Here is a 272279-nt window from a genome sequence, read left to right as displayed (position 1 = left end):
TTACTTTTCGATTTATTTTTAATTATTTATTTTTATTGTTATATATTACATATTCACATAGCAGTCATCCAAAGTGTATAATCAGTGGTTCATAATATCATCGTATAGCTGTGCATTTATCATCACAATTGACTGTTTTTTCTTTTTTGTGTAAAATAACATACAAAACAAATTTCAAAGCACATCGCAACAATTAGTTGTAGAGCTAGATTTCAGAATGAGGTGTGGGTTACAATTCCACAATTTTAGGTTTTTACTTCTAGCTGCTCTAAGATACTGGAGACTAAAAGAAATATCACTATAATGATTCAGCAATCATACTCATTTGTTAAACCCTACCTTCTGAGTATAACTACACCATTGCTTTGATCTTTCTTCCACTCTTTACGGATATTTGGACTGTGCCCATTCTAACTTCTTCATATTGGAAGGAGCTGCCGATAATATGGGATGGGGGATAGAACTAGCTGATGTTCTGGAGAAGCTGGTTCCTCTGCATTTCAGGACTTATCTGGTCCAGGGGCCCATCTAGAGGTTGTAGTTTCTGGAAAGTTACCCTAATGCATGGAACATTTATGGAATCTTATATAATGCCCTAGGTGTTTTTTAGGATTGGCAGGAATGGCTTTGGTTGGGGTTTGGCAAGCTATGATAGGTAGGAATGTCTTACTGAATCTTGTGAAAGAATGAACTCCAGAGTAGCCTCTTGACTCTATTTGAACTCTCTCAGCCACTAATACCTTATTTGTTACATTTCTTTTCCCCCTTTTGGTCAGGATGGCATTGTTGCTTCCACAGTGCCAGGGCCAGGCTCATCCCTGGGAGTCATGTCCCATGTAGGGGCAGGGCAATGAGTTTACCTGCAGACTTGGCTTAGAGAGGCCACATCTGATTAACAAAAGAGGTTCTCTGCATGTTTTGACGATATGTATGTGAAGATTTGCCAATAAAAATATATATTTTTAAAATCTAAAAGTAAAAATAAAATCTTACAGATGATGGGGGAAAAAAGAGGCTCTCTGGGGGTGACTCTTAGGCATAATTATAAGTAGACTTAGCTTCTTTATAGGAATAAGTTTCATAAAGGTAAGCCCCGAGGTCAAGGGCTTGGCCTATTAAATTGGTGGTCCCCAATGCTTATAAGACTATCTGGAATTCCCCAGGTGGGGAAGTTTAATATTTCCACTTTTTTTTCCCAGTCCCTCAAGGGGAGCCTGTAACTAACTACTTTTTAAATTTCTGCTCAGATTACTCTGGGATGTATCAAGGCATCACATTAACCTGTGCAAACCAACAAGATCTTATCCCTTTTCAAGTTTCCATGCAATTATGGTGTTCAAATAAACTGACCATATAAGTTAAATTAGTGTGCTACAAAAAATACAATTTTTGCACCAAATAAACATCTCTTCCTTTGGTCTCACACAGAAGTTGAAGTTTAATGAGTTTCAGATGTCACAGATACTTGAAATTCCAGGAGATAACCACGTTATACACCAAGAGCTCAGCATCTCAGCAACCTTACAATAAGCCTTCCACTGACAACCAGTGCTCTCAGGTTCAATTCTCAGAGTTTGCACATTATAGTTAGTCCATATTAGTAAGGCATTATAATATTTGTCTTTTCATTTCTGACTTATTTCACTCAACATTCATTCACCTAGTTGCATGTCTCACAACTTCATTTCTTCTTGCAGCCACTCAATATTCCATAGTATGTATACACAGTGGTTCAGCTTTTCATTTATCAGTCGATGTACCCTTAAGCCACCTCCATCCATTGCAAATTGTGAATACTGTCACCATAAACACCAGTGTGCAAATGTCCATTCATGTCCCTGCTTTCAGTTCTTCCAACTATATTCCTAATAACAGGGTTGCAGGGTCATATGGCAACCCTATCTATACTAGCCTCCTGTGGAACCACCACATTGCCCATTCTACTACCCTACTAACAGTGAATAGATAAATCTCTCTCTCTCCACATTTTCTCCAGTACTTATATTTTTCTGTTTAAATAGTTTTATTAAAACACCATATGATCCATCCTAAGTAAGCAATCAATGGTTCCTGGTATAATCACATAGTTAAACATTCATCACCACAATCTATATGAGGACATTTCCATTTCTACCACAAAAAAATGAAGAAAAAAATGAAGAATAAAAATTAAATTAAATTAAATTAAAAGAAGAAACAACGCCACCACCAAGAATCCCATACCCCTCCCTTATATCCCCCTCTTATTGACATTTAGCTTTGATATATTGCTTTTGTTACATTTAATGGAAGAATATTACAATGTTACTGTTAACTATAGACCATAGTTTGCACTTACTGTATTTTTTCCATGTACCATCCCATTTTCAACACCTTGCAATGTTCACATTGATTTGTTCTCCCTCATGTAAAACCTATTCTTATGTTTGTACATTTGATCACTATCATTGTCCACTCTGGGTTTCTCTAAGTTATACAGTCCTAGTCTTTATCTTCTGTCTTTCCTTCTGGTGTGATATAAGCCCTAGGCTTCCTCTTTCAACCACACTCAAACTCAGTTTTGTTCAATATACTTACAATATTGCGCTACCATCAGATAGTATTGTGCTATCTATTTTGGGATCTTTACAATTAATTCTGTTGAACATTCTGCACTTCAGCACCAAATGCCCATTCCCTATCCTCTTTCTATCTCCTGATAACCTCTTTTCTCAACTTTAACTCTCAAAGTTTGCTCATTAATGTTAGTTCATATTAGTGAGACCATTCAGTATCTGTCCTTTTGTTTCTGGCTAATTTCACTCTGCATAATGTCCTCAAGGTTCATCCACATTGTTGCATATGTCATGACCTTATTCTGTACCCTTACTGATATTCTTCATTTCTATGCTCTTATCCAAACCTCTCTCTCCTGTCTTTTCCTATGTGTCTATAGTATTCTCTTTAGTATTTCTTGTAGAGCAGATCTCTTGTTCACAAACTCTCTCAGTGTTTGTCTGAAAATATTTTAAACTCTCCATTGTTGAAGGATAGTTTTGCTGGATATAGAATCCTTCATTGGCAGTTTTTCTCTTTCAGTATCTTAAGTATACCATACCACTGTCTTCTTGCCTCCATGGTTTCCGCTGAGAAACCCACACATAGTCTTATTGGACTTCTCTTGAATGTGATGGATTGCTTTTCTCTTGCTGCTTTCAGAATTCTCTTTTTATCTTTGACTTATGACAATCTGATTAGTAGGTGTCTTGGTGTAGGTATATTTCGATCTGTTCTGTTTGGGATACGCTGCACTTCTTGGATCTGTAATTTTATGTCTTTCATAAGACATGGGAAATTTTCAGTGATTATTTTCTCCATTATTCTTTCCACCCCCTTTCCCTTCTGTTCTTCTGGGATACGCATAACACATATATTTGTGTGCCCCATGTTGTCATTTAATTCCCTGAGACCTGCTCATAGCTTTCCATTCTTTTCCTTATCTGTTCTTTTGTGTACAGAATTTCAGACATCCTGTAGTCTAGTTCACTAATTGTTTCTTTCATCTGCCCCTTCAAATCTGTTGTATTTCTCTATTTGTATTTTTCATCTCTTCTCTTGTGCCTTTGATTCCCATAAATTCTGCCATTTGTTTTTCAAGCTTTTAGGTTCTTCTTTATGGTTGCCCAATGTCTTCTTTATGTCCTTAATCTCTTTTGCCATATCTTCCCTCAGCTCAATGATTTTATTTTTTATTTGATTTAGCATGTTTGTTTGAACATCTTTAATTAGTTGTGTCAACTCCTGTATCTTGTTTGAAAATTTAGTTTGCTCCTTTGATGGGCCATATCTTTGTATTTCCTAGTATATGACTCATAATTTTTACTGGTGTCTTGGCATCTGATTTCCTTGATTAGTTTATTCTGGAGGTCGTTTACATTCTTTTACCTAGGGTTTTCTTGTTAGTTGGCTTTGTTCTCTATCTATTCTTTGGCTTCCAGTTCCACTTATCCTAGCCCTCTAGCATAGCTTCTGTTTAACTGATCAGAATTTTTCAGCTATTATTTTTGGTTCTTGCCCTCCCTATATAGAACCTTTTTTTTTTGAGGAGCATCTCCCCAGACCTGATTGACCCCAATCATATTTTCCCAGGCCAAATGGGTCCAAGTCTCAGGAGGAGGGTGTAATCAGTATCAAGGGGCTCTGAAGATAAGACCCAGCAAGTTGCCAGTCTTTCCTGTGAAGCCTCTTGACTCTGTGCTTTTCCTATGCTGCTCAGCAGGTGGCACTTGTCAGCCCACAGCTCCCCACTGGTGTAAAGTCATGCTGTGCCTTTAATTCCCAGCAGACTCTGTCCCTACTGGGGGCATAGTTGAGAAAGAGGCTGAGGTAGAAGACAAGCTTAAACTGTTTCTTTTTTCAGCCTCTGGAGTCTGAATTCTCTGACTGAGGGCCACCACTTGAGCAGGGCCCACCCCCACCCCCTTTTCTTAGGGAAGATATACCCTTTAGGGAATTTTCTCCTTTACTCCACTAGTTACTTTGTCTCTGAGACCTATCTCAGAGGTCAGTGCTGCCTGGGTCAGTGCTGACAATTGAAAATGCCTGAGGCTTTCTCTGAACTACTTGGAATAGTTTTAAAAAATAACAAGAAGAAATCCCTTTTCAGAGCCAGTCCCCAGCCCCCCAGGTTTTCCAGCCAAGAGCCAGAGTTGGTACCTGTCTCTGTGTGTCCCTTTTCTTGGAACAAACCCCTTTTCCAGTATTCTGAGCTCAGCTGACTCCAAAAGCCTGTTTTGGTTTTTGGTTTTTCCTTCCATCAACTCCGCCTCCTTTCTGCTGGGAGAGACTTCAGGGTTCCTTTCCTGCTTGCTGTGGATGTATCTGTGCTCAGAGCTTGTATTCAGCAGTCCAAATTTGTTCATTAAAACTACAGCTGGAGGGGGGTGGGACAGTATTCGGGTGGGGCTGGCCGCTTGCCCTGTAGTCGCATCTCGTTTTGTCTTTGTGTTACAAATGTGAAACATATAAAAGTCGTTGTTGACTTCCGGAGAAGATGGCGGCTTAGTAAGACGCGCGGGTCTTAGTTCCTCCTCCAGAACAGTAACTAAAGAAACAGAAACAATACGAAACAGCTCCCGGAGCCACGACAGAGACCAAAAAGACAGCGTCCCCCATTCTGGAACGGCTGAACGGGCAGGGAGAATCCGCTGCGGTGAGATACCCGAGGGGCGCGCGTTTTCCCAGCCAGGGCGGCTGGCGACTGGGGTCCCCTCCACGCACTTGGCTCCCCGGTCTGACTGGGAACGTTGGATAGCGGGGCCCTGCTGCCACGCTTGGCATCTCGGGCCAGCTGGGCAATTTGGACCGGCACTCCCCCAAGCCGCGGCGGCCGGCAACCCCCCCTCCACGCGCGGTTTCCCGGGCCGACTGCAAGATTCGGATTGGCAAGTTAAAGGAGACACAGCATCTTTTACTGGTGGGACCCGCAGACAGACGAGCGCCACGAGCGCCACCTACTGGGCAGGAAAAGAAAAACAGAGCCCAGAGATTTCACAGAAAAACCTTTCAACCAGCCGGGTCCCACACCCAGGGAAATCTGATCAAATGCCCAGACACCAGCAGAAAATAATGGATGATGCTCAGAAAATTGAAGATATGGCCCAATCAAAGGAACAAACCAATAGTTCAAATGAGATACAGGAGCTGAGACAACTAATGCTGAATATACTAACAGAAATGGAAAAACTCTTCAAAAACCAAATCGATAAATTGAGGGAGGACATGAAGAAGACATGGGCTGAACAAAAAGAAGAAATAGAAAATCTGAAAAAACAAATCACAGAACTTATGGGAGTGAAGGACAAAGTAGAAAAGATGGAAAAAACAATGGATACCTACAATGGTAGATTTAAAGAGACAGAAGCTACAATTAGTGAACTGGAGGATGGAACATCTGAATTCCAAAAAGAAACAGAAACTATAGGGAAAAGAATGGAAAAACTTGAGCAGGGGATCAGGGAACTGAATGACAATATGAAGCGCACAAATATACGTGTTGTGGGTGTCCCAGAAGGAGAAGAGAAGGGGAAAGGAGGAGAAAAACTAATGGAAGAAATTATCACCGAAAATTTCCCAACTCTTATGAAAGACCTAAATCTACAGATCCAAGAAGTGCAGCGCACCCCAAAGAGAATAGACCCAAATAGGCATTCTCCAAGACACTTACTACTTAGAATGTCAGAGGTCAAAGAGAAAGAGAGGATCTTGAAAGCAGCAAGAGAAAAACAATCTGTCACATACAAGGGAAACCCAATAAGACTATGTGTAGATTTCTCAGCAGAAACCATGGAAGCTAGAAGAGAGTGGGATGATATATTTAAATTACTAAAAGAGAAAAACTGCCAACCAAGACTCCTATATCCAGCAAAATTGTCCTTCAAAAATGAAGGAGAAATTAAAACATTTATAGACAAAAAGTCACTGAGAGAATTTGTGACCAAGAGACCAGCTCTGCAAGAAATACTAAAGGGAGCACTAGAGTCAGATACGAAAAGACAGAAGAGAGAGGTATGGAGTAAAGTGTAGAAAGAAGGAAAATCAGATATGATATATATAATACAAAAGCCAAAATGGTAGAGGAAAATATTATCCAAACAGTAATAACACTAAAAGTTAATGGACTGAATTCCCCAATCAAAAGACATAGAATGGCAGAATGGATTACGACCCAGCAATACCACTGCTAGGTATCTACTCAAAGGACTTAAGGGCAAAGACACAGACGGACATTTGCACACCAGTGTTTATAGCAGCATTATTTACAATTGCAAAAAGATGGAAACAGCCAAAATGTCCATCAACAGACGAGTGGCTAAACAAACTGTGGCGTATACCTGCGATGGAATATTATGCAGCTTTAAGACAGACCAAACTTATGAAGCATGTAATAACATGGATGGACCTAGAGAACATTATGCTGAGTGAGTCTAGCCAAAAACTAAAGGACAAATACCATATGGTCCCACTGATGTGAACCGACATTCGAGAATCAACTTGGAGTATATTATTGGTAACAGAGACCAGCAGGAGTTAGAAACAGGGTAAGATAATGGGTAATTGGAGCTGAAGGGATACAGACTGTGCAACAGGACTAGATACAAAAACTCAAAAATGGACAGCACAATAACACCTAATTGTAATGTAACTATGTTAAAAAACTGAATGAAGCTGCACCTGAACTATAGTTTTTTGTTTGTTTGTTTGTTTGTTTGTATCTTTTGTTTTTGTGTTTTTCTTTTTCCTTTATATATATATATATTTATTATTATTATTATTTTAATTCTCTTCTCTATATTAACATTCTATATCTTTTTCTGCTGTTTTGCTAGTTCTTTTCCTAAATCGATGCAAATGTACTAAGAAATGATGATCATACATCTATGTGATGATACTAAGAATTACTGAGTGCATATGTAGAATGGAATGATTTCTAAATGTTGTGTTAATTTCTTTTCTTTTTTTTTTTTGATTAATAAAAAAAAACAAAAAACAAACAACAAAAAAAAAACTATAGCTGGAGCTTGGTTGAGCTCTTCTTGCCTTGCTCTTAGTAGAGACTGCTTCTTTTTCCCCACAATGAAGTTTCTCCAACACAGCCTGCAATGCCAGTGAGGGAGGGGCTCCAGCCTCTGCAGTTTAGGGACTTTATTTACAGTTCTGCACTGTGACCTTGGCCCTTCCACCCATTCCAGTTGTTTCAGACAGCACCTGGCTACTCACTAGCTGCTCTAGAGGACTAACTAAATTCCACACCTCTCTATGCTGCCATCTTGCCCCACCTTCTTCTTCCTGTTTTTAAAAATTCATTTTCATAATAATTCATTTTTATTCATATTTTGCATTACAAATGCAACAGATTGGAAATTAAAAAATTTAAAAACTGGTCCTTTACCACAGAGAGTTTGAGAGGTACCATCCCAGGGGATGCCCTGCCCATCCCTCCACCCTACCCTCACCTTGCAAAGAACCAGCCCTGTTTCCTCTTTGAGAGAATCAGTCATTCCCTTCACACCATACAGCCCTCTTTTGCCTGTTTGTGAAGTACATAAGGAACCTGAAATAACTGGGTGAAATATATACCTTGCAACAGTATAGCTCTATTCTTTATCAGTTTTCATATATATTACATGTATATTCATTATAAAGCCAACAGTACAATGTTAAATTTTTCTTTTAAACAATCATGTGTTAAATGAGAAGAAATTAGAATGTATTTTTTTAGCTATGTGAATCTATCATTTCAATATCTTCTTGTTTTTATGAGAAGTCAGCCTTTAATCTTAGTGTTGTTCCCTTGTGTATAATATTTTTATCTTGTTGCTTCCAAGATTTTCTCTTTATCTTTGCCTTTCAGCAGTTTGGCTATTAAGTGTCTAGGTTTGACTTATCTTGTTATCCTACTTGGGTTCACTGAATTTCTTGGATCTGCAAATTAATGTTTTCACTGAATTTGAGTACTTTGGTCACTATTTCTTCAAATATTTTTTCTGCTGTGCCTCCCTCCTTCTGGGACTCCAATTACACATAATTACACAAATGAAAGGCCACTTGAAATTCTATAGGTCTCTGCTCTCTATTCTTTGGATTGGATAATTTCTATGGATATATCCTCAAGTTCACTTATTCTTTCTTCTGTCATCTCCAAACTGCTATTATGCTCATCTAGTGAAATTTTCAGTTCAGTTAATGTGTTTTTCAGCTTTAAAATTTTTTAAAGTCGTTTCCATTTCTTTGTTGAGATTTTCTATCTGTTCACTTACTGTGACTCTTGTTTTTTCCTTTAATTCTATGCACATATTTATAATAGCTGCTTAAAAGTCCTTGTACGCTAAAACCAACATCTGGACCCACTCCATTTCTCGTCATTACCTTTGTACCTTTGTATGCATTGCAGTTTCTGGTTTCTCTGCAGGTCTTTGTTTTTTGTTTGCTTTTTTAATTGAAAACTGAACATTGTAGCTAATACATTGTTGTGACCATGAGTTCTGTTATGTTCTTATGAGGACTGTTCTTTTTTCCTTCCCTAGCAGGCAGTAGATTTGCCTGGGCTCAAACTGCAAACTCTGTCTTCCCTGAAATGTGTAGCAGCTGATATCGCTGCTCAGTTCTTTCAGCTTCCAGCTGCTGCTTTTGAAAAAAGCCTGGCTCCTTAGGGTTTTCCCTTCCCTAGCATAGGATAGTGGCAGGTTAAGGATTAGGATTGAATTTATACTCAGATTTTGGGGCTCACCTTTGCTTCAGAAGTTCTCTCCATAAATTTCCAACTGCTTTGCTGGCTTTGAGCTCTGTTCCCTGATACCTCAAGCTAGTCAGTCTTTGCCAGAGCTGTGCATGGGCTGAGGAATTGTATGGGTTGCTGCAATCAAAATAACAGCTAAATTGCAAATTTCATTCACTGCATTTCTTCCTTTCAAGGGTAGATCCTTGGCTGGTTTCTGCACTTTTCACCAGGCCCCTTGTTTGTCCTCCAATTCCCCTCACAACACATATTCATAGTTCAGTATTCACCCAGGTATGTGGACAGAGTTTATTCTCAGATATTGTTCTCATTCATTCTGCAGCTCTCTTGCTTCCAGGATTTCCCCTCTAAATTTCCAGCAGCTCTGCCAGCCCTGAACTCTGTCCTCTACCACCATGAGGCAGTAAGACTGTGGTTTTCCAATGTTGAAGCTACACAGGTTTGGGGGCAAAAAAAAAAAAAGACAAAAAAAGAAAATAACACACAAAAGACGCAAACTCACAATTTTTATTCATTGCGTTGCAAAGACTCTTCTTTGTTCTTTCTAGCTTTTGGTTGCCTTCCAGTGCCTTCAATAGTTTTTCTTTTTTTTTTTTTTTTTTTAAATATTGTGTCTAGATTTTACAATTGTTTTCTGTGGGAGGGTTTACCTGAATTTTCTCCATTATTACCGGAAGCTGGAACCTGACTTTAGAATATTTTGACTTTATTTTCTCCAACTTACATGCCATTGTTAATTGTTTCTCAATATTTTAGTTCTGTCTTGCTAAATTATACAAATTAGATATCATTATTACTCTGTATAGATATTGTTAGCTTACATTTACTCATTTATTACTATTATCTTGTCTCAGTTCTTCCATCTGAGATAACTTTCCTTCTACCTAACAATATTATTTAGAATTTATCTTAATAAGGTTTTGTTTGGTGGTACACTCTCAGGTTTTGCTTGTCTGAAAATGACTTTTTTTGCCTTTGATTGCTAGTTATGCTGGAAAAGAATTCTAGTTTGACCATTGTCTTCTCCTAGCACCTTAATATTACTATTAACCTATTTTCAGCCTTCAGCTGTTGCTGTTAAACCATCTATCTTGGTCTAATTGTTCTTCCTCTGTAGGGGATCAGTCTTTTCTCTTTGGCTGCTTTTAAGATCTTTTATTTATTTATAATGTTCTGCAGTTTCACTATATGTCTAGATATGGATTTATTTGTATTTATCCTATTTGGGATTCATTGGACTTCTTGGATCTGAAGTTTGGTACCTTTCAACAATTCTGGAAAATTTTTCAGCCATCATCTCAGTACAGCTTCTTCTCATTCTTCCTATTATTTCTTCGTGGGACTCTAGTTAGACATGTTATACCTACTCATTCTATGCTCTATTCTCTTTACCCCTCTTTCACATTTTCTGTCTTATTTCTTTTGTTCATATTGTCAAGCTTTAAAAAGTCAATTTCAATATATGAAGTCTTTGGGGTTTAATTGTACTGTCTGTTGTTTCTGCTGGCTCTTATTTAAAATGCTTTGTTTCCTTGTGTGTTTCTGATTTTTATGATTTTATGATTTTTTAATGATTTTTTTATGAATTGTTTTTTTTTCTCCTTATAAATTTATTTATGGAAAGTCTTTGAGGTCTGTGAGGATTTGCATTTGCTTCTAATATTTGTGGAGGGCCTATGCCAGGATGTGAAACACTGTTTCCCAGGTGAGAGTGCCATAATGATCAACTCTTTCTTAATCTAGGTATATATTCTGGTCCCTTTGATTCAGCAACATCAAAGTTCACTCTCAGACATACATTATAAGTTCCTGCTGTACATATTAACCAAGTTCTGGAGCTCCTTTGGCATAACCCTTTTCTTGTCTTAGCAGGCCCAGTAGTTTTCCAGGTGGGTCATGCTGAGATTTTAACTTAGTTATTGGTCTGCTCATCAGGAGGTAAATAGTAGCAGATCCTATAGAGAGCCAGCATTGTCTTGTAAGGCACTTGCCTCATTTGAAGCTTCTGCACAATCCCTCAAGCAAAGGGAGAGGGAGCACTATCTTCCAATAAGGAAGAATGGGCCTAGAAGAATCTGGGGGTTCAAGAGGCTTAAGCCCCATCCTAAGTTTCAGGATCAAATTCTTTCCTTATCAGGACTTGCCTTGTGCACAGACTTATCTTGGCCAAGAATGTGGTCTTCTGTGAAGTTCTGCCACACATAATTTAGTCTTGTTCCAAGTCTTCAGCTCTGACAATCCTCTGAAGGTCTCTTTAAATGCCACCAAGGAGGCCCTCTGACTCTCACACGGCTTTATTCTTCACTATTTAAATTGGTGATTCATGACCCTGAACCTATTACTTTAATCTCAAAAGCATCAGTGGTGTTCAGCAACAGCCACCTGACTCCACAGTCTTAAAAATTACTATTTCTCAAATGCCAGAGATAATTCATGAGACAGTGCATCTTATTCCAGCTATAGCCAATCCCAGTATAACAGGTAAAAATCCTAGCAATAAACTAACTCTCACATGAGGTTCTCTTGGCAGCCAGCTGGTGAGTGATCCAATTCCAGGATCCCATCCTTAGTATTTTCTTTCTAGGACCATTCCTGACACCACTGCCTTAGGCCAGATTCCTAGAAGTAAAGCCTAAAGCAGAGATTGAGATGCATGTGATTTACTGAGGGAGTATCTCCGGGAAAAACCTATAAGGGAGGGAGTAAAGTCGAATAAGGAAGGGGGAAGAACCAAGCAAGGATGTGGTCTCAGGTAAAGTCTAGTCTTGGACTGATTCTTAGGAAGAAGCCTCTGAAGCTTAAACCACACCATAGAGTGGTTCTTTCCTTGATAACAGGAGGCTGGCCTTTTGTACCTTTCATCAATCAGTCAGTCATTGACTGTGGTCTGCCTGGGGTGGGGGTAGGAGAAGGATGACTGCACATCCTGAACAAGGAGCTCCCATAGCCAGGTATCTCTGTAGAATGGGTGTGAGCTGGGGAGTGGGCTCTGAGTGGGGTACCAAACACTGTTACCACAGTATGGAAGTTAGTTCCTGGTCTATGATTTTAGTTGCAAATATTCTTCCCCAGTTTATCATTCATCTTTTGACTTCATTCTTGGTATTTTCAGTCATGCATCAAGTTTTCTTTTTCTTTTATGGCTTTTGGATTTTGAGTTACATCTCTAAAATAATTAAATATTTTATACACTTGGAATTTATCCTGTTAGGTGTGTGTTTTGGTTTACTAAAACTGATGAGATGCAATATACCAAAAAAGAACTGGCTTTTAACAGTGGGGATTTATTAGGTTACAAGTTACAATTTTTCTTTTTTAAAAAATAAAATATTTTATTGAAGTATCTTCACACAATACAGTCCATCCAAAGTATGCAGTCAGTGGCTCACTCTAATACACCATAAACTAAAAAGGGATATCTATATAATACATAAGAATAACCTCCAGGATAAACTCTGGACTCTGAAATCTTTCAGCCACTGAGCCTTTATTTTGAACTCATTTCTCTTTTCCCATTTTTGGTCAAGAAGACTTTCTCATTCCCATGATGCTGGGTTCTGGCTCATCCCAAGGAGTCAGGTCCCACGTTTCCAGGGAGATTTATACCTGTCCCATGTAGTGGAGAGGGTAGTGAGTTCACTTGCCAAGTTGGCTTAGACAGAAAGGCCACATCAGAGCAACAAAAGAGATTCTCTGGGGGTGACTCTTAAGCATAATTATCAGTAGGCTTAGCTTTTCCTTTGCAAGTATAAGCTTCAAAACACCAATGAGATCCCTCATGCATATTTACTTTTAATCTCATTTCCCACCCCCACTCCTTGCCACAGGGAACCACTAATTTACTTTCACAGTCTCTACAGATTTGCCTTTTCTGGGCATTTTATATACCTTAAATCATACATATGGCCTCTTGTGTTTTGCTTCCTTCACTGAGCATAATGTTCTTGACGTTCATTTATGTCATAGTATGTGTTTTAGTTTGCTAAATGCTGCCAGAATGCAATATACCAGAAATGGAATGGATTTTTAAAAAGGGAGTTTATTAAGTTACAAGTTTACAGTTCTAAGGCCATAAAAATGTCTAAGGCGTCCAGAAAAACATACTTTAACTCCAGAAAGGCCGATCTGAGAAGGCACGTGGCTGGCATCTGCTGATCCTTGTTCCCAGTTCCACTGCTTGCACCTTCTCATGCCAGTGATTTCCTCTCCAAGCATCTGTGGGCCTTCACTTAGCTCCTCTAGGACACAACTCTGGGTTCTGGCTTGCTTAGCATTTCACAGGAAAGCACATGGTGACATCTGCTGGACTCTGCATCTCCAAATGTCCATCTCTAGGCATCTGCTCTCTCTGTTGGCACTCCAAGCATCTCCAAATGTCTGCATCTGTGTTGGTTCTGAGCTTTCTCCAAAACGTTTCCTCTTTTAAAGGACTCCAGTAAACTAATCAAACCCACTTTGAATGGATGGAGTTACATTTCCATCTAATCAGAAGGTCACACCCGCAAAAGGTTGTGTCACATCTCCATGGAAATAATCCTGTCAGTGGTTTCCACCCTATAATATTGAATCAGGATTAAAGGAAACATGGCTGCCCTACAAGATTGGATCAGGAAAAAGACATGGTTTTTCTGGGGCACATAACAGCTTCAAACTGGCACAGTGTAAGTTCGTAATTTGTTTCTTTTTATTATTGAATAGTATCCCATGGTATACTACGCTGTATACAAAATATACTTCATTTCGTCTACCATCTACAATTTTTGGCTATTTTGAATAATACTGCTAAAAACACAATAAACAAAATCAAAAGACAAATAACAAACTAGGATAAAATATTTGTAGTATATATCACAGATAAAGTACTAATATCCCTAATATGTAAAGAACATTCAGAATGTGAGGGGGAAAATTCCAAAATTCCTATTTAAAAAAATGAGCCAAAGACATAAGATATTCACACATACACAAAATTAAAATTACACTGAAACATATGAAAATATGTTCTATTTCACTCCTAATAAGAGTGTAAATTTAAATTATACTGAGAACACACACTAAGATGGCTATAATAAAAAAGAGTTACATATTGGTGAGCATGTGGAGCTTATGGAACACTTATACCCTACTGGTGGGAATGTAAAATGGTACAGCCACTTTGGACACAGCCTAGCAGCTCCTCAAAATGTTAAACAGGATCACCATATGACCCAACAACTCCAGACCTAGGCATAAACCCAAGAGAAATGAAAATACATGCCCCTACAAAAACTTGGTCACAAATGTTCATAGCAGCATCATTCATAACAGCAGGAAAGTGGAAACAACCCAAACATCCAACTGATGAATGGATAAACAAAATGTGGTATATTCACACAATGGAATATCATTTAACCTTTAAAAGGAATTAAGTACTGATACATTGTGCAAGATGGACCAACCTTGAAAACATTGTTAGGTGGAAGACACCAGATACAAAAGGCCACAGGTTGTATGATTCCTTTTATATGAAATATCCAGATTAGGCAAATCAATGGAGAGAAAAAATAATTTAGTGGTTGCCAGGGGCTGGGGAGAAAGGGGAAATGGGGAGTGACTGCTAATAGGTACGGGATTTCTTTCTGAGGCGATGAAATTTTCTAAAAATGACTGTGGTAATGGTTTACAACTCTGTGAATATACTAAAAATACATTGAATTTAAATGAGTAAAGTGCATGCTATGTGACTTACACCCCAATAAAGCTGTTATTTTAAAAACTGCACTGAGGTTCCGGGAAGATGGCAGAACAGGATAGGCTGAGTTCACTCCTGCTCCATGGAAGAACAAGAAAAGTGACAGAAAAATGACCAGGACAACAGTTCCCAGGTGCAAGTGACCCAAGAGGGGCTTCTACACTATATAGACAGGTCCCGGATGAAAAAGTTGAGGAATTGGGATGGAAAGAATCGGGTGAGTGTGCTCAGTCATGACACCACTAGGGACAAGCAGTGGATCTGAGAAAGTGCCTGCCAATAGAGTTAGTTTGGGAGATCAGCCCCCTCAGCTCTACAGCTGGGAGCTCCCTTGAGGACCCTGGTACCAGCAAACTTGCTTTCCCTGTGCAGACAGATGATTCAGCTAGTGCACAGAACCTACCTTTCCCCTCTCCATATGGATGCCTGGAGCCTACAGGAGTCCTACAGCCCAAGTGGGAGCCTGGGGGCCACCAGACCCATTCGGCCCATAAGCAGATCCTCCACTAAAGTGCACACTGCCCACCCTCCAGGCCCAAGGTTGGTGGCTTTCAGCATGTATGAGGACCAGCAGACCGGGTTGAAATTTCACTGGGTCGCCATCCAGCTTAGTCAGATGCTCAGTTAAGGAGAGGTGGGCCAGACGGGAATTCATCTGCTAGACAAAAACAAAAATGCAGTCTAGCAAACTGCCTGTATAGTTTTCAACAGATCCTCTAGTGGAGTTGCATCCTCTGCCTGAGGTCTGAGTCTTGGTGTCATGGTGAGGTTCATGTGCCAACTTGGCCAAGTGGTGGTACCTGTTTGTCTCGTTGGGCAAGTGCTGGCCTGTCTGTTGTGATGAGGACATTTCATAGAATTAAATCATGATCACGTCAGCTGCATCCAGAGCTGATTCTATTTGTAATCAGCCAAGGGAGTGTGCTGGTTTGGAATGATGTATGCACCCTAGAAAAGCCATGTTTTAATCCTAATCCCATTTTGTAAAGGCAGCCGTTTCTTCTAATCTCTATTAAGTACTGTATGTTTGAAACTGAAATTAGATCATCTTCCTGCAGATGTGACTCAATCAAGAGTGGTTGTTAAGCTGGATTTGGTGATGACATGTCTCCATCCATTCGGGTGGGTCTTGACTGGTTTACTTGGGTCCTATAAAAGAGGAAACATTTTGGAGAATGGAAGAGATTCAGAGAGAGCAGAGCAGAACAACAGGGCCACGAGAAGCAGTGTCCACCAGCTAGCGACCTTTGGAGATGAAGAAGGAAAATGCTTCCTGGGAAGCTTCATGAAACAGGACGCCAAGAGAGGAAGCTAGCAGATGATGCCATGTTTGCCATGTGCCCTTCCAGATGAGAGAGGAACCCTGACCGTGTTTACAATGTGCCTTTCCAGATGAGAGAGAAACTCTGAACTTCATCAGCCTTCTTGAACCAAGGTATCTTTCCCTGGATGCCTTAGATTGGACATTTCTATAGACTTGTTTTAACTGGGACATTTTCTTGGCCTTAGAACTTTAAACTTGCAGCTTATTAAGTTCCTCTTTTTAAAGGCCATTGCGTTTCTGGTATATTGCATTCCGGCAGCTAGCAAACTAGAACACTTGGTTTGACAGGGAATTTTGGAAAAACCAAGTGCAAAAAGAGACTATGACAGTTTGAAATTTTTGTGTACCCAGAAAAGTCATGTTCTTTAATTCTGCTTCAATAGTGTTAGATGGGATCTTTTTGATTAAGTTGTTTCCATGGAGCTATGACCCACTCAATTGTGGGTGGGAATTTTTTTATCCATATTTATTTTTTATCCATATTTTATGCAGATCAAGACTGCTGGAACACAGCTTAACAGTTTCAGGTACTTTCCTCCAACCACTCCAATAGAGAAAATGCAGAGAAAGAAATGTATCTATTCACTAAGAGGATAAAGTAAAATTTGAAAGAATAAATAGAAAAATAGCAGATCTCACAGAGATGAAATATACTGCAGACCAAATTAAAAATATATAGAGACACACAACAGCAGATTTGAAAGGGCAGAAAAAAGAGTAAGTAAACTAGAGGACGGGACAATTGAGTTAAAATGCACAAAAGAACAAATGGCAAAAAAAAAGATGGAAAAATAAGAATTGGATCTCGGGGAAATGATGGAACTGGGACAGAATAGTCTTTCCAATAAATGAGCATGAGAGAACTGGATATCGATAGCCAAAAGAATGAAACAGGGCCTTTAGATTACCTCTATACAAAAATTAACTCAAAGTGGATCAACGACTTACTATAAAACTGCTAGAAGAAAACATAGGGAAATATCTTCAAGACCTAGTAATAGGGGATAGCTTCCTAAATTTTACACCCAAAGCACAAGCAACAAAAGAAAACATAGATAAATGGGAACTCTTCAAAATCAAATGCTTTGTGCCTCGAAAGACATTGTCAAAAAAGTGAAGAGGCAGCCAAATCAATGGGAGAAAATATTTGGAAATCACATATCAGATAAAGGTTTGATATCCTGTATATATAAAGAAATCATACAACTCAACAAGGAAACAATAAACAACTCTATTATAAAATGGGCTAAAGATATGAATAGACATTTTTCTGAAGAGCAAATACAGATAGCTAAAACACACATGAAGAGATGCTAATTTTTATTAGCTATAAGGGAAATGCAAATCAAGACCACAATGAGATATCATGTCACACCTACAAAAACAGCTGCTATTAAACAAACAGGGAACTACAAATGTAGGAGAGGACAGGGAGAAATTGTAACACTTATTCAGTGCTGGTGGGAATGTACAATGCTACAGCCGCTAAACAGTTTGGAGGTTCCTTAGAAAACTAAATATTGACTTGCCCTATGACCCAACAATACCACTACTTAGTATATACCTAGAAGATCTGAAAGCAGTGACACAAACGGACATTTGCACACTGACGTTCATAGCACCTTATTCACAATTGCCAAAGGATGGAAACAATCCAAGTGCCCTTCAACAGATGAGTGGATAAAAAGCATGTGGTATATATATCTATGATGGAATACTATGCAGTAGTAACACGAAATGACATCCTGAAGTGTATGACAACATGAATGAACATTGAGGACATAATGCTAAATGAAATAAGCCAGGCACAAAAGGATAGACACTGTATGATTTCACTATTATGATCTTGGTTAAGGTAAATTTAGAGGCTTATAATATAGAACATAGGGGACCTAGAGATACACAGAAACTAGAGATGTGTGGGAAGTTAGCTAATAAGGTTGAACATAAATGAAAGGGAATGGATAGAAGTGAAGGCAGTTCGTTAGTGGGTCTATAAGTAATATCACCATATTCATGGTGAACATGATTGAAAGGGCTTGTATAGAGCCATGTATCCCACCGATTAACATACAAATATGAATAAGTTCTTACATGAATTACTTCAAAGGTATGAATCTTGTACAAAGAGTCAGTAATAGAGGAATATAGGGGGGAAATTAATATTGCATGCTATGATGCTCAGGTTCAACTTGGCTAGGTGGTGGTGCCTGGTTGTCTGGTTGGGCAAGCGCTGGCTTGTCTCTTGCTGTGAGGACATTTCATGGACTTAAATCATTACCATGTTGGCTGCATCCATAGCTGATTGCATTTTAATCAGGTAAGGAGAGTGTCTTCTGCAATGAGTGACACTTAATTTAATCACCAGAAGGCTTTTAAGGAGAATTCAGAAGAGACAATCACTCTTTCTGCTTCAGCCAGCCAGCCTCTCCTGAAAGTTTGCTGAGGACCTTCATTGGAGCTGCCAGCTTGAGGCCTGCCGTACAGATCTTGGACTCTTACATCACCATGGTTGCATGAGACACTTTTATAAATTTTATATTTATAGATATCTCCTGCTGATTCTGTTTCTCTAGAGAACCCTAGCTAATACACATGCTATGGCCTATATTTCGCAGGAAGTTGTCACCAGTACGATAGCAATACTAGAGGTAAATAATTCAAGGGGAGAGACAAGGGGAGTTTTGTGTTTACTATCTGGTGAGAGTGTGTTTATTTGTTATTTTCCTCTTTGCAGCAGTGAAAATTGTCTAAAATTGAGAGTGTTGATGAATGTAGAACTAAGTGAGGATAATGTGAGACATGGGATGTTTACTTTGTACATTATCCATGATGCCCAGTGATCAAGGTGGTTGAAGGATACATTGACTGAGAAGCAGAATGGCAAACTGTGGTGTATACATATGATGGAATATTGTGTGGCTACAGAAAGGAATGAAGTCATGAGGCATGCAATGAGGTGAATGAACTTTTGAGACATTATGTGGTGCAAAATAACAGAAACAAAAGGAAGAATACTGTATAGTCTCTTTTAGAAAATGTATAAGAAAAGTGGGCCTAGATTGTAAGGTCATATAGCAGTCACATTTAATCAGGAGCTGTAAATGTCATTTCTAGATTTTGAGATGCTGTGCTATATATGTATAACCTGGTATTTCCTTGGACGTTTAGGTACCTTTGTGACACCTAAGTCTCAGTGTTGGAGTTCTGCAGCTCGAAAGTTAGCATTGCTACATACAACCACTGTTTAAAAAAAAAGAGAGAGAGATCAGCCTTTAATTAGAGATAAGAATGAAGCTGATCTGCATGGGACTAAGATAAATTAGAATTCAGGCTACAGGATGACATTGTCTGTGTTTTAGAACTTCACCTACTCAGTAAGAACAAAGGAAGAGAGGCTTATTTTGTCCAAAACCTAAATTGTCTACAGTATACAATCTAACTCAACCTGTCTGGATAGCTCATTTAAACAACCCAAACACATGGAGCTCAAAATGGGAATGAGGGCTTCTAGTTCTGTGTAGCTTAATGTAATACCTGGACACATTCCAGAGTATGTTGGGCAGATAATTAAAAAGTATGGGCAAAATTCCTTGAAGGACTAAAGAAAAAATATGGAACTATTAAACTTCGCCACTGGGGAAACCTCTGATACTGTCTCAAACATTATGGACTCCCAAGTCAATAGGCCAAGCCTTTGATCTTGAGGCTTGCTCCTGTAAAATGTATTTATGTAGCAGAGAAGTAAGCCTACCTATAGTTATGCCTAAGAGTTACTTCCAGAAAACCTCTTTTATTTCTCAGATATGGCCTCTCTCTCTCTAAGCCCAAGTCTGCAAGGAAAATCATTACCCTCCCACCTTAAGTGGGACCTGACATCCAGAGGTGAAAGTCTCCCTGGTAATGTGGGAGATGACTACCAGGGTTGAGCCTGTCCCTGGCACCATGGGATCAACACATTCCTAACCCAAAGGGGGAAAATGTAACAAAATAAGGTATCAGTGGCTCAGAGGGTTCAAATGGAGTTGAGAGGCTCTTCTGGAGGCAACTCCTATGCAAGCTTCAGTAGATACTGTTAATTACCACAGTTTGCCAACCCCCTACCAAAATCATTACTGTTAATCTAAAGAACATCTAAGGTTCTATCTAAATTCCTGCAAAAGTTTCACACACTAAGATTACTTTCCAGAAACATACAACCTCCAAATGGTTCCTAGGCCAGGTAAGTCCTTGAACCCAGAGATGCCAGCATCTCCAAGAATATCAAGTAGTTCCATCCCCACATCCCATATCATCAACAGCTCTTTCCAATATGAAAAAGTTAGAATGGGTATAGCCCAAATACCCCTAAAGATTGGGAGAAGGATCAAAGGAGAAGATGGAGTTTTAACAGAGAAGATAGGATTTAACAAGTGAGTATGACTACTGAATCATTACACTGATATCTCTTTTAGTCCCCAGTGTATTGGAGCAGCTAGAAGGAAAAACCTGAAATCATGGCGCTCTAACCCATACTAAAATCTGAAATCTGTTCTTTAACTACTTGTTACAATGTACTTCAAAATATATTGCTTTCTGATATATGTTATATTTCACAGTAAAAAAATGTTTTAAAAATGTTAAACTACACTGAGATACCATTTTTCATCCATCAGATTAGCAAACCTTTTTTTGTTTTTTTGCATGGGCAGGCACTGAAAATCGAACCCGGGTCTTTGGCATGGCAGGCGAGAATTCTGCCTGCTGAGCTACCGTTGGCTGCCCCAGAGTAGCAAACATTTTAAAACTAGACAATCTACTCTGTTAATAAAGCAGTGGGGAAACAGACACTCTTGTACATTGCTTATAGGAATGCAAAATGGAGGAGGAATTTGGCCATATCTAAAAAACTAATTATAAATTTATCCTTTGACCCAGTAATATGGAGGACTTACCCTGTAAATACACCTGTATCAATGAGAAAATACATATGCATAAGAATATGCAGCATTATATATATGCATAAGATATTAAAAACTACCTAAGTGTCTAAACAAAGGATACTGGTTAAATAAACTACGATACATCCACACAATGGAGTATTATGTAGCTTTAAAAGAAAAAAAAAAGGAAAGAATGAGGAAGATCTTGATGAGGTGATATGGGGTAATTTCAGGCTATATTGTTAAGTGAAAAAAGTAAAATGGAAAGAGTAGAGTCTCTTACTATTTGTGTTAGAAAGGGAAAATCAGTTAGCATGCATACATTGCCTTATTTTGCAAAAAGAGATATAGGAAAGATTAATCAGAAAACAGTGAAATTAGTTACTTATAATGTGTGGAGATCAGAGGGGGACGGTGGACAGAATGGAAAAAATAGAGAAGGAAATGACTCTTTGCAGAGTATACCTTTTTGGACAGTTGGATGCTTAAAAGGTCACAGGAGACAGCTTGAAGGGGCTCCAACTGTCCAAATATGGGCCAATTAGAGCATTGAAATTCAGAGGACAAAGGGTTATAGCCCACTGAATAAAAGAGAAATCCATGTATCCCTATTGATGATAAATAGATAAGTAAATAAATGGGGGTTCTTTACAATAGAATGCTGATGGATACATATGGAAAGATTGGTGGAGTTGGAAAGTCATCATTTCGCATACATCATAGTAAATATTGATTTGGACAAGAATCATGGATGAATGCTAAATCCATGGAAAAGGAAGTCTGATAAGGAGCAGGATATTTACATGGTCTTGAACTATCTATCTACTGATTGTTAGCGGCAAAGGGTAAATTTTAAACTATACATTGGAGAAACGGGACAATGCCTTGACTGGATAATCAAAATTTACATCACCAATAAGGGGCAGATGGACGTATGCTTCTGGATGTGATACCCTGAGAAAGATACAGATCACTTTTGTAGTAAATAGCTGACAATACATAACCTGGATCTAATCGTGTGGAAACATCTGGCAAATACAAACTGAGGAACATACTATCAAGTAATCAGCCTGTTATGTTCCAAAATGTCAACATCAGAAAAAACAAAGATAGGTTGAGAAACTGTTCCAGATTACAGGGGACTCCTAAATACAATGCATGATCTTGGACCGGATCCTGTAGTGAAGGAAAATAAAAGTTATAAATGAAATTATTGGGAATATGAACTCTAGATTGAAGTATTGTATCAATGTTAAATTTTCTGTATTTGATAACTGTACTGTTACAGAAGAGCATGTCTTTATTTTTTAGGAAATACACACTGAATATTGATTAGGTCTACAACCTACTCTCAAGTAGTTCAGATAAAATAAGAAGTAATGAGTATGGGTATATATACACATGTATTTGTGTGCGTACACATATACACACATATCTAAAGACAGTGATAAAACAAACATGGCAAATATTTAAAAATTGGTTGTAGTGGTTTGTACTGTGTCAGTTTGGTTAAGCTGGAAGTGTTTCCCAGAATCTCCATCTCCGTATGATTCCAGGTAAGAGTTGGCTCTGAAATCAATGTAAGAGATTTGGAACAACAGGAGTGAAACAGCAGCCGCTGCTCTCTGAAGGTAGTCTGGTTAAATGCAGTTTAAAGACAGATGCAGAGAGCTTGCCACAATCCAGCTTGTTCTCATTCTCCTCCATTCCGGGTCCAGCTCTCCTCGCCAAATGCCGGTGTTACTGACCAACAGTGCCCCCGACCCCCAGGCCCATCACCAGATACTTGTCTGCAGCAGCTCAGAGGCAAGAGCCTCCCTTCACCACCCCACTTGGGTGCCTCAACGTGCTTGGCTTCTCTGTTTGGTCTAATTCCTATACTAAAGCCCTTATCACCCACAGCGGTTCTGCTTCCCTGATGAAACACTGACACTGGTGAATTTGAGTAAAGGGGATATGAGAGTTCTCTGAATTATTCTTGCAACTTCTGAGAGAGTGTGAAATACGGGTCTGTCCGAGATAAAAAGTTTTTAAAAGTCAAAATTCTATGCTTTTATGTTTTTTCCTACGATTTAAAATATTAGCTCATCTTCTCACTAAAAGAGTCAAACAGGTTTTCTTTTTGTTTCTTTTTTTTTTTCTGGTGCAAAAACCAAGTGCTAGAATAAAAAAAAACAAAAAACAAAAAACCCAAGCCTTAGGAGCAAGGCATAAGCTCTTGGCTATGATAGAACCTTCCAAATGAGACCCTGGCAGGACTGTGGGTGGAAGACAAGTTGGCAGCCTCCTGTTTCTTTCACCCCTGACCTCAGGGGTCAGTGTCTGAGTATACACAATAAAAGAGAGAGACAAACATGAGATTGGGAGGGAGCAGGGGTTCCCTGGGGGGTGAACACAGTGACTCCCTCTGCCACTGCACTGCACGCAGGGGCCTGGATCAGACTACAACACAGGGATGTACTTCATAGCTAGAAAAACTGAGGTACAACATACTTAACTGACATTTTCATAGCTATTGCAAGATGCTGGGTAAATGACCCAGCCTTCAGCCACTGTGTTCACGTTAGAAAAAGCAGCATAAGGCAAAAGATTAGAATCAGGGCCACAGTTCACAGCTGGCTCTAAAATTACTCTCAGCGGTAACTGAAAATAGCAGAGCCGATATATCAGCCTATTGTTTTATTCATCCAGCTTCTCTTGAGGCACAATGCTATTTATTCCCTTTGGTAGAATTTAAGTGCAAATATTTCCAAGGAAATCAGCACAGGATGTTGCAAAAAAAGTTTCCTAAAATATCCAAATCCTAAATATTCCATTTTCACAGCCATAATTCAGGAACAGTCATATGTTTTTGTAAATGTTGGCCAGTATTCCAGGGCAAATTTAGTGAAATCATTTTGACTTTTACTGTTTTAAGCCACAAGACAAGAAATCATTTGAAAAATAAAAATGCTGAAACTATTAGAGAAATACGTGATGCAGGCAAGAATCATCAATGGATGCTAAAACTAGTAGCTTAAATATTTGATGAGGAAATGGATATTTACATAGTCTCAAAGTATCTCCCTGCAATGTACTTATTAACTGCAAAGGGAAAAACACTGGCTTGACAGTGGAGAAACCTGGCTAACATTACCTTACCATCACTAGTAACAGACAGGCGTCATGTGCCTCCTAATGTGAGGCAGCCAGGGCCATCCCGCTGGATGTGGCCAGTAGGAAATACCAAACAAACCCGAATTGAGAGACAGGCTCCACAATAGCTGACCTGTACTCTTCTAAAATATCAAGGTCATGAATGACAAAGAAAGGCTGAGGGATGATTCTAGATCAAAGGAGACTAAAAGGGACATCAGAATTACATGCCATGTGTGTCCTGGACTGAATCCTGCACTAGAAAAACAAAATGGTTATACAGGAAATTATTGGAACCACGTTTGTACAAGGATAGTAGATGATAGTATTTTATCAATGTTAAATGTCTTGATTTGGAGAACTGTATTGTCAAAGAGAGTTCATGTGCTTAGGAAATACACACTGACAGTCTTAATATCTTCAGGGGTCAAGACAGAGAACAGTAAACCAAATGTGGCAAAATGTTCACAGTCAGTAAATCTGGGTGAAAGGCCTATTGGAGTTCTTTTGCCACTTCTTTGCTATTCTTGTTTTAAACGATTCCAATTTTGCCATGCGCTTGGAATTATTTCAAAATTAAAAGGTAAAAAGAATAATTAAAATAGATAGATGTGATCTCTCCAGCTGACTGCATTGGAATGTCAACTGAAGAGTCACATTGGTCCAGGGGTCATGAATTGCATTTCACAGGACCTATGACCTGGAATCTTGGGTAGAAGAAAGTGTGTGATGGTACGTTTTCAGTCGACTGGGAAAAGGTATGAATTGCTCTTTGCACTTACCTATTTTCTCCCATCGTTTTCCTTTGAAAGACGATATTGAACTTGCCAGCTGTGTACACTTTAGTGTCTCTAGGTGAAGTCACACAGTAGGTTGGCAGCTTGCTGTTTGAGAGACAGCACAGGTGTAGCAAAGCCACTTCTGATAAATCTTAACGGTAAAGAAATATTATTTAGAATAATGCCAAACCTTTAGCTGTTTACTGTCATCTATTAAAACACAGCAAAAATATATAGCAGAATTAATATACCTGTGGTGAGGGATCATCACAGGACAGCATGACTGGTTTTCTTTAATCCTGAACCTGTTTTGTGATTATCTTTGCTTCGGTCAGGTAAAATTCTCTACAGCCTTGCTCACGCCTAGCTTTGTGCCTTTCTTAACACTCCATATCCCACCTTGAAGGTTCTTTTACTTCTATGTCTCCCTTCAAGTGCTGCTAAAGTTCCACTATACTGTCTTAGCCTCCATTTCTAGTGCAGGTCTCGCCTGTTCACTTTGCCTGTAACAATCAACAGGTATCTAACACCAGGCATAAACCGTAGACAAAGGTTACATATATATATAGCCTGGCCTCTACCAGTAGTGCCAGGAGTCACTTGTACATTGTCTGTACCTTTATTTCTCTAGCTATCAAATGCCCCTTTTCTTGTTCCATTTGTGTCATATCCAGGCTTATGGGGAGAAGGAATATTTCATTTTGTGATACCTTCCCTGGTCTAAAGGAACTTAGAACATACTTGCAAAGACAAAAATACATCAGAAATTCAAGTGATTTGCTCAGAGGATCTATATGAGAAATAGGACAACTTAATCCTGGTCTACCATGACGGCAACGTGTCGACCATGGCAAAGGACATAACCACTTTAAGGCCTCATTCCACATTTTAAAAAAAACTTATTTATTAATTAAAAAATAAAGAAACAAAATAAAACAACATACATAATCAGTAATTCACAATATCATCACTTAGTTGCATATTCATCATTTCTTAGAACATTTGCATTAATTCAGAAAAGGAAATAAAAAGACAATAGAAAAAGAAATAAAACGAACCCAGGAAAGAAAAAAAAAAAGATTATTCCTACCATACCCCTTACCCCTCGCTTTCATTGATCACTAGCATTTCTCATTCCTCATTTGTAAAATGTGGGGTTTCGACTGGATGATGCTAATGATGATAGCTAAAATTCACCGAGCACTCATTATATACCAGGCCCGATGCTAAGCACTTACCATTGGTTAAGACATTGAAACCCCACAATTCTCCTGTGGGGGAGGTACACTATCATTTCTGTTTTTTACAGATAATCTGTGAGATCTTTTTCAACTATAGTGTTCTATAATTCTGTGATTACAAGTTATGTAATATGGCAGATTGTATTTCCCAAAAGTGGCCACAACAATATTTCCCATCTGTTCTAGTTTGCTAGCTGCCAGAATGCAATATACCAAAAATGAAATGGCTTTTAAAAAGGGGAATTTAATAAGTTGCTACTTTACAGTTCTAAGGTTGAAAAAATGTCCCAATTAAAGCAAGTCTATAAAAATGTCCAAATTAAGGCATCAACAAGAGGTTACCTTCACTCAAGAAAGGCTGATGAAGTTCAGGGTTTCTCTTGCAACTGGAAAGGCACATGATGAACATGGTGACATGTGATAGCTCTCTCTCCAGGCTTCTTGTTTCATGAAGCTCCCCTGGGGGCATTTTCCTTCTTCATCTCCAAAGGTCTCTGGCTGTGTGGGCTCTTGTGGTTCTCATGGCTCTCTCGAAAATATTTTCTCTTCTAAAGGATTCCCATAAACTAATCAAGACCTACCTATTCCAGGTGGAGTCACATCTCCATTTAATCAAAAATTAGTACCCACAATTGGGTGTGTCTCTGTGGAGATAACGTAATCAAGTACCCAACATATAGTACTGAATAGGGATTAAAGAAACTGTTGCTCCCTCAAGATTGGATCAGGATTTAAATATGGCTTTTCTTACATCATAATCTTTTCAAACCAGAACACCGTTCCATCTGCTCTTCTTAAAGTGTGATTTTGACACCCCTTCCACTGAGAGGTGGGTCTATATTTCCTCGCCCTGAATTTGGGGTGGACTTATGACTATGGTGAAAGTGACCTTATGTGACTTCTGAGGCTCGGTCATAAAAGGCAATATGGTTTATATTAGTTCTCTATTGTTGCATAACCACAGAGTTTGTGGCTTAACACAACACCCACAAATTAGCGCACGGTTCCAGTAGGCTGTAATTCTGGGCACAGCATGGCCGGATTTTCTGTTCAGGGTATCACAAGGCTGAAATCAAGATAGATGTTGGCTGGACAGACATCTCAGAGCCTCTGAGGAAAAATCCACTTCCAAGTTCGTTCACATTGTTGACAGAATTCAATTTCCTTGTGGCTGTAGGACTGGGGTCCCTACTTCCTTGCTGACTATCAGCGGGGGGCTGCTCTCAGCTCCTAGAGGCTGCCTGTGTTCCTTGCCATGTGGCCACCTTCACATCCAAAGCAAGCCATGGAGATTCTCCTTCACATTGAATCCCTCTCACACTTCGAATCTCTGAACCAATATTAAAGGGCTCATGCAATTAGGTCAGGCACACTTGGATAATCTCATCATCTTAAGGTCAGTCGATTTGGGACGTTAATTCTATCTGCCAAACTCCTTTTTTTAAAAGTATTTTTATTGAAAAATCTTCACACACATACAGTCCATACATGGTATACAATCAATGGCTCACAATATCATCATATGGTTGTGTATTCATCACCATGATCTTTTTTAGAACATTTACATCGCTCCAGAAAAAGAAATTAAAAAACTCATACACCTCCTACTCATTACCTCCCCTCTCATTGATGACTACTATTTAAATCTACCCAATTTTTTACCCTTTATCCTCCACCCCTATTATTTATTTACTTATTATCCTTATTTTTTTACTCATCTGTCCATACCCTGGATAAAAGGAGCATCAGACACAAGGTTTTCACAATCACATGGTCAATTGCCAAATCCCTTTTACCATATAATATGGGAGTGATCGCTTATCATATCTGCAGGATCTTCCACACTCAAGAGATTATACAAAGGAGAGGGTCACTAGAGGTCATCTTAGAATTCCACCCACCACATAGCTTCTGTTTGGTTCTCTTGGGACTCAGTCACCCTCCTGTGAGGAAGCCCAAGCAGCCACATGGAGAGGAACAGAGACCCTGGGCTGAGCTCCCAGTTGAGCTCCCAGCCCACCACCAGAATCAGTTTGCCATGGGCGGGAACCTGGGGTGATTTGTTATGCAGCAATAGGTAGTTGGAACCAAGTAACTATGTGAGACATCTACAAGTACTGAAAGTGTCTTGCAAACAAGGAGTACTAACATATTTCTTTTAGGGTATTGGAGCATCTGCAGTGCAGGCCTAAAATATCATTCATACTTTCTGATTTATTGAGTTCAAACTTAGACTCAATTTATCTACACCAGTATACCGTCATACACATTTGGAAGCCCAGCATTTTCAAAGGGCCACCTAGAAATAATGCTGCTATCCTTCTGAGCAATAGCCACTCTATACACTTTTGTCTCTTTTATTTATTTATTTATTTATTTATTTATTTATTTATTTATTTATTTGGCATGGGCAGGTCCTGGGAATTGAACCCGTGTCTCTGACATGGCAGGCAAGAATTCTGCCACTGAACCACCATTGCACCGCCCTCTATACACTTTTTTAAAGCTGTATTTGTAAAATATTTAGGATGCAAATGAATAAAGATTCATTTATTTTATTTTATTTTATTTTTAAAAATTTATTTATTAATTTAAAAAATTTAACAAACGAACTAAAACATTAACATATATAATCAGTAATTCACAATATCATCACTTAGTTGCATATTCATCATTTCTTAGGACATTTGCATGAATTCAGAAAAATAAATAAAAAGACAACAGAAAAAGAGATAAAACGAAAACAGAAAAAAAAAAGATTATACATACCATATTCCTTACCCGTTGCTTTCATTAATCACTAGCATTTCAAACTAAATTTATTTTAACATTTGTTCCCATTATTTATTTTTATTCCATATGTTCTACTTGTCTGTTGACAAGGTAGATAAAAGGAGCATCAGACACAAGGTTTTCACAATTACACAGTCACATTGTTAAAGCTATATCATTATTCAATCATCCTCAAGAAACATGGCTGTTGGAACACAGCTCTACACTTTCAGGCAGTTCCCTCCAGCCTCTCCATTACATCTTGAATAACAAGGTGATATCTACTTAATGTGTAAGAATAACCTCCAGGATAACCTCTCGACTGTGTTTGGAATCTCTCAGCCCTTGACACTTTGTCTCATTTCACTCTTCCCCCTTTTGGTCAAGAAGGTTTTCTCAATCCCTTGATGCTGAGTCTCAGCTCATTCTAGGGTTTTTCTCAATCCCTTGATGCTGAGTCTCAGCTCATTCTAGGATTTCTGCCCCATGTTGCCAGGAAGGTCCACACCCCTTGGAGTCATGTCCCATGTAGACAGGGGGAGGGTGGTGAGCTTGCTTGTTGTGTTGGCTGGAGAGAGAGGCCACATCTGAGCAACAAAAGAAGCTCTCTTGGGGGTGACTCTTAGGCCTAAATTTTAAGTAGACTTGACCTATCCTTTGTGGGGTTAAGTTTCATATGAACGAACCCCAAGACTGGGGGCTTAGCCTATAGCTTTGGTTGTCCACACTGCTTGTGAGAATATCAAGAACTCAACTTGGGGAAGTTGAATTTCTCCCCGTTCTCACCATTCCCCGAAGGGGGCTTGCAAATACTTTTCCAGTCTCTGATCAAATCACTCTGGGAGTCATAGGGGCATCACAGAGATTCATTTTTTAATGCAATTTTATTGAGATCTATTCACACACCATATAATCCATCCAACTGGCTCACAGTATCATCATATCAACATATTACTTTTTAAAGATACAACAGGCTGGTTTGTAAACCACTACTTAAAGTATTATTAATATTCCAATGGATATTCAATTACTTTTCAACAATTGCTATTTTTATTGGAAAAAGTAGGAAACGCTGAAGCATTTCCACCAGTGTTTACACTAAGAATTTTCATCAACAGGTATTAAAACTGTTAGATTAGGTGAAAGCTTGTTGGGGACTAGAATATTCAGATTCTCAAAGTGGCTCCCCTTCAATTATTCATTGATTACAGAGGGGAAAAGTTACCTTTACAAGGGAGAAACCTGGCAGACAACCCCTTAACCAAGTGATCAAACTTAATAGCACCAATGATTGACAGAGTGACATTATGGGCCTCCCCTTTTGCCAAAGTTGTTTAACCCAAATGTAATCATAAGAAAACAGATAAGTCCAAATTAAGGGCATTCTGCAAAATCACTGGCTTGGACTCTTCAAAAACATCAGTGTCACAAAAGACAAAATAAAAGCTGGCAAACTGCTCTAGATAGAAGGAGATTAATCTAAAGGAGATGATAATGAAATGTGAATCTTGATTTGCTCTTGGATCACTCCTTTCCAACAGAAAAGGGAGGAAAAAGCCAGCCATAAAGTTATAAAATGTAAATATACACTGCATATTAGATAACAGTATTGTACTAAATGTTAATTATTGAGTGGATTATTGTACTGTGTTTTAAGTAGGAGAATGTCCTTGCTCTTTTTTTTTTAACAGATGCATTTTATTCCACCTTTAAAGTATCACAAATAGGTTTGGCATCTTGTTGTTTCCATTGCTGGACAACTCTCAGATCTTATTCATCAACCTGCTGAACTGTTCCTGTTTTAGAGCCATGGATGTCATCCAAAATTTGTCTGAAATTCTTGTTTTGAACTCCACTGGGTTCTGAATCAAAGCAGCTGAATTTGATACAAATTCAATGTCATTTCCTTCAAGAATTAACTCATCTTTCTGGGCTTGAGGTACTGAACAAGCAACACCTGACCTTATTTGAACACTGCAGATGTATTTTTTACCCAAGAAATTTTGGAGTTCAACAAGAGAACCAACTGTCTTGAATAAAAACGTTGATGAGTAAGTGAGCATACACAGACCTCATCTTCTAACGCCAGCCCAGTGTTCTAACGCCAGTCCTTGATCATGTCCTGGACGTGACTATAGATAGTGTGAACTATGGCTAGTTCCTTTCTATTTCCCCACCATTTGTAAACCCCAAGCCATTTCTTGAAGTCCCTCCGCAGGGCTCCTCTGGGCCCTTCACAATAACTATGTGTCCCTTCAACGTGATGTCAAGAATTCATTTTGGCAGTGTATGTGGCAAAAGAATGTCTTTGTTCTTAAGGCAGAGACGCTGAAATATTGGGGGATGAAATGGCATTATGTCTGCAAGTTAACCCAAAGCAAATTTGGTAAGGAGTAAAATTCTGTATGCGATTGAAGAAATCTGTATCAACACCTAGTTAACAGTGTCCACACACTGGAGTAAGCCAAGTTTCTCTCTTTACAGTTAAGAGAAAGGGCGGGAAGCAGCACCACCGGGAGAGCGAAGGGCGGGGCTGTGGTTCCCTCTCTGCAGCATGGACGTGTCGCGCACGCAGGCTCGTGCTGCCCTACGAGTCTCCCCGGCTGAGGCCCCATAGGGGTCGGCTGAGGGTTCGGGTGCTGCGAGCGCCGTGCCACCAGGGACTGGTTGGCCTTTGGTTGGCCGGCGCCCCCGTGGCCTGGCGAGCATGGCAGTGGCGGTACGGGGTAGGGAGAGACACTGTGATGAAGGGCGAGGGACTTCTTGGCAGACCACTTCTGGGGACCTGTGACCTTCACAGACATGAAGTCGCTGTTGGACAGCAGCATCTGGCCTTCCTGCGCATCGTCTACCGTGTACAGCCGCAACACTGGCCTCTGAAGACGTGACCACTCCACCAATGTGCCCCTGCCAGCCCCCCGACTCTGCAGCCACCAGCTCCAACCAGGCGGCTGCTGGCCCGACTCCGCTGCCCCTCCCACCCACTTCCATAAAACTGGATCAGGCTGCCAGGGCGTGATCCAATCTTTGCAGCTTGCAAGCACTGAATTACTAATTCTCCTTAAGAAAAGACCAGCGGAAACTTTGATTTTGGTTTCAAAACAGTGCAAATGTGTTAAACTGCAGTTTGGTTAATACAAATAGAAAACAGCACTGGAGAACTCTTTTGAGAACATGTTTTTGTTTTGGTGTCCAGACCAAATAAGGAATCTTGACTTTTAAAACTTGGTACAGACACAAAATTCTTTACACACACACACACACACACACACACACACACACACACACACACAACACACACACAAGAAAGAAAAGAAGAGTCCAGGGGCTACTTCTCTAGAGGGAAAATCTTTGGAATGGGTTTAAATGAATTTAGTGAAATTCAGTTTTGACTTCCAAGGAGTCATATTGATTAAGGGAACTTAGAATTTCTTGGTGACTGAGAGCAACGACAGCACCATTCTTGGAAACAGGCTAACCAACTCTGAGAATGGTTGCTGTCAATCCTGGGTCCTAGGTACATAAAAAACAGAAATGACAACATCCTCTTTACTCAGCCTTAAAAATGGGGGAAATGGCAGTTTGTAAAGCTGGTTAGTCTGGCACCCTATGTTGAGAGCAAGCTACGGCTAGGGATTGGGGATGACGGTGGGTTGTGGAGAGTATTGGCATATCCCCCTAGGAATCCTGTAGGTGCTGACTTTTCTTAAATCAGGGAGCAGTAAGAAGAGGGAAAAGAGAAGGGTGGGATTTGTGGGGGTGAGGGCCTCACCTCTGCAGCAAACGCTGCCTTCTAGGATTTGATCCAAATTTTCCCTCCCACCCTTGCTCTTGCGGGATGCAGGAAGTTCCAGAGTGGTCTACTGGGGAACCCTGATGTACATGTTTAGGGGGGCTTTAATTCTCCTTTTAATAAAGATGTCAAATGCAAAGGAACTGAAAACTATCTGAAAGGTTCTGGCGAGCAGCTCTTGGGTAAAACAGGCACACTAACGTAACTATGGTAGAAACAACCACCCCCACACCTGTTATCTTCTGGGGGCAGGGGGTCTAGGCAGAATTCCTCTTTGCAGGCAGGGAGTCTTTTTGTTTCACATTCTGCGTACAAGGGGGAAAAAAACAAAACAATGGAAAAGTATGGCGTATCAATTATCCATTTCAAAAAACCTTATAGCTTAAAATATCACAATTTCCTAGGGTCAGGAATCTGCTAGTGGCTTAGCTGGGTGCTTCTGGCTCAGTCTCTTAGCTGTCAGCTGGAGCTGCAGGATCAGCTTCCAAGCTCGCTCACATAGTCATTGGCAGGAGGCTTCAGTTCCTTGCCACGTGGGCCTCTTCACAGGGCTGCTCACGACATGGCTTCGCCCAGAGCACACTGTGTGCTGCCCAGAGTGTGCATTTCCAAGAGAGCCAGAGATGGAAGCCACAGTCTTTCTTACGTGATCTAATCTCGGGAAAGGCACAATGTCACATTAGTTTGTGTTCTATTGGTCACACAGACCAACCCTGGTACATTGGTGAAGGACAATACAAGGATGGGAATTCCACGAGTCACGGATCATTGAGGGCCATCTTGGCACCTGCCTACCATACAAGGTTCTGAATTCTCATGCCTTTCTGAAACTCAGTAGAAAGTAATAAAGCATGTAAGGCCATTGTTTGCCTTTCCAAGGAGATGTCACAAAATGCTCAGTTTACAGTTTTGTGGTCATTATTAATGTGCATATATCATAGAGCATGGATTTGAGAAGCAAGAAAGAAGTCTCTGGAAGATAGTGGTAGCTCTTAATGTTTTAGATAATTCAGACTATAATGCAGTAATAAAAACCAGTTCTGAAATGAATCATAACCTTACATTAAGATTTTTTATTAAAACATTATAAAGACATTTTTCCACTTCACTATTACGTGAGTAGAAATTAATACATTTTTAGGTTTGTCTTACAAAATGTACTTTGTAATTTGAGTATTGTATTTCAGTAAAAGGCCACTGTCTATTGAAGACATTTTACAGTAGGTAGGATCTTAATTTACCTGGTAAGAGAAGAGGAGGACATCTATGCTGATAATTTCCTATCACTCTACATTTATAATTTAGAGGGCAAAAGAATTAGGGAAAATATCTAAGAGATTCCAACACCTGCACTCTAATGCAGTGCTCCACTTACCAGATCTAATTTGTAGTATGTCCACCCAGCTAACCCTTTGTTGTCTAAGCTATAAGTGGTTAAAGTCATGCATGTGATTAACAGTTTAATAAAAATGAACCTCTTAAATCATTAGGGTAACAATCATTTCACGATCCCCCCCACACTTTCAATTGTAATCCTTTCTGACCTTGGTAATTTAACTTAACTGTCTATCAAGCTTTACCACTACTTTATGAAGCCAACACTTTCTGTATTGGCAGAGCTATTTATCCAGAATATTTTGTCACTGGCACACACCAGTTCTTTCTCAGAATACAGTGTTTTATACTGAGTTTAATATGTGGTATTTTCCTTCTTAGGTCCTCTGGGCTCTCTGACACAGAACAGGCTAAACTCCAAGGAGCTGCCTCAGCTCTGCAACTACAATGCTAAACCCATTTTTCTCCTCTAATTCTTTGAAAACTATGAGCCACATATTGTGTCCCAGGGAGAAGCCGAGAGCAAACCATACTGCTGGACGAAGACAAGGCACTCTGAAATGAAATAAAGACAGCCTTATACAGAAGGGAATCCACCTATTGGGCTTCTTCGCATGACCCTGACAGTTCCTACGTGATCCAGGAGGTAGAACTGATCTCCACAAGAATGGAGGCTAGTACATATTCCAGAAGTCTTGCAGTTTCAATTTATATTGTCTGTCTCTCTGTTATTTTGAAATTTAAAATTTTAATTCAACAAGTTTAACATACATGAATTCATGTTTGCAGTAAAGATGTCATATGGGAGTGTACAAAACAGAAAAGCCAAATTCCTTCTTACCAACCATTCTCCCCTTTTACTTCCTTGCCCAGAAGTAACACAGCAAAAAGGCTTGGGAAAATCTTGTAACGTTCAAGACCTCTGTTATTTAAAAATACAAATGGTAACACAGCATGTTATGCATGGTTAAAGCATTTTGTTTTTCTACTTAGTATGCTTTAAAGCTCATTCCATGTTTATGGCACTGCAGCAGGACCTCATTCTTTCTGTTACTTTTTAATTTTAGGACCTCATTCTTTCTGTTACTTTTTAATTTTATTTTATCCTCATTCTTCTTAACAGTTGCATACTATTCCGAAGTAGGGAGGTGCTGTAATTTACTGAACCACCCTCTATCACTGGCTATCATGTATGCTTGTGTGTGTGTGCCTGTGCCCACAGGTTTACATGTCTGTACGTGCCCCAGTTGCTTTGAAAAACCTTCTCCAGCCCTCACTATCTGGGAACCAGCTGTAGCCGATGGGGGGAAGGGGGTCTCACTTAATGAATAGGAGTTATTCAAATCTACTCACACAAAGTGGAATAAATCCATAGTATTACATTTAAAGAAAGGAAATATACAAATTAAATTTTGCTGTTTTACAAAAAGATACATGAAATAACATTCCTAATGATGATAAAAAACAAAACAAAACAAACCTTCTCCAGGCATTTCCTCCTTTCTCTGTTTTTTGTCAATTTAATTAAATTCAGTGGTGCCAGTTTAAAGTTTTCTGAAAAATACTTTTATCAGAGCAGACACTAAATCTGTAAATTTAGTAAGAGGACAGCTCATATACCATCATCTACACCTTAAAAAGCCTCACATTTGCACCTACTTCCGTGTCTGGTACATGGTTGACACTTAATCAATGTTTACTGAATATACATTGCAACTAACTAGACACAAGAGGTGTACAATGAAAGTGTTCATAACCTAAAGTTCCTAAAGTCACAAATTAGGTTTTAAATTGGTTAGTGAATCGAGATGTACTTTGATCCCAAGTCTTGTATCTTATATCTAGAAACTAAGAAATATTTCATTAAATGTTTCTTAGTCTGGGAGAGTTGCAAGGTGAACGACAATTCTTACTTTACTACTAAAATCTTCTCAAGGAACTCTGAAATGAAGGGAGAAAGAAAATGTAATGAAGACCAAATAGTAACTGGAAAGATTAAAGGAAGAATTTACCGGCACATCTGCCTTCATCCAGGTTTAACAGAATTATGTTAAATGCATTTTAATTTAAAAATATACCAAATATACCTCACCTTTTGTCCATTCTCTACCACAGATTTCACCGTTGATGTGCAGTTGAATAAGCAAAGAAGCACATCTTTACTCTGTCTTGGAATGGAAACACTTCTCCCAGGCAGCAGGAACACAGCAGTTCTGGCCCTGAAAGTCAGGTGATGTACCACTGGCCTTGGAAATGAGCATATGCAGGGGAAGGTAAGGGTGTGGTGGATCCCCAGACCACTGTATGAAATGGAAGAGTGGTTGTGCAGTTCCAGAAACAAATGACAAAGTCAGGAGTAGATGACTTTTTGGGGAGAAGGACTAGAGTGCATATGAATGAATTTATGAGGGTCAGTTGAAAGCAATGATGTCTCTGAATTTCCACAAGAATGCTGACATTTCGATCTTACACTGCATTAGCAAAGAACCAGGCTTAATTAATAGTTATATGTAACTCAGTCTATGAATACTCCTAAGCTAACAGATGACCCTTCTTCGTTCAACAAATATTCACTGAGCACATAGGGCCAGGCCTTGTGCTTGGCACTGGGGGTATAACTGAATAAAAATAGCTATGATTGCCATGGAAATTTACTTCTCACAGAGAACCATAAACAAGCCATCGACTGAGGAGTTTCCCCCTGGGTTTCCTATTTCTGAGGCTGGATGGGGACCTCTCGGATTCTGGTCAACATCCCACTGACCTGCCTCCTGACCCTACTGCCTCAGGTTCCAGAAATTAGTAGTCACAGTGTTGTACCTATTGTAAATGGCTAGAAAATGGCCCTCTAGGCATTTTTTTCCTTGCCTACAGCCCATCCTTGGGCATCATTCGCGAATGAGACTTCCAGGAAGCCAGAAGGAAGGGCAGGACTTCTCTGTCCGTGGACAGAACACTCTGTGGGACCCCTCAGTACACGCCCCACTGTGCTGCCTCAGCACTATAGTCTTTACTAAGTCAAACAGCTAGTTCAGAACCAGAAAAGAATCTGACCTTTAAAATAGGAAATTAAAAAAAAAATCCCTGGATGGTAGCAAGTTTTACCAAATGAGTATCTAATATTTTTTTGATTGGTATAGATTATACAACTCCAAGCTTATGAATATATATATATATATTCACATATATTCCCAAAGAGCCAAAGTTCAGGGAAAGACAACAAAAATGCCTTTTTGTTTGTATACAGGACTCTTACAAGTCTTTCATGTAGAAGAGGATGTCTGAGATGGAAGCCGTGCTTCTTTCACAGAACATGCCTGGTTTTCGTCAAAAGGCGACCTAAAATCAAAGAATATGTTTTAATTTTCCTTATTTGAGGGGGAAAAAATGAAATAATAAAGACACATTTAAAAAAAAAGTTTTCCTTGTGGAAATTAACCAGTTGCTACTAACGCCACAGCTAAGAGAGGCAGTCTTGGTAAATTATACTTTAGAGCTGAAATACTTTCTAAGCTATAAAGTTGATTCACTTAAGACTAGACCAATGCCTTCAGGTATATTTGGCTAAGCGAAGTTGACAAGAAGTTGGTTATGCTGAATCAGTTCACAGATGTGAGAACCATTAATTAGAAACGGCACAAGGCTTAGTGTCTTTTCTTTCATACACAAGGGTATAGAGAAATAACAAGGGCATACGAAATCTCAGCTGAGAGTAAGTTGTGCGATCAGTATGGCCTTACATAACAGAACAGACATTAGACAGACGAGGCTCTTCTGTCCTTATTTAAAATCATATGCCTAAAAACTCACCTCAGGCCTTCTCTTCTGGTGTCTGTCCCCCAAATTCCTTTGAACCCTGTTTCTGATGCTGGAGACAGAGGCTGTCTAGCTTCTGCATATCTTCTCTGAGACCATTTCTAAGATCTTCATTGTCTCTCAGAAAGTCCCTCATCGTTTTCAGTCTATTTGAGATCTGCAAGAAGGAAACCACACAACGTATGGCTTCAAGAAATTTTTGGCAGATGTGTAATTTGAATGAAAAATTTACTAGCTTCAAGACCAGCTCCTGCTCACGTGTCCACCAAAAGACACAGAAACTCTGACTACAGGCATCTGCCCAGACAGGTGAAGGTTTGAGAAACAAAAACAAAACAAAACATTCTCCACTCAAGGATAGCTGGTTCTGGCACCATACAGGGGGGTAGTTGCTTGTCTCCTCAAATTCATAGAGTACATATGTTCTTGCTTTAAAACTTCCTGCATAAACATGAAAGGGCTTCATTTCATTAATTTTTGAATACATAAATTTATTAATTATATATAAATATATATACTAATAGGTAATAAATGCACATGATGCACAATTCAAAATGAACACAAGTGTACAAAGTAAAAAGTAAGCCTTCTTCTCAACCCTGTCTCCAGTAACCCAGCTCCCCTCCCCAGAGGTGACTACAAATGAATGATTTCTTGTTTTTTACAGAGATACTCTACACATTTATATATGAGCACATGTGTACATATTTTTAAAATATAAATGGTAGCATACTGGGCACTGTTCTTTACCTGATCTTTCCTGTACCAGGAGATAATTTTTTTAATGGCTGAACATTATTTCAGTGAAGAATGTTTCTTATTTTAATACATTATTTCTAACCTTCTGTGAAAACAAACAATGCTGCAATAACTAACCTGGCATGTGTGTCATTTTGCACAAGTGACAAGTCTACTTATAGGATCTGTTTTTAGAAGTGGACTGCAGTTTTAATTTTTTTTTAACATGGGCAGGCACCAAGAATCAAACCCGGGTCCTCTGGCATGGCAGGCAAGCATTCTTGCCTGCTGAGCCACCGTGGCCCACCCTGCAGTTTTAATTTTGATAGATTTTTCTGTTTTAATTTTATGAGATTTTGCCAAAACTGCCATCTGTACGAGCTGTGCCAATTTAAACTCCCAGCAGAAATGTAATTTCTGACATTTAAACTGATAAAAGTGTTCACAGGGGCAGGCCACAGTGGCTCAGCAGGTAAGAATGCTTGCCTGCCATGCCAGAGGACCCGGGTTCGATTTCCGGTGCCTGCCCATGTAAAAAAAAAAGTGCTCACAGGACAGTAGCATGGCAGTGCTGCCACCAGGATTCTTCCAGGAAACCACACTGGTCACTGTGCTCATTATAAAGAGGAGTGGTCATCAATCTTTGGGGTATGATGAATTTTTTAAAAATGGGGAACCCTAACTATGAGCTAAGTCTGGAAAATCCAAATCTAATGAAGAAGAGAGATTGTGTGCTCTACCCCTAGCAGAGTGGTGGCTCTCCCGCTTTTGAGAGCTTACATAATTGATTCTCATTCAGTAAGTTGAGGGTGGAATCTGAGTGATGTGACGTCAATGAATGAAAGGGCCAGATGTGCAATGATGCCTGTAGTGTATCCAAGAAAGGGGGAAAGACTGGGTAAGGCTCAGGGTCAGAATGAATAGGGAGCAGGGAGGCGCTGAAGATGACAGGAGGTTTTCAGACGGGTTACTAAGGAGACTAGGGATGTGTCTTTCTCATTGGAGCTCTTTCTTACATGGTTCAAAGTAAGGCTAGAGCTCCTGAAAGATGTCTGGGCTTCAAATAATCAATCTGGAAATCATAAAGATCTGCAAAGAAGATCACACCAGCGACAGTCATAGCTGCCCTTAGCAACTGCCGGTGCTGCCCTGTCAGCTTCTTTTACTATGTGTGCTGCCTTGTCAACTTCTTTACTATGCCTGGGGCTCCAGACACCCCGCAGGAGCCTCCCCATAGCCCCCCCTAAGCTGCTGCTGGGACTCTGCTAGTCGTCCTACATTCTATGCTCATATTCCAAGGCGGACTTATGGCTGTGAGTGGGGTCCCCCTTCCCTGGTTTGAAGCACATCTGATTTGATACTTAAGGGCTGTGACCCTTGTGCTGTCACCTCCAGGCCCTTTCCACAAGCCCTTAGAACCCGTACGTTTTATATCTCCCTCAGTTTCTTTGCCTTTGCTCAAGGTTTGATGCGGAAACCTCTGCTCCTCCTCTACCATCTGCTCTGCGTCTCTTTTCTATTCTAAATCTCCTTTTTTTCTAATTAGCTCAAGTAGGAGTGTTTCAGGTTGTATCTTCGGGTTGCCCTTTTGTGAAAAGCAGTACATGCATTTGCTCTTTAAATGTCCTTGAGAGGTGCTGGTGGCTAGGGAAATGATTTTAGCTGGGAGGAAAGGGGTGGGGAAGTAGTCAAAAGAAGACATTAAAATTATTAAGAATGGGTAAGGCTTATGCATATTTATATGTAAAGGAGAAGGAGGAAGTAGAGAGGGAAAAATGGAGAGTACTAGAAAAATTATGGAATGCAGTCAGACAGACTTGGGTATTGAAGCCCAGCTTCGTCACTAGCCAAACTGCTTCATTTCTCTGCAAGCCAGGGATGATACCAATACCACAAAGGATTTGGTGAGGGTCAGAATCACCTACCAAAGCATTTAGTGTTAGTCTGGTCTACTTCTTCCTTCATTTGTTTAACAAATTGTTCACTAAGAGTCTACTATGTTCCAGACTTGGTTCTAGGTAGAAGATGCTTAGCAACTCCATTCTTTCCAGTTACTTATGCCAAAACTCTCGGCTTTGATTCTTCTCTCACATGCCACATCTGCCCACCTTCTTACCACCTCTACCCTGGTCTGAACCATCACCCTCTCTTCCCTAGATTATTCGCAATAACCTCTTAACAGGTCTCCCAGGTTCTGTCTTTGTCCCTCCCCAACCTTTGCCTAAGCTCAACACAGCATCCTCCACTCAGCAGCCAGTGGGCTCCTTCTGACATTCCTCTGCTCAGAGCTCTGTGATGCCTCCCAGCTCAAAGGAAAAATCTGTGCCCTTCGAATGGCTCACTGGGCCCAGTATGGCCTGTCCCCTGCCCCTTTACTTCTCTGACATTGTAGCCCACTCTTCACTCACTCACTCTACTCCAGCCATATCAGTCAACTTGCTGTTTCTCAAACACTTGTAGCATGCTCCCACTGGGGTGAGGGCATGGTTGCAAATACTGTTCGTCCAGACAGATACACAGCTGAGTCTCACCTCTTTCAGGGGCTTGCCAAGCCTTGCAGCTTCTCAACAAGGCTACCCTGACCACCCTTTCTGATATTCGCCCCCACTCTGCCACTCCTGATCTCCCCTAGTCTGCTCTACATTGCATTTTTCCTTCTTCTAACATACCACCTGATTTTATTATGTTTCTGGTTTATTGTCTGTCTTCCCCTTTGGGGATCTTTGTCTGTTTTGTTTACTGATGCATACCAAGCTTCTAGAACTGTGCCTAGCACACAGTAAATGCTCAATAATGATTTCTGGACTACAAGAGATGAAGAGTCATTTTCTCTCCTGCCTTGAGTACACACAGTCACCACTTCTTCTCTCTGCGCTTCCCCAAGGATCTCTGTAAGGGTGGTTATCACACCAGGGTTTAAGAGATCAAGAACAATTTTAAAGAATATTCTAATTATTTACACGTTTTTTTAGCCATTTACTGCACTCAATGCTCTTAAGTTGAATTTTTAAACATCCAGATCTCAACAAAGCACTGAGGGCCAGATTCTGCTCCAGATGGGCCCACGGCAGAGACAAGCATGTCCGGGTGCCCCAGGGGCCTGAGCAGCTGCTGCTCTCATTTGGCTCCACAGTGGAAAGCATTTTACAATCACAGTTATACATGCATAGTGGATTTTAATGTGAGCCCCTTTTTATGATTTTATATACCATTGAAGACTCATCAAACTAACAGAAAAAATGGAAATGATGAGCTCTCTCGGCCGTGTTCTTCTTGGCGCTGCCAGGGGAACCGAGCAGTACAGCCTCCGCATGCTCCATGGTGCCTTTGCTGGAACTGTCACACTAAATTACCAGTATTAAACATTTTTTTTTGGTAACAACTTAGGCTTCCAACCCTGCCTGTACTGTTTTAACTAAAAACAGAAACAGGTCTTCTTAAACATTCACCCAAAGTCACATAGTCATAATACATGGGAAAACTAGTATTTCATGTTTTAACATCTCTGATAAGAATGCATCTTACAACTGAAAGTCTCTTACAATTAACTGGCAGCATTTTTTTTTTCTTTCCTAGAAGTAACTGAAATAATGGGGTGTCCTACAATTGATGGCATTTTATGAAAAAAAAAATCACTGAAATTTGGTATTAACAAATCCTCAGACTTTGGAGATGAACTCTAAAGAACACAGATAACCTACATATGGTACTGAATGTTCAAAACAAGTCAAAGTCCACACACCATGGAAAGTCAACCTCTAACTTCTCTCCTTAGAGACAACTTACCAATCAATCACATCTTACATTTTGACTCACAGATAGATAGATAGTCAGATAGATAGATAGAAAGAAAGATATGGTAAATGTGGCAGGATGCTAAAACTGGGGTGGGGATGGGGTTGGGTATTGAGGAGGAGGGGAACGGGCAGGGATATGTTTTTAGTTTTTGTATTATTTTTGCAACTGCCCTGTAAGTTTGAAATTATTTCAAAGTAAAAAGTTTAAAGGGGACAAAATGAGCTGCTTTTCCTCCCTGGACCTTTCTTTGCTTTGTTTACTTACATAGTTAATGTAATTTTTTTTTTTTACCTCTTCAGGCAACATCTCTTGTTCTTCTGCTTGAAGATACATCTCTTGAAGTTTTTCTTTCAGCAATTCCATTTCTATTTCATTCACTTGGCTCTCGCTCAGGTAAATGCCTGCTTCAACTTCACACCCGTCTCGCTGATCTTCCTCAGGGAGATGAACGGCCCAGTCAGATGTCAACAGCTGTGAGATTACCAAATATATAAACTAATTTAATGGAAATGGTATTCTGCCAGATTACACAAAGGATTTACAATTAAACATCATTAATTAGATACATTTTAATAGCATCTGTAACCACAAAAAAGCTTGTTGGCTCAGCAAAATTCTAGATTTCATATCAACGGGGGGGGGGGGGGCATGTTTTCCCTCTGCTTACATTATAAAATTTAGTTTAAATCTAATAAACTTTAAATTCTAAATTAATGACTTTCCCACTCCACCCCAGCCTCTTTGTTTAGTATGCCCAGAACTGTTAAATATGATTTTTACTTGTTCTATTCTGGAGTATACTGTCACGATCTCTGGGATATTCCTGAACTCATTCAGAAAATGTTGGATCTTCATCTGAAAATTTCGAAGCCACACAGAAGACACTTTCATCTCTGAAGAGTGCATGATTTCATTACGACATTTAATCACCTACAGAAGTTCAAAAAAGATAAAAGCCTTCAAACTCAAGCAATGCTGTACAGGGAGATTTTTTGGTTCTGAAGAAAAATTTCAGAAATTTTGTTAATCACAAAATTATAAGTGTGGTCCCTAGAGGAGAATGGCCAGAACTTTTACAGAGTCATGTTGATCTAGTGTGTACTTGTTTCAGGGTGGAGGATACTCCAAACCCAAAGTCAGATCCATATTTAGTCCAGAGGGCATATAACAAGAAGTGAAGTCCTCCTTGAGTCACATCCAAAATGTATGTAAAGGATAACCTGAGTGAAGCTAGCTATCTCTAACAGCAGAGAGACAATAAGGAGTGATACGATGATGACAGATTAGTAGATGGATGCCTTGTTGCCATGGGAGGTATACAAGCCCAGTGATGTCAGATCTGATAGTTGAAGAGCAGCTTGATTCAGATATTTATGACAACTAATACAAAAGCAAAAAAAAAAAAAAAAAAAATGGGCAAGACAAACAAAACATGTCTCTAAACCAGATTTTGGCCACAGGTCTCCAGGAGTAAAAAGATAAAATGGCAACTGGGGAAGAGAGGCATGACATTTTTCCCTTTCCTAAGCCTCTAGGGCAGATTTCTAAGCAATATAGAAATTCCTGGGATGAGTAATGCAAGAGTTGTTCTCCAGTGTGACAGTGAAAGTCTACATCTCCCAGAGAAACTGACAAACACAGTGATCTCTTCTGACATTGTTTGTTTCATTGGTGTTTATGTTTTCCTCAGTTCTATGTAACTTGGTCTTGAAACTGTTTAGCCAATGAGATTTCAAAGGGCAGGATTCAAATGTTGATGTACAAGGGACAGAATAATGTTTGGCTCCATACTTTTTTTTTTAATATGGAAAATCACTTTGCTTTTGGTTCTGGCAGGACAGAAAAGTGAAATGTCAGGTTCATATATTTTAGTGGTGAACAACACAATAACAAGTTGTTGGGGAACTGCATTTAGGGAGAACAAAAAGATTAGTCTTTTGACTGCATTCCTGTTGAGGTTCTTGGATATCACAGAAAGTGCATACGATAGGAGTCCCACTAGTCTGCTTGAACCACAGTTGCACCGTCTTTGCACACCACTGTTTGGGGGAGATACTGTGTGCTAATTCTGTATGGCTGGCTTTGTGCGCGGAGCATCTTTCCCTGCTGGTCTACCTGACTGACTCTCCTGATGTGGTGTTAAATCTGGCGGCTCTTACCTCTGTGACCTTCTTTCGATCAACCAGGAAGTGATCGCAGGAGTTAATGAGACTTAAAAGGGCAACAGCATCACATTCCTCGGGTCCTCTTTTGTCTGCCAGTCCTCGGGGCATGAAGGCCTGTAGTACAGGGAGGCAAAAGGGCAACGGAGGCTCCTCCAACTCTAGGAGCTGGCAGGGCAAGTATGATTTGCATATTTCCCAAATGATAACTAAGATTCTCCCATTCACTAAGACTTCCAGTAAGAGTCTTGTGAGCCCAAAACACAAGAGGAGAAACAGTGTCATAAGAAAGGCTCTGAAGGGTTGCTCTGTCTCTCTGCTATTAAACAAATCTGACTGGAGACCTCCCACATAACTGGTTTGCTAGTCTGTCTTAACAGCATATAAGCAGGAAGCACAGGTAGAAAGCACTTTTTCCCCCCTTTCTGAAGTTTCAGTGGCTGAGTGGTTAAAGATTTAAAAATAAGTTATTCCAAAGTAGACACTTTTTAAATGACTTGAGGAATTTCTGTCTTGTAGTATAAACTTAAAAATAAGGGTCTGCTGATGTAGATGACCTACTCTCAAATCTTCAGAAAACAGAAAGGCAGACAGGTAGATAGATAAACTGAGAGACTGATAGCAGATGGACAGCTAGAGAAAGATACAGCAAATGTGGCAAAATATTAACACTGGCAGATCTGGGTATCTGGAGGAGTGAGTGTTGGAGTTCTCTGTATGGGCTTTGTATTAGTCTTGCAATTGTTCTGAAAGTTTGAAATTAATTCAAAAAAAAAAGTAAGGGTTTGGACTCTGACAGAACCAGGCTCAAATCTCAGCTCAAATTTCAGTCAATCTGAGTGACCTTTGGCAAGATGCTTATCCTCAGATTTCTCGTCAGTAAACAGGGAATAACTGTTCCCATTAACCTTGAAGAATGTTGTGAGAATTAAATGAGCTATTGCAGGTAAAGCACTTGCATAGTGCTTGACGTGTGCTAATGAGCATGCCAAGAAATGCTGGCATCTGTCATGGAGATGGTGCAAGGAGAGTAGGAGCCCAGAGGAGTTTACAGATGGAACCCCCTTTAGTAGGATTTTATGGCATGAACCCCAGAAATGGTGCTATAGTCAGGTTGGACATATTTCCTTTTGAAAATATCTCCAAATTTATATCTAGATGCAACTACTCTACCGATCTAAGAATCTCAAGAGTCCATTCCTGCCAAGGGACTAGAAAATATGACGTGAAAAATTACTCATAGTGAGAACTCCAAATTAATAGAACTGTTCCCTTGAAAACAAACACAATTCAGTAGACAATGCCTCCTCTAGGGCTGTTTCTAACAGTGTTCAAAAAGGGGTTGTGCTAAGTGCAGACACAAACCAAGGAAAGTCAGGGCTCTGTTCCTGATGGGGTGGAACTGCACACTTGAGCCTCACATAATTAAAACTTTTGTGTACAATGACTGACCCCTCTCAAAAGATGCACAGTCAGTATCAGAAACATCTTTCTAGGTCTCAGTCACTGTAATGCCAGCGGACTGAAAGAAGTCTAAATTCTGGATGCTACACATGTTAACAAAGAAGTTAACTACACTTATCACAGGCAAAATAATACAATGAAACTGAAGAAAGGAAACCAATCAATTCAGCTGTCGCAAAGTTAGAGGGGCCTCAGCTACCTCAAGACCAGGCATATATATATTTTTTTCCATTATATGTCCTGTTTGACATTTCCTCACTGATAATAACCTCTGCCCCCATGTTAAAGTTTTATTCTAGTAACTATTCCTTTTCTTCCTAGAAATAGAAGCCAATATAAAACCTCTGTTGCTCCCTTCTCTGTGAAGGAATTTTCTTATAATTGTCTTTTTATCCCACTGTATTTCATATGTTAAATGCACACTGGCTAGAAACATAGGCTATTGCCTTCTATGCTCTACTGCCTCTTAATTGAGTAGTAGGTGAAGCTGGAGAAATAAACAGGGGCCAGACTGTGCTGGGCCTTACTGGCCTCTGGTAAAGGAGTTAAAGTATATTCTAAGGACACCAGGAGGTCACTATGATTTTAGGCAAGAGTATACAATAATCTAATCCCCATTTGAATACCACATATCCTGCTGTGTGGAGAACAGACCAGATGGGACCAGGGCAGCAGTGGAGGGCCAGCAGGGAGCCTACAGCCTTAGTCTGGGCTGGGCAGGAGAGGGTGAGTTTAAAGTGGAGATGGAGAAAAGTAGGAAGGATCCCCAAAATGTTTTGCAGGTACAAAAAAGGAGGTGGTAAGAGGGAAAGAAACGAAACAAGAATGATTCTGGTTAGCTTGGGGACTGGGGAGATGGGGGTAGAGATTACAATTCCTGCTTTGCAAATAAATCTGGAATGCCCAGGAGATAACAAAGTGGCAGTTTCAAGTCGGCCACTGGATATGTGCTATCTGGAGCTTAGAGCTAAATGTTACAAACATGGATGCCATCAGTATAAAGACAGTATTTAAGTCCATGGGTCTGGGCAATATGTCATCAGTGAAGACGGCAACAGAAGAGGCCTAGCCTGGAGTTCTGGGAGGCATTCAGAGGTCAGGCAGGGGGTGGGGGTGAGGGTGTCAGGAAGGAGGCTGAGGAGGGCTAGCTGGGGAGGTAGGAAGAAAACAAGGGGAGAATAATGTTACAGAGGGTTTCAAGAAGAAAAGAATGGCTGGTACTGCTGAATGTTTCTTCGAGTAAGAAAGAGGAGGCCAGAGAATGGCGGTCACGTGGGATTCTGACAAGAGCAGGTACCGTGGAAGGGCAGGGGCAGAAGCCAGGGCAGAAGAGTAAAGACAAGCTAAGGAAGAGGGAGTAGGCATAAAATCCTCTTTTTGAGAAGCTTTGCTGGGTATATGTATGGGAAGCCGACTGAGAAATCGGGAGATAACCAGAGGGATGGGTAGGGGAGAGGTTTTTCTGTCTTTTATTTTCTTCTTTTCATTTTCCAAGTATTTATTCAAGTGCTTTCTTTTATTTTCTCCCTTAAACAATTTTATTAGATATAATTCACATACTATACAATTCACCCATTTCAAATGTACAGTTCAATGGCTTTTAGGATATTCAGAGATGTGTGCAACCATAATCTCAATTAATTTTAGAACATTTTCATGTTCTAAAGGAAGCCCTGTACTGATTAAGCAGTTGTTCCCCACTCCTGCCACCCTCCAGCAACCATTAATCTAGTTTCTGTCTCTATGGATTTGCCTAACTTGGACATTTCATATAAATGGAGTTATGCAATATGTGGACTTTTTTAACTGGCTTTTCCTTAGCATACGTTTTCAAGGTTCATCCATGTTGTAGCATGCATCAGCACTTCATTCTTTTTTTATGACTAAATAATTTTCCATTGTGTGGATATACCAAACTTAGTTTATCCATTCACCAGATGATGAACATTTGGGTTGTTTCTTCTTTTTAGCTATTACAAATAATTCTGCTATGAACATTTGTGTACAAATTTTTACATGGACATGAGTTTTCATTTTTCTCAGGTATATATCTAGGATTGGAATTTCTAGGTCATATGGTAACTCTGCCTGATCCTTCCTTTTTTTTTTATTAAATAAACTCAGGTGATATTAAAGCTATTTGTATGGTGATGGGAATAAGGTGGGAGGGAAGAAGAATAGATAATTGAAGACTAAAAGTCCTTGAGCAGATGGGAGGGAATAGACTCCAACACACCAGTAGAAAGATGGGGTGATCAGAAGAGAAACATCCTTCCCTGTTTGTATCAGTAGGAGGAAGATGGTACAAATGGAAGTAGGTTGGGAGGGTCATGAAAAGATGAGGAAGCATATTTCTGGGGGATCCATCAACTTCACAAAGCATGAATTAGGGCACCAGCTGGTTGTGTGTGGGGGGGGGGAACGGGAATGAGAGGTTGGCAAGGATAAGGTATGGACAATGGGTCTCCAGGAGAGACATGGCTGGACTGCTGGGGTTCATGATTAAGAACTTAAAGTGAAACCAGTCAGCTCCCTTGTGAGAATCTTCCTCTGAGCAGAAGCAGATGATGGTGTCATGAGGGCTGGAGCTGGGCCAGGCAAATTCACAGAAATGAGCAAAGAGGCTGAGATACCTGTAAGAGGCTAATTATAACTGATGAACCACGGGATCTGGCCAGCTAACATACAACTGAAGCCTGGAGGGCAAAGGCTGCTAGTTTTTGAGAAAGCAGCGGATAATTCAAAGAGGTGGAAGTAGTACGGGGGTAAGGGCTGGGGGTGTTTTAATAAGCATACCAAAGGACAGCAGGATGTTAGGAAATAGAGACTTCCATCTGAGATGCTTTGCCAGGTAGCCATGCAGGTTGGCCAAGCTGGAGTGAACCGGAGGATGCTAGAGTAAGGGGCCTAGAAGTGAAATGATGGGGTTGGGATGGGAGTACATACAAAGGGGAGGATTAGCCAGTCTGCTGGTGATAGTAATGAGGAGGGGGAAAGGGTGGCATGAACAGGTGGCCAAGGCTTCAAGAAGATTCCCAGGGGGTGAAAGCAGCAATGGAGGCCAAACAGGTCAGAATAATGGAATAGTCATAGCAAAGGAGAGAGTTTGGTTTGAGTTTTTCCTCTTTGCTAGGCAAAAGTAGAAATTGGCAACTCTATGGTGACAATGGAAAGAAAATGGGTCTGGAGGTCTGAAGCTGTTACGTACCTCAGAAAAGGCCATGTGGGTGCAGACCTATTATGGGTGGGACCTTTTGGCTCGGTTACTTCAATTGAGACGTAACCCAGCCTATTTGAGGTGGGTCTTAATCCTTTTACTGGAGTCCTTTATGAGAGGATAAGAGCTCAGAGAAGCAGAGAGATGAATTTAAGAAAAGCTCATTGAGAAAAAGCCCCTGGAGAAGCTGAGAGAAGCCACTGACGCCAGAAGCTGAAAGCAATGAAACCTGGAGTGAAGGGCCAGTAGACATGCTTTCTATGTGTCAGAGGTGTTCTACATGCCAGTGACCTTTCTTCGGAGAAGGTATTGTCCTGTTGATGCCTTAATTTGGACATTTTCACAGACTTAGAACTGTAAATTTGTAAGCTAATAAATCTCCACTGTAAATGCCAACTCATTTCTGGTATAGTGCACTCTGGTAGTTTTAGGAAACCAAAACAGTATCCAAGTCTGGGACCACTGGTACTGTCCAGCTCCCTCAGTTTTGAGGCTAGAAAACAGAACCTGGACCAACGTCATACCACAGTAGCTGAGTCTGGACCCTGATTGCCTGCTTCGAAGGCGCTGTTCCTTCCCAGGCAGAGACCTTTATGTCTGCTGCTAACATGTAGACTAACTCCAAAAGTTAACTAGTCTTAGGCAGCCACTTCTGACTGTTCCTCTCCACTCTCTATTGGCTTCTACCAAGCATCACAAAGTCATACACGTTCCTAATAGGCCTAGCCAGTAAGTTACATTGCCAAGATTTAAATATAGGCCTAACGGTCTCTTTCTAGTTGGATGCCTACTCCTTCCCCACATCCCTGAAGTTTTATTCCTTAGCTGGGTACTTAAAGATCCCTTCTTTTAGCCCTAACTTTCCTTGTCTTACTCTGCCATCCTCATGGTACCCTATATGCCAGCAAAAATGAGCTACTCAGTGAGCCTCCCCTTCTTGCCTTGTGCTCATGATGCTGACTTTACATCTACCCCATCGTTTCTTGTTGAAATCGTTCCTTCACCTTTCCAAGCAGGAGTAGCAAACTCAAACCCTTTCAGGAAGCAAACAGGTAGAAAAAACAGTGAAGACGGGTTGAATCCAATATTACAACCCTGAACTGCCTAGACTCTTGAAACATTAAAAAAACCTTGAGGGTCATATAAAACCTTCAGTCAGCCTTGACTCTTGCTGTAAAACCAGCCAATTGCTCTTTCTCTCTCATCTCTCTTTTTATGCGGTCCCAGTTGCCACCCAGACCCAACAGATGTCCCCGGGCACCAGATTACTGCACAGCCTCCTCCTTCCTCTAGGCTGCAGGTGCTTACCTTGGCCACCTCCCAAGCGTCAACCGGCCAGAGGCCCGGGCGGCAGTTTCCCCAGTGGACGTCTCCGTTTCGGTGGGTGTGATGTTTCAATATCTCCCGTTTCCACTCTGCACACACCTGACACTGGGGCTGAAACTACGCGGGGGGGTGGGGGGGAGGGACGGGGCGGTGAGGAGGAGGGGCCCGAGGGAGAAGGGCGCCGCCCTGGGCCGCGAAGTCCCGGGCGTCGCAGCCGGCCCCGCCCCACGGAAAGAACCGGAAACTGCGCTCCGAGGCAGGAATGGGGGGAGCGAGGTGTGTCAAGGCCCCAGGCCAGATGCTCACCTGACGGGGACGCGGGCTGCACCGCGAGCCGCCGCTGCAGGCGGTACGAGGGCCCAAGCTGGGGGCGGAGGCGAGCAGGCCGCGGTGGAAGGCGAGCACCTCGCGGCTGATGAAGCCCTGCAGGCAGCCGCGCAGCAGCAGCAGACAGTGGCCTGCCTTCACCCAGTTCTTGTACTCGGCGCAGTTGAGGCGCGCGGCCAGCTCTGATAGCACCATGTCCCGCTCGGGCGCGGGAAGCGGCGGAATGGGGCGGGGCGAGCCAATAGCAATGCGCAGGCGCGGGGCCCCGGGAAGCGCCAATTAGCTGCGGCGGCGGCCGCAGTAGACGCCTCACGTGTAAGACGGGAGTGACAGAGGGCGGGGATTCTTGTGTTAAAGGTATCCTCTTCCTGAAATCTTTACGCCTTAGTCTCTGTCCCTCAAACTGAGAACTCATCAGACCCGGATTCCACTTCTGTCCAGGATGCTCTACTTAATTTTGTCCGAGAACGAAGAAAATACTCAAACCACATTTCTTGGATTATGAACATTCCTTGCAATTCTAGAATTCACAGTTGTAGAGTTTAATTGGTTCCTAATCCCATAGATTAGCTGTAGCAAATTGGAGTTACTGAAATGTAGTCCTGGATGCCTGTACCATCGTACACCTATTTATGCCCCTGCTTTGCGCCATGCTGACACAAAGCTCAAAAACCTCTGCCACTGGGCCATTTAGCAGGACAAAGGCCAACATATTGCCATGATTCTAGGGGGTTTCACAGCTTTGTACCTGAGAGGGCCTTCTTTCACTATGTCCCTGAAGCATGGAACAGAGGTCAGGTGATACTTTAAAATACTTAGAGGACAGTGCCTGGCACGAGTACTAAACTCTCGGTTATAATAGAAGATGGCATAAGGCAGTTTAAGTCCCAACTAAGTTTCACAGGGGGTTGCTAGCAGCTCACCCTAGGCAAGAGTCACTGAAAGGCAGTGGATTATTACTCCATCTGTCCGGAGACCATCTGAGTTTCAATTGCTTTGAGTAAGCTTCTTGAGCTTGGAAACCGTGTTAACATTGTGTGTAGATGCCTCAGGAGAGTCTGGAGGGCTTGACTATGCATTGAAGACTTTCCCTGACTCCGTGGTAGCAGCACAGTGGTTAAGAGTACAACCTCTGGACTCAAACTGCCCCTTCTTAGCTGTACTTGATCCTAAGCAAATTATTTCACTTCTTTGGGCCTTATCTATAAAAGGAAGATACCAATACCTACCTCATAGGGTTGTCATGAGGAATAAAGAAATACACTTTGAAATATTTAGAATAGTGCCTGGCACATAGTAAGCTCTCAGTAAATATTAGCTATTATTTTTATATTGACCTAAATATGTCCTTTAATCAATCAGTACTATTCCTGCGCAACGTATTTAACAAACCACTCGTCACTTGGAAGTGGAGGCAATTTATAGAAAATTGTGAGCAAGTACTCAGATCATGGTGCTCCTGGAGTTGTACAACAGTGCTAGTTGGCCTCTATTATTTTCTTAATCTGAGTATTAAATCTATCCTAAGTAAACGTTAAATCATTCCCTTACACACACTGTGTACTCCCTTCAAACCATGTGAAAAAGAAAATTCCATAATAGACAACAAAATAAGCCTTAAACTTTTTTCCTTTCTGTCCTCAAAGTTCTTTGAATGTAAGTTCTCTTAAAATTTTCTCTATACTGATTTATACTTGAATGATAAGTAAATAGCAAAGTAAAATGTAATGGATGGTTCTCTCTTTTTTTGGCGGGGGGGGGGGGTTGGGGGGGAGAGACAAGCTATGGACCTTGAAAGGAACAACTTTTTATGTTCAGTAGCAAAATTATACTTTTTGAAGTTATTAAATTAACCATAGTCCAAAGAATGACCAGCTAATTTTTAGTAGCTGAACTGGCCAAACAGCTTAACATGTTAAGTGCAACACAGTCAAGTTATCGGGGAACATTTAAATTCAAATTCATATATATTTCGGTTTTTGCTTGCCCTTAGCTCAGTCAGCATTAATTTTCAAACATAAGCTTCAGCCCTACTAATAACTTCCAATTGATGTGTTCTGTTGGAAGTTTTCACCTTCCTTTCTGCTAAGTCTGAAAAATTACTTCTATATATTCTGAAACAGAGTTCAGTAGATGGGGGGTGGAGAGGTGGCAAACCAGGACCGATTTCTGGTTTCAAGATTAAATTAATACTAAACCAGAATACTATCCAAAGCATACTCATCAAAGTTAACTAGAGAGAGGTGGTAGTTCTCTGAAACTTGTGGTATAAATTTTATTTGTTACTGAAAGTACTTATTTTCAATATTAGGAAAAATATCATATATTCCTATGATATTAGGAAAAATCATTATGGGCATACGGTCCTTTAGTTGAACCTTGATGACAAAAGAGGCAAAAGGCAGGATTTTGTGATGAAGCCTAAGATTTGAATGCTAAATGTTTTCAAGTTCTAATAAGGTTTATAGCAAAAATTTTCTTAAGGATTCTTTAAAAAAAAAAAAAAAGGTTTATACCAATTCCAAGTATGATACTGAAATTCAAATTCATGGGCTTACTCCTAAGATGCACAGAAAGCAAATTCTGTTCACTGAATCCTCTCTTACTTTTGATTTTCACAATGCATCAAAGATGAGTTATAATTGGGGGAAAAAAAGTGTCCACCGAGTGTATGTTTAAAAATGCAACGAACATTTCAAAACCACACTTAAAAGGGAAAATACTTGCTAAGTTAAAGTCTATTAAGAAAATTATTTGAAACAATATTATTCTGCAGATAAAAATACATTTCTTATATATACATGCAGATGCTTAAATGAAAGAAAAGATTCAGTATCAAACAGAAAAGGGCTGACCCTTGATAAAGACATCTTAGATATATATTATCACCATTGTAAGGAGAACTGAAAACAGAAGGATATAAGTTAAAGGAAAGATAAAGTTTAGTCACCTGCTCAATGGAATGACCGAGTTGGGTGAGAGGCAGGAGATGAAGGCAGAAATAAGACATAGAAGAAAGGCAAAGAAGGCCTCAACTCTGACCAGAATTGAATGGAGAATCAAGTAAAGTTCAGAAAAGATATAGCAGCAGTGAGACACTCAATACTACAATTTAGTAGTCAGTAGTTACCGAAGCTCAAGTAAATCATCTTCAAGTAGAATTAGAAAAAGCATCTACAATTTAACAGTGCTATTTTTAAAACTTTCCCAATAATGTCAAGTCACCAGAAGAACATGGCCTCGGACTGTGTTCTTTAAAGCTTAAAAAAGTCCTTGACTGACTGACTGACTGGGAGAGATATCACAGTGCTCCAAAAAGAAATCCTGCGGAGATGTACTGGTACCAGAAACTCTGACCCTGGACCTGCCACAGACAACGCCCTGGATTTTGGATTTTTCAAGGAGAGGGGACTGGACCAGGTCTCTTCCAAGGGAAACATTCTATCTTTTTCTTGACAATAAATTGAATTGGGATCATTTAGAACAACGGTGATAGTGATGTGGGGGATAGGGGTGGTGAACAGGAAAAATTGAGCAATAAAGAAATATTTCGGATATTTAATGCAAGGGTAGAGCATTAAAGTACTTTGTTTCCTAATTAACGCTGTAAGCAGAAGTATCCTGTAAATTAAATTTGCCTAGGAGAAAAGTGATACAACTTCAACAGATAAGAATGACTGTATAATGACTGTATTATTTGGAATCCTTGCTCAGTATAAAGTCCTCAATGTCTCTTCTTCAAGGCTAGGCGCTTTCCTTTTCACCCAAATCCTACACTAAAAGACCACTGAAATGCTAAACAACCACACCAATCAAGTTAGGAATGTTTGAAGAAAATAAATTCACCTTGAAATAAAGAAGCAGATGTTTTTGGTCAAGTTTCAGACATGTATTGTTAGAAATTACTGGCCCCACCAAGTCAAAGATGAAGGAGGGAGGCCCTGAGAAATTTATAGAGTTTATACACACACAAGTGAGTGTCACTGTTTTGTTTTGTTTTTTTTTAAACCTAGTTTTATTAAATATTGCTCCTTAGGGATCTGTTTATAACAACTCCCAGAACATTTTCATGTAAGGATTCAAAGCGGTCATATTAAAATACAGCTTCAATATAAAGTTTATCACAGTTTTACAGTATTCAAAAATGACAGACCTGCCTTAAAAAACAAAAACCAAAAAAGGACTGTTACACCCAAAACATAAGAAAACAATTAAATAAACAAGGTTTGGCATTTCCATAACTTTATAGTATAAAACAGAATATTAAATCTATTACTGGCAAGTGGACACTGATGTATTACCTACTTTGAAATGTGTCCCATTTAAACACACTATACAAGTTCACTATACAAAGGATTGATGGTCTTTTTGATGGAAGAAGTACACCCTGAAATTTTTTGCCAGTTTAAAATATTTAGCTCTTAAAGTCAAAAAGTCCTTTTTTTCTTTTTAAACTGAAGGCTGAGTTCAGATTTTTTTTTGTTGTTTTGTCTCATTTGTCAGCCTTCCTGGTTTAAAAACAATAGTGTCTATGGACGCCCACCAGGGGGCAGTGTAAGATTAGCCATTAAATCACGAACAGCTGCAAATATTGTGCATTCACCTGCAACAGAGAAAAATGGTCATTAGCTATTCGCAATACAGGAAAGATGATGTTAACACACCGGTGAGGGAAGGGGTAATTAAATTTAAAATCAGTAAGAACTTTAAAGATCAAAGTAAAAGATTAAGTTTTAACTGCTCATATTACAGGGGAGTAAGCTTTGGTGTTAAGTTTCAGATGTTTAGTCTGGGTTTTGTTTTTTCTCTCAGAAGGAAATTTTGGGCAACTCCCAGTTAGAATGAAATTTAAGAAGACATGCCTAGGGTTTCTCTACAGAAGCACTGCATGCGGCACTGGATAAACCTTTGAAATTGGGCTTTAAGGCTACTGACAACTTGCCTATATATTCTGAATCCAAAGGAAAAGATCTTGTTTATATTTATGCATTGGTTATAACCTCAGTGGTGTCTTTATAATGTTGCATAAAAGACTAGATGAAAATGTCTATCACAGGGATGTCCAACAGAACTTTCCATAATGATGGAAATGTTCTATATTTATCCTATGGCTACTTGTAATATAGCTAGCTGATGTGACTAAGGAACTGAATTTTAAATTGTAATTAATTTAAACTTAAATAGCCACATGTGGCTAGTGGTGACCATATTGAATAGTACAGGTCAGTGGCATGTATTAGGGTTTTCTCACCAAATTTCAAGGAAATTGTCAACTTCTGGAGTTCAACCTTTAAGTCAATTAAATTTAAAAAAAAGTGATTTTTCTTAAATGTACTTCAAAGGAATAGGGAGGTGATGGATTTAGGAACAGATTTGTATGGGAGCTGATGATTCATTCTCTTGATTTCCTCTTTGCTCAAAAGAAACCTCTCATTTCTTGCAAATATTACAAATGCTTAAATATTATTAACCCATACCAGCTGTAAACATTATACACCAAAAGCTGATTCCTTCAACGAGAGCATGACCTAACACTACGGTGGCTAAAAGTGAGAGAACTGAAGATCTCATGTGAATAATGGCCTTCTGGCAAAGGTCAGGATGTGCAGTGACACTGTGCAAGTTACTGCCAACCTTTTCTCCAATACTGGAAAATTAAGGTACAGAAAGAAAATAAAAATCCAAAGGTCTGTCATCCAGCCTAAGGAAAAGTAAAAGAAAAAGAGAAAAACACTTCTAAATATCCCAACAATTTGTTTTTTTTTAAAAAAAGGAGAACATATATCTTTCTCTTTTTTAAAAACACGTTTTCATTATTGTCAGGTAGAAAAACGTGCTTGATCCCAACAGGATCAAAATATTATTTCCTTTTAATTTTTAATTCCACAAGACTTAATAATGGTAGTTATCTGCTTGGGCAGGAATGGTATTTGTTATCAAAGTTTTATTGGACCGCTACTTTGACAATTCTGATAGCTTTAAACTTTGATTCTTGAGATCTGACTTTTAGCTGCAAGAAGAGACAAGTCAAAGGATGAAAGCAGAAAATTATAAGAAGTGGAAGAAATATTACAACAAAAGAAGCATAGCCTTCTCTACTGCCCAGTGTATTCCTTATGGACTATAATTAAGTGGAAACTCACCTATGCAAACAATACGGGGAAACAAATAGCTAAAAACGTCATTTCTTTCATAATTCCTGCTCTGAGTAGCTAAAAATGTTTCAGAGAACAACTTCCTCTCATTTTATAACATAATTCTTTTGTCAAACTATTCTAAACTTTAGAAAGAGGATTTTCCTTAATGTTAGAAATAAGCAAAATTTAAATTAAAATTTATTAATTTCCTTAATAATAGAAATAATCAAAACGGAAGAAAAGTTCTCTCTGCTGAGCTTTATGATTTGTAGCCCCAAATTTAGCACTGCCAAGAACTATATGTTAAGCGTATGCTGCTACAGTACTGAAGGGACCTTGCTTATTTTTCCAGAAACATTCTGGTTTCCTTGAAAATGTTCAGTTTGAGAGCTTCATTGTGCACTTGGTGAAAAGGTTCACTTGCACCCACCTGACACTTATATAAGAAGCCCAAAAAGCAGTGAAGCCATTTGTATCAGCTTTTATTCTTCACAAAACATTTAGAAGATACAGAACTTTTAATGATATTCTATTCATGACTGAACCATGAAATATGAGAATTCAACATGCATTTCAACTTTGTGATATACAGAGTGGCAGGTGTCAATGGTAGGGCAAGAATTCACAGCCATGGAAAATTTGTAACATCCTAACCTAGGGCTTTATGGCAATGTGTGCTATAAATACAAGCTTCTGGCATTAGCAATTGGGTCAGTCCCAATAGTAAATTACTAACAAAACTAAAGTCCAGGCAGCAGAGAAATGGACAAAAATGAAGAATCAGTGAGAAAGGAAGAAAGCAACAGGCAGACATTTAAGAGGGCCACAGCAACTAGAGTTCTATTACTGGGTTGGGGGCAGGGATAGGAAGGGAGAAGAGGGGAGTAGAAAGGGGTATCTCAAAAGAACTTTTATAACACATATGCAATAAAATACTGTCTACACATCATGTACCTTGTCGTGGTGGATTCATCTCTGCAAACCTCTTTAGAATGTTGCTGACCATCATGGGAGCAGCAACAGAAGAGTTCTGCTGTCTGGGAATGTCTGCCTGCTGAGTTGTACCTGACGCCATGTCATAAATAATTGGAACTATAATACTAACAGGCTCTTGGGGAGGGACTGATGTTTTCTGAGTTAGTTGAAGCTGCAGACACACAACACACACAAAGAGAATAAAAACATATTAAGAAAATAAAACATTTGTCTCAATTTATCAAAGGCACCATCATTTACTGTACTTTCAGATTAAGGTACATATCAAGGGGAAGAAAATCAAATATGACAAGAAAAGTGGTAAGCAACTCTATTAATATTGTGGTTAAGATGCAACTGTGGCACATAATTATCTACCTCAATAAATTCCTATATATCCAAAGGAACCAGGATTTTATAAAATCTAAACTGACAATTAAGGATTCTGGATCTATATTTGGCAGCAATAGATAATTTATGCAATTATCCAAAAGTTGCTCTATTATTCTCACATTGCCTTTAACCCAGAAGCTCTGCACACACACACACAGCTGCCACATGATACTTACAAAGAAAAGCATTTTGGATTTCAGCACCACAGCAGGCGTCCCAGGAGGTGCAATCGGTGGTGCACTGGGAGGGATTGTCAGGCAAAACTGAACGTTCCATTTCAGCTGTGTTGCCTGGTCAGGGAACTGATTTAGACCAAAATAAATAAATAAATAAATAAATAAATAAATAAAGCTAAAGTCATATGAACATTTAAAATTGTGTTCTAGTATAGAAATGTGAAAGGTTAGAATTTTACTTCATACCTAATTATTAACAGAACATAAAATTGATAACTTACATTTTTTCAAAAGAAACAAGAAGTTATTAACTGAAAAGTCAATTCTAAAGTTAATATGTCCCCCTTCCATCCCTCCCACTTAATAGGTTAACCCCAGCCTATGGATTCAGCTTTCCTAGTGTCTTTGACACCTATTCCTTCCTCTCTATTTCCACTGATGCCTCCTGAGCTCTGGGCTTCACTACTTTGCCTGGGCCCCTATAAGGGTCCCTTCCAGTGGCTGCCTCCTCCAGTTCGTCCTTACACCACTACCAGAAACATGTCCTAAAGTATGGTTCTGATCCAGCTCACAAATGTTCAGTGACATTCAGTGACACATGCTGCCTCTCCTCCACAAGAACCAACTTCTCTACCTGACATTCAAGGCCTTTCTTAACTTATGCCAATCTAGACTTCCAGACCCATTTTTAACTTCTTCCCTAAACAAATCAAACTGTGTTAATGATTTCAAATTATACCCACTGGTGCTTTTATAACCACATAAATATTTACTTCTTTAAAAACCCAAACAGATTTCTTTTGACATAAACAATGTTTCCTATACCCCATCAAACCAGAAGCCAAAGCAAAATTACTGCCCCAATATTAACAGTAAAAAACACCCAACTAAAAAAAGTGGTTAAGTATTTGGATTTAACCAAGTAACTACTAGAATATTAAAATGAAAGGACTACTCTATGATTGCAAAAATATAAACAGCTACCACCTGGATTCCATCTACACATTGTATACTTTCACAGGGAAAGAAGAACAATTGAAAATCTCCCCAAAGAAGATGGATTTTTCAATAAAAGGTAGGGCAATCAGTGGTATCTAAAGAAGTTGGATATATACGTCACGTTTGACACTAAAATTTTAAATGAGTCAAAAACCTAAATAAATATTTTTTAAATTAATTTTTAAATTAAAAAAAATATATAACACATTCTTAACCTATGATCATTCCGTTCTACATATATAATCAATAACTCAAACTATCATCACATAGTTGCATATTCATCATCACGATCATTTCTTGGAACATTTGCATTAATTCAGAAAAAGAAATAAAAAGACAACAGAAAAAAATTCATACATACCATACCCCTTACCCCTCCCTTTCATTGAGCACTAGCATTTCAATCTAAATTTATTTTAACACGTTCTCCCTATTTATTTTTATTCTATATGTTTTACTTATATGTTGATAAGGTAGATAAAAGGAGCATCAGACATGAGGTTTTCACAATCACACAGTCACGGTGTGAAAGCTTTATCATTTTACAATCATCTTCAAGAAACATGGCTACTGGAATACAGCTCTACTTTTTCAGGCAGTTCCCTCCAGCCTCTCTGTTACATCCTGACTAACAAGGTGATATCTATTAATGCGTAAGAATAACCTCCAGGATAATCTCTCGACTCCCTTTCTCACCATTCCTCCAAGACTTTGCAAATACTTTTTTACTCACTGTTCAAATCACTCTGGGATTTATTGGGGCATCACTCTGGACAAACCTACAAAATCTTATGCCCTACTCAAGGTTCCATGTACTTACGGTGTTCAATTAAGCTGTCCACATAAGTTATATTAGGAACTGTACTAGTCAAAATACAAATTTTGTACCAAGTAAACATTTTTTGCTTTAGTCTCACAAATAAGTTAAGAATTTAAAATATTAATTACCATCTATTTTAAACACCCTGCAGTAATAACATTCCTTTGTTCTTCCTCATGCAAAAACACTAAATAAATAATTTTAAAACTAAACTCATACAAGTATTAAAAGAAACCATGGAAGAATTATTTCTTAATCTGAGAGTGGGAAAGAAGAGTCTAACAATGATACAAAAGCAGGAATCCTTAAAAGCAAAGATGGATACTTTTGACTACATTTAAAATAATATTTTACATAACTAAGCCTACCAAAGTAAAGTCAAAACATAAATGACAAACCAGAAAAAAATATTTATACCTAATATCCCAAGGGGCTAATTTCCCTAATATACAAAAAGCCCCTAAAAATCAATGAAAGAAAGACCTCTAAATCTAAAGATCGATAAAATTGTTAACAAGGATATGGGAAAGCAGGTACTCTCAATAAATTGCTGGGAGTATAAACTGGCATAACCTGTATAGACGACAATCTGGCAATATCTATCAAAATTATAATTTCATGTATCCTTTGACCCAGAAATTCTTTCTAAGAATTTGTCCTACAGATACATTGGCATATCCGTAGAAAAACTCTTGCTTGTGGCTCTGTTTGTAATCACAAAATATCAGAAACAAACAAAATGATCATCTCTTTAACCATTTTGATAATGAAGAAGCCCTTTGTGTACTGATATGGAAAGATCTCCAAGACTTGTTAAGTGAATAAAGCAAGATGCCCTTCCATTTCAAGCAATATGTGAAGGTAGGTATGCTGGAAATCACTTCCACTAACACTAACAAATATTGGGAGCAGGCAGGCATTTTTTAAATGCAAACTAGGCTAGCCAGACAATAGGGGAAACCTCCAAAGGGTCAAAAATAAGGCAAGAGCAGAAACCCAGTGCTCTGAAGCCAGCAGCTACCTGTAGAGAGTATTTGCTGCCTGAGATCTATCACTCAAATTTTAACTATTCAAGGTGTCAGAGAAAAAGTCTAGGCTCCCAACAAAAGTGCAAAGTCATATCAACAAACACATAAAGCCAAGCTTCCAAGAGCCATATCCTCAAGGAAAGGGTAAATGTAAAAAAATTTAATTAGGAAAGGCAAATGGCAATGAAACCTGTCTGTCCTGAACTTAGTCTGGGTGGAGCCCCAGGCAGGCCCTCAAGCAGGTGTGCGAAACCTCCCCTCATACTATCCAGGTGGTAGAAAAACCCTTAGCCAAGAATTCAGTTTTCAATAGTTCCCCAAGGCACCTGACAAAAGCAAACACTTTGCCAGATGTGCAATATAAAATTAGGTGTGTTTAATATGTAAGAAATAAGAAGCAATTAAAAGTATTAGGAAGGCACAAAAGACTATAAAAAATGAACAGGAAAATACAAAAAAAAAAGAAACAAAAATGAAAAATGCAGAAATTTAATTTAAAAACTCAATAGAAATGTTAAATAGCACATTAGACATAATAGAAGATAAATATTAAGACACAGCCAAGGTAGATAAAGAGGTAAAACATATCAAAGATAGAATAGGAGACTTGAAGGATGGAATATCAAAGTCTAGTATTTGTATAAGAATTCTGGAATGGGATTGTGGCTAGCACTGTTAGTTGTTCCCAGTGTCCATCCTCCTCCTTTTCAATAATAAATAGAACCCCTGATTTCTTTTTTAATTTTAATGCAATTCTATTGATTTATATATTATATATTCATATACTATGTAATCAAAGTGTACAATCAATGGTTTACAATACCCTCATACAGCTGTGCATTTATCATCATATATACAAAAGAGCAAAAAATTTCAAAGCGTATCACAATAATTAGTTATAGAATAGATTTCAGAGTTTGCTATGGGTTAGTTCCACAATTTTAGGTTTTTACTTCTAGCTGCTCTAAAATACTGGAGACTGAAAGAAATATCAATATAATGATTCAGCAATCATACTCCTTTGTTAAACCCTTCCTTCTCTGTATAACTTCACCATCTCCTTTGATCTTTCTCCCAATTTTGAGAGATATTTGGGCTATGCCCATTCTAACTTTTTCATGTTGAAAGATGCAGTTGATAATATTGGATAGGGGGATGGAATTAGTTGACAGAACCCCTGATTTTTGTGGGGCATATAGGAGTGTTGAATAAAGAACTGCATTTCTAGACTCTCTTGCAGTTACATGTGGCCTTATCTTGGACAAGAATATAGGGCACACAAGGTTCCTTAAAGGAAAGGGAGTATGTCCTTTTCCCTCTTTTCTTTCCTATTATCAAGACTGCTGGTTGGAACCTGCCCAGCTACCATGAACCATTGGCTAAATTGAGAATAGAAGCCACACATGGCATGGTAATATGATAGAAGGATCTTGGGTCTTTGATATTATGATTCAACATACCAGCCCTGGACCTCCTACCTGGGGCTTTGACATAAGGGAAAAACTAACTTCTATTTTATTGAAGCCATTGGTATTATGGTATTGCTGTCCCTTACAGCCAAACTTAATGCTGCTAGAACAGAGAATATTATATATCTCTACAATTCACCATTTAATAGAAAAAAAGGAGCAGACCACAAGATTATTTCAACAGATACAGAAAAAGAACTGATAAAATTCAACACTCATGCTTGTCTTCATTGGCTATAAGAGAAATGCAAGTTAAGACGACAGTGAGACATCCCCTCACACTTGTAAGAATGGCTGCTATTAAACAAACAGGAAACTATAAATGTTGGAGAGGATGTGGAGAAATTGGAACACTTATTCACTGTTGGTGGGAATGTAAAATGGTTCGGCCACGGTGGAAATGAGTTTGGTGATTCCTCAGAAAACTAAATACTGAGTTGCCCTATGACCCGGCAATACCAATATTCGGTATATATCCAGAAGAGTTGAGGGCAGTGACATGAACAGACATTTGCACACCGATGTTCACAGCAGCACTATTCACAATTGCCAAGAGATGGAAACAATCCAGGTGCCCATCAACAGACGCGTGGATAAATAAAAGGTGGTATATATATACGATGGAATATTATGCAGCATTTAGACAAAATGATGTCCAGAAACATATGACAAAATGGATGAACCTTGAGGACATAATGCTGAGTGAAATAAGTCAGACACAAAGACAGATACTATATGATTCCATTATTGTAACTTTGATAAAGCCACCACTGTTTTGGAGCAGCTAGAAGGAAAAATCTGAGTTGAAGGCATGGTAGCCCATGACAAACTCTGGGAACTAGTCTGTGGCTGCTTGTTGAAGTGCGCTTTGAAAATTACTACTTTTTTTCCTTTCTTTTCGTTGTATATATATATATATATATATATGTTATATTTTATAACTAAAACATGGTTAAAAAAACTATAGTCAGTTATAGTAGTATTAGATAAAATAAATACCTGAAATAAAAAATTTGAAAATATTTAGTAACATAGCTCACTACTAAAGCAAAGTTGATATATGTAATAACTTTTTACTTGATATTTTGAGAATGCAGTTTTGATAGTCAATCAAATACTGTTTAATTTTAGAATTCAAGTAACTTTGATATCTGTATTTATAGATTTTTTTCCTTCCTTGCTTTAATTTTAAATTGGTTTATGAAACATATTGTACAAACTGGCTTTATGATGATTACTTAGACATTTTTTAAATATGCCTATGGATAAGCTAAGATATCCACTTTAGATGGTTAAGATTTCCATGTGAATTGTAAAAATATTTGAATCTTCATCTTTTCCTGAAATACAGAAAATATTTAGTAACATAGGTCATTATTAGAGCAATGCAGATATTTTTAAGAACTTTCTATTTGGTATTTTGAGAACATTCACAGTTTTGAGAGCTGATCAAATGGCATCTAAGCTTGTTTATTTATTTATTTATTTATTTATTTTTGGCATGGGCAGACACCGGGAATCGAACCTGGGTGTCTGGCATGGCAGGTGAGAACTCTGCCTGCTGAGCCACCGTGGCCCGCCCTACGTTAGTTTTTAATACACAGAATTTAAGAACTTTGCTATCCAAATACGTAGATTTTTTCCTTGTTGTATTAATTTTAAATTGGTTTATGAAACTTAACTGTGCAAACACAGGCCTTAAAATATTATATGGATACTTTATTTAAATATGCCTATAGGTGAGTTAACTAAGATATCCATTCTTGGTGGTTCTAAGTGTATCGTTTCTTTTTTTAAATAAAAAATATGTAAAAAATAAAAATAAAGAAAAAATTCAATGCTCATTTTTTTAATCAACATTTTAAACTAGAAAGAGGATACTTCCTTAATCTGATGGTATCTACCAAAAACCCACAGGAAACATCACACTAAATGGTGAAATGATTATGAAAATTTGATAAATGATGGAAGTGGAACTGCAGATCTGTGAGGAAAGGGTAGATTATTATGTAAATACTGTTAAGGCATGGAAGAAAGCAAAGGAGGAAGAAAAGGTAACAGAAATCAATTCCCTACCCCACATCATACACAAAAAGCAATTCCAGGTGGATTAAAGACTTAAATGTGAAAAGATTTATATTATTAGTTTTTATAATTTACATATACATTATAAATTTTTACAAATGACACTTTTCATAATAAAAATGGAAAAAGTACATATAGGTATGCCTATGAGTCATCTCCGGAGGACTTCTTTTGTTGCTCATATGTAGCCTCTTTCTCTCTAATCCCAACTGTGCAAGTGAAACCACTACCCTCCCCCCTACGTGGGACATGACATCCACGGGTGAGTCTTCTTGGTGGTGTGGGAGATGACCCCCAGGGATGAGTCTGACATGGGATCAACAATGCCATCCTGACCAAAATGGGGAAAAGAAGTATAACATATAAGGGCTTGGTGGCTGAGAAAGTTCAAATAGAGACGAGAGGCTACTCTGGAGGTCATTCTCACGCCGGCTTCAGTTAGACACTGCTACTATCATAACTTGCCAACCCCCCCCAAAAAAACCATTCCTGACAATTCTAAAGAACACCTAGAACATTATAAAAGATTATACAAAGGTTCCATGCCCTAGGGTAACTTTCCAGAAACCTACAACCTCCAGATGGTCCCTGGACCAGGTAAGTACTGAAATGCTGAGGGGCCAGCCTTTCCAGAACATCAACTAGTTCCATCTCCCTATCCCGTATTATCAACAGCCCCTTCCGATGTGAAAAAGTTAGAATGGGCATAATCCAAATACCCCTAAAGAGTGAGAGAAAGATCAAAGGTATGGTGGAGTTATACAGAGATCGGGTTTAACAAATGAGCATGATTGCTGAATCAGTATACTGATATTTCTTTCAGCCTCTACTACCTTAGATTAGCTAGAAATAAAAACCTAAAATTGTGGAATTGTGACCCATACCAAACTCTGAAATTTGCTCTACAACTAACTACTGCAATGTACTTTGAAATTTATTGCTTTTTTGTATATGTTCTTTTTCACAAAAAAAGAAAACAAAGAGAAGGAAGAGTATAATAGTGAAGATAGGATTTAACGAACAAATATGACTGCTGAATCAGTATACTCATATTCTTTTGGTCTCCAGTATCTTGGAGGAGTTAGAAGAAAAAGTGAAAAATCGTGGAACTGTAACCCATACCAAACTTTAAAATCTGTTGTATAACTACTTGTTTAAATGTACTTGGAAATTTATTGCTTTTTTGTATATATTTTTCACAATAAAACAAGCATTAAAAAACTGGAAAAAATACAAAACAGGATGTGTAAATGGTTCCATTTTGTTTTTAAAAAAGTATATGAGGGAGATATATGTATTTGCTTTTATGAATGGACCTTCTGGAAGGACAAGCAAGACACTGGTAACTCTGGTTCACTGTGAGGGGATGAGCTGGACGGCTGGGCAGGATGGATGGGAAATTTTTCACTGTATCATCTTGCTGTTCTAAATTCAAAAGCGACAACAGGATAGTGCACCTATTCAAAGTTAAATAAAATTTAAATTAAACTAAGCAGAATTTGAGAAAAATGAAAGAAAACATAAATGGGTGAAAGCCAATAAACATTGCTCCCACCTACTTCAACCTCCTCAAGTAGACCTTGCTATAAAAGTATATCTTTCTCTGTAACTTACCAGCTCTAGCTTCATAATATGCACACAGTCTCTGAGGATGTGTGGAGGAGCTCCTAATAGCTTGGTGAAGGCTATTAATGTATTGGCTTTAAATGGCGGTCCTGCAACCTATGGGAATAAATAAAGCAAATTACTCTTGATTCTAACTTGACTCTTCTATTTCATTAATTATATTAAAATTACACATTATTAAACACATACTCTCGTTTCGAAGAATTTCTCCAAAACTTGAAGTTCGTCAGGTTTCCACTGTCCTGCATTTTCAGGTGTCACTTTCAGCTGAAGTGTTTGGTTGGTTTTGGGACTAAGAGCTACTCTGCATTTCAGTGCATCAGTCTTAAACATGATCACTCCTGGTTCATTGGAATTTATGAGCTGTAGCTACAGAACAACAAGAATGCAGCAAATTTAACGTTTAAGGCATTACATAAGAGAAAGAAAATGAAAATGTTACTGAAAGAATTGCTACAAAAGGAAACCAACTAAGTTGACATCTGCTCCAAACAAATAAAGTTATCTAGGCATTGAGCATCAACAACTGCTAACAACATTAAAAAAGAGAGGCAATCAGACTTATATGTCTCTTGATGGAAAAACAAAACACTATCTATAAAGTATTCTTTCAAAACAAGAACCATCACCAAAAAGTTGAGTCTGAATTCAATAGCTAGATTAATCCAGTATCACAGGAAATACAAGGGTGAAAAGAACATGTTAAGTGATTTCAAAGGGATACAATCAGCAAAATCCAGACTGTTAGAAACTACAGAACAAATGATTTAGTTTCCTCAACAAATAAATTGTGTACAGAGAAATGGAGGAGGAGCCAGTTTTTAAAAGGGACTTAAAAAAACTAACTTCAATTCTGATTCAGACTGTAAAAAATGGGACAAATGAGGAAATCTGGGCACCAACTAGATAAGTGGTGATAAATTACTTTTTAGGTATAATTATGTTACAGTGATACATGATGCCCAATGGAAAGGTGGCTGAAGGATACATTGACAGAGAAGTAAAATGAACTGTGGTGTATACATATGATGGAATATTGTGGCTACACAAAGGAACGAAGTCGAAGTTGTAAGGCACACAACAAGGTGAATGAACCCTGGGGACATTATGTGGTGCAAAATAAGCTGGAAACAAAAGAACAAATATTGTATGGTCTCTTTTAGAAAATTGGGGCCTAGACTGTAAGTGCTTACAGCAGTCACATTTAGTCTGGAGCTGTCAATGTTATTTCTAGATTTTGAGATCTTGTGCTATATATGTATAACCTGGCATTTCCCTGGACAATTTGGGTACCTTTGTGACACCTAAGACCTAGAGCTGGAGTTCTGCAGCTCGAAAGCTAGCATTGCTACATACAACAACAACTGTTTAAGAAACCAAAAAAGAGATCAGCCTTCAATCAGTGAAAAGAGCAAAGTCGACTGGGTCGGAACGGAAGTAAACTAGAATACAGGGATAAGGAGGACATTGTATTTTAGAACTTCACCTACTCTATGAGAAGAAAGGAAGAGAAGTTTATTTTGTACAAAACCTAAATATCTGGTAGCACATAATCGAACTCAACCTGCCTGGATAGCTTGTTAAAATAACCCAAACACATGGAGCCCAGAATGGGAAGGACTTTTAATTCTGTATAGCTTAATGTAATAGCTAGATACATCCCAGAGGACTTCCAGGCAGGGGGCTGGGCTAACCATGGCTGAGGACAAGGAGGAGGCGGAGTTCTGCCTCGCTGCGCTCCTTATAAGCGGGCAGTGGACAGACAATTAAAAAGTATGGATATTATCAACAGACGAGTAAAACGTATGGAATAAAGATGAATAATAGGGGGAACAAATGTTAAAATAAATTTAGAGTGAAATGCTGGTAATAGGTGAGAGGGAAGGGTGGGGGGTATGGTATGTATGAATTTTTTTAAAAATTTATTTATTAATTAAAAAAACTAACAAACCAAATAAAACATCAACATATATAATCATTAATTCACAATATCACTTAGTTGCATATTCATCATTTCTTAGAACATTTGCATTAATTCAGAAAAAGAAATAAAAAGACAATAGAAAAAGAAATAAAACGAGCATAGAAAAGGAAAAAAAAAGATTATACCTACATACCCCTTACCCCTTGCTTTCATTGATCACTAGCATTTCAAACTAAATTTATTTTAGCATTTGTTCCTCTTATTATTTATTTTTATTCCGTATGTTCTACTCGTTTGTTGACAAGGTAGATAAAAGGAGCATCAGACACAAGGTTTTCACAATCACACAGTCACACTGTGAAAGCTGTATCATTATTCAATCATCCTCAAGAAACATGGCTACTAGAACACAGCTCTGCATTTTCAGGCAGTTCCCTCCAGCCTCTCCATTACATCTTGAATAACAAGGTGATATCTACTTAATGTGTAAGAATAACCTCCAGGATAACCTCTCAGCCATTGACCTTTGTCTCATTTCACTCTTCCCCCTTTTGGTCGAGAAGGTTTTCTCAATCCCTAGATGCTAAATCTCAGCTCATTCTAGGGTTTTTCCCAATCCCTTGATGCTGAGTCTCAGCTCACTCTAGGATCTCTGTCCCACATTGCTAGGAAGGTCCACACCCCTTGGAGTCATGTCCCATGTAGACAGGGGGAGGGTGGTGAGCTTGCTTGTTGTGTTGGCTGGAGAGGCCACATCTGAGCAACAAAAGAAGCTCTCTTGGGGGTGACTCTTAGGCCTAAATTTTAAGTAGACTTGACCTATCCTTTTTGGGGCTAAGTTTCATATGAACAAACCCCAAGACTGGGGGCTCAGCCTATAGCTTTGGTTGTCCACACTGCTTGTGAGAATATCAAGAATTCAACTTGGGGAAGTTGAATTTCTCCCCACTCTCACCATTCCCCAAAGGGGACTTTGCAAATACTTTTCCACTCACTGATCGAATCACTCTGGGATTCATCGGGGCATCACTCTGGACAAACCAACAAAATCTCATGTCCTAATTGAGATTCCAAGTACTTATGGCGTTCAATCAAACTATCTACATAAGTTATATTAGGAAATGCACTAGTCAAAACATAAATTTTGTAACAAACAAACATTTTTTGCTTTAGTCTCACACATGAGGTGACATTTTAAAATATTAATTATCATCTATTTTCAGCACCCTGCAATAATGACATTCCTTTGTTCTTCCTCATGCAAAAACATTTTTAAAATTTGTACATTTAGTCACTATTATTATACACTCTAAGCATTCCTAGATTATACCATCTCAATCTTTATTGTCTTTCTTTGTGATTTCATTTATGTACCCAGCCCTTTCCCTCTATTATTCTCACATGCAGCTTCATCCACTGTTTTAACATAATTGTATTACAGTTAGGTAGTATTGTGCTGTCCATTTCTGAGTTTTTGTATTCAGACCTGTTGCTCAGTCTGTATCCCTTTATGAATTTTTGTTTTCTCTTTATTTCTTTTTCTGAATAGATGCAAATGTTCCAAGAAATGATCATGATGATCAATATGCAACTATGTGATGTTATTGTGAACTGCTGATTATAATATGTAGAACGGAATGATCAAAAGTTACGAATGCTTGCGTTTGGCGTTTTTTTGGTATTTTTTAAAAAAAATTAAAAAATTAATAATAAAAAAAAGTATCGATAAAGTCCCTTGAAGGACTGGAGAAGAAATATGGAACTATTAAACTTTACCAGCAGGGAAACCCCTAAGACTGCCTTAAACATCAGGGACTCCCAAGTCAATAGGCCAAACCCTTGATCTTGAAGGTTGTTCTTATGAAGCCTATTTCTGGAGCGGAGAAGCTAAGCCTACCTATAGTTATGCCTAAGAGTTACTGCCCAAATACCTCTTTTGTTACTCAGATATGGCCTTACTCTAGGCCCAACCCTGCAAGGAAAATCATTCCTCTTCCCCTTATGTGGGACATGACATCCAGGGATGAAATTCTCCCTGGCAATATAGGATATGACTCCCACGGATGAGCCTGGCCCTGGCACCGTGGGATCGACAACATCTTCCTGACCAAAAGGAGGAAAAGAATTATAACAAAATAAGATGTCAGTGGCTCAGAGAGTTCAAATAGAGTAGTTAAAGGGCTATTCTGGAGGCTATCCTTACACAAGCTTCAGCTGGATATTGCTATTTATCAGTTTGCCAAACCCCAACCAACACCATTTCTGTTAACCCTAAGGAATATCTAGGGCTCTATCTGAGATTCTACAAAAACTTTCCCATACTATGATTACTTTCCAGAAACCTACAGCCTCCAGATGGGTTCCTAGGCCACATAAGTCCTGAAACCCAGAGCAGCCAGCCGCTCCAAGAACATCAACTAGTTTCATCTCCCTATCCCGTATTATCGGCAGCCCTTTCTCCAACATGAAAAAGTTAGATGGACATAGCCCAAACACCCCCTAGAGATTGAGAGAAGGATCAAAGGAGAAGGAGGAGTTAAAACAGAGAAAGATAGGATTTAACAAATGATATGACTATTGAACCTTTATATTGATATTTACATTAGTCTACAGTGTCTTGAAACAGAAGGAAAAACCTAAAATTGTGAAACTGTAACCCAACCAAAACCTGAAATCTTTTGTAGTTCTATAACTACTTGCTACAGTGTACTTTGAAATATGCTTTTTTGTATATTTGTTATATTTCACAATAAAAAAATGTTTAAAAAAGAAAATAATGGTATGGTGGTTATTTTTTTAAGCATCCATACATTTTAGAGACACTAAAATATTTATGGATGAAATATGATTCTGAGATTTGTATGAAACCATCTGGGGGGGAGAAGATAGAGATGAAATAATATTGGTATGTGCTAACTGTTGAAAGTGGGCAATGAGAACATAACAGTTCATTATGATTTTCTCTCTTTTTATCTATCCTTAAAATTTTCCACAATAAAATGTTTTAAAGAGTGGCACAATGGGAAAAAAAGAATAAAGAGTACAATAAGAAAATATTAGATCTGGATTAGCACTTTTTCTACCCCAGGGGTTACTAAACTTTTTCTGTACGGGGCCACAGAAGAAATATTTTAGGTTTTAGGGGCCATGTACTTTCCATTGCAACTGCTCGACAAGGCTGTTTTAGTATGATAGCAGCCACAGGCAATCTGGCATGGCTGTGTTCCAATAAAACTTCATGTACAAAAACAGATGGTGGGCAAGATTTGGCCCCTAAACTGTAGTTTACTGACCTGACCCATGTTCCAGCCTAATATATTGATTATACAAAGGAGTAAAATGATGCTCAAAGAGCTGAAAGCTAAGATGCTTGGTATAACCCTCTGGGTAGATGTTTTAGACAGGCACCATTTTGACTATCTCATTAAAATGTATATATAACAATAACTATAAATAACATTTAATAAGTATCCAATGCCAGATATCATGCTAAGGCCTTTACGTGAGATATCTCAAATTCCCACAGCATTTAGGGAGATACTATTATCTACTATTATCTGAAAGGTGGAGAGATATGCTGAAGATCATATGAGCAGGTGATGTGCCCGGCTACAAACCCAGGTGGTCTGACTCTAGAAATGGTGCTCTCAAATCAGACCTATGAGCCGTCTCCTAAGAACATTACCATGGGATAGTTTAGAAGTCATTTGCTATACGGGTTTTAAATGAATCCGATAACGCATTCAAAAAGCAGTCTCCATGCTTGTGATCATAAATAATTTTATTCCAATGAAGACTGAGATTCAAAGTCAGCCTGTCTACAAAGCATTCCAGAGGGCACGTAATTACTAGTATGCTATTCTTTGCCAGCCCAGATACTGGGTACACTTGTTCTATGGTATCTTGGTGACCTGTCTCCATGTCCACATTAGCCACATAATATGGAAGCCATAGCACAACCAACCAAAAAATGCAGAAATATGTTAATGGGAGAATGGAAAAGAAAATAGAGGAGTCCGTTTTTAACGCTAGGGCAGGGTGAAAAGCCTAATTCTAACAAGCTAGTCAAAGGAGGTGAGAGAATATCACTTTAGGTTCAGATCCTATTCTGTAGGACAATTTAGCACTCTGCTTTGGAAAAATCAACCACTTATAAGGTATCTAAGTACCCATACCGTTTCTTGCTGAATAATTCTTTGAAGATGTCGTCTCATGATGACTGATCCAAGGAACCTCTCAAGTGGAGAACAAAGGTAACTACCTGCCAGGCCAGGTACGAGACCTGGCGTTGGAGAGGGCAGCAATAAAATGTTCAAGGCACTGTGAGTGAGGATGGTGGGTATGGATGCTGCCCAAGAGCGCTGAGGTAGTTTACGAGGTGGAGGCATATTCGTTGGCATTGCTTGGGAACCTTTTGGGAAAGAAAACATGCCTGTTTCATTTACAAACACATACCATCTCATTGTTTCTCTTTCGTTTTTATTACAAATCTTGCGTATTCTAAATCAATCTATACTGTTTTAGTTCTCTTTGTGGTAAATTGTTAGCAAAAATGGTCACAATTATCCTCCTCCCTTGCCATGTGACTTTGTTCCTTTAGGAGCTCCACTGACTCCTTCAAGAGGTGGAAGCTATTTCTCCACACCTCAAATCTGAGCTGATCTTGAGACTTGCTTTGAGCAACAAAATGCAGTGAAAGTCACATTGTACCAATTGCAAGGCTAGGCTTCCACTCACTCTCTTGGACCCTGTCCTGTTTCCACGTGAAAAAGCACAGACCAACATGATCAGGTAGGAGAGATTACATGGAGCAGAGAGCAGCCATCCCAGCTAAGGCTGTCTTAGACCAGCCAGCCCCTAGCCAACCCAGAAGCTGACCCCAGACACATGAGTGAGCCCAAGAGAAGAGAAGGACCACTCGGCTGCACTCAGCCTAAATAAACTGCCAATATATGAGCTAATATATATATTACTATTGGCGGCTGTTTTAATATATATATATATACACACACACACACATACACACGGTGGCTGTTTTAAGCCATTAAAAGTTTTGTAGCAGAAGCTAACTAATGTACTTGTATGTTTTTTCTCTTCTGTGCTTATTTGCATAACCTTGTGACTTAAAGTAATTTAAAAAAATAATTTATTGTGATTATATATATATATAACATAAAATGTACCATTTTAACCCTTTTAAAGTATTCAATTTGGCAGTATTAATTACATTCACAATGCTGTGATACCATCACCATAAAGTATCGATTTTGGGAGGAGACATTCTCTTATATATGCCTGACTTTGCAAATTAGCTGTTGCTAACAGGTTTACAAAATGGAAGTTTAAATTATTAATACTGCCACTCAAAAAGTTGGTCGTGACTTTCAAATGTGAGGACTGAATAAAATAGGACATCTGCTGGTTAAACTAAAAATGAACACAGAAATGTTGATGATGTTACTTACTTGTTCCAGCCCGAGGGGAATGAGAAGCATCTGGAACTGGAGAATGTAGTGATGGGTTAGCTGGTGACATTCCAGGCATGCGTGTTGCTGGTGAGGGGCCAGATACTTGGGGAGACCCTGGCCAGTTCCCTGCTCGTCCACTTGGTGACACCATAGTGTACGGAGAACTAGGGTCAAGGGTTCCTGTAATAAAGTTAACTAATGGTTTTCAAAATCTGTATTTTAATAATCAAAAATAAATAAATAGAAATGACAACATTCAAATCCTTACATGGTGATGATTTTACTTTTTCTTTCAATAAGGTATTTCAATGGAGGATTATGTTTCTCAGCAGACCACCTCTGAATTTCTATTTTGTGCAGCTTATATACCTTTTTTTTTTCCCCGCATGGGCAGGCACCGGGAATCGAACCCGGGTCTCTGGCAAGAACTCTACCTGCTGAGCCACGGTGGCCTGACCTTTTTATTTTTCTTATGTAATTTTTAATGTGACAAAAAATTAGAAAAATAAAAACTAAGAAAGGATAAAGTTTATTTTCACACAAGCTTCAATATGTGTAATACATATAACAGTCTACGCTAAATACCAATTGACTATAAGTTTGGAAATATTCACCAAAAGATTTCAAAGCTCCTTTAAGGGCAGAGATCTTCTTATACTTTTAAACTAACCCTCACAAATTATGTTTTCATTCTGAATAGAGAAGACTGATGAGAGGGAAAACTTTTATTTTCTTTAATTTAGTAAAGGCTACATTGACTAAGAAATGACCCAAGAATCAAGTTTTGAAAGCAGAAACATCCTGAACAATTTGATATTTAAATTTCATCTGGAAGATGCCTTCAACATATTTACATTCCTTTACAACCAAATGACAAACTAAGAAAACATTTCTACTGTATAGCAGAGAGTAAATGGTCCTGACTTATAAAAAGAAGTCTTACAAATCAATAAAAAAAGGAAAACTACCACAATAAGAAACAGGCAAAGGATATAAACTAGCAGGCACAAAATAAGAAACACCAAAGACTAAGGAACATAAAAAAAATTCGACTTTGCTATTCATCAAAGAAACACACATTAAACAATAAGATACCACTTTTCACCTATTGAGATGGCCAAGATTTTTAAAAATCATAATAACCACATGTTGGCAACAATGCAGGAAAACAGATGCTCTCATAGGATGCTAGAGGAAACCGGTAGAGTCTTTCAGGTGAGCAATCTGTAATATTTTGAAAGCTTTAGAATTTCTCAAACCCTCAAGACTCAGCAATTCCACTTCTAGGAACTTACCTAAGGAAATACTCATGGATGTGAACAAGATGGCACCATTTTTAATTGTGGAAAATGAAACATTCCAAATGTTTAACAATAGGAGAACAGTTAAATTCTGGTATGCCCAAAGAAAGGTCTACTATGAAGCCATTTATTATGATGACATTGAGTTTTTACTGACAGAAATGTCCCACAAATATTAATAGTAAAAAGGAAAATTACAGATACTACACAGCTATAAAAAATGAGGAAGTTCTTTATGGTCTGATGTGGCATGATATTCATGATATAGCAACTAAAAAAAGGCACTGAATCCTATGTACAGTATACTACATGTGTAAAAGAGAAGAGAAAAGAACACATATGTATTTGCTTGTGTATGCATAAAACATTTCTGTAAGAATACATAAATTATTAATAACACTAAATGCATCCAGACAGAGGAATTAGGTGGTTGATTGAGTAGAAAGGAAACATTTCACTGTCTACCTCCTGAATTCCAATTTATTTGAATCAATTCAAAACATAATTTTTTTAGTTAAAGAATTCAAGTCTCAAAACAATACACATGATAGGGTCCCCATTGGGGGGGGGAGCAGGAACGTTTGAGGGAGAAGACAAGCTGATGGGCAGAGAGCAAGCAAGAGCAACAGATGTGAGCAGGCAAGCAGGTAGGGAGTGCATCACAGGGAGAGCAAGACAGAGCGAGCAAAACAGAGAGAGAAAGAGAGAGACAAATTTCAAAGTAGAGACAGACTAACTGGTGGTTATCTCTGCACAGTGGGATTAGGGAAGAGTTATCTTCTTTTTACTTGAGCAATATTTTTGCTACTTCCCCCAAAAACATTTGGTGATTTTGCAATAAGAAAATAACTTATTAACAGAAACTCTTTTAACATCAAGCTTTTATGCTGTAATGATTTCCATGTATGGACTCACCATGTGGACTAGCAAAACTGGCCCCTGGTCCTATTGAGATTCCATGCGAGGATGGGGGAGGAGTTGGAACAAATGACGCTGGTGATGGGGCTCTCAAAGCCCCACTGGGGGAGCTGGCAGCATGCAGATTTCCTAATAAAGGAAAATAATTATCGATGATCTTGCAGGACACATATTATGTCCTGCCCAAGGACCCCAAGTTAAGACTCTCTCTGCAGACTAAAGAAACAAGTAGTAAAGCTCACATTAATAGTGCAAAGAAAAACCAGAAAGACTTTATTATCAAAAAGGAAAGAGAGAGATATTAATTCCATGGGGCCCAAATTCCAGCTCTTATATTGACTGTTTTTATTTTAAATACCCAGTGCTCACTCATTCAACAAGTAGGCATGAATGCCAACTTCATGCCAGCATTGTTCTAAGCACTGGGGATGCAGCAGTTAACAAGAGACAAAAATTCCTGCCCTTATGGAGTATATATTCTAGTAGAATGAAAAAGACAAACAAATATATGTCAGTGCTAGACAGAAAAAGAGCAAGGTAAGGGGTGGACGGGAATATCATGTAGTGGAGGATGTGGGTGCTGCTCTTTTTATAAAGCAATTAAAGAAGACCTCTTTAAGAAGGGGACATTTGAACCAAGACATGAAGAAAAGTGAAAGACAGGGCTTGAAGATATCCTGGGGAATGAAATACTTCAGGAAAACAGAAGAGCCAGTGAAAAGGCCCCAAAGTAGAAGCTGGTATAAGTAACATTGGCGGGAACAGTGAGCAAGGGGGAGAGTGGTAGGAGATGAGGTCAGAGAGGCTGGAAAGGGGGGCTAGATCACATGGGGTCTTGGAGGCAATGCTAAGGACTTAGGGTTTACTATGAATGAAATGGGAAGCCTCTGATGAGTTTGGAGCAGAGAAACCATGAACTAACTTCTGTCTCAGAAAGGTCACTCTAGCTGCTATGTGAAATCAATATAGAACAGGGGACGGGAAATCCGTTGTAGGTAACTGCAATCATCCAGGTGAGATGATTAATGGGCTGGGCAAGGGTGTCAGAGGCTGAGGTGGTGAAAAGCGGTAGGATTCTGGAAGATAGAGTCAACAGTATTTGGTGACTGAGTGTGGGGTGAGAGAAAAAGGATGACTCTAACAGCACTGACCCAAGTAGTAGGAAGACAGGGGTTGCCATTTACTGTGTGAGTCATCTGTGAGAGAAGTAGCACTGGGGGCCAGGGTAGGGAATGAGGAGTTTGGTTCAGGCCTGCTGAATTTCAGACATTTCTGTGACATCTATGTGAAAAAGCTGAATGCATATTTGTAAATACAGAGGTCTACGATAGAAATGTTAAACTGGGAGTTATAAGCTTAAAGATGCTATTTAAAGTCATAGGACTAGTTTTCATTTAGGATTATGAAAGGGGAAACTGCGACTACAAAAATTATGAATAAGTGCAACACTAATATACCACAACCATCTTTAACATAGTTGCCTATTTTCATGTGTTTTTTTTTTTTTATGGTCTACAATAGCTAACACAGTGCCTTACATTCAATAAATATGTCGATCAAACCAATTAGCCCTTAAGTATTATATTTACTTATGAGCTGTGTGAACTGGGCCAAGTGACTTAACTTTTCCATGTTTCCATTTCACCTCTATAAAATAGGGACAATAATAGTACCTACTCCTCAATTTACTATGAGGATTAAATGGGTAAAGTGCTTAGAACAGAGCTTGGCATATAATAAGCACTATATATGTGTTTGCTACTACAATTATTTAAAAATAATTATTTACCTTTCTATGCAAAAGTCTCAACTCATATTCCAGAAGCGTACTACCTTTGGGTTCTAAGACCGTTTCTCCTGTTCTCCTCCTTGCCCCTGGCTGTTCCCAGGCTCAGCTGTGGGTAAGGCAGCTGAGCTTACCCACCTACTTCTAGGTCTTCAACAGATCTCGTTATGACAACTATTTCAAGTCTTCATCTATGGTCCACCCATCACTGATGAGCCACAGGTCTCAACATATCCAATCCTCTACTGGACACTTCATAGCTTAGAAGTCTCCCAGGGATTTCAAAAATCAACAGGTTCAATCGAACTTACCTCCTTCCCTGCAAAACCTGCTCCTCCACTACACTTGCCCTTCTCAATTATGCAAACTAAACCCTGACCAGCTCTTCCTAAAACTCAACAATGGTTTCCATTTACCCAGACAATAAAATCAGAAATTTCTAACAGAGCCCCATCTCTCTTCCCTAGCTCTTTATGTTCCAGTCATTTGGGAAAGTCTACAGTCCTCTGGGATCTCAGATTATCCTGCTTACTCTTGCCAGAATACCCTCTTCGTCCATGTCCTTGCACCAGGCTAACCCTGACCCATCCTTCAAGACTCAGCTCATCTAGCACTGGGGTGCAGGGAAGGCATCTCTAGGTAAGAAATGGTTTTTACTGAGTGATTTTTTTAACTCCTTTTGTAACACTCACCTCACTTAGCATTCCAGATAAAGACTAGGAATGCAACAGGGGAAGTAACCTCCACAAAAGAGAATTTCAAGATTTTTAAAATGAGGATAATTTAAAAATCCACACTACAGTAGTAATTTGAAGGGTAATCTAAGTAGCTTCCCTGTGAAAGTAGGGGTGGGATCTGCCAGGATTGAGTGCTTTGGCAGGGATGTATGCTGAATAGCCCAATCTGAGCAACAAAGCAGTTTATAATGGGCTGATCAAAAACACCCTTGTTAGAGGCATTTGTCATGTGCCAGGCCCCATACTAAACACTTCATGTGGATTTTTCATTGAATTCTCATTACAGCTCTAAACTGAAGGTATTTTATCATTCCCAATTTACAAAGGAATTAGCTGGTTAACAAGTGATACCCCTACAATTCTCATTTGCAATTTAACAAGGCTTTGCTAGTCAATACAAATTGTAATTTTCAATGTGAACACTTACATGCAAATATATTTGCTATGTTTATGTCACTTAATAGTCAGGGTTTTAAGAAACATATTTTTCCTGTTTTCTGATAAGTTCAAACGCCTTCAATTGGTGCAAAAATATATAATACATTCTTTACTTGATTGGTCTATTTAAATTTAAGGTGGTTTTTTTTTTTTTTTTTTTACTATTTGCATGCTTTTTAAAATTAATGTCACGTCATACTTTACATCCCACATTACATATCATACCTTTTATGCTAGAACTTAAAAAAAACACAAACATATCATTATGCTCTGGAAATATTAATATAGAACAGAGAAGGTATGGGACCTGGCAGGTAAGGGCTCATCTACCCCCAAAACCTGATAGGCATCTTCCTTACTAGATGATAAATTCAACAGCAGGGCTGGTATCTGGCTCACTGAGGAATCCCCGGCACCATGCAGCATTCGACAAAGAGCAAGTACTCAAGAGACACTGTTGAAATCTTCCATTAAAAGTAAAAATTTGGCATTCTCAAACAATTTTACAGTGTACTTTATAGGGTTGTCAAGGGTCATTTGGTACAGACAAGCAGGCTGTGCACTGCCCAACTCCGGAGGGCACCATTCACATATACAAAGGGTTGGCAAACTTTCTGTAAGGGGTTGCTGTAGCGGGAAAGAAGCCGAGCCAATACACAAATGGGTTTGGGCTGTGTTCCAATGAAACTCTATGTATAAAAATATAGGGGGTGGTGGAATTTGGCCCATAATGTAAGCCAGAGTTTATGAACCACTGACATAGATCATATTGTGACAAGCAGCCCCTGAAGTTGTGCCATGAGGCTGGCCATAGGTAACAACACACCCACTTAATTCATACTTTTTCAAGTGCTTCTGAAGCATCAACACAGATTTCATAGCCTTGCCATAATGAATGAATGGTAAACATCTAGCCACATATTAAAAAGCAGTTCTCTTTGAAGCCCAAGGTTACATGCATAGTGCTTCTCAATATACACACATACATATTTTTGGATTTGAAAGCTGAGTATGACAACAGAATAAGTAATATCTTACCAGGGGACTGTGTGTGCATCATAGAAGGAGACTGATTAACTGTGCTATGATAAGATGTAGGGGGCGAAGTAAGAGGATAAGCGCCTGATGATCCTGGCTGCTTTGGAAATGGCTGAAAATAAGAAAATTAAATGTTGGCAAAATATCAAACAGTATATAGTATGACACTATGGCTTTCCCCAATTACAGCTACTGTGCTAACATTACACACTTCACTGGTTACAGGAAACTGAGGTATGAAGACCTGCAAAATACACACATCTTTAAAAACTCCTTGACTTACAAAACGTTTTAAAGGTAGCAATATCCTCATTCGTTACCTTGTAATACCATTGTTTATATCCCTCAAGATGCTTTTCTCTCACTTATTTTATCTACTATACTTCAATGATTCTAAGATAATCCGCCCTCTCCACCAACACATATTTTAACATCTCTAAAATTAGAGTGTATCTTTCAACTGATGGCATGTCTTGGTTTAACTGGCAGTATTTTTTTCTTTCTTAGCAGTACATAGAAATGGTGCGTCTTACATTTGGTGGAGTCTTAGAGGCAATGAAATAGAGTAGTTCACCTTGCCCTCATCACTATCTTCTTCAAATATAGTGATGAAAAACCTAGAACAGTCTAATTACCTCTGTACTCTGTTTTTGAGCTATTACTCATTTAATAAAGTATACAAATTGGAATACTGCCAAATTACTGTTCCAAAGTGGTTGTACCATTTCACACACCCTCTGGTAGTAAGTGAGTGTTTCCATTACTCCTATAACCAAATGTTGACAAGGATTATCAGGTTGTTATTTTTAAAAACATCTTTGGAGGTATGGACTAGTATCTCACTGTGGTTTTAATTTGTATTTCTGTGATGCGAAATGACACCGAACACTTTTCTGTGTTTACTGGCCATTTGGACATCTTTTTTTTGCCAAATGCCTTGAGTCTTTAACCTATTTTTAAAAGTGGGTTGTCAAATCAATAGGCTGAGCCCTCAATCTTGGGGTCTGTTCATATGAAACTTATCCCCGCAAAGGACAGACTAAGCCTACTTAAAATTAGGCCTAAGAGTCATTCTCAGAGAACCTTTATTGTTGCACAGCTGTAGCCTATCTCTCTCTCTTGGCCAACATGGCAAGCAAACTCACAGCCCTTCGCCCTCTACGTTGAACATGACTTCCAGGGGTGTAAACCTCCCTGGCAACGTGGGACAGAAATCCTAGAATGAGCTGGGAATCAGCATCAAGGGATTGAGAAAACCTTCTCAACCAAAAGGGGGAAGACAGAAATGAGACAAAATAAAGTGTCAGTGGCTGAGAGATTTCAAACAGAGTCGAGAGGTTAACCTGGAGGTTGTCTTATGTGTTATATAGATATCCCCTGTTTAATTTAAGGTGTATTAGAGAGGCTAGAGGGAACTGCTTGAAACTGTAGAGATGTGTTCCAGTAGCCATGTTTCTTGAAATTGAATATATGATACAGCTTTTGCAATGTGACTATGTGAAAACCTTACATCTGATGCTCCTTTTATCTATGATATTGACAGATGAGTAAAAAAAAGATTAAAAATAAATAAATAATAGGGAGAACAAATGTTAAAATAAATTGAGTAGATTGAACTACTAGTGAACAGTGAATGGGAGTAGGGTAAGGGGTATAGAAAAAAAAGGGGGGGAGCAAAGGTAAAATATATTGAGTAGATGGAAATACTAGCTGTCAATGAGAAGGAGGGGTGAGGGGTACAGTATGAGTCTTTCTTTTTATCTCTTTTCTTGGAGTGATGCAAATGTTCTAAAAAATGATCATGGTGATGAATATATTACTATGTGATGATACTGTGAGCCATGTACTGATTATATACCATGCACGGAACATTTGTACGTTAAGAATGTTCATGTTTGTTATGTTATTTTGTTTGATAATAAAAAAAATAAATTAAAAAAGTGGATTGTCTATTTTTTTTAATCTATTTTTTTCTATTTCGTCTTAAAGAAATTATAGAATCCAGGCTCTCAACTCAGAAGCTACAAAATCATATATCTGGCTATATTGTTTCATACAATAATGTAAAAAGTACCTTTCTTTCTGGAAATTTAAATCATGCTACCTTAAAATTTATATTATGATATCCCTCAGCTTTTGTATTTTCTTCCTTTTATTTTTCATGGCCTAGCTTATGGACTAAAATCATCTATTATATATACAAAAAAGCTACTTCCTAACATTAAGTAAAATGTATATGAAACCCTTTATGAACATTGTTTCCTCACAATTCTTTTATTAAGTGGATTAGTTTAGAAATTACAGTATAGTATAGATATATGGTAAATAGAAAAGAACTGAAATCTTAAACTGAAGGTATTTAGCCACAGAGAAAATTATTTTAAAAGAATTCTAATTGGTATTAATGTTAAACTTAAAACAAATTCCTAAAGTGACAAATTATTGTAATTTTTCTAGGACATCCTTTTTTCCCATCTAGCTGTTTCTTTCCAAGTTAGTAAATCTAACGTTCAGTATGAAGTATAACGGATACTCAGAGCACTTAGTAAAATGAGAATATACAATAAACTAGTATTGTAGGCTCTCACTGTCAGATTATGATTTTTTTAAGTAACAAAAGTCATTGTAGTGGGGTCACTGCATGACATCTGGAGGAGGGGAGAACAATGAACCACATTCTTCTTTCGTTTCACCCAGAAGTATGACCCTGCTATGGCTACAGTCTTCAGCCAGCCCTGATCTCTGAGCTCTTCTCAGTTACTTGTTTTCCAAAAAAGATGTGGCTCATACCCTCTGCTCTATTATCAAGTACATGCAAGTAATATGCAAGAAAGCAATTTCCAAAGAAAAGAGCTGCTCTGAGGCACTTCTCCTCCATGGTGGCCCAGCTTCCTCAGAGGGCTAATAATTCATTTGAGACGACTGCTATCTCAAGACCTGATGAGGGAGGATAAGCCCCATACCTTGGCTACACAGAGGCATTAACATGAGGCTCTGCTGAGCTTACCAGTATCTTCATGAAGATAAGAAGGGATGCAAATAGTAAATAGGAAGAAACCATAAGTAGTTACCAGGACGATATACCTTCCACAAAACCATCTTTTGGTAAGAGTCTAGTACTTTGTCAAGGATGTAAGCATTATAACATCTTACTAAAAGTTTCAATTACTATGCAGTAGACCAAAAGCTAGGCAATACAAAATGCTGTGGCAAATGCCTAGCAAAGTGGATTTTCAGTACAATGCTGGTTCTAAGCAATGCTGTTTCATGAAAACTTTTGGGTGAGAAGCAGTGAGCTATTTTGTAAACCTGATCTCCAGACATGCCGAAGAGCCTTGCCTATGGGTTGTATGTTCACATACAATTAAAAAAAATGAAGCCACTGAAGACCATAGCCTGGAGGTAAGAAGTCTCTTCACAGCCACAATGAGTATTTTCCAGCTTAGGAATTTACACAGGACCGTTGAAGAGGTAAAGGATCACCGGTAGCCCTCTACATCAGGATGATTAGTGAGAGAACAAAGGCTGGCCTGGTAGCCTGCTCAACTTTTAGACATATGAAGGTAAGAGGGTAGAACTCAATGCTCTCAGGACTCTATAATATGACTTAATCTAAATGGTCAGAAGATAGATGCCTTGAGATGTGTACTCCTGTTCTCTGCAGCAGTCCCCATTGAACATTACTATACATTTACTTTGCTATGTCTACTTTAATAACATCTTTCAAGAAACAGTGGTGGCACTCTCCCAAAGAAGTCCTCTGATCCTGCAGATGGTGTTTCCACTCCTGGGATCACGTTATATCCTTTTAAGTGCATAGGTGAGCTGAGTGACATTAAGACTGCTTTCGACCAATACTATTTACTTTCTATCACTAGATACTTTCTTCTCTTCGCTCTCTGTCATATTTTTTTTTTCCATATGGATTTCCTGGGCATCTCAGGCTCAACAAGAATCTCCTTACCTTTCAACAAAGAAGCCCAGGCACCTGTAGGATCTGTTAAGTTACACATATGTGACACTGTTTGGAATTTCAGCAAGACAGTACCTGTTGTTGGGGTGGTGGCTGGGGCTGGAGTTGTGATATTAAAGAATCCATCATATCTCCTCCTATAGGAGAAGGGGGATTATCGTCTTCATTTATAGACCTCCTTCGAGCATCCTGATTGCTATCAACAAACATATTCAGGAATGTCTATGGATATAAATAAGCAAAATGAAGATTACTTTACCTGACTTTAATAAAAGATTTTTAAACATTTAAGACGATTTTAACAGAAACAAGCATATCATGCCCATCCCTAAAAGATAACTTTGACATTCTGTCACAATTATTAGGACAACTTAGGATAGACATTGATAATTTTGAAGGAAGGGGGAACTGAAGAAAACAGTTACAGCAACAAAAACAACATCTAGTGGATCAGGGTTTCCAGTGGACCAAGATGATGACCTAAGATAAACCAGGATGCTGATCCCCAACCAGAATCTGAACAAAAAGCAAAGACTCCCAGAGCCATCATCCTCAAAATTCTGGAAAATGGTTAAAAGGTTGTAGCAACTGGACAAGTGACAAATCAAGTAAGCACAACTTTAAAAGCAGTAGGATAAAGGCTTTAATTGAAGGGGAAAAAAAAAGCAGTAGGAGTTTGTGGAACCCTTGTTAGCCTCTCCCACAGCCTCTGTCCAGCGTGGTGTGGAGTCAGTCTGCACTCCCACTGAAGGTCCCTGGCTCTTTCCCAGAGGGAGCAGAATAACCCGTAAGTACATACTTATGGTGCCAATCAATCAGGTGGCAGCCTGAAAGACGGAACTAGGATACTCATCTCCACTCACAGGTTGAGAACTTGCCCTGCAGGTAGTAGCAGCCTGTAGACAGCTTAAGCAGTATAAGGAACAATTAAGTCAAAGAAGCCTGGGGCAAAGGATTACCTGCTTTAAGTCATATACTACAGCAACAGGGAGAGGAAGATAATTTTATAGGGAATACAGGGGACATTCCTAAAGTCATGAGCATTTGCAAACTCAGGGCAAGACACAGGCTCAGAAAAGACAGAGAACTCAGCACTTTGCTTATGCTCAGGATGTTCTTCATAGGAGGGCTAATTTTGAAAGACATACAGTGCAGAGAGTTTTCAAAAATGATCCTCAGTGTGATCAAGGAGATGAAGGAAAACTCAAACAAAGAAGTAAAGGTTATCAGGAAAACAACGAATGAACAATATGAGAATCTCAATAAAGAGACAGAAACTTTAAAATGGAACCAAACAGAACTACTGGAGTTGAAGACCACAATAACTGAAATGAAAATTTCCCTAAAGGGTTTCAACAGCAGATTGGAGCTGGCAGAAGAAAGAATCAGTTAACTTGAAGACTAGACAACTGAAATGATTCAGGCTGAGGAGGAGAAAGAAAATAGACTTTAAAAAAGGGATCAGAACCTAAGAAACCTGTGGGATACCATGAAGCATAGGAACATATGCATTATGGGAGTCTCAGGAGGAGAAGAAAGAAAAAGGGGCAGAAAGAATATTCAAAGAAATAATGGCAGAAAACTTCCCAAATTAAAAAAAAAGACATGAATATGCACATTCAAGAAGCCCAACGAATCCCAATCAAGATAAACTCAGAGAAACACACCAAGGAAACATGGAGAGAATCAAACTGATTCTAAGAAAAGATCAATAAAATAGACCTTTAGCACACTGACAAAGCAAAAAAGAGGATGCAAGTAACTAAAATCAGAAATGAAAGGGGCGACATTACTGCTGGCCCCTAAAAGTAGAAAGGATTGCAATATGATAATCAGAACAAATGCATGCCAATAAACTAAAATAACTTAGATGAAAGGAACAAATTCCTAGAAGCACACAAATGACCTATACTGACTCTAAAAAAAATAGGCTTCCACAGACCGATTAACAAGCGAAGAGACTGAATCAGTAATCAAATACCTCCTAACAAAGAAAAACCTAGGAACAGATGGCTTCACTAGTAAATTTTACCAAATATGCCAAGAATTAACACTAATTCTGTTCAAACTCTTCCAAAAAGTTGAAGAATAGGGAACTCTTCCTAACTCATTCTGTGAGGCCAACATTACCCTCATACCAAAGCCAGATAAAGATATCAAAAGGGAATAAAATTATATGCCAATATACTTCATAAATACAGAAGCAAAAACCCTTAACAGAGTACTAGCAAACTAAATCCAACTGCACATTAAAAGAATTATATACCATTATCAAGTGGGATTTATCCCTGGTATGCAAAGGTGGCTCAACATAAGAAAATCAATTAATGTAACACACCACATTAAGAGAATGAAGGAAAAAAAAAACCCCACATGATATCTCAATTGATACAGAAAAGTATATGACAAAATCCAGCACCTCTTCTTGATAAAAACACTTAGAAAACTAGGAAGAGGAAACTTCCTCAATAGGATAAAAAGCATCTATGAAAAACCCATAGTTAACATCATAACCACTGGTGAAATACTGAAAGCATTCCCTCTAAGATCAGGAATGAGACAAGATGCCCAATGTCACCACTGTTATTCAATACTATACTGAAATTTTAGCCAGAGCAATTAGGTAAGAAAAAGAAATAAAAGGTATACAAACTAGACAGGAAGAAGTAAAATTTTCCTATTTGTAGATGACATGACCCCATACATAGAAAATCTTGAAAAATCCACAAAAAAAATACTACAGCTAATAAAAGAATTCAGCAAAATGGCAAGATATAAGATCTACAAGCAAAAATCAATAGTGTTTCTATATACTACTAAGAACAATGTGAAGAGGAAATCACAAAAAATTTCCATTTACCATATTAACTTAAAAAAATCAGTGGGGATGATAGCTAAATAGCGTGATATAGAATACCAGGGACTCAAATGGTACAAAGTTTCTCTATGGGTTGATGGAAAAGTTTTGGTAATGGATAGCGGTGACGTTAACACAACACTGTGAACATAATTAACAGCACTGAATTACATATTTGAATGTAGTCAAAAGAAAAAAATTTAGGTTGTATATATGTTACTAGAATAAAAAGTTTTTTAAAATCAGGTTAAAAATTAAAAAACAAACCACAGGGCTGTACAATATAAACAGTGAACTCCAATGTAAACCATGGACTAAAGTTAATAGTACAATTATGAAAATGTCCTTTCATCAACTGTAGCAAATGTGCTACATAAATGCAAGGTGTTGATAATGGGAACTTTGTATTTTATGCAAGTGTAAACCTACAACTTCTGTAGTTATAAAAAAAAAAATGCAAGAAAATTTCTCAGAGCTAAAGGATCTGCTTTCAGATTAAACAGCCCACTTAGTCACTCAAATGCCCAACTGAAGCTTCATAATTAGGGGGACAAAAAGAAGACTCCATAAGCTTCCTCAGAGAAACAATAGGTTTTTTACAAAGCCTTAACAAATGGAATAACATGATACAGTATAAATGGAAACAGTCTAAATGGAACTAGAGGATAATGGAGCAATGCCTTAAAGATTCTGACAGAAAAAGATTGCCAACACAGAATTGTTTACCCAGTCACTCTCTGAGGTAGATGAGGGTAATCTAAAGACCTATTCAGGGCTTCCGGGTCAAGATGGCGGCTTAACAACGTGTGTGTTTTAGTTCGTCCTCCAGAACAACTACTAAATAACCAGAAACAGTACAGAACAGCTCCTGGGGCCATGTCAGTGACCAGACACACAGCATACCCCAGTCTGGACCAGCTGGACTGGCTGCTAGCACCCCCCAGAACAGTGAGTTCCCAAAGCTGTGGCGGCCAGCGCCCCTCCTCCACAGGTCGCTTCCCAGAGGGGAAAGGAAAGGACTTTACCAGCAGCAGGGACTGGGCAAAATCAAACGCCAATTGTGGAACTAATTAACAAATTCTGACTACTAAAAATAGGCCCCCAGTTTAGGTGAACCTGATCAAAGCGTAGGTGAACCTGATCAAAGCAGAGGTTGCTCATTTTTGCCCTGGCGCCAAGGGGGCAGGACTGACAAAAAAAAGGGGAAAAAAAAAGAAGGAACCAGAGGTTTTTGTGGCTGTGTATCTACAAAGGCCTGACTGCCTCTGGATACAGCGGCAGGACTTTTCAGGCTGCAACTGCTCCAGGCATAGGCAGAAGTGAGCTCTTTTGGGGGCTTGTCTGGAGCCTGTGCCTTCCCCAGGGGAGGGGTGAAGCCCAACTCAGGTGGAATCCCTCCATCAAGGAATTCAGACACACGGCTTGGTAATTTGAAGCCATTAAAACCAGCCTACAACCTCTCCTCTGTCTCCACCACGTCCCCAGCAGGGAGAGTCTGCCAAAGTTAAAGGTACCGCATCATCTTATGCTGGTGGGACCTGCAGTCAAACAAGTGCCACACACAGGGCAGGATAAGAAAAACAGAGTCCAGAGACTTTACAGGAAAGTCTTTCAACCTGCTGGGTCTCACCCTCAGGGAAAACCGACGCAGGTGACTCTTTCCTCCTGACAGGAGGCCAGTTTGGTCTGGGAAAATCTGGCTGGGGTCTATAACATCTAAGTAGACCCCCCTAAGTGCGTGTGAGGGAAAGGCACCACACAAGCAGGGCAAGAAACAAGAAAACAAGAACTGAAAAATTCTCCTCTGTTAAACAAAACTTAAGCTAAAGGGCCAGATAAAGCTGAACGGAATGTCAAAGAACAGATAGACAACAAATTCATCCAGCAAGAAAACCCTAGATAAAAGAAGTGAAAGCAATCTCCGGAATAAACTAATTAAGGTAATTAAATGCCTAGACGCCAGCATAAAATAACAAATCACACTAGGAAAATTGAAGATATGGCCCAGTCAAAGGAACAAACCAACAATTCAAATGACATACAGGAGCTGAAACAATTAATTCAGAATGTACGAACAGACATGGAAAATCTCATCAAAAACCAAATCAATGAACTGAGGGAGGATATAAAGAAGGCAAGGAAAGAACAAAAAGAAGAAACTGAAAGTCTGAAAAAACAAACCACAGAACTTATGGGAATGAAAGACACAGTAAAAGAGATGAAAAAAACAATGGAAACCTACAATGGTAGATTTCGAGAGACAGAACATAGGATTTCAAAACTGGAGGACGGAACATCTGAAATCCGACAAGAAACAGAAACTTTAGGAAAAAAAATGGAAAAATATGAACAGGGACTCAGGGAATTGAAAGACAATATGGAGTGCATGAATATACGTGTTGTGGGTGTCCCAGAAGGAGAAGAGAAGGGAAAAGGAGGAGAAAAAATAATGGAGGAAATTATCACTGAAAATTTCCCAACTCTTATGAAAGACTTAAAATTACAGATCCAAGAAGTGCAGCGTAGCCCAAAGAGAATAGATCCAAATAGACATACTACAAGACATTTAATAATCAGAATGTCAGAGATCAAAGAAAAAGAGAGGATCTTGAAAGCAGCAAGAGAAAAGCAATCCATCACATACAAGGGAAGCCCAATAAGACTACGCACAGATCTCTCAGCAGAAACCATGGAGGCGAGAAGACAGTGGAATAATATATTTAAATTATTAAAAGAGAAAAACTGCCAACCAAGAATTCTCTATCCAGCAAAATTCTCCTTCAAAAATGAGGGAGAAATTAAAACATTTTCAGACAAAAAATCACTGAGAGAATTTGTGACCAAGAGACCAGCTCTGCAAGAAATACTAAAGGGAACACTAGAGACAGATACGAAGACAGAAGAGAGAGGTGTGGAGAAGAGTATAGAAAGGAAGACTATGCGTAAAAGTAAAAAGAAGGAAAATTAGATATGACATATAAAATCCAGAAGGCAAAATAGTAGAAGAAAGTACTACCCATGCAGTAATAACACTGAATGTTAATGGATTAAACTCTCCAATCAAAAGACATAGTCTGGCAGAATGGATTAAAAAACAGGACCCATCTATATGCTGTCTCTACTCAAAGGACACGAGGCCAAGGACACAAATGGACATTTACACACCAATGTTTATAGCAGCATTATTAACAATTACCAAGAGATGGAAACAGCCAAAATATCCATCAACAGACAGTTGACTAAACAAACTGTGACATCTACATAAGATGGAATATTATGCAGCTGTAAGACAGAATAAAGTTATGAAGTATGTAACAACATGAATGGACCTTAAGGACATTATGCTGAGTGTGATAGCCAGAAACAAAAGGACAAATACTGTGTGGTCTCACTGATATGAACTGACATTAGTGAATAAACTTGGAATATTTCCTTGGTAACAGAGACCATCAGGAGATAGAAACAGGGTGAGATATTGGGTAATTGGAGCTGAAGGGATACAGATTGTGCAACAGGACTGAATATAAAAACTCAGAAATGGACAGCACAATACTACCTAACTGTAATGTAATTATGTTAAAACACTGAATGAAGCTGCATGTGAGAATGATAGAGGGAGGAGGGCTGGGGACATACATGAAATCAGAAAGAAAGATAGATGTTAAAGATCGAGATGGTATAATCTAGGAATGCCTAGAGTGTAAAATAATAGTGAAATGTACAATGTACAAATTTTAAAAATGTTTTTGCATGAGGAAGAACAAAGGAATGTCATTATTGCAGGGTGCTGAAAATAGATGATAATTAATATTTTAAAATGTCACCTCATGTGTGAGACTAAAGCAAAAAATGTTTATTTGGTACAAAATTTATATTTTGACTAGAGCATTTCCTAATATAACTTATGTAAATGGTTTGATTGAATGTCCTAAGTACTTGGAATCTCAGGTAGGACATGAGATTTCGTTGGTTTGTCCAGAGTGATGCCCCGATGAATCCCAGAGTGATCTGATCAGTGAGTGGAAAAGTATTTGCAAGTCCCCTTCGGGGAATGGTGAGAGTGGGGAGAAACTCAACTTCCCCAAGTTGAATTCTTGATATTCTCACAAGCAGTGTGGACAACCAAAGCTATAGGCTGAGCCCCCAGTCTTGGGGTTTGTTCATATGAAACTTAGCCCCACAAAGGATAGGTCAAGTCTACTTAAAATTTAGACCTAAGAGTCACCCCCAAGACAGCCTCTTTTGTTGCTCAGATGTGGCCTCTCTCTCCAGCCAACATGACGAGCAGTCTCACCACCCTCCCCCTCTCTGTGTGGGACATGACTCCCAGGGGTGTGGACCTTCCTGGCAATGTGAGACGGGGATCCTGGAATGAGCTGAGACTCAGCATCAAGGGACTGAGAAAAACCCTAGAATGAGCTGAGAATTAACATCAGGGGATTGAGAGAACCTTCTCGACCAAAGGGGGAAGAGTGAAATGAAACTAAGTGTCAATGGCTGAGAGATTCCAAACAGAGTTGAGAGGTGATCCTGGAGGTTATTCTTATGCATTAAGTAGATATCACCTTGTTGTTCAAGATGTAGTGGAGAGGCTGGAGGGAACTGCCTGAAAATGTAGAGCTGTGTTCCAGTAGCCATGTTTCTTGATGATGATTGAACAATGATATAGCTTTCACAACGAGACTCTGAATGTGAAAACCTTGTGTCTGATGCTCCTTTCAGCTACTATATCAACATAAGAGTAGAACATATGGAATAAAAATAAATAATAGGGGGAACAAATGTTAAAATAAATTTAGTTTGAAATGCTAGTGGTAAATGAAAGCGAGGGGTGAGGGGCATGGTATGTATAATCTTTTTTTTCTCTGTTATTGTTTTATTTCTTTTTCTGTTGTCTTTTTATTTCTTTTTCTAAATCGATGCAAATGTTCTAAGAAATGATGAATATGCAAATATGGGATAATATTAAGAGTTACTAATTATATATGTATAATGGAATGATATCTTAATGTTTTGTTTGTTAATTTTTTAATTAAAAAAAAATACATATTCAGATGTGCAAGATCACAAATTAACGTTCCATGTACCCTCTCTCAGGAAGCTGGTGCAGGAGGTACTCCACCAAAATAAGGGAGTCAATTAAGAAAAAGACATGAGGTCCAAGTCACAGGACATGTAGCACAAGAGAGAAGTGAAAGAATCTCCCACGTCATTATCCCTCTGCAGATTCCTAAGTCAAAACAGGTCTGGAATGCAGGAGACCAGGGTTTGATTCCTGGACCATGCACCCCAAGGAAAAAAAAAAAAGGCCTGGAGCACAACCAGTTCAGATTAGAGCAGGTCAGAGAACTTGGGATTTCTTCAAGATGAAACCAATGAAGTAACTGATATGTTTGAGTGTGCTGCAAAGTTACATAACCAGGAGAGCATTTAAGGTAGAATTAGTGATAAATACAGAAAAAGCTAAAAAATAATAATAATAATAATAATAAGAGACAAATATTAATTCCCAGGAAAACAAAATGTTTAGAAGATAGGAAGAGTTATAGTAAACTGGATAGCTCCGTGTTTACATATTCATAATAATGCAAACACTGGAAAATTATCTAACCTAAACTACTACTAGTCATTTTGCAAGAATAGGAGGGAAGGAAGAATATGCTTATGTACTAGCAGCAGCCTGGAAGGAGGGTGAAGTATGTAAAAAATAATGAAATCCTCATCTTCCATTGTGAGAATCAGACTGCGACTTCATCTAAAGAGTCAACAAATGGGTGGGCCACGGTGACTCAGCAGGCAGAGTTCTCACCTGCCATGCAGGAGACCTGGGTTTGATTTCCAGTGCCTGCCCATGCCAAAAAAAAAAAGTCAATAAATAGGAATATAAGCAAAGATAACTAGAGATATGGATATAAATACCAAGGGAATAAGCTAAAGGAGTTGAAAACAGGTACCTCGGGGAGCAAGAAAAAGCCAAGAGCGGGATGCAGGTGGCTATTTTTCAAAACCAGTCTTTTAGAACTCTTTGTTTTAAATTATAAGCACACAAAACTTAGCTATTATACCAGAATCTCCAGGGGCTCTGGCTCAGGAACCTACATTTGAAAAAAAGCATTGTAGTTGAACTGAAGATCAAACCTTTTCAATAATCAATGATAAAGACTACTTTTAAAGTTCCTTGAAGGGCGGCCACGGTGGCTCAGCAGGCAAGAATGCTTGCCTGCCATGCTAGAGGACCCAGGTTCGATTCCTGGTGCCTGCCCATGTAAAAAAATAAATAAAAAATAAAAATAAAAAAAAGATGGTATCAGTTACATATATATATATATAAAAAGTTCCTTGAAGTTCCCAACAGCAAATACAACTCTCTTTAGTCATCACAGGGTAAGGAAATAAAGGAAAGGACATCCTGATCATCTCACACACATAGGTACATGTCACTTCAATCAACTTCTAACTCCTTTAGAATGAAGGTGCAGGGATGATAAATTAACATTACTGCTTTAAAAATTTAAGCAGAAACTTGTTGCTCTTTTCCATTATTTCCCCCTCAAAGGAACTGTTTTAGAGATCATTTTTAGTTATTCATGCAATAATAAACCATAACACTAAACTGTTACCTTTAGTCCTGGTGCAGGATAAAAACCTTCAACTAATTTGCTATTATCAAAAAGACTATAGGCACCATCCCGTATTGCCACAACGCCTCGACTCCGGCAGTATATATCGATGCAATACATGTTCCGGAATGCCAGTCTGATGTGGGTTGAAGACTGTGGCAAAATGGAGAAACACTGGTAGGCAGTGTTGGTTCTCTGGGTCAAGCCCAACATCGGCACAGTGGGGAGCTTGTTGATGGCATTTAATGGAGCCTGAGTATCAAACAGTACCTATAAGGAACAAACAGTGAGAGCAGCCGATTTCCGGACAAATTCTAAAGCCTCAGAATTTTAAGGTATAATTGCTACAAACGAGACAATGTCTTCCTGCACATTCCCTAAAACTTCCCCTTGAAGAGAATGCAAACTAGATCACTGTTTGCTTTGAATAAAAGAAAATTCTCAGACTTCAAGATGTTAAAATCAAAGGTACCCACCCTGTATCATTAAAGACAGAAGTCCACATGATTTTCTGAGTTTTATATGAGCTACTGACACTGGCCAAGTCTTATTCTTAAAAAGGAAATAAACTTAATTACCTGTAATAATTGAACCACATTTGGTGTTTTGTTGAACATTTCTTGCAGTTGATGGAGGATAGTATTGTGACAGTTACTGCAACCTGAGTTTGGGCCAACAGTTCCCAAAGAAATGTGAAATTTTTGATGTATGGAATTCCATTGGATACTTATCTAAATCAGGGAGAACACATGTATCAGAAACTGAGGAAGTAAATGACTTAAGTATAAGAAAAAATGTTCAAACAGTAAGGCAAAATGCCCAAGATCTAAATGGGTCTTTTTTGAAAAGAAATAAAACAAGACTAGACTCTACTGTAAACTCCAGATGTCCTACTGATATGCACCAGTACATTCCCTGAGCATGTGTGCATTAAACAGCCTACTTCTAATGAATAAAACAGAAAGAGAAGGTGCTAAAGAAAAAATGTTAAACTGTGTTTGAAAATTATCATTGGTGTTCCTTATTTTTCATTTTTCTCTTGAAGAGAATTTAAGAAATCACCCTCTTAGTATAATCTACTAAGGAATACTTTTATAAGGGGAAAGGAAGCCAGTCTCAACACATAAACCTTCGACTGATAGATGTTAAAACACTCATGTAAATTTCTGATACTACTTGCTGTGGAAGATTCCAGAGAGAAGCCAGCTGGCTGCATTTGTATACTAAATTTCTAGGACTTAATACAGGGTGGGGTAAAGATGATAAGCTGTAGATTATGGGGAATGTCTCTATAGTTAAGATAGGATCAAAGAATGTTAACGATCATATAACCTAAAGCAAGACATACCATTATTTTCCAAAACCACACATACATAATCTTCTTACAATAATCATGCTGCCAAGTAAATGTGAAATCAGTGAAGAAAAAAAAATACAAATACCCAAGGTACATTACTTTGTCCAACATGCTGTTGGATCATACACCCCATCAACCAGGGTACTGTTTTTATTGTCAATCTTAAAGGGTTGTGGGAAAATGTTAAAGTATACTATGGTATATTTAGATAGCAAAATATTTAACATTTTCTATTTTATCCCTGATTTTTACTTGAGCCCTTAATCATTTTAAGGCAGTTTTCTTATTTTTTAAATTATTGATCTTTAAAAAATTTATGAGAAGAATTTCAGGGTTTTAATTTATAGCTTTCTTTTTTTTTTTTTGGTTTGTGCAGGCACCGGGAATCAAACCTGGGTCTCCAGCATGGCAGGCAAGAACTCTGCCTGCTGAGCCACTGTGGGCCCCCCCTAGATTTCATTTTAAGCTACACAAGATTAATTAATGACTCACTGAACTTCCCTTGGTGGTACCATAACACAAGATAAGTTTTCGGTAATTATAAATACGAACTTCTGAGAAAATATTTAGATGAGCAGGTATGTCTAAAAAGAAAAGAAAAAAAAGATTAAAATTATACATACAAAATTTATATATATATATATATATATCTGAAAATGAGGGCATTTTGGTAACATTAATAAAAACTTAATACATTTACTTTATCAACAAACTGATATTGGGTATTTATCCTAACAATGTGCTTACAGGGTTGTAAAGGTATGTGTATAATCACTACAGTACTGTTAGAATTTGCAAAAAACTAGAATGCCAATTATATAATTCATGGTATAGTCATAATAGCTATTATCAAGAATAAGGAAGATTTATAAATGCCTTGATAGAAAGGTCTCTAAATATATAATTGAGTAAGAAAATCAATAGCACATATGGATAGTATGATTCCATTTCTATAAAAGGGGGCCAGGGCATGGGGAAGATATACTGAAGCAGTATGACACAGTAGTTAAGAGATTCTAATTCTACCTCTGCCACTTACTAGTTTTGTGACTTTCAGCAAGTTAATTGCTGACTTTCTGTGACTTGTTTTCTTCATTTATAAAGTGAGGAATAATAAAATACCTACATATAGGGTGACTGTAAGGATTAAATAAGATAACACAAGCCAAGTGTTTATTATGTAGTGTGACACACAGTAACATTTTGGTACGTATTTTTATAACATGGTATACACCTATGTGTGAAAATTTCTGAATACGTGAGAAACTTTACAGTTTTCTCTGGGGAAGGAAACTGGAGTTTAAGGTGAAAATGGAGACGTATTTTTCATCAGATATACTTTTGATTTTTTTAAACAATGTATGTTTTACATCTTCAGTTAAAAAGGGGGGTTGCAGTCAACATGACAAGCAAACTCACTGCCCTTCCCCTCTCTACGTGGGACATGACTCCCAGGGGTGTAAACCTTCCTGGCAATGTGGGACAGAAATCCTAGAATGACCTGGGACTCAGCATCAAGGAAATGAGAAAACCTTCTAGACCAAAAAGGGGAAGAGAGAAATGAGACAAAATAAAGTGTCAGTGGCTGAAAGGTTTCAAACAGTCTAGAGGTTATCCAGGAGGTTATTCTTATGCATTATACAGATATCACCTTCTTAGTTAAGGTATATTGGAGAGGTTGGAGGGAAGTGCATGGAAATGTAGAGCTGTGTCCAGTAGCCATGTTTTTTGAAGATGACTGTATAATGATACAGCTTTTGTAATGTGACTATGTGATTGTGAAAACCTTGTGTCTGATGCTCTTTTTATCTATGGTATGGACAGATGTGTAAAACATATGGATTAAAAATAAATAAATAATGGGGGAACAAATGTTAAAATAAACTTAGTAGATTGAAATGCTAGTGATCAATGAAAGGGAGTGATAAGGGGTAAAAAAAAAAAATCTGGGAAACAAAGACCAAAATATAATGGGTAGATGGAAATACTAGCAATCAATGAGAGGGAAGGGTAAGGGGTATGGTATATATGAGTTTTTTCCTTTTTATTTCTTTTTCTGAATTGATGCAAATGTTCGAAGAAATGATCATGGTGATGAATACACAACTATGTGATGATATTGTGAGCTACTGACTATATACCAAGAATGAAATGATCATATGGTAAGAATGTTCGTGTTTGCATGTCACGTTTAAAAATTATTTTTTTAATTAAAAAACATAATAAAATAAAAAGGGGGGAGTTTTTTTTTTTTTTATTTAGAAGAAAGATTATCACATTTACCTGGTAGAGAACGTGCAAATTCCAACACACACTCATACAATCGTGCAATGCTGTTCCAGTCATTAAGGAACATTTCAACCACTTTTCGACCACCAACTGGTTCAGACAATAGATTTTCATATGTCAGGTAAACATGCCGGGATGGTCCTAGAGTATTGAATTAGAAGATTAATAATAAACAGTACTAAAAAATCCGGAAATATCCAAAACAAAGTGTGGAAAACATCTTACCTTGCTCCCTGGTAGAAGTGCCATTAAGTGGACAATTTGCAAACACTAACTCTGCCACCCACGTGCGGTTATTTCTACCTTGTAATCGGAAAGTGCAATCGAGAAGAGAGCGATCTAGAGCCTTTTGGGTTTCTTCACTTATGCCCTTACAGGGAGGAATTCTGGTGATTAAAAACAACATATGAAATGTATTTTACACTACAGAAAGACAAAAGCACAATGTACACAATGATAGGCAGGTTTAATTCAAGCTCCAATATTAGGTACCTTCTGTAAAGCAAGGAAGCAATTAATAGGAATCCATTGCAATTAATAGCATTTGACCCATTCATATCAACATGGATTAGGACTCTCATTTTAAGAAAATGACACTTGTCTTCATCCTTATTCTTATTAGAAAAGACAACAATTTTTCAAAGTGAACATCAAGGACATCGTTTACTAAAAAATGTATCTACAACAACCTCAAGAAAAACTAAGGGGAACAAAATACTGTAAAAGCACTCTTTGAAGGCCGGTCAATATAGCTGAAATAAGAAAGGCTTTGGAAACAGGGACCTAGGTTCCAATTCTGATTCTGCTAATTTTAACCTCCCTGAATTTGTTTACTAACTATAAAATGGAGATAATTACCTTATGGTAATTACCAATATGGTAATTATTGGTAATGACAAAACATATATAAAGTGCTTAGGCTGATGATAATAGCAGGAATTCAGCTATGTTAATTCACCTATTAATTCACCCCTGTAGCAAAAGCAAATCTTGATCACTGGCTGCCATGACAAATTGAAGGGTTCACTGGGCCCCCATCCCCCTTCTTCTTCTACATAGACAGCATTTACTGTGACAGACTCTTCTAAAAACTTTACAAGTATTAACTCACTTAACATACATATCACATATACAAGAGGTATGTATTAGCTTGGGTGTCCTAAAAAATACCTACCTATCCATTTTCCTTCTGTAGTTTTGTGGATTTGTCATAAAACATTATGAGGCAATATCTTTTAGCTATCAATGAGTTATTCCACTAATGGGTTAAATATAATAAATAAATATATTATTTAATGACATATTAACCCTTAACTCACAGAGAAGGTGGACTGTCAGATTTGGTATAATGATTATTTCTAAGACAGAAAACAACAAATACAATCAGAAATATGGAACACTGGTTCAGTTCTCTTCCGTAAACTATAACACTAAGAATAGTTTCTCTTTCTTGGCAATACTGACATTTTGGGCAAATAATATTTATTGTAGGGGGCCATCCTGTGCCTTACAGGATGCTGAACAGCATCCTTGGTCTCCACCCACTAGATGCCAGTAGTAGCACCCCCTCGCTACACCTCCCATTCCCCGCACCCCTGCCCCGGCCAACCCCTCCAGTTAATCACAACCAAAATATCTCCAGACATTGCTAATGTCCCCATGTCCTCTAGGCGGAAAAAAATCACCCCTAGAAGAGAACCACTGACTTAGAACAAACCATTTAACAGGGCAACAAAGAGGTAGAAATTACATATTGTAAAAAATAAAATCTGTAAAGAAGGAAGGAAGAAAGCTATATAAGTTGCATTAAAACAGAACTAACGGGCAGGCCACAGTGGCTCAGCAGGTAAGAATGCTTGCCTGCCAAGCCCGAGGACCCGGGATTGATTCCCGGTGCCTGCCCATGTAAACAAAAAAATAATAATAAAAATAAATAGATAAAAAAGGAAAGAGAGCCGCCGGCGCGGCGCCCACGCCCCGCAGCAGCCGACCCGCCCGCCCTCCTCTCCCCTCTTTGTCCGCCGGCCCGCCGCGTGGCGCCCACGCCCCAGAGTAGCCGCCCCGCCCGCCCTCCTCTCCCCTCCTCCCCCTCCTGCTCCGGTGGCTCTCCAACCACCACGGTGCCCTCTTCCGCCTTCACCGGCTCCTCCGCCACCAGCCTCGACAGCCTTGTCACCCTCACCTTTCCTCCTCCAGAACAGCTACTGGGGGAGTGGAGACAATACAGAGCAGCTCCCGGAGCCACGACGGAAATCAAAGGGACAGCGTACCCCATCCTGGAACGACTGACTGTCTGGGAGAACCAGCTCCGGTGAGATCACCGAGGGACGCGGGCTTTCCTGGGTGGGACGGCAAGCGGTCGGAGTCCCTCCCTTCCTCCTTCCCAGGCCAGTTGGCAGAATTGGGAAGGGGGTCCCCTTGGGCCGCGGCGGCTGGCGTCCCCACCACGTGAGGCCCCCTGGACCAACTGAGACAGTTGGGTCGGAAATCCCCAGACTGCGGAGAACGGTGACCAGGGGGTCCCTTCCAAACACGTGACTCCCCGGTCCGGCTGGGAACAGTGCACTCTCCCGGGCTGCGACAGCTGGCGCCCTTCCGCCATGCTTGGCGCCCCGGGCCGACTAGGAAAATCGGTCGGGCGCTCTCAAGTGCTGCGGCGGCCGGCGACCCTCCCCGCGTTCGGACCCCCGGGCCGGCTGGCACTCTTCCAAGACGCTTCGGCTGCCAAACCTCCCCTACGGCGAGAGTTTTCCAGAGTTAAAGGACCCACAGCAACTTTTACTGGTGGATCCCGTAGACAAACGTGTGACACGAGCGCCACCTACTGGGCAGGATAAGAAAAACAGAACCCAGAGACTTCACAGAAAAATCTTTCAACCTGTGGGGTCCAACACTCAGGGAAATCTGACTAAATGCCCAGACGCCAGCAGAAGATAACGGATCACGCTCAGAAAATTGAAAATATGGCCCACTCAAAGGAACAAACCAATAGTTCAAATGAGATACAGGAGCTGAAACAACTAATGCTGAATATACAAACAGAAATGGAAAACCTCTTCAAAAACGAAATCGATAAATTGAGGGAGGACATGAAGAAGACATGGGCTGATCAAAAAGAAGAAATAGAAGAACTGAAAAAAGAAATCACAGAGCTTATGGAAGTGAAGGATGGGGTAGAAAAGATGGAAAAAACAATGGATACCTACAATGATAGATTTAAAGAGACAGAAGATAGAATTAGTGATTTGGAGGATGGAACAACTGAATTCCAAAAAGAAACAGAAACTATCCGGAAAAGAATGGAAAAATTCGAACAGGGTATCAGGGAACTCAAGGACAATATGAACCACACAAATATACATGTTGTGGGTGTCCCAGAAGGAGAAGAGAAGGGAAAAGGAGGAGAAAAACTAATGGAAGAAATTATCACTGAAAATTTCCCAACTCTTATGAAAGACCTAAAATTACAGATCCAAGAAGTGCAGCGCACCCCAAAGAGATTAGACCCAAATAGGCGTTCCCCATTAGTTAGAATGTCAGAGGTCAAAGAGAAAGAGAGGACCTTGAAAGCAGCAAGAGAAAAACAATCTGTCACATACAAGGGAAACCCAATAAGACTATGTGTAGATTTCTCAGCAGAAACCATGGAAGCTAGAAGACAGTGGGATGATATATTTAAATTTCTAGAAGAGAAAAACTGCCAACCAAGACTCCTATATCCAGCAAAATTGTCCTTCAAAAATGAGGGAGAAATTAAAACATTCTCAGACAAAAAGTCACTGAGAGAATTTGTGACCAAGAGACCAGCTCTGCAAGAAATACTAAAGGGAGCACTAGAGTCAGATACAAAAAGACAGAAGAGAGAGACATGGAGAAGAGTATAGAAAGAAGGAAAGTCAGATATGATATATATAATACAAAAGGCAAAATGGTAAAGGAAAATATTATCCAAACAGTAATAACTCTAAATGTTAATGGACTGAATTCCCCAATCAAAAGACATAGACTGGCAGAATGGATTAAAAAACAGGATCCTTCTATATGCTGTCTACAGGAAACACATCTTAGACCCAAAGATAAACATAGGTTGAAAGTGAAAGGTTGGGAAAAGATATTTCATGCAAATAACAACCAGAAAAGAGCAGGAGTGGCTATACTAATATCCAACAAATTAGACTTCAAATGTAAAACAGTTAAAAGAGACAAAGAAGGACACTATATACTAATAAAAGGAACAATTAAACAAGAAGACATAACAATCATAAATATTTACGCACCGAACCAGAATGCCCCAAAATACGTGACGAATACACTGCAAACACTGAAAAGGGAAATAGACTCATATACCATAATAGTTGGAGACTTCAATTCACCACTCTCATCAATGGACAGAACATCTAGACAGAGGATCAATAAAGAAATAGAGAATCTGAATATTACTATAAATGAGCTAGACTTAACAGACATTTATAGGACATTACATCCCACAACAGCAGGATACACCTTTTTTTCAAGTGCTCATGGATCATTCTCAAAGACAGACCATATGCTGGGTCACAAAGCAAGTCTTAACAAATTTAAAAAGATTGAAATCATACACCACACTTTCTCGGATCATAAAGGAATGAAGTTGGAAATCAATAATAGGCGGAGTGCCAGAAAATTCACAAATACATGGAGGCTCAACAACACAGTCTTAAACAACAAGTGGGTTAAAGAAGAAATTGCAAGAGAAATTAGTAAATACCTCGAGGTGAATGAAAATGAAAACACAACATATCAAAACTTAAGGGACGCAGCAAAGGCAATGCTAAGAGGGAAATTTATTGCCCTAAATGCCTTTATCAGAAAAGAAGAAAAGGCAAAAATGCAGGAATTAATTGTCCACTTGGAAGAACTGGAGAAAGAACAGCAAACTAATCCCAAAGCAAGCAAAAGGAAAGAAATAACAAAGATTAGAGCAGAAATAAATGAAATTGAAAACATGAAAACAACAGAGAAAATCAATAAGACCAGAAGTTGGTTCTATGAGAAAATCTACAAGATTGATGGGCCCTTAGCAAGATTGACAAAAAGAAGAAGAGAGAGGATGCAAATAAATAAGATCAGAAATGGAAGAGGAGACATAACTACTGACCTCACAGAAATAAAGGAGGTAATAACAGGATACTATGAACAACTTTACGCTAATAAATACAACAATTTAGATGAAATGGACGGGTTCCTGGAAAGGCATGAACAACCAACTTTGACTCAAGAAGACATAGATGACCTCAACAAACCAATCACAAGTAAAGAGACTGAATTAGTCATTCAAAAGCTCCCTAAAAAGAAAAGTCCAGGACCAGACGGCTTCACATGTGAATTCTATCAAACATTCCAGAAAGAATTAGTACCAACTCTCCTCAAACTCTTCAAAATAATCGAAGCGGAGGGAAAACTACTTAATTCATTCTATGAAGCCAACATCACCTTCATACCAAAACCAGGCAAAGATATTACAAAAAAAGAAAACTACAGGCCAATCTCTCTAATGACTATAGATGCAAAAATCCTCAATAAAATTCTAGCAAATCGTATCCAACAACACATTAAAAGAATTATACATCATGACCAAGTAGGATTCATCCCAGGTATGCAAGGATGGTTCAACATAAGAAAATCAATTAATATAATACACCACATCAACAAAGCAAAGCAGAAAAATTACATGATCATCTCAATTGATGCAGAGAAGGCATCTGACAAGATTCAACATCCTTTCCTGTTGAAAACACTTCAAAAGATAGGAATACAAGGGAACTTCCTTAAAATGATACAGGGAATATAAGAAAAACCCACAGCTAATATCATCCTCAATGGGGAAAAATTGAAAACTTTCCCCCTAAGATCAGGAACAAGACAAGGATGTCCACTATCACCACTATTATTCAACATTGTGTTGGAAGTTCTAGCCAAAGCAATTAGACAAGAAAAAGAAATACAAGGCATCAAAATTGGAAAGGAAGAAGTAAAACTATCACTGTTTGCAGACGATATGATACTATACGTCGAAAACCCGGAAAAATCCACAACAAAACTACTAGAGCTAATAAATGAGTACAGCAAAGTAGCAGGCTACAAGATCAACATTCAAAAATCTGTAGCTTTTCTATACACTAGTAATGAACAAGCTGTGGGGGAAATCAAGAAACGAATTCCATTTACAATCACAACTAAAAGAATAAAATACCTAGGAATAAATTTAACCAAAGAGACAAAAAACCTATATAAAGAAAACTACAAAAAACTGCTAAAAGAAATCACAGAAGACCTAAATAGATGGAAGGGCATACCGTGTTCATGGATTGGAAGACTAAATATAATTAAGATGTCAATCCTACCTAAACTGATCTACAGATTCAATGCAATACCAATCAAAATCCCAACAACTTATTTTTCAGAATTAGAAAAACCAATAAGCAAATTTATCTGGAAGGGCAGGTTGCCCCGAATTGCTAAAAACATCTTGAGGAAAAAAAATGAAACTGGAGGTCTCGCGATGCCGGACTTTAAGGCATATTATGAAGCCACAGTGGTCAAAACAGCATGGTATTGGCATAAAGATAGATATATCGACCAATGGAATCGAATAGAGTGCTCAGATATAGACCCTCTCATCTATGGACATTTGATCTTTGATAAGGCAGTCAAGCCAACTCACCTGGGACAGAACAGTCTCTTCAATAAATGGTGCCTAGAGAACTGGATATCCATATGTAAAAGAATGAAAGAAGACCCGCATCTCACACCTTATACAAAAGTTAACTCAAAATGGATCAAAGATCTAAACATTAGGTCTAAGACCATGAAACAGAGGAAAATGTAGGGAGATATCTTATGAATCTTACAACTGGAGGTGGTTTTATGGACCTTAAACCTAAAGCAAGAGCACTGAAGAAAGAAAGAAAGAAATGGCAGCACCTCAAAATTAAAGACTTTTGTGCATCAAAGAACTTCATCAAGAAAGTAGAAAGACAGCCTACACAATGGGAGATAATATTTGGAAATGATATATTAGATAAAGGTCTAGTATCCAGAATATATAAAGAGATTGTTCAACTCAACAACAAAAAGACAGCCAACCCAATTACCAAATGGGAAAAAGACTTGAACAGACACCTACCAGAAGAGGAAATACGGATGGCCAAGAGGCACATGGAGAGATGCTCAATGTCCCTGGCCATTAGAGAAATGCAAATCAAAACCACAATGAGATACCATCTCACACCCACCAGAATGGCCATTATCAACAAAACAGAAAATGACAAGTGCTGGAGAGGATGCGGAGAAAGAGGCACACTTATCCACTGTTGGTGGGAATGTCAAATGGTGCAACCACTGTGGAAGGCAGTTTGGCGGTTCCTCAAAAAGCTGAATATAGAATTGCCATACGACCCAGCAATACCATTGCTAGGTATCTACTCAAAGGACTTAAGGGCAAAGGCACAAACGGACATTTGCACACCAATGTTTATAGCAGCGTTATTTACGATTGCAAAGAGATGGAAACAGCCAAAATGTCCATCAACAGAAGAATGGCTAAATAAACTGTGGTATATACATACGATGGAATATTATGCAGCTTTAAGACAGGATAAACTTATGAAGCATGTAATAACATGGATGGACCTAGAGAATATTATGCTGAGTGAGTCCAGCCAAAAACTAAAGGACAAATACTGTATGGTTCCACTGATGTGAACGGACATTTGAGAATAAACTTGAAATATGTCATTGGTAACAGAGTCCAGCAGGACTTAGAAATAGGGTAAGATAATGGGTAATTGGAGCGGAAGGGATACAGACTGCGCAACAGGACTAGATACAAAAACTCAAAAATGGACAGCACAATAATACCTAATTGTAAAGTAATCATGTTAAAACACTGAATGAAGCTGCATCTGAGCTATAGGGTTTTTTTGTGTTTTGTTTTGTTTTTTACTATTATTACTACTTTTATTTCTTTTCTCTATATTAACATTTTATATCTTTTTCTGTTGTGTTGCTAGTTCCTCTAAACCGATGCAAATGTACTAAGAAACGATGATCATGCATCTATGTGATGATGTTAAGAATTACTGAGTGCATATGTAGAACGGTATGAGTTCTAAATGTTGTGTTAATTTCTTTTTTTTTTCTTTCTTTCCGTTAATAAAAAAAAAATATATATATATATGCAGGAGCCAGCACACGCCAAAAATAAAAAAAAAAAAAAAAGGAAAGAGAGGGAAAAGAATATATAGATCTGACAAATAAAAACAAACAAACAACATACAAAAAACAGAACTCACATAGTGCTGAAATCTTCTCAACCAACCCCAAATAGGTAAAATTTTCACCACAGCTTCTCTTAAACATACAAGTTTTATTTTATATTCCATATTTTGTATCACTATCAGAAAGATTTTGTCCAATTTTATTTCATGCAGTTATTACAGAAATAATGTATATGGAATATGCTTTTAAATTTCATATGTATATTGAGGACTTGCAAGCCCTTACTCTGAAAACCTAATCATAACCTACAGGAGTTATAAAGCATACACTTCAGACAGATTCTTTTTTTTACACTCAATTTTGAAAAAGGAAAAATGTTCCCAAAACCAGCAATTGTAACCCATACCAATGTCTGAAATGTTCTTCAATTAATTGTTGTGATGTACTTTGAAATGTATTGCTTTTATGTATATATGTTATTTAAAGAGAAGGAGGAGGATACCAGAGAAAACAGGATTTAACAAATGAGAATGAGTGCTGAATCATTATATTGACGTCTTATACCAGCTAGAAGAAAAGAAATGAAAAATTACAGAACTGTAACCCATACCAAACAAGAATGGAATGATGATATGGTTAAAAAAAAAAAGATAGAGAGAGCTGTGTCTATGCAAAGAAGAATAAGCCACAGAGGCAAAGGATGAGGTGAAAAAACCTTGTGGGTGTTGCTAGAGGATCAGTACCACTCACTAGTTACTGTAAAGTTAATTCAGGAGAAGGTAGGGAATTTGCTCAAGAGCTCAAAACTAGGTAGTGGCATGCTGCTCTTGAAACTTGTGCCCCAAGCCTAATTTATGCCATAGGATCAAGGCTCTATTGAGACTGTATCCTCGAGGCCACAGGTGCATAAACCATAGCCATCTATGGAATTTACTATGATACTTTCAAAGATATGTCAAGGAGACCTGTTGAACAGCTTTTCAAAGAGATAAAGCTGAATGAGAACAGAATATATTTTCAGTGAAGAAATTATGCCCAATTTTAAAGCTCTGAAATACCAACTCACACTCCTGTTTAATGTTAATGCATCTAGCTTCTGTGTTTTCATTTTTAAAGCTTAACAGAAGAGTTTCTGAAGATTAAATGCATTAGAACAACTACATATTAATTAGATTTACATAGGAGTTTATTTGAATAAAGTCATGCCTAGATATTTATTTTTCCTTCCTAGCTTCTATATTCTACCCCAATATTGGACAGCATTTGCTGGGCAGATATAGTTATCCATTTCTACATGTTTTCATTTAAGTTTTAAATAAGGAAAACAAAAGATTTTCTTTAAAAATCATTATAAAATGTAGCAAAAAAATATGAAGTACTTCCTTCCTAGGTAGGTTAATCATGACTTGAATTCAAGAAGGGGACTCAAGGAAGTTTCTTATAAAGATGTTGAGAGCAAGATATTTTTTAAATCTTGTAAACCATTAAAAACATAACTAAAGAACAGCAGACAAATGTTAACATCATCTACTTTTCTGCAGTTGCCAAGAAGAGTTTTAAAAAGAAATGATTTCCATTATAAGACCAGCTCTTCCACTCTCGAAAAGTTTTCGTAAGAGATGGTGTTGAGATAGTCAGCCAGGAAGGAGAGCTATTTCAGTTCTTCAATTCTTTATCTAAAGCAGCACATAATAACACAAAGACACAATCTTGGGGGGTTGGGTGAAGTGTGTGGGGGGGGCAACACACACACACACTGCTACCCCTCAACTCCAGCAGCCAGAACTAAATATGCTTGCCCCTCCCATCTTCCACAGAAACAAACCGATTCCCAAACAATAGTTAAAGCCCTGTTGATCAAATTACAGAGCTGTCATGTCTTGGCAGACAAAGTAATTCAATAAATAAAAACTGCTTATGTAATTTATATTATTAAGCAACATTTAAGAAACAATTTTTTTCTGAACCTAGAAAGACTGATCTTGTAAACAGTACTCTTATCTTTGTAATAGTCCATACTGGATCACTCTATAAACTACATGTCCTGCATCAGCTTTACTATAAGTACCCTTTGCCTTCTTGTCCTCTATCCATTAAAATGAAGCCCTCTGCTGATCTCCCTCTGTAAACTGTCCTGGTGATCTACTCTACCAATCCAGCTCAATTACCATCACGATAAACATGACTTTATCTACTTCTGCTGCCCAAACCAGACACCTGAACTTGAGACACATCCCTGCCTGCCCAGAAGGATGTCTAAGGCACCTAAAACTTAGCAAAATCCCTTCAAAAGCATATCTTCACTGTACTTCTCTTAGAAAATATTTACTCAAGATAAAATTGAGTCATCTTTGTCACTTACCCTTTTCTTGCCACTGACATCAATCCAATCACCAACCCTTGAATATTTCATCCCTCAAGTCCCTAGGAACCTGACTACTTCTCTACACCATCCTAGTTCAAGAAACCAACTCTGGTGTGAAACATTTCAGCAAATGGTTTCGTTATTACAGTTCTGCTCCCCTCCAATTTATTCTTCATATTGCTATCAAGGTGAACTTTCAAAAACACCAATCTTTTAATGTTAACTTAAAATCATCTGATGGCTTCTTATTGCCCTAAGGATAAAGTCCTAAATTTCTTAAGGACTCTTACAAAGTCTTACAGGATTTGACCCCTTTCTGCTTATATCTATAAGACTCATTTTGCCCACCTCTGCCATGATAAACTTCTCTTTCAGTTCCAAGGTGCCAAATTCTCTCTTGCCTTCAAGCCTTCATATCAACAGCTTTGCCTACTGACTAGGACCTCCCATTCCCACCCTACCTTCCTTTCCTCTGGTTAATTCTGACCTTCCCCTCAGTCTGAATACAATTGGTATCGCCTCAGGGATAGCCTTCCTGACTTCTGAACTAGTCCACATTTCTCTGCCACAGGAACCCATAGCATCCAGAGAGACCCTCAAAGAACCCCAGTATGACATGCAGTCTAACTTAATAAGTCATCTCATGAATGAATGAAAGAAATGAAAAGAAGAGACATCCTAAAATACCAAGTGGTGCTCGATCTCCCCCTCATAGATTGGAGAGAATCCTCCCCCAAACCTTGATAATTCTATGCAGAAATCCTTAACATCCACAGATTCTGAACTCTTCTTTGTCGTCTCATGGAAGGAGAGGAGCGGCTCTCTGGCAGTGTGTCTGCAACATGCAGCACCAAATAAAACATATGACAGAGGCTTACTTTAATATGCGGATTGCGTGGCTGAAGCCATCACCTTCCATTTGTACCCCCTGATGTGGAATCTCCAGATTGGACAACTGTAAAGAGAAAAGCAGTTATAATAGATCACCAATTTTACAAAGGAAATTACCTTTCCTAAGTACTACTGTCTATTCTTCCGGCATCTTTTATAGGGCCATTCTTTCAAAAGTTACAACATAATAGCATAAGCACTGACCCCACCGGTTCATTTTCTAGGAAAGTATGTTAATTCCAATGAAGCTCAAAGCTGCCCCAGAGCCTCTCCTTATTTAAAAAAACACCTACACAGGCAACAAATCTTCAGAATTTGTGAGATTGATCTAATTTTTACCAGTAGCCAAAAGGAATCCAGAATCAATTCTGGTAGTTCAAAGGCAACTGTAAAATAAGATGGGTTTTCTTGTATAATTCTTAGATTATTACGTTTGTTCAAAACAAGGTTCATAGTCTAAGTCACAGTCTTATCTCATTTCTAAGTCATAAACAGTATCTAGTTTACAATGTTTCTGAAATCTATTTTTATTTTAAACAAACTATTTCTTGTGTGAAATCTAGGAAGAAAAGATTTCCAATTTATGAATTTACCCAATTAGGTATCTTTCCCAAATGGAGGATTTAGAAAGTAAGTTAAAAAAATTAAATGCAAGGATAGTGCCAGAAAGCCTGTTCATGGAAATATAGGTTATTTTTAAAATTTTTTCACATGGGCAGGCTCCAGAAATCGAACCCGGGTCTCTAGCTCAGCAGGCAAGAATTCTTACCACTGAGCCACCGTTGCACCACCTGGAACTATAGGTTATTAAGGTATGCCAGAAAGTTATCTGATCTATCAAAGAAATGTTTGTCTGTGGTAGACATGTCTAGGTTTTCTACGTTGGATTATTTACTTATACCAACCTTGTTCCAGAAAGGGTTTAAGACAGCTCTAAGTATTTTATTGAGTCCTGCTCTTGGGGCCTGGGAAGGGCAGAGGTTTAGAAAAATAACTGCTGAACAAATAAGCTTTAGGGGTTCAGATTCAAAAGGAAGGGAAATATGGGAGGACTCTAAAATGTTGCCACTCTTCTATCACAATTGGAGATATAAACATCTCTGGGAAGATTCAGTGCAGCTATTCACATTCCAGTAACTACTTTAAGCAGAAAATGTGCTTGCTTTTATCTTTAACACAGCTAGAATTTCCACTGAGAAAAGTAGGTAAGTTTTTAAGACCGAGTTCAATCGGTACAACAGAATGTTCTCGTCCTATGTATACACAACAGATACAAGAGTACACAGAAGGGGTACAGAAGGTACTAGTCTATGTAGCCTCTACAAAGACACAAGTCTTTGCAAATTTTAGTTTGTGGTTAGGGGGAACAGAGATAAAGCGCTGGATGAGAGGGCGTAAGTGCATTACATTGCTCCAGCGCACCTCGTATCCTCCCTTCCCACTGTCCATTTAGTAACTAAATGACATTCACATAATCCTTCCAAATGGCATAATGAAAAAGTTTAAGAATACATCAAGTAAACAGGAAACATGGATTTTTTCTGTATAATTTAGGAGCTATGGCGAGCACCCAGACAAGAGGACATTCATCAAGCTCACACTTAGAAGACCCAGGACATCAAGGACATGAGTACATTTTTTTAGGTGCCTGTTGGGCTTGGATCCCTCTGGGCTATTGATGTTCTTCACAATTTCACACCTAATCTGCCTTCAGATCCCAGAGCCCTCTAAAGCAGGGGCCAGCAAGCTACTTACTCAACAAGTCATATCCAGTCCACCATCTGTTTATATAAAAGAAAGTTTTACTGAAACAGAGCCATGCTCATTTGCTTACATATTGACTATGGCTGCTTTTGCACTACAACACTTTTGAGTAGATATAACAGAAACCATGATTCTCAAAGCCTAAAATATTTACTTTCTGATCCTTTACAGATTCCAATTCTTGCTCTGAAGCATAAAGGTGTTTCCAACAAATCTTCCTAAGGCACCATTATCAACCCAATGGAAATAGTCCATTTTTACATTTCCACATCTCTTCTTCACAATAATTTGAAGGGAGGGATATTCTTACAAAAAAGTAAAATTTTAAACTAGAGGGAAATAATTAAGATTTTAGAGTGTTGCTTTTGAAGAGTTGCTAATCCTTGGTCAAAACCCTCTGGGAATATAAAAAATACAGATTCTGTTCTCTCCCTTTACTTTAATGTTGGGGTTGTGCTGGCTATCAGAACTATGTATTCTTGAAAGACACTGATTCTCCCTAAGATCAGTGCTTCTTCCATGGAACAGAAGTAAAAATTTAGCTTAACATTCTAAGACCTGTTTCTCCGAAAAGAATTCAATTACTAGTGTTTAAGCAATATGTATGTATGGCTTCACTAAGTAAGAATAAGCCATCCCTTTGTCAACATCTCTAACTGGCTTAGGCAATGCTTTCACGAGGTGATATACACATATATATGTATAGTGTATATACTTGTGCATACACACACACACACACACACACACACACACACACACAACTGGTATATAAGAATTAATAGATTTTAATTCTTAAACTGTCCATTTTTTCAACTGGGAAGAATCAGTTTCCATTTCCATAAAGAACAGAAGGCCCAGAATCTTGAATCATACGTACAAAATAATTTACATCATGATGGTATTTTACATGCATACCACGAGATGCTATGATTTCAACCCTTCCTCCCCTGAAATGAACCAAATCATGACCATTCCAGTTCTAATAGAATTCATGTAGCTTTAGAAATGCTCTTTAAAAATGACTCTCCACTGCAGAGTGCCCGAAATTGCTAAAAAAAAAATTACCTCCAACCGAAGTCCTACAAATGGCATATTTGTATCACACATAGCGACAAAGTGAGCTAGAGCTTTATTAAAGGCACACATTTCTCCTGATCGTTTGGCTTTCTTGAGTTCCACTGGACATGGATCACCAGACAACTAGAATTTAAATAAAGAATGCAAGTGGGTAAAAAAGGAAGTGTGATGTAATTAAGGCAGTTAAATTACTATAGCTAACTTCAGGGTTAACCAACACAAATGTTTTTTTTTTTATGCTCTATGGCGGGGGTCACATTTCATTCTTTTTCCATGTGAGTGTTGCAGCACCATTTGTTGAATTTTTGTTGTTTTTTCCTTTGTTTCTGTTTGGGAAGCGCATGGGCCGGTAATTGAACCCAGGTTTCCAGCATGGCAGGCAATAATTCTGCCACTGACAAATGTTTTTATATTTATTCAACAAAGGCTTTTTGAGCAGCAAATACTGAGCTAAACACTGATAATTTAGTGGTAACTATTTTGTGCTTAAAACAAGTTCTCTTATGGAAAACGGTGCAAAATTAATTATTAACTGATTAAAAAGAAGCATGTTTAAGAAAATGTGACAATTGTTACTTAAAACTTATTGCCGCCTAATTTCTTTAAAAAAACCTAATTCATTCCCATATTAAAAATGGTTAAAAGCACACCAAAGTTAATATAGTATAACAGAAATTTTGTGCTCATTCCCCTATGTAAGCAGACCTTGCGCTTGGTACTGGTTCTGGGCTGTTTCCCTTGTTTTGTACGAAAAACCAAGTCCTCGATGTTGTCCTTGAACTGCTGCAGCAGAAGGGCTAAGACAGGGCTGTCCTCACGCTCCATACCGTTCACAGACATGAAGTAGTACTTGTATGCTAGCTGTGTGGGCTTATTGGGAACCTCCAACATCTCAACAACCTAAAGAAACCCAAATCAGAAATGAGATTCACAGAAACAACAAGTGTTGGATATTTTCTGTGTTATATAAAGTGGGGCTCAGAAATCTAACATAGATTTTTTTTGTTTAAACAAGGACAAATCAACCATAATGCCAAAAGAATCATTTGTCAAATCTGATACACTAAAAAGGATGTATTTTTACTGTATATAAATGAAATCTCATTAAAGCTGACCAAAAAAAGGGAAAATGGTTGAAAGATATTTAAAAGACGTTTAAATATCTGCAGCAAAATTTTCCATTATTCTTAATGTCCATGGTAAATAAAAACACAAATTAAAAAAAAAAAAAAGAAAGAAAGAAAAACAATCCCCACAGTAGTAGTTCTTTCCACTTTGATGGATGCATCAACCCTTAGTGATAAATCTGGAGAACACAGAGTAAAATACATTAAATTTTGATCTAAACTATGTGAAAACTAACTATTTCTTTATAGTAAATCACTAGCTTTCGAAACTAAAGTCTGGCTTTTTACTGATGCTAAATAAGGTCATAAAATGATAAATTACAACCATTTAATTTATGTGTGGTTAATATAAGAGATCTTTGTGTGTTTGCAGGCTTGGTTGTATACATGTCTTCTGCGTATCATTTCACATGTAGGCCAGACAGCTCACTGAGAAATGCAACAATAGCCCTTTGTTGTGTGCCAAATTTAGTTCCACAGCTGGTATTTCAGATTTCAGAAAAAAGTGAAATTCACATCAATGGCAGACATATTAGCTACATACATAGCCCTAGCTTAAGATGTGTCAGGCTACACAGGGTATCTTTTTAAGATAATGTCTTTTAGAAGTATAGGTTAAGCCCTTAAAAAAATTTACTCCCATGACCTTTGACCAATAATCCTGAATTAAGTTTTTCAAGCACTTTATATTCTTGGCCAAAGGTATCTACCTGGTATAGACAGAAATTTCTATAAGCAGTGAAATATATTTAAGATGAGTTCATATTTCAAATTCTTTCAAATTTTAACCCTTTCAAAGATCTCAAAGAAACTAAATGGATACCTACGAAAAGTTAAAAAGGAATAAGAAAAGATTTTACTGTGGTGCCTAAAAAGTACATGCAACTGATAAAATGGAATATGACTTTCATCAGGCAAGGTTGAAAAATTAAAGATAATTCAGTAAAGCTATATTTAAAAGGCTGCATTACACCAAGTCAATAATCAACTAAAACCAAACAAGCTCCAAAACATCTTGATTGCCAAAAACATCTCTAAACCTTCATGGTAGGAGCTCTCAAATTTTTAATTCTTACATAGAGGGAGGTGCCTCATTCCAATCAGAAACCAGGCCTCACTCACCATAGGAGAGATTCTAGGGTGAGTGATGGGGGCATAGCTTGTATTCCTCAAACATGCCTGATTATTATGCAATTTCTTAGAGACATGACTTTCCTCTCTCCCTCATCCCTAAGCCCTGGGTTAAGAATCACTATACCAGAGTCAAATATTCAATAAAACACATTTGCAAATTAAATTAAACAATAAAATATTCAAGATATTAACAGAATCACTGAACTCAACCATCCAAATCACCCTTTTGTGTACTTACAATGTAGTATTGGGGAAGACGGGTAAGTTTAATGAACAGCTTATTCTTAGAAAGGTTTCCAACAGGATGGGATGAGTAATTGGAAAGCTGCAATGTTTCACTGCTTATTGTAGGCAGATGTTTTATAGATTGTTTACAACGCTGCTGTCCAAGCCAAAACCTTAATTGAAAAGAGATAATCCACATCACAAAGCCACAGACTTTTCTGATTAACTGTGTGCTACTGATTTATAAATAGATTACTGAAGACCACTAAAACAACAATTGAAATTTAACCGAACTAGTAAAAGGATACATGATCACAATAATGAATCATTTCTCCAGTTTTGTATCGAATCATTTGCAATTATAGTCTAAGAAGTTTAAACTGCAGTGTGAATGATTTTGATTAGTTATAAGGGAAAATTAATTAGTATTAAGACTGAGACACGATATCATTTATTACAGGAAATGACAGATTTCATATGGTTTATAGAGAGCACAAAATAACCTCAAAATCCTTTATAGAAGTACTTAAAGTGTTTAAGAAGCAAAATAGAACAAACAATGCATAAGCATAAAAGTACCTTATTTTCCTAGTATAAATGGAAATATATATTTCACAAATATTATTTCTCTTGATAACTATACAATTTCTAATTTTTATGGAAATATATTACAACTTCCCTATCCTATTTATCAGAGGATATTGGACATCAAATGTTACTGTACTGCTAACCAAGAATTTTCTTTGAGGTAACAGAAGTTGTCTGCCTGTATGCTAAATAGCATTAGTACATTATAATTTCTGAGGTTTTTTGGGGGGGGAGGAGGTGCATGGTCTGGGAATCGAACCCGGGTCTCCAGCATGGAAGGCGAGCATTCTACCACTGAACCATCTGTGTACCCACTTTCTGAGTTTTTATACTGCGTATGTGTAAAGTGCCTAGGAGACCCACTTATTACCAGTAAGTATTAATTACCTTCTCTCTCCTTCTTCCTTTTCAGTTATGCCACCAAATTTCACATTGATGCTTTCACTATGGAACTCCTCTCATTCCCTTTATTTATCTATCCTGAGGCTAGGAAACCATATATAATTATGTGAAAAGGGATAAAGTGACTGGCTCACATACTCTTACTGATCCACAATGAGGTAACTACAGAAAATGAAAATACGAATTTAGAAACTTTTCAAAGCAAAGTAACAATGCCACAATGTCCAAGCTCATGAATAGTAGACTCACCTTGCTGAACAGGCTATAGGTGAGTTTAGATATTGCTGCACACACAGGGTAAGTCATATGTGATACAGGCTAGGTACTAGCCATGCACAGTAAAACCATGTTCTAATAGATGACATTTTAAGGGTAGTTTGTCAACTGTTACCCAAAAGTGTGTAAAATCTAGAAACCATGTTTTTCATTGAAAGACAACAAATTTAACTACAACTTTCAGGATAATCTGTTGGAACTAGCTACTGACGAAGGAATGAAGATGAATTTTTAAAACATATCGCTTGCTTCATTTTGGATGAAAGTTAAAAATGAACAACCTGGTCAAAAAGGTGAAGAGGCAGCTAACTCAAAGGGAGAAAATATTTGGAAAACATTTATGGGATAAAGGCTTGATATTCTGTATACACAAAGAAATCATAGAGCTCAACAACAAAAGAACAAACAACATGATTATAAAATGGGCTAAAGATATGAATAGACATTTTTCTGAAGAGCAAATACTGATGGCTCAAAAGCACATGAAGAGATGCTCATTTTCATTATCTATAAGGGAATTGCAGATCAAGACTCCAATGAGGTATTACCTCACACCTATTAGAATGGCAGCTTTTAAACAGGAAACTAGAAATGTTGGAGAAGATGTGGGGAAACTGGGCACTGCTGGTGGGAATGTATAATGGTACAGCCACTATGGAAGACAGTTTGGTGGTTCCTTAGAAAACTAAATATCAGGCTGCCCTATGACTTGGCGATAGCACTAATTGGTATATACCCAGAGGACTTGAAAGCAAAGATGTGAACAAACATTTGTTTCTGATGTTCAAAGTAGCATAACTCACAATTGCCAAAAGATGGAAACAATCCAACTGCCCATCAACAGATGAGTGGATAAACAAAACATGGTATATACAAACAATGGAATATCATGCAGCAGTAAGATGAAATGATGTCCTGAAGCAAATGACAACATGGATGAACCTTAAGGACTTAATGCTGAGTGAAATAAGCCAGACACAAAAGGACAGATACTATATGACTTCACTTTTATGACCCTGGTAAAGGTAAACTCAGAGGCTTATAATATAGAATATAGGGGACCTAGAGATACACGGTAGCTAATGATGGGTGAACGGTTAGCTAATGAGGTTGAACTTAAATAAAACGGACTGGATAGAAGTGAAGGCAGTTCATTAGTGGGTCTATAAGTAATACTGCCATATGAAAATTGAACACGACTGAAAGGGATTCTATAGAGCCATTATTTCATCGATTAACACTACAAATATAAGTTCTTGCATGAACTACTTCAAAGGTATGAATCTTGTTCAAAGAGTAAATAATATCAGGGTATGGGGGGAAATTGCATTGCATGCTATGGGCTATGTGTAACAGGAAGACAGCAACAGTAAAACAGTAATACCAGGGGTAAATAATGGGGTGGGGGGGACACAAGAGTTAAGGGGAGGTTTGGGTTTTCTACTTGGTGAGGGTGTGTATATTGTTTATTTTTCTCTTGGGAGCAATAAAAATTGTCTAAAATTGAGAGAGTACTGTTGACTCTGGAAATTAGACATGATGCCCAGTGGATGAAGGTGGCTGAAGGATACACTGACTAAGAAGTAGAATGGTGAACTGTGGTGTATACATATGATTGAAGATGGTGCTGCCACAGAAAGGAATGAATCATGAGGTATACAATGTTCTGAATGAACCTCTGGGACATTCAGGTGATGTAAAACAAGCCAGAAAAAAAAAAGAACAAATATTGAATGGTTACTTTTAGAAAAGATTTATAAAAAAACTGGGGCCTAGATTGTAAGCTCTTATAGCAGTTACATTTAGTCCGGAGTGGTAATTATTATTTCTAAATATTGAGAGGCTGTGCTACATATGTACAACCTGGTATTTCCCTGGAACTTTGGGTACCTATGTGACACCTAAGATTCAGAGCTGCAGTTCTGAAGATCAGCAATGCCACATGCAACAACTGTTAGAGAAACTGAAAAAGAGATCAGCCTTCAATTAGAGATAAGAACAAAGCTGATTGAGTCAAGACTAAGGTAAATCAGAATACAGGGGCAAGGAAGATATTGTCTGTATTTTAGAGCTTCACCTTCTCTATGAGACCAAAGGAAGAGAGGTTTATTTTGTCCAGAACCTAAATTTTCTGTAGCACATAATCTAACTCAACTTGTCTGGATAGCTCATTAAAACAACTCAGATACAGGGAGCCCAGAATGGGAATAAGAGCTTCTAATCCTGTCCAGTTTAATGTAATGCCCGGATATATTCCAGAATATGATGAGCAGATAATTAAAAGTATTGGCAAAGTCCCCTGAGGGACAGGAGAAAAATATGGAACTATTAAACTTTACCAGCGGGGAAACCCCAGATATTGTCTTAAACATTAGGGACTCCCACGTCAACAGGCCAAGCCCTTGATCTTCAGAGTTGTTCTTGTGAAGCTAATTTATGTAGCAGAGAAGCTCAGCCGACCTATAGTTATGCCTAAGACTTACTTTCAGAGGACCTCTTCTGTTGCTAAGATGTGGCTCTGTCTCTCTAAGCTCAACTCTGCAAGTGAAATCATTACTTTGCCCACTACGTGGGACATGACACCCAGGGGTGAAAATCTCCCTGGCAATGTGGGATATGACTTCCAGGGATCAGTCTGGCCCTGGCACTGAGGGATTGACAATGCCTTCTTGACCAAAAGGGGGAAAAGAATTGTAACTAACTAAGGTATTCGTGGCTGAGAAAATTCGAATAGAGTCAAGAGGCTACTCTAGAGGCTACTCTTTTTTTTATTTTTAGATAAGTTGTAAAATCATACAGAAAACATAGAATTCCAATATACCCTACACACACTCTTAATGCAAACTTCAGAGACATTGCTATTTATCATGGTTTACCAAAACCCAAACAAAACCATTCCTGCCTAAAGAACACCTAAGGCCTTATCTGAGATTCTACAAAGGTTCTATGTACTATGATTACTTTCCAGAAACCTACAACCTCCAGATAGGTTTCTAGGCCAGCTAAATCCTAAAAACCAGAGGGGCCAGCATCTCCAAGAACATCAAGTAGATCCATTCCCCTATCCCATATTATCAAGAGCCCTTTCCAACATGAAAAAGTTAGAATGAGCATAGCCCAAATACCTCTAAAGATTGGGAGAAAGATCAAAGGAGAAGGTAGAGTTATAATAGAGAAGTTAGGATTTATCAAATGAGCATGACTACTAAATCATTATATTGATGTTTCTTTTAGTCTCCAGTGTCTTGGAACAGCTAGAAGGAAAAACCTAAAATTGTGGAACTGTAACCCATACCAAACTCTGAACTCTGCTCTGCAACTAATTGTTGTGGTGTGCTTTGAAATGTTATGCTTTTTTGTATATATGTTATTTTTCACAATAAAAAATAATTAAGAAAAAAAAGAATAATCCAAACTTGCTAAAATTGCTTTAAAATCTCTACTTCCATTCCATCAACATATTTACTAAGACCGGTATGGCTACTATGTATGTTACTGAAAGAAAAACACAGGAATGGGTAAGATACTATCTTCAAAGCTTAACATTATCATCAAGCTAATCTAGATACATTACACAAGTAAGAAGCAAGCTCATGGGTCACATTAAAAACTTTAAACATTGATATGCAGGGTGTTCTTTTTAAAGTATATGCAGAATTATTATTTCACTTGACTTTCTGGTTTATGTTTTTATGGAACAAAACCTTTATAAGTGTAAGTGATTTTCTATATGTACACTTTCACTGAAAAACGTGTATAGTTTTTAGTAATTTCTTTTTTCCATGTTTCTTCTGATTACATTTATTGAAGTGTAATTTTGTTTGCTGACACTAAAAACTAAAAATAATTAGGGTTTATATTTTGTATGCTTTTCCATTTTTTCTAGATTGCATTCTTACATATTATAGAAGATTAATCACATGAAAGGATGTTCAATATCAGCAGTCATTAAAGAAATGTTAATTAAAACCATGAGATATCTCTTCACACCCATCCGGATGACTATAATCAAAAACAGTAGCAAGTACTAGCAAGGATGTAGAGAAATGGAAACCCTCACATGTTGCTGATGGGATAGTAAAATGGCACAGTCACTTTGGAAAACAGTTTGGCAGATTCTTATAAAGTTAAACATAAATTTACTCCATGACCCACCAATTCCACTCCTAGGTGGAGAGAAATGAAAACATAAACCCATTCATAGATTTATACATGAACGTTCATAGCAGCATTATTCATAGTCATCAAAAAGTGAAAACAAGAAAAAATAAAATAAAATAAAAAAATGAAAAATAAAAAGTGAAAACAACCCAAATGTTCATCAACTGGTCAATGAATAAACAAAATGTGGTGTGTATATATATATAACGGAATTCTAGTTGGGAATAAAAAGAAATGAAGCACCAATACATGTTACAACATGGATGTACCCTGAAAACATGATAAGTGAAAGAAGTCAGACACAAAAACATATATTTTATTATTTAATTTACATGAAATGTCCAGAAAAGGCAAATCTACAGAAAGTAGATTAGTAGTTGGCAGGGGCTAGGAATGAGACTATACTGTAAACAAGCATCTTATTGGGGTAATGGAAATGTTCTAAAAGTAGACTGTGGTAATGTTGAATTATATGCCTAAAAATGAATGAATTTTACAGTATATAAATTATACCTCAGTAAATTGTTTCAAAAACATTAATGTCCCATGATAGATAAGATCTGGTCCTACACCACAGATTATCTGAGATTTACAGTTATAAGTACTTATCAGGGGACTTTCTTACAAATAAATTACGTGGGTTTAACTACAGACATATATGTGATAGGGCTTTTGATCCTTTACTTTCTAGTTTAAGACTTTATTTTGCTAGCTAGAAGTGCCAGATGAACAATCTTAAGTTGAGCAAAATGCAAATTATTAAGCATGCACGTTATTAAGTAGTTAAGTATTTAAACCTTGCTTATTTAGCCAAAATGCATAAAAGTGCACAAAAATGCTGCTAAAACACTAAAAGTTTTAGAAATTGCTACCCAGAGTATTGGCTATACTTTTTCATACACAGATAAACTAACAGATGTTCAAAAATGCTTACATAATACTATCTATTGTCATGGCCTATTAATGAAAAAAAATCACTGGATTAAATTGAATTCTTCAAATATTTACAAAACCAAAACTGGGAGAACGGGGAAGCTAGAAGATCATACACAAAAAATAGATCCCATTGAACTATCTTGGTCCTCTAGCCTCCTTTCCTTCTCCATTTGCAAGTCTTGGTTTCTATCTCTGTAATTTATTTTTATTTCCTGGACTTATGTTTTACGAATTTTAAAAGAGTTTGTTATAGGTGCCATAATGGTACCTTTGCGTACCAGAGTGGTAATGAAACCTCATAGAATTATCTCTAGCTCCATTTTAAATTATACTTAGTTTAACAGTGTGAGGCATGCAAAGGATTTTGAGATAAATTGAACAACAGCATTAAGAGAAGCAGAAACCACCACTATGAAAGTATCAGCTGGTAGATGATACTTTCATGAAGATCATCCTGGATAACAAATAAGATACTATTAAAGAAATGTGACTATGTGATTGTTAAAACCTTATGTCTGATGCTCCTTTTATCTACCTTTCCGACAGACAAGTTAAACATATGGATTAAAAATAAATAATGGGGGAACAAATGTTAAAATATATTTAGTAGATTGAAATGTTAGTGATCAATGAAAGGGAGGGGTAAGGGGTATGGTATGTATAAATTTTTTTTTTGTTTTCTATTTCTTTTTCTGAATTGATGCAAATGTTCTAAGAAATGATTATGATGATGAATATACAACTATGTGATGATATTGTGACTTACTGATTATAAATGTAGAATGGAATGATCGTATGGAAAGAATGTTTGTTTGTTTGGTGTTATGTTAAAAAATTAAGTAAACCAAAAAAAACACAGATACTATTGCAGAAAATATTTGATACAAGAAAATTAACTATGCAAATGATTTGTAAAGAGCTTATACAAGAGAAAATATGGCAAGGGATGAAAATTAAGTGCCACGCCCTTAATACCTATATGTGCTCTAAAGGGTAATTTGATATGCGGCAACACCATCTTGGACCTGTTACAAGAGAATTTAGATTTTAAGGTACGAAACAGTACTTAAGTTTCTTGTCATAAACCTTAAGGATAGTGACTGATCAAAAGTAATGATGGAGAAGAAAACATATATCAAAATAAGTTTTCATTTTTAGTCTTGAGTTAAGTAAATATGCCTACTTAAGTTGCTGAATCCAAGGAATGATCCGTTTCATATCATCATTCAAGGACTTCTCCATGTCATCCAAAGTTGTCTGGTCTACAAAATAAAGTACTCCATGAGACACACAAATCTTTACCTAAGTTTTCTAAAACTTAAATAAAAATGATTTTTTAGGCAGAAAGTAGTGTTTTTTGAGTCAGAGAAAAGCTAAACTAAATATATTACTAGATATAAATCAATCTAATTTGTCTTCCCTCTTTAACATTTAGAGAGAGTTACAGTTAAGACAACCATTAGTAGTAAATGTACACTGGCAGGAAGAATAAGTAACAAACACATGAATTAATTCTTTGCCCATATTTTAATTTTCCAACCTCTTAGTCTAGTTAATATTTTTCAACAGACAGACATTTAATGATTCATAGCATTACTGGATTTAGAACCTTAAAAATTACAAAAACCATAAAAGGCCACAAAACCATTTATTTATATTTACTAAATATGAATGGCCACTGGGATAAGCAAGGGCTGTTGGTTGAAAATCAGCTTGCTAAGTATGTCACTTAGAGTTTTTAATGGCACCAGAAAATGCTAATAGAATGTCAGTAAAAAAGGCAAGATACAAAATGATTTTGATTAAAGAAAAACAGTGTAGAAAACTTAGAAGAGCATATATCCCCTAAATTAACACTTGATTGCCAAAAGGTGACAATTTTCTGTTTCTTCTCTCATTTTTATGTTTAAGTTTTTACTTATAAGTATGAACTATGTTGATAATCAGGAAAACAGTTAAATAGTTTCAAAGAACAAACAATTGTCTTGTTTAAGAAAGTTCATAAATTTCTCATTTAGTCACCATAATGTAATGCTATTCAAGTAAGTCCAGTTTTCCATGAGCAGCTCACAGAAAAATAAATTTTCATAGCCATACAATATAACCAGAAAACTGCTTATTTTAATCAATCCATCTAGCTTAATATTTCAAATGGCAAATGTGCTAATACATTCAAGAACACTGATCCATTAGAAATACAAAAACACTAAATTCCAAGTAAATATTTCATCATTTCAGAACACAGACTCAGGAAAAGAACAAGTTAGAAATCAAATTTCAATTTCTACTGTTTAAGCCAACAGATCTGTTAGATTTTCTGTTTCTACTATAGAAACATACACTCATTGTTAGCCAGAAAAAGGACCTCTCCTACAGGACTCTGAACCCCAAGTCAGCTTAGATATTTATATTGTCATAAGTATGTTCTTCAGCCGTGAATGACATTAGAACCCCTCGTAACCATTTCAATGTCACCTAAGTACTGGTGGTAAAAAAGAAACTGAGCTACTGGATACAAATCAGTTAATCTGAAAAAACACCAGCCCATCAATAATATAAAGGAAATAACATGAATACATTTCATATTGGGAAGTTTAACTTCTGGTACAGGAAAATCCAAACAGTACAATGAAGAGATGTCAGCCGGAGTTATCTTTTCACACCGGCTTTCTATACTACCTACTATTATTCTGTCCAATACATAATGACAATTTTTATTTTGCTTTGTTTAAAATATTTTTTTCTCATATTGAATGACTATATCATATAGTAACTTACCAAGTCCATAAAGCATCAATTGGAACATTCCAGAATGCAAATCTACAAAAATATGTAGACACTCCGAACTACCACAGGGCTCCAAGATGGGAACAACCAGAGCTGGAAGTGCTGTCTCTATGGAAGCTGAACAGTTAAGAATTAGAAATTGTATTTCTATCTGAATACTTCCCTTCCTATGAAAAAATTATTTATCAGTAAGTAGAAATAAAGGAACTATCAAACAATCCTGAACCTTAGAAGACAGGATTTTGCAAATCCTATCAATTAGAGCTCAAAAGGGAGAACGTAATTTTCAAATTGACCTGAAACAAATACTTGTCTCCAATACACTAACAAAAACATTCTAAGATTCCTTGAAAATAAAGAGTTAAAAAAGGTAGTAAAAACTTAACCTTATCAGGAAGACTAGTTCCAGTTTTACTTTCACTTGGTAGTTACTAGTGAGCTAATTTTTAAGAATTTAAGAATTAGTGGGAAGAAAATTAGTTGTTTGGTAAATGAAATACATTTCAACTATGGCCTGAAGATTTTCAAAATCATTCTTCACAAAAAGGGATTATCTAGTAGTTAGGGTCCATGTATTTTATAAAAAACACTTGAAAATTATAAACCATTATTGACTGCAGGAAAGAAACACATTTTTTTCAAATCATATATGAGATAAAAATACAAGCACCTGCTAAACACATCCTCAAAGCTGTCAATATACTTAATCTAGAGTTTCATAGTATTACACCAGGCCCAATTAACTTTTCCCTTAATCCCACAAATTAGCATAACAAAATCCAGTAAATAAATAAAGCACTGAAAGTACACCAAGTGTTAATTACATTGAGGAGGTGGAAAAGGACTATTCCTCTGGTTACATAGTTCCTCTACAGTTACAGTATAGAAGAAAGACGGGGGGGGGGATGAGTGGTAATGTAAGCAAGGTGGTAATGTGACTTCTCCTTGCTATTCTGTCAAACAAGGAAAAGAACATTCCTGGCCATGCCACCATGCCACTGTTTGCATTGTTAGGAGGAACAAACAAGTTTGGGAAGGTACTTTAAAAAGCTAAGTGCTCATCAAGGTGTACATTTCAAAAAACAAAGAAAAACTTATTCTGAATTTCTATTTATTAAAATAAGTGAAATTACTATTTATCTGCCCCACATAAAAGGAAGTAAAGGTGCCGGGGTAGGGTTGGGGAGAGGAGAATTAATGCTTTCTTGGTACAGAGTTTCAATTTGGGTGATGGAGAAATTCTGGTAATGGATGGTGACGATGTTGGCACAATATTTTGAATGTAATTAATACCACTGAATTGTATATTTGAAAGTGGTTAAAATGAGAAATTTTGGGTTGTATATATGTTACCTGGAGTAAAAAAAAAAAACTTAAAAAAACCCATAGCTGAAACCCAAAGGGGCCAGCCTCTCCAGAACATCAAGTAGTTCCATTACCCTAACTCATATTATCGACAGCCCCTTTCACCATGAAAAAGTTAGAATAGGCATAGCTCAAATACCCCTAAAGAGTGGGAGAAAGATCAAAGGTGATGGTGGAGTTATACAGAGAAGGTAGGGTTTAACAAATAAGTATGAGTGCTGAATCAGTATACTGATATTTCTTTCAGTCTTCAGTGTCTTAGAGCAGCTAGTAGTGAAAACCTAAAACTGTGGAACCATAACTCATACCACACTCGCTATTCTACAACTAATCGTTGTAGTGTGCTTTGAAATTTATGGCTTTTTTGCATATTTGTTATTTTTCACAAAAAAGGAAAAAAGGAAGGAGGGGCCAAGATGGCAGCTTAGCAATGTGTGCGTTTTAGTTCGTCCTCCAGAATAACTACTAAATAACCAGAAACAGTACAGAACAGCTCCCAGAGCCATGTCAGTGACTGGACACACAGCGTACCCCAGTCTGGACCAGCTGGACCGGCTGCAAGCCTCCCGAAAACTGTGAGTTCCCCAAGCTGCGGTGGCTGGTGACCCTCCCCCAAAGGCAGTTTCCCAGAGGGAAAGGAAAGAGACTCTAAACCTGGTCAAGCGGAGGTCAGTCATTGGGCTCACAGAAAAAGAGGAAAGGGGAGGAAACAGAGGTTTTACTGGCTGTGTTTCTACTGAGACTTGGCAGGCTCTGGATTCAGCTGCGGGACTCCTCGGGCTGCAACTGCCAGAGGCATAGGCAGAAACGGGCTGCTTTCAGGGCTGTCTCCGACCTGTGCTTTCCCCAGGGGAGGGGTGAAGCCCAATTCAGGTGGAATCCCTCACTCAAGGAATTCAAACCCCAGAGATTGGCAATTTGAAGCCACTAAAACCAGCCTACAACCTCTCCTCTGACTCCATCACGCCCCCCAGCAGGGAAAGTCAGCCAAAGTTAAAAGTGATGCAACATCTTTTGCTGGTGCGACCTGCAGGCAGACGCGCCACACACTGGGCAGGATAAGAAAAACAGAGCCCAGAGACTTCACAGGAAAAAGTCTTTTAACCTGTTGGGTCTCACCCTGAGGGACAACTGATGCAGGTGACTGCTACCCCGATAGGAGGCCAGTTCAGTCTGGGAAAAACCCGGATGGAGTCTATAATACCTACGCAGACCCTCCTAAGGGTGGGCAGGGAAAAGACACCATACAAGCAGGGCAAGAAACAAGAAAACAAGAACTGAAAAATTCTCCTCTGTTAAACAAAACCTAAGCTAGAGGTTCAGAAAAAGCTGAACTGAAGGTCAAAGAACAGACAGAAAACAAATTCATCTAGAAAGAAAACCCTAGGTAACAGAAGTGAAAGGAATCTCCAGAATAAACTAATTAAGGTACTTAAATGTCTAGACATCAGCAAAAAATAACAAATCACACCAGGAAAATTGAAGATATGGCCCAGTCAAAGGAACAAACAAATAGTTCAAATGAGATAGAAGGGCTGAAACAACTAATTCAGAATGTACAAACAGACATGGAAAACCTCATCAAAAACCAAATCAATGAATTGAGGGAGGATATGAAGAAGGAAAGGAACGAACAAAAAGAAGAAATGGAAAGTCTGAAAAAAATCACGGAACTTATGGAGATGAAAGGTACAGTAGAAGAGATGAAAAAAACAACAGAAACCTACAATGGTAGATTTCAAGAGACAGAGGTTAGGATAAGTGAACTGGAGGACGGAAAATCTGAAATCCAACAAGATACAGAAACTATAGGGAAAAAAATGGAAAAATATGAGCAGGGACTCAGGGAATTGAACGATAATATGAAGTGCACAAATATACGTGTTGCGGATGTCTGAGAAGAAGAGAAGGGAAAAGGAGGAGAAAAACTAATGGAAGAAATTATCACTGAAAATTTCCCAACTCTTATGAAAGATCTAAAATTACAGATCCAAGTACAGTGTACCCCACAGAGAATAGATCCAAATAGATGTTCTCCAAGACACTTACTAATCAGAATGTCAGAGGTCAAAGAGAAAGAGAGGATCTTGAAAGCAGCAAGAGAAAAGCAATCCATCACATACAAGGGAAACCCAATAAGACTATGTGTAGATTTCTCAGCAGAAACCATGGAGGCGAGAAGACAGTGGGATGATATATTTAAATTACTAAAAGAGAAAAACTGCCAACCAAGAAATCTATACCCAGAAAAATTGTCCTTCAAAAATGAGGGGGAAATTAAAACATTTTCAGGCAAAAAATCACTGAGAATTTGTGACGAAGAGACCAGCTCTGCAAGAAATACTAAACAGAGCACTAGAGACAGATAAGAAAAGATAGAAGAGAGAAGAGTGTAGAAAGAAGGAAAATTAGATATGACATACAAAATACAAAAGGTAAAATGGTAGAGGAAAGTACTAATAGTAATAACACTAAATATTAATGGATTGAACTCCCCAATCAAAAGACACAGACTGGCAGAATGGATTGAAAAACAGGACCCATCTATATGCTGTCTCTACTCAAAGGACATGAGGGCAAGGACACAAGCAGACATTTGCACACCAATATTTATAGCAGCATTATTTACAATCATAAATATTTATGCACCGAACCAGAATGCCCCAAAATACATGAGGCAAACACTGAAAACACTGAAAAGGGAAATAGACACATGTACCATAATAGTTGGAGACTTCAATTCCCCACTCTCATCAATGGACAGAACATCTAGACAGAGGATCAATAAAGAAACAGAGAATTTGAATATTACAATAAATGAGCTAGACATAACAGACATTTACAGGACATTACACGCCACAACATCAGGATACACCTTTTTCTCAAGTGCTCATGGATCATTCTCAAAGATAGATCATATGCTGGGTCACAAAGCAAGTCTCAACAAATTTAAAAAGATTGTAATCATACAAAACACTTCCTCAGATTATAAGGGAATGAAGTTGGAAATCAATAAAGGCAAATCGTCAGAAAATTCACAAATACGTGGAGACTCAACAACACACTCTTAAACAACCAGTGGGTCAAGGAAGAAATTACAAGACAAATCAGTAAATATCTCGAGGCAAATGAAAATGAAAACACAACATATCAAAACTTATGGGATGCAGCAAAGGCAGTGCTAAGAGGAAAGTTTATTGCCCTAAATGCCTATATCAAAAAAGAAGAAAGGGCAAAAACACAGGAATTAACTGTCCACTTGGAAGAACTGGAGAAAGAACAAAAAACTAACCCCAAAGCAAGCAAAAGGAATGAAATAACAAAGATTAGAGCAGAAATAAATGAAATTGAGAACAAGAAAACAATTGAGAAAATCAATAAAACCAGAAGTTGGTTCTATGAGAAAATCAATAAGATTGATGGGCCCTTAGCAAGATGACAAAAACAAGAAGAGAGAGGATGGAAATAAATAAGATCAGAAATGGAAGAGGAGACATAACCACTGACCCCACAGAAATAAAGGAGGTAATAACAGGATACTATGAACAACTTCATGCCAATAAATACAACAATGCAGATGAAATGGACAACTTCCTAGAAAGGCATGAACAACCAACTTTGATTCAAGATGAAATAGATGACCTCAACAAATCAATCACAAGTAAAGAAACTGAATCAGTCATTCAAAAGCTTCCCAAAAAGAAAAGTCCAGGACCAGATGGCTTCACATGTGAATTCAACGAAACATTTCAGAAATAATTAGTACCAACTTGGCTCAAACTCTTCAAAAAAAATGAAGTGGAGGGAAAGCTACCTAATTCATTCTATGAAGCCAACATCACCCTCATACTAAAACCAGGCAAAGATATTACAAAAAAAGAAAACTATGGACCAATCTCTCTAATGAATATACATGCAAAAATCCTCAACAAAATTCTAGCAAATCGAATCCAGCAACACATTAAAAGAATTATACATCATGACCAAGTAGGATTCATCCCAGGCATGCAAGGATGGTTCAACATAAGAAAATCAATTAATGTAATACACCATATCAACAAATCAAAGCAGAAAAATCACATAATCATCTCAATTGACGCAGAGAAGGCATTTGACAAGATTCAACATCCTTTCCTGTTGAAAACACTTCAAAGGATAGGAATACAAGGGAACTTCCTTAAAATAATAGAGGGAATATAAGAAAAACCCACAGCTAATATCATTCTTAATGGGGAAAAATTGAAAACTTTTCCCCCTAAGATCAGGAACAAGACAAGGATGTCCATTATCACCACTATTATTCAACATCATGTTGGAGGTTCTAGCCAGAGCAATTAGACAAGAAAAAGAAATACAAGGCATCAAAATTGGAAAGGAAGAAGTAAAACTATCACTGTTTGCAGACGATATGATACTATACGTTGAAAACCCGGAAAAATCCATAACAAAACTACTAGAGCTAATAAATGAGTACAGCAAAGTAGTAGGTTACAAGATCAACATTGAAAAATCTGTAGTGTTTCTATACACTAGCAATGAACAAGCTGAGGGGGAAATCAAGAAACGAATTCCATTTACAATTGCAACTAAAAGAATAAAATACTTAGGAATAAATTTAACTAAAGAGACAAAAGACCTATACAAAGAAAACTACAAAAAACTGTTAAAAGAAATCACAGAAGACCTAAATAGATGGAAGGGCATACCGTGTTCATGGATTGGAAGACTAAATATAGTTAAGGTGTCAATTCTACCTAAATTGATTTACAGAGTCAACGCAATACCAATCAAAATCCCAACAACTTATTTTTCTAAAATAGAAAAACCAATAAGCAAATTTATCTGGAAGGGCAGGGGGCCCCGAACTGCTTAAAGTATCTTGAGGAAAAAAACCGAAGCTGGAGGTCTCACGCTGTCTGACTTTAAGGCATATTATGAAGCCACAGTGGTCAAAACAGCATGGTACTGGCATAAAGATAGATAAATCGACGAATGGAATAGAATAGAGTGCTCAGATATAGACCCTCTCATCTATGGACATTTGATCTTTGATAAGGCAGTCAAGCCAACTCACCTGGGACAGAACAGTCTCTTCATTAAATGGTGCCTAGAGAACTGGATATCCATATGCAAAAGAATGAAAGAGGACCCATATCTCACACCCTATACAAAAGTTAACTCAAAATGGATCAAACATCTAAACATTAGGTCTAAGACCATAAAACAGTTAGAGGAAAATGTAGGGAGATATGTTATGAAACTTACAATTAGAGGCAGTTTTATGGACCTTAAACCTAAAGCAAGAGCACTGAAGAAAGAAATAAATAAATGGGAGCTCCTAAAAATTAAACACTTCTGTGCATCAAAGAACGTCATCAAGAAAGTAGAAAGACAGCCTACACAATGGGAGACAATATTTGGAAACGACATATCAGATAAAGGTCTAGTATCCAGAATTTATAAAGAGATTGCTCAACTCTACAACAAAAAGACAGCCAACCCAATCACAAAATGGGAAAAAGACTTGAACAGACGCCTCTCAGAAGAGGAAATACAAATGGCCAAAAGGCACATGAAGAGATGCTCAACTTCCCTGCCCATTAGGGAAATGCAAATCAAAACCACAATGAGATATCATCTCACACCCACCAGAATGGCCATTATCAACAAAGCAAAAAATGACAAGTGCTGGAGAGGATGTGGAGAAAGAGGCACACTTATCCACTGTTGGTGGGAATGTCAAAGGGTGCAACCACTGTGGAAGGCAGTTTGGCAGTTCCTCAAAAAGCTGAATATAGAATTGCCATACGACCCAGCAATACCATTGCAAGGTATCTACTCAGAGGACTGAAGGGCAAAGACACAAACGGACATTTGCACACCAATGTTTATAGCAGCATTATTTACAATTGCAAAGAGATGGAAACAGTCAAAATGTTCATCAACAGACGAGTGGCTAAACAAACTGTGGTATATACATACGGTGGAATATTATGCAGCTTTAAGGCAAGATAAACTTATGAAGCATGTAATAACATGGATGGACCTAGAGAACATTATGCTGAGTGAGACTAGCCAAAAACTAAAGGACAAATACTGTATGGTCCCACTGATGTGAACCGACATTAGAGAATAAACTTGGAATATGTCATTGGTAACAGAGACCATCAGGAGTTAGAAATAGGATAAGATAATGGGTAATTGGAGCTGAAGGGATACAGACTGTGCAACAGGACTGAATACAAAAACTCAAAAATGGACGCACAATACTACCTAATTGTAATGTAATTATGTTAAAACACTGAACGAAGCTGCATCTGAGCTATAGTGTTCTTTTTTGTATGTTTTTTTTATTTTTTGGATTTTTTATTTTTATTTTTTTCTCTATATTATCATTTTATTTTTTTCTGTTGTCTTGCTATTTCTTTTTCTAAATCAATGAAAATGTACTAAGAAATGATGATCATACATCTATGTGATGATATTAAGAATCACAGATTGCATATGTAGAATGGAATGATTTCTAAATGTTGTGTTAGTTAATTTATTTTAATAAAAAAAATCTGTAGTGTTTCTATACACTAGTAATGAACAATCTGAGGGGGAAATCAAGAAACGAATTTCGTTTACAATCGCAACTAAAAGAATAAAATACTTAGGAATAAATTTAACTAAAGAGACAAAAGACCTATACAAAGAAAACTACAAGAAACTGTTAAAAAAAATCACAGAAGACCTAAATAGATGGAAGGGCATACCGTGTTCATGGATTGGAAGACTAAACATAGTTAAGGTGTCTATTCTACCTAAATTGATTTACAGATTCACCGCAATACCAATCAAAATCCCAACAACTTCCTTTTCAAAAACAGAAAAACCAATAAGCAAATTTATCTGGAAGGGAAGGGTGCCCCAAATTGCTTAAAGTATCTTGAGGAAGAAAAACGAAGCTGGAGGTCTCACGCTGTCTGACTTACGGGATATTATGAAGCCACAGTGGTCAAAACAGCATGGTACTGGCATAAAGATAGATACATTGAACAATGGAATCGAATAGAGTGTTCAGATATAGACCCTCTCATCAATGGACAACTGATCTTTGATAAGGCAGTCAAGCCAACTCACCTGGGACAGAACAGTCTCTTTTCAATAAAGGGTGCCTAGAGAACTGGATATCCATATGCAAAAGAATGAAAGAGGACCCATATCTCACACCCTACACAAAAGTTAACTCAAAATGGATCAAAGATCTAAAATTAGGTCTAAGACCATAAAACAGTTAGAGGAAAATGTAGGGAAATATCTTATAAATCTTATCATTGGAGGCGGTTTTATAGACCTTACACCTAAAGCAAGAGCACTAAAGAAATAAATAAATAAATGGGAACTCCTCAAAAATAAACACTTTTGTGCATCAAAGAACTTCATCAAGAAAGTAAAAAGACAGCCTACACAATGCGAGACAATATTTGGAAACGACATATCAGATAAAGGTCTAGTATCCAGAATTCATAAAGAGATTGCTCAACTCAACAACAAAAAGACAGCCAACCCAATCACAAAATGGGAAAAAGACTTGAACAGACGCCTCTCAGAAGAGGAAATACAAATGGCCAAAAGGCACATGAAGAGATGCTCAACTTCCCTGCCCATTAGGGAAATGCAAATCAAAACCACAATGAGATATCATTTCACACCCACCAGAATGGCCATTATCAACAAAACAGAAAATGACAAGTGCTGGAGAGGATGTGGAGAAAGAGGCACACTTATTCACTGTTGGTGGGAATGTCAAATGGTGTAACCACTGTGGAAGGCAGTTTGGCGGTTCCTCAAAAAGCTGAATATAGAATTGCCATATGACCCGGCAATACCATTGCTAGGTAGCTACTCAGAGGACACAAGGGCAAAGACACAAACAGACATTTGCACACCATTGTTTATAGCAGCATTATTTACAATTGCAAGGAGATGGAAACAGCCAAAATGTCCATTAACAGACGAGTGGCTAAACAAACTGTGGTATATACATACGATGGAATATTATGCAGCTTTAAGACAGAATAAACTTATGAAGCATGTAACAACATGGATGGACCTTGAGAACATTATGCTGAGTGAGACTAGCCAAAAACTAAAGGACAAATACTGTATGGTCTCATTGTTATGAACTGACATTAGTGAATAAACTTGGAATATTTTGTTCGTAACAGAGACCATCAGGAGATAGAAATAGGGTAAGATATTGGGTAACTGGAGCTGAAGGGATACAGACTGTGCAACAGGACTGGATACAAAAACTCAGAAATGGACAGCACAATACTACCTAACTGTAATATAATTATATTAAAACACTGAATGAAGCTGCATGTGAGAATGATAGAGGAAGGAGGGCTGGGGACATAAATGAAATCAGAAAGAAAGATAGATGTTAAAGATTGAGATGGTATAATCTTGGAATGCCTAGAGTGTATAATAATAGTGAAATGTACAAGATACAATTTTAAAAATGTTTTCGCATGAGGCAGAACAAAGGAATGTCATTATTGCAGGGTGCTGAAAATAGATGGTAATTAATATTTTAAAATGTCATCTTTTGTGTGAGACTAAAGCAAAAAATGTTTTTTTGTTACAGAATTTATATTTTGACTAGTGCATTTCCTAATATAACTTATGTAGATAGTTTGAACGCCATAAGTACTTGGAATCTTGGGTAGGACATGAGATTTTGCTGGTTTGTCGAGAATGATGCCCCGATGAATCCCAGAGTGACTCGATCAGTGAGTGGAAAAGTATCTGCAAAGCCCCCTTCGGGGAATGGTGAGAACGGGGAGAAATTCAACTTCCCCAAGTTGAATTCTTGATATTCTCACAAGCAGTGTGGACAACCAAAGCTATAGGCAGAGCTTATACAAACCCCCAGTCTTGAGGTTTGGTCATATGAAACGTAACCCCGCAAAGGATAGGTCAAGTCTACTTAAAATTTGGGCCTAAGAGTCACCCCCCAGAGAGCCTCTTTTGTTGCTCAGATGTGGCCCCTCTCTCCAGCCAACACAACAAGCAAGCTCACCACCCTCCCCCACTATGTGGGACGTGACTCCCAGGGGTGTGGACCTTCCTGGCAATGTGGGACAGAGATCTTGAAATGAATGGAGACTCAGCATCAAGGGATTGAGAAAACCTTCTCGACCAAAAGGGGGAAGAGGGAAATGAGACAAAGTATCAATGGCTGAGAGATTCCAAACAGAGTCAAGAGGTTATTCTGGAGGTTATTCTTATGCATCAAGTAGATATCATCTTGCTATTCAAGATGTAATGGAGAGGCTGGAGGGAACTGCCTGAAAACGCAGAGCTGTGTTCTAGTAGCCATGTTTCTTGAGGATTATTGAATAATGATACAGTTGTCACAATGTGACTGTGTGATTGTGAAAACCTTGTGTCTGATGCTCCTTTATCTACCTTGTCAACAAAGGAGTAGAACCTATGGAATAAAAATAAATAATAGGGGCAACAAACGCTAAAATAAATTTAGTTTAAATGCTAGTGATCTATGAAAGCAAGGGGTAAGGGGTATGGTAGGCATAATCTTTTTGTTTTCTTTCCTGTGTTCATTTTATTTCTTTTTCTATTGTCTTTTTATTTCGTTTTCTGAATTAATGCAAATGTTCTAAGAAATGATGAATATGCAACTAAGTGATGATATTGTGAATTACTGATTATGTGTGTTGTTTTACTTTGTTTCTTTATATTTTTAATTAATAAATAAATTTTTAAAAAGGGGGAAAAGGTCAATTGTGATGATGAATGCACAGCTGTATGATGATATTGTGAACCACTGACTGTACACTTGAGATGATTACATGGTATGTGAATATATATCAATAAAACTGCATTAAAATAAAAAAATGTAAAAAAACCAAAAAACCATAGAACTATACAACACAAAATGTGAACCCTAATGTAAATTATGGACTATAGTTAATAGCATAACTGCAATATTGTTGTATCAATTTTAACAAATGCACAACACAGTAATACAAAATGTTAATAAGGAAAACTGGATAGGGGAGGGGTATATAGGAAAGCTGCAGTTTCTTGCATGATTTTTTTTTTATTAATTAAAAAAAGAATTAACAAAACAATTAGAAATCATTCCATTCTACATGTACAATCAGTAATTCTTAATAACATCACATAGTTGCATATTCTCTTGCATGATTTTTATATAAGTCACCAAGTGCTCTAATTTTTAAAAATGGGGGAAAAAAAGGAAATATTTATCAAACACCACAATTCAAAATATTGCAGGGGACATTATTTAACCAGATAAAATAAAATGCTTTCAGGTATAATGCTATTTGTATGCAAATGTTTAACATACAGGTCCAACAGAACTCTTCACTGAAAAAAAAAAAAAAAGCCAGAAGAGAAAGACACAAACAGGAATTTCTTTTACAATTGTTTATAATTCAGACCAGTGTGACAAGTTAATTGAGATCAGTGATGTTTTGTTGAACTTAAAACATTTCTATACTGTTATAATTCCTAATTGAGTAGAAATGTATTCTTTAAAGTAAAACCAATTTTGAAGTGTAGCAATGGAATAAAACTAGTTTTGGCAAAAATCATAACTGATACTGATTACATATGTAGAATGGAATGATCAAAAGTTAAGAACGTTTGTGTTTGGTGTTTTTTGGTATTTAAATAAAAGAATAAAAAAAATTTTTTTAAATCATAATTGAGTATTCTTGAAAAGATAGGACATCAGGGAAAAATACAGAGAACACAGTCCCAAAGATAGAAAATACTCTGATATATAACTATGAACATATTTTATGACTGCCAATGTCGTTGTTTTTCTTTACAGAAAACAAAATACAACCTTTTTGGCACAGGTAAGGCTCTGAGCATTTAAAGGCAACAGGTTTTGCCAAAAAATGAGGAAACCTATGAATAAAATATAGAAGAGGGAATTAAAGGCAGATAGAAACACCAATTTTTAAAAACCTACAGTTTTCATTGGCATTGAAGCCCCTAAGGATGGTCTTCAGTTCCTGCAGCTTCTGATGAGCTCTTGCATGGACACTGTCAATCAGGAGTTTTTCTATTGATAAGTGATCAATCTGCATAAGCAAGAACAACACAATCATATTTGTAATTTAAATATTTTTACTTAAAAAACTTGAGAGTAAATTAGTATGCCTTAAGGTATTTCCTTTGAGAATCACGCTGATTAATTTTTGACTAGTAAAAGAAAGCAACAAAGTTAAAAATTAACTTATATAGCACTGATCATTTAAAGACTACAGTTAACATTTTGACCATTTTGATCAGCTATCATAGCAATCAAATGTCAGACCTTAAAAAAGACAATGGTTATCTAAGTTAAAAATTTGAAAGAACATCTTAAAAATTACATATTACAGTATCAGATGTTAAAAAAACAAACTCACAAATGTAGAAGCATAACATTCACTTTAAAAAGTTTCATAAATGGTTTTAGGGATAATTAGTCAGATATTTGAAAGAATTTGTGCTAAAAGTTTAAATATAAATTGTAAGTTATATTAAAACAAAACAAATATTAAAATATATCCAGATTTTTTACCTTCATAGCTCTTTCTACTAATTTGGAATCAGAAATTGGCAATGGAGGATCATGAAAAATCTGTAAAGGCTTGGAGACATCATTTTCATCAATTTTAATTGTAACTTTATGAACAGATGCTGTCCCTGTTTTTCTCCCAAGAACCTGTTGACTAAAGAGAAAAAAAATACATTAAGAATTTTTTTCAACACAGCCTGTTAACTTCTGGAATAAAATACAGACAATGTATTATGCACCTTAGTCAGAGCCTGGTATGGGATACGCCCTCAATGTCTGTGGATGGGATAAATGAATACTGGGAAGAGAGCTATTCTGTAGTCCTACACAATACTTGATTTATTGCATTAAAAAAAAATAGATATAGAATTTTAAAATAGAAAACATGTACACACACAGAAAAACAACCTGTCTTCTATGTGGTGTCTGTTTACCTATGATTCTTTAACAGAAAATGGAAATCAAGTACAGTTCACACAGGGAATTGAGAATTATAAACAGCCTGATACAAAAGCCCTTATATTTATTAAATTAATAAAATAGAGAAGTAAAGGACTAGAACACAAACATAAAGACTGCTCCTCGGTGCAAGGAGTAGATACTATAGGTATAAGAAAAAGTTATTGTTACTGATTACACCTAGGTCTGCATAGAAAACATTACATTCTCAAGCATATTCACATCACTTAGAGTTGAAAAAAGTTTTTAAAAAGTACACTTCAAAATGTTAAGTGGGCGGTGCAACGGTGGCTCACTGGCAGAATTCTCACCTGCCATGCCAGTGACCCAGGTTCAATTCCCGGAGCCTGCCCATGTAAAAAAAAAAAAAAAGGAAGAAGTGAAATGGTGATAAACAAGCATCTTTTTAAAAAATTATACCCAACAATCTAATTTAATGGTCTTTTAGCAATCTGCTAAGAGCCCTGAGTAAAATAATCTCTCAAACTTTTTAAGAATAGTAAGTCTCAGTACAAATTGCTAACAAGGCATTTAGAACATGCCATTTTCTTTAAAAGTATGTCAATTATGGATGTCTTATGTGGTCTATGTAATACCCTAAGACCTTACTACACAAAACCATGTACACAGTTACTAGCAAATTAAATCAAATGTTAATGAAAGAAAAAGAGAAACAAAAATACAGAGCATTTACTGACATAGCATGAATCCACCAAAACCAATTTTACTTACTTCCAAACTGTGAGGGAGAGGCACTTTCCAGCATGATACCTTTCCACCTGCACAAGGTCTCCCCACCGCTCTCGGATTAACATTAGAGTTTGGGAATGTAACACTTCTAATTGAAGTGATAAGCAGAAAGAATCTGATGGATTTCGTTAAGCAAATTTAATATAATGGATTACTCCAACAGCTAATCAAGTACAGGCAAACTTCATTTAATAGAAGCTCTATTTCCAAAAAAAGCTGGCTATGAAGGAAATTTCTGGAATCATATTTCTCTACTGATTTATCCTAAAAAATGTTATAATTTTTTACATAATTTTAGAAAAAGGTTTTATAGTTAATTCTGAACCAATATAAGCAAGCCATAAGGTCCAGGTTGCCCCTTAATCCAAAATTCAGAGAACCAAATAGTACTATTTTAAACCAATCAGTTCCTGTTTCTACTTGCAAAGTCAACAGTAAAACTTTAAAACTTCATTTATTACAGACATATCACTATTCCTCACATTGGCAAATTCTCTAGCCTCACATATACCCCCAAAAAGGGGTGGGAGAGGCCTAAGTAAGTAGCTACAGTTCAGGAATAAGGGCAAATGGAAAAGGTGGGGGAGAGAGGGAAACACAAAATCCTTATCAATGCGTTTCAAATTTCAGAAGGATACGTAGGCAATTGTACATGTCCTGAAGAGGTTTCTCATCAGCAAAGAGTCTAGACTGCACCAGCTGATGGATGAAGTTGATTTGCATACTATGAACCAAAGCTCGCCCATCTTCCATTGGCAGGAGAAAAGAAGGTGGTTAATCAGAAAGGTATACAAATCATGTCACAGTACCAGTTAAGGAAGCATACCCTAACAAACAATGAATTATAACATACAAACAAAATAACTGAAATTATCTATGGAAACTAGAGAAAATTATACTTGAGAAACACTGAAATTTTCATGGTCTGTCGGTAGTTATGATAATTATAAAATTTGTTTCAAATTATGTGATAAAAAATTGCTAAATATATTTATTATTCTGTAGGAATGTTACAGTAGTATAAAAATAATAAAATATTTAATTCAATACAGTATTTATAAATTACCTCCTGTTTCCTTATCTTCAACCAGAATTTCTAGCTTGAGAAGACGCCATGGAACATCAGGATCATCTCCCATCACCGTTAAGGTGGCTTCAAATTCTCCTTCAACTCGAAACTTCACTCGGCCATTTGCTTTTAGAAGTAATAGTAGTAATAGCAGAACTTTACTTTAAAAACAAACAGCTTGCTACTAATCTAGGAACTTTGTTTTACTTTATAAGAAATGTTAAATAGATTGAAGGTTCTTTTATAAGGTGTCCAAACAATTCAATGATTCCTGCATAAATGGTAGCCAGCTTCCAGGTCATCAAGAAACCAAAGGCAACTTGAATCTGGGACTTCTTTTCTTTCAGCCCTAGGTGATTTCACTCATCCCCAGCTTCCAATACCAGCACTATATTTCTAGACACTAAAGAGATATTATATGACTGACAATTCAAGATCTGAACCACCAAACTGTAAGTAACAATTTCAGAATATTTCTTTGAATAAAACCTCCAAAAAACTGTTTGTAAAAAATAAATTTAAAAATAAATAAATAAAATAAATTACATACCAACTGTAAGATTTGCTAATTGAGGAGGGAGATCTGTTGTTACAAGCCGATGTCGTAGAATCTGGTTAAGCTGATGAAGTGTAGCTTGTTTCTCAATTTTGGTAATTGGGTCAGGAGGAATAATTTTATCCTACAGAAAGATTTAAGTGATTTTTTAATTATGTACAAAGAATTATTTCTTACCTGTGCCTGTCTTTACAAAAATGTTTTCTTACTTTATCCAAGAGAATCTCTACACTCATTTCTGCAGTCTATATGAAATAATAGTGACCATTACTATACTGCATTACAAAATGCCAATGAATCCATCAGTCACCTAGATAATATGGTATCTTCTTTATGCTCCATTTAGGAAATCAATTGGATGCCTTCCATACTTCTTGAAAGTATAAAATACATTACAATAGCACCAAGTGAATAGACAACTAACCCAACAATAAATTCAGGAACATTGCTAAAAAAGAAACTAATATGCACTATTTTCATAACAGAGACAAACCTAAGTGATATGTTTGTACATCTGCCCCCACCCCAGCCCACAAAAGACTTATCCATTTTGGTAGCTACTCATATTCTGGCCCCAATTTATTTTATAAAACAATTTTAGTTTTAGAGAAAAAGATGAAACAATATGAATTATTTGTTCTAAAAACCCAGAACAGTCTTTTTACTGGGCTACTTAATAATACAGTAGAATCTAATGTCAAAGCCTTCAACTTTTAAGAATGTGAAGCAAAGCACTTACTCTAATGCAGGTTGGCAGCCGCGGGTAAGACCCAGTAGTCAGTACATCGATGGCATATGGGATGGCAAAACTGGGCAGGCGTGCATGGACCAGAGCATCTCTAGCTAATGAGGCCAGGCGATCAGCAGTGTCCACAAACAGGATGGCTTGCTGATCTAAAAAGCTTGAGATCATCTTAAAAACAAAAGGTAAATGCATTAAGCTCCCCTGAAAACTATCAGCTTTTTTCTTTAAATACCATTTATTCATTCCAAAGCAAACCTAAAGAGTAATTCATATGGTTTTTCTTTATTTCAAAATATTTCTTTAAAAATTTTTTTCTAAAATAGGGTGAACAAAGGTTAAAATATAGGGGGAAGAGCAAAATGAGACAAAATAAAGTGTCAATGGCTGAGAGATTCCAAACAGAGTCAAGAGGTTATCCTGGAGGTTATTCTCATGCATTAAATAGATATCACTTTGTTAGTCAAGATGTAATAGAGAGGCTGGAGGGAACTGCCTGAAAATGTAGAGCTGTGTTCCAGTAGCCATGTTTCTTGAAGATGATTGTAAAATGATATAACTTTCACAATGTGACTGTGTCATTGTGAAAATCTTGTGTCTGATGCTCCTTTTATCTACCTTATCAACAGACGAGTAAAACATACGGAATAAAAATAAATAATAGGGGGAACCAATGTTAAAATAAATTTAGATTAAAATGCTAGTGATCAACGAAAGGGAGGGGTAAGGGGTATAGTATGTATGAATTTTTTTCTGTTGTCTTTTTATTTCTTTTTCTGAATTGATGCAAATGTTCTAAGAAATGATCATGACGACGTATGTGCAACTATGGGATAACATTGTGAATTACTGATTACATATGTAGAACGGAATGATCATATGTTAACGTTTGCAGTTGTTCATTGTTATATATTTTTTTAATTAAAAAATTAATAAAAAATTTTTTAAATGAATTAAAAAAAAAGTTAATTCATATAAAACCTTTAGAACAGGGTGGGCCATGGTGGCTCAGCAAGCAGAGTTCTTGCCTACCATGCCAGAGACCTGGGTTGGCTTCCCGGTGCCTGCCCATGCAAAAAAACCAAAACAAAAAAACAAAAAACCTTTAGAACAGTGCCTAGAATCTAGGAAACACTCAACAAATGCTTCCCACTGTGAGATCTAGTCTAATTTCTAGTCCAGTACAAAACTCCTTTCCATAACTTCCCTACTCAATGTATTTCACAGGAAGCCTGAACTAGTAGAGCTTATCACAGAGCTGAAACCTACCCCCTTGAATCTTTTATCTTCTGATTCTATTCTGGAATAGCAATTAAAGACTTCCCGCTCAAGTTCTTCCGAGACACAAAGCCTAGCCACCCTACCATCAAACTAGACATTCTAAGTCACTTAATTTAGTCTTCATAGCTCCAAAATCCTGATTTACCATCCTTATACCATTGCCTGGAAATGTTCCCATCTGTTAGAAGCCAACTTTAAAACATGGTACCAAGAATTAATATCATGCACGCACCAAATGCTTTGCATTTTCTCAGTATTTCCACACCATTTTATGATTTTTCACAACTCTGGGAAATAGACAGAACCAGATTACTACCATCACCTTGGAGAAGAGAAAATTGAGTTTGAGATTGAGACAGTTGTCTAAAGAATGACAGTTAATAATCAGAGAAGCTGGAACCAAAAATTATTTCTGCTAACTCTTAATTAGACCAGCATAGCCCAATGGAAGTGATACTGTCTAACTAGTATAAGGGCTTTCCATCAATGGAAGCAACACTATTAGCAGCCATAATATTGCTAATACACAGCAAGCTGGGATCAACTAAAAGGCCCTGATCTTTTGCACATGAATCTCTTTCAAGTAAGATAGCCTACACTCATCCTGAATCTAAAGCACAACTGTAATCTGCCTATTTCAACATATTAAAACCATTTTGAACCCTGCTGTTTTCAACTACTGAACTGGATTTTACTCAAATTTAGGTCAACCCAAGTCTCCCTTCACTCAGGACACTGTAAAAACTCCTACCAGATCAAAGCCAAGGCCAAAGAACACCAAAGACCTCCCTCCAGGAAGACATTTATCAACCCTGGGGTGCCACTTATATCTAGCCCATATCACTCCACCTTAAACATGAGTAATTAATGAAACACTCTCTAAACTACCTGGCTGAAGTCAAAATACATTCATTTCAACTATAGTCCTTTGAATTAAAAATTCAGTTTATAAAGATAAAAGTTTAGTTTCAAGTAACTGATCAGTGAATCCAGTAAAGTACTCACATACGAGCTGTGAACATGATTAGCAATAATCTCCTTTAGAAACTGAGCACTGAATAGACATTTCTTCAAGAAAGATGTACAAATGGCCAAAAAGTACATGACAAGACATCACTACTTATCAGGGAAATGCAAATCAAAACCACAGTGAGATATCACTTCACACCTACTAGGAAAGCTACAATAAAAAAATCAAATAACTTAAACAAACAGTGGGTCAAGGAAGAAATTACAAGAGAAATCAGTAAATATCTCGTGGCAAATGAAAATAAAAACACAACATACCAAAACTTATGGGACGCAGCAAAGGCAATGCTAAGAGGGAAATTGATTGCCCTAAAGGCTCTAAATTTATTGCCCTAAATATACCAAAAAAGGAGAAAGGGCAAAAATCGAGGAATTAACTGTCCACTTGGAAGAACTGGAGAAAGAATAGAAAACTAACCCCAAAGCAAGCAAAAGGAAAGAAATAACAAAGATTAGAGCAGAAATAAATGAAATTGAGAAAATGAATGCAACCAGAAGCTGGTTCTATGAGAAAATCAATAAGATTGATGGACCCTTACCAAGATTGACAAAAAGAAGAAGAGTGAGAATGCAAACAAATAAGATCAGAAATGGAAGAGGAGACATAACCACTGACCCCACAGAAATAAAGGAGGTAATAACAGGATACTATGAACAACTTTATGCCAATAAATACAACAACGTAGATGAAATGGACAACTTCCTAGAAAGGCATGAACAACCAATTTTGACTTGAGAAGAAACAGACGACCTCAACAAACCAATCACAAGTAAAGAAATTGAATCAGTCATTAAGAAGCTCCCCAAAAGGAAAAGTTCAGGACCAGATGGCTTCACATGTGAATTCTACCAAACGTTCCTGAAAGAATTAGTACCAATCCTGCTCAAACTCTTCCAAAAAATTGAAGAGGAGGGAAAGCTACCTAATTCATTCTACGAAGCCAACATCACCCTCATACCAAAGCCAGACAAAGATATTACAAAAAAAGAAAACTACAGACCAATTTCTCTAATGAATATAGATGCAAAAATCCAACAAAATTCTAGCAAATCGAATCCAGCAACACATTAAAAGAGTTATACATCATGACCAAGTAGGATTCATCCCAGGTATGCAAAGATGGTTCAACATAAGAAAATCAATTAATGTAATACACCATAGCAACAGATCAAAGCAGAAAAACCACATGATCATATCGATTGATGCAGAAAAGGCATTTGACAAAATTCAACATCCTTTCCTGCTGAAAACACTTCAAAGGATAGGAATAGAAGGGAACTTCCTTAAAATGATAAAGGGAATATATGAAAAACCCAGAGCTAATATCATCCTCCATGGGGAAAAACTGAAAACTTCCCCCTAAGATCAGGAACAAGACAAGGATGTCCACTATCACCACTATTCAACTCTGTGATGGAAGTTCTAGCCAGAGCAATTAGACAAGAAAAAAGAAATACCAGGCATCAAAATTGGAAAGAAAGAAGTAAAACTCTCACTGTTGGCAGATGATATGATACTGTATGTTGAAAACCCTGAAAATCCAAAGCAAAACTTCTAGAGCTAATAAACAAGTATAGCAAAGTGGCAGGTTACAAGATTAACACTCAAAAATTTGTAGTGTTTCTATACACTAGTAATGAACAATCTGAGGGGGAAATCAAGAAATGAATTCCGTTTACATTTGCAACCAAAAGAATAAAATACTTAGGAATAAATTTACCTAAAGAGACAAAAGACCTATACAGAGAAAACTACAAGAAATTGTTAAAAGAAATCACAGAAGACCTAAATAGATGGAAGGGCATACCGTGTTCATGGATTGGAAGACTAAATATAGTTAAGGTGTCAATTCTACCTAAATTGATTTACAGAGTCAACGCAATACCAATCAAAATCCCAACAACTTACTTTTCAGAAATAGAAAAACCAATAAGCAAATTTATCTGGAAGGGCAGGGTGCCCCGAATAGCTAAAAGTATCGTGAGAAAAAAAATGACGTCGGAGGTCTCACGCTGCCAGACTTTTAAGACATATTATGAAGCTACAGTGGTCAAAACAGCATGGTACCGGCATAAAGATAGATATATTGACCAATGGAATCGAATAGAGTGTTCAGATATAGACCCTCTCATCAATGGACAACTGATCTTTGATAAGGCAGTCAAGCCAACTCACCTGGGAGAGAACAGTCTCTTCAATAAAGGGTGCCTAGAGAACCGGATATCCATATGCAAAAGAATGAAAGAGGACCCATATCTCACACTCTATACAAAAGTTAACTCAAAATGGATCAAAGACCTAAACATTAGGTCTAAGACCATAAAACAGTTAGAAGAAAATATAGGGAAATATCTTATTAATCTTATACTTGGAGGCAGTTTTATAGACCTTACACCCAAAGCAAGAGCACTGAAGAAAGAAATAAACAAATGGGAACTCCTCAAAATTAAACACTTTTGCGCATCAAAGAACTTCATCAAGAAAGTAAAAAGACAGTCTACACAATGGGAGACCATATTTGGAAATGACATATCAGATAAAGGTCTAGTATCCAGAATTTAAAAAGAGATTGTTCAACTCAACAACAACAAGACAGCCAATCCAATTATAAAATGGGAAAAAGACTTGAACAGACACTTCTCAAAAGAGGAAATACAAATGGCCAAAAGGCACATGAAGAGATGCTCAACTTCCCTGGCCATTAGAGAAATGCAAATCAAAACCACAATGAGAGGGCGGGCCATGGTGGCTCAGCAGGCAAGAATGCTTGCCTGCTATGCCAGAGGACCCGGGTTCGATTCCCAGTGCCTGCCCATGTTAAAAAAAAAAACAAAAAACCACAATGAGATATCATCTCACACCCACCAGAATGGCCATTATCAACAAAACAGAAAATGACAAGTGCTGGAGAGGATGTGGAGAAAGAGGCACACTTATTCACTGTTGGTGGGAATGTCAAATGGTGCAACCGCTGTGGAAGGCAGTTCGGCAGTTCCTCAAAAGGCTGAATAAAGAAGTGCCATATGACCCGGCAATACCATTGCTAGGTATCTACTCAAAGAACATAAGGGCAAGGACACAAACGGACATTTACACACCAATGTTTATAGCAGCATTATTTGCAATTGCAAAGAGATGGAAACAGCCAAAATGTTCATGAACAGACAAGTGGCTAAAGCAAACTGTGGTATATACATACAATGAAATGTTATGCAGCTTTAAGACAGAATGTCCATCAACAGACGAGTGGCTAAACAAACTGTAGCATTTACAAATGATGGAATATTATGCAGCTGTAAGACAAAATAAAGTTATGAAGTATGCAACAACAAGGATGGACCTTGAGGACATTATGCTGAGTGAGATTAGCCAAAAACAAAAGGACAAATACTGTATGGTCTCACTGATATGAACTGACATTAGTGAATAAACTTGGAGAATTTCATTGGTAACAGAGACCATCAGGAAATAGAAATAGGGTAAGATATTGGGTAACTGAAACTGAAGGGATACAGACTGTGCAACAGGACTGAATATAAAAACTCAGAAATGCACAGCACAATACTACCTAACTGTAATACAATTATGTTAAAACAATGAAGCTGTATGTGAGAATGACAGAGGGAGGAGGGCTGGGGGCACAAATGAAATCAGAAAGACAGATGATAAAGATTGAGATGGTATAATCTAGGAATGCCTAGAGTATATAACGATAGTGACTAAATGTACAAATTTAAAAAATGTTTTTGTAAGAGGAAGAACAAAGGAATGTCATTACTGCAGGGTGCTGAAAATAGATGGTAATTAATATTTTAAAATTTCACCTTATGTGTGGGACTAAAGCAAAAAATGCTTATTTGGTACAAGGTTTATATTTTGGCCAGTGCATTTCCTAATATAACTTATGTAGATAGCTTGACTGAACGCTGTGGGTACTTCGAATCTTGGGTAGGACATGAGATTTTGCTGGTTTGTCGAGAGTGATGCCCTGATGAATCCCAGAGTGATTCGATCAGTGATTGGAAAAGTATTTACAAAGTCCCCTTTGGGGAATGCTGAGAACGGGGAGAAATTCCACTTACCCAAGTTGAATTCCTGATATTCTCACAAGAGCCCCCAGTCTTGGTGTTTGTTCATATGAAACTTAACCTCACAAAAAGGATAGGTCAAGCCTACTTAAAATTTAGGCCTAAGAGTGACCCCGAAGAGAGCCTCTTTTGTTGCTCAGATGTAGCCTCTCCAGCCAACACAACAAGCAAGCTCACCAACCACCCTCCCCCTGTCTACATGGGACATGACTCCCAGGGGTGTGGACCTTCCTGGCAACGTGGGACAGAAATCCTAGAATGAGCTGAGACCCAGCATCAAGGGGTTGAGAAAAACCCTAGAATGAGCTGAGGCTCAGCATCAAGGGATTGTTAAGACCTCAATCAAAAGGGGGAAGAGTGAAATGAGACAAAGTGTCAATGGCTGAGAGATTTCAAACAGAGTCGAGAGGTTATCCTGGAGGTTATTCTTACGCATTAAGTAGATATCACCTTGTAATTCAAGATGTAATGGAGAGGCTGGAGGGAACTGCCTGAAAATGTAGAGCTGTGTTCCAGTAGCCATGTTTCTTGGTGATGATTGAATAATGATACAGCTTTCACAATGTGACTGTGTGACTGTGAAAACCTTGTGTATGATGCTCCTTTTATCTACCTTGTAACAGACGAGTAGAACATATGGAATAAAAATAAATAATAGGGGGAACAAATGTTAAAATAAATTTAGTTTGAAATGCTAGTGATCAATAAAAGCGAAGGGTAAGGGGTATGGTGTGTATAATCTTTTTTTTTCTGTTTTCGTTTCATTTATTTTGTTGTCTTTTTATTTCTTTTTCTGAATTGATACAAATATTCTAAGAAATGATGAATATGCAACTATGTGATGATTTTGTGAATTACTGATTATATATGTAGAATGGAATGATCATATGTTAATGTTTGTTTGCTGTTAAATTTTTTTTAATTAATAAATAAATTTTTTTTTTAAAAAAATCAGACTGTTGGGGAAGATGTAGAGAAATTGGAATCCTCATACACTGCTAGGAATGTGAAATTGTGTAGCCATTTTGGAAAATAGTCTGGCAGTTCCTCAAATGATTTAATAGAAGTTACCATATGCCCCAACAATTCCACTTCTTAGTATCTACCAAAGAGAAATGAAAACATGTCCACACAAAAAAAAACTTGTACATGAATGTTTTTAGCAGCATTGTTCATAACAGCCAAAATAGTGGAAACCCAAATGTCTACCAATGGATGAATGGATAAACGAAATGTGGTATAATCTATACCATGAATTATTACTCAGTCATAAAAAGGAATGAAGTACTGATATGTGCTACAACATGGATGACCCTTGAAAACAAAACATGGATAAACCTTTTGTATCAGACATAAAATGGCACTTACTGTATGATTGCACTTATATGAACTATTCAGAAGAGCCAAATGCATAGAGACAAAAAGCAGATAAATGGTTGCCAGGAATGAGGGGAGGGGAAATGGGGAGTGACTACTTACTTAATAGGTATAGGGTTTCCTTTCGAGTGATAAAAATGTTCAGGAATGGTAGGCCACGGTGGCTCAGCAGGCAGAGTTCTCACCTGCCATGCCAGAGACCCAGGTTTGATTCCCAGTGCCTGCCCATACCAAAAAAAAAGTTCTGGAAGAGGACAGTAGTGATGGTTGTCCTCTGTGAATATACCAAAATCCACTGAATTGTACACATTAAATGGATGATTTGTATGGTATGTGATATTAAGAATCTCTAATGATACTAGTTAAAAAATCATACATTGAGAACCAAAGTGTGAAACCATGCAAAATCCCCTATTTATCCACTTGATGGACTTCATCCTGGACGTAAAGACATCTGTATCTACATTCTCAAAAACAAAAATACTGTAACTATATAAGTTAATTATGGAACTTTATTTAGAGTATGATTTATCTGAATAGTCAATTCAAAAAACGAATACAAGTATGCTATACTACAAATTAAAGAAAGATTAATTCAATATGGGTCAATATTCAAATAAAAAATTTTGGATTTTACTTGGTATTATTGAAGCATAACTCAGCGGTATCAAACAGGTAATTTAAATATCCATGGTATAATTAGGGATTTAATACCATATTTGAAGACTTGAACTCTTGTCTTTAATCTACATCATAAAACTTAACTTCTACTAAAAGTCTGAACATCTTTAATAAAAGATTACCCTAAATTCACTAATTACTGAAAAGAAACCTTAGGTTTTTCAGAAATAATATAGCATGCTGCTTAATTTCAGCCAAAATAGATTCATTTGACTTGGTGCCTGCTGGGAATTAAATCATGCTTTCCCCGCCCCACCCTCCACCCCCACCAAAAGGATTCTCAGGTCCCAACCCCTGGTCCTATGGGTGGGAACCTTTTGTAAATAAGATCTCTGAACATGTTAAAGTGTGCCCAAACTGAATGAGGGTGGCTCTTAATCCAATTTGGCTGAACACCCTATAAATAAGCAAAGGAAATTGGACACAGAGAAGGAAGTGGTAGACAGGGAGCGGCCAGAAGCTTGAAGCCAGAGAAAGGAGATGTCGTCATGTGCATCGTGATGTGACAGAAAAGTCAAGGAAGTCCAAAGACTGCCAACCAACCAAAAGACACCAATCCCAGAAGGAAGCAAGTCTTTGGAAACTCTGAAACTGTGAGCCAATAAATTCTAGTTGTTAAACTAACCCATTCTGTGGTATTTGCTTTAGCAAGTGGGAAACTAACACAGTGCCCAAATTTCTAAAACATAAAGTAAATAGTAAATTTTCTAATAAGCTTGGAATTAACCTGTTTAATAATATTTATAATACTAAATATTCTTTGAACCATGCTTTAAAGTGTACAAAAGACTTTTTGTTTACAAACTTTAATTTTTCAACCACTTCAATAGATGACAACTGATGAAAGGAATCTTTCTTTTTTTTAACCAAAAGGAAAACTTAATATATAGTAAACATGTTCTACCCTTAAATAAACCTCGGTCAATGCCATACAGAAAATATCAATTTACTCCTAGAGACAGAAGGTATATGCCTGGAAGTATCTTACGGAATTCTTCCAGCCTTGCTATTAAGTAGCTACCAAGACTGGAACTGAGTATTAACTTTTGGTGAAAATCAAGTTTTGTTTTTAACTTAAAAAATATATAGATAGGGCGGGCCACAGTGGCTGAGCAGGTAGAGTTCTCACCTGCCATGCCGGAGACCTGGGTTCGATTCCCAGTGCCTGCCCATGCAAAAAAAAAAAAAAAAAAAAATTATATATATTTTTTCTAGAATTTAAAATCATCAATTTCTTCAAAACCCCTTTCATACTGGCAACTTTTGCATATGCTCTGTATCTAAAGATGAAGAAATCTAATGGAACTAAGGATAATCAAACACAGCAAGCTAAAATTGTGGTAAGATGTTGGAAAAATGATGAGGACATGCGGAAACACCAACTGTATTGTAGACTTCTTTCTGAAGTAGAATTTTATGGAGTAGGCAAATCTCCTATATATGTGCAAATGTAAAAATTATAATAACATTTATAACTTGTCTAATCAGAGTGCTAAATATAAATTTATCATGGTATGTCTGTACTGGGATCTACTAATTTTAATTTATCCAGGAAGCCTGGTAAACACAAGAAAATTTAAGAATGATTTGACTATAGTTTTATTAACCAACTAAAGTTGTTTTTCTGCTTTAAGCTATGAAAACTGGTGAAAATTTTTACACAATTACATAATAGAATAAAAAAGAAAAATTTAACTGAGCATCAATGTCAAGGTTACCTGGAGAATCTATTCACATTCCCCCACTTCCTGAATATGACTGACAGTGGCTAGAAGTTTTCTTGGTCTTGTAGAGTTGGGTCTGAAGGGCTGACTTCAATTAAAGTGGATACATTCAGGACTTTATTCATGCTACGATAAATACTCTACCCTTTCCAGCATGAACTCCATCCTGATTAGAAGTTACCAAAGTAAAATAGAAGTACGTAATCCTGGGTCATCTGTTAACACCACACCGTCTCCCCCTAAGTCATTAGTTCAACAAGCTAACACAAGATACTCTACTGATTTCTCCCCCTCCTTAAAGCTTCTTGAATACAACTTAAAACCTTTATGTGTGTGTGTAGACTTTAGCATATCTGGTACACTTCACTTCATATATCACTCCTCTAAATTCAAGTGATTCAACAGTCTATAAAAGACATGAGCTCCTTAAGGACAGGGACTCTGCCTTATTCAAGTCTCCATCATCATACCCTATACCCTATGCTCATTAATGGCTTGGATTCTGAGTAGATGAATAAAGAAACCCAACAGATAAAGGCTGTTATCAGCTGTGTGACCTTGGGGAAGATGGTAGGAACCTTATTATCTGTAAAATAAGAAGAAAAGACCGACTCTGACTCTCACAGTGTTGTCAATAATCAATAGGTACCATGATTACATGGAATCTTCAACAGAGTGTGAGATTCTACTGGTTTGTACAGGTTAGAGTGACGCCCTGATATTTCCCAGAGTAATTTGGGCAGAAAATAAAGTATTTGCAAAGTCCCCTTGGGGGGCTGGGGAAAAAGGAAGAAATATTAAATTCCCCCATCTGGGGAATTCCTGATATTCTTGCAAGCAGGGCAGATAACCAATTCAATAGGCTGAGCCCTCAATCTTGGGGTTTGCCCCTATGAAACTTATTCCTCCAAAGGAGAAATTAAGCCTACTTATAATTATGCCTAGGAGTCACCCCCAGAGAACCTCTTTTGTTGTTCAAATGTGGCCTTTCTCTCTAAGCCAACTCAGCAGGTGAACTCACTGCCCTTCCCCCTAGGTGGGACATGACTCCCAGGACAAGCCAGGAACTGGCAACGAGGGAATGAGAAAGCCTTCTTGACCAAAAGGGGAAGAGAGAAATGAGACAAAATAAAGTTTCAGTGGATGAAAGATTTCAGAGTTGAAAGGTTATTCTGGAGGCTATTCTTATGCATTATATAGACATCCCCTTCAGTTTATGGCGTACTGTAGTGACTAGAGGGAAGTACCTGAAACTGTTGAACTGTGTTCCAATAGCCTTGATTCTTGAAGACGACTGTATAATTAATAGCTTTTACAATGTAACCGTGTGATTATGAAAACTTTGTGTCTGAGACTCCTTTTATCCAGGGTATGGACAGAAAATAAGGATAATAAATACATAGTGGGGTGGGGGGAAAAAAGGGTAAAAAATTGGGTAGATTGAAATACTAGCGGTCAATGAGAGGGAGGGGTAATGGGTATGGGATGTATGAGTTTTTTTTTATTTCTTTTTCTGGAGTGATCCAAATGTTCTAAAAATGATGGTGATGGATATACAACTATGTAATGATATTGTGAGCCACCATACACTATGGATGGATTGTGTGTGATGATTTCTCAATAAAAATATTTTTTAAAAAAGAATCAATAGGCAAAATATATGGGGGCACTTTTCAAACTCTAAGGAACCATACAAATGTATGGTATTATTCCTCCTTTAGTTCAAGTTCCATATTTAAATCTCCTAGCATAATGATTTCTCCAGATATCTCCCACTCTTCTTTCTGATCAGCTATCCACAAACACTAAGTTTCCATGGATACATATTACACATTATCATGCGGAAATATGATTACACACATAAACTGTTTCTGAAAAAAAATCAACAGATGTACTTTAAAGCTAAAATTAGAAATTTTGGCTATTATAAGTTACCATTCCAAAAATTATTTTATACAAAATAAAAGCAAAAAATTAACTTACCGCACATTTTTCCACTTTGCCAGCATTATTAGCCCATTTTACTAAAGCTAATAATCGAACAAAGAGTTGACGTGTTCGGCTAGCAAATTGCACTATTTCTATTTTCCTATAAAATAGAACAATTTTTAATTAACCAGGATATTAGAAAGAGTATTTTACAATTTAGCTCATCTAAGCTCAAAAATAAATCTTTATTCCCAATGACTATGACAAAATGAATCAAATATAGTTATCCAAATATGATTTATTATTTTCACATTTTGTATAGCATCTGGCAATGCTTTATTTCCCACCTTGGAGTAACAAATCCAATACAATGTTTTTAGAAAATTTTTATTAGCCTTATGTTATAGTAAACATTGTGAAAACGCTTCAAATTTATGGATATATGGCAACAGAATTTAACTGGGTAACAGAGGGGACCAAACTTAGGGGTTATCAATTAGACATATGCAATCTTTTTCACAACCTTTTTAGATAAAGGAATCCACACTGTTCTTTACCAAAGCCTGAAAGTACATTCTTTCTACAAAAGCAAAGGCCCATTTTCATTTTACAAGACCATGATTTAAAAAGTTGAATAATCAGAGAACTTAACCAAGCAACTATTTACCATACTAATTCCAAATTATCTAAATTATCCACGCAAAGGTAAAGAAACTAAGTTCAGTACGAAAAGTAAAAGTCAGAGGGTCCATAATCTCTTTTTACGCTATAGCACTGTAGTAGGTATAGCATCAGTATTTTTATCATCTTCTCAAAGCCTTAAAAGTTTTATTCGTTCAATCAGTGTCTTAGTTAGACCTCTCAATTTCATGTCAGCTACAAAACTGATAATCATACCTCTCATGTTTTATCTTAAGACACTAAAAAAAAAAAAAAAAAATTCATCAGGCCTGATGACAAGACCCAGCAGAACACCAACCTCCCTCCAAATCTTAGGTACAGCTCTCAATAACCAACAGCTCCATTCTATATCTCTGCATCTCCCCATTAGCAACACTGAAATAAAACTTTTCTTCTGTAGTATTATCCTGACTGAAGACTCCTGAAGTGCCTATTAAGAGCACATGTAGTGGGCAGGCCATGGTGGCTCAGCAGGCAGAGTTCTCGCTTGCCATGCCAGAGATCCGGGTTTGGTTCCTAGTGCCTGCCCATGCAAACAAACAAACAAACATATGTAGCCCACGACTTTTGGAGATGAAGAAGGAAAAACGCCTCCCGGGAGCTCCATAAAATAAGACACCAGGACAGAAAGCTGAGAGACTTCACCATGTGCCCTTCCACTTGAGAGAGAGAGAAACCCTGAACTTCACTGGCCTTTCTTGAGTGATGGTAACCTCTTGTTGGTGCCTTAATTTGAACATTTTTACAGACTTGCTTTAATTGGGATATTTCCTCAGCCTTAGAACTATAAACTAGCAACTTAACGAAATTCCCCTTTTCAAAAGTCAAAAAAATAAAGAACCCCCAGGTGTGTGGACCTTCCTGGCAATGTGGGACAGAAATCTTAGAATGAGCTGTGGCTCAGCATCAAGGGATTGAGAAGACCTTTTCGACCAAAAGGGGGAAAAGCGAAATGAGACAAAATAAAGTGTCAATGGCTGAGAAATTCCAAACACAGTGGAGAGGTTATCCTGGAGGTTATTCTTATGCATAATATAGTTATCACCTTTTTAGTTAAGGTGTAATGGAGAGGCTGGAGGGAATTGCCTGAAAATGTAGAGCTGTGTTCCAATAGCCATGTTTCTTGAAGATGATTGTATAATGATAGAGCTTTCGCAATGTGACTGTGTGACTGAAAACCTTGTGTCTGATGCTCCTTTTATCTATCTTATTGACAGATGAGTAAAACACAAAACATATGGATTAAAAATAAATAAATAATAGGGGAAACAAATGTTAAAATAAATTTAGGAGATTGAAATGTTAGTGATCAATGAAAGGGAGGGGTAAGGGGTATGGTATGCATGAATTTTTTTTCTGTTTTCTTTTTCTGAATTGATGCAAATCTTCTAAGAAATTATCATGATGATGTATATACAACTATGTGATGATATTGTGAATTACTGATTATATATGTAGAATGGAATGATCATATGGTAAGAATGTTTGTGTTTGTATGTTGGTATGTTTAATAAAAAAAATTAAAAAAATAAAAAATAAACATATGTAGCCCACGAACAACCTGAAAGCCTTCCTTAAAAACCAGCCAGCAACATGATTACTGGTACTACAAAGAGAAAAACCATGAACACAGATAAAACTGTGACTTTTTATCAGTATCTCTGAAGGATCGTAAGTGATAACCAAGCAGAGCTAATGGGAGAGACTGAGACATAGCAGAAATGTTAAATGTACATTATGATCTGGTAGCCAGCTCATTGCCATGAGCCTAAGCACTATCACTCTAACTCAGAAACAGCTTACAGAAGACAAGAGGTAGCTGCTCCTCACCTAGTGCAAACATACTTGTGACATTAATTTGGTTTTCCAAATGAGCTTCTCTACCAGAAAGCAGACATCTTCCTTTGTAACCTATTATAACATGGTTTTCTAACACGAAGCTGTTTCAAGTGATAGGCAGTATGAGTCCGTTTTCCAAAGGTCCTGTTACTAAAAAAATAAAAATCAACCAAGGAACATAAGTAGGGCAAAAATACAATCAAGAAGCCGATATCATAGTCAAAATTTAAATCTCCATCACATGATTTCTTTGATACTTTAATTTATCTTGTTCCTTTGGCCTATGAAAACATACTAATGTTTAGTTATGTCCTAAGCCCCAAACTCCAACTGAAACAAAATTCTCTCAACTAAAAACAGCAGTAGCAGCAGCCAAATGTCAATTCTCCCAAGATATCTATTGGCATCAATGGAACAAATGGTAAATTAGCAGCCAACTTTCTAAAGCCAGCCTGCTCTTCAGTTTATTCCATTCGGAACTTTATCTTCTATATCTTCCTATCCCCCCTCAGGGACTTGACTCACTCAGTCACTCAAAAGTTTGTTAAAATAGAAGATCGAGTTGGTCTCACACCAAATAGTAACAAAAAATGAGGAAATTACATTTCCCAGGGCTTCCTAAACACATAATATAAGAAAGTATCCTAGGCCTCTTGGGCCTAGGTTTCCAATCCACAGTTCTACAAAACATACACACACACTCACAGACAAAAACAGGAAAAGGTAAGGTTTTTTTTCATACTCACCTTTCCACGTCAGATTTCCTTGGCAGTCTAAACAAAAAAGGAAATTGATTAAATATATGCACTACCTTCATCAAAATATGCTAATAGTCTTTACTTTGGCTCTATTAAATATTTTAGCATGTTACAAAAACTGGGAAAACAGTTATTACAGGTTTGGGTGGCTACCTACTTTTTTTATATATATATTTATGAGTTTCCAACAATACAGCTGTAAGGGAAAAACCAACAAAACAAACCAACAAAAGAACATTTCTCTTCATTCAGAATGCTTCAAAAGGAATCACGTGATGCTCAAAAAAAGCCCAAATCTTATATATTAGCACACTGTATCACGAAGAATCAAAGAAAATATTCTTATAAGACCGAAATGACCTCAGATGCTGGAGTACTACTTAGTTGCCAGTCTTCCTATATCCAGTGGTACTTTGATTCCAAGCAAAAATCCTCCCATGCTTTGTTATAGTGGGCAACACTGGACGCTATGCACACAAAAGGGCCTGTGTCAATCAAGGGTTTTATAGTAATTACAATGGTATATGGTGATTAGATGTAAATTACTTGTATTACTTTTAAGCAGCTCCACTCAGGTTCTGATTTCTCCACTTGGGGGGCAGTTCCCAAGTCTCTTCATTAGATGTGGCTCTTCCACATCTAATTAGTTCTTGAAAATACCCACCTATACCTTTAGATTCCCTCATCCCACCTACATGCCATAGGAACAGAAAAAGTAAAACCACTTCCAGAGGTGGTACAAGGAGTGAAAACTATTAAAATGGGTTATGGATTGTAACTATATGCAAGTCTTAGAGTAGAGAGAGGGATGGGAGAAAAAGCTGACGCTATGATTAGAACTAGGTAAGGACTGAAAGGTCCAGCAGATAAGAGAAATAAAGCAAAATTCAAGGCATATTGTAAGACAGCAAATAAAAGTAGCCACTGGTAAGCTCCTCAATATGCAAAAGCTTCCGAGAATATTTCTCCAGAAGCCACAGCCCTTGAAGCCAAGGCAGGCAGAGAATGAAAACGATGGATGTGTATGTGTGTGAGTGAAACATAAGGGGAGTTAAACCTTCCCAGGGACCTAAAAGGATCACCTCATGTCAGAGATGGTACCATTTCAGGGACAAAGGCTAGGCTTTGCTGCCTGCCTCCTCTTTCTCTCAATCCCTCCTAATCTATTTCAAATTCCTTTATGGGTAACGAATCTTATATTCCACCATTTGGGGTAAAAGTCCTAAAACGCAAATGCTTGGAAGAAGCAAGGCACTACAACTTACATCAAAGTATGAGTTTATGTGCCTTGAGATCCTGACATTCTCTGGTTTTAGTTAAAAGAGGTTAAAAAAAAAGAAAGGATACAATCTCAGTCCTTTAGAAACTCAAGGCATTATTTAAACTAAGATGATTGTGTGTTGGAAGAAAGGGAGGGAGTAAATAAGCAAAATAAAGAAAAACAGAAATCTAGGGCCAAAAACAACTAAATTTCCAAAGCTGTCCTTTTTACCTTCAATAGTTCATAGACAAGCATAAAATGTGGCAGAAATAAATAATCTTGCTCCTTAAGACTCTTATAGAACATTGGTTCTACATTAATACATTTATCCTGACAGTTTCTACCTAGAACAAGGAAAAACACGATGTAGGAACTTTTGAGGTAAATTCCTAAATTAATTTTGATTACCACAAATCAGAAGAGAAAAAAAGTTATTTTCTATACCTAAGCATCAGGCGTAACAGGGAATTTCCACATTAAATCCTCCGTGGTCTACAAGGACAATTCTAAAAATTCATTCATTCATGTATTAAATCAGTCAGTATTTACTTAAGTTTTAACTCCGTGCCAGGCATTGTTCTAGGCCCTGGAGAAAGTAGTAAATCAATCAAAATCTCTGTCCTCATGGAGCTCAGATTCCAGGGATGGGAGACAGACAATAAACTAATAATGTCAGGTTGTGTTAAGTGCTACAGAGAAAAATAAAACTGCTTAGTGGGATGGCTAGAGTGCAGGAACAGAGTACTATTTTATATAGGGGGGGTCAGACAAAGTTTTTCTGATAAGTGCTATCTGAATAAAGACCTAAGGAAATGAGAACGCAAACCACAAAGATTTCTGGAGTAAGGGCAAAGCCCCTAAGATAGGAGAGTACCTGGTACGATGAAGAAATATCAAGAAGGGTAGTGTGGCTGGAAAGGAATAAGCAAGGAGGAGTGTTAGAAAATGATGTGAAAGAGATAAGGGAGAGAAAAGAGAAGGCACAGCTCATGTAGGGCCTTAAAGGTAAGGTGACATGTCCTGGTTTGCCCAAGATAGTCCCAATTTATGCCTGTTGTTTCAGCATTAGTAACAACACTGCCTTTCATGCTCAGCAGTGTCCTGACTTGTATGATAAAATTTATGGTCTCTTCCTATATATAGGTGATTTTAAACTTTTAAGTCTATGTGACCTGGGAACCAACAGAGAAGTTTTAGGGTTTAGATCACACTGACTATTTTAAAGAGGAGGAACTGTAGAGGGGCAGTAGAGATACCAGTTAGGAGACCACTGCAGTAACACTGCCAAAGGATTAGGTGGTTTGGACCAGATTGGTAATAGTGAAAGTGGTGAGAAGTAGTCAGATTCTGAATATATTCTAAAGTCAGAGATCTAACGAGACTTGTTGATGGACTAGATGTGAAAAGGAGCCATGAATTGCTCCAAAGTTTTGGTCTGAGCAATAACAGGAAGAATGAAGATACTAGTAAGGTAGAAAGACAGGAAAGAAGGTTTGGGAGGTTGAGGGGAATCACGAGTTCCATTCCGGACTTGGTACATTGAAATGCTCATTAGATACTGAAATGTAGGTATCTGGATACAGAGTCTGGAGTTCAGTGGAGAGGTTTTTGATGGGAATATAAACACGGGAATTTCATCATATAATGAGAGTGGGACTATTGTTATTCTAAGGCAATAAAACTCACTTCTAGCTTCATAAACCAAACCTGGAAACAGTAAAAAGGCCATGCTTACGCACTGATAAACTTCATGGAATTTCTACAAATCCCCTATGGAAAAACAAATTATAGAACTAATGATAGAAGAAGTTCTCAATATTTATTCCACAGCTACATGACAGGTGGCTTTCAATACATGACACTTTGTATAAGTACTCTTGGATTTTCATGAAATCCAACAATAAATGGTGCAGAGAAGTACATTACCACAATAATCCCTAAACATGACAGGAATTTATGTTTCTCAATAGACAAGGGAAGGCTACTTTAACTTTTTCTGTGCCATCAAGAAAGTAAGGTACATCAAAATTGAGTGATTGTGATACTTTACAGGAATAGGTGGAACATATTCTTGTTGTTTTAGTCACCAGCAAACAAACATTTTAACATCTCTAGCAAAAAATTACTTTTGACACTTTACAGCCTAGTATCTACATGCTAACATGTTTCAATGGAAAACGTTGATCTGAAGATTAGTAAAAAAAAAGCAAAAACTTATCTAGATGATTCTGGCTTATTTTTTCTGAATATGGGTTATAAAAGGTAAAACAGAAATTAAAGTATAGGCCCCAAATTTTATAATTCTTTTTCTTCACATACTTAAAAGAAGAAAATTCATTACACTGTATTCTAGCCCTATTCTGAAGGGATTAACACCCTAATCATGTCCCATGGCATTTCATGGGTAACAAGGTGATTTATACACTTCCTTCATACTCCAAGAGATACTAACAGCAGGCCGGTTACAAAAAAAATAATTTTTCATTTACACTAATTCGTGAAGACTCCAAACACCCTCAAACATTCCAGAAAAAAAAAATTGGAATAAAAAATTTTGGATCATTTTATACACAATATACCTCCTGCGTTCCAACTTAGTCACAAACAATTACAACCTACATTTAAAATGTTACTGTCAAGAGGTTGTAAGACAGATTTCCCATCTGTGGGATTTTTCTTAGAGCTGGAGTATTATATATTCCTAAACCCTGAACTACAACCTTGGGCTTTGGGCTAAAAAGCTCCCAGCAAAGAAACGAATAGGGTTCTGTTGGAAACTCGAGCAAAAATTCCAAAGACAATTTTCAGGAAAAGTCTAACACACAAGTAATTAACAGGTCTAGGTTGTTTCATCGCCCAAAAGACCCCGAATGCAAAGCTTTGCCTCCACCTCCGCCAAACCCTATGAGTTCAGAAATTGTAGACTAAGCCCAGCGGAGAAACCAGCAACCTCCAATGGAGAGGGAGGCGCAAACCTCTCTGGGCCGGTTGGGCGGGAAGGGGGGGGCTTCGCGGCACTTACAGGTCCGTCAGCACTATTAGCTCCGAGTAGGCCCGGTGCAGGAGAAATTCGATGAGGGTGCTGAGCCGGTAGCCAGGGTTGGCTGCGGCCGCCGCCGCCGCCGCCATAGCGGCTCCCGGGGGAGGAGGCGCCGGGGCTGACGCGGGGCCGCCACTGCCCCCGCCGCCGCCTCCGGGCGGGACCAGCTGATGGTTCTCCAACTGCACAGGGGCCATGGCGGCGCAGGGCTGGGCCTGGCGCAGAGGCACAAGATGCAGCCCTCGAGCCTCTCGGGCGTTCGGTCACCGCGCCGAAACGGGCACGGGCAGAATCGCCGCCACCTAGCGCCGAGCCGCCTCTGAACAGGAAGCCAGGCGTGGGCCGCGGAAGCCCGCCCCCATCTAGCAATGAGCCCGAGGGCCCCAGGGACCCGAGCGGAGGGCGGGGAAGGGGGCGGGGAAGGAGGCGGAGAAGCGGCCTCTGAGAAGCTGCGTCTCAGCAACCGATCAGAGGCCGCTGGGCCTAGAAGCCGCAACGTCCATGTTGACGGCCCAAAGCGGAAGTCGGTAGGCAAAGCGGAAGGGGAGCCTGCGGGTGGGTGGGCCGGCCAACAACAACCTACGCCGGTTCCCGCTAGCCCGCGCGGGGGTATTTGGGGGCGCGTGAGAGTGGGGCGGAGCCCGACGCGCAAGCGGGAAGGACGCAAGCAGGGAACGTGCGTCGCCGGAAGCCAGTGTGGGGGCGGAGCCGGTCTGGTCAGCGCAAACGTCAGCTGTGATCCCGCCCTTACTCTTACCGAATCGCGGGGTTTTAAAGGGCCGGCTCTGGGCTGACTAATCAGTTATTGCTACCTTGTAGGGGCATCAAACTCAGAACATCCCTAGTCCCTCAGGATGTGCAGGTTCGTGACTTGTGGTTCAGTAATCGCGGAGAAAAATTGTATTTGCACCGCGCTTGGAACTTCTCAGACCTTTACATCTCCCTCAGGCGGCGAGGGCTTCTTTCATGGGTTAGAGAACATTTCTGTCCTTGTTTAACCTGGGAAAACATGCGAAAAAATATGATCGAGGGTAGGGATAGAACCACCGGCAGAATAACTTTAATAGAGTTGGATATATGCTGAACTGGTTACTGTCCCTCAAATCCTGCCGGTTTCACCACAAAAATAGCCCTTAACTCCTTCTATGCCTTTCACTCAGCTCTTGTACCTGGCTCTTGCAGTGCCTCCCTGTTCTCCCAAGGCTTTCAATTAACCTACTATGCCTACCGCCACTTCCCTATACTTACCCACCAAACTTTCAGCCTTGGCTGCTTGTTTCACCTACAGGTGGATGGGGACCTTAAAAATTGTGTTTACTTCTGGGTTTCACTCCCAATTCTGATTTAATTGGCCTGGCATAAGACCTGAGCTTCGGGAGTTTTAAAAGCTTTCCAGGTGTTTCTAAGGTAGAGAAAAGCAGCCATTGCTGCGACCCTTTTCAAACATCTTTTTTTCTTTTTTTTAACTTATTAGAGAAATTGTGGGTTTACGGAACAATCATGCATAAAATAAAAGGATACCCATATACCACCTTATTATTAACACCTTTTATTAGTGTGGTACATTTGTTACAATTGATGAAAGCACTTTTTTATAACTGTGTTATTACCTGTAGTCAGTCCATGGTTTAATTTAAGGTGCACTGTGTAGTGCAGTTTCATGGATTTAAAAAATTTTTATCCTGTTACCATATGCATGTACAACCTAACATTTCCCTTTTTAACCACATTCAAATATTTATTTCAATGCTGTTCAAACATCTTTTTGCAGCTTCATGTCTATAATCCTTAGGGTGTAGGAGATGCCTGGGCTTTCCCTAAATTTAGAATGCTCTCACACTCTTCTACTTATGGAATTCCCGATCATTCTTGAAAGTCACTCACTTGTCTTCTGAAAGTGTAACCTCCAGGGTGTAATCTCTTGTTTCCGCCTTTGTGGCCCTAAAGCACATTTAAACAGAATATCATCATGACGCACCAAAATGCATTAAGATCCTCTATACCCTCTACAAATACAGTTGCTGGAGAGACACTGTCATTCACTCCTATGCAAGCTACTTCAGGAAGTAAATACATTTTTTCTAAATTAGCTGGAATGGTACTATTTCTTTTGCTATTGTTTTTGTTAAAAAAAATTAGTTTTATTCATACAGCATACAATCCATCCTAAGTGTATGATCAGTGGGTCCTTGTATAATCACATAGTTATGCATTCATCACCACAATCAGTATAAGAACATTTCCATTTCTTCCAGAGGGGAAAATCCCATACCCCTCCCTTAGCCCCCTATTATTGACATTTAGCTTTGATATAGTGCTTTTGTTACAATTAATGAAAGAATATTACAATGTTACTAACTATAGACCTTAGTTTGCATTAATTGTATTTTTCCCATATAACATCTGTATTAGTTTGTTAAGCTGCCAGAATGCAATATATCAGAGTTTTTAAAAAGAGAATTTAATAAGTTACAAGTTTACAGTTTTAAGACTATAAAAGTGTCCAAACTAAGGCATCCAGGAAGAGAAAACTTGGCTCAAGGAAGGCTTGTAGGTCCAGAACACCTCTGTTAGCTGTGAAGGCACATGGCTGGCATCTGCCTATCTCTTGTGGGCTCCTTGCTTTCATTCTCTGTCCCTGTGGGGGTTCCTCACTTTGCTTCCCTAGGCTCATTTTTAACCCTTTGCCTGCTTAATATCTCATGGCAACATCCGCTGGGCTCCAAGCATCTCCAAACATCTGTGTTGCCATTCTCTAAATGTTGGCATTTGTGTCAGCTCTGCTCCGAGCTCTCTCCAAAAAGTTTCCTCTTGGTAAACTAATCAAGATCCACTTGGAATGGGTAGAGTCACATCTCCATCTAATCAAAAGATCACACCCTTGGGCAGGCCACGGTAGCTCAGCAGGTAAGAATGCTTGCCTGCCAAGCCCGAGGACCCGGGTTTGATTCCTGGTGCCTGCCCATGTAAAAAAAAAAAAAAAAAAAAAAAAAAAAAATCACACCCACAATTGGGCACACCACATCTCTGTGGAGATAATCTAATCAAAAGTTTCCACTTACAATATTGAATTAGAATTAAAAGAAAAGGTGCCCCCACAAGATTGGAGCAGGCTTTTCTAGGGTACATAATATTTTAAAACCGGCACAGCATCCCATTAACACCTTGCAATAGTGACATATATTTGTTCCAGTTCATGTAAAAGCTTTCTTACATTTGTACCATTAACCACCATCATCATCCACTCTCAGTTTCACTAGGTTATACAGTCCCAGTTTTTATCCTCTAGCTTTCCTTCTGGTAACATAAACAACCCTAAACTTCCTCTTTCAGCCATGCTCACACTCTGCTTTGTTAATTACACTTACAAAATTGTATAACCATTTCCAAACCTTTACAGTCAACCTTTTTAAACATTCTGTACTTCTTAAGCATCAATTGCCCAATCTTTGCCCTCTTTCTATCTCCTGATAGCTTGTACCCTCAAATTTAACTCTTAGCATTTGTTCATTATAATTAGTTCATTTTTGTGAGACCATACAATATTTGTCCTTTTGTTTCTGGCTTATTTTTAAGATTGTTTTGAGTTGTTTTATTTGAAGGTTTATTTTTCTCTATCTTTTGAAAACAATAGTGACTTCAGTTAAGGGGCCCTGGTTGTCACATACCAAAGATAGGTGATTGTACATGATGGTCCTTAAAGTCTTTACTAACAGTGAGATTCTGATTCTGCATAATCTTGATAGGATTTTTTTTTTTTTTTTTTTGCATGGGCAGGTACCCAGGTCTCCGGCATGGCAGGTGAGAACTCTGCCTGCTGAGCCACCATGGCCCGCCCTTGATAGGGTTTTAAGTCTATCTTATTGCATATATTAAACAGTTATACACCATGCTTTTGGTGTTCATTCTATTTGGCTGTAAGTTTCTACCTATAGAGGACAACCCACTTGCAAATAAAAGAAAAAACAATTAACAGGCCAATTGGGAGGGTGGGGGGTGTTTCAGAAAAGAGAAATTTTTGCCCACACCAATCAGATTGGTAATTAGATTTTATTAAATTTTCTGTGAGTTTGTATAAATATCTTAAAAATGGAGAAGTATCCCCCCTCTACGTGGGACATGACTCCCAGGGTTGTAAATCTCCCTGGTAACGTGGGACAGAAATCCTAGAATGAGGTAGGACTCAGTATCAAGGGATTGAGAAGATCTTCTCAACCAAAAGGGGGAAGAGAGAAATGAGACAAAATAAAGTGTCAGTGGCTGAGAAATTTCAAACAGAGTTGAGAGATTATCCTGGAGGTTATTCTTACGCATTATATAAACATCCCCTTTTTAGATTAAGGTGTATTAGGCTAGAGGGAAGTGCCTGAAACTGTAGAGCTGTGTTCCAGTAGCCACGTTTCTTGAAGATCATCGTATAGTGGTATAGCTTTCACAATGTGACTTTGTGATTGTGAAAACCTTGTGTATGATGCTCCTTTTATCTACAGTATGGATGAATGAGTAAAACATATGGATTAAAAATAAATAATAGGGGAACAAATGTTAAAATTTAAAAATATAGAAAGCGAGGGATAAGGGGTATGGTAGGTATAGTCTTTTTTTTTCTGTTTTTGTTTTAATTCTTTTTCTATTGTCTTTTTATTTCTTTTTCTGAATGGATACAAATGTTCTAAGAAATGATGAATATGCAACTAAGTGATGATATTGTGAATTACTGATTATCTATGTTAATTTTTATTTCATTTGTTAATTTTTTAATTAAATAAATTTAAAAAATAAAAAAAAATTAAAAATATATATATTGGAAAAAATGGAGAAGTATTAGTTATCAAAAAGGATATTCTAAAGGAAAATAGGATGAAAGTACAGGAATAGGACTGTGAGACTTGCTGTGCTTGTGTTATTGATCAGGGAGGTAATATAAATGAAAGCTCTTGAATGAGGTGATACCTAACCTCCCAACCAGATAATATAGCCACTTGGCAAACAGGAGGGCTAGTAGAAAAAATGAATGCAGAAGTAGAGAAGATGTTAGTATGTTTGGCTGGATTACTAACGGAATGACCCACATTCAAGCTACTTTTGGAAATAGTTTTACTTATAATTTTAAAGCCAATATTTCGCACTGGAATATATGTGCATATGTCTTTCATTCACATTTTCCCATTATTCCCGTTTATTTGTTCATCACCTGATTATATAAACCCTCAGATAGTTTTACAACTATCAGCATATTTCCTCAGCTCATAAATTGACCTAAAAGCTTTAGATCTTTCCTGAAGTCAATCTGATTTTGATAAAAGGAACAAATTGATTGCAAAGCATGGAAGGGAGTAAAGAGTATTTCCTGTTAAGTCCTTTTGATGGAAAAATGATATTGTGATACATATGATTTCATTTTGAAATAATACAACTGCCCCTCAGATACATAAGGGTGGGAAAAGAGAAGTAACATTTTCTTTCTAAGATATTACAAACCCTCCAAAACAGAGAGCAAAAGTAGTAACTGGATTCACTAAAAAGCCACTCCATTTATAGTGCAGTTGAAAGAGGGAAGTACAGTACTGTGAATTTGGTCTGACCAACCTAGGAAAAATGAGAACAATGTAACAGCTTTGCATTTAGAATAAACCCAACTTCTGACTGTGGCCTCTAAAGCCATTAGCAGAGTGGCCCTTCCCAGCTTCTCCACCCCCATCTCTTGCCACACCTCCCCTCATTCACCACACTGTAACCTCACTGCATAGTATATGTCCTTTCCTCCCACTTTAGTTTGTATGCAGTATTCCAGATACTTGGAGAACTTGTTCCCTGGTTCTTCATGTGACTGGCTTCTCATCTTTCAAGGATCAACTTAAATGAGAAAATCTTCAGAGAGACCTTCCCTGACTAGATTATGTTACACATGTACAAGGAAGTTTGTAGCAGCATTGTTTATAGAAGCAAAAAATAAAAAAAAATAAAAAGTGACCGATCCTAATGGTCCCTCAGTAGAAAAACAGATAAGTAAATTATAATACCTCCCCCCTACATGGGACATGACATCCAGGGGTGAAAGTCTCCCTGGCAACGTGGGAGATGACTCCTAGGGATGAATCCAGACCTGGCACCATGGGATCAACAATTACATCCTGACCAAAAGGGGGGAAAGAAGTGTAATTAATAAAGTATCAGTTGCAGAGAGCGTTCAAATACAGTCAAGAAGCTACTGTGGAGGTTGCTCTCATGCAAGCTTCAGGTAGATCTTGCTACCTATCATAACCTGCCAACCCCCAACCAGGACCATTCCAGCCAATCCTAAAGAACACCTAGGGCAATATATGAGATTCTACAAGGGTTCCAGGCACTAGAGTAGCTTTCCAGAAACCTACAACCTCCAGATGGGTCCCTGGTCTAGATAAATCCTGAAACCTAGCCCAGCGTCTCCAGAACATCAGATAGTTCTATTTCCCTACCCCATATTAGTGACAGATCCTTCCAATATGAAAAATTTAGAATTTCCATAGCCCAAACACCAGTAAAGAGAGAGATGGAAAGATCAAAGGTGATGGTGGAGTTATACAGAGAAGATAGGATTTAATAAATGAATATGAATGCTGAACCATTAAATTGATATCTCTCTTAGTCTCCAGTATTTTAGAGAAGCTAGAAGTAAAAACCTAAAATTGTGAAACTGTAACCCATACCAAACTCTGAAATATGTTCTACAACTAATTGTGGTGCTGTGCTTTGAAATTCATAGCTTTTTTTGTATATATTTTATTTTTGACAAAAAAAGAAGGAAAAGAAGTCAATTGCGATGATAAAAAAGTATGTAAGCCCTCTAGCCTCCTATATTCTGGAGCAGCTAGAAGGAAAAATGTGAGGACCGTATGGTAGCCCATGACAAACTCCAGGATCTGTCCTGTAACTACTTGTTGAAGATTGCATTGAAAACTATTGCTTTTTTATTTCTTTGCTTTGTAAATACATTATACTATACAATAAAAAAGTAAAAAAAAAAACAAAACTAAAAAAAATTACATCTCTACATAGCAGTTGAAATGAATAAATTACAGCTATATGTTTCCACATAGATGGATCTCAAAAAACAATATTTTATGAAAACGAACTTTTGATACCATTTCTGTCCCTTTTAAAAGCACTCAGAATAAACATGCTAACATTTAATATATTGTAGTCAAAATAAAAAAAAAGAATGTGACTGAAGATGATATCCACCACCTTCAGGATACTGGTTCCTTCTAGGGAGGTGTAAGGAATGAGGTGATACTTTATTGGTTATTAGCGACTAGTTATATCTAATAAATTTCTTGAAGAAAAATCTGAAGGAAAAATTATAATATTAACACCTTAATAAATCTAAGGATTGAGATAGGATTGTTAATATATTCTGTACTTTTCAATATTTTTGAAATATTTCATAATTCTTAACAGTTAAAATATTTCTGTTAGTCTAATTTACACTGGCTGCCATTACAAACAAACCCCTAAATCTCAGGGACTTAACATGGTGAGAGTTTATTTCTTGCATTCATAAAGTTCGTTAAAGATGTACCTGATGGGGCAGGCCCTCTCTAAAAAAAAAAAGAAAGTAACTCGGAGATTCAGGTTCCTTCCATTTTGGGAAGCGATCAATCTCAAAAATCAGTGAGGTGATTTTTTTTTAAGTCCACCCACATTGGCCAGAATTAGTCACATGACCCCATTTAAAGACTAGGAAGCTGGGAAATACAGTCTTCCTGTGTGTCTAGGAAGAAAACGATGCTTTATGAACAAATAGCATTGTCTTTACCTCTGTATTAAAGTAGTCCCCTCTCTTTTTTTTTTCTTAGAACATGGCCTCTGAAGTCATACCACTTAGATTCAAATCTTAGCTCTGTCACTTACTATCTGAATTCTCTTCAGTAAATTATATTGCTTCAGTAAGTTTCCTTATATGTAATAATAAAATTTACTTCAGAGGATGATTGTGAAGAAGAAGAGTTGTTTTCAAAGGGTTTAAAACAGTAAGCGATCAATGAATATTAACTATTATTAATTATTGTATTTGTTTAGTCACCTAATAACCTATGAATCTTCTATGTTCACTAGAATGAAAACTAGTTTCCTGCCTTTAATCTGCCTATCTTGTTCTCTCTGATGTCCCCATCCCCTAGCTGTCTGGCTTTAATGAATAAATGGGACAAATACATTCCTTCTTCTATACACAGTAGTTCTGTTTATATTGCTTTAACTTCCTTAGGATTAAGGTTGACTTACAATTATTTACATGTCAAATGACATGTCTTGGATTTCTTTTTAAAATATTCCAGAAAAAATGAAAAGTTCGAGGGGGTAGATGAAATAAGATTAGCAAAAATGTTGATACACTGTTAAAGCTGATGATGGATATATGGGGGTTCATTATACACTTTTCTTTCTCTTTTTGTCTGTATGTTTGAGAAGGTACATAATAAAAAGTTAAACAAATATATTGGAGATGGTTATCTCCAAACCAAAGGCCCAAGTCTTTTTTCTTTCCTAATGAAGAGCCTTTAAGATAAATGTTTTCAATCTTTCCAGATTTTTAAACATGTTTGTAATTTATAGTCAGTTTAAACTAACATCTGAAAAAAGAAAATGACAAAGGAAACTCCAATGATAAGTGCTTATAAGAGAAATGAAAATGTCAAATATTTTAACAATTTTGGTTTTAGGCCTTGAAATAAGAATGTTTCCAGGGAGTTTCCCTACCAAATTACACAAATTTATAATCTTAAATTTTCTACCAATACTAAAATTCAATATTTTTAAAATACGTGATTTCTTTTTTAAAATTTATTTATTAATTAAAAAAATAAACAAAATAAAACAACATACATAATCAGTAATTCACAATATCATCACTTAGTTGCATATTCATCATTTCTTAGGACATTTGCATTAATTCAGAAAAAGAAATTAAAGGACAATAGAAAAAGAAATAAAATGAACACAGGAAAGAAAAAAAAAAGATTATACCTACCATACCCCTTACCCCTTGCTTTCATCGATCACTAGCGTTTAAACTAACTTATTTTAGCATTTGTTCCCCCTATTATTTATTTTTATTCCATATGTTCTACTCGTTTGTTGACAAGGTAGATAAAAGGAGCATCAAACACAAGGTTTTCACAATCACACAGTCACATTTTGACAGCTGTATCATTATTCAATCATCCTCAAGAAATATGGTTACTAGAACACAGCTCTACGTTTTCAGGCAGTTCCCTCCAGCCTCTCCATCACATCTTGAATAACAAGATGATATCTACTTGATGCATAAGAATAACCTCCAGGATAACCTCTCCACTCTGGAATCTCTCAGCCATTGACACTTTGTCTCATTTCACTCTTCCCCCTTTTGGTCGAGAAGGTTTTCTCAATCCCTTGATGCTCAGTCTCCGTTCATTCCAAGATCTCTGTCCCACATTGCCAGGAAGGTCCACACCCCTGGGAGTCATGTCCCACGTAGAGAGGGGGTAGGGTGGTGAAACTGCTCGTTGTGTTGGCTGGAGAGTAAAATACATGATTTCTAATGGGTGAACAAAGGAAAAAGAAAAACTTCAAAGACAGAAACTGTTTCCAGTTCCAGGTCCGGATATCTAACTGGGTGAGTGGGTCATCAGGGTAAAGGGGATCAGGGAATAAATAGGTGGTTTGAGTCTACTTGACCTAGGCCAGGGTCACGCTTCCAGAACAATCAATCCCTTTGCTCTGACCCTTACACCTTCTGTTTTGGGGTTCTGTACAGGGCCTGAAGCCCTGACCTAATCCACCAATTAAACTACTTATTTAACAAAATTAAGTAGTCCTGTTTATGTGTTAGCCAGTGTGTTACCTAGGTATTGGTTAATTGTTAAATTGGTGTGATAAGTGTTTTATGTCTGTTTAATTGTTAACTGATATATTCGGTGTGTGTTCTGTACAGGGTTGGAGGTTCTGGCCTAAATTTGTCTGTTGATTATACTCCTAAACAATGGGTAATCCAACAATTAATTGATATTTAATGAAGTTAAGTAAAGCTGATTAAATGCTAGCCCCAGTGTTACCTGGTTTTAGTGGGAGTTAATGCCTGTTTTAAGCATTTGATGCCTGTTTGTTAGCTGATGTGTTCAGTCTAGTTATTAATTGATGTGTTCTTGCATTTGTATTGGTCAAATGTTCGTAACTGGTTACTGATTATGGAAATTCTTTTAAAAGGGAAGCTTTGGGCTGTATTAATAATTGAAAAGATTTTGTTTATGAGTCTATAAAAATGTTTTGTTTGTGTAACATGATTTGGCCTCAATATGATTTAAAATTAAAATACTACCATTATAGTTAAAGTTAAAAATATTACAGTTAGAAGTGTTCTACAGGGCAATGGCTCAGTGGCAGAGTTCTCGCCTGCCATGCTGGAGACCCGGGTTTGATTCCTGGAGTATGCCCATGTGAAAAAACAAAAAAAGAATTGTTCTGCAAAAGGTAGAAATGGGATGAGATAATATATTCAATCCTTTATTTTCTCCTGTCAAAAGGATTTCTGTGTTTCTGTTTTTTGAGTAACTAATTTTCTATTTGTGCCTGTATGCATTTTCAATGTATATTCTCATACCTCCAGATGGTAATAGCAAATTAATTAAAAATTTCTTAAAGAGCTCTATTTGAGCTGTTTAGAAATAATTAGGTACTTGGTATAAATATGTAAATTGGTACTGTAAGGCCTGGCCCAGTAGCCTCTGGCTGGAAGGCCCCCACCTGAACTAAAACACCCGGGCATACAGCTGTTTAAACTCAGCCAATCAGGACCTGCCCTGACAAACAAAGGATCCCCACTGCACACGGCCTATAGCTATGCCCACTGCACACGGCCTATAGCTATGCCCACTGCACATGGCCCATAGCTATGCCCACTGCACACAGCCCGTAGTTATGCCCCCCGGCCAAAGCCTGTAGCTCTGCCCCCGGCCCTAAAGCACGCAAAACTCCTAACCTACCACAGGAGGCCCCGTAGGCATCATCAGCACCCCCCACTGCTAGCCTATATCTAACCCCACCGCTCCTAGGGGGGGCGACTTCCCCAGCCCACACCCTGAGCACCCTGACCCAGGAACCTTGCCCCGGGACAATAAAATTTTAAACTCAGACTCAGTTTCTCTGATTTCTCAGTCGGCTACCATCTAAAACCTGACAGGTACTTCTGAAGTAAAAGGGTAAAAAGAGAAAAAACTCTCTGAATGGCAAGATTCAAAACCTTAGTTTTGTAATTACTGTAATTACTGTAAACCAACCCGGACATTAGAGAGAAAATATCCCTGGAATTTCCTTAAGGCAGCAGAAAACTGCCAAAGGGCTGCCTCTGGAAAAGGCAAAGTCCTTTTTCAATGGTCCTGGTCACAGGTTTAGTAAAATAAATCTAATAATTGGAAATAGTTAAAAGAAAGCATAGGAACTCTCAATTTCATGGCCCTCACCTAAAACTTTCAAATCCAAACACTGCAAGCCTGATATCTTTCTATCTGTGCAATCAATTCCTGCCCTAAGGCCCAACCACCCAAAGCACGTATGGATGAGGGCTATGCACAGAATGGAGAGATGTGGTTTAGAATTCTTTTTGTACTGGGCCTGGAGATTAGAAATGTTAAGCATAAAAATGCTATAAAATAGGGTACATTTGTTAATATTACCTTTGCAGTGGTAATAATCAGATCATTATTAATATATAAATAGTCTTGGGATAGGAGCAACTGAATAAAATCTAATTACCAAATTTTAGTAAGTAAAATGAAAGATTTTTGAGAGATAAGGAAAAGTTTTCCTGCGTTTAGACTTGGAACAAATTAAACAATTGCAGTGTATTTTCTAGAACCTGAGAGTCAGTGTACTTTTAAAAATATTTGTATTTTAAGATATTATGAAAACAGATTTTTTTCAACCTCTGATAAAAGAAATTTGATGATAAGTTTTGAATTGAACAAATGCAATTTTATTCTGCCTTGGTGTGTTCTCCCTAAATCTATATAAGCTTACTGACAAATTAAGCTAGTATTATAAACAAATTCTTGAAATTCCTCTTAAAATAGCCTAACTAGATAGGCTAGGTTACATGAACTGAGCAACGTACCTGGTAATAATAACACAGATAAAGTTTAAAAAATTGAAATGCTAATGCTTCAAACATTTTATTTAAGAAATCAGTTAAAATTAGTAAGAAATATAAATGGATTTTTATAATTTTGATTACCTGAATTTCAAAGAATCTGGCTTTTGATTACTTGACCATTTGCTACCTGAGTATGTGAAAGAATATGAATTTGTAGTGGCTTTGTTAATGTCAATCAGAATATTTCTGTTAGTAAATGCTGTCATAAATACAGAAAACCTAATTCGTAGCTTAAAAGAGTTTATATTCTAGTTAGAATGTACTTGTACCAGGGCATAGTGTAAAACAGTCATAATGAAGGAATAAAAATGCTGGAAGAATTTAAAAAGTCAAGAGATAAGGAATGACCTAAAAAAAAAAAAAAAGAATGACCTAAAAAGTTTTCATGGAGATGACACATGTAAGACCTTTAAATAAGAAAGTAGCATTTAAACAAATAGAACCCTGAACTAGTTTTTAAAAAACGTTATTTTTGTGAACTAACACATAACTGGCATTATTTAGCAGTTGGGAATATTGTTGAGACAAATTTGAGTTTTTCTCTGGGTATATATCCCTTAAATACAAACAGCTAATTATATTTCAAACTTGGGCTTTTCTGACCTCGGAAAGCAGTGCTAAATTAGACCGTGAGATTTTGAGTATATTATGGTATAATCATTTGTGTGTTCTGAGTGTAAAGTATGTAGATGCCTCGCTGTATTCCAAACCCAAGCATAAATTTCTTCTTCCATTATTTTGTAGTATCTCTGTCTCTTTCCCCTTCATGAATACTCTATTGAAAGGAAGTATGCAGGTTCAAAAGCTTTGTGTATCATATATTTTTTAAAAAGGAAGCCTTTGTGTTAAGCTGATTATTCATACAAAACTAAAGTTTAGTTTTCTCCCTGTTAAAATAACATGAGCATCAGAATAATGTCCTTATTAATGTTTATGTAGGCATTATCTTTTATTTCAAAAAGCAAGTCTTCTCACTGTTGAGAGAAAAATTGTTACAAATAATTTATTCTTTCACCTTGTATAAATAAGGTGCTAAAATAGTTTAAACTATTGCATAGGAGGTGTTTGGGAAGTACTAGTGGTTAAAAGGGATTTTCTATCTTGTTGCTGGTTAAAGTTGTATAGCTAAAATGTTCATATATTTAGACTTTGTATAAATTCCTAAAACTTTGACAATATTCCCACTATTGATGTTATATCTTGATTCTAATCTGTATGATGTTAAGCAATGGTATGGTGTTGTTAGTCATAGTTTTAGTTATTCTAAAAAGGTTACAGATCATAGAAACATTCAGATTATCAGTTGCACTGCTTTGCTCTAATACTTCTCTAAAAGTATGTGCTCAACTTTAAAGGAAAGATTGAACAAATATATATGTTATATTTTATCTGTTAAATAACATAACTCTGGTAAGTGTGTAACAATGTAACAGAACAAAACCTCTGCTATGATTTTTTTAATATAAAACAACTGTCTAATGTTTTTATTTCTGAAAGAAGCTTTATTTAAGCTGAGATTGTATGCATTAATTGTTGTCATTAAATTCTGAGGTGCTTTGCTCTCTGTATATAGCCCAATAATTCCCTGGAACTAGTGTCTGTGTGATACCTGAAACTCAGATTGGTTCTCCAGCTCTAAAAGTTAGCATGGAACCACGCAGCAATGGTAAAAAAAAAAAAAAAAAAAGGAAAAAGATCAAACTCCAATGAAAGATGTGATGAAAATGATCTGGTTAAAACTAAGGTAAGTCAATATACAAGGTAAAGAACAATGTTGTCTGTATTGTAAAGCTTTTAAAGCTTTAACTTTTGTGTGAGATAAAAGAAAAATGTTTATTTGTGCAAAGAAAAATGTTTATTTTGTCAAATTTGCATTGCCTCGTTTAATCTGTCTAGTTAGTTAAACAATATAATTCAGCTTTATTTGATATGGAATATAGAATAAGGAACAAAACCTTAATGTTGTGTACAAGTTAAAGGTATGCAATGATGCATTTCACAGTATTTGGGGCAGAAAATGAAAAAGTGTTTGCAAAGTCCCTTGTGGGATTGGGAAAAATAGAAATATTAAGCCTTCTTACCTGGGAGGAATTCCTGACACTTTTCTTAAGCAAGAGGGACTCCCAATTTAATAAGCCAAGGCCTCAATTTTGATGCTTGCCCTTATGAAATTTATTTCTATAATAGTAAACTGAACCTACATGGGATTAGTACCTAACAGCCATCTCCAGAAAATCTCTGCTGTTGCTCAAATGTGCTGTCTCTCTAAGCTAAACTCTGAGCTTCCCCCCAATGTGGGATACCCAGAGACATAAGCCTGGCACTAACAGCATGAAACATAACTAACCCTGGCATCATGGGACACTTCCCCTGGCATTGTGGGGCATAGCTGGCCCTGTGAGACATAAGTTCCAATGATAAGCCTGGCCCTGACATCATGGATGAACTGACCAAAACTGGGAAAACAAAGTTTCAATGGCTAAGAGAGTTCAAATTGAGTAGAGAGGCCATTCTGGAAGTTACTCTTTAGCAAGTTTCAGCCAGATATTGCAAACTGCCATAACATGGCAAGCCCCAACCAACAGTGTTCCTGTGTTCCTAGAAACCCTGAAAGATATCCTGTGCTCTATAAAAATTTTACTTATTAAGTCTGTTTTTCAGAGACTTAACCTCCAAATTGTTCCAATGCCAGAGAAGCACTGAAACCCAGAGATACTGGACTCTCCAAGAATAACAACTGGTTTCATCAGTTCATCCTTTTGCCCTTTAAATCTTATTAGAACCTCACTTCTCTGTCAAATTGATGGGAGTAAAACCATGGATATACCATAATAAAATAAGAATAGCACCCTCTAACCAGTTTTTCTCTCCTAGACTCTTTCACAGGACCAAGATTGGAAAACAGCTGAGAATCTTAAAGGAGAGGAAACTGACCATTTTCCAGGAGGCAGATATCATTGAGAATCCCTAGAAAATTTAAAGTTTATCTTCAGGAGAAAATGTATCCAACTACAATCTAAGAAGTTCCATTCCCCAAACCCTTAGGGTCAACATCCCTTTGTCAACAAGAAATAGCCAGAATGGTCATCATCCAGATAACACCCAAGTTTGGAGAATGGTCAAAGGACAGGGAGGAATTGTAACCAAGAAATCAGGATTTAAAGGATGATTTTGATTAATAAATCATGATATAAAAATTCCTTTTTGTTTTCTGGAATGTTGGAGTAGATAGGGGAATACTTGAGATCTCTGAATTGTAGACCAGCTGCCTTGATATCTGAAATGGGTGTAAAAAGCCCTTGTGCTGGTTGAAAGGGTATACATACCCTAGAAAAGCCATGTTTTAATCCTAATCTTGTTTTATAAAGGCAGCCATTTCTTCTAATTCCTATTCAGCACCAAAGCCATGTTTTAATCCTAATCTTGTTTTATAAAGGCAGCCATTTCTTCTAATCCCTATTCAGCACCATATGTTTGAAACTTTTATTAGATTATCTCCCTGGAGATGTGACTCAATCAAGAGTGGTTGTTAAGCTGGATTAGGTGGAGATGTGTCTCCACCCATTTGGGTGGGTCTTGATTAGTTTACTGGAATCCTATAAAAAAGGAAACATTTTGGAGAATGTGGGAGATTCTGAGAGAGCAGAATGATGTAGCCATAAGAAGCAGAGAGTCCACCAGCCAGAGACCTTTGGAGATGAAGAAGGAAAATGCCTCCCAGGGAGCTTCATGAAGCAGGAAGCCAAGAGAGAAAGTTAGCTTTCATTGACCTTCTTGAACCAAGGTATCTGTCTCTGGATGCCTTAGATTGGACATTTCTATAGACTTACTTTAACTGGGACATTTCCATGGCCTAAAAACTGTTAACTTGCAAGTTATTAAATTTCCCTTTTTAAAAGCCATTCCATTTCTGGTATGTTGCATTCCAGGAGTTAGCAAACTAGAACAGATTTTGGTACCAGGAGTGGAGTGCTGCTGTGGTTTGCAGATACCACACATGTTGCAATGGCTTTTCAAATGAATAGGGGAAGAATCTGGAGGAGTTGTGTGAAGCCTGATAGAGAAGGCTTAAAATGCTTTGAAGAGACTATTGTTAGAAATGTGGTCTCTAAAGATACCTCTGAAAGATACCTAGAAAGAAATGAGGTGTGTGCTATTGCAGACTGGAAGGAACGTGATCCTTGTTTTAAAATAGCAGATTATCTGGCAAAGCTGGCTAGTGGCTTTGGTTGGAAGGCTGATTTTAAAAGCCATGAACTTGGATATTTAGCAGAAGAGATCTCCAAATTAAATGTGGAAAGTGCAGCCTGGTTTCTCCTTGGCAGCTTATAGTGAAATGTAACAGGAAAGAGAAAAGCTGAGAATTGAACTCTTGGGTACAAAGAAACCATAAATTGATGCTCTGGAAAATTCTTGGCCTCCAGAAAGGGAGACCCCAGAGAATAATGCCCTGTATGAGAATTTAACCAAATGTGGAACCAGTAAGTCATTTCAGAGAAAGCCAGGATTGGAAATGGAGTTATCCAGGAAGGATTTTTGGAAACTCCTTATGTCTGATGGGCATGATGTGAGGCTATTACATAGAAAGCCAATGAGAGAGTTGCAGGATCTGTATGAAGAGAATCACTGCCAGTCGGGACTGAGAGGGGCAGAGAAGGGACACATTGGAGGAAAAATAACTTCAGAGGCAAAGCCAAGGAGGCTGGGGTCTGAAATCAAGAAGCTTCAGGCCAGGAGAGTGGACCCACCCAAGCACATGGAGAGGGTAAGTTTGTCCTGAAGGCAGAGGGTGGGTCTTCCATCTCATTGCAGTGAAACTGTCATGCTGCCTCAGGCCTTGGAGAGAGTGAAGCACATTCCTTGGCGTTTGGGGAGAGCCTGGCTGCCACCACATGGAGGGGTTGAGCATGTGCCCTGGAGATGGCAGAGAACCTGAGTGCACCCTGATGCTTGGAGAGGGTGGAGCCAAAAAAAAGTGGATTCTCCAATGTCCCCCAAGGTTGCCTTCAGAGAGAAACAGGCCTCTGCATAGGCCCTTGGGAAGGGTGGGACTACTGCTTTCTAAAGCCCCAAAGATAAATGACTCCCAGACTTTGAAATCTAATGGACTTTGCTCTGTGTGTTTTTGAAAATATATGGGTCGAGTGACCCCTGTGTTCCTTCCTCCCTATGGAAATGTGTACATGTATCCTATGACTGTTCCTCCTTTGTATGTTGGCAGGAAATAACTTGTTCTGAGTTTTACATATTTGGAACTAGAGGAGAATTTTGTCTTAGGACAGACCATGCCTGTAACTGGTTTTGAACTGGTTTTAACCTTGTACTGTATTTGTGTTGTTACTGAATTGTTTTAAGGTTCTCTGATATTGTTATGGAATTAATGTATTTTGTATATAGGAAAATAATGTATTTTCTAGGGTTCAGAGGGTGGAATGTGCTGGTGAAAGGATGTATTCCCTAGAAAAGCCATGTTTAAAATTCTAATCCCATTTTGTAAAGGCAGCCATTTCTTCTAAACCTTATTCAGTACGATATGTTTGAAACTTTAATTAGACTATCTCCTGGAGATGTGAGTCAATCGAGATTGGTTGTTAATTTGGATTAGGTGGAGACTTGTCTCCCCCCATTTTGGGTGGGTCTTGATTAGTTTGCTGGAATCATATAAAAAAAAAAGAAACATTTTAGAGAATGTAGGAGATTCTGAGAGAGCAGAATGATGTAGCCATGAGAAGCACAGTTCACCAGCCAGTGACCTTTGGAGATGAAGAAAGAAAATGCCTCCAGGGGAGCTTCATGAAACAAGAAGCCAAGAGAGAAAGTTAGCCTTCATCAACCTTCTTGAACCAAGGTGTCTTTCTCTGGATGCCTTAGATTGGGCATTTCTATAGACTTGCTTTAATTGGGACATTTCCATGGCCTAAAAACTGTTAATTTACAACTTATTAAATTTCCTTTTTAAAAAGCCATTCCATTTCTGGTGTACTGCATTCCAGCAGCTAGCAAACTAGAACAACCCTTATCCTGTGCCTTTGTGATTATAAGAGCTGGTCATTTTCTTGTAAAGCAAAAGTCTACAAGTCAGCCATTTACTTCTTCCTTTTGGTTTATACCTTTAGAACTGAAGTGATAGCTCTGCGTCTCCTCCTTTCAATTTACCTTCTCCTATTGAAATGATAATGATAACGTTTGTCTCCTTTTCTGCTTTGAACTTAACTATCCAAAATGACCACATCTCCCCTTCTGAAATCCTTAAAAACCTTGAACCCTTAAACTCAGGGAGACAGATTTTGGGCTGTTAGGCTGTCTGTTCTCCTGCTACACATGTAGTAATAAACTCTTTCTCTCTTTGAAAAAAAATAAGGTTGTTGTGCATTGAGTAGACTCAAGCCAAGATGGGACTGTCTTGGCACAGTATTACCTGGAGGTACTGTAATAAAATGCTTAGTCTCCTCAAGTGCCCTCAAGTGCTAACAAGCCAGCAGCTGTTCTGCACATGGGTATAGTAGATAGATGTCAGAAAGGCAGTGAGTCCAGGAATATAAAAACTCAGAAATGGACAGCACAATACTACCTAACTGTAATACAATTATGTTAAAACACTGAATGAAGCTGAATGTGAGAATGATAGAGGGAGGAGGGCTGGGGGAATAAATGAAATCACAAAGAAAGATAGACAATAAAGATTGAGATGGTATAATCTAGGAATGCCTAGAGTGTATAATGATAATGACTAAATATACAAATTAAAAAAATGTTTTTGCATGAGGAAGAACAAAGGAATGTCATTACTGCAGGGTGCTGAAAATTGATGGTAATTAATATTTTAAAATTTCAACTTATGTGTGAGACTAAAGCAAAAAATGTTTATTTGGTACAAAATTTATATTTTGACTAGTGCATTTCCTAATATAACTTATGTAGATAGTTGGTTGAGCAACATAAGTACATGGAACCTTGGGTAGGACATGAGATTTTGTTGTTTTGTCCAGAGTGATGCCCTGATGAATCCCAGAGTGATTTGATCAGTGACTGGAAAAGTATTTGCAAAGTCCCCTTTGGGGAATGGTGAGAATGGGGGAAAATTCAACCTCCCCAAGTTGAATCCTTGATATTCTCACAAGCAGTGTGGACAACCAAAACTATAAGTTGAGCCCCCAGTCTTGGGGTTTGTTCATATGAAACTTAACCCCACAAAGGATAGGTCAAGCCTACTTAAAATTAGGCCTAAGAGTCACCCCCAAGAGAGCCTCTTTTGTTGCTCAGATGTGGCCTCTCTCTCCAGCCAACACAGCAAGAAAACTCACCACCCTCCCCCTGTCTATGAGGGACATGACTCCCAGGGGTGTGGATCTTCCTGGCAACATGGGACAGAAATCCCAGAATGAGCTGAGATTCAGCATCAAGGGATTGAGAACAACTCTAGAATGAGCTGAGACCCAGCATCAAGGGATTGAGAAAACCTTCCCGACCAAAAGAGGGAAGAGTGAAATGAGACAAAGTGTCAATGGCTGAGAGATTCCAAACAGTCGAGAGGTTATCCTGGAGGTTATTCTTATGCATTAAGTAGATATCACCTTGTTATCCAAGATGTAATGGAGAGGCTGGAAGAAACTGCCTGAAAATGTAGAACTGTGTTCCAGTAGCCATGTTTCTTGATGATGATTGAATAATGATATAGCTTTCACAATGTGACTGTGTGATTGTGAAAACCTTGTGTCTGATGCTCCTTTTATCTACCTTGTCAACAGATGAGTAGAACATATGGAATAAAAATAAATAATAGGGGGAACGAATGTTAAAATAAATTTAGTTTGAAATGCTAGTGATCAATGAAAGGGAGGGGTAAGGAGTATGGTATGTATAATTTTTTTTTCTGTTTTCATTTTATTTTTCTGTTGTCATTTTATTCTTTTTCTGAATTGATGCAAATGTTCTAAGAAATGATCATGATGATGAAAATGCAACTATGTGATGATATTGTGAATTGCTGATTATATATGTAGAATGGAACGATCATATATTAAGAATGTTTGTGTTTCTTTCTTGTAATTTTTTTAAAAAATTAAAAATTAATAAAAACACTTGACCATAAAAAAAAAAAAAAGAAAGGCAGTCCAAAAGGGGGAAGAGTGAAATGAGACAAAGTGTCAGTGGCTGAGAGATTCCAAATAGAGTTGAGAGGTTATCCTGGAGGTTACTCTTATGCATTAAGTAGATATCACCTTGTTACTCAAGATATAGTGGAGAGGCTGGAGGGAACTGCCTGAAAATGTAGAGTTGTGTTCCAGTAGCCATGTTTCTTGATGATGATTGAATAATGCTATAGCTTTCACAATGTGACTGTGTGATTGTGAAAACCTTCTGTCTGATGCTCCTTTATCTACCAATATAAATAAATAATAGGGGGAACAAATGTTAAAATAAATTTAGTTTGAAATGCTAGTGATAAAGTGAGGGGTAAGGGGTATGGTATGTATAATCTTTTTTTCTGTTATTGTTTTGTTTCTTTTTCGGTTGTCTTTTTATTTCTTTTTCTGAATTGATGCAAATGTTCTAAGAAATGATGAATATGCAACTATGTGATATTGAGAATTACTGACTATATATGTAGAACAGAATGATATGTTAATGTTTTTGTTACTTTGTTCTTAATTTTTTTAATTAACAAATTTTTTTAATGACAAAAAAAAAAAAAAGAAAGGCAGTGAGTCCAGAATGCCACGGGGTACCTCGGACCAGAAAGTGCCTCCCTTTGTCAGACATGTACAACAGGAGACAAAAAGCCCCATCCAGGTGGCCACAGTTACTTCCATTTCCTACTCTATTTGCAAATCTGATCAGTTGAATGCATGGCCATTACCCCTCAAGAGAATCTGGTAAAACAGTCACTTGAGCACTGGTATTCAAATGAATCATAAACATTTTTATCCCACTACCCCTTTATCCCATTAAGTTTGAGAACTTCAGTCTGCTCTGGGGATGGAGAGATCTCAGTCCACCCTTAATCCCCTTTCTCCCTTAAAGGAAGCTAGATTGGAATACACAGTTCATGGTCAAGCAATGCAAGTGCTGAAGGAGGAATTTTTTTTAAAGGTAGCCACTTGGCTTTTTAGTTCTTTTAGTAGAGAGAGGTCAGTTTCTGTGGAGGAATCTGGTCTTATAAGGGCTCTTTTGGTTTCAACTGGGTGGACAGCTGTTTGCTTGGGCTCCTCAAAACTCAATTTATCTACTTGTTGGTTTGGACAGGTTAGTGTGATGCCCTGATATATATTCCATAGTAATTTGAGCAGAAAGTAAAAAAAGTATTTTCAAAGCCCCTTGGGGGACTGGGGAGAAAGGAGGAAATGTTAAACTTCCCCATCTGGGGAATTCCTGATGTTCTAGCAAGTAGTGGGGACAACCAGTTTAATAGGCTGAACCTTGATTCTTGGGGCTTGCCTCTGTGAATCTTATTTCTGCAGAGAAGCTAAGCCTACTGATAATTATGCCTAAGAGTCACCTCAGAGAGCCTCTTTTTTTGCTCAGATGTGGCCTCTCACTCTAAGCCAACTTGGCAGGTGAACTCGATGCTCTCTGCCCTCCCCACATGGTATACGACTCCCAGGGGCATAAATCTCCCTGGCAACGTGGGACCTGCCTCCCAAGAATGAGCCAGGACCTGGCATCATGGGAATGAGGAAGCCTTGACCAAAAGGGGAAGGAGAGAAATGAGACAAAATAAAGTCTCAGTGGCTGAGAGATTTCAAACAGAGTGAGGGGTTATCCTGGAGGGTATTTTATGTATTATATATGTATCCCTTTTTAGTTTATGGTGTATTGGAGTGGCTAGAGGGAAGGACCTAAAACTATTGAAGTGTGTTCCAGTAGCCTTGATTTTTGAAGAAGACTGTATAACTATATATATATATATATATTTTTTTTTTTTTTTACATGGGCAGGCACTGGGAATCGAACCCGGGTCCTCAGACATGGCAGGCAAGCACTCTTACCTGCTGAGCCACCGTGGCCCACCCTATATTTTTATAATGTGACTGTGTGATTGTGAAAACCTTGTGTCTGATGCTTCTTTTATCTGGGGTATAAACAGATGAGTTAAAAAGGAGATAAAAATAAATAATAAGAGGAGATAGAAGGTAAAACTTGGGTAGATTGAAATACTGTTGGTCAATGAGACGGAAGGGTAAGGTGCCTGGATTTATAAATTCTTCTTTTTCCCTTTTATTTCTTTTTCTGGAGTGATGTGAATGTTCTCAAAATGATCATGGTGAAGAATACACAACTATGTGCTGATATTGTGAGCCATTGATTGTATAATATGGTTGGACTGTTTTGTATGGATATTTCTCAATAAAAATATTTAAAAAAACTCATTATCTAAACCAAATTCCTTTGATGTTCAATTTATTAATCTCTTCTATGGGAAACCCCCCTGTTTAAATAGTCATATCCACATTTCCTTGTGGATGGGTCCCTTTGGAGGAAATTTGGTATTTTTCTTCATTTTATATCAAATTTCAGAGACTTTGCCTGATTTGGGATGCCCATCCTTATCCTAGGCATCTTTTGGCCCAAAGTGATCACACCCTACCACCACAGAGGACCTTTGAGTATTAAAAAACAAAGATAATGGAGTCTTCTACTTGGTGGTGATGGTGGGGCACAGAAAGCAAAAACTTTTTGTTCTCTGAGAGGCTCATCATCATATAGTCAGTCTATAACACCTACAGCCCTCAGGCTTTGAATAGCTTTCTCCATGGCATTCATGAGATTTTATCAACCTCAGGAAAGTCTCCTTAGGTTGACCATGATGTAGTCATTGAAACAGAAATCTAAAAAGGTTTGTATAGTGGCTTGAAGCATGGTGTCACATGTGAGGCAGCCTCATTGCTGCCCATTCACCCTCATTCCCTTGTCACACAGATGCACACTAGCCAAATCTTTAACAGCTTCCCAATCTGCTGGCCAAAACAGTCTCAGGTGTCCCACATTACATTGGGTCAATAATCCTGATTATGTCAAACCATACGTTTATCCCTGGTGGTCTTATGCTGATTAGGCTAGGACAATTTGGAATTTCTACCAAGGTATGGCTGATATTCTCATTGCCATGGACCAGGAATCCATAATAATGTGCACATCTATGGCCCTTTGTGTAAGTTATTCACTTGAGGCATCTCTTCCTGATTACATGGGCGTTATGCTGAATCTGGTCTCTGATAAGCACCTTAGCCCTTATTATTTGTCTCCTGGGATGTTAGAGTTCTGATCAGACTTTGGTGTCTGTCCCCTGGTGAAATCTGGCTTTTTTTTTCTGCATGGGCAGGCACCAAGAATTGAACCTGGGTCTCCGACATGGCAGGCAAAAACTCTGCCACTGCACCGCCTTTGCCTGCCTGAAATTTGGCTTTTAACATCATCTTCTGTCTTTTGCCTGCCCACCATCTTGTATATTGTTTGAGAACTTTCCTTAGTCTTAACTGTATATGAGAAAGTGGCTTTGGGAGAGATTATCTTGGTAAATATTCTGCCTTCTAGGAAGCTGTTGCTGCCAACTTTTCTGATCAGCAGTGCAGGTGGCTTAACTTTAGGGTTAAGAATCCAAATCTCTTATAACTGATACTTTTGTGTTTGACAGACTGTCAGCCAATTTCTAATCAGTTTGCTTGCTAATAAAGTGATGCCAACTTTTGGCATAATTTGAATCATAGTGGCCATTTTGGGCAACTTCAAAATGAGCAAGATTGTTCATTTGAGAGGTGCTTTAGAAAAAAAAAAAAGAACCCCCATGGGTAGATTGCTTTTCTTGTCTAAAAGAAGGCAATCACTTTTGTGTTTAAATGTAGAAAACTGTCCATCCTTCATTTCCATACATCAGGTATTAATACTTTTGTTATTAGTATGGCTTGATAAAATTATCAAGGGCCCATGTTATTGTTTAAAACCCCTCTAATGACTCTTCTGTGGATATGCTAATTAAAGTGGTAATTTCACATATATTGTTCTAGTTTGCTAGCTCCAGAATGCAAAATACCAGAAATGAAATGGCATTTAAAAGGGAAATTTAATAAGTTGCTAGTTTACAATTCTAAGGATGAGAAAATGTCCAATGAAAACAAGTCTATAGAAATGTCCAATCAAAGGTATCCAGGGAAAGATACTTTGGTTCAAGAAGGCCAATGATATTCAGGGTTTCTCTCTCAAGTGAGAAAGCACATGGTGAACACAGTCAGGGTTTCTCTCTTGGCTGGAAGGGCACATGGTGAACATTGTCTCATCTGCTACCTTTCTCTCTTGGCTTCCTGTTTCATGAATCTCTCTGGGAGACATTTTCATTCTTCATATCCAAAGGTTGCTGGCTGGTTCTCTTCGCTTCTCATGAATATATCATTCTTCTCTTCTCTTTCTGAATCTCTCTCATCCTCCAAAATGTTTCCTCTTTTATAAGACTCCAGTAAACCAATCAAGATCTACCTGAATGGGTAGAGACACATCTCCCTGAATCCATCTTAACAACCACTCTCAATTAAATCATATCTCCAGTGAGATGATCTAATTACAGTTTCAAACATACAGTACTGAATAGGGATTAGAAGAAATGGCTGCCTTTACAAAATGGGATTAAGACTAAAAATGTCTTTTCTAGGGTACATACATTATTTCAAACCAGCACGTTCTGTGCTCTGGATCATAAAAAAGACATGTTTCCCCCATATACAAAACACATTCATTCCATAACAATATCACAGAACCTTAAACCATTCCAGTAACATTTCAAATACATGACGAATACAAGATTAAAATCAGTACAAAGTCTCATCAAAGTTAGTTACAGGCATGGAAAGTCCTTTGCTGCCAACATACAAAGGAAGAACAGTCATGAGATACATATATGCATTTCCATAGGGAGGAAGGAGGGGTCACTGGACCCAAGAAGTTTCGAAAACCTGCTGGACAAAGTCCATTAGATTTCAAAGTCTGAGAATCATTTATCTTTAGGGTTTTAGAAAGCAGTAGTCCCATCCTTTACAAGGACCTGTGCAGAGGCCTGCCTCTCTCCAAAGGCAACCTTGGGGGACATTGGGGAGACCACCTTTATGCTTGGCTCCACCCTCTCCAAGCATTGGGGCTGCACCCAGGTTCTCTGCCATCTTTGGGGCACATGCTCAACCCCTCCATGTGGTGGCAGCCAGACTCTCCCCAAACCCCAAGGAATGTACCTCACCTCTCCAAGACCTGAGGCAGCATGACTCTTCCGCAGCAATGAGATGGAAAGCCCACCCTCTGCCTTCAGGACAAACTTACCCTCTCCATGTGCTTGGGTGGGTCCACTCTCCTGGTCTGAGGCTTCTTGACTTCAGACCTCAGCCTCCATGGTTTTGCCTCTGAAGTTATTTTTCCTCCAATGTGCCCCTTCTCTGAACCTCCCAGTCCAGATTGGAACTGGCTCTGTTTATACAGGTCCCACAGGACTCTCATTGGCTTTTTAGGCAATAGCCTTGGATCATACCCATCAGACATAAGGAGTTTCTACAAATCCTTCCTGGATTGCTCCATGTCTAATCCTGGCTTTCTCTGAAATGGCTGACTGGTTTCCCACTTGGCCAAGACCTCATGTGGGACACTATTCTCTGGGGTCTCCCTTCCTGGAAGCCCAGAATTTTCCACAATATCACTTTCTAGTTTCTTTGTACCCAAGAGTTCAATTCTCAGATTATCTCTTTCCTGTTGCATTTCACTATAAACTGCGAGGAGAAACCAGGCTGCACTTTCCGCATTTAATTTGGAGATCTCTTCTGCTAAATATCCAAGTTCATGGCTTTTAAAATCAGCCTTCCAACCAAAGCCACTAGTCAGCTTTGCCAGATTATCTGCAATTTTAAAACAAGGCTCACTTTCCTTCCAGTCTATAATAACACATGCTTCATTTCTTTCTAAGGCTTTATCAGAAGTATCTTTAGAGTCCACATTTCTACCAACAGTCTCTTCAAAGCATTCTAGGCCTTCTCTATCAAGCTTCTCACAACTCTTCCAGATTCTTCCCCTTATCCATTTAAAAAGCCATTCCAAGATGTTTGGTATTTGCAAACTGCAGCAGCAACCCACTCCTGAGATACCAAAACCTGTTCTAGTTTGCTAGCTGCCAGAATGCAAAATACCAGAAATGGAATGGCATTTAAAAGGGGAATTTAATAAGCTGATGGTTTACAGTTGTAAGGCTGAGAAAATGTCCAATTAAAACAAGTTTTTAGAAATGTCCTATCAAAGGTATCCAGGTAAAGATACCCTGGTTCAAGAAGGCCAATGATGTTCAGGGTTTTTCTCTCAAGTGAGAAGGCATATAGTGAACACAGTCAGAGTTTCTCTCTCACCAGGAAGGGCATGTAGTGAACACAGCATCATCTGCTAGCTTTCTCTCCTGACTTTCTGTTTCATGAAGCTCCCCAGGAGGCATTTTCCTTCTTCATGTCCAAAGGTCACTTGCTGGTTCTCTCTGCTTCTTGTGGCTATGTTGTTCTTCTTTGCTCTTTCTGAATCTTTCTCATTCTCCAAAATGTTTCCTCTTTTATAGCACTCCAGTAAACCAATCAAGGCCCACCAGAATGGGAGGAGACACATCTCCCCCAATCCATTTTAATAGCCACTCTTGATTAAATCTCATCTCCAGAGAGATGATCTAATTACATTTTCACACATACAGTACTGAATAGGGATTAGAAGAAATGGCTGCCTTTACAAAATGGGATTAGGATTAAAACATGGCTTTTCTAGGGTACATACATCATTTCAAACTAGCACATATGTCTATAGCTGGCTCCTCTCTACTTTTACAATTTTTCCTTCTCTCCTTTTTTTCCTCATTTGGGGAAATTTTAAAGATAATTTTGAAAGAAAAAATCATTCTGGCTAAATATAAACCCATGTTCTAGTTTATATAAAGTTAAGGTCAAACTTCTCTTGATTTAAGTTGCAGCCCCTCCAGAGGGCAGTGTGGTGGTTCCACAGGAGGCTAAGGGTGGAGTTGCAATAGGATTTGCAACCCCATTGCTAGGTATATACCTGGAAGAACTAAGAGTGGGCACATGAATGGACACTTGCACACTGGTATTTATGGTGGCAATGTTTCCAATTTGCAATGGATGGAGGTGGTCAAAGGGTACAATGACTGAGGAATGGAAGGGGGAACTGTGGTATTTACATACAACAGACCACCAAGTGGCTCCCAAAAGGGATGAACTTGTGAGGCATGTAACTAGTTGAATGAACCTTAAGGACAGTGTGTTGAATAAAATGCCAGAAACAAAAAGACAAATATTATCATGCCTCACTCATATAGATTGACTATAATATACAAACTCAGAGGCTTGAAGTCGAGAGCATGAGTTATTGTTACTGGACAAAAGGCTGTGGATTCTTCTGCCTGACACACTCAATAACCAATCCCTGAGACATTGGGGTTTCAAAGAGACAAAGGGTTCATTATTACTACATGTGTAGCAGGAGAGCAGAAAGCTTAAAGGCCCAAAATCTGTCTCCCCAAACAAAAGGAGATTTGAGATTTTCAAGGATTCTAGCAAGGGGAGATGAGGTCATTTCAGATAGTAAATTCAAGGTAGAAGTTCAAAACAGAAAACATTGTTAAACATTGTTAACATTAGTTAACATAAACTGAAAGGAAAGAAGGCAGAGCTATCTATCTTTCAATGGCAGAGCTTAGCATATGATTTACAAGTGTAAGGAACTAAGGCTAGTTAATGACTGTTTTCCTTACCATTAGGGCCTACCTAGAAAATGACCAGATAAAGGGCATAATAGCTTTCATAGCCACACAGGCACCAGATAAAAGATAAGGCCTCTTATAATCCTTCCAGATGTCCAAACAGCTTAATTACAGTTCAGGGTTTCCAGGTACTCTCCCTCATTCATTCCAAAATCCCCAAAAGCAAAAGGGATATTTATATAATGATTCAGTAATTAAAATAATCTCTTAGATCCTAATTTCTTGGTTACAATCCCCCCCTCCCCTGTTGTTTGATCATCCCTATCTTGAGGAATATCTATATGATGACTGCTCTGGCTATTCCCTGCTAACAAAGGGTCATGGAATACTAAGTGTTTTGGGAGTGAAACTTCTTAGATTGTAGTTGGATGTGCTCTTTAGCTTTAGTTTTTTTCTGGAGTGTTAAAGTGTTTCCCATAAATCACTCAGGGTCAGGCTGGGATAAGAGACAAAGACATATTTTATCAGTGAGCATGCTCAGAATTATTAGTAGTAATAACATTAGCCCTGCTTGTAGTATTTAATGAAGCCAAGATCCTATTTCTGTAGGAAGCCAGCTAAATAATCAAATATAGTGGAAGAGGTGGAACTATTGTCTATGGCATTAATTTGATTTTTCATGTTAAACATGTTAGTACAACATTCCATTTTTATTATAGCACACATCTGTCCTCTCTGTGAAGCTGTAGGATATCTAAAGCCATTTGGTTTTTTAGTACTGCTTTATGCATCAAGGTCATTTCAGTATTTAAAAGAGATAAACTGTTGCTCTGAAAAACAAACTTAATAACTAGAATTTTATAGAGGACTGGATATCTTTTAGGGTTTCCAGGAACACTGTTGGTTGGGGTTTACCATATTGTGGCAATTTGCAGTCTCTGGCTGAAGCTTGCATAAGAGTAACCTCCAGATTGACCTCTTCACTTGATTTGAAAGCTCTTAGCCATTGAAAGTCTATTTTCCCCCCTTTTGCTCAGTTTATTCATGTTAGGGCCAGGCTTATTCTTGGCTCACAGTGTGAGAGCCAGTCACATCCCATAATGCTGGGGTCAGTTATGTTTCATGCTGCCAGTGCCAAGCTTGCACCCCTGAAAATTATGTCACACATTGGGGGGAAGCTCAGAGTTTAGCTTAGAGAGAGACCACATTTGAGCACCAGAAGAGATTTTCTGGAGATGACTCTTAGGCACTAATCCAAGTAGGTTCAGTTTACTAAAATAAGTTTCATAAGGGCAAGCCTCAAAATTGAGGCCTTGACTTGTTAAATTGGGAGCCCCTCATGCTTAAGAGAAATGTTAGGAATTCCCAGGTTGGGAATCTTAATACTTCTAACTTTCCCAGTTCCTCAAGGGACCCTGAAAACACTTTTATCTTCTCAAAATACTCTGAAATGCATCATTGCATAACATTAAGTTGTACACAACATTAAGATTTTGTTCCTGTTTAGTGCAAATTTTGACAAAATAAACATTTTTTACATCACACAGAAGTTAAAACTTTAAAATACAGACAATATCATTCTTTACCCTGTATATTGATCTACCTTAGTTCTAACTAGATCAGCCTCATCACATTTTTAATTGGAGTTTGATCTCTTTGGTTTTTAGCCATTGCTGTGTAGATTCATGCTTATTTTCAGAGCTGGAGAAACATATCTGAGCTGCAGGTGTCACACAGATATGTAAAGTTCCAAGGAACTACTGGGCCATACAAAGAGTAAAACACCTCAGAATTTAAAGCAGTTAACATTTATAATTTGAGCTTTAATCTTTATAAGCATTTTTAATGGAGCTTTTTTTAGAAACAAAACATTAGACAGCCATTTTATGTTAAGAAACCATAATAGAAGTTTTGTTTTGTTTCACTTTTATACATTTACCAGAGTTATGTTATTTAATAGATAAAATATAACATATATATTTGTTTAACCTTTCTTTTAAAGTTGAGCACAGCTTAGCCTAGATCCAACCAATTTGAACCTCAGTACATCTTCCTTGACAGGACAGATGTATGTGTGGCTGATTGAGCAAAGGATTTTCCTAGTTCCAGCAGCCACATACCATGCACTTAAGAACACCCAGCTTTTTAGGATCATGATCTAATGCATCCTTGTAACATCTTTGTATTATTTTAATAAATATCCTTCTTAGTTAAAAAAAATATAAAGTTGAGCATTTATAAGTATTAGAGCAAAGCAGTGCAACTGACAATTTGGCAGTTTCTGTGGTCTGTAGCCATTTTAGTTATTCTAAAAAGGCTATACAATGGTATGACTAACACCATACCATTGCTTAACATCATACAGATTAGTATCAGGGTATAACATGGACAGTGAGAACATTGTCAAAGTTTTAGGAATTTATAAGATCTTTAAATATATGTGTTAGGTTTTAAATGGTAGCCAACTGAAAAATCAGAGAAACTGAGTCCGACTTTAAAATTTTATTGTCCTGGGGCGAGGTTCCCAGGTCCGGGTGCTTAGGATGCAGGCCGGGGAAGTTGCGCCCCCCTAGGAGCAGTGGGGTTAGATATAGGCTAGCAGTAGGGGGTGCTGATGATGCCTACAGGGCCTCCTGTGGTAGGTTAGGAGTTTTTGCGTGCTTTAGGGCTGGGGGCATAGCTACGGGCTTTGGCCGGGGTGCATAACTATGGGCCATGTGCAGTGGGCAGAGCTAAGGGCCGTGTGCAGTGGGCATAGCTACGGGCTGTGTACAGTGGGTATTGTTGGGTAGGGGGTTTTAGCTGGCTGGTGCTTCAACTGGAAGGGGGGCATAGGGGTGTAGCAGCATTTGATTGACTGTCACCTGAGAGAGTTCCTTGGGACGCTCTTGTAGGAAGCTTAAAATAAAAGGAGAGAGCATTAACAGTAGGCAGATAATTAAAAATGGGGTGAGTATTGGGGTTAACCATGTCAGGACAGGAGAGCTCCATCAGGAGGATGATTGGAAAATGGCCTGCTTTTCTTTAAGGTCTTTTTGTAGTTTTGTCAGGACGTTGAGGTTCTCCTCTACTAAGCCACTTTTGTTGATGTAGTAACAGCATTGTTCCTGCAGGAATAAACAAGTGCCACATTTTTCAGCTGTTAAAAGGTTAATTGCTTTTCGGTTTTGTAGGGTTACCTGCGCTAAGGAGGTGATTTGTCTTTGAAGGGAGGCAAGGGATGCCTTTGAGACACTGATAGCTGTATTTAGTTTATTCTCAAGGTTTGCCATGGCCATCAAGCTATGGCCTAATGTGCCCCCTCCTACACCTGCAGCAGCAGCTGCAGAAGCAAGAGACAATCCTATAAGTACAAGTAGAAAAATCACCCACCTGCTACGAGGATCAGGGAAAAGAGACAACAGCTCAACTTCCCCATAGAGGTTTAGCTGGGGAACTATAGTTGCTGGGATGCAGGGTAGGGGAGAGGAGGAGTTTATGTTTTTTGTAAGGGTCCCGTTGCACCAGAAGAAGTGTGTTTCCACATGGAGTGTTTTTTCACGGTGATAGTTGTGCTACATGTGAAGTTTGATTGTGCTGCAGTATAACAAGTGCTGAAGCTAGAAGAGTGGCTTTAATTCATGGAATAGGATGCTGTTACCTGGCCATAAAGTTTTGCTGGGCAGGCATGTAGAATTGCCAGTTATGACTGGTAAGGTCTGGTTCGCGTGCTCCTAGAACAGTTCCCTTAGTAGGGAGAGATAAGGTAGGTACATTGCTAGGGGAGGTGGATTAGTAGGAAGGTTGGGGAGAAGAAATGGCTTACCATACAGGAGTTTGAATGGGCTGAAGCCTGTGGGCTCCCACGGGGCAGCACGAATGCGAGTTAGTGCCAAGGGAAGAAATTTGGGCCAGGGAAAGCTTTACCTCAACTGCTAGTTTGGTTAGGTGGGTTTTGATTATCCTGTGTGCCTGCTCAACCTTTCCTGATGACTGTGGGTGGTAGGGGATGTGGAGCTTCCACATGATTCCCAGCGACTGCATTATGTGCTGAATGATGCAAGAGATGAAAGCTGGCCTGTTGTCAGATTAGATGGTGTTGGGTAGACCGAACCGTGGAATAATTTCCTGGAGTAGAAGGGAAGCGGCTGTTTCCGCAGTTTCCTTGGCAGTGGGGAAGGCTTCAATCCAACCTGAGATGGTATCCACAAAGGTTAAGAGGTAGCGGAATTTTTGTGAGTGGGCATGTGGGTGAAGTTTAGCTGCCAGTTTTGTCCAGGGAGGTAGCTCCATAACTGGGAGCTGACAATGCCTATGGGGCCTCCTGTGGTAGGTTAGGAGTTTCACGCACTTTAGGGCTGGGGGCATAGTTACGGGCCTTGGCCGGGGGGCATAGCTACAGGCCATGTGCAGTGGGCATAGCTACGGGCCGTGTGCAGTGGGCATAGCTACGGGCCGTGTGCAGTGGGCATAGCTATGGGCCGTGTGCAGTGGGGGTCCTTTGTTTGTCAGGGCAGGTCCTGATTGGCTGAGTTTGAACAGCCGTATGCCTGGATGGTCACGGTTTTAGTTCGGGTGGGGGCCTTCCAGCCAGAGGCTACTGGGCCAGGCCTTACAATATGAATAACATTTTATCTGTACAAATTTAACCAGAAACAGGATAGAAAACCCCTTTTAACCAGTGTAATACTTCCCAAACACCTACTATGCAATAGGTTAAGCTATTTTTGCACCTTATTTATACAAGGTGAAAGAAGAAATTATTTGTAACAGTTTTTCCCTAAACAATGAGAAGACTTGTCTTCTGAAATAAAGGATAATGCCAACATAAACATTAAGAAGGACATTATTCTGATGTCCACATTATTTTAATAAGGAGAAAACTAAATTTTCGTTTTGTATGACTACTCAGCTTAACACAAAAGCTTCCTTTTTTAGAAATATATGATACACAAAGCTTTTGAACCTGCATACTTCCTTCCAATAGCAGTATTCATGAAAGCAAAGAGACAGAGATACTACAAAATAATGGAGGAAAGAAGAAATTTATGCTTGGGTTTAGAACACAGCCAGGCATCTAATGTATGTTATACTCAGAACATACAAATGCTTACTTTATAATATACCTAAAATCTCTCAGTCCAATTCAGCACTACCTTCAGAGGACAGAGAAGTCCCAAGTTTGAAATATATTCAGCTTTTTATATTTAATGGATTTATATAAAAAAAATTTTTAACATTATTCCCAACTGCTAAATAATGCCAGGAATATGATAGTTAACAAAATTAAATTATGGTTTTTCAAGACTAGTTCAGAGCTCTGTTTATTTAAATGCTGCTCTCTTATTTAGAAGTTTTACATGTGTTTTCTCTTCTATGAGGACTTCTTAGGTTATTCTTTATATGCTTTTCAAATTCCTTAAGTATTTTTATCCCTTTGTTATCACTGTTTTATACTATGCCTTAATAAATGAATACACTAACTAGAATATAAACCCTTAGAGCCTAAGACTTAATGTCTTTTTATTCATGACAGACTGGTATTAACAAAGCCACTACAAATTCAAATTCTTAAACACACTGAGGTAACAAATGGCCAAGTAACCAAAGCCAGATTCTTTGAAATACAGGTAATCAAGTTTATTACAAAATCCATTCATATTTCTTACTAAACTTATTTCTTAAATAGTATATATTTGAAGCATTATCATATCCTTATTTTTATTATGTTAAATGCCAACATTACCAGGTACATTACTCAGTTTATGCAACCTGTCAGGCTACTTTAAGAGGAATTTTGAGAATGTACTTATAATATCAGTATATTTGTTAGTAAGCTTATTTAAATCTAAGGAAGACATACCTAAACAGAATAAAATTGCATTTTTTTCAATTAAATATTCATCATTCAAGTCCTTCTATTGTTCTTATAATATCCTAAAATTAGGAAGAACTTTAAAGGTACATTGACTATTAAATTCTGGGAAAGATATTGAACATATTCAATTTGTCCCAAGTCTAAATCTAAGAAAACTTTTCCGCAACTCTGAAAGATCTTTCATTTCATTTGCTGAAATTTGATAATTAGATTTTATTCAGTTAGTTCTATCCCAAGGCTATTTATATTTTAATAATACCCTGATTATTAGTTACTATTGCAAAGGTATTACTGGAAAAAAATGATATTAATAAACACGGATTATTCTGTAACATTCTTTATGTTAACTATTTCTAATATCCAGACTCAGAAAAAAGAATTCTAAACCACACCTCACCATATCTTTCTGTGCATAACCCTCATCCATAGCTGCTTTAGGTGGTTGAGCCTTAGGGTAAAGAGTTGGTTGTACATACAAAAAGATTCTCAGGCTTTTAGGGTTTAAAAGTTTTAGGTAAGGGCCATGGAATTTTGAGAGCTCTTATGCTCTTCTTTTAACTATTTCTAATGATTAGATACATTTTATTAAAAGTTGTCACCAGGATCATTGGAAAAGGACTTTGCTTTTTACAGAGGCAGCTCTCTGGCAGGGGTGGTTTCTTTCTAATGTTCCCCTTTGTTTACAGTAATTATAAAACTAAAGTTTTTGAGTCTTGCCATTCAGAGGGTTTTTGTTTTTGTTTTTACTTCAGAAGTACCAATTTATATATATCAGGCACCTAATTATTTCTAAGCAGTTCAAATAGAGCTCGTTAGAAATTTTCTTATTAATTTGCTCTTACCATTCAGAGGTATGAGACTGTATATGGAAAATGCATACAGATGTAAATAGGAAATTTGTTACTTCAAAAAACAGAAACAGAAATATAGAGGGACAAAAAAAAGGATTTAATATGTTATCTCATCCCATTTCTGCTTTTTGCAGGACAATTTTAATTGTAATATCTTTAACTTCAACTATAATAGTAGTATTTTCATTTTAGATCATAGTGAGGCCAGGTTATTGTTACAGACATAAAACCTTTTTTATAGACTCATAACCAAAATCTTTTCAATTTTCAGTACAGCCCAAAGGTTCCCTTTTAAAAGAACTTCCAAAATCAATAACCAGTTATGAACATTTGACCAATACAAATGCAGGAACACAGCAATTAATAACTAGACTGAACACACCAGCTAACAAACAGATATTAAACATTTAACACACTAATTAACAGCTAAACAAACATCAACTTTTACTATACCCATGTAACACACTGGCTAGCATTTAAACAGGCTTACTTAACTTCATTAAATACCAATTAGTTGTGGTATTACTCATTTTTAGGAGTATAATTGGTAGACAAATTTAGATCAGGGCCTTAAACCCTGTAAAGAACGCACACCAAATACATCAGTTAACAATTAAACAGATGTATAATGATACAGATTTTGCAATGTGACTATATGATTTTGACAACCTTGTATCTGATGCTCCTTTTATCTCATGGACAGATAAGTAAAAAATATGAATAAAAAATAAACAAATAATAGGGGGAACAAGTGTTAAAATAAATTGAGTAGATTGAAATACTAGTCTTGAATGAAAGGGAGTGGTAAGGGATATAGAAAAAAATAGGGGGAACAAAAGTTAAAATATATTGGATAGATAGAAATACTAGTGGTCAATGAGAGGGAGGGGTAAGGGGTATGGCATGTATGAGCTTTCTCCTTTTTCTTTTTATTTCTTTTTCTGGAGTGATGCAAGTGTTCTAAGAAATGATCATGGTGATGAATGTGCAACTATGTGATGATATTGTGAGCCATTGATTGTACACCAAGTATGGAATGCTCGTATGTTAAGAATGTTTGTGTTTGTATGTTTTCTAAAAATATTTATCTCACCAATTTAATAATTAACCAATACCTAGGTAATATGCTGGCTAACACTTAAATAGGCCTACTTAATTTCATCAAACACCAGTTAATCACTGGATTGGCTCAGTGCTTCAAATCCTGTACATTAAAGTACCCAAAATCAGAAGGTGTAGAAGTCAGAGCAAAGGGATCATTCTGGAAACATGACCAAGGCCTAGGTCAAAGAGGATTCAGACTGCCTATTTACTTCCTGATCCATTTCTACCTTGATGACCCCACTCACCCAGTAGATGTCCTGACCTGGAATTGGAAATGGTTTCTCTCTTTGAAGCTTAAGGTGCCAAAAGTTGCTGGAGTGCCAGCAGAACAGAGAAACCCCAGTGGCCAAGCCTCCAGACTAAATTCAGTCTAGTGGTCACAAAAGGCTCAGTTACTTGGCTCACCTGCTCTGCTGGGGCTCCAGAAATTCAGGCATTCATCCCAGAGAGTTGCCAAATTGTTACTGGACAAAGGCCATGTAGTCTTCTGGCTGATGTGCTCAATAACCAATTCCTGAGACATCAGGGTTTCAAAGAGCTAAAGACTTTATTATTACTACATGTGTAGCAGGAGAGCAGATAGCCTAATGGCCCAAAATCTGTCTCCCCAAACAAAAGTGCATTTGAGGTTTTTAAGGATTCTACCAAAGGGAGATGAGGTCATTTCAGATGGTAAATTCAAGGTAGAAGTTCAAAACAGAAAACACTGTTAAACATTGTTAACATAAGTTAACATAAATTGAAAGGAAAGGAGGCAGAGCTATCTATCTTTCAATGGCAGAGATTAGAGGATGATTTACAAATGTAAATGTTAAACAGTTAATGCCCATTTTCCTTACCCTTAGGAAGTACTAGGAAAATGACCAGATAAAGGGCCTAAGAGCTTTCATAGCCAGACGCATGCCAGATAAAAGATAAGGCCTTTTGTAATCCTTCCAAATGTCCAAACAGCTTAATTATAGTTCAGGGCTTTCAGGTACTCTCCCTTGTTCATTCCAAAATCCTAAAAAGCAGAAGGAACATTTATATAATGATTCAATAATTAAAATCATCCCTTAAATCCTAATTCCTCAGTTACATTATCAGGTTGGGGCCTACTGTAAAGATTCCTATATTGTAAACTGTTATAACAGTCATATGTATTTAGTAGTAACTGATATTTCTAAATTTTGAGATACTGAGCTATTTGTATATAACCTGGTCATTCCATGAAACTTTGGGTATTTTGTGACACCTGAGACTCAGAGTTAGGTCACTAAAGCTATGAAAGTCATCATTACCCCATTCAGCAGCTGTTAATAAAAAGCTGACAAAGTGACTAGACATCTTGAGATATGAATGAAGCTGATCTGGTAAATCAGAAACCTGGATAAAGGTTGATATGGCCCATATTTTCAAACTTCGACCTCTGTATGAGACCAAAGGGAGATATGTTTATTTGGTGCAAAATTTATATTTGGAGTATCACATTATCCATTTAACTTGGTTGGTCACCAAACAATTTAACTTGTTTGAACACCATAATTACCCAGAACGTTGAATAGGGAGTGAGATATTTTTGGTTGTATAGGTGTTCTAGTTTGCTAGGTGCCAGAATGCAATATACCAGAAATGGAATGGCTTTTAAAAAGGGGAATTTAATAATTTTAATTTAATAAGTTGCTAGTTTACAGTTCTAAGGCCAAGAAAATGTCCCAATTAAAATGAGTCTATAGAAATGTTCAATCTAAGGCATCCAGAGAAAGATACCTTGGTTTGAGGAGGCTGATGAAGTTCACGGTTTCTTTCTCAAGTGGAAGGGCACATGGTAAACACAGTCGGAGTTTCTCTCTCATTTGGAAGGGCATATGGCAAACACAGTGTCATCAGCTAGCTCCTTCTCCTGGCTTCCTGTTTCATGAAGCTCCCCAGGAGACATTTTCCTTCTTCATCTCCAAAGGTTGCTGGCTGGTGGACTCTCTTCTTTGTGGCTATGTCATTCTGCTCTGCTCTCTCTGAATTGCTCCCATTCTCCAAAATGTTTCCTCTTTATAGGACTTCAGAAACTAATCAAGACCACCTAAATAGGTGGAGACATCATCACCTAATCCAGTTTAACAATCACTGTTGATTAAATCACATCTCCAGGGAGATGCTCTGATTACAGTTTCAAACATACAGTATTGGATAGGGATTATTCTACCTTTATGAAATGGGATTTTGATTAAAACATGGCTTTTCTAGGGGACATAGACCCTTTCAAACCAGCACAACAGGTTATATATCTGATATATCCCAGAGTAATTTGGGCAGAGAATAAAGAAGTCCCCTAGGGGGACTGGGGAGAAAGGAGGAGATACTAAACTTCCCCATCAGGGGAATTCCTGATATTCTCAAAAGCAGTGGAGACAACCAGTTCAATAAGCTGAGCCCTCAATCTTGGGGCTTGCCCCTATGAAGCTTATTCCTACAAAGGAGAGGCTAAGTCTACTGATAATTATGCCTAAGAGTCATCCCAGAGAGCCTCTTTTGTTGCTCAAATGTGGCCTCTCTCTCTAAGCCAACTTGACAGGTGAACTCACTTCCCTTCCCTCTACATGGGACATGATTCCCAAGGTTGTAAATCTTCCTGACAAGGTGGGGCCCAACTCCCAGGGATGAGCCAGGATCCAGCATTATGGGAATGAGAAACCTTCTTGACCAAAAGGGGGAAGAGAGAAATGAGAGGAAATAAAGTTTCAGTGGCTAAGAGATTTAAAAGAGTTGGGATGTTATTCTTATGCATTATATAGATATCCATTTTTAGTTTATGGTGTATTGGAGTGGCTAGAGGAAAGTACCTGAAATTGTTGAACTGTGTTCCAGTAACCCTGATTCTTGAAGATGATTGTATAACTGTATAGCTTTTACAATGTGACTATATGATTGTGAAAACCTTGTGTCTGATGTTCATTTAATCCAGGGTATGGACCGATGAGTTAAAAAAGAAAAAGGAAAATAAATAAGTAAATAATAGGGGGAGATAAAGGATAAAAATTGGGTAGATTGAAATACTATAGGTCAATGACAGGGAGGGATAAGGGATATTGGATGTATGAGTTCTTTTCTTTTTATTTCTTTTTCTGAAGTGATGCAAATGTTCTAAATATGATCATGGTAAATAATACACAACTATGTGATGATATTGTAAGCCACTGATTGTATAATATGGTGGGACTGTGTGGATATTTCTCAATAAAAATGTATAAAAATAAAATAACAAAACTTCCCTTGATTTAAACTTTCTAAATTTCCTATATTGGTTTTATGGGTCAAATAAGGTATTGTTTCCACAAAGTGTTGAAGATATATAAAATGCAAAATGGTATTTCACTCAGTGAAATTTTTATGACAGATGTCTTCTAAAAGGCTCTGATTTTATAAACCTCTCATAGTTCTACAAATCATAATGGCTTAATGTATTAGCTAAAATTGTAATTTCCAGATCTTTAGTTAATACTTGTTAAGGTCTTAAAATGTTAGGTTGAATTATTTGATAAATAATCCTTGGATTCTTGGACAATTTCAAATTTTAAAAACTATTAAAGTCAGGACACTAAACATGGCTTCAATTTACCTTTATTCCCATACATTATAAAATGGTATTAGGTTCACAGAATGTGCTAGTGTTTTGGATGAGGTTTTGTGCTTATTTTGCCACTATAAACATTACTAAAAGAAATTAAAGAAGATATAAATAAATGGAAAAACATCCCATGGTCATGGATCAGAAGACTTAATATAGTTAAGATAATAATACTACCCAAAAAGATTTACAGGGTCAATGCAATCCCTGTAAAAATCCCAACAGCCTCTTTTTTTTCAGAAGTGGAAAAGCTAATCCTAAAATTTACATGGAATTGCAAAAGACCTCAAATTGCCAAAAAAGAAAAAAATGAATAAGAACAAAGTTGGGGGACTCACACTTCCCAATTTCAAAACTTCACTATAAAGTTAAAGTAATCTATAAAGCTATATGTTTTATGTCAGCATCATGATATATAGGCCAATGGAATAGAATTGAGAGTCCAGAAGTAAACATATACATCTTTTGGAAAATTGATTTTCAACAATGGTGCCAAGACTATTTAAGGGGGTAAAGGAATGGTCTCTTCATCAAATGGTGCTGGGACAACTGGAGACCAACATGCAAAAGAATGAAGTTAGACTCTTGCCTATACCATATAAAAATTGAGCTCAAAATGGATCAAAGACCTAAATATAAGAGCTAGAACTCATAGAAGGAAATATAGGGCCAAATTATCATGGTCTTGAATTTGACAGTGGCTTGTTAAACATGACATCAAAAGCACAAGCAATAAAAGAGAAAAAAATAGATAAATTGTACTTCATCCAAATTGAAAACTTTCATGCATTAAATCACTCTGTTAAGAGAGTGAAAAGGCTACCTGTAGAATGGGAGAAAAATTTTGCAAATTACATGTATTCAGAATATATAAAAAACTGCTACCACTCAACAAAAAAAGACAAAGAACCCCATTTAAAATTGGTTATGCTCTGCAATGGCAACAAGATGCCCATCCTGGGGCTGGGCACCTGGAAGGCCCCTCCAGGCAAAGTGACAGAGGCTGTGATGGTTGCCATGATGTTGGGTACCATCACATTGACTGTGCCCATGTGTACCAGCATGAGAATAAGGTGGGGGTGGTACATCCAGGAGAAGTTCAAGGAGCAGGTGGTGAAGCATGAGGGCTTCATTATCAGTAAGCTTTGGTGCACATACCAGGAGAAAAGCCTGGTGAAAGGAGCCTGCCAGAAGATGCTTGTGACATCAAGCTGGACTACCTGGACCTCTACCATATTCACTGGCCTACAGCTTTCAGAGTGGGAAGGAGTTTTTCCTGTTGGATGGGGCAGGCAATGCAATTCCCAGTGACACCAATTTTGTGGACACATCAGCAGCCATGAAAGAGTTGGCAGATGAAGGGCTCAACAAAGCTATTGGAGTATCTAACTTCAACCATCTCCAAATCAAAAGGATCTTAAATAAACATGGCTTAAAATATAAATCTGCAGTTAACCAGATGGAGTGCCACCTGTACTTAACTCAGGAGAAGTTATTCCAGGCTTGTCAGCCCAAAGGCATCATGGTGAATGCTTTATAATCCCCTTGGTTCTCCTGACCAGCCATGGGCCAAGCTTGAGGACCTATCCCTACTGTAGGACCCCAGAATCAAAGTAACTGCAACCAAGCATAATAAAACCACAGTCCAGGCACTGATCCAGTTCCCCATGTAGACGAATATGATGGTGATCCCCAAGTCTGTGACACCTGAATGCATCACTGAGAACTTTCAGGTCTTTGACTTTGAATTAAGTAGTGTGGATATGACTAACTTAGTTACAACAGGAACTGGAGGGTCTGTGCCTTTGTGAGCACTCCCTCCCACAAGGATAACCCTTTCACTACTGAGTTTTGAAGCTGTGGATGCCAGCTCTTCTCCAAGTGACCTGCTCTCCTGTTTTTCATGCCTCCTTTTTTCTTGTAAGTGTTGTGTGGCCTGAGTTCCTGAGCAATGCATTAACAGCTTGATGACTAACCCAGCTGGATGGTGAGGTATGAAGAGCAGTATCTGTGGGTTAGAAGGCTCTTCCAGTTTTCTTTGTCCTTTTTTTTTTTTTTTTTTTTTTTTTGCCCAACTAGGAAATCCAAGTTGAATACCCCTTTCTGACCAAGGAGAAAAAAATGTGTAATGTCAAAACAGCGCAACTAACAATTAAGTTTGGATTGCTTGGAATCATATTTCTTTCAACCAGTTTTCTCCTTGCCTCAAATAAAAGTGCTTTTCTGAGTCCGGAAAAAAGGGGGCCAAAGTCTTGAATAAGACATTTTTCCAAAGAAGAAATACAAGTGGCTAACAAGCACATGAAAAGATGTTCAACTTCATTATTTGTTAGGGAAATGAAAAACAAAACCACAATAAGATACCACTTCACACCTATCAGCCTGGGTATAATAGAAAAATAAAAACAAAATAATAAATGTTGGCAAGGATGTGGAGAAATTAAAACAGAACACTTGCTGTTTGCTGGTGGGAATGTACAATGATTTAGCCACTGTGGAAAACTGTTTGGTAGTTCCTTAAAAAGTTAAACATTGAATTACCATATGACCCAGCAATTTCACTCCTAGGTATAAGCTCCACAGAATTGAGCACAGGTGTTCAACCAAAAATTTGTACATGAATATTCATAACAGCACTATTTTCAAAGGTGGAAACAACTCAAATGTCCATCAGCAAATGAATGGATAAGCAAAATGTGCTATATCCACACAATGGAAGATTATTTGGTGATAAAAGAATGAAATACTGATACATGCTACAACATGATGAATCTTGAAAACATTACACTAAATGGAAAAAGTCAGACATGAAAATCCACATAGTGTATGCTTACATTAAATAAAATATCCCAAATGGGGAAATGCATAGAGAGAGAACAGATTTGCCAGGGGCTGAGGGAAGGGGCAATGGCAAGTACTACTTCTTAATGGGTACAGTGTTTCATTTGGAGTGATGAAAAAATTCTGGATTAGATAGTAGTGATAGTTACACAACATTGTAAATTTACTTAATGCTACTATATTGTAAATTTTAAAATGGTAAATTTTATATTATGTGTAGTTTGCCACAATAAAGACTCATTAATACTTTGCTGTAAATTATTGCATGGGTGGCATGCAAAAAGTGTTAGATTTTTGGTTTTCTTTTGGAACAACAATCAATTGAGCCTGTTCCTTTTGGTTCTTGTTATGACCTAATTCAAAGAAACAAGTCATAGTATGTTAAGAATAAAAATATTCTGTTAGTCCTTTGTAGTTCTGGCAAACTCTTGCATAAGTTTAACAAAAACTTCTTATTTTTTCTTTCCTTTTTTTTTTTTTTTAACATGGGCAGGCACCAGGAATCGAACCCGGGTCCTCTGGCATGGCAGGAAAGCGTTCTTGCCTGTTGAGCCACCATGGCCTGCCCCAAAACTTCTTATTTTTTAAACCTATGTTCCTAAAAATCCCTGTTTATTATTACTGTGATTTAAAAATACCTGTAATAACTGTAACTTATGTTTTAAAAACTATTATTTATGTTAATGTCTCCTGACAATTTCCGACTTTGTCTTTCCTTTATCAGAACCTGTATATGAAATAATAAAACTCTTAAGATATCTTTTATACTTGAACTACCATTGGATTTCCTGAAATAGCCTCACAAAGATTTGTTCCTTAACAGTTTTATTAGTTAGGGTTCTCCAGGGAAACAGAATCAACAGGAAATATTCATAAATATAAAATTTATAAAAGTGTCTCATGTAACTGTGGAAACATAGAGTCCAAAATCTGTAGGGCAGGCTGTGAAGCTGACAATTCCAATGGAGGGTCTGGATGAACTCCATGGGAAAAGCTCGCTGGCCAAAGCAGGAAGAGAACCTGTCTCTTCTGAATTCCCCTTAAAAGGATTCCAGTGATTAAATTAAGCATCACTCATTGCAGAAGACACTCCCCTTGGCTGATTACAAATGGAATCAGCTGTGAATGTAGCTGATGTGATCATGATTTAACTCAATGAAATGTCCTCATAGCAAAAGACAGGCCAGCACTTGTCCAACCAGACAAACAGTTACCACCATCTGACCAAGTTGACACATGAACCTGACCATGACAGTCCACCCCTTGTCAACTTGGCAGCTATACTCATCGCATTAAACCATACCTAATTTCTAAACAGCAAACAATAAAAGACATGCTGTTTTTCTCACCTAAGAATACTCAACTGTCCTGCATATAACCAGAAACACATTAAATCTCTCCAGAATAGGGTACGAGTTCTTGGTAATATTTATTCTTAAACTTGATATCTTACAACTTAAATAATATAACATGAACAAAACAGCATTACAGTCCTATTTCACCCTGATAGTCAGGGTCAATCACCCCAGCGGGTAATATAATCCCCTTCTTGGCTTGTTGATCCAGGGGCATGAATAGCGCAAAGTGACCAGGTGGCAGTCTTAGATTCCAGTTCAATGGAATTATTGTTGTTTCTCCTGGTGGAAGCACTCCCTTTTGGAACTAAAACCTGTAAACCAGCAGAGCTCAGGGTCACAGGAACAGAAAGCAGAAATTCTCCTAGTGGATCACTAGGGGTAATAGTGAGTGGTGCCACTCTCATTTCCACCCCTTAGTTTCTGGACCCATGGATCCTGGCTATGGGAAAAACAGTACCAGACAGCAGATGCTGATTCAGAGCATATTACAGCTTCCTGGAGAACAGTACCCCAGCCCTTCAAGGTATGGGTCCAGAAACTAAGGGGTGGAAATGAGAGTGGCACCACTCACTATTACCCCTAGTGATCCACTAGGAGAATTTCTGCTTTCTGTCCCTATGCCACCTAGTTGGCACAATAGTTGAGTTTTCAAAAGACCCTTCCACTGTTCTATCAATCCAACTGCTTCTGGATGATGGGGAACATGGTAAGACCAGAGAATTCTATGAGCATGTGCCCATTCCCACACTTCATTTGTTGTGAAGTGTGTTCCCTGATCAGAAGCAATGCTGTGTGGAATACCATGATGATGGATAAAGCATTCTGTAAGTCCATGGATGATAGTTTTGGCAGAAGCATTGCTTGAAGGGAAAGCAAACCCATATCCAGAGTATGTGTCTATTCCAGTTAGAGCAAATCACTGCCCCTTCCATAAAGGAAGTGGTCCAATGTAATCAGCGTGCAACCAAGTAGCTGGCTGGTCACCTCAGGGAATGGTGCCATTCCAGGGCTGAGTGTGGGTCTCTGCTGCTGGCAGATTGGGCACTCAGCAGTGGCTGTAGCCAGGTCAGCCTTGGTGAATGGAAGCCCATGTTGCTCAGCCCATGCATAATCTCCATCCCTACCACCATCACCACTTTGTTCATGAGCCCATTGGGCGATGATAGAAGTTGCTGGGGGAAGAAGCTGACTGGTATCCACAGAACGGGTCATCTTATCCATTGATTATTAAAACATTCCTCTGCTGAAGTCACCCTCTGGTGCGCATTCACATGGGACACAAATATCTTCATGTTTTTGGCCCACTCAGAAAGGTCTATCCACATACCTCTTCCCCAGACCTCTTTGTCACCAATTTTCCAATTATGGTCTTTCCAAGTCCCTGACCATCCAGCCAAACCATTAGCAATAGCCCATGAGTCAATATTACAAATGCATCTCTGGCCAGTTCTCCTTCCAAGCAAAATGAACAACCATGTGCATGGCTCAAAGTCATGCCCACTGGGAGGATTTCCCCTCACCACAGTCCTTCAAGAACACCCCAGAAAGGGGTTGGAGTGCTGCAGCTGTGCACCTTTGGGTGGTACCTGCATATCATGCTGAACCATCTGTAATCAGGCCAGACTTTTCTCTTCCTCAGTCAATTTATTCCCCAAGACGCCCTAGCTCTGGTCTGGGAAACAGAAGGTAATGTGGCAGGAATGGAGACCATGGGTATTTGGGCCACTTCCTGATGTAACTTACTTGTGCTTTCAGGACCTGCTCTGTCTCTATCTAGTATATACCATTTCCATTTTATGATGGAGTGCTGTTGTGCATACTCAACTTCATGGCTTGGTGGGTCAGAAAACACCCAGCTCATGATAGGCAATTCAAGTCTCATGGTAACTTGGTGGCCCAAGGTTAAGCATTGAGTCTCTACTAAGGCCCAGAAGCAGGCCAAAAGCTGTTTCTCAAAAGGAGAGTAGCTATCTGCAGCAGATGGTAAGGCTTTGCTGCGAAATCCTAAAGGTCTGCATTGTGATTCTACTCCAGAAGCTCCAGACAGCATCTCTAGCATCTCCATTTGCCACTGACACTACCACCACCATTAGATCTGCTGGATCATATGGGCCAAGTGGCAGAGCAGTTTGTATAGCAGCTTGAACCTGTCATAGAGCCTCCTCTTGTTCAGGTCTCCACTCAAAATTAGCAGCTTTTCTGGTCACTCGATAAATGGGCCAGAGTAGCACACCCAAATGAGGAATATGTTGTTGCCAAAATCCAAAGAGAGCAACTAGGCATTGTGCCTCTTTTTTTTGGCTGTAGGAGGGGCCAGATGAAGCAACTATCCTTCACCTTAAAAGGGATATCTCAACATGTCCCACACCACTGGACACCTAGAAATTTCACTGAGGTGGAAGGCTCCTGTATTTTTGTTGGATTTATCTCCCATCCTCTGACATGCAAATGCCTTACCAGTAAGTCTACAGTAGTTGCTATTTCTTGCTTACAAGGTCCAATCAAATGATATCAATATAATGGACCAGTGTGATGTCTTGTGGGAGGGAGAAATGATCAAGCTCCCTGCAGACAAGATTATGACATAGGGCTAGAGAGTTGGTATACCCCTGAGGTAGGACAGTGAAAGTGTATTGCTGACCTTGCCAGCTGAAAGCAAACTGTTGCTGGTGGTCCATAGTAACAGCTATTGAGAAAAAAGGATTTGCCAGACCAATAGCTGAATACCAGGTACCAGGGGATATATTGATTTGCTCAAGCAATGATACCACATCTGGAACAGCAGCTGCAATTGGAGTTACCACCTGACTGAGCTTAAGATAATCCATTGTCATCCTCCAAGACCCATCTGTTTTCTGCACAGACCAAATAGTAGAGTTGAATGGGGATGTTGTGGGAATCACCACTCCTGCATCCTTCAAGTCCTCAAGCATGGCAGTAATTTCTGCAATCCCTCCAGGAATCTGGTATTGCTTATAATTTACTATTTTGCAAGATAGAGGCAGTTCTAGTGGCTTCCACTTGGCTTTTCCCACCATAACAACCCTCACTGTACGAGTTAGAGAGCCAATGTGGGCATTCTGCCATATGCTCAGTATGCCTATTCCAATTATGCATTCTGTAACTGGAGAAATAACTACAGAATGGGTCTGGGGCCCCAGTGGACCCACTTTGAGATGGAGCTGAGCTAAAACTCCATTGATCACCTGATCTCCATAAGCACCCACTTTTATTGGTGAACTAGAGTGACATTTTGTGTTCCCTGGAATTAATGTCACTTCTGAACCAGTGTCTAATAATCCCTGAAATAGCTGATCATTTCCTTTTCCCCAATGCACAGTTACCCTGGTGAAAGGTTGTCAGTCTCCTTGGGGAAGACTTGGAGGAAGATTAACAGTATAGATTTGTGGCAGTGTAACAGGGTTCTCCCCCAAAGAGACCTGGCCTCCCCTTCATTCAAGGGGCTCTGGGACTGTGAACTGTCTCAAGACTGGAAATTGATTGAGGGGCTGTGACTCTGTGTTTTTGTAATTCAAGTTAGACTTCTGCTCACTTGACCTAGAACTCTTTTGTTTATACAGCTCAAACAAGAATTTAGTAGACTACCCACCTATTGTATTTCTAGGCACCCCATGATTTACTAGCCAATGCCACAAATCTCTGCAAGTCAGACTATTTTGACTTTGAGTTTGCTGTCTATTATAATAGCCACATCCACCCTGTCTTTGGTGATTAAGTGCTGCCACCTGGCTTATGCCAATTCAGGATCTGATTATCCCCATTGTGTTTAAGGATTCCAGCTCAGTAACAGCAGTTCCCACAGTAATGTCTGACCTACAGAGAAGTGCAACTAAGGAGCTCTTCATGAATGATGGTGCTAGTCTCACAAATTTATTTCTCATTGTTCTGGTAAAAGGTGCATCCTCTGGACATCCCTGGGGTGTAAGAGTAGGCCCTGGTACCCAGTTGTATTAGTTAGGGTTCTGTAGAGAAACAGAATCAACAGGAAATATTCATAAACATAAAATTTATAAAAGTGTCTCATGTAACCATGAGAACATATAGTCCAAAACCTGTAGGGCAGGCTGTGAAGCTGACGATTCCAATGGAGGGTCTGGACCAAACTTCACAGGAGAGGCTCACCAGCAGAGACAGGAAGATAGCCTGTCTCTTCTGAATCCTTCTTAAAAGGCTTCCAGTGATTAGATTAAGCATCACTCATTATAGAAAACATTCCCCTTGGCTGATAACAAATGGAATCAGCTGTGGTTGCAGCTGATGTGCTCAGTAATCCATTGTACTCTTAGGCCACCTCCATTCATTGTGGATTATGATCACTGCCACCATAAACACCAGTGTGCAAATGTCCATTCATGTCCCCACACTCAGTTCCTCCAGGTATATACTGAGCAATCAAGTTTCAGGATCATATGGCAAACCCACCCCTAGTCTCCTGTGGAATTACCACACTGATTTCCAAGGGGCTGCTCCTCTCATATTCCTACTGACAGTGAATATATAAATCTCTTTCTCTGCATTTTCTCTAGCAACTACATTTTTAAACCAGCATTGGTGGGAAAACTAAAGATACAGCCAAGGATGTTTTTACTACATATTTTACCTGCGCATGCCATAATTCTGTCAAATCTGTAAAGATGGGATAGAAACTGGATCCAAAGCTCAAGACTCCTTTAAAAATCTCTAAATGGATTTTATTCCATTGCCTCCAGCCATGGCATATAAATATGTTTGGACGTTATGTATGTTTTGAGAAAGCATGAAAGCTTCTCAAGAACCTTAGTAATGGCAAAAAATGTTGGTTGACTTTGTTGTTTTTTTACCTGGAAATTCTTGATTTTCTTTCTAGTGATGGTGATACTCACTTCTCTAGAAACTTCACCAAACATATTTGTAAGATATTACATCTTACTTCACATTCCCACTGCCCGTATCACCTTCACTCTTACATTCAACAGCATGAGAAGAATTTTCATGACATTCTCTAAAACAGTGGTTCTCAACCAGAGGCAATCCCCCAACCTCCCAGGGGACATTTGGTTATGTATGGAGAAATTTTAAATTCCACAACTGGGTGTGGTGGTGGTGTTACCAGACAAAGGCCATGGATTCTTCTGCCCAACGTGCTCAATAACCAATTCCTGAGACACTGGGTTTCAAAGACAGATATACTTTACTACTACATGTGTAGCAGGAAAACAGACACCCTAATGACCCAGAATTTGTCTCCCGGAGTTTAGGGGGTTTAAGGATTTTAAGAATTTTAACAAGGGGAGATGAGGTTATTTTGAATAGTTAAGTTCAAAGCAGAAAAGGAGACAAATGTTAGCATTGTCATTTCAGTAGGAGAACATAGGTTGAAAGGAGGGGAGACAGAGCTATCACTTATCATTTCAATAGAAGAACATAAGTTGAAAGAAGGGAAGGCAGAGCTATCAGTTAAGTACTAAAAGTGTAAACCAAAAGGAAGAAGTAGTTTATGACTGACTTCATTAGCATTAGGGACTTTGCCTTACAAGACAATGACCAACTCTTACAATCATAAAAGCACAGAATAAGGGCCTTTTACATTCATTTCCGATATCAAGGCAGCTGGACTGCAGTTGAGAGATCTCAGGTATTTCTCTGTCTACTCCAACATTCCAGAACACAAAAAGGAATTTTTATATAATGATTTACTAATCAAAATTATCCCTTAAATCCTGATTTCTAAGTTACAGTCTTACTGACATTGAACTGATAGAGGCCAGGGATACTGCTAAACATCATACAGTGTACAGGATAACCCCTCCCACACACACATCAAATAATTATCTGGCTCTAAATGACAGTAGTGCTGAGGTTGAGAAACTACAGACACCCTCCTCTAAAACAGCCTCTTTCCAATTTAAAAACCAGCGAGGTTGTCTTCTGGAAAATGACATCACAGAAAGATTGCCCTCAAACTTGATGAAGGACAGTACCAGGTACTATTAACTAATACAACAGTAATATTTTAGGATCTTGATCTTTGAATCTGGGCCTCTGAATTGAAGAGTTATAAACCACTCTTAAATCACTGGAAAACTATTCTAGCTGGAGACCTGGAACTTAATATTCTTATAAATCCTTCTAAAGCAGATGACAAATTCCACTGAATTGTGTACTTGGGAATGGTTGAAATGGGAAAGTTTATGTTGTATATATATGCATCCAAAATTTTTTTTAAAAAGCAACTAAAGCAACTAAAGAGACAATGGCATGATGTCCAGGGGTGTGATTCTCCCTGGCAACATGGAACATGACTCCTGGGAATGAGCCTGGCCCTGGCACTGTGGGATGGACACTGCCTTCCTGACCAAAAGGGGGAAAACACATAACAAAATAAAGTATCAATGGCTAAGAGAGTTCAAATAGAGTCAAGAGACTATTCTGGAGGCTACTTTTATGCAAGCTTGAGCTAAATATTGCTAATTGCTTCCAAACGCCAACCAACACCATTGCTGTTAACCCTAAAGAACACCTAGGGCTCAATCTGAGATACAACAAAAGTTTCACAAACTAAGTTTACTTTTCAGAAATCTAAAACCTTTAGATGGTTCCTGATGGAACTAACATAAAACATGAAACCGACCTGACCTGTCAAAACTGACCTAAACTTTCGTGGCTAATTGAACTTCACACACCCTGGTGAACTAGAGAGCCCCACCAGCCTATTCCAAAAAATTTCTGAAACATACCAAATGTTTAATCACATTTTACCACATTCAACCACAAGAATATTGCTCTTTTTTCAATTTCAGCAAGCCCTGTTCTATAAATATGCCACTCTCCCTCCCCTTAGTGTGGCTCTTGGTTCAGTCAGTCCTCTAGGCTTGACTGCTCCTCAGGCCATCCCTGTCAAGTTCTCTAATAAAGTTTGCCTTGATCCCTTGAGGTCTACCTGTTCCTTCTTTTTGAGCATTCTCCTCCTCTACACTCCTTCACTTTCCTTTCATTTTGGTGCCAAAACCAAGGAGGCAGCTAAGGCAGGGACCCCCAGTCCCTGGCTCTTTCCCCCTCCATTCGAACCCTTCCCCTTTAAACCCTCCCTGCTTTTTCTATCATTTTCAACCCCTGGCTCCAAGGGGCCCAAGTGACCCTTTGAGCTCACTGTAGTCTAAACAGCTGCCAGAAAGCAACCTGAAGCTAACCTCTCTTAGGAGAGTGAGGCTTTTGCAGCTTTATTGCCACGTGAGTGGTGCAAGGACCCCCACGGGTTCTTTATTGGTCCTCTCAGTACACCCGAAGTCTGAGCAATCTTTAGCCCTCTGCTCTCTTGTTAAAACCTCTGGATCAGGAGACCCTTGCCATTTCAGCTACTGCATCTACCACTTACTGATTAAAATTGCCCTTGGACATCACTTGCAGGTGAGTCTCCTTCCTTTATTCTGTCCCCACAGCAATGCCCTGTGGGCTCTCATCTCTCTCTCTTGCTCTTCTGACATGGACCCAGGGGTCCCCCTTGGCTGGCTGGAGAAGGGGATGCCTTCTCCACCCAATGAAGTTTCCATTCTTGCCTCTCCCCAGACAGGGGATGCCCTGTCTGGTGTTGAAGGCCCCGGCCTTTTGGCCTCTCAGAGTTAACCTTCCTCCCCACTATCTCTCCCTCAAAATGGGTACCTGGACCTTCATCTTGGCAGACTCACCTCTAGCCTGTCTCATAAAAAATCTAAAAACATTAGGCTTAATGCCTGATTTAAAGGCCACTAAACTCCTCCAACTTTCAACCCAGATCTGGTTACAATACAATTTAGACAATCAATATCAATGGCCAGAATTTGGAACTTTTGACCCTGCCACTCTAAACGAAATAGACTCTTTCGTCCATTGAAATGACAAGTGGTCTGAGGTATCATATTTCCAGGCCTTTTTCTATCTCTGCTCCAGACCTTCCCTATGTAAATCATGATCTCCTCTCCAACTACTCCTGGCTGATACCCCCACCACTGCACTGGGAAAACACTCTCCCACCCCCACTTCCACCTTCACCAACCCAGACCCTGCTGATGGCCAACCTCCATACTGACCCCTTTCCAAAACCCTAACTTGCCCCTTCCTATTCCCCTTCTGGATACCTCCATCGAACCCCCAGCTTCAACACCACAGGCAGCCTTGCCCTCCCCTCCTTACACATGCTCCAAATCTACTTTGGGCCAAACCAACTTCACCACATGTTTCCCCTCCAAGAGGACCAGTTCAGGTTCATGTCCCTTTCTCAATGGCAGATACAGTCCAAATTGAAGAAAAATTAGGCTTCTTCTCCACAAATCCTATCAAATATCACAAAGAATTCATCTCCCTTACTCAGGCTTAGCGCCTTACATGGTCAGATCTTTATTAAATCCTCACATCCACCTTAACCCTGGATGAATGGAACTGCATTTGGCAATCTGCCTGAGAATATGCAGACTGCCTTCATGGTGAAAATAGAAACCTTAGCTCAGTTGCAGATCTGACACTTGCCACCAGTGAGTCAGATTGGACATACCAACCCGGGGACCCCAGAATTTGGAATAGGGAGCACATGATAGCCTGCTTACTCAAAGGGATGCTCAAGAACACCCATACCCAGGTAAATTATGTAAAAATCTGGGAAATTACCCAAAAGCCTGAAGAAAACCCCTCCCTCTTTATGGCCAGACTTACTGAGGCTGTAACAAAATACACCAATCTGGACCTCAATACACCAGAAGGCACACTTTTTTTTTCTTTTTCATTCATCATCATGATCATTTCTAAGAACATTTGCATCAATTCAGAAAAAGAAATGAAAACAAAACAGAAAAAATTCATACATGCCATACCCCTTACCCCTCCCTTTCATTGATCACTAGCATTTCATTCTACTAAATTTATTTTAACATTTGTTCCCCCATTATTTATTTATTTTTAACCCATATGTTTTACTCATCTGTCCATAAGGTAGATAAAAGGAGCATCAGACACAAGGTTTTCACAATCACACAGTCACATTGCAAAAGCTATATCATTATATAATCATCTTCAAGAAACACAGCTATTGGAACACAGCTCCATATTTTCAGGCAGTTCCTTCCAGCCTCTCTGTTACACCTTAACTAAAAAGGTGATATCTATTTAATGCACAAGAATAACCTCCAGGATAACCTCTTGACTCTGTTTTGAATTTCTCAGCCTTTGACACTTTATTTTGTCTCATTTCTCTCTTCCCCCTTTTGGTTGCAAAGGTTTTCTCAATACCTTTCTGTCCCACATTGCCAGGAAGGTCCACACCCCTGGGAGTCATGTCCCATGTACAGAGGGGGAGGGCAGTGAGTTTGCTTGTCATGTTGGTTTTGAGAGAGAGAGGCCACCTCTTAGCAACAAAAGATGTTCTCTTGGAGGATGCTCCCTCTTCTTACATGTACAATTTATCAGCTAGTCTGCCCCTGACATCTGAAGAAAGCTTCAGAAGCTTGAACAAGTCCCACAGACTCCACAACAGGAACTCCTCAATCTAGCTTTCTGGGTGTTTAACAACTGGGATGAGGAGGCAAGGAGAGAAAGAGAGAAAAACCTCAAGACCAAATGCCAGCTCTTAGCCATGGCCCTACATGGTCCTTGACATGGCCCCATACCCTGGCCTCCCATCTCCCTGGGACAAAAAACTGCAGACCCACTTGGGGCCTGCTTCTGCTGTGGCAACTAGGGGTACTGGACAAAAGCTTCCCCAAACCCTAAACCTACCTCCAAGCCATTCCCCAGTTGCAGACAATGAGGACATTGGAAATTGGATTGCCCTCAGGGGTGGACATCCCACCCCTCGGGTCTCCTATTTACAGAACCAAAAAGCTGTTTCTGCAATCACTGGAATGAGGGAACCTGGACTCCTATGCTCCTGCCACTAAGCATGACAATCCCAGGGAGCCCAGGGTAGTAGGGACAGTGGCTGGCCATATTGTTTTCTTCATGGTTGACATTGGAGCAACTCTCTCTCTCCTAAATATCTGGCAGGGACCCTCAATAAAAGGAACCCAGCCCATAATAGGAGTATCAGGAACTATTACCTATCCCCACAAAACCCCTTCCCTCCTCTGCTCCTTCAGAAATCTCACATTCACTCACTCATTCATTATCATCCCCATTTGCCCAGTCCCTCTTTTAGGAAGAGATATCCTTCATAAGCTTTGAGCCTCCCTCCACATCCCACCCCTATGCAATACTGCCATCTTTTTACTCTGAACAGTAGAACCAGGACAACAATCCAGGACTGACTCCCTGCTCCCCAAGCCTCTAGACCTCATCAGCCCCCTTAACCTGTCTGACCCCCACATCAAACTCACCATTTGGGACACAGACCATCCTCAAATTGCTTCTCATCATTTCCCCATCCTTATTAAGCTCCAAAACTTCAATTCCATCATCACATTGGCCCAGTACCCCTTCTCTCCTTCTATGCTTTAGGGCCTCCAGCCTCTAATCTCCTACCTTCTCAAGTCTCACCTTCTGACCCCTGTACATTCCCTCCACAACACACCCATTCTGGGAATACAAAAACCCTCAGGTCAGTACTGCCTAGCTCAAGATCTTTGAAAAATCTATTCTGCTATCATTTCTACCCATCCTGTTGTTCCCAACGCTTAAACCCTTCTGACCACTATCCCTTCCAACACCACTCATTTCATGGTCCTAGATCTTAAAGACACCTCTTCACAATCCATCTGAACCCTTGCTCTCAGGTCCTGTTTGCATTACATGGACTGATCCAGACTTACATGTCTCACAGCAGCTAATTTGGACTGTCCTTCCCCAAGTCTTCAGGGATAGCCTATACTATTTCAGGCAGGCATTAAAATGCAATCTCACCTCATTCAACCTCCACCCCAGTCACCTCATTCAACATATTGATGATCTTCTCCTTTGTAGCCCCTCCTTAAATATAAGCAAAGCTCAACCACTGCCCTCCTCAATGCCCTTGCTAACTGGGGTTAATGCATTTCCCACTCCAAGGCTCAGCTCACTAACACCTCGGTCCAACACCTTGGTCTCCTGCTAATCCCCACAACACAACCTATCCCTCCAGATCACCTAACTGCCCTCCTAGATACCCCCTTACCATCAGTGAAACAGGACCTCCTCTATCTACTAGGCCTTTTCAATTTCTTTTGCATTTGAATTCCAAATTTCTCCCTTACTGTACAACCCCTATACTCAGCCACCAAAGGAAATCTGGAAGAGCCTCTTGCTTCTCCCAGATATCTTCTCTTGGCCATCTCCAGTCTAAAAAACTTCCTTCAAAAAGTTGCCACCCTGTATCTACCGAACCCCTCTAAGCCTTTCTTTCTCTATATCCATTCAAACAAGGGACAAGCTCTTGGACTTCTCTGTCAAACAGCTGGAGATACCTTGCACCCTGTAACATATTTATCCAAACAACTTGACTTGGTCTATAAAGGATGGCCCCTTTGCCTTTGGGTCCTCGCCTGAGCAGCCCTCCTCCTTCTGGAGGCAAATAAGCTTACCTCACATAGCAGGATCATCCTACTTTCCTCTCATTCTCTCACCAATCTAATGAGCCACCAAGCCTTCCTCTCCCTTCCCCACTCTTGTATTCAACTCTTACACATTCATATTAGATCCAAAAGTTAAATTCCAAAGATGTGAAAACATAAACCTGGCCACTCTCCTCCTGGACACCCCCCATCCACTCTTAACAACACACCCCACATTTGCTCTGAAATCCTCGAATTCAGACAGAACCTCTTCTTCCACATCTAAGACACGCACATTGTGGGAGTCCCAGAATGGATCATCAATGGAGGTTCCCACAAGCAGCCCTCCCATCAAGCTGGCTATGCCATCATTCAGGGATATCATGATAACAATGTTTCCCACCTCACAAGGTAGTTGAGGCCTCTCCCCTTCCCCCTAAAACAACTTTCCAGCAGGCAGAGCTAATCGCTCTAATGAGAGCCCTAACCCTGGCCTCAGGCCTAACTATTAACATCTACACTGACTCCAAATAGGTGTATAACATCATACATTCAAACATCCTGATCTGGAGGGAAAGAGGCTTCCTCACCCAAAAGGATACTCCCATCTCCAATGGAAACCTCATAAGTCAGCAACTCGAAGCTGCCTTAGCCCTGATCCAAGCAGCTGTTATCCATTGTCAAGGCCACACACACACAAAGAAAAAAGAACAAAACATACATATCAGAGGCAAACAACACAGTAGACCAACTGGCTAAGCTGGAAGTCCTAGGTAATCTCAACCCACAATACCTTTTTCAGGCTACCACCTGGTTCCCTACAACAAAGATCACCCTCCTTCCAGACCAAACAGCCTCTATTCTCCAATGCCTACACACCCTCTTCTACCCATTTATGTCCCCAGCCCTCCTCCCTCTATCATTCTCACATGCAGCTTCATTCAGTGTTTTAACATAGTTATATTACAGTTAGGTAGTATTGTGCTGTCCATTTCTGAGTTTTTATATTCAGTCCTGTTGCACAATCTGTATCCCTTCAGCTCCAATTACCCAATATCTCACCCAATTTCTGCCTCCTGATGGTCTCTGTTACCAAGGAAATATTCCAAGTTTATTCACTAATGTCAGTTCATATCAGTGAGACCATACAGTATTTGTCCTTTTGTTTCTGGCTAATCACATTCAGCATAATGTCCTTAAGGTCCATTCATGTTGTTACATACTTCATAACTTTATTCTGTCTTACAGCTGCATAATATTCCATCTTATGTAGATGTCACAGTTTGTTTAGTCAACTCTCTGTTGATGGATATTTTGGCTGTTTCCATCTCTTGGTAATTGTTAATAATGCTGCTATAAACATTGGTGTGTAAATGTCCATTTGTGTCCTTGGCCTCGTGTCCTTTGAGTAGAGACAGCATATAGATGGGTCCTGTTTTTTAATCCATTCTGCCAGACTATGTCTTTTGATTGGAGAGTTTAATCCATTAACATTCAGTGTTATTACTGCATGGGTAGTACTTTCTTCTACTATTTTGCCTTCTGGATTTTATATGTCATATCTAATTTTCCTTCTTTTTACCTTTACTCATAATCTTCCTTTCTATACTCTTCTCCACACCTCTCTCTTCTGTCTTCGTATCTGTCTCTAGTGTTCCCTTTAGTATTTCTTGCAGAGCTGGTCTCTTGATCACAAATTCTCTCAGTGATTTTTTGTCTGAAAATGTTTTAATTTCTCCCTCATTTTTGAAGGACAATTTTGCTGGATATAGAATTCTTGGCTGGCAGTTTTTCTCTTTTAATAATTTAAATATATCCTCCCACTGTCTTCTCACCTCCATGGTTTCTGCTGAGAGATCTGCACATAGTCTTATTGTGCTTCCCTTGTATGTGATGGATTGCTTTTCTCTTGCTGCTTTCAAGATCCTCTCTTTCTCTTTGACCTCTGACATTCTGATTATTATATGTCTTGGAGTACATCTATTTGGATCTATTCTCTTTGATATATGCTGCACTTCTTGGATCTGTAATTTTAAGTCTTTCATAAGAGTTGGGAAATTTTCAGTGATAATTTCCTCCATTACTTTTTCTCCTCCTTTTCCCTTCTCTTTTTCTTCTGGAACACCCACAACACGTATATTCATGCGTTTCATATTGTCTTTTAATTCCCTAAGTCCCTGCTCATATTTTTCCATAGTTTCTGTTTCTTGTCAGATTTCAGATGTTCTGCCCTCCAGTTTTGGAATCCTATGTTCTGTCTCTCGAAATCTACCATTGTAGGTTTCCATTGTTTTTTTCATCTCTTCTACTGTGTCTTTCATCCCCATAAGTTCTGTGATTTGTTTTTTCAGACTTTCAGTTTCTTCTTTTTGTTCTTTCCTTGCCTTCTTTATATCCTCCCTCAATTCATTGATTTGGTTTTTGATGAGGTTTTCCATGTCTGTTTGTACGTTCTGAATTAATTGTTTCAGCTCCTGTATGTCATTTGAATTGTTGGTTTGTTCCTTTGACTGGGCCATATCTTCAATTTTCCTAGTGTGATTTGTTATTTTTTGCTGGCATCTAGGCATTTAATTACCTTAATTAGTTTATTCTGGATATTGCTTTCACTTCTTTTATCTAGGGTTTTCTTGCTGGATGAATTTGTTGTCTATCTGTTCTTTGACATTCCATTCAGCTTTATCTGGACCTTTAGCTTAAGTTTTGTTTAAAAGAGGAAAATTTTTCAGTTCTTGTTTTCTTATTTCTTGCCATGCTTGTGTGGTGCCTTCCACCCCCAACACACTTAGGGGGGTCTACTTAGATATTATATAGCCCAGCCAGATTTTCCCAGACCAAACTGGCCTCCTGTCAGGAGGAAAGAGTCACCTGCATCAGTTTTCCCTGAGGGTGAGACCCAGCAGGTTGAAAGACTTTCCTGTAAAGTCTCTGGACTCTGTTTTTCTTATCCTGCCCTGTGTGTGGCACTTGTCTGACTTCAGGTCCCACCAGCATAAGATGATGCGGTACCTTTAACTTTGGCAGACTCTCCCTGCTGGGGACGTGGTGGAGACAGAGGAGAGGTTTTAGGCTGGTTTTAATGGCTTCAAATTACCAAGCCGTGTGTCTGAATTCCTTGATGGAGGGATTCCACCTGAGTTGGGCTTCACCCCTCCCCTGGGGAAGGCACAGGCTCCAGACAAGCCCCCAAAAGAGCTCACTTCTTCCTATGCCTGGGGCAGTTGCAGCCTGAAAAGTCCTGCTGCTCTATCCAGAGGCAGTCAAACCTTTGTGGATACACAGCCACAAAACCTCTGTTTCCTTCTTTTTTTTTTCTCCCCTTTTTCTGTCAGTCCTGCCCCCTTGGTGCCAGGGCAAAAATGAGCAACCTCTGCTTTGATCAGGTTCACCTAAGCTGGGGGCCTATTTTTAGTAGTCAGAATTTTTTAATTAGTTCCACAATTGGCATTTGATTGTGCCCAGTCCCTGCTGCTGGTAAAGTCCTTTCCTTTCCCCTCTGGGAAGTGGCCTGTGGGGGAGGGGCGCTGGTCACCGCAGCTTTGGGAACTCATGGTTTGAGGGGGTGCTCACAGCCAGTCCAGCTGGTCCAGACTGGGGTATGCTGTGTGTCTGGTCACTGATGTGGCCACAGGAGCTGTTCTGTACTGTTTCTGGTTATTTAGTAGTTGTCCTGGAGGACGAACTAAAAGGCGCAAGTTGTTAAGCCACCATCTTGACCCCGCCAACCCTCTTCTACCCAGATAAAAGATCTCTCCAAACCTCTCTCCAAACTTACCTTAACCTAAGCCTGGTTGACTATTCCATCTTCCATAATCTATCTGCCATGTGCTCCACCTGCTTATAGGCTAACCCAAATTCCAACCTCCGACCATTGCCCTTCCCCACCCACAAAGTTAGAGGATTCCTTCCTGTGTCTGATTGGCAATTTGACTTCACTCAAATGCCCCTCCATTTGGTGGCTCAAATATCTCCTAGTTCTAGTAGACACATTCACAGGATGGGTTGAAGTCTTCCTAACAATTAACAAAAAAGCTTCCACCATATCTTCTATTCTAAACCAAGAAGTAATCCCATGATTTGGTCTCCCTACAGTCTTCCAATCTGACAACGGTCCTGAATTCATCTCTGCAGTCACTCAAAGTCTAGCCTCCTGTCTTAATATCCCTTGGAAATTACATTTCCCATACTATCCCCAATCCTCCAGGAAGGTATAAAGAACCAGCCACACCTTAAAAACACCCTCACCAAACTAGCTTCTAAAACCCACGAAACTTGGGTTAACCTACTTTACATTGCACTCTTAAAAATTCAGTCTCTTCCCAAAAAACCCCTACTTCTATCTCCATTCAAACTTCTGTTTGGAAGGCCGCTATTACCTCCTGGAATCCCCATGACTCCACCTTCCCTCCTTGCTCCTTTACTTGCCCCTCTCCTCCCTCACCTCAGGACAGCTTTTTGGAAATATAATGACACACATAGGCCACAACCCACCACAAATACACCCTGTCCACTAACACCAGGGGATCTTGTATATCTAGCTCAGCCAAACTCTTCCTCCTCCTTAACTCCAAAATGGACAGGCCCATACAAAATAATCCTGACCACTCCTACAGCTGCAAAACTGGAAGGAAAGCCCTCTTAGATCCATATCTCCAATCTGAAAAAAGGCCTAAAACCTCCCTACCACTCTACAGCCACAGGGCCAACCTCCCTGAGGATTACCCGGCTGCCTACAATCACTGAAAAGCAACACCCACCATCTCCCCATGCCCCTAACTCCCATTGCCTTTAACTATTTCCTTTCCACCCTCAAAAGCAACCTAAACTGGTATCCACATTCCATCAGAACTCCTTTGGATCTTTTAAATCTCATTGAAGAATTGTGGCTCCAGGACACCTTCCTGGAGTTTACCCCAACCCAGATCTCTTTCTTTTCACTCGTCCCTCTTCTCATTCTTACACATGAAAGGTCAGCCTCACCTCCTTTCCCTGATACTTTTTACCTTTCCATATTTTTTAACCCCAGCCTCGACTAATTCCACTCTCCTTCCCCCCATCCTGCCTGAGTACTTACAAAAAACCATTAACATTGCTACCACCCTCCTCAAAGAATCAAACTCCTCTTTAGCTTCAGCATGTTGGATCTGCCTACACCTTGCCCAAACTGCAAACCAAAGCATTCCCTTCCCTTCTACCCACCTGGCTCTCAACACCGGTAGGACTTCAGTTTTCAGTCACCCATGAACCTGAATACAATCTCATGCAAGGAGACTGGTGGAGTGATGGTGCAAATAAGCCATGATCGACAAGTTCCTAGAGAAACTCGCTGAACTGGAACCTCCACAATGCCCTGTCTGAGGCCCTGTCCAAACCCATGTATTTCTCACCTATCAGGCTCTGCTGTGTGTCCTGTCCCTTACTCCCAGAATCAACCCCAGCAGGAAATATAGCTTCCTCCAAGTGTAATATTACCCTATACCTCTCTGCCCTCACATCCCACATCCAACTCCTGCTACAGATCTAAGGAATTCCTGGAAACCCATACCTTCAGATCATGCCCCCCCCCCACCATACTCAATGCAACTACGAAACCTGGAAGCTATTACTGTCAGGGCAGGGAACATTGCCCTGATATACCAGTCTTAAAGACCACCCTTGGCCAAACTCAAGTCCCCATCCCCACCCCCAGATTCCCTGCAGACTTACCATAGACTCCTGACTCATGAAAACCTTTGGTACTTTGTTGACTTTAACACCTTAATGTTGTAGCAAGAAATCCCCCCTCCAAGCATTATGGCCCTAGCAAAGTTTCAGCACCTTACGGCCATGGCCCTTGGACAATCCATCTCCTTCTGGCACACGAGGGAAAACACGGAATGCCAAGGAGCAGGTAAATTCTTCCCAGTTTCCAGCATTAGTTTGTTCCCCTGCTGGGCCTACACATCTGGACTCTTCTGGGTGTGTGGTTCCAATGTTTTCCTATCTCTCCCCACCAACTGGATGGGAACATGCACACTAGCTTTTCTATCACCCCAAATAAACCTAATTCCCCCAATACCCCTATTCCCATGATCCTGGTCCAGAACCCCCCCCCCCAAAATCAAAAGAGCCATCCAGTTAATCCTTCTCTAGCCACATTTGGAGTCCTCTTTGGGATAAGTATGGAAACAGCAAGACTAGTCATTACACAGCTTTACCATCCTGTCACAACTGGTTTCAAGCCTCCAGAAAATCTCAAAATAGCTTACAGCTCTTTAGGACCAAGTAGACTCCTCAGCTGTGGTAGTCTTACAAAACAGGCATAGGCTCAATTTGTTAACAGCTGCACATGGAGGTATCTGTGCATTATTCTAAGAATAGTGATGTTTTTATACTAACCAATCTCTTTTAGTCTGAGATTGAGCCCAATGCCTTAGAGACCTAGCTACTAGAATCAGGGATCAAGCCTCACCTAACTCCTTATGGGCCCTAGATAATCTCCCCTCTTGGCTCATATGCCTTATAACTCCCCTCATATGTCTTACATTAATTTTCTCTTTCCTTTCCTGTTTTATTAATGTCCTGCAAAATTTTTTTGCCAGATGAATCACCACCATCTCCTGAGCCATAACTCAAGATCATGTGAAAGCCATAGTCCTCCTCCAAGTTCACCAAGGACCTCCCCACACAATGCCCCCCAATCAGCAGAAAGCAGCCAGGTATGATGACATTGTCCCCCTCCCTTCTAATACTCCTCCAGAGTCTGGAATGATGGAACTAACAGAAAACAGGAAACCGACCTGACCTGTTGAAACTGACCTAATCTTTCATGGCTGATTGAACTTCACCCACCCTGGTGAACTAGAGAACCCCACCTGCCTATTCCAGACAATTTATGAAACATACCAAATGTTTAACCACAGATGTTTAACCTCAAGGACATTGTTCTTTTGTCAATTTCAGCAAGCCCTGGTCTATAAATATGCCACTCTCCCTCCCCTTAGCATGGCTCTTGGTTCGGTCAGTCCTCCAGGCTTGACTGCTCCTCAGGCTGTCCCTCTCAAGTTCTCTGTTGCTTCCTATGAAATGGAGCTTGAAGGATATTAAGGAATGATGAGAAAAAAAGAATGAAATAAAGAATGAAAGACAGACACAGATGGTTTCAGGAGGTCTGAAGCCCAGCAATAACAGACCAGAGACATCAGACAATTTTATTCTTAACTGGTTCCTGCTTATATACTGCAGGGTTCACATGACAAAGAGTACGCATGCACCTGGTGACAATACAGAGTGCTTACTTAAGATGACCACAAAGAACCTGGGGCTAAAGACAAAACAAACATTCTCTCTCTCCCAGACTGTTCTCCATTAAGCAAATAACTGTCTCCTCAATTTCTTGCCGCCACTTTAACGCCAGCTGCTCCCAACAAATTCTGCAGGTCTTATTTTAACCCTTGGCTCCTACAGCTCTCTAATAAAGCTTGCCTTGATCCTTTGAGGTCTATCTATTCTTTCTTTTGAAGCATTCCCCTCCTTTACACTCCTTCCCTTTCTTTTCAGTTCTAAGCCAGATAAGTTCTGAAACCCGGAGGAGCCAGTGTCTCCAAGGACATCAAGTCTTCCACCCCCCATCCCATATTGTTGACACCCCTTTTCAATATGATAAAAGTTACAATGGGCATAACCCAAATATCACTAAAGATTGGGAGAAGAATTAAAAGAGAACAAGGAGGGAAGAGTCCAAGATGGCAGCTTAGTGAGGTGCGAAATTTAGTTCATCCTTCAGAGCAGCTAGTAAATAGCCAGGAGCAGTACAGAACAACTGTTGAGGCCACATCAATGACCAGACACACACTGTACACCATTCAGACAAGCTGGACCAGCTGTGATCCCACCCAGAACTATAGAGCTGTGAGGCTTTTCATGCTCCAACTGCCCCAGACAAGGGCAGAATTAAGGTTGTCCGAGAGACAAAGAGGCTGGTCAGGTGAAAGGAATTAATTCCCTGGGGGCAGTGCCTTCCCCAGGAGAGGGGTGGGGCCCAGCTCAGGTGGAATCCCTCCCTCAAGGAATTCAGAGCCCAGGGACTGGAAAATGGAAGCGATTAAACTAGTGTACAACCTCCCCTCTATGTCAGCCAAGCCCGCAGCAGGAAGAGTTTGCTGAAGTTAAAGGCACTACATCACTTTATGCTGGTGGGAAGCTGCAGGCAAACAAGAACCACAAATTGGGCAGGACAGGAAAAGCACAGAGTCTAGAGGCTTCATAGGAATGTCTGTCAACCTGTTGGATCTCACCCTCAGGGAATACTGATACAGGTGACTCTTTCCTCCTGACAGGAAGCCAATCTGGTCTGGGAAAATCTGACTGGGGTCCATAATATCTAAGTTGACCCTCCTAAGGAAAAAAAAAAGAGCTCTATATAGTCAGAGCAAGAAACAAGAAAACAAGAACTGAAATATCTTGATCCATTAAACAATACCTTTGCTAGAGGTCTAGAATAAGCTGAGCTGAATGTCAAAGAACATATAGAGAATAAAGCCACCCAGCAAGAAAATCCTAGGTAAAACAGTGAAAATAATCTCTAGAATAAACTAATTAAGGAAATTAAGTGCCTAGATGCCAGCAAAAAATAATAAATCATACTGGGAAAATTGAAGATATGGCCCAGTCAAAGGGACAACCCAACAATTTAAATGAGGTACAGGAGTTGAAACAACTAACTCAGACATGGAAAATCTCATCAAAAAATCAAATCAATGAGTTGAAGGAGGATATAAAGAAGGCAATGGGTGAGCAAAAAAAGAAAGAAAGAAATCAGAAGTCTCAAAAAAATCACAGAATTTATGGGAATGAAAGGTACAGTAGAAGAGATGAAAAAAACAATGGAAGCCTACAACATTAGATTTCAAGAGGCAAAAGGAAGGATTAGTGAACTGAAGGATGGGACATATGAAATCCAACAAGCAAAAGAAAATATAGGGAAAAGAATGGAAAAATACGAGCAGAGACTCAGGGAATTGAATGACAACATGAAGTGCACAGATATATGTGTTGTGGGTGTGCCAGCAGGAGAAGAGAAAGGAAAAGGAGGAGAAAGAGTAATGGAGGAAATTATCACTGAAAATTTCCCAACTCTTATGAAAGACCTAAAATTAAGGATCTAAGAAGTGCAGCATACACCAAACAGAATAGATACAAACAGACATACCCCAAGACACGTCCTAATCATAAGTGTCAAATGTCAAAGAGAAAGAGAGAATTTTGAAAGCAGCAAGAGAAAAGCAATTCATCACATACAAGGGAAGCCCAATAAGACTATGTGTAGATTTCTCAGCAGAAACCAGGGAGATGAGAAGACAGTGGTATGATGTATTTAAGATCTTAAAAGAGAAAAACTGCCAATCAAGAATTCTATATCCAGGAAAATTGTCCTTCAAAAATGAGGGGGAAATTAAAACATTTTCAGACAGAAAAACCACTGAGTGAATTTTTGACCAAGAGACCAGGCTACAAGAAATACTAAAGGGAGTACTAGAGGCAGATAGGAAAAGACAGGAGAGGAAGGTGTGGAGAAGAGTGTAGAAATGAAGACTCAGTAAAGGAAAAATGAGAAAAAATTAGATAGGACATATAAAATGCAAAAGCCAAATGGTAGAAGCAAGTACTGCCCTTACGGTAATAACACTAAATGTTAATGGATTAAACTCCCCAATCAAAAGACATAGGCTGGCAGAATGGATTAAAAAACAGGACCCATCTATATGCTGTCTACAGGAGACACATTTTAGACCCAAGGGCAAACACAGGTTGAAAGTGAAAAGTTGGGAAAAGATATTTCATGCAAACAATCAGAAAAGATCAAGAGTAGCTATACTAATATCTGACAAATTAGACTTTAAATGTAAAACAATGAAAAGAGACAAAGAAGCACACTACATACTAATAAAAGTAACAATTAAGCAAGAAGACATAAAAATCATAAATATTTATGTGCTGAGCCAGAGTGCTCCAAAATACATGAGGCAAACTTGAAAAGAGAAATAGACACCTCTACCATAATAGCTGGAGACTTCAATTCCCCACACTCATCAATGGATAGAACATCTAGACAGAGTGTCAATAAACAGAGACATTTTTAAATTTGGAAATTCAGTCACTATTATTGTACACTCTAGGCATTCCTAGATTATACCATCTCAGTCTTTATCATTTATCTATCCTTCTGATTTCATTTGTGCCCCCAGCCTTCCTCCCTCTATCATTCTCACATTCAGCTTCATTCAGTGTACTAACATTATTCAACATACAGCTCTTAAGGTTCGTTCACCTAGTTGCATGCCTCATAACTTTATTTCTTCTTGTGGCTGCTCAGTAGTCTATTGTATGTATACACCCTAATTCCCTATTCCATTAGGCATGGTAAGTTCAAGGTATTTGTTCACAATAATAAAAACTAATACTGATTTTGGAACCTGGAATTGTGATGCTGCTGTAACAAATACTTAAAAATGTTGAAGTGTCTTTGGAGTGGGTAGGGCCTGGAAGAAGCTTGAAGGGAATTTTGAAGATTATGATAGAGAAAGCCTAAATTGCCTTGAGTAAAATGTTACTAGTAATATGGGTGTTGAGAATGCTGTTAGTGAAGGCTTAAAAGGAAATGAGGAACATATTATTGGAATCTGGAGAAAAGGAGATCCTTGTTATGCACTGGTATAGAACTTGGAAAAATTGTGTCCTGTAGTTATGTGGAAAGCAGAGGTTGGGTATTTAGCTGAGGAGATTTCCAAGTAAAGTGTTGAGGGCCCAGCCTGGTGTCTTCTTGCTGCTTGTGGTAGAATGGGAGAGCACACAGACAAGTTAATGACTAAAGAAAGAGAAACAGAAAGGAATCAGGACTTGATGATCTGAAAATTTTTCTGCCTATTCAGGTGGCAAAAGATGCTGAAATTAGGAGATTGCTTCTGAAAGCTTGGCGTGGATAAAAGCCTGAGTGTGTGGCTATTCAGCCCTTTTCTGAAAACTTAGAAATATCAAAAGATTATAAGATTCAGTCACAAGAGATTAAGGATATTTGTCTAGATCTTCTTAAAAAAAAACAGCAGCCCAATGGGAAAAACTTAAGGATGCCCATCAGTCCTCTTGGCAGGAACCAGACAGAGAAGGGATTATCTCAAAAAGATTCATCAACATGGCTTCTATCTAATGGAGTAAATTCCCAAGACATCCACAGAAGCCTCACAAAATTCTTGGAGCTATATCATCAGAAACACTGCCAGGTTGGACTGAAAGTGACAGCGGGAATTCAAAATGAACAGATGCTATCCCTGAAATTTTACTAGAAGAAAGAAGGTTGATAAACAACTCAGTTGTAAACACATTCTACCTTTCATAAAAAAGGAAAGATGACTCAGAGGAGGAACTGAGAACCTACGGGGTAGAATAAAAAAACCCCAGAGGGTAGAGCTGAACACAGAGTACAGAGTTGAGAGCCACAGAGGACTATTGAAACCTAAGGGAGATTTCCCAGATGTACTTCAAAACTGCTTTGTACCAGTGTCTTCTTTTTACTATCATTTTTTCCTGATTTTTGAACTAGAATGTCTATAACTGTTACTCTATGCCTGTCCCATAATTGAATGTTTGGTATAGAGAATTTTGTTTTTTTTTTTAAGCTTCATAGGTCCACTGATGGAGAGGGATTGTGTGAGCAGTCTCAACTACATTTGATTGAGATGATGAGATGTTGGACTTTTTCAGCTGCTAAGATTTAGTTGAGATTTTAGATTTTGAGTTGAATCCATACTGGATGAAAGCCTTGGGAAATTTGGGAGGGACATGAATCATTTTGGACTAAAGTGTGGACTGTGGTAGGCAGAATTTCTAAAATGGGCCCCAAAGATGTCCAGTCCTAATTCCCAGAATCTGAGACTAGGATGAGATATTGTTCTCAGGATTAAGTTATGTCATATAGCACAATTGTCCTTAAGGAGGGGAGATTGTACAGGTGTACCTGATCTAATCACATGGGTCTTTTTAAAATCAGGGAGATTTTGTTTGACTGAAGGCATAATAGGAAGTTACAGAGATTCAAAGTATGAGAAGAAGTGGATGCATCATTGCTGTCTTTGAAGATGAAGGGAACCATGTGCAAGGACCAGAGAATGCCCTCTAGGAGCTGAGAGTGATTCCCTGCTGACAGCCAGCAAGGAAATGGGAGGCTTAATCTTACAAACTGAATTCTGCTGACACACTGAATGAACCTGGAAGAAGATTCTACACCAGAGGCTCTAGATAATAGCATAGCCTAGCCAACACCTTGATTTTGGCCTTGTAAGATTCTAAGCAGAAAAATCAACCAAACCAGTTCAGATTTAGGACATATAGAATCATAGGCTAATAAATGATCGTTGTTTTAAGCTGCTAAGTTTGCGGCAATTTGTTACATAGCAATAGAAAACTAATACAATGCCTAAGAATGCAATGCTGGGTCATATGGCAAATTCATATTTAATTTTATTAGAAATTGCCAAACTGTTTTCTAGAGTGGTTGTGCCATTTTACATTTTCACTGACAATAGTTCAGTTTTTCTGCATTATTGCTTGCATTTAAAAAAATTATTTATTTTTACTAATTAAAAAAATAGAACAACAAATGCAAGCATTGTTAATTTATGATCATTCCATTCTACATATATAGTCAGTAATTCACAATATCATCACATAGTTGCATGTTCATTATCATGATCATTTCTTAGAACATTTGCATCAATTCAGACAAAGAAATAAAAAGATAACAGAAAAATTTCATACATACCATCTCCTTAACCCTCCCTTTCATTGATCACTAGCATTTCAATCTAAATTTATTTTAACATTTGTTCCCCCATTATTTATTTTTATTCCATACGTTTTACTTGTCTGTTGTTAAGGTAGATAAAAGGAGCATCAGACACAAGGTTTTCACAATCACACAGTCACATCGTGAAAGCTATATCATAATACAATAATCTTCATTGCTTGCATTTTTTATCATCACTATTTTTTTAAATACTTTTTTTGAAAAATATCCACACACATATAGTACAACCATATTATACAATCAATGGCTCATAGTATCATCATATTGTTGTGTATTCTTCATCATAATCAATTTTAGAATATTTGCATAATTCCAGGAAAAGAAATACAAAGAAAAAAAGAACTCATATATCCCATGCCCCTTACCCGTTCCTCTTATTGACCCACAGTATTTCAATCTACCCAATTTTTATCCTTTGTCCCCCCTATTATTTATTTATTTTAATCCATATTTTTTTACTCATCTGTCCATATCCTACATAAAAGGAGCATCAGACACAAGGTTTTCAAAATCATACCATCATATTGTAAAAGCTATATGGCTATGCAGTCTTCTTCAAGAATCAAGGCTGCTTCCCTCTAGCCACTCCAAGATACCATAAACTAAAGAAGGGATACCTATATAATGCATAAGAATAACCTCCAGGATAAACTCCTGACTCTGTTTGAAATTGTATCATCACTATCTTTAATTTCATATGTCTTGATAAGTGTGTTGTGATATCTCATGTAGTTATCTTTTTTTATAATTGAATCCATTTTTTTATTCTTTCATAGACTTTAACAAGTATACACAACTTTTAACATAAAGATAGTGAAATCTCAAGGATAAGGTGGCAATATATAAGACCTCTCCAATCCATTATTCGGGATGGAAGGAAATTTCCAAAGGGTACAATGTGTGAGATTTAACACTGGAAAAATACACACAAAACTTGTTTTACTGGCTCCACTTAGGACTAGGCACAGCACAATAAATATAGAACTGCATCATCTTTTTTTAAAAAAAATTTTTTATTAATTAAAAAATTACAAGAAAGAAAGAAAAACATTCTTAATACATGCACATTCCATTCTACATATATAATCAGTAATTCACAATATCATCACATAGCTGCATATTCATGATCATTTCTTAGAACATTTGCATCAATTCAGAAAAAGAAATAAAAAGACAACAGAAAAATAAAACAAAAACAGAAGAAACATTTTTTACATGCCATACCCCTTACCCCTCCCTTTCATTGATCACTAGCATTTCAAACTAAATTTATTTTAACATTTGTTCCCCCATTATCTATTTTAATTCCATATGTTCTACTCGTGTGTTGATAAGGTAGATAACAAGAGCATCAGACACAAGGTTTTCACAATCACACAGTCACATTGTGAAAGCTGTATTATTATTCAATCATCTTCAAGAAACATGGCTATTGGAACACAGATCTACATTTTCAGGCAGTTCCCTCCAGCCTCTCCATTACATCTTGGATAACAAGGTGACATCTACTTAATGCATAAGAATAACCTCCATGATATCCTCTCGACTCTGTTTGGAATCTCTCAGCCATTGACGCTTTCTCTCACATCACTCTTCTCCCTCTTCATCGAGAAGGTTTTCTAAATCCCTTTATGCTGGGTCTCACCTCATTCTAGAGTTTTTCTCACCCCCTTGATGCTGAGTCTCAGCTCATTCTAGGATTTCTGTCCCACATTGCCAGGAAGGTCCACACCCCTGGGACTCATGTCTCATGTAGACAGGGGGAGGGTGGCGAATTTGCTTGTTGTGTTGGCTGGAGAGAGAGGCCACATATGAGTAACAAAAGAGGCTCTCTTGGGGGTGACTCTTAGGCCTAATTTTAAGTAGGCTTGACCTATCCTTTGTCGGGTTAAGTTTCATATGAACAAACCCCAAGACTGGGAGCTCATCTTATAGCTTTGGTTGTCCACACTGCTTGTGAGAATATCAGGAATTCAACTTGGGGAAGTTGAATTTTCCCCCATTCTCACCATTCCCCGAAGGGGACTTTGCACACTCACTGATCAAATCACTCCGGGACTCATCGGGGCATCACTCTGGACAAACCAACAAAATCTCATGTCCTACCCAAGGTTCCATGCACTTATGCTGTTCAACCAATTATCTACATAAGTTATATTAGGAGATGCACTAGTCAAAATATAAATTTTGTACCAAATAAACATTTTTGCTTTAGTCTCACACATAAGTTAAAATTTTAAAATATTAATTACCATCTATTTTCAGCACCCTGCAGTAATGACATTCCTTTGTTCTTCCTCATGCAAAAACATTTTTAAATGTGTACATTTAATCACTATCATTGTACACTTGAGGCAGTCCTAGACTACACCATCTCAATCTTTATTGTCTATCTTTCTTTGTGATTTCATTTATTCCCCCAGCCCTTCTCCCTCTATCATTCCCACATTCAGCTTCATTCAGTGTTTTAACACAATTGTATTACAGTTAGATAGTATTGTGCTGTCCATTTCTGAGTTTTTATATTCAGTTCTGTTGCACAATCTGTATCCCTTCAGCTCCAATTGCCCAATATCTGACCCTTTTTCTATCTCCTGATAGTCTCTGTTATCAATGAAATATTCCAAGTTTATTCACTAATGTCAGTTCATATCAGTGAGACCATACAGTATTTGTCCTTTTGTTTTTGACACACTCAGCATAATGTCCTTAAGGTCCATCCATGTTGTTACATACTTCATAACTTTATTCTGTCTTACAGCTGCATAATTTTCCATCATATGTATATTCCACAGTTTGTTTAGCCACCCATCAGTTGATGGAAATTTTGGCTGTTTCCATGTCTTGGTAATCGTAAATAATGCTGCTATGAACTTTGGTGTGCAAATGTCCGTTTGTGTCCTTGCCCTCATGTCCTTTGAGTAGAGGCAGCATATAGATGGGTCCTGTTTTTTAATCCATTCTGCCAGTCAATGTCTTTTGATTGGGGAGTTTAATCCATTAACATTTAGTGTTATTACTGCATGGGTAGTACTTTCTTCTACTATTCTGCCTTCTGGATTTTATATGTTATATCTAATTTTCCTTCTTTTTACCTTTACTCATAGTCTTCCTTTCTACACTCTTCTCCACACCCCTCTCTTCTGTCTTTTCATGTCTGTCTCTAGTGTTCCCTTTAGTATTTCTTGCAGAGCTGGTCTTTTGATCACAAATTCTCTCAGTGATTTTTTGTCTGAAAATGTTTTAATTTCCTCATCATTTTTATTTTATTTTATTTTATTTTACATGGGCAAGCACCAGGAATCGAACCCGGGTCCTCTGGCTTGGCACGCAAGCATTCTTACCTGCTGAGCCACCGTGGCCTGCCCTCCCCCTCATTTTTGAAGGACAGTTTTACTGGATATAGAATTCTTGGCTGGCAGTTTTTCTCTTTTAATAATTGAAATATGTCATCTCGCTGTCTTCTTGCCTCCATGGTTTCTGCTGAGAGATCTAGGCATAGTCTTATTGGGCTTCCCTTATATGTGATGGATTGCTTTTGTCTTGCTGCTTTCAAGATTCTCTCTTTCTCTTAGACCTCTGACATTCTGATTAATAAATGTCTTGGAGTACGTCTGTTTGGATGTATTCTCTTTGGGGTACACTACACTTCTTGGATATGTAATTTTAAGTCTTTCATAAGAGTTGGGAAATTTTCAGTGATAATTTCCTCCATTAGTTTTTCTCCTCCTTTTCCCTTCTCTTCTCCTTCTGGTACACCCATAATACGTATATTTGTGCACTTCATATTGTCTTTCACTTCCCTGAGTCCCTGCTCATATTTTTCCATTTTTTTCCCTATAGTTTCTGTTTCTTGTTGGATTTCAGATGTTCCATCCTCCAGTTCACTAATCCTATGTTCTGTCTCTCAAAATCTACCATTGTAGGTTTCCTTTATTTTTTTCATCTCTTCTACCACGTCTTTCATTCCCATAAGTTCTGTGACTTATTTTTTCAGACTTTCAATTTCTTCTTTTTCTTCATTCCTTGCCTTCTTTATATCCTCCCTGAATTCATTGATTTGGTTTTTGATGAGGTTTTCCATGTCTGTTCGTATATTCTGAATTAATTGTTTCAGCTCCTGTATCTCATTTGAATTGCTGGTTTGTTCCTTTGACTGGGCCATATCTTCAACTTTCTTAGTGTGATTTGTTATTTTTTGCTGGTGTCTTGGCATTTAATTACCTTAATTAGTTTATTCTGGAGATTGCTTTCACTTCTTTTACCTAGGGTTTTCTTGCTGGATGAATTTGTTGCCTATCTGTTCTTTGACATTCAGTTCAGCTTTATCTGGACCTCTAGCTTAAGTTTTGTTTAACAGAGGATAATTTTTCTGTTCTTGTTTTCTTGTCTCTTGCTCTGTTTATATGGTGCCTTCCCCCCCCCACACACACACACTTAGGAGGGTCTACTTAGGTTTTATTGACCACAGCTGGATTTTCCCAGGCCAAACTGGCCTCCTATAAGGAGGAAAGAGTCACCTGCGTCGGTTTTCCCTGAGGGTGAGGCCCATCAGGTTGAAAGACTTTCCTGTGAAGTCTCTGGGCTCTGTTTTTCTTATCCTGCCCAGTATGTGGTCCTTGTCTGCCTGCAGGTCCCACCAGCATAAGGTGATGTGGAACCTTTAACTTTGGCAGATTCTCTCTGCTGGGGGCATGGTGGAGACAGAGGAGAGGATGTAGGCTGGTTTTAATTGCTTCAAATTACCATGCCTAGTGTCTGAATTCCTTGAGGGAGGGATTCCACCTGAGTTGGGCTTCTCCCCATCCCTGGGAAGGCACAGGCTCCAGACAAGCCCTCAAACGAGCTTGTTTCTGCCTATACCTGGGGCAGTTATAGCTTTAGAAGCCCTGCTGCTGTATTCAAAGGCAGTCAAGCCTTTGTAGGAACAAAGCCACAAATACCTCTGTTTCCCCTTTTTTTTCTTTTTCTATCAGCCCTGCTTCCTTGGTGCTGGGGCAAAAATGAGTGACCTCTGCTTTGACCAGCTTCACCTGAGCTTGGGGCCTATCTTTAGTAGTCAGAATTTGTTAATTAAGTCCACAATTGATGTTTGGTTGCTCTCAGCACCTGCTGCTGGTAAAGTCTTTTTCCTTTCCCCTCTGGGAAGCAGCCTGTGGGGCAGGGGCGCTGGCCACAGTGGCTTGGGGAACTCACGGTTCTGGGGGGGCTTGCAGCCAGTCCAGCTGTTCCAGACTGGGGTACACTGTGTGTCTGGTCACTGATGTAGCCTCTGGAGCTATTCTGTACTGTTTTTTGTTGTATAGTAGTTGTTCTAGAGAATGAACTAAAATGCGCACATTGTTAAGCCGCCATCTTGGCTCGGAAGTCCTGCCTCACCTTTTTAAAAGATAGTTGTGATTTTAACATTCTTATGTAGTTTTCTTTAACATTTCTCATTGTGAAATAAAACATATACAAAAAAACAATAAATTTCAAAGTATATTTTAACAAGTAGTTATAGAACAGATTTCAGAGTTTGGTATAGGTTATAATTCCACAATTTTAGGTTTTTCCTTCTGGCTGCTCTAAGACACTGGAGACAGAAAAAAATCAACATATTGATTCAGCAGTCATATTGGTTTGTTAAATCCTATCTTCTCTGTTATAAATTCTCCTTCTCCTTTGAACCTTCTCCCAATTGTTAGGGGTACCTGGGCTATGCCCATTCTAGCTTTTTCATGTTGGAAAGGGGTGCTGATAATATGGAATAGAGGGATGGAACTAGTTGATGTTCTTGAAGAGGCTGACCCCTCTGGATTAAAGGACTTATGTGGCCTAGTAATGCATTTGGATATTTTAGGTTTCTGGAAAGTAATCTTAGTGTGTGAAACATTTGTAGAATCTCAGATAGAGCCCTAGGTGTTCCTTAGGTTTAGCAGGAATGGTTTTGGTTGGGGTTTGGCAAGCCCTGATAATTAGCAATATCCAGTGAAAGTTAGTGTGAGAGTAGTCTCCAGAATAGAATTTCAATTATATTTGAACTCTCTTAGCCACTGATACCTTATTTTGTTACATTTTTCCCCCTTTTTGGCAGGAAGGCATTGTCAATCCCATGGTGCCAGGGCCAGGCTCATCCCTGGGAGTCATGTCCACATTGCCAGGAAGACTGTCACCCCTGGATGTCATGTAGGGAGGAGGGCAATGATTTTCCTTGAAGAGTTGGGTTTAGAGAGAGAAGCCACATATGAGCAATAAAAGAGGTTCTCTGGGAGTAACTCTTAGGCATAATTATAGGTAGACTTAGCTTCTCTGCTACAGAAATAGGCTTCACAAGAGCCAACCTCAAGATCAAGGGCTTAGCCTATTGAAGTGGGAGTCCCTAATGTTTGAGACAGTATCAGGGGTTTCCCTGGTGGTAAAGCTTAATAGTCCCATATTTTTTGTCTCTTCCCTCAATTGACTTTGCCAATGCTTTTGAATTATCTGCTGAACATACTCTGGGATGTATCTGGGTATTACATTAAACTATACAGAACTAGAAGCCCTCATTCCCATTCTGGACTCCATGTGTTTGGGTTGATTAAAAGAGCTATCCAGACAGATTGAGTTAGATTATATGCTACAGAAAATTTAGGCTTTGGATGACCTAAACTTCTCTTCTTTTAATCTCATACTGTAGGTGGTTCTACAATAGCGACAATGGCATCCTAAATCCTGTGTTCTGATTTACCTTAGTCCCAATCCGATTAGCTTCAATCTTATCTCTAATTGAAGCCTGATCTTTTTTTTGGTTTCTTTACCAGCTTTTGTATAGCAATTCTGGCTTTCAAAGCTGCAGAACTCCAGCTCTGAGTCTTACGTGTCACATAGGTACCCCAAATTTCAGGTAAATACCACATTATACGTATATAGTGCAGCATCTCAAAATCTAGAAATAACATTTACAGCTCCAGACTAAATGTGACTAATATAAGAGCTTGCAATCTAGATGCCAATTTTCTTATATATCCTTTCTAAAAGAGATCATACAATATTTGTTCTTTTGTTTCTGGCTTATTTTGCACCACATAATGTTCCCCAGGTTCATTCACCTTATTGCATACCTCATAACTTTGTTCCTTTCTATAGCCACACAATATTCTATCATTTTTATACACCACAGTTCGCCATTCTACTTCTCAGTCAATGTATTATTCAGCCATCTCCATCCTTAGGGCACCATGGATAATGCCCACAGTCAACAATCCATGACTCTTATTGTCCTCACTTAATTATACAATCATCAACACTCTAAATTTTAGACAACTTTAATTGCTCCAAAGAGAAAAATAACCAATAAGCACAACTTTGCCAAATATTAAATCCAAGCTTTCCCCTTAATGCTTGTCCTTCTCCTCCAATTATTTACTTCTGGTATTGCTGTCATACTATTGATGTCTTCCAGTTAGATGTAGAACATAGCACGCAATAGTCGTTTCCTCCCTATACCTCTCTATTATTTAGTCTTTGTTCAAGATTCATACCTTTGAAGTAGTTCAGCCAAGAACCTATTTATATTTATAGTGTTATTCTGTAGGATACATGACTTTACACAACCCCCTTCAATCATATTCACCTTCAATATGGCAATATTATTTATAGACCCACTAATTAACTACCTTCTCTTCTGTCCATCCCTTATATTTAAGTTCAACCTCATTAGCTAATCACTCACCCATCTCTAGTTTTTGTGTATCTCTAGGTCTCCCATATTCCATATTATAAGCCTCTGGATTTACCTTAACCAAGATCATAATAGTGAAATCATACAGTGTCCATCCTTTTGTGTCTGGCTTATTTCACTCAGCATTGTGTCCTCAAGGTTCATCCATGTTGTCATATGCTTCAGGACCTCATTTGGTCTTACTGCTGCATAGTATTCTATTGTATATATTTACCACATTTTGTTTATTCACTTGTCTGTTGATGGGCACTTGGGTTGTTTCTATCTTTTGGCTATTGTGAATAATGCTGCTGTGAACATGTTGTGAAAATGTCTGTTTGTATCATTGATTTCAGTTTTTCTGGGTATACACTGAGTAGTAGTTTTGCCACATTATAGGGCAACTCGATTTTTAGTTTTCCAAGGAATCACCATCTTCCATAGTGGCTGTACCATCATACATTCCCACTAGCATGCATAAATGTTCCAATTTCTCCACATCCTCTTCCACATTTGTAGTTTCCTGTTTGTTTAATAGCCATTCTTTTAGGTGTGAAGTGATATCCCATATAGCCTTGGTCTGTTTTTCCCTTATAGCTAATGAAAAATGAGCATCTTTTTATGTGCTTTTTAGCCATTTGAGGTTGTTTTTTGGAAAAATGTCTATTCATATTTGTAGTCCATTTTATAATTGAGTATTTTGTTCTTTTGTTGTTGAGTTGTATGATTCCTTTATGTATACAGGATATCAAATCTTCATCTGATATGTGATTTCCAATTATTTTCTCCCATTGAGTTAGCTGCCTCTTAACCTTTTTTACAAAGTCCTTTCAGGCACAGAATCATTTGACTTTGGGGATTTCCCATTTATCTGTTTTTTTTCTTTCATTGCTTGTGTGTTGTGTGTAAAGTTTAGGAAGCTACCTCCTGTTACTAGGTCTTGAAGATGTTTCCTTATATTTTTTCTAGGAGTTTTATGGTACTGGCTCTTATTTTTGGGTCTTTAATCCACTTTGATTTAATTGTTGTATAGGGTGTTAGGTAAGGATCCTCTTACATTCTTTGGGTATTGATATTCAGTTCTCACCTGCCCATTTGTTGAAAAGACTATTCTGTCCCAGTTCAGTGGATTTGGGGGCTTAATTGAAGATCAGTTGACCATAGATTTGGTGGTTTATCTCCTAAGTCTCAATTTGATTCCATTGGTCATTTTTTCTCTTTCTGTCAGTACCATGTTGCTTTGACCACTGTGGATTTGCAATAAATTTTAAACTTAGGAAGTGTTAGTTCTCCCACTAATCCTTTTTTTAGGGATATTTTTAACTATTTGACATCTCTTTCCCTTCCAAATGAATTGATAACTAGCTTTTCCAAGTCTTCAAAGTAGGTTGTTGGAATTTTTATTCATATTGCCTTGAATCTGTTAATCAATTTGGCCAGAACTGGCATCTTAACTATATTTAACCTTCCTATCCACCTCATGTAGTTTTAATTTGATTTTCCTAATGGCCATTGATGTTGGATGTCTTTTCAGGTATTTACTTATCACGTTTATCTACTCCTTAGTGAAATATCTGTTTGTGCCTTTTGCCCATTTTATAATTGGATTATTATTATTTGGGGTGTGCATGGTCTGGGATACATAATTGGATTATTTGATTGTTTGTTTTTGTTTTTGTGTTTTGAGAGTTCTTTGCATATTCTGTAAATAAAGCATTTGTTATACATGGTTTGTGAATATTTTCTACCACTCTGCAACTTCTCTTTTCATCCTCATCTTTCAAAAGTCTTTAATTTTAATGACCTCCTGTTGGTTGATGGTATTATACAGTTCTTCTATAACCTTACTGATTTTCTGCTTGGTAGTTTTATTAATTGCTGAGAGTAGTGTGTTAAAATCCCTAACTATAATTGTGTTTTTTTTTTATTTCTACTTTACGTTCTATCAGTTTTTGAGTCATGTATTTTGAAGTTCTGTTGCTTGATGCATACCCATTTTGTATTGCTATGTCTTCTTGGTATGTTGAACCTTCTATCTTTATGTAATATCCCTCTTTGTCCCTAGTAATTTTTTTTATTCTGAAGTCTTTTTTATCTAATATTCATATAGACAGTCCTAATTTTTTCTAAAAGTTAATGTTTTCATGGTATATCTTTTTGTATACTTTTTTGCTCACCTTACCTTAATTGTTGTATTTAAAGTAATTTTCTTATAGAAATTTTATGATTGGGTCATTAAAAAAAAATCAAATCCTGCTGGTCTCTATCTTTTAATTGGTATATTTAGATCACTTACAACTAATGTAATTAAATTAAATGGGTTTACAATGCCATTTAACATTTTTATCTGTTGGTTCTGTTTCCTATTCCTCTGCTTCCTTTACTTGCCTTCCTGTAGATTTAATACATTTTTGTATTATATTTTGGTTTATGTACAGTTTTCTTTTCTTTTTTGCATGGGCAGGCTCTGGGAATCGATTCCAGGTCTCTGGCACAGCAGGCAAGAATTTTGACAATGAGCCACCATTGCATCACTCTTGTTTGCATTTTGAATATAATTTTATTGAGATATAGTCACACACCATAAAATCCATTCAAAGTATGCAATCAATAGCTCACAGTATCATCATATAGTTGTTCATTCATCACCTCAATCAATTTTAGAATGTTTTCATTACTTCACAAAGAGAAATAAAAAGAAAAAGGAAAATCCAAAACATTCCATAACCCCAACCCCCATTATTATTACTTTTTTTCAAGATACAGAAAGTCCTCATTTTATTTTTCTACTTAATTTTCTTGAAATGAGCATTCACTTTTTAAAAAAAGTTTACTTGGCCAAGAACTTTATTCTTTGCTGACGTTCAAGTCTCAACTATTCTTCTTTGTCTGTCTCATAGGAAAAAACATACAAAAATTGCTTTGGCAGCAGTTTCTTCTAGTTTTTCAAGCATTCTTGTAGCAACCGATTCAAAATACTGCTTTGCTTCAAAGCATGCAGTTTAGATGTGTCCTCACTGATGATGGGAATATTTCCATTTTGTTCCTGAGCTGTCAGGTCACTTTCACTGTCAGACAGTGTACACAGAAGTGTGTCATTTTCATAGGTTGGAAAATAATACTGCAGTTGATCCCATGTCTTTCTTTCAGGAAGCAGCGATATGTGTTTAGCCTTTTCCATGTGAGTTCTTAAGTCTGCTTTGGATTTAAACTTCATATGGCAGCCGTAACATCTGTACTGGTGAACTTCCCTCCAAATGAAGTTGATCAGTTTCACTTGCTGATAGAAATTTAATCCAAGTTCTGACTTTATTTTGAGGAGATCAAATTCATGTGCATCTTCCATGTGGACATATAGTTTCTTGATTGTTTCAGTTTGCAGAAACAGACAGCAGAGACAGGATGCTCCTCCCAATCGGACTAATCATCTTCTTGATGGCCTAACAACTCCCAATCATCTTCCAATTGAACTTCTTCCCAAGATTTTCCAAATTCCAAATAATTGATGACATAGAATTGGTCATATTCTCTGTTCTTAGGATTGATCTTACGATGCTGTTTTTTCCTCATATGATCTTTCAGTGTATTTTTGTCCCTGAAGGTCTTCTCATAGTACAAGCACTGTAAGCTGTCAAGCTTTTTCTGTAGTGTACGTAGAAATTCATAGCAGTTTACAATGTTGTCTGGCAATCCAATGTTGAAAGCATGTTCTCTGGCCATGTGGTTCAAAAGAACAGATCTGTTTCCAAGGAATTCGGTACCACAAAACATACAAATGCCACGAAAATTAGTATCATTTCTTTCTTGTTGCTGTTGTTCCAGAATTTCTTTCAGCCTCTGCTTCTGAAGCTCTTCTCTAAGAACTCTATCTTCTGGCAAAAGGTCACAAATAACCATCACATATAGTTATAAGACCTATAACCATCTTATGCTCGATAATCATGTGCTTTAGAAGTTTGTCTTGCTCAGCCACAGGACAATGTTCTTCACAGAAAACACAAGGCACGGATGGACAACCTTCTAAAGTAGTGCTGCCACCTGGACTTTCTGGCAGGGAAAGCGGCTCCAGGATACAATCCTTAGTGTCCTCATCACGAAAAACTCCAGCTCCGCTGCAGAAACCACTACGGTCCTCCTCCCCTTCGGCAGCAGCCTGCGGGGTCTTAAATGCAGCCATTACATGGCTCAAGAGAAAGGGGCCATTATTATTTTTTATTTTTATTTTATTGTTCATCTACCCATATGCTGGATAAAGGGAGTGTCAATCATGAGGTTTTTACAATCACACAGTCACATGATAAAAGCTATATATTTATACAATCATTATCAAAGATCAAGTGTATGTTGTCACGTGTATCTCCTCCTTAGTGAAATATCTGTTCATGTCTTTTGTCCCCAAACTGGATTACAGCTCAACAATTCCAGGTATATCTTTCTAGCTATTCTAATACACTAGAAACTAAAAATAAATATCTACATAATGAGTCAGTATCATGATCTTTTGTTAAATCCTAATTTCTCAATCATACCTCCTCCGTCTCATTTGATCATTCTCTCATTCTTCAGGGATATCTGGATAATGACCATTTTAACTTCATGCTGGAAAGGAGTGTCAACTTTATGGGGTAGAGGAATGAAACTGGTTGATATTCTCAGTGAGGCTAATATCTCTGGGTTTCAGGGCTTATCTGACATAGAAACAATCTGGAGGCCTTAAGTTTCTGAAGAAATAAACTTACTAAGAAAAGCTTTTATAGAGTCTTAGATAAAGCCCATGGTATTCTTTAGCATTTTCAGGAATTCTGTTGGTTAGGGCTTGGAATACTGTGGTAATTTGCAATATCTGGTTGAAGCTTGCATAAGAGTAACCTCCAAAATGACCTCTTGACTCTATTTGAAATCTCTTAGCCCCTGAAATTTTTAAAATTTCTCTTCCAGCCCTTTTGATCCAGAAGGTATTCTCAATCCCATGATGTCAGGGCCAGGCTCATCCCTGGGAGGCATGTCCCACATTGCCAGAAAGACTTACACACCTTGTGTCATGTCCCACATAGCAAGGAGGTGATGAGTTTACCTGCAGAGTTGGTTTAGAGAGAGAGGTCACATGTGAGCAATGAAAGAGGTTCTCTGGAGGTGACTCTTAGGTATTATTATAAGTAGGCTTAGCTTCACTATTGCAGAAGTAAATTTCATAAAGGCAAGCCTCAAGATTGAGGGTTTGGCTTATTAAATTGCAAGTCCCTAATGCTTGAGAGAATATCAAGAATTCCCCAGGTGGGGAAGTTTAATAGTTCCACATTTTTCCCCAGTCCCTCAAGGAGACTTTGCAAATACTTCCCAAATTACTCCAGAATGTATTGGGATATTACATTAACTTGTACAAAATAGCAAGACCTCATTTCCTATTCTAGGTTCCATGTAATTATGTTGTTTAAATAAACTGACCAGAAAGATTAAATTAGATAGTGTGCTACAGAAAATTTAAACTTTGAACCAAATAAATATCTCTTCCTTTGTCTAACACAGACATTGAGGTTTTACAATACAGACAATATATTCTTTTATTCTGTATTCTGATTTACCTTAGTCCTAATCAGGTTTGCTTCATTCATATCTCTCTTTGAAGTATGATCTCTTTTTCAGCTGCTTTAACAGTTGATGTATGGAGTAATGCTGACTTTAAGAGTTGCAGAACTGAAAGAGTTCTGCAGAGTCTCAGGTGTCATACAGATACCTGAAGTTCTGGGGAACTAGCAGGTTATACACAAAGAGCACAGCATCTCAGAATTTAGAAATAATAGTTAAAATTCAGGAATAGATGTGACTGCTGTAAAGTTTTTAAATCCAGGAGCTTTTACAATGAGCTTTATTGAACATTCTGTACTCCTTAATCATTGATTGCCCAATCTCTGGCCACCTTCTATCCCCCTGATTACCTATGTTTTCAAATTCAATTCTCAGTGTTTGCTCATTATAGTTAGTTTATATTAGTGAGCTCATACAATATTTGTCCTATAGGGTGGTTTTTGTTTTGTTTTGTTTTGTTTGTTTTTGCATGAACAGGCACTGGGAATCGAACCCAGGTCTCTGGCATGGCAGTTGAGAATTCTGCCACTGAGCCACTGTTGCTCCACCCTGTCCTATAGGGTTTTTAAATATATCTCTTTGTGTAGCTTTTTAAGTGGTTTCTCTAGGTATTATAATATACATATGTGAAAAAGTATAGTTTACTGGTATTGACATTTTGCCACTTTGAATGAAGTGTGGAAACCTTATTTCCATTTTTGTCTCTTTACCCTCTCCACTTTTAAAATATAAATGTCTTAAGTATTGTACCAGTTTGAAACTATTATGTACCCCAGAAAGGCCGTGTTTTAATCCTGAGTCAATCTTGTGGGGGCAGCCATTTCTCTTAATCTTGATTCAATATTGTAGGGTGGAAAACTTTTATTAGATTATCTCCAAAGAGATGTGACCTGTCCAGTTGTAGGTGTGAGCTTTTGGTTAGATGGACAAGTGACTTCACCCATTGAAGGTGGTTCTTGATTAGTTTACTAGAGTTCTTTAAATAGGGAAACATTTGGGAGGGGAAACCTCAGATGCAGACACTTAGAGAATAGTTGCTTCAGAGTTGACAAAGACACAGATGTTTGGAGATGCTTGGAGTGCCAACAAAGAGAGCAGATGCCTATATGGGGCAGAGCCCAGCAGACATTGCCATGTGCCTTCCATGAGATGATAAGCAAGGCAGAACCCAGAGTTGTGTTCCAGAGGAGCTGAGTGAAGGCACACAGATATGTAAAGAAGAAACCACTGGCATCAAAAGCTGGAAGTAACAGTACCAGGAACAATGGCCAACGCTTTCCCTGATCAGCTTTACTTGAATCAAGGTATCTTTCTCTGGATGCCTTGGTTAGGACATATTTATGGACTTAGAACCATAAACTAGCAACTTAATAAATTCTCTGTTTAAAAACCATTCCATTTCTGGTATATTGCATTCCAGCTGCTTTAACAAATCAAAACAAATATACACATACATTGAATACCATATCAGATGATGTGATAACTTTTGCTTCAATCATCAAACATAATTTTAAAATCTTGTAGAAAGTATAGTCTATTATATTTTGGGAGTTTATATAGTATTTTTTTTAGCTGCTAAAATAAATATCATACAGTGGGTTAGCCTTACACCAGGAATTTATTTGCTCAGAAGCCTAGTAGGCTTGTTTCCTCTTAGATTGGTTTTCTTGCTGGCTGGCAAACATTGGCTTTCTTTGGCTTTTCCATCAAATGACAATGAACATGGCAATGTCTTCTTTCTCCTCTGGGTTCCCTTAACTTCTAGCTTCTGGCTCCTCCCCATAACTTTTTATTTCCTTCTGACTTTTGCTTTATTTATAAAGGACTCCAATAATCCAGGCTGAAACCCACTTGAATTAAGTTGGACCACATGTTAACTGAGGTAACCTCTTGAAGACTTCTTATTTACAATTGGTTTATACTCACCAGAATATGTAATAATACCAAAAACATATCCAAACTGGGATACACTATTCAATCCACCACTTACAATAAAAAGAGCAATTTGCTTTTATATTTTCCCAACTACTGCACACATGATGGGTAACTTTGAGGAAACAAAAAGACTACTTCAGTTTTTAATTACCTATTTAGAAGTCCAATTGAGGAATTTCTGCCCACAATTTCTTATCCTTATATTATTCACGTAACTTATCAAAATACATCCATTATACCATATCTATTATTCTTGTACATATTATTATAAGGTGCAAAATACATATAACTGAATGACCCTAATAATAAAAACAAATAAACCATGTATTTCTCCTTGCAGCAAATTTTACATTTGTGTATAGATGATCTAGTGGTAGAAGGAGGAACAAAAATGCTAGATGTAAGGATGGCAATGCATCTCCATATTTTCTTGAGAGATAGTGGATAAATTTTTCATCATTTTAAGAGTAAATATAAGATGCATCTCTGCCATCACTGTGCTAGATTTTGAGTACAGAAATAAATGGTATTCAGCCCCTGGTTTTATATTGTTGTTCTAAATCCATAAAGATTAAATTATAATGGGTTGTTAGACACTTACATGAAAATGTACTGTAAATTCAAATAATTTATTTGAATGAAATAATTCTTAGAGATTGCAATGATGACATCTATATTTAATGGGTTGTTACCATTTGCATACCTAATTTGTTTAATCCCAAAGTGATGTCAGTTGAGTAAAGTGGGATTAAAAATGAAGAAACAAAGGATGTGAAAGTTAAATAACAGTCCTATCCACAGCTATGCTTCCATGATCACAAAAGACATGCCAGAAGAACAATCTTCAGATATGAGACTTGAAAAGTAAATAACCCCTGAGAGCTATAAAAAATTCCATTGAGGACCAAAGAGGTATACTTTAATTTCCAGAACTTTGTTTTGTTATCTTTTCTTATCCAAAAACAAAGAAATAAAGCAAATGTCCTGTTTAAAATAAAGAATGCAATTCCATTGAGACACATCCACACACCACACAATCCATCCAAAGCACACCAACAATGGATTCTGGCATCATCACACAGCTGCCCAATCATCACCACAATCAATTCCAGAACACTGTAATCACTAAAAGAAAACAAAAGCACAACAATAATAAGAGAAAACAAAAAACATAAAGGAAAGCCCCAAACATCCCACACCTCCAAATCCTCTACTTTCAACTCCAAGCACTAGTATGGCACAACTGCCACAATTGAGGAAAGTACACCAAAACACCGTTGCCAACTAGAGCCCATAGTCCACACAGGCCCACCCACCTCCCAAACACCCCTCCACTATCAAGTTCCTGCAACAGTGTTATGTCATGCATTTGCTTCAGTTCACGGGAGAACCTTCATATATTTGTACTGTCAATCACAGCCATCGTTCATCAGAAGATTCACTGTGGTATACATTCTCATGTTTTCACCTCTAGCTTTCCTTCCAGTGAGACACATCACTCTAAACTACCCCTTTCAACCACATTCATTTGCAATTAGGCACTATTACTAACACAACATGCATTACTATTACCTCTATCCATTTTCAAATGTTCAAATTCAACCTAGTTAAACATTTTTCACATATTAAGCAATCGTTTCCCTTCTCTAGCCTCATCCTATATCCTGGTAATCTATATTCTAGATTATATGTCTATGAGTTTACATATTATAATTGGTTCATATCATTGAGACTATACAATATTTGTCCTTTTGTGTCTGACCTATTTCACTCAACATAATGTCCTCAAAGTTCATTCACCTCACTGCATGCCTCATGATTTCATTCCTTTCTGTAGTTGCACAGAACTCCATAATATGTATATACCACCGTTTACCTTTTCTTTCTCAATTATTGTACCCTTCCATTGGCCATCACAGATAATGTCCAAAATTAACAATCCATGTCTCACAGTAGCCTCATTTTGTTGTACAAGCAACATCACTTTCAATTTTAAGCAATATTCATTACTCCAAAGAGAAAAACAACAGATAAACACATCCACCCTAAAGAAAAAACTCCAAACTTCTCTAAACTCTTGTCTTACCCTCCCCAATTATTTACACTTATTATTGCTGTGATACTGTGATCGTTGATGTCTTCCTGCTAAATATAGGCCTTAGCGTGCAATGTCAATGGGATACATATCACTATACAACCTCTTTCAATCATGTTCACCTTCAATATGGCAATATTATTTATAAACCTATTGATAAAATACCATCACTTCTATCCATTCCCATACATTTAAGTTCAATCTCATTAGGTAATCATTCATGCATCTCTAGCTTCTGTGTATCTCCAGGTCCCTTATATTCTGCATTATAAGACTCTAAGGTTACCTTTACCAGGGTCATATTAGCAATATCATACAGTATCTATCCTTTTGTATCTGGCTTATTTCACTCAGCATTATGTCATCAAGTTTCATCCATCCTATCATATGTTTTAGGACCTCATTTGGTCTTAATGCTGCATAATATTCCATCATGTATATATACCACATTTTTTTAATCCACACATCTGTTGATGGGCCCTTGGATTATTTACATCTTCTGGCAATTATGAGTAATATTGCTATGAGCATCAGTGTGCAAATGTCTGTTTGTGTCTACTGATAATTATGCCTAAGAGTTACCCCAGAAAACCATTTTTTTTTGTTTTGGGTATCTACCAAATAGTGGTATTGCTGAATTATAGGGCAACTCAATATTTAGTTTTCTGAGGAACTGCCAAACTGTCTTCCATAGTGGCTGTACCATTATATATTCCCACTAGCAGTGTATAAGTGTTCCAATTTCTCTACATCCTCTCCAACATCGGTAGTTTCCTGTCTGTTTAATAGCAGCCATTCTTATAGGTATGAGGTGATATGTAATTGTAGTTTTGATTTGCATTTCACTTATAGCTAATGAAAATGAGCACCTCTTCATGTGCTTTTTAGCCATCAGAATTTGCCATTCAGAAAAATGTCTATTCATAAAAAGTATTTGCAAAGTCCACTTGAGGGTTGACAAAAAATGTGGAAATATTAAGCTTCCCCACCTGGAGAATTCCTGATACTCTTGCAAGCATTGGGGACTGCCAATTTAATAGGCCAAGGCCATGTTCTTGGGATTTCCCCTTATGAAACTTATTCCTGCAAAGGAGAAGCTAGGCCTACTGATAATTATGCCTAAGAGTCACCCCCAGAAAACTGCATTTGTTGCTCAGATGTGGCCTATCTCTCTAAGCCAACTGTACTAGTTTGCTAGCTGCTGGAATGCAAAACACCAGAAACAGAATGGCATTTAAAAAGGGGAATTTAATAAATTGCTAGTTTACAGTTCTAAGGCCAAGAAAATATCCCAATTACAATAAGTCTATAGAAATGTCCAATCAAAGGCATCCAGGGAAAGACACCTTGGTTCAAGTAGGCCAATGAAATTCAGAGTTTCTCCCTCAAGTGAGAAGTCACATGGCAAACAGTTAGGGCTTCTCTTGCAACTGGAAGGGCACATGGTAAACATGGTGTCATCTGCTAGCTTACTCTCCTGGCTTCCTGTTTCATGAAGCTCCCTGGGAGGCGATTTCCTTCTTCATCTCCAAAGGTCACTGGCTGGTGGACTCTCTGCTTCATGGTGCTGCAGTATTCTCTGCTCTCTCTGAATCTCCCATTCTCCAAAATGTTTCCTCTTTTATAGGACTCCAATAAACCAATCAAGACCCACCCAAAGGGTGGAGACATGTCATCACCTAACCCAGTTTAACAACCACTCTTGACTAAATCACATCATCCAGGGAGATGATCTGATTACAGTTTCAAACATACAGTATTGAATAGGGATTATTCTACCTTTATGAAATGGGATTTTGATTAAAGCATGTATTTTCTGGGGAGCATACTTCCTTTCAAACCAGCACACCAACTCTGCAAGTAAACTCACTGCACTCTCCTTTTTGTGGGCCATGACTTCTGGGAATGAGACTGGTCCCAGCATCATAGGATTGAGAAAGCCTTCTTGACCAAAAGGGGGAAGAGAAATGAAACAAAATTGTGGTAGTCAGATTCAGTTGTCAACTTGGCCAGGTGAAGGCACCTAGTTCTATTGCTGAGGACATGAGCCAATGGCACGTGAACCTCATCTGTTGCTGATTACATCTGCAGTTGGCTAGGAGGCATGCCTGCTCTAATGAATGATGTTTGATTTAGTTGGCTGGTGCTTAAATGAGAGAGCACAATGTAGCATAGCCCAAGCAGCTTGACATACCTCATCTGAGCACTTGCAGCTCAGCCCAGGCCTTTGGAGATGCCGAAAGGAATCACCCTGGGGAAAGTTGTTGGAACCCAGAGGCCTGGAGAGAAGGCTAGCAGAGATTACCCTGAGCCTTCCCACATAAGAAAGCACCTCAGATGAAAGTTAGCTGCCTTTCCTCTGAAGAATAACTAAATAAATCCCCTTTAATTAAAAGCTTCTGTGTTGCATTCTGGCAGCAAGCAAACTAGAACAAAAATAAAGTTTCAGTGGATGGGAAATTTGAAATAAAGTTGAGAGGTCAATCTGGAGGTTATTCTTATGCATTATATAGCTGTCCTTTTTAGTTTTTAGTGTATTAAGCTAGAAGGAAATACCTGAAATGTTGAACTGTGATCCAGTAGCCTTGATTCTTGAAGACTATTGTATAATTATATAGGTTTCACAGTGTGACCATGTGATTGTGAAAACCTTATGGTCAGCACACTCTTTATCTAGTGTATGGACAGATGAGAAAAAATGTAAGGACAATAAATAAATAAATAATAGGGGGAATGAGGGGTATGGGATATTTTGGGTGCTCTTTTTTATTTTCATTGTTTTGAACTAATGAAAATGTTCAATAATTGTGATGAATGATAGAATGCACATTATGATGATACTGTGAACCATTGATTGTACACTTTGGATAATTATATGGCATATGAACGTATGTTAAAAAACCACTAAAACAAAATTTATATTTTGACTACTGCATTTCCTAATATAACTTATGTAGATAGCTTGGTTGAATACCATAAGTACATGGAACCTTTGGTAGAACATGAGATTTTGTTGGTTTGTCCAGAGTGATGCCCCGATGAATCCCAGAGTTATTTGAACAGTGAGTGGAAAAGTATTTGCAAAGTCTTTTGCAAATGGTGAGAACGGGGGAAAATTCAACCTAGTGAAGAAATCCTGGAATGAGCTGAGACTCAGCATCAAGGGATTGAGAAAACCTTCTTGACCAAAAGGGGGAAGAGGGAAATGAGACAAAATAAAGTGTCAATGGCTGAGAGATTCCAAACAGAGTTGAGAGGTTATCCTGGAGGTTATTCTTATGCATTAAATAGATATCACCTTGTTACTCAAGATGTAATGGAGAGGCTGGAGGGAATTGCCTGAAAATGAAGAGCTGTGTTCCAGTAGCCATGTTTCTTGAAGATGATTGTATAATGATATAGCTTTCACAATGTGACTGTGTGATTGTGAAAACTTTGTGTCTGATGCTTCTTTTATCTACCTTATGGACAGATGAGTAAAACATATGGATTAAAAATAAATAAATAATGGGGGAACAAATGTTAAAATAAATTTAGTTTGAAATGCTAGTGATCAATGAAAGGGAAGGGTAAAGGGTATGGTATGTATAATTTTCTTCTGTTTTCATTTTATTCCTTTTTCTGTTGTCTTTTTTTTCCTTTTATGAATTGATGCAAATATTCTAAGAAATTATCATGATGATGAATATGCTACTAAGTGATGATATTGTGAATTACTGATTATATATGTAGAAAGGAATGATCATAAGAAAAAGAATGCAAATAGAAACAAATGAATTGTCAATGTGCATTTGAAATTGTTTAATTACTGTGGTGTCTTGGTTTCTTAACCAAATTACTTGATTCATCTGGGAGAACTTTGTCCCAAAGTGAGGATAGGTGAGAACTTGAAAAATAATATAATGCTAAACAAATAATAGGGAGGACAAAGGTTAAAATACATTGGGTAGATGGAAATATTAGTGGTCACAGAGGGAGGGGTAAGGGGTATTTTATGTATGAGTTTTTTCTTTTTTCTTTTTATTTCTTTTTCTGAAGTCATGAAAATGTTCTAGAAAATGATCATGGTGATGAATACACAACTATGTGATGCTATTGTGAGCCATTGATTGTATACAATGTATGGAATGTTTGTATGTTAAGAATGTTTGTGTTTGAAGTCCCCTTCGAAGAATGGTGAGAATGGGGAGAAATTCAACTTCCTCAAGTTGAATTCTTGATATTCTCACAAGCAGTGTGGACAACCAAAGCTAGGCTGAGCCCCCAGTCTTGGGGTTTGTTTATATGAAACTTAACTCCACAAAGGATAGGTCAAGTCTACTTAAAATTTAGGCCTGAGAGTCACCCCTAAGAGAGCCTCTTTTGTTGCTCATATGTGGCCTCTCTCTCCAGCCAACACAACAAGGAAACTCACCACCCTCCTCCTGTATACATGGGACATGACTCCCAGGGTTGTGGACCTTCCTGGCAACATGGGATAGAAATCCTGGAATGAGCTGAGACTCAGCATCAAGAGATTGAGAAAAACCGTAGAATGAGCTGATGTGACTATGTGATTGTGAAAACCTTGTGTCTGATGCTTCTTTTATCTACCTTATGGAGAGATGAGTAGAACATATGGAATAAAAATAAATAATGGGGGACCAAATCTTAAAATTAATTTAGTTTGAAATGCTAGTGATCAGTGAAAGCGAGGGGTAAGAGGTATGGTATGTATAATCTTTTTTTCTGTTTTCATTATTTCTTTTTCTGTTGTCTTTTTATTTCTTTTTCTGAATTGATGCAAATGTTCTAAGAAATGATGAATATACAACTAAGTGATGATATTGTGAATTACTGATTATATATGTAGAATGGAATGATCACATATTAATGTTTTAGTTAGTTTTTTGTTAATTTTTAAATTAATAGATAAATAAATTTAAAAATGTATTTTGAAAAAAGAATGTGTTTTTATGTTGTTTTATCAATAAAAATATTTAAAAAGAGAAAAAATAATATAACAACAACAACAACAAAAACACTATAAAAAGCATTTATTTTCTAAGAGGAGTTCTGCTATTAGATGATAAGATGATGTTCTAGTTTGCTAACTGCTAGAATGCAATATACCAGAAACAGAATAGCTTTTAAAAAGGGGAATTTAATAAGTTGCTAGTTTACAGTTCCAAGGCTGGAAAATGTCCCAATTAAAACAAGTCTATAAAAATGTCCAATCTAAGGCTTCCAGGGAAAGATACCTTGGTTTAAGGTGGCCAATGAAGTTCAGGGTTTCTCTCTCATTGGGAGGGCACAAGGCGAACACAGTCAGAGTTTCTCTCTCATCCGGAAGGGCACATGGTGAACATGGTCAGGGTTCTTCTCTCATCTGGAAGGGCACATGGTGAACATGGCATCATCTGCTAGCTTCTTCTCCTGGCTTTCTGTTTCATGAAGCTCCCCAGGAGATGTTTTCCTTCTTCATCTCCAAAGGTCACTGGCTGGTAGACTCTGTTTCTTGTGGGTATGTTGTTCTGCTTTGCTCTCTCTGAAACTCCTCCATTCTACAAAATGTTTCCTCTTTTATAGGGCTTGAGAAACTTATCAAGACCCACCCAAATGAGTGGAGACATGTCATCAGCTAATCCAGTTTAACAATCACTCTCGATTAAATCACATCTCCAGGGAGATGATCTGATTACAGTTTCAAACATACAGTATTGAATGTGGATTATTCTGCCTTTATGAAATGGGATTTTGATTAAACATGGCTTTTCAAGGGTACATACATCCTTTCAAACCAGCACAGATGATAAAATATGCACCTTCTTAGGTGTAGTTGATATTGGTAACCCTTCTAGAAACTTTTTCTGTGATTCAAGAATGTGGTGATTTATGGTTATAGATCAGAGGTCTAGAAATCATACCTGGCAAATCCTGTAAACTAAGAATGGTTTTTATATTTTTAAAGAGTTATAGAAAGAAAAAGAATATACAGACAATGTGACAGAAACCTTATATGGCTGAAAAACCTAAAATATTTACTACCTTGCTGTGATGGTTTGAAACTGTTATGTACCCCAGAAAAGCCATGTTCTTTTAATCCAATCTTGTGGGTGCAGACCTATTGTTGGGTGCAATCTTTTGATGAGTTTGTTTCCATGGAAATGTGATCCACCCAGTGTTGGAAGTTGTACCTTAATTAGGTTGTTAACATGGAGTTTTGACCCCCATCCATTCAAGATGGTTCTTAATTAGCTTACTGGAATCCTTTAAATAGAGAACATTTTGGAGAAAGCTCAGTCACAAATGCTTGGAGATGCCAAGAGAGCCATTTGAAATGGAGATGCAGAAGCTCAGTTTACTGGTTTGAAACTGTTGTGTACCACGCAGAAAAGCCACATTCTTTAATCTGATTCAACATTGCTGGGTGGGATCTTCTTGATTACATTTTTTCCATGGAGATGTGACCCACCCAATTGTGGGTGGGACCTTTTGATTAGGTGGTTTCTATGGAGAGGCATTGTTCTAGATTACTAGCTGCCAGAATGTGACACACCAGAGATAGACTGGCTTTCAATAAAAGGGGATTTATTTAGTTAACATGTAGTTCTTCAGAGGAAAGGCAGTTAACTTTCAACTGAGATTCTTTCTTACATGGGAAGGCACAGGTGATCTCTGCTGGCATTCTCTCCAGGCCTCTGGGCTTCAACAATGTTCCCTAGGGTGATTCCTTTCTGCATCTCCAAATCCCTGGGCTTTGAGGTATAATGAGGTATGCTGAGCTGCTTGGGTTGCCCTATGTTGAGCTCTCTCATTTAAGCACCAGCCAATTCAATCAAACATCATTCATTGCAACAGGCATGCCTCCTAGCCAACTGCAGATGTAATCAGCAACAGATGAGGTTTACATGCCATTGGCTCATGTCTACAGCAATAGAATTAGGCACCTTCACCTGGCCAAGTTGACACCTGAATCTAACTACCACAGGTGTCTACACCCATTCAGGGTGGGTTGCTTAAAGCAAATGAATATGATTGCTGAATCATTTAATTGATATCTCTTTTAGTCTCCAGTATCTTAGAGCAGCTAGAAGTAAAAACCTAAAATTATGAAATTGTAACCCATGTCAAACTCTGAAATATGTTCTACAACTAATTGTGGTGCTGTGCTTTGAAATTTATTGCTTTTTTGTATATATGCTATTTTTCACAAAAAAGAAGGGAAAATGTCAATTGTGATGATAAAAAAAAATTTAAGCCTTCTAGCCTCCTATATTCTGGAGCAGCTAGAAGGAAAAATCTGAGAGGCCCATATGGTGGCTCATGACAAACTCTGGGATCTGTCCTGTAACTACACTCTTGAAGAGTATTTTGAAAACTATTGCCAATCAAAGCATGATCAAACATTTGCAACTTAATAAATTCCCTTTTAAAAAGCTGTTTCATTTCTGATATATTGCATTCCAACAGATTTAACAAACTAAAATACCCAGAGAGAAGGACAGCAGATGTAGATGCCTTTCCATGTAACAGAGAAACCCCAGACTTGAATGGCCTTCCTTAAGTGAAGGTATGCTGTTGTTGGTGCCTTAATTTGGACATTTTTTGTGGCCTTAGAATTGTAAGTTGTAACTTAATAAATCCCTTTTTAAAAAGCCAATCCATTTCTGGTATATTATATCCTGGAACCTTAATGCTAACGGGCCTGTGGATATTCTATCTCCTGGTAAAAGATTACAAGTAACTTTTGTTTGAGTCTTCATAGTATGTCTTGCCTGAACTTTAAAAAATGAACATATTATTTTATTTATTATGAGAAACCAAGGTGCATGCATGCCTATGTGTGTATTGTGCTGTATTTGTGTATCATAAAGAGAAAGAAACTGAATGGAAAAAGAATCTTGCCTCTATTTCCAAGTCCCAGATTAGTTAGTATTTGATATCCCATTGAGCTACCACAGTATCTGGTCAGCGAATCAACCTGATATCTACAAGCCCCCAAAGCAAGTGTCTGAAAATTTAAGGAAGATAAATCTGGCACATTCATATTCTAATTGGGTGCTGCCATTTTATTTCCAAATCACAATTCAGGAATATTAAGTCATTTTACAGTGACAGGGAGAAAGGGGAGAGGAAGAGAAAAGCTGATGGCATGACTTCTAAATTAAAGATTATCCTCATGCTATTGGGGTGTGAGTACACTTGTTTGTACCACCACATTGTGTGAGTGTGCACATGCTTCTAACTGAACCCAGGTACAAAACACTTGAAAATGATTGTGTCACACTAACTAGACACTTCTTTTCCACCACTCTGCAATTATTTCTATTTTTTTTTAACATTTGTTTTGTATTGTATAATATAACATATATATAAAGCAAAGAAAGAATAAAGCAATAGCTTTCAAAGCACTCTTCAACAAGTAGTCACAGGACAGGTCCCAGAGTTTGTCATGGGCTACCATATGATCCTTTCAGATACTTCCTTCTGACTGCTCCAGCATATAGGAGGCTAAAAGGAATAAACAGTTTTTTATTGTCACAATTGACTTTTTTGTGAAAAATCATATATATACAAAAAAGTAATAAATTTCAAAGCACAGCACCACAATTAGTTATAGAACAGATTTTAGAGTTTGGCATAGGTTACAATTTCACAATGCTAGGTTTTTACTTCTAGCTACTCTAAGGTACTGGAGACTAAAAGAGATATCAATTCAATGATTCAGCAATCATATTATTTGTAAAATCCTAAATCTCCTCCTTATAATTTCACTATCTTCTTTGTATTTTCTATCCCTGTCTTTAGGGGTATTTGGGCTATGTCCATTCTAACTTAGGTCTGTCAGTTCTGCTGGTGTTTACTAACTTTTTTTAAAAATAAAACATCTGAGCATGGATCTTTTTTTAACTTAAAAAATTTTTTATTAATAAAACCAATAATATACAATATGAACATTCTTTTTTATCACATAGTTGTATATTCATCATCGTGATCATTTCTTCTAATATTTGCATTAATTCAGAAAAAGCAATAAAAAGAAAACAGAAAAAAATTCATACATACCATACCCCTTACTCCTCCCTTTCATTGATCACTAGCATTTCAATCTACTAAATTTATTTTAACATTTGTTCCTCTTATTATTTATTCATTTTTAATCCATATGTTTTACTCATCTGTCCATAAGGTAGATAAAAGAAACATCAGACACAAGGTTTTCACAATCACATAGTCACATGGCGAAAGCTATATTATTATACAATCATCCTCAAGAAACATGGGTACTGGAATACAGTTCTACATTTTCAGGCAGTTCCCTCTAGCCTTGTCGTTACACCTTAACTAAAAAGGTGGTATCTATTTAATGCTTAGGAATAACGTCCAGGATAACCTCTCAACTCTGTTTGTAATCTCTCAGCCATTGACACTGTATTTTGTTTCATTTCTCTTTTCCCCTTTTGGTTGAGACAGTTTTCTCAATCCCTTGGCACTAAGTCCCAGCTCATTCTAGGATTTTTGTCCCACTTGCCAGGAAGGTCCACACCCTTGGGAGTCCTGTCCCATGTAGACATGGGGAGGGCAGTGAGTTTGCTTGTTGTGTTGGCTTGAGAGAGAGGCCACATCTGAGCGACAAAAGAGGTTCACTTAGGGTTGACTCTTAGGCCTAATTTTAAATTAGGCTTAGCATATCTTTTGCAGGGTTAAGTTTCATATGAGCAAATCCCAATATTGGGGTCTCAGCCTGTTGCTTTGGTTGTCCCCATGCTTGTAGAAATATCAAGAATTCTCCACTTGGGGAAGCTGAATTTTACCCGTTTCTCACCATTCCCCCAAGGGGATGAAAAGCAACAGTTTACAAAGCACTCTTCAATAAGGGGTTATAGGACAGATCCCAGAGTTTGTCATGGGCTGCCATATGATCCGCTCAGATTTTTCCTTCTAGGTGCTCCAGAATATAGGAGGCTAGAAGGCTTAAATATTTTTTTATCATCACAGCTGACTTTTTTTCCTTCTTTTTTTGTGAACAATAACATATATACAGAAATCTATGAATTTCAAAGAACAGCACCACAATTGATTGTAGAACACATTTTGGACTTTGACATGGGTTATAATTTCACAATTTTAGGTTTCTGCTTCAAGCTGCTGTAAAATGCTGGAGACTAAAAGAGGTATCAATTTAATGATTCAGCATTCTTATTCATCTGCTAAGTCTTATCTTCCATGTACAATTCTGCCACCACTTTTGATCTTTCCATACCTCTCTCTGAGGTTGTTTGGGCTATGACAACTCCAAATTTTTGATATTCAAAGGATCTGTCACTAATATGGGGTAGGGATATGGAACTATTTGATGTTCTGGAGAGGTTGGGCTAGGTTTCAGGACTTATCTGGACCAGGGACCCATCTGGAGGTTGTACGTTTCTGGAAAGTTATTTAGTTCCTGGTACCCTTGTGAAATCTTATATATTGCCTTAGGTGCTCTTTAGGATTGCTGGAATGGTCTTGGTTGGGGGTTGGCAGGTTATGATAGGTAGCAAGGTCTACCCAAAGCTTGCATAAGAGGGTAGCTTCTCAACTCTATTTGAACTCTCTCCACCACTGATGCTTTATTAATTATACTTCTTTTCTGCCATTTGGTCAGGATGAAATGGTTGATCCCATGGTGCCAGGTCTGAATTCATCCCTGAGAGTCATCTTCCATGTTGCCAGGGAGACTTTCACCTCTGGATGTCATGTTGCACATAGCGGGGAGGTCAGTGATTTCACGTGCAGAGTTGGGCTTAGAGAGACCGAGACCACATCTGAGCAAAAACAGAGGTCCTCCAAAAGTAACTCTTAGGCATGCCTATAGTTAGTCTAAGCTTCTCTGCCACCTACATAAGCTTCACAAGAGTAAACCTCATGATCGAGGGCATGGCCTATTGATCTGGGTATCCCTAAAGTTTGACACAGTATCGGGGATTCCCTGGTAGCAATGTTTAATAGTTTTGCAGTCCTTCTCCCCTCCCTCAGTGGACTTTGCCAAACCTTTTTGATTATCTGCTTAATATACTCTAGGATGTTTTCAGGCATTACAATAATCTATACAGTATTAAAGGATCTCTTTCTTATTCTGGGCTCCTTGTGCTTCAGTTGTTCAAATGAGCTATACAGATAGGTTGAATTAGATTATGCACTACAGAAAATTTCAGTTCCAGATGAAATAAACCTGTCTTCCATTGGTTGCAAAGAGTATGTGTTGTTCTAAAATATAGACACTGTCTTCCTTACCCCTATGTTCTGAATTAGTTTAACCCCAACCTGTTCAGCTTTGCACTTATCTCTAAATATCAGGTTATATATATAAAACAGCATTTTATAATCCAGAAATAATAATCACCACTCTGAACTTAATGTGTCTGCTCTAAAAGCTTACAATCTAGGCTGTTTTCTTATAAGTATTTACTAAAGGTGACCATACCATTGTTGTTGTTTTTGTTTCTGGCTTATTTTGTCTCACTGAATGTCCCACATGTTCATTCACATCATTGCATGCCTCACAACTTTGTTCCTTTTTGTAGCAGCACAACCTTCTTTCATCAGTATACACTATCGTTCACCAATCTACTTCTCTGTCAGTGCATCCTTCAGCCACCTGCATTCATCGGGCATCAAGTATAGGGCCCAAAGTCCACAGTCCATCAACATTCTCAATTTTAGATAATTTCATTGTTCCCAAGAGAAAGAAAACCAAAAACACACCCTCATCAAATAGGAAATCTAAACCTCCTCTTTTTTTTTTTTTTTTTATTAATTAAAAAAAGAATTAACAAAACAATTAGAAATCATTCCAATCTACATGTACAATCAGTAATTCTTAATAACATCACATAGTTGCATATTCATCATTTCTTAGTACATTTGCATCGATTTAGAAAAAGAAATAAAAAGACAACAGAATAAGAATTAAAACAATAATAGAAAGAAAAAAAACAAAAAAAACAAAAACAAAAAACCTATACCTCACATGCAGCTTCATTCAGTGTTTTAACATAATTGCATTACAATTGGGTAGTATTGTGCTGTCCATTTCTGAGTTTTTATATCCAGTCCCGTTGTACAGTCTGTATCCCTTCATCTCCAATTATCCCTTCTCTTTTTTTTTTTTTTTTTAATTAACGGAAAAAAAGAAATTAACCCAACATTTAGAGATCATACCATTCTACACATGCAATCATTAATTCTTAACATCATCACATAGATGCATGATCATCATTTCTTAGTACATTTGCATTGGTTTAGAAGAACTAGCAACATAACCGAAAAAGATATAGAATGTTAATATAGAGAAAAAAATAAAAGTAATAATAGTAAAATCAAAACAAAACAACACAAAACAAAACAAAAACCTATAGCTCAGATGCAGCTTCATTCAGTGTTTTAACATGATTACTTTACAATTAGGTATTATTGTGCTGTCCATTTTTGAGTTTTTGTATCTAGTCCTGTTGCACAGTCTGTATCCCTTCAGCTTCAATTACCCATTGTCTTACCCTGTTTCTAAACCTCCTCTTAATTCTTGTTCCTAGCCCCATCATTTATCTCTGCTGTTGCTGTGGTAGTGCTAATAGTTTCCTTTTGAACATAGCTTATAGCATGCAATAGCAGTTTTCCCCCTGTACTCTGGACTTAAACACTCTTTATACAAGAATCATATATTTGAAGTAATTCTTCCAAGAACTCATTCATATTTCTAGTGTGAGTCAGTGGGACATGTAGGTTTATACAACCTCTATTTGTTTTAACCTGTAGAAAGAAGGAGGTTTTAGAAATGATAATACCATTTCTAATCCACTTTGGGTAAAGCCTGACACTATCATAGGAGTTATCTAGAGTATAATCAGAGCTATGCCTTACGTCCTTAATGCTGATAATTAATAGCATTTTAATTAGTGCCCTACTGTTTGGTTTTCTTATTTTCAGGCAAGGTGCTGCCTTTATCCAGAGTGGAGTGTTGATTCTGTGTCTTTAGATATATTTTTGACTGCTGGGCAGTTGGCTTTTCAAAAAATTAACTTTTATTGAAGTATACATATCATAGGCAGAGAGTTTAAGGAAGATTTACAAATGGAACACTCTTATTAACCAGCACTGAATATAAAAATAGAATATTACTACAATTCCAGAAGCCCTTAACACGTCAATCACTACTAGCTACTTTCAACTTCTAGCAGAATAAAGATTCTTTTTGTTTTTTTAAGTAGTTTTATTGTATGTGAATATATAATATATTTCAATTTGAAGAGTAGTTTTCTTAAAATATGTTCACATTCATACAATCCATCCAAAGTGTATGTGCCAATTTGGAGGGATTTGTGTACCCTAGAAAAGCCATGGCTTAATTTTAATCCAATCTTGTGGAGACAGCCATTTCTTTACACCCCATTCAGCACTGCACATTGGAGACTTGATTAGATTATCTCCACAGAGATGTGACATGTCCAATTGCAAGTATTAACTTGACTAGATGGAGATGTGACTCCACCCATTCCACGTGGGTCTTGATTAGTTTACTGGAATCTTAAGAAGAGGAAGCATTTTGGAGAGAGCCACAGAGTCCACATAGCCAGAGACCTTTGGAGATGAAAAAGGAAAATATCCACATGGGAGCCTCATGAAACAAGAAGCTGGGAGAGAAAACTAGCAGATGTCATCATATTTGCCATGTGCTTTTCCAGTAGAGAGAGAAATACTGAATGTCATCAACCTTCTTGAACCAAGGTATCTTTCCCTGGATGCCTTAAATTGGACATTTCTATAGCCTTGCTTTAGTTGGGACATTTTCATGACCTAGAACTGTGGACTTGCAACTTAATAAATTCCCTTTTTAAAAGCCATTTTGGTTCTAATATATTGTATTTCAGCAATTAGCCAACTAGAACAGTGTACAATCAGCTTTTGATATAATCATAGAGTTGTGCATTCATCACCACAATCAATTTTAGAATATTTTCAATACTCCAAAAAGGAAACCCCATATCCCTTGGCTGTCCCCTATCAATCTCCATCCTTCCCCAGCCCTACATAACACTAATCTATTTCTGTCTCTATAGATTTATTTACATTTACATTTTATATAATTGGAATTATATAATGTGTAGTATTTTGTGTAGGGTTTCTTGCACTTAGCATAATGTTTTTCATAATTATTATTAGTTTTTTACTTAGAGCAATTGTAGGTTTATAGAAAAGCCATGTTAAAAATATGCTGATCCTAAAAAAAATACACCAATCCTATATATTCCCCTTTATTTTGTATTGAGAAATCTTCACAAATATACTTTTTATACATGGTACACAATCAGTGACTCACAATATCATCATGTAGTTGTATATGCATTACCATGATCATTTTTTTAAACATTTGTATTACTCCAGAAAAAGAAACAAAAAGACAAAAGGAAGAAGTCATACATACCGTACCCCTCACCCCTCCATTGACCACTAGTGTTTCCATCTATGCAATTTATTTTACCTTTGTCCCTCTATTATTTATTTATTTATTTATTCATATCCATATTTTTACTCATCTGTCCATACCCTGGATATAAGGAGCACCAGACATAAGGTTTTCACAGTCACACAGTCACATTGTAAACATTATATTTTCATACAGTCATCTTTAAGAATATAGGCTACTGGAACACAGTGCAATAGTTTTAGGTACTTCTCTCTAGCCACTCCAAAAAGCCATAAACTAAAAAGGAATATCTACATAAGGCATAAGAATACCCTCGAGGATAACATCTCAACTCTGTTTCTCATCTCTCAGTCACTGAAACTTTATTTTTTTCTCATTTCTCTCTTCCTCCTTTTGGTGAAGAAGGTTTTCTCAATCTTTTCATGTCAGGTCCTGGTTTATACCATGCTTGCTGTCCCATATTTCCAAGGAGATTTACACCCTGGGGAGTCATGTCCCATGTAGGAGGGAGGGCAGTGAGTTCACCTGCTAAGTTGGCTTGGAGAGAGAGGCCACATCCAAGCAACAAAAGAGGTTCTCTGGGGGAGGTTCTTAGGTCTAACTTTAAGTAGGCTTAGCCTGTCCTTTGCAGAAATAATTTTCATAGGGACAAACTCCAGATTGAGGGCTCAGCCTATTGATTTGGTTGTTCCCACTACTTGTGAGAGTATTAGAAATTTTCCAAATGGGGAAGTTGAATATTTACCCTTTTCTCATTCCCCCAAGGAGACTTTGCGAATGCTTCCTTATTTACTTCCCAAATAACTCTGGGATTTGTTGGGTCTTCACAGTAACCTGGACAAACCAACAAAATCTCACTCCCTATTCAAGATTCTACGTACTTGTGGTGTTCAACTAAACTGACCATACAAGTTAAATTAGGAAATGCATTACCAAAAATAAAAATTTTGCACCAAATAAACATCTCTTCCTTTAGTTTCACCCAGAAGTTGAGGTTTTAAAACATAGACAATATCATCCTTTATCCAGTCTTCTAATATACTTTAGTCATATCCAGATTTGCTCTGCAAGCACTTTATTGAGGATTTTTGCATTTATATCCATTAGAGAAATTGGTCCGTAATTATCATTTCTTATACTATCTTTATCTGGCTTTGGTATTAGGGTGGTGTTGACCTCATAGAATGAGTTAAGTAGTGTTCCCTCCTCTTAAATTTTTTTGTCAAGTTTTAGCAGGATTGGTATTAATTCTTCTTGGAATAATTAATAGACTTCACATGTGAAGCCTTCTGGTCTGGGACTTTTCTTTGTTGGGGTGTTTTTGATGACTGATCAATTTCTTTACTTGTAATTGGTCTGTTGAGGTTTTCTATTTCTTTTAGAGTCAGTGTAGGTTATTCATGTCTTGGTAGGAATTTGTCCATTTCATCTAGGTTTTCTAATATGTTTCTATACAGTTTGTCATAGTATCCTCTTATGGTCTTTTTTATTTTTGCAGAGTCAGTAGTAATGTCCCCACTCTCACTTCTGAATTTATTTATTGCCATCTTATCTCTTTTTTCTTTGTCAGTCTAGCTAAGGTTTTGTCAATTTTATTGATCATTACAAAGAACTTGCTTTTGGTTTGTTAATTCTCTAGTATTTTCTTGTTCTCTATTTCATTTATTTTTCTGTAATCTTTGTTATTTCTTTCCTTTTGCCTGTCTTGGGGTTTATTTGCTGTTCTTTTCCTAATTCCTCCAGGTGTGCATTTAGGTCTTTGATTTTACCTTTTTCTTATTTTTTAATAGAAGATTTAGGGCTATAACTTTTCCTTTCAGCACTGCCTTCACAGCAAATTGTAAGTTTTTTTTTTAAATATAACAACAAACAAACAAAAACATTCTTAGCATATGATCATTCCATTCTACATATATAATCAGTAATCAGCATATGCATCACCATGATAATTTCTTAGAACATTTGCATCAATTCAGAAAAAAGAAATAAAAAGAAAACAGAAAAAAATTAATATATACCGTACCTCATACCCCTCCCTTTCATTGACCACTAACATTTCAATCTACTAAATTTGTTTTAACATTTGTTCCCTTCATTATTTATTTGTATTCCATATCTTTTACTCATCTGTTGATAAGGTAGATAAAAGGAGAATCACTTTTTGCAGATGATATGATACTATATGTTGAAAGTTCTTCCTAGTGGACAGTTAATTCCTCGATTTTTCCTCTTTCTTCTTTGCATTCCCACAAAGTTTTCACAATTACGGTCGCATTGTGAAAGCTATATCATTATACAATCATCAAGAAACATGGCTACTGGAACACAGCTCTTCATTTTCAGGCAATTCCCTCCAGCCTCACTGTTACATCTTGAGTAACAAGGTGATATCTATTTAATGCATAAGAATAACCTCCAGAATAACCTCTCAACTCTGTTTGGAATCTCTCAGCCATTGACGCTTTATTTTGTCTCATTTCCCTCTTCCCCTTTTTGGTCAAGAAGGTTTTCTCAATCCCTTAATGCTGAGTCTCAGTTCATTCCAGGATTTCTGTCCCATGTTGCCAGGAAGGTCCACACTCCTGAGAGTCATGTCCAACATAGAGAGGGGAAGGGTGGTGAGTTTGCTTGTTGTGTTGGCTGGAGAGAAAGGCTGCATCTGAGCAACAAAAGAGGCTCTCTTTGGGGTGACTCTTAGGTCTAATTTTAAGAAGGCTTGACCTATCCTTTGTGGGTTAAGTTTCATATGAGCGAAACCCAAGATTGGGGGCTCAGCCTATTGCTTTGGTTGTTTCCACTGCTTGTGAGAATATCAAGAATTCTCAACTTGGGGAACTTGAATTTTCCCCCTTTCTCACCATTCCCGCAAGAGGACTTTGCAAATACTTTTTTACTCACTGTTCAAATCACTCTGGGATTTATTGGGGCAACACTCTGGACAAACATACAAAATCTTATGCCCTACTCAATGTTCCATGTAGTTATGGTGTTTGATTAAGCTGTCCACATAAGTTATATTAGGAAATGCACTAGTCAAAATATAAATTTTGTAACAAACATTTTTTTGCTTTAGTCTCACACATAAGTTAAAATTTAAAAATATTAATTACCATCTATTTTCAACACCCTGCAGTAATGACATTCCTTTGTTCTTCCTCATGAAAAACATTTGTAAAATGTATACATTTAGTCATTATCATTATACACTCTAGGCATTCCTAGATTATACCATCTCAGTCTTTATCATCTATCTTTCTTTCTGATTTCATTTGTGCCTCCAGTCCTCCTCCCTCTAACATTCTCACATTCAGCTTCATTCAGTGTTCTAACATAATTGTACTAAAGTTAGGTAGTATTGTGCTATCCATTTCTGAGTTTTTACAATCAGTCCTGTTGCACAATCTGTATCCCTTCAGCCCCAATTACCCAATATCTTACCCTATTTCTTTCTCCTGATGGTCTCTGTTCTTAACGGAAATTCTCCCAGTTTATTCACTAATGTCAGCAAGACCATACAGTATTTGTCCTTTTGTTTCTGGCTAATCTCACTCAGCATAATGCCCTTAAGGTCCATCCATGTTGTTACATACTTCATAACTTTATTCTGTTTTACAGCTGCATAATATTCCATCGTATGTATATACCACAGTTTGTTCAGTCACTCGTCTGTTGATGGACATTTTGGCTGTTTCCATCTCTTGAAAATTGTAAATAATGATGCTATAAACATTGGTGTGCAAATGTCCGTTTGTGTTCTTGCCCTCATGTCCTCTGAGTAGATACCTAGCAATGGTATTGCTGGATCATATAGCAATTCTAAACTTAGGTTCCTGAGGAACTGCCACACTGTCTTCCATAGCAGTTGTACCATTTGACATTCCCACCAATGGTGGATAAGTGTGATTCTCTCTCCACATCCTCTCCGGCACTTGTTGTTTTCTGTTTTATTGATAATGGCCATTTTGGTGGATGTGAGATGATATCTGATTGTAGTTTTGATTTGTATTTCCCTAATACCCAGGGAAGTTGAGCATCTTTTCATGTGCCTTTTGGTCATTTGTAATTTCTCTTCTGAGAAGTGTCTGTTCATGTCTTTTGCCCAGTTTGTAATTGAGTTGTCTGTCTTTTTGTTGTTGAGTTGAACAATCTCTTAATATATTCTGGATACTGGACCGATATCTGATATATCATTTCAAAATATTGTCTCCCATTGTGTAGACTCTCTTTTTACTTTCTTGACAAAGATCTTTGATGCACAAATTTGCTTAATTTTGAGGAGTTCCTTAAGGTCTGGGAAACCACCTCTTATTATAAGACTGATAAGGTATTTCCCTGCATTTTTTTCTAACTGTTTCATGGTCTTAGATCTAATATTTAGGTCTTTGATCCATTTTCAGTTAATTTTTGTATACGGTGTGAGATATGGGTCCTCTTTCATTCTTTGGCATGTGGATATCCATTTGGTAGGCACCATTTATTGAAGAGATTGCTCTGTCCCAGGTGAGTTGGCCTGACTGCCTTATCAAAGATCAATTGTTCATAGATGAGAGGGTCTATATCTGAACACTTTATTCCATTCCATTGGTCAGTGTATCTATCTTTATGCTAGTACCATGCTGTTTTGACCACTGTAGCTTCATAATATGCCTTAAAGTCAGGTAGCTTGAGACCTCCAACTTCATTTTTCTTTCTCAGGATATTTTTAGCTATTTGGGGCACCCTGCCCCCCAGATAAATTTGGTTATTGGTTTTTCTATTTCTGAAAAGTCAGTTTTTGGGATTTTAATTGGTATTGCATTGAATCTGTAAATCAATTTAGGTAGAATTGACATCTTAATTATATTTAATCTTCCAATCCATGAACATGGTATGCCCTTCCATTTATTTAGGTCTTCTGTGATTTCTTTTGACAATTTCTCATAGTTTTCTTTGTATAGGTCTTTTGTATCTTTAGTTAAGTTTATTCCTAAATATTTTATTTTTTGGTGGCAATTGTAAATGGAATTTTTTTCTTGATTTCCCCCTCAGATTGCTCATTACTAGTGTATAGAAACACTGCAGATTTTTGAGTATTGATCTTGTAACCTGACACTTTGCTGTACTCATTTATTAGCTCTAGCAGTTTTGCTGTGGATTTTTCAGGGTTTTCAACATATAGTATCATATCATCTGCAAATAGTGAGAGTTTTACTTCTTCCTTTCCAATTTTGATACCTTGTATTTCTTTTTCTTGTCTAATTGCTCTGGCTAGAACTTCCAACACAGAGTTGAATAGTGGTGATAGTGGACATCCTTGTCTTGTTCCTGATCTTAGGGGGAAAGTTTTCAGTTTCTCCCCATGGAGGATGATATTAACTCTGGGTTTTTCATATATTCCCTTTATCATTTTAAGAAAGTTCCCTTCTATTCCTATCCTTTGAAGTGTTTTCAACAGGAAAGGATGTTGAATTTTGTCAAATGCCTTTTCTGCATCAATTGATATGATCATGTGGTTTTTCTGCTTTGATTTGTTGATATGGTATATTACATTAATTGATTTTCTTATGTTGAACCATCTTTGCATACCTGGGATGAATCCTACTTGGTCATGATGTATAACTCTTTTAATGTGTTGTTGGATTCAATTTCCTAGAATTTTGTCGAGGATTTTTGCATGTATATTCATTAGAGAGATTGGTCTGTAGTTTTCTTTTTTTGTAATATCTTTGTCTGGTTTTGGTATGAGGGTGATGTTAGCTTCATAGAATGAATTAGGTAGCTTTTGCTCCTCTTCAGTTTTTTTGAAGAGTTTGAGCAGGATTGTTACTAATTCTTTCTGGAATATTTGGTAGAGTTCACATGTGAAGCCATCTGATTCTGGACTTTTTTTTTTTTTTGCGAGCTTCTTAATGACTCATTCAATTTCTTTACTTGTGATTGGTTTGTTGAGGTTGTCTATTTCTTCTTGAGTCATGTTGGTTGTTCATGCCTTTCTAGGAAGTTGTCCATTTCATCTACATTGTTGAATTTATTAGCATGAAATTTTTCATAGTATCCTCTCATTATTTCCTTTATTTCTGTGGGGTCAGTCATTATGTCTCCTCTTCCATTTCTGATTTTATTTATTTGCATCCTCTCTATTCTTCTTTTTGTCAACCTCACTATGGGTCCATCAATTTTATTGATTTTCTCGTAGAATCAACTACTGGTTTTGTTGATTTTCTTTATTGCTTTCATGTTCTCAATTTCATTTATTTCTGCTCTAATCTTCAATATTTCTTTGCTTTTGCTTGTTTTGGGGTTAATTTGCTGTTCATTCTCTAGTTCTTCCTAGCGGACAGTTAATTCCTCAATTTTTCCTCTTTCTTCTTTTTTGATATAGACGTTTAGGGCAATAAATTCCCTTCTTAGCACTGCTTTTGCTGCATCCCATAAATTTTGATATGTTGTGTTTTCATTTTCATTTGCCTTGAGATATTTACTGATTTCTCTTGTAATTTCTTCCTTGACCCACTGGTTGTTTAAGAGTGTATTGTTGAGCCTCTGTATATTTGTGAATTTTCTGGCCCTTTGCCTATTATTGATTTCCAACTTCATTTCTGTATGATCTGAGAAAGTGTTTTGTATGATTTCAATCTTTTTTAAATTTATTGAGGCTTGCTTTGTGACCCAGCGTATGGTCTATCCTTGAGAATGATCCATGAGCACTTGAGAAAAAGTTATATTCTGCTGTTGTGGGTTGTAATGTTCTATATATGTCTGTTAAGTCTAGAACATTTATTGTATTATCAAATTCTCTGTTTCTTTATTGATCCTCTGTCGAGATGTTCTGCCTATTGATGAGAATGTGCAGTTGAAGTCTCCAACTATTATGGTAGATGTGTCTATTTCTCTTTTCAGTGTTTGACTCATATATTTTGGAGCATTCTGGCTCGGTGCATAAACGTTTATGATTGTTATATCTTCTTGTTGAATTGTTCCTTTTATTAATACATAGTGTCCTACTTTGTCTCTTTTAACTGTTTTGCATTTGAAGTCTAATTTGTTGAATATTAGTATAGCTACTCCTGCTCTTTTCTGATTGTCATTTGCATGGAGTATCTTTTCCCAAACTTTCACTTTCAACCTATGTTTATCCTTGGGTCAAAGATCCATTTCCTGTAGACAGTATATAGATGAGTACTGTTTTGTAATCCATTCTGCCAGTCTATGTCTTTTGATTGGGGAGTTTAATACATTAATATTTCATGTTATTACTGTATGGGCAGTACTTTCTTCTACCATATTGCCTTTTGGATTTTATATGTCATATCTCATTTTCCTTTTTACCTTTACTGATAGTCTTCATCTCTATACTCTTATCCACACCTCTCTCTCCTGTCTTTTCTTATGTGTCTCTAGTGTTCCCTTTAGTATTTCTTGCAGAGCTGGTCTCTTGGTCACAAATTCTCTCAGTGAATTTTTGCCTGCAACTGTTTTAATTTCCCCCTCATTTTTGGAGGACAGTTTTGCTGGATATTGAATTCTTGGTTGGCAGTTTTTCTCATTTAGTATCTGTGCTGGTTTGAAAGGAAGTATGCCCCCTAAGAAAAGCCATGTTTTGATATAAATACCATTTCTAAAAGGTAGAATAATCCTTATTCAATACTATATATTTGAAACTGTAATGAGATCATCTCCCTGGTTGATGTGATTTAGTCAAGAATGGTTGTTAAACTGGATTAGGGGATGACATGTCTCCACCCATTTGAGTGGGTCTTGATTGGTTTACTGGAGTCCTATAAAAGAGGAAACATTTTAGAGAAAAAGATTTAGAGAGAGCAGAGAATGCTGCAGCACCACAAAGCAGTGAGTCTACCAGCCAGTGACCTTTGGAGATGAAGAAGGAAAATGTCTCCCAGGGAGCTTCATGAAACTGGAAGCCAGGAGAGGAAGCTAGCAGATAATGCCATATTCACCATGTGCCCTTCCAGCCGAGTGAGAAGCACTGACTGTGTTCACCATGTGCCTTTCCAGATAAGATAGAAACCCTGAGCATCGTTGGCCTTCTTGAACCAAGGTATCACTCCTTGGATGCCTTAGATTGGACAATTCTATAGACTTGTTTGTAATTGGGTCATTTTTTTTGGCCTCAGAACCGTAAACTAGCAAGTCATTAAATTCCCCCCTTTAAAAGCCATTCCGATTCTGGTATATTACATTCTGGCAGCTAGCTAACTAGAACAGTATCTTAAATATATCATCCCACTGTCTTCTTACCTCCATGATTTCTGCTGAGAAATCTATGCATAGTCTTATTGGGCTCCCCTTGTATGTGATGGATTGTTTTTCTCTTGCTGCTTTCATGATTCTCTCTTTCTCTTTGACATCTGACATTCTGACTAGTAAGTGTCTTGGAGTATGTCTATTTGGATCTATTCTGTTTGGGGTATGCTGCACTTCTTGGATCTGTAATTTAAGTCTTTCATCAGAGTCAGGAAATTTTCAGTGATATATTTCCTCCATTAGTTTTTCTTCTCCTTTTCCCTTCTCTTTGCCTTCTGGGACACCCACGGCACGAATATTTGTGCACTTCATGATGTCATTCAATTCTGAGTGTCTGCTCATATTTTTCCATTTTTTTCCCTGTATTTTCTTTTGCTTCTCAGATTTCCGATATCCTGTCCTCCAGTTCACTAATCCTATCTTCTGCATCTTGAAATCTGACATTGTAGGTTTCCATTTTTTTCATCTCTTCTACTGTGACAAATCACACCAAGAAATTCTACTGTGACTTTCATCCCCATAAGTTCAGTGATTTGTTTTCTCAGACTTTTGATTTTTTCTATTTGTTCATTCCTTGCCTTCTTTATATCCTCCCTCAATTTATTGATTTGGTTTTTGATGAGGTTTTCCATGTCTGTTTGTATATTCTGAATTAATTATTTCAGCTCCTGTATCTCATTTGAATTGTTGGTTTGTTCCTTTGACTGGGCCATATCTTCAATTTTCTTGCTGTGATTTGTTATTTTTTGCTGGTGTCTAGACATTTAATTACCTTAATTAGTTTATTCTGGAGATTGCTTTCACTTCTTTTACCTAGGGTTTTCTTGCTGGATGAATTTGTTGTCTATCTGTTCTTTAACATTCAGTTCAGGTTATTCTAGTCCTCTTGCTTAGGTTTTGTTTAATAGATCAAAATATTTCAGTTCTTGTTTATTTGTTTCTTATCCTGCCTGTATGGTGCCTTTCCTCTACCCCTTAGGAGGGTCTACTTAGGTATTATAGACCTCAGTCAGATTTTCCCAGACCAAACTTGTCTTTTATCAGGAGGGAAGAGTCATTTGCATCAGTTTTCCCTGAGGGTTAGACCCAGCAGATTAAAAAGCTTTCCTATGAAGTCTCTGGACTCTGTGTTTTTCCTATCCTTCCCAGTATGTGGTGCTTTTCTGTCTGTGGGTCCCACCAGCATAAGGTGATGTGGTACCTTTAATTTCAGCAGACTCTCCCTGCTGGGGGGATGTTGGGACAGAGGAGAGGTTGTATGCTCGCTTTAATGGCTTCCCTTTTCCAGACCTTGGGGTCTGAATTCCTTGAGGGAGTGATTCCATCTGAGCTGGGCCCCACCCCTCTCTTGGGGAAGACACAGGCTCCAGAGAATCTCTCAAACAAACCCATTTCTGCCTATGCCTGGGGCGGTGGAGCCCGAGAAGCTGTACAGCTGTATCCAAAGAGTAATCAATCAATAGAAACAGCCACAAGAGAGAAAAAGAAAAATCCTTTTCAGAACAGGACCCCATTCCTGGGGGTTGCCAATCAAGAGCTTAAGTTGGTACATTGCTCTGTGTATCTCCAGGTCCTTTGTGCTCCCTCCTTTCCTGCAGGGCCCAGACCTTTTCAGATCTAAAAAACTTGTTTTGTTTTTCTTTTTCTGTCAGCCCTGCCCTCTCTGGCTGGGGCAAAAACCAGTGACCTCCACTTTTACTCGAGGTGCAGCTGAGCTGGGGGCCTATTTTTAGTAGTCAGAATTTGTTAATTAATTCCATAATTGGCATTAGGTTGTGCTCAGCCCCTGCTGCTAGTAAAACCTTTTTCATTTCCCCTTTGGGAAGCATCCTGTGGTGGAGGGATGCCAGCCACTGCAGCTTGCGGTACTCACGGTTCTGGGGGCGCTTGCAGCCAGTCCAACTGGTCCAGACTGGGGTACGCTATGTTTGTGGTCACTGATGTGGCCCCAGAAGTTATTCTGTACTGTTCCTGGCTATTTACTAGCTTCTCTGGAGGACGAACTAAATCTCACACCTTGCTAAGCCACTATCTTGGATTGGACTCCTTGACTCTATTTGAAACTCTCAGCCACTGATGCTTTATTTTATTTTTTTTCCCCTTATTATTTATTTTTATTCCATATGTTCTACTCATCTGTTGACAAGGTAGATAAAAGGAGCATCAGACACAAGGTTTTCATAATCACACAGTCACATTGTGAAAGCTATGTCATTATACTATCATCTTCAAGAAACATGGCTACTGGAACACAGCTCTACATTTTCAGGCAGTTCCCTCTAGCCTCTCCATTACATCTTTTTTTTTTTTTTAGTGAATAAAAAGGGCCTCTGGAAATTTATTTCTTATTTCTTGTAAGGGTTGATGCACAAATAGTTGACATATGGTGGGACTGTTCATCATCCCTTGGGGTAAGACATACCATTGATATCTTTGCATTGGAGCCTGATTATTCAGTGTCAGAACAGAAAATGCAAACTTTTCTTTATCCACTGGATGCAAAGGGATATTTAAAAAGCAATCTTTTAAATCAATAATAACCATTTTCCAAGATTGAGGAATCATAGAGGGTTGAGGAACCCCCAGTCGAAGCGCGCCCATAGGGCTCATGGCTTTATTTACTGCTCTTAAATCAGTCAGCATTCTCCATTTCCAAGATTTCTTTTTAATAACAAAAACTGGAGAATTCCATGGACTTTGGGAAGGTTCAATATGTTGTAATTGCAATTGCTCTTGGACAAGATTATGAAGGGCATTCAATTTTTCTTGAGGAACGGGCCATTGATCCACCCATATTGGCATAGTAATAAGCCATGTTATTGGGGTAATTATGCCCTTTGTTTCAATGGCCCCCAATTATAAATTTGTCTGCTCCTAAGAATATCCTAAACCTCGATAATCCCTTGTTTGCCTAGTGTTTTGAAATTGCATCTTTATGTATAGGTGTTCTGCCTTATCTGATAAGTGAGGGATATGTAAATATGCTCCCCACTGCAAAAACAGGTCTCTGCCCCAGAGATTCAAACCAACATCTGCCACAAAAGGTTGTAATGTTGACTTTTGTCCTTCCGGGCCAATTACTTCAAATGTTTCAGTACTTTGATAAATATCAGTCATGGTACCTATGCCGGTAAAAACAGTAGGTACCCTTTTTAATGTCCAATTCTGGGGACAATATCTTTCAGCTATGATAGTTACATCAGCTCCAGTATCAATCAGACCCAGAAAAATTTTATCTTTAATAGTAATAGTAATTTCTCCCCAATAGCAGTTCTCCTGAATAAATGTTTGCCAATAAATTTCATTTCCAGTTGAACCAAAACCTCCTTGATGGTTGAAGGGCAGAGAAGGAAGAACATGATAAGGTAAGAGTAGTAATTGAGCAATGCATTGCCCAGGTTTTTTTTGTTTTTGTGTTTTTTTTTTTTGGCTTTTAAAAAGGGGAATTTAATAAGTTGCTAGTTTACAGTTCCAAGACCAAGAAAATGTCCCAATTACAACAAGTGTGTAGAAATGTCCAATCAAAGGCATCCATCCAGGGAAAGATACCTTGGTTCAAAAGGGCCAGTGAAGTTCACGGTTTCTCTCTCAAGTGAGAAGGCATATGGTGAACGCAGTGAGGGCTTCTCTCTCAGCTGCAAGGGCATATGGCAAACACGGTATCATTTGCTAGCTTTCTCTCCTGGCTTCTGGTTTCATGAAACTCCCTGGGAGGCGTTTTCCTTCTTCATCTCAAAAGGTCGTTGGCTTGTGGACTCTCTGCTTCATGGTGCTGCAGCATTCTCTTAGCTCTCTCTGAATCTCCTTTATTCTCCAAAATGTTTCCTCTTTTACAGGGCTCCAGAATTTATCAAGACCCACCCAAATGGATGGAGACATGTCACCACCTAATCCATCTTTTTTTTTTTTAATTTTTTTATTAATCAAAAAAAAGAAAAGAAATTAACACAACATTTAGAAATCATTCCATTCTACAAATGCACTCAGTAATTCTTAGTATCATCACATAGATGTATGATCATCATTTCTTAGTACATTTGCATCGATTTAGGAAAAGAACTAGCAAAACAGCAGAAAAAGATATAGAATGTTAATATAGAGAAGAGAATTAAAATAATAATACTACTTATATATATATATAAAAAAAGGAAAAAGAAAAAAACAAAAACAAAAGATACAAACACACAAACAAACAAACAAAAAACCCTATTTCAGGTGCAGCTTCATTCAGTGTTCCAACCTAGTTACATTACACTTAGGTATTATTGTGCTGTCCATTTTTGAGTTTTTGTATCTAGTCCTGTTGCACAGTCTGTATCCCTTCAGCTCCAATTACCCATTATCTTACCCTGTTTCTAACTCCTGCTGGTCTCTGTTACCAATGATATATTCCAAGCTGATTCTCGAATGTCAGTTCACATCAGTGGGACCTTACAGTATTTGTCCTTTAGTTTTGGGCTAGACTCACTCAGCATAATGTTCTCTAGGTCCATCCATGTTATTACATGCTTCATAAGTTTAGTCTGTCTTAAAGCTGCATAATATTCCATCGTAGGTATACGCCACAGTTTGTTTAGCCACTCGTCTGTTGATGAACATTTTGGCTGTTTCCATCTCTTTGCAATTGTAGATAATGCTGCTATAAACACTGGT

General features: G+C 38.1%; 2 protein-coding genes and 2 pseudogenes across 5 annotated transcripts; 1 reads left to right on the top strand and 3 right to left on the bottom strand.

Annotated features, from left to right (window-relative positions):
* Positions 1-33301: 33301 nt before the first annotated feature.
* Positions 33302-51396, bottom strand: CXHXorf38 (chromosome X CXorf38 homolog). Of its 2 annotated transcripts, XM_077146222.1 has the most exons (7): positions 51137-51396; positions 50813-50947; positions 44821-44940; positions 43442-43591; positions 42953-43132; positions 38120-38282; positions 33304-37648 (listed from the first exon to the last, which is right to left on the bottom strand). In XM_077146222.1, exons 1-6 carry the CDS (start codon positions 51350-51352, stop codon positions 38121-38123), a joined length of 963 nt encoding a protein of 320 aa, XP_077002337.1. In that variant the 5' UTR covers positions 51353-51396; the 3' UTR covers positions 33304-37648; position 38120. The 2 variants fall into 2 exon arrangements, with proteins under 2 accessions (XP_077002336.1, XP_077002337.1); XM_077146221.1 differs by lacking the exon at positions 43442-43591 and having other exon boundaries at positions 33302-37648; positions 51137-51380.
* Positions 51397-54628: 3232 nt separating this feature from the next.
* Positions 54629-160325, bottom strand: MED14 (mediator complex subunit 14). Of its 3 annotated transcripts, XM_077144930.1 has the most exons (31): positions 159784-160325; positions 155489-155515; positions 152277-152382; positions 140110-140283; positions 139365-139494; positions 138812-138940; positions 138384-138491; positions 137728-137860; positions 136540-136690; positions 135943-136054; positions 123555-123680; positions 121960-122038; positions 114427-114586; positions 112633-112827; positions 111916-112050; positions 109074-109150; positions 97797-97957; positions 97566-97712; positions 95775-95866; positions 94504-94656; positions 93926-94195; positions 84524-84670; positions 80476-80587; positions 76474-76605; positions 74255-74437; positions 72965-73200; positions 67055-67234; positions 66854-66961; positions 58839-58964; positions 58249-58441; positions 54629-55760 (listed from the first exon to the last, which is right to left on the bottom strand). In XM_077144930.1, exons 1-31 carry the CDS (start codon positions 159996-159998, stop codon positions 55687-55689), a joined length of 4371 nt encoding a protein of 1456 aa, XP_077001045.1. In that variant the 5' UTR covers positions 159999-160325; the 3' UTR covers positions 54629-55686. The 3 variants fall into 3 exon arrangements, with proteins under 3 accessions (XP_077001045.1, XP_077001046.1, XP_077001048.1); XM_077144931.1 differs by lacking the exon at positions 76474-76605; XM_077144933.1 differs by lacking the exons at positions 155489-155515; positions 159784-160325 and adding an exon at positions 154734-155478 and having other exon boundaries at positions 54631-55760.
* Positions 160326-200031: 39706 nt separating this feature from the next.
* On the top strand, positions 200032-200959 carry LOC143670859 (aldo-keto reductase family 1 member B1 pseudogene; annotated as a pseudogene).
* A 37135-nt stretch (positions 200960-238094) lies between these two features.
* On the bottom strand, positions 238095-239494 carry LOC143670679 (zinc finger protein 277 pseudogene; annotated as a pseudogene).
* Between the last annotated feature and the right edge of the window lie 32785 nt (positions 239495-272279).

Source organism: Tamandua tetradactyla, chromosome X (genome assembly GCF_023851605.1).
Source record: "Tamandua tetradactyla isolate mTamTet1 chromosome X, mTamTet1.pri, whole genome shotgun sequence".
NCBI lineage: Eukaryota > Metazoa > Chordata > Mammalia > Pilosa > Myrmecophagidae > Tamandua > Tamandua tetradactyla.
This window is presented reverse-complemented; position numbering and strand designations above follow the sequence as displayed.

What these genes read in the sequence shown, in the direction of transcription:
- MED14 (XM_077144930.1), bottom strand. Translation starts at nt 159,998, where the DNA reads ATGGCCCCTGTGCAGTTGGAGAACCATCAGCTGGTCCCGCCCGGAGGC. An exon ending in GAACCAGTACCAAGCGCAAG is followed by an intron (nt 112,051 to 112,632) that starts GTCTGCTTACAT and finishes TTTAAATTCTAG; the next exon opens with TTGTCTGGTGATCCATGTCC. An exon ending in AGAAATTCTTCGAAACGAGA is followed by an intron (nt 66,962 to 67,054) that starts GTATGTGTTTAA and finishes TTATTCCCATAG; the next exon opens with GTTGCAGGACCGCCATTTAA.
- CXHXorf38 (XM_077146222.1), bottom strand. Translation starts at nt 51,352, where the DNA reads ATGGTGCTATCAGAGCTGGCCGCGCGCCTCAACTGCGCCGAGTACAAG. An exon ending in GCAGCCCGCGTCCCCGTCAG is followed by an intron (nt 50,948 to 51,136) that starts GTGAGCATCTGG and finishes CCCCCCGCGTAG; the next exon opens with TTTCAGCCCCAGTGTCAGGT. An exon ending in TATACTCCAGAATAGAACAA is followed by an intron (nt 43,133 to 43,441) that starts GTAAAAATCATA and finishes GTAATCTCACAG; the next exon opens with CTGTTGACATCTGACTGGGC.